This window comes from Pinus tabuliformis, chromosome X (genome assembly GCF_031772625.1).
Source record: "Pinus tabuliformis cultivar Carrire ecotype Pingquan chromosome X, CPIR1, whole genome shotgun sequence".
Lineage (NCBI taxonomy): Eukaryota > Viridiplantae > Streptophyta > Pinopsida > Pinales > Pinaceae > Pinus > Pinus tabuliformis.
This window is the reverse complement of record NC_142308.1, coordinates 271612054-271877117: the sequence shown is the minus strand read 5'-3', so window position 1 is coordinate 271877117 and position 265064 is coordinate 271612054. Positions and strand designations below refer to the sequence as shown.

General features: G+C 37.7%; 1 long non-coding RNA gene and 1 pseudogene across 1 annotated transcript; one reads left to right on the top strand and one right to left on the bottom strand.

Moving 5' to 3' along the window:
* Window positions 1-26373: 26373 nt before the first annotated feature.
* On the bottom strand, window positions 26374-144555 carry LOC149139432 (helicase-like transcription factor CHR28; annotated as a pseudogene).
* A 119563-nt stretch (window positions 144556-264118) lies between these two features.
* On the top strand, window positions 264119-264860 carry LOC149139431 (uncharacterized). The gene is made up of 2 exons (XR_016265295.1): window positions 264119-264235; window positions 264361-264860. It is a non-coding gene; the product is annotated as an uncharacterized LOC149139431 (long non-coding RNA).
* The last annotated feature ends 204 nt before the right edge of the window (window positions 264861-265064 follow it).

Genomic DNA, 265064 nt, shown 5'->3' with positions numbered 1-265064 from the left:
ACACTGTATTATGTTACCAATCATTAAAGTGTTGATTAATCTCTACAGGATATTATCACTCCAGTGCATGAGTTCATTGTGATTGTGTTTTAGCATTATGACAGTTATCTTGAGAAGTTTGATTTCAGATGATTATTGAATGTTACTGTTTATATCTTGAGATGCAATCGCATGTTTTATTTAGATCAATAACAGAAGCAGATTGAGCACGTTGTGTTTCTAGGGTTGTAATTGGTAGTATTGTTCTATAGTATGTGTACATCTTTTAAGACTGCAGGCTTGATGTTTTGATTGGAGTGGTTAGATAGAATCGCAGCTTGATGAACTTGGTTATTGCTTATTCAATTGTGGTTCCATTTAGTTGTTGTTCCATTTCTGAATTGCTGTTCCATTTAGTTGCTGTTCCATTTCTGAATTGCTGTTCCATTTCAATTGCTGGTCTATTTCAAGATTGCTGATTTGTTGTTTCATTTACTTGCCATTTCTTAAGGACAGACTCAGGCTGTAGTGAGTGTCAGCTTCTGCTATGTGGCTCCCAGACCTCTGATCTGCTCCCATCAGTTATGAAAGGGATAGGTTATTGCTACTAAACCTTGGTTGATGTGCTGTTCTATTTCATCGCTATTTCCTTTACTTGTCGTTTCATTTATATTCATCAAGGACGATCTCAGGCTGTAGTGAGCCCCAGCATCTGCTATCTAGCTCCTAGACCTCGGATTTGTTCTCATCAGTTATGAAAAGGATGGGTTATTGCTACTGAACCTTCGACTGATGCAATGCTTGGTGTGATTTAGCCTTTTGAAGTAGTTAAGTTGTAGACATGCAACCATTTACTTTCGTAGCCTTTAAGTAGCTGTACTACGAGCATTACTCTGACAAGTGCTAAGCCTCAGACTGAGACACTCTTTTGAAATAGCAAGACGTTCCCAATTGACATTCTAATGTGAGGTAACTAGAGGTGAAAGAGACCCTTTTTATAGCTCTACATGGATCTTCGTCTAGAATACCATCAAATTAGAATGAAGACTGAAGACATTTCGAAAACAACATTTAGAACTCATGAGGGTCATTATGAACTTTTTGTCATGCCTTTTGGCTTACCAATGCACCTTCTACATTTCAAGCTTTGATGAATTCCATTTTCAAACCCTTCCTTAGAAAGTTTGTGTTAGTATTTTTTGATGATATACTAATCTTCAACAAGTCTTGGAAGGATCATGTTGAACATGTTGACAGGGTTCTCAAACTATTGAAGGAGAAACAACTATATGCAAAAATCTCCAAATGTTTCTTTGGAGTAGAAGAGGTGGAATATCTGGGTCATATTGTATCTCATGAAGGTGTTAAGGTAGACCCTAGCGAAATTAAAGCCATTAAGGAATGGAAAATCCCCACATCCATAAAGCATCTACGAGATTTCTCAGGTTGACATGGTATTATCGCAAGTTTGTTAAGAATTATAGGAGAATAGAAGCACCTCTAACAACATTATTGAAGAAAGATGCATTTTCATGGACTCCAAAAGCAACGAAATCATTTGAACATCTTAAAGAGGCAATGTGCCAAGCACCGGTCTTAGCTACGCTAAACTTCACAAAAACCTTTATTGTGGAATGTGATGCTCAGGAAATGGAACTGGTGTTGTTTTAATGCAAGAAAAAGACCCATTTCTTTTGAAAGTCATCTAATCAAAGGAAAGTATTTACACAAAGCTATTTATGAGAAGGAAATGTTGGAAATACTACACGCACTTAAGAAATGGCGACCCTACCTAATGGGAAGACACTTCAAGGTAAAAACGGATCATGATAGTCTTAAATACTTTTTAGAACAATATTATCTTAAGAAGAGAAACAAAAATTGGTCACAAAGATGTTGGGTTATGACTTTGAAATCATCTACAAAAAAGGGAAGAAAAATGTTGCGGAAGATGCATTCTCAAGAAAGGATGAGGATGTGGAAGCATTTCTTTGTGCCATTTATATTATCCAACTGGATTGGATAAATGAAGCAAGGAATGAATGGAAGAATGACGAAGAAGTGTGGACACTCATTCAAAGTTACAACAAGATCCTAGTACATCTGATACATTTAGCTGGAAAAATGATTCATTATGGTATAAAGATCGCTTATACCTATGTAAGAATTCTCAAAAGGTTCAAGCAGTGGAAGATCACATCGAGCATCAAAAACAGTTTCTCCAAGTCTTAAAGGATAACCTCACTTTGGCATAGAATAGAATGAAACAATAGGGAATAGCTACGAAATTGATCAATTTTGGAGTATCTCATCAAGTGGAAGAACTTACCCACTAAAGATTCCACATGGGAGGGTGAGAATTTTATACAAAAGCATCCAGAACTACTCAAGTGTTGAGGACAACACTTTTTTGAAGGAGAGGGGCATGTTAGGTCCCTATAATACTAATGATTCCCCATTACTATTTTTATTGTAGCCCTTATTGTTATTATTATTGTTGTGCCCCTATTGTCCCCATATTGTTATTATTGTGCCCCATAGAAGCCCACTATTGTTGTTGTTGTGCCCTTATATTATTATCGTTATGTCGGATTTGATTATATTGTGACCCATTACACTCCTATATATAGAAAGGAGGTTTTGTCAATTGTATCATCCAATAATATTCATTTGTGTAATGTAAAGGAGGTTGCCTCCCCGAAGAGCCTGATTTTCAAGGCGTTGATCTATCTTTTCTTCTATTTTGTGAGTCGGTTGCATAACATTGGCAAAAACTCTATGAAACTTCCAGAAATGAAAGATAACAATGGAATAATGATACAAATGTAATTACTTAAAAAAGTAATTGACTGTATCCCTACTAGGCATGACAAACATTTCATCAAACATGTCACAAATATGCATTCTACAGGTTTAAACAACATATTTGAGCATAGGGGTCTCATACTTATCTGAGAATCACTAAGAAGCATTGATGCCTCATCACAATAACTACATTACCATCTATTAAGTCACATATTCATTGCAGAATAAGTGATTAACCAAAACATGATGAGAGCCATACATTATCACTTTCATAAAACTCATTCATAACTAGAAGATAACCAACAGAAATATCTAGGATATAACAAACATATAAACCACATATAAAAAAGTATATTTACCCATAAAATACCAAGGATAAAGAGAGATCTTATTGATGATTTCATAAGACGATGAGGTATGGGACTTCCACGAACCACCTGACCATAGATTAGGATGAAAAAAAATCTTTCTTTGAGTCAATCACTGTCATGCCATATTCCAAGCATGAATGTGGGATCTCATAAAAATAATAAATCAAAACCATCAAGGGCTTCCAAAGTCCAAACCACCTTAGTCCTCAACCAGTGATTCCACCTTGTTAACGGTGTTGGATCCGCCAACATGTCAAGGAGATCTCCCCGGTAAGAAGTCCCAATTAGGCCTCAGACTATTTGGTGTGGGAGTCCCAGCAGTGGGTCATATGGTAATGCCTGACCATGATTTCGCATAGAGGCAAGCAAGATAAATATGGTAGTAGCAAGGGTGTGACTGCTGCAGTGAGTCAAGGAAGGTGTATGAGAGGTTCTAACACCGGTGGCTTGAGATGAGAGCACCCCTTAGCAACCTGTAACAATCTTGGATCGGAAGGGAACACACAAGTGAAGATGCACCACAAGCTGGAAAGAAAGTCAGCTGACAATCCAAAGTGATGGTTAAACCAATCAACACATTTCAGAAAGATTCATACATGCTCATACATAACAGTCCATACATGCGTGCGTAAGAAATAAAATACATATGCCATTTAGAGTAAACAAGACAACTGGAATACAATACAACATATGCATGAAACTTGCTCACTCTTATTATATAAAGAAGTGTAAGTTCCAGCCATACAATACATCCATGTACACCCACTAGCCCCAACAATGGAATGTTACAGCCACATCTGCTTGCTCCTCCAAAGAGATGTGCTAGCTCCGTGCGAGAAGTGGAGAAGCCAAGGAGTGTTACAATACTGTCCAAGCTCTCTCCAAGATAGTCTTATCAGAAGCTTGGCTACCAAAAGCCCATACAATGAGTTATGAGGGATTGTTTATAGCAAATGGTGGGGTGACCTTTGACATTCCTCTTTGTGACAGTTTAAATACCCTCATGACTCTTCACCTACTCTATGACTGTTACAGCCGACTATTGACACTTGACTTACACTTGACATGACGTTACATTACAATGCACATGTACTCATGTGAAACAACATGGCTTGAGAAAGATACGCAAGACATCACCGGAATTAAGTCCATTGTGATTAGACCAACTCTTTGACATGCTTGTGATGGTGAAAGTGGTGAGCTGATGCCAAGCTTGGTCGTCCGTGATGGTGTGCATGCACCCGATGGTTACATCTTGCTGAAGCAAATTCTTGCCTCCGTTACAACCGATGCATTGGTTCGGATCCTTCATCTAACTCGTCTGCTAACATGAGCATGGTCTTCTTGGGTGTGGCTAAACCAGAAACACATTGATGCATAGTGTCTGGACTAATCTTCAAGTGTGTGCTGGTGATCATGCGCATCAACTTGCCTAAGTACATGTTTAGCTCCAGTTGGATTTGCTTCTTGACTTTGCCTTGGTGAGTGTTTTGAATGTGTTGGATCACATGTGTGTGCACAATGACATGCGTAATTCTCACCATGTCTACCTCGCGCCAACTGTTGGGATGGATCTTAAATTTTACAGGCGCATTTTCATCTGTGAGTGCATGTTGTACCCACTACTATTCCTGATCTTGCTTCAACCCATTCGTCTGTCTGTGCAGTTCATGTTCTTCCTTGAGTTTCTGCTTCAACACATGCAACTCCTTCTTTGTTCCATTCTCCATCTTTGTGTGATCTTCATGTCGCACTGCCACCTCATAGCCTGAGTCTTCAAAGTTGCTTTCATCATCAGTGGATCTACTTGAACTCACAATTTTGTTTTGCCTCTGTGTTGTCAATAACCTTCCTCTTTTATTCGTTGCATTCGGTATGCTGCCTTCAGCTGATGTTCACGATTCTTATCGCCGTGATGTTGTTGCTGTTATATCTTGATGTCCTTATCTATGAACAACTTGATGTCTTCGTGGGTAGGCAAGCTCATAGACACTTGATCGATTGCATCCCCAAATGTGCTCTGAATGGTGTCTTCATCTCTACTCTCCTGGAAACCATTGTAACTATGCTGCTAAGAGGCAAATGAACACCTGTGATACTTAGAGACATGGAAACACTCATGGCAAGAAATCTATTAGTCAAAAACCAAAATGAACTTGAGAACTGACTTGCAACATACCTGGGTGAATTATCATGAAGGTTACGTAATTTCGACGGGGAGGTTGGGAGACTGACTGCTAAGACTGTACAAGGAACAGTCTGGACCACTAAGAGGTTAACTGACTGCTGGAACTATGCAATGCATAGTCTAGCCTGACTACTGATTGCTGGAACTGTGCAATGCGCAATTTTAGGTGGCAATGACTACAGGCTCAGTGACTGCATTGTGTAATTTTCTAGGCCAGCAGTCATTGTCCCTCAGAATTGCGCAAAGCAGGCTTGGGGAACAGATGCTGGGAAGAAATGTGCATTTGATGAGTAGTTCATGGACTTATCATGGTGAGTACATTTTTAACTGTGACATGCAAGAAAACAAAAGAAACAAAGATAACTTGCATCACGAACGAGTGCTTGCAATGTAATATTCCTCCAATGCATGAGCGATGGGATCGTGCAGTTCTAGTGGAGGAAGTATGATCTATGCATGAGATTGATCTTCAATGCATACAGATGAGTGATGAGGATCCTTGGGTGATTGATCACTTTCCTGATTGGAAGTGAGAAAAAACCCAAGAGAGCAAGACCTGACATAGCCATCAGCTCGGGCTGAAGTTCCTTGACAGTCTTGTGTGTTTCAACTTCATCATCATTTAGATCATCATAAACTAGTGGCTTCAAAGATCAACTGTGATAGAGTCATGATCATGATCAAATATGCAAGTAAATGGATCACGACTGCCACGATTAGAAAAAGAAATGAATTCATCGACATCCTCATTATCTAATGAATCAAACAGAGGGGGTACATGAAAAGTAAAAAAACTCATCCTCTGTGTTTCCAAAAAAGATAGATGAAAGATCAAGTGAATTTTCAATGAATAACTTATCCTCTCAATTGTCGAATGATGGACCAACATCCAGTGAGTCCTGCCAATGATCAACAATGGGTGCATCCGTGGATGAAGACACATATGCACAATCATGAATGGCAGGTTCACCAAGGATGTTAGGAAAGAACGAAGGGGGCTCGAATGGAAGGGAGTCATCCTTCACCGAGTGTTGATGCTCAAGCTCCCACTCACACTCTTCGTGAATGACAACGCATGTTGGTTATGCAACACCAACTCCGCCAGTGGCTTGTTCCTGATTCACAACAAGTGAAGAGTTCAGAATGGATCAACACAAGACAGTATCATCTGGAGGAACACCCCAGTGAGAAGCCAGAGGTCATATAACATAATGCATATGAGAACTTGAAGGACTCACAACCAAATTTTTGCAAAAATTTAGTGAAGTAATGTTGGGAGGATATGAAATTTGACCAAGTGTATGAGCCTGATCCTCAACATCACTCGATAGTGGTGGACCTATTGAATGAGGGGAAGGCGGAAAATCAGTCGAGACAGTAACCGCATCCAAATGAGATTGCATAGCTCCCTCATTTAAGAATGTTGAGCGAGGCTTGATCTCAAGATTATTCTTGGGACGGACAGATTTCTTACGGAAATACTTGAACCGGTCCCAAAGATAGGAAAATTTCATCTGGCTCCTTGGATCTTAAAACTGTAAGTCGTAGAAGCACTTCCAAAAATCTAAACCAATTCATGCAGAGCCTTCCATTGCTATAAGAGTTTCCGATCAAGACGGTCTGGATCAAAGTGATATAAAGTGTCTTTAATGAGATCACAGAAGTGATCAAGTGAGTGCACACTGTCACCTAGTAGGCTAAGCAGCCATCGACATGGAGATTCGAAAAGTGTGTGTGCAAGCAGCAAGCTGGTATGTTCGTCAGAACACCCATCTTCCTCATGAAGCATGGAAAGAAAGGCATGTAAGTACTAAAGCCAAGCCACTTTTCCTTCACCATCATACGTGTAAGTGGACAAGAGATCGAAAAACTCCCCTATGATGGAGACATCTTCACAATTCAAGAAACTTCAGGCCCTCCTTCTAGTGCCAGAAATGTTGACAGTGCTAGACCCACCAACATGTTAAGGGGATCTCCTAGGTAAGAAGCCCCAATTAGACCTCAGACCATTTGGTGTGGAAGTCTCAGTAGTGGATCATATGGTAATGCCTTGACCATGATTTTGCACAGAGGAAAGCAATATAAATCTCTTAGTAGCAAGGGTGTGACCACTGCAGTGAGTCAAGGAAGGTGTATGAGAGGTTCTAACACCGGTGGGTTGAGATGAGTGCACCCCTTAACAACTTGTAACAGTACTCAGATGGGTAGGGAACACACGAGCGAAGATGCATCACAAGCTATAAAGAAAGTCAGATGGCAATCCAAAGTGATGGTTAAACCTGATCAACACATTTTAGAAAGATCCATACATGCTCATACATAACAATCCATATATGTGTGCGTAAGAAAGAAAATACATATACCATTTAGAGTAAAAAAGACAGCTGGAATACAATACAACATATGCATGAAACATGTTGGCTCTTATTATATAAAGAAGTGTAAGTTCCAATCATACAGTTCATTCATGTACACCCGCTAGCCCCAACAGTGGAACGTTATAGCCACATCCACCTACAACTCCAAAGAGATGTACTAGCTCCATGCAGTGGAGAAGCCAAGGTGCGTTACAACACTATCCAAGTTCTCTCCAAGATAGTCTTATCGAAAGCTTGGCTGACCAAAAGCCCATACAATGAGTTATGATGGATTATTTATATCAAATGGTGAGGTGACCCTTGACATTCCCCTTTGTGATAGTTTAACAACCCTCATGACTCTTCACCTACTCTATGACTGTTATAGCTGACTATGGACACTTGACTTACACTTGACATGACGTTACATTACAGTGCACATGTACTCATGTGAGACAACATAGCTTGAGCAAGCTATGCAAGACATCACTACACTCGATGTGATGAGACCAACTCTTTGACATGCTTATGATGGTGAAAGTGGTGAGCTGATGCCAATCTTGGTTGTTCGTGTGATGGTGTGCATGCACCCCATGGTGACATCTTGCTGAAGCGAACTCCTGCCTTCATTGCAATTGGTGCATTGGTTCCACTCCTTCATCAAAATCATCTGCTAACATGTGCATGGTCTTCTTGGGTGTGGCTAAATCGGCAACACATTGATGCATAGTATCTGGACTGATATTCAAGTGTGTGCTGGAGGTCATGCGCATCAACTTGCCGAAGTACATGTTCACCTCCAGTTGGACTTGCTTCTTATCTTCACCTTGGTGAGTGTGCTGAATGCATTGGATCGCATGTGTGCACACAATGACATGCATACTTCTCACCATGTCTGCCCCGTGCCAGCTATTGGGATGGATCTTTAACTTGTACGACCGCCGTTTCATTCGTGAGTTCATGTTGTGCCCACTGTTGTTCCTATTCCTGCTACAACTCATTCATCTGTCTGTGCGGCTTTTTCATGTTCTTCCTTGAGTTGCTACTTCAGCACATGAAACTCCTTCTTTGTTGCATTCTTTATCTTCGTGTGATCTTCATTTCGTGCCGTCACCTCATAGCCCGAGTCTCCAAAGTTTCTTTCATCTTTAGTGGATCTACTTGAGCTCGCAACTTTGTTCTGCCTCTATGTTGTCAACAACCTTCCTCTTTCATTCGTTGCATTCAGTACGCTGCCTTTAGCTATTGTTCATGATGTTGCTCGCTATGAAGATGCTTCTGTTATATCTTGATGTCCTTGTCTACGAACAACTTGACGTCTTCGTGGGTAGGCAAGCTCATAGACACTTGATTGACCACATCCCCAAATATGCTTTGAACGGTGTCTTTGTCTCTGCTCTCCTAGAAACCATTGTACCTATACTGCTAAGGGAGATGAACACCTGTGATACCTAGAGACATGGAAACACTCATGGCAAGAAATATGTTAGTCGAAAAGCAAAATGAACTTGAGAACTGACTTGCAATATACCTGGGTGAATGATCATGAAGGTTGTGCAATTTCGTCCGAGAGGTCGGGAGACTGACTGCCAAGACTGCGCAAGGAATAGTATGGGTTGCTGAGAGGCTAATTGAATAGTTGAACTATGTAATGCACAGTCTAGCCTGACTACTGACTGCTGGAACTGCGCAATGTGCAATTTTAGGTGGCAATGACTATAAGCTCAGTGACTGCGTTGCGCAATTTTTTGGGTCAGCAGTCACTGTCCCTTAGGATTATGCAAAGCAGGCCTGGGGAACAGTTGCTGGGAAGAAATGAGCATTTTTGGGAGGAAGGCAAAGCCTTCTCTCTCATGATTACGCAATGTTGTCCTAGTGAAGGCAGAGTACGGGCTGAGGTTGCCCATACTCACTGATGGGAAACTGAACACGAATGTGAGTGCAAACGCATGGTGATACTAAGTGTAAGCATAAGTCAACGATCATTCATGTAAACGGTTAATGATAGATTCAGAAAATGGAACAACATGCATGTGGGTGAGGCGGGTTGCCGAATCGACGACCATTCGTGAAAAATAGTTTCATGCATGCGACAACAGTGAGATAGCAATGAAAACTAAAATGGTGCTAGTACAAGCTAATATGTATAAAAACGACAACAAGCACTCACTGAAATCAAGAAGACAATGTTCATACAAAGCAAAACACAAAAAGTGCCAGAAATTCAACATAAGACATGGAAGGCGAGCTTACCCCAGGACAGCTGAGCTGAATGAGCGACAATGTTGAGAATAGAAACAAGAAATGATAAAAATAACATTCAGTATATTCCAATTTTAATTTGTCGTGGAATTAAAATTCGAATTTAGTCTCACCAACTGCTTGAAAAATAATTAATTAATTCATTATGGATTAAATAGTTGGAGAAATTCAAGTTAGAAGTCTTTCTGAAGTCATGCAACATTTATCCCTTAAATTAAGGATATTATCCCTTAATTAAGGAGATAAGGTTGAGTTTTATTTGAGTCGTAATTAGTTAGCTCAGTTTATTAAGTTAAGTCCAGTTAGATTAGTTCCAAACTGATTGAGGAACTAATTGTGAGTTCACTCAGTTAATGCATGCATGCATCCAACCAATGTACTCTAGATAACTAAAGATTCTCTCATCAGTAACTCATGCATGTCTATTCTAAGAAGGACCAAGTTCAGATTAAAGGCAAGGATAGTGTACTATCAGTTGCATGAGTTTTTCTATAAAGGAAACTCATCCATGCAGAAGGAGTAAGGTTCCTTGAGGATTGCACAGTTTTACAAGGTGTAAGATCAGTGTGAGTGATTAATGTTACACTTGGTAACAGGAGGATCACCCAGAGAAACTGCGCAAGAAAATAGGAGGCTTGGAGGGCCGAGGAGAAGGTTTGTGAGAAGCCTTGTTTTCCTGTGAGCATCCAGAAGGATTGTACTGAGAGCTGGCTAACTATGAGAGCTAAAGCTTTGTGTAATTCTAAGACATTTCCACCTTGTATGATAAAACAAATAGTGGGGTTTTTAGTTGAGGCTTTCCCCTAAGTATTCTTCTGTGTTTCATGTGCATTGATTCTTCTTCTAGTTATATGTGTTCCACTTGATCTTGCTCAAATATATTAAGCTTCCGCAAGTTCGATTGTAGAATTAGACTAAAGTATTTTGCTTTAGTTATATTGCATTATCAAGTTAATATACAGTCAGAATTTCTACATGGTATTAGATCTAGCTGATGTATAGAGAAATTTCTACAAACAACTCCTAAAAGTCATGTGGGATGGTAGAGTTGCAAGGTTGATGTGAGGAATGAGCTTTGCAATGTCTGGTTGATGAGTTTTGATAAAATCAAGGTTGTGATGCACATGCCACAAATCTAGGGAAAGTGACACTTGTTGGGAGGTTTCTGATGTGATCCTTGCATGTAACCTCCAACTGCCCAAAAATAGATCCTTGAAACAAGGGATGCCTTTGCATGCTACCTTGGGAGAAGCAATGAATCCATGCAAGTCTGTTTTTCTCGGTCCCGGAGGGAACATGTAAACTTAGCTGCACATGTGAGAGGCTGTTCGACTGCTAGGAGAGAATGCGCATTTATGGCTGGGGGTTGGGATGGCTGCCCAGAAGATTTGTGCAGTTTCTGGGTAGAGCAACTGACTACTACCTAGATTTGCGCAAATTATGGGCTGAGCAGCCTTGCTTGGGAAAATTGCACAATTTTCATAGTGAGTGTTGACTGGAAAAATTGCGCAATTTTGGAACCCAATAGGCTGCCAGTCAGGATTGCGCAATTTTTGGAGGGAAGGTTGGTTGCCCTCCAGAATTGCACAATTTCTTAGGGAAGCTTCTCAGCCTGCAATTGGACCAAGTCCAGGTGATTAGCCTGTGAGGGGAATGCATCGAGCTGTGATCGACAAGCTACTTTGTGCAATAAAAACTTTGAATCTTGTGAACTTGACGAAGCAAGACAAGTTGCTGTGAAAAGTTGGTAGGGAGGCTCTAAAATGAAGCTAAGGAAAAAATTTTGGAGAGTGGTTGTAGCTACTACAACACACGTCTAAGCCAAACATCACAAGATTGGTCTCTACCAAAGCTGTCCAGGCTCCACAGGGTTTGTTCTAACCAGGGTTTCCAATATTAGTAACTCAACCAACAATTGTTGTCGGGCTTCTAGAGTGTTAGTATAACCAGGGATTCTAGGACTAGTAACTCAACCAAAACATTCACTCAACGAGTGAATATAGAAGTATACATATCCTGCATTTGATCTGCCATCTCCCATGTAGCTTCATTGGGCCCAAAGTGCTTCCACTACACTTTAACCTACTTGATTCCTCGGTATCGGAGCATGAGCTTCTTTCTCGGCAAAATGCACTGTTGTTCTAGCTAGAATTCACCTTATGGCTCCACCTGCAATGTAGACCAATCAATCACATGATCAACATCTTTAACATATGTTTTAAGTAATGACACATGGAAAACATCATGGACTTTCACTATCGGAGGCAGTGCAAGTCAATAGGCTACTGGCCCAATCCTCTCAAGAATCCTAAAAGGTCCACAAAACCAAGGTGCCATGTTGGCACATCATCCAATCCTCAATGATCTCTTCTTCATTTTGATGCATAAGTACACCTTCTCCCTAACCTGAAACTCCTTAAACAACATGTTCCGATGTACATATATCTTCTTCCTATCCTATGCTACTTTCAAATTCTTCTTGATTACTTGCATTTCTTGTTTCATTTCTACCAACATGTCTGGTCCAATTAATACCCTCTTAACTAGATCACTCCAACTAATAGGACTGTGACAAATCCACCCATAAAGTACCTCAAATAAACTCATCCTCAAATACTCATGATACCCATTGCTATAAGCGAACTCAACCAGTGGAATATATTATTCCCACTTCCGATGCTTATGCATCACATGCACCCTCAACATGTCCTCTAATATCCTATTGACCCCCTTTGTCTGTCCATTTGTCTATGGATGATAAGTTGTGATGAAGGCCAACTTTGTACCGAAGCCTGCAAACAACTCCTTCCAAAATTTGGAAGTGAACATTGCATCCCTGTCTAATACAATATTTTGCGGAACACCATAAAATCTCACCACATATCTGATGAAGACTTATGACACATCATTCACTGAGTATGTAGACTTCACTGGAATGAAGTGCACTATCTTTTTCAACCTATCCATCACAACCACAATGGAATCATGCTGCCCAGATGTCCTAGGAAAACTTGTGATAAATTCCATGGAAATGACCTCCCATTTCCACTCCATAATTAGAATTGGTTGTAGTAGTCCACCTAGATGTTTACATTCTTCCTTCACCTGCTGAAAATCCAATCACATAGCTATGAAATCTGCCATGTCTCTCTTCAAATTTAGCCAATGGTAGAACTTCTTCACTGCTATCAATGTCTTTTGATAGCCTGGGTGACCTGATTATGGTTTCACATGAAACTCCCTCAAGATCACCTTCTTGAGTTCACTATTGTCTAACACATATATCATGTCTCTAAACTTGACCAATCCATTTTCCATGAGACAATAGTCCACATACTATGCACCTGCACTTGTATTTGTACATGTACTTGTGCCACATTTTATACCTGTATGACTACCTGTACATGTACCTCCTAGAATCTATGCCTAAGCTCCATATACCTAACATCCTGCTGACTTTCTTGCAAGATCCCATCCTATAGATCTGTCCCATAGGAGCTCATAGCTACTATATGATTTACCTGTATTTGTCTGCAAAGAGCATATGCAACCTTGCTCTCTTTAGCTTTAATATACTGATCTCAAAGTCGAACTCACTGATCATGGCTAACTATCTAGCTTGCCTGGCATTCAAATTCGGTTGGTCAAATAGATACCACAATCCATTGTGATCATGAATCAATTTAAATCGTCTACTAAGAAGATAGTGCCTCCACATTTTCAATGCATGAATTATCAGTTCCAACTCAAGATCATATCTTAGATTGTTCTGATCGTTCTCATTTAGTTTATGTGACTCATAACACACTACTTTTCCTTCCTGCATATGGACTCCACCAAGCCCTCTCTTGGAATCATTTGTACATACCGCAAAATATTTGTCTAGATCTACAATTTTTAGCACTGGATCATGTGTCAGTAGGTACATTAAGTGCTCAAAACTGGCTACACATTCCTCTGTCAATTCAAACCTCTTTCCTTTTCTTTGCAATGATGTGATAGGATAAGAAATCTGTGAGAATTTTCTAATGAAGCTCTTGTAATACCTTGCTATCCCCATGAAGGACCTTACCTCATCCACATTCTTATGAGCTACCCACTCCATGATAGCTATTACCTTTTGTGGGTCCACTACTATTTCTTCCTTGGAAACCACATGTCCCAAGTAATGCACCTCAGTCTGAAAGAAACTGCACTTGTTGAGCTTAGCATACAACTGATGCTCTCTTAACAACATCAATATTATTGCTAAGTGTTCGATGTGATCTTCTTCATTTTTAGAATATACCAGTATATCATCAATGAACAAAATAGCAAACTTGTCCAAATAAGGATGCAACACACTATTCCTCAAGAACATAAAAGTAGCTGGAGCATTAGTCAAACGAATGGACCTACAACAAACTCATAATGTCTATACCTAGTCTGGAAAGCTGTGTTGTGAATCTCATATTCTTCAATGTGTAACTGATGATATCTAAATCTAAGATCAATCTTCAAGAACATTTCTGCTCCCTTCAACTGATCGAACAAATCATCAATCCGTGATAGTGGATATATGTTATTGATGGTCACTTTGTTCAACTTCCTGTAATCAATGCACAACTAGAGAGTATCATCATTCTTCTTCACAAACAATACCGTGCACCCCATGGTGATATACTTGGGCTAATGTATCCCTTTTTAATCATTTCCTTCAATTGCAACTTTAGTTCTACCAACTCCGGTGTGCTCATCTTGTAACGTGCCTTAGATTTTGGTGTCACCCATGATACTAGCTCAATATAAAATTCTACTTTCCTGTGAGGTGGAAACTCTGCAATCTTTGCGGGAAATACATCCTAAAACTGTTATAGAATAGGGTACCTTCTCAAAACATCTATATCCTCCACTTCCTTAACCTTTTCACTAGAAATATGCACTGCAAATAACACACACCCTTTCCTGCAATTACGCTTGGCCTGCATAGCTATAACCATTCACTCTGATGTTGCTTTCTTCTTACCCTACAAGAATTTTTGTTCCCAATTATCATCCAGGCACTCAATAACCTTGTCATAACAATCCACCTTGGTCCTACGGATATATAACTAGTCCATACCCAAAAACATACTGTATAATCCAAACAGTAATACATTCAAATGTGTTGAGGTAGGCATAAAATTCAAATCAAATGTACAAGCTCTTACCCAATGATGAACTCACTTCTTTGTACCTCTAGCCCACTTCACTAACTAAGAGTCTACATGTACTTCTTTATTCAAACCACACTTATCCACCAGTTCAGAATTAACATAACTATAATTATATCCAGGGTCAATCAAAACAGAAACAACTTGATCACAAAGCTTAACATCCATCTCGATAATAGATGCCTGGTGATCTGCCTACCTGTTATCCAACACTGCATAGATATTAGGAATACTATGTCCAAAATTTCCCATTGTTTGTGCCTCCTAAGCACAGTAGATCTGCAGTCTACCACCTTGATGTTGTTGACAATATCTCCTATGATACTCTTCTCTACAAGTCCAACACGACATGGGCTCCCTATTTTCACTCTTATTCTGCTCCTCAGACCGAAGTCCATGTCCTATGCTAGATGTATTGAACTTCTTAGGTGGTGTGACATTCTATTTGTTACCTGTATCCAGAGGTTTAGATCACTTCTTGTCTTATTTTCCTTTATTTTTATCATTACCCTTCCAATCCTTCTTAGTCTCAGATCTGCGTTTCGATTTCTTATAACAATACTTTATCTTTTTTATGGATTCCTCCAATGATTTAGGCTCATTAAACTCAATCATGTCTTTGAATGTTGTTGACAACCCACTAATGAATCTCTAAGTCTTGGCATTCTCCTCCTTGAGGTAAGGCACATACCTCAGTGGCTCCAAGAATGTGCTAGTGTACTCCTCATCAGTCATGGATCCCATCTTCAACTCATAGAAATTTTTTAGGGAGGGTATCTCACTACAACAACAAAGGTCATTGGTGAGGGTCATGCCTGTAACAGACATTTAAGGTCCGTCACCAATGTCACATATGTTGACGGTCCTTAAAAAACATTGTTGTAAGTGCATATAGTGATGGTCCTTTAACATTTGTCACCAAAGACATTTTTAGTGACACTTTTGGTGAGGGTTGTTAAATGCCCATCACTAATTCTCTCTTTGGTGACACTTCTAGTGACAATCTTTTATTAACCCTCACCAATTCTCTTTTTGGTTACTTTTTGCGACGGTCAAAAAATGTTTGTCATCATTGATCATTCCAATGAGTTTTTTATGACGCAATGTGCATGCTACTATATTTTTTGTCAAAATATAATGATTTAATACCATGTTTGTGGAGTCTTTCTGATAATGTGTCCAAAGCCATAGTGGTTAGAGTCAGTCAATTTGTTAAGAAGTAATTAGTGTGTATCATTTCCCTCAAGTAATGAGAATATAATTTTCCTATGAGTCAACACATGATTCATCTCTATTAGGTTTATTATCTAACAAATTCCCTTTAGATAAAGTTCCACTAGTGTGTGTAGGAACTATATTATTTAATACATAATCAAGCTCTGTCAATTCTATTAATGAGAGAGACCTAACACTCCTCAACACTCTTGGCACATATTAACATGTTTTGGCCCACACTAACATTCCTTGGCACCTCACATGTCTTGGAACATCTTTGTACCTAGAAAATATTTCCATGACTAGGACACCCAAGAACATGTTGGCAAGCCCTAGCATAGCATAGCACTCTCCTAGCATGTGTTGGCATGCCCTGTAGTCCCTAGCATGCCCTGGAACACTTTGGCATGCATTAACATACATTAGAACTTGGAACACATTGGCACTTGGCATGTATTGGAACCTATTATTAGTGTGCCTAGCATGCCCCTTTTGAAAAAGATAAAGTCCTGACTTATTAACCCTCTTATGTGTTCATTTCCTTGCATTTTAGCTTGGTTCTTCCTTATGTTTCCTTAACACTCCTTAACACATATTGGCATACCCTGGCACCCTGCACATCCTATCATTCCTTATCATCTGTCATGTCTTGGCATGCCTTGGCACTATTTGGCACATGTTAACACACACTATAACTCCCTAGCACACTCCGGCACTTCTTGACATGCCCTAATATTCCCTAGCATGCATTACCAGTGCTTGGCATACGTTGTCACTCCCTCCTTGGCATTACAACTAGCACTCATTGACACTCCCTAACACACCCTCATATTCATTCAATTCCATACATTTTTCCCTAGTGCTCCCTTGTTCTCCCTAGTACTCCCTAACACTCCTCAGCATGCATTAGCACTCTCTGGAACACCTTAGCACTCTTAGACATGCCCTGTCACTTCATAACATGTGTGTCACTCCCTAACACACATTGGCACTTGGCACGTATTGGTTCTTGACAAGTCTTAGCATGTCTAGCATTCATTGAGATTCCTTGGTATGCTTTGGCATGGTTTAATATTAAAGTTATTTGAGATCAACTATTGGAAAGTAGATGAGAAGTAACATAGGAACATTTGGCACATAGAATTCACTAACACTTGGCACTTGGCACCTAGTGTTGGTGTGCCTAGCATGACCCTCTTGTATAAGGTAAATTGACGACTTATTAACCCTCTTATGTGTTCATTTCCTTGTAGTTTAACTTGTTTCTCCTTTTTGTTGCCTTGGAAATCCCTGACACATATTGTGACACCCTTGTACATATTAGCATGCCTTAGAACTTGGCATATCTTAGCATTTTTGACATTCTTTCGCATTATCTGGCACATTTTAGCATTCCCTAGCATGCCTTGGCACTCACACCCTCTCAACTAGCCTTATATTTTTCCATGAGTTGGGAACCCAATTAAGTCATTAACTACTGCAGTTCATGTGACATTGGCCTTCTTTGACAGCAATAAATTGACCAATTGCACCTAATACAAGTATAGTGTACCTTGTTAACCTAAGAACTGCTTATAACTCATCTTAGGCCACTCATATCCAAGTTGAACTTGTCCCACTTAAGAACTTACCAAGACAAGGATCAGAACCAGCCACGGCCATAAAACAACTAAGAAACATAGCTTACATAGACAATATTTCACATGTATGTCTAGTTCATATAAACAATAGAGCATTAACTAAGAGTTTGCAAGAACCACAAGATGTACAAGACACACATGATATAAGTCGGCACAAGCCGAGTGCCCAAAAACTTATACACAACAATGTACAATATGAAATTGTCTAAAATAGTTTAAAACATGAGAATTTGGCCAAAATGTGCCACATGTCATATAAAAATAATAGCTAAAGGAAAAATAGTGTTGTGCCTAGCACAAAGTCTCCCTTTGTCTAAAAATACTTTGTCGAGCCCCTTATCACAACCATAGGCTTACCTCTTGTAAATCCTATTATGAACTTCTCCTAACACACTTCGTCCTTGGCACACTTGAATTCACTAACACTCCCTCACACACACTCTTATTTGTTCATTTCCATGCATTTTGACCTAGTTCTCCCTTGTGATTCCTCAGCACTCCCTAACACTCCTCAACATGCATTGATATTGTCTGGCATGTCCTTGTCATGCCCTGACCCTCCCTAGCTATCATTCCCTCACAACTACCCTTACTTAATTTGCAACTTGGGAACCCAACCAAGTCCTCACTTGACTACAAGAGCTTGAACAAGTTACAATTACTACAACTAGACTATGTTGTTGAATTGTGTAGCTTGGGAGGTACTCCACAAGCCTAGTGAGATGGGTTTGTGTGAGTTTGGTCACAAAAGTATTTGTGGGAAAAGAACCCAAGAGAAGGGGTTTTGGACCCAAGATGGGGTTTAAAATCTAAAAGAAAAATAAAAAGGAAAATTAATATTTCCTAAGGTCTAAGTGGATAAAACTCGTAAGTTCTAGAGGGTTCCTAAGAGGCATATCTAGGAAAATCTATTTAAGTAGGCATTAGTATGAAGGAAAGAACATCAAGTGAGAAGGAACTCAATTGATCAAGAAGGCCAAGAGAGATGTAGTCCTAAAGTAGGCCGAGTTAGATGGTTGAGTACGGGTTGCTAAGGGGAGGCCATCATCATCCACCAAGAGCAACATCATCATGTGAGGGTTCATAAGAATATCACATACATTAATGGGTTCTATCTAAGAAGTAGGATGCCATATTGTTGGTTCTCTTATGGTAGATAGAGAATTTGGGCATGTGATTTCAGTGGTGTTTTTGTATGAAGGCTGCATCAAATTCTGAAATAGCAGAGACGGTTAAGACCCTATCTTGTGGTGGTTAGTGGGTTACAAGGTCTGTGATAAATACCAACACAAATGGAGGAGGGCCTACACTGGAATTTAGGGCCAAAAAAAGTAGCTGTAGGTGTAATATTGACCAAGGTAACCGTAGTTTGAGGGTCATAAAGATCTAAAGTTCAGGTCAAGATTCAGTAAAAGAAATTCCCAGAATCTATGGATCCATATGATCTAGGTCGAGTCTCTTATGGTGGAAAGAGTTGTTTTTATTATATGGGTGGATAAGATTTGTTATAAATAAATTAGAATATAATTATAATGTCCTAGTTAGGGCGGTTTTCTAGAATGTTAGTCCATAAGGTATGCCCTTAAGACTGTGACAAATCTGCATAGAAGAAGAGGGGTAATGACCCTTAGAGTGAGGATTATCTTTACAATATAGACCATAGATCTAGAAGATGGTTTGTAGAAGTATGTGTGTAGATAGAAGATCCAAAGGAGGGTGGAACCTGAGTAGAATTTTGAACAAAATAAATGTGCCATATGAGGAATGGATTGACATGAAGAGGAGATGATTTTGGTGGATTTTCCATAGAGTTTGGACAGAGATCTGAAGCAACCTATAAAAAATTAGTCAATGGACTATTACTAGATGATTTGTGACCCTAATTCAGTCATCTATAGATTTTTAGAAGGATGATAAGAGGAGTAGTTCAATTTTTTTCATATATTGGACAAAAAATAAATTTGTACACAAGAATAGTGATTTTGAGAGGACTCGAATCATAATTAGGTGGGCCCTAGATCGGTAAAAGAATTTAATGTGGTTGGGAAAATTGATGGAAATCCTAGTACAATTGGAGGGTTGTTAGGTGATTGTAAAACAAGAGCCCTAAGTCCTATACTTATGAAGGATTACCCTTACATTTTTTGGGTCTTGGGAACCCAACTAAGTCTTGCCTTGGCTACAACAACTTGACCAAGTTATGGTTACTACAACTATATTATGCCTTGTTCACCTAAGAATTGATTATAACTCATCTTAGGCTGCTCATGTCCAATTTCAACTTATCCCACTTAACAAGTTCCAAGTTACCATGTCAAGGCTCACGTCCAACTGTGGCAATAAAACAACTAAGAAACATAGTATACATCTTGACGTGTCATACCACTTGGCATGTCTAACAATCCCTTGGCACTATGTGGCATGTGTTAGCACCCCCTGCATTCCTTGGCATGCTTTGGCTCTCCCTCACACACCCTACCACTCCCTGACATACGTTGGAACTATAGCATGACTTTGCACTACCTAGCATATAACCTTGCCACTCCCTCCTTAGCACACATGAAACTCAATGACACTCCCTATCACACACTCTTATTTTTTCATTTTGAACTAGTTCTCCCTTTTGTTTCTATGTCACTCCCTAACACTCCATGACACGCATTGACACACCCTGGCACCTGACACATCTTGGCATGCCACCTTGTCACTCTAACATTCCTTGGAACTACCTAATATACCATGTCACTCCCTCCCTAGTACACCAAGAACTCATTAACACTCCTAATCACACACTTTTATTCATTCATGTCCATGCATTTGAAACTAGTGTTCTCTTGTGTTTCTCTAGCACTCCCTAACACCCCCTAACATGCATTGGCACACCCTGGCACTTGGCACATCTTGGCATGTTTCCCTAGCCTCTAGCATGTCTTAACACTACCTAGCATACCTTTCCACTCCCTCCATAGTACACCTGGAACTCACTTACACTTCTTTTCACAAACTCTTATTCATTCATTTCCATGCATTAATTTGACCTAGTGCTCCCTTATGTTTCCTTGGAACTCCTTAACACTTCCTATCACGTGTTGGCACACCCTGGCACCTGGCACATCCTGGTCGCATGACACCCTAACACTCTAGCATGACTTAGCTCTACCTAGCATACCATGTCACTACCTCCTTAGCGCACTTGAAACTTGCTGAAACTCCTTGCCACACACTCTTCTCCTTCATTTCCACGCATTTTGACCTAGTGCTCCCTTGTGTTTCCCGGACACTCCCTAACACTCCTTAGCATGCATTAGCACATATTGGTATGCTTCCCTAGCACTCTATCATGCCTTGGAAATGCTTAGCATACCTTGTCACTCCCTTCTTAATACACCTGGAACTCACTGATACTTCATTTCCATGCTTTTGAAACTAGTGCTCCCTTGTGTTTCCCTGACACTTGGCCCTCACACTCCCTAACACGTGTTCGCAGCATACCCTAGCACTTGGCACATCTTGGAATTCCTTGGCACAACTTGGCACTCCCTACCTATCATGCCCTCATATATAGCCTTACTCTTTTTGCGATTTGGAAACCCAACCAAGTCATTGGAAAAACAATTTTGTGTGCAACCCAAAGTCTCACTTTGTCTGAAACTACTTTTTTCTAGCCCCTTATTGTAACCATAGGCTTGCCTCCTACAAGTCCCATTATGACCTTCTCTTAACACACTTTATCCTTAAGACACCTAGAATTCGTTGACACTCCTTGGATCACACTCTTATTCGTTCATTTCCATGTATTTTGACCTAGTTCAACCTTTTGATGTTCTGGCACTCCCTAAGTCTCCTACACATGCATTGACATTGTCCGACATGTGTTAGCACACATTTTCATTCCTCGACACTCCTTAGCTATCATGCATCCATAACTACCCTTACTTTTTTTGGGACTTGGGAACCCAACCAAGTCTTGCCTCGACTACAACAACTTGACCAAGTTATGATTACTGCAGCTAGACTATGTCGTGTTCACCTAAGAATTGACTATAACTCATCTTAGGCTACTCATGTCCAATTTCATCTTATCCCACTTAACAAGTTACAAGTTACCAAGTCAAGACTCATGTCCAACCGCAACCATAAAACAACTAAGCAACATATTTTATATATTGACATGCCATTGATCCAAACCCTTCAAGCAGAGGTTTCTTATCACATGATCTACTATTATGGGATCAATAATACACATTATAAATAAGAGAGGAGAGATAAATTTAGTTTCTTGCAACAATAACCAAAGTTTCATTTGTCATTTGAAAAAAGAAGTTAGTACATAAGTGAGTCTAGGACAACCCCTTAAAAATAACCATAAGGCCTTCCTCTTTTGTAGCTCCTTGACGAGAACGGTCTAATTGAAAAACACATAGTTCCTTTAAATATTTGTAGGTTGAGGAAACCACTTCAAGCGATTCAACTTCAAGATAATCCAATATTTTCAATTTTTTACAATAATAAATCCATTATGCATACTCCTCATCTAAGAGTTGTGAAGAGAGGGAGAATACTTGATTAATGGAAACCTTGTAAATGAACAACCTTGCCTACTCTTACCACTAGTTGAAGAAGTATAGGTGCCCTGAATCAAAGATGATATCTTAACACAAGTTATCGACACTTTAACATAGTTACCATGGATCTCATGGACAAAAGTTGGAGAGACTCTTTGAATATTAGGAAACATTTTCTCATAATATACGTAATCTATAAGTGGTAGGGCTTCAATTTTTTCCATTTACTAGGAATTCTCACCCAAAAAGTCAACAATTGAAGAATCAATCCTACATAAATCACACCTACCTTCTCATTTTTAAGATCTTCGTGAGCTTTCACCTATGAACCTTAAATTTAGTGCCCTTTAGCACCTAGAATTGTTGAATAGAAGGCGTTATGGTAGGAGGTAAACTCCATCCCCCTTCACCTTTGTCAAGTCCTCTAGAGACACCTGCAATCTATGCCCGTCCTTTGACTCAACATGACTTTTTTTCCACTTCCTTTACAAACCCTCCCTTTAAGGGCATCATCATAGGAAGATCTTGTGGTTGAAATATTATGGCAAAAAATTGGGGCACATCATATCTTTACATGGTTTCAAGGGAAGGGTATTGGAAAACAAGCGTCTTATCCTCTATAGCCCTTAATACCTTCTCAACGCATAAGTGGAAAAACATAGTGATAACTAGACCCAAAGATAGATCTCAACATTCAAGGCCAAACTCAAATATAAATAATCACACCATCGATTAAGCCTTGGCATTTGGTTTTGGTAAAATCAAGGACCTCCTTTCAAGATTATGACCTTGATTTTAGCATTCTCAAAAGGAAGGTTTAAAACCCACATTATAAATGGGATATTTTCATCTTAGCATTCGCAACATTTGCCCAGGACAAATCTATCTAATGGAATAGTTTGAATATGTTAGGTCTTGGAATTCTAGAGTACCCAATCAATGCTTTTGAGAGGTAAACTCCCTATCTCCAACTAAAATTTAGTTCTATTGAAGAAGAAACTTGAAGAATTGATAATAGGAGACATTTTTCCTTTGTTTTGATTGATTTACAACAAACTTCAATGTCTCTCGTTTCTTATCTCCCTCTTCCATTCCCAAACGAAAAATCATTAATCTTATATCATAAAAACTCTATATAGATAATCATTGGAATCATTTTCATCAAATCATGGGGTACCTTTACACCTCAACCCATGCAAGTGGACCAAATTCCATGGTACAACCCATCACACTCTAATATGGTTCTAACTGTCTCCTCAAAACTAGGGCATAAGACACCTTACAATGCAAAACAGTGAAGCCATCTAAAACTTATGGGATTTTTGCCTTCATGGAACACATTCTAGCTAGTGCTCATCAAACATAATGCACTAACACAACTAACACACAACAAAAGTACAATATACTCATAAGATGTGGCCCAGAACCAAGGCGCTTAGACTACACATCCATAAAATGCACCTTCAACATTGGATGTCCAAAAATAGTAATATCCTAACCCAATATGGCCTATTTTTTAGATTTTTGTACTTCACTCCTTATCAAATTCTTACACCTCCTTAGCAATCCAAGAGAAAGCTACTCTAATGGTCACCTTCCAAGTTCCAACACCTTTTGCAACACGAAAAACTACCTATATATGTTGCAACAACCTTGTCAACTTCTTTAGTGTGTTGCACATATACTTCAAATTTCTTATTCACCTTGCAAAGTGGTAGTGCAAGGAGAGGGTATTAGCTTAAATCAAGGAATGTTCACTTAGTACCACTTCCAAGTTTCCTTCCCGCAACTTGTCAAATGTCTTAAGTTAGCTTCACAACTTCTCATGGTGCATAACTTGCTTGTCTACACCTCTAAGTGTGACCACAATCCCGCAACCCCTATAACTATTCCACTTATTCAACCCTTGTTAGAGAATTTTGGACGTGCAACCATGCCTCAAGTAGAACATAACACTAGCATCCCAAATGTGCGTGCTTGTTCCATCTTTTAATGCCTCACTGAAACCACATTATCACACTGCTTAAAATGAAATGTTTACATCTTAAGGAAAAACACCTACTTTTCTTATGACAACCTAAACTATGTGAGTGACTTTGAGAGTACTCCATTTTCTTAAGATAAAAATGTAGGGTCTTACAAACCCTTTCACACAACAATTTGAATATATTTAACTTGTTTTTAATTATTAAATCCTTACTATAGACTCTCTTTTGTTGGCACCCACCTAATAGGCAAGAACACTTAAATATTTTCAATACAACCAATGTGTTTCCTTCTAATAACATTCAAATTCCAAAAATACAATATGTCTATCTCCATAAACTTTAACAACAAAATAACATTCAAATTCCAAAAATATAATATATCTACCTCCATAAACTTTAACAACATAATTATTACATAAAAATGCTAATCCTAAAATTAGATTCCAAAAATATAATATATCTACCCCCATAAACTTTAACGACAAAATTATTACATAAAAATTGTAATCTTAAAATTAGATTAAAATTATGATGATAAATACACCAAATATACCATAAATTCTTTCAAACTCCACCAAAAACATGCATGAGGGCTCTAGTTTCTCAAATGAAACTAAAAACTTAGTATGAAACTAAAAATAAAATAATGTATTTAAGTGAATATTTATTATTATTCAGGTAGGAAAAATTTGGCATATTTTAAAAAATTAAGCACTAATTTTTCTTTACAAAACCCCTCCCAACCACATCCTTGTTTACATTCTAGAACGGGTAGTGTTTCACTTTTCATAGGTGGGAGTGAAAACGAGATTTTAGAGACTTGTGAATGGGGGTTTTAAAAGTAGAAAACCTAGTATTGAACCCCCATCTGATCTTCAGTCCATTGATGGTGACAAGGTATGTTTCATTTTTAACTTCACTGCATTTTCCCTCAATTTCAGTCTTCTAAACATAGACGAGTATGCATAGCTCGGGTCTCTAGTTCAATATCCATTGTTTTTTTGCATCACACTTGTATGTTTAGGATTTAATATCTTTGTTGCATTTTGTTACTGTTTGTAGGCATAGCATTGGAATTTGATGAGTTTGAGAGGCCACTTATCATAATAAAGGATTAAGAGAAGAAAACCCAAATGAAAGACTCAGATGCTCATAAGGCCAACATTGTGGTTGCTAGAGACATCACGAGAATCCTCTCCACCTTACTCGACTCCAAGGGAATAGGAAAGATGCTCCATAACCCGATAATGATGTCACCATTAGTAAGCTCTTGTTCCATTTAATTGTTATATATTTTTGGATCGGTGAAACACATTAAATTATGAAAATAAGTAGACTTTACTTCAAAAATGTATGATTTATAAGTAGAAATTACTTCAAAAAATTATGTAGATATTTTGCAAGGAGTGAAATAACCAAATATTCTATGATATTCTCACTCTTTCTCACACAGTACGAGACCTGCAAGGCACACAGAGTTCGTATAGAAAAAAGAAAAAAGAAAAAAGAGAAAATAAAAAATTAATTTTGATAGTTAAAGGCCATTGTAAGATATTGTTATAGTCCATGATGTTATTTCGAAGTACTTATGTGGGAAGTTGTCTAATGGACGAAGAATTTTTTTTATCATTACAACAAGTCTTGTGTTAAGCACCTTCGAGCAACCTTTGAGAGGAGAAATGCAATGGAAATTCACTTTCATGTATAACTTGTTCCCATGAAATCCCAAAACTATCTCAAAACTTGTAGCTTTGCTTATTTTTTTGTAACTCCTCAGTCACGTTTCCTTTCTTAAACTAAGACCAATTTTCTCAAACCATAAATAGATATATCAAATCCTCCTCTGTAAGGCATATTTGACGACCACCAACTCCATCCTCCCTAAATGCTAATGCGAGCATTTCTCGCTTCCATTACTTGAGTGCTAAAATACAATCTTCCACAGTATATTTAACTGTAAATCAGGAAACCATTACATGACACATTTGTACAATTCAATGCGATTTATCAATAGGTTGGGCCTTAGTTGTTGGATTCCACCAAAGATCAAGTAGGACAACATAAAATGCAGCAACCATGTTGAGACCAAGACTTGCAACTTTCAGGGACATTGTCATAACAATTACCTTAGGGAGTGTCTTGAAATCATTCACAACTTTATCCTGTGCTATTACAAACATAGTTCCATCCAAACTTCTATGTTGTATGCACAATTTTTTAATTGGAACCTCAAGAAAATATAGCATACTCGACAATAGGGAGAAAACTATGCTTTCTATGTTGTCTATATATCTATTGTTTTAGACTTGTATTTGCATGTTGATTACTATTACAACTATCAGGCATTCCAGCGTAATCTTCATTGATATTATTGACATAACTGTTGCTAGAGGCACTTGTACATAATTTCGGGAGGGCTTGGAGAGTTTCTATCGCAACTTTGATCTTTGAAGAATGAAAATTTGGATTTTCAAGTTTCAAATCCATTTCACTGACTCCTAAACTTACAGAGATCTCATCATTGACAGTATCATCAGAAGTCCAATGCTTTAAGGCAGTTAGAAAAAACATGAAATCTTTCTTCAGATGCCTTTTGTAGCCTTGAGTACGGAAAATGCTATTGTCTGACTGAGTAAGGTGATCTAATATGCACTGATTGCAAAATAGATGACCACAGATGGTGAAAATGGCTTCTTCAGGGGCATCATTATAGAGGCCACAAAGAGCCAATGAACCTTCCAAATGATTTATCAAATCAATTTGTTTTTCCCTGGGTAGCTTCCTTACTGCTTCTACAGAAGATCTCCAAGTAGAAATGGATAAGTAACTTTTAACAAGAAGAGGATGATCACATGCTTGACGAAGACGTAACAACATCAATAATATATTCACATAGTTATTTTTCATAGTTCCTGCAGCAACATAGACCTTGAATTGAGCTTGTGAATGAGCTTCAAGCAAGTGATAAAAGTCACGTTCTTCCGAAGAGAATTCAACCCTATGCAAGGTAATTGTTTTAGGAGGTAATGTAATAATAGGTGTCCCATCAATGGTAGTACCTTTTGTACACCGAAGCATTACTATTTTAAGGACAACATAGAGCTTCTGGTATCTTGAAATTGGATTTCTGGAAAACAGTAACATTATTTTGGAAGTGAAAGAATTATAAACAAAATATGGATCATATTTAAGAAACCTAAAGTAGGTGAAAATATCATCAATATAATTTTGGATTGGTGTCCCATAGAGACACTGCTTTCGTTTAGCTCGTAAACCCCAACCCCAACATGCTCTAGCAACTTGGATCCTATGATTCTTAATACTATGAGCTTCATATAGAACCACCCTAAACCAACCCACTCTTGCAAGAGGGTGAGGAATAGGTTCACTTGAGGAGTATTTTTCCCCCTTTCTACTCTTTGTCTTCTTAACAGTCTTTGACATCTTATTTTTCTTTTTAAGAATAAAAGAGTCAATTAGACCATAATCATCAAGATTTATTTCAACTTCTTCATAATTGTCTCCAAGATCCTATTTTGGAACCTCAATACTTACGATGGAATAAGTAGTCAAAACAATTTCATGCTTTGCCAGCTTATCAGGGTCCTTTGTCCTATTGCTTCCATGATAGACATGGAGAAACAAATTGGCTTTTGTGGTAACCTTGTCACAGATTTCCTGTGCCCATTGCTTAAGAACACTTGTTGGACACACAACCAAAGTACTGGTAGATGGTCGACCTTTCTTCATAGAAAATGTGTTTTCTTTCCACTTAATGTATTCCTCCAAAGCAATATCATTTGCACCATTATTTTATGTATTTCTTTGCAAACATGTTGATACTACATCATCTTCATCTAGATTTACAACAGATGTTTCAACCTTTACTTGATTTGAATCTTCCTGAAGAGATCTGTTAGGAGGCCTCTCCTTCAAAATTAAAGCAATCACTGAGATAGTCTTCCCAAGCCCCTGATCATCTGCAAGAATACCACCAGCACAGTGTATGTTGGTTGTCCCTTGTAGAACCATCCAAGCCAATGAAATCCTATGGTACTTTCGAAAAGGTACTAACAAAATACCATCGTGATGAGTAGCTTCTACTGATGCTAGATCTTGGTACTGCGATACTTATTTGAATGTCACTGCTTCATCATCGTTTGGCCAACATGGCACATGTGGACCAACTACATTTAAGTATCTTGCACAACCTATAATAGAATGCAAGTGCCTTCCTTTATTGTAGTAATCAGGGTTGTCTTTTGTATATAAATCACTATTCTAGTATGTAATATCATTCAGGTTAGATTTCTCAATCACTTCCTCATCAAGATTTATTGAACCAGATTTCTAGGTAAAATGAAAACTCCCACCTCTCCACTCCTTGATTTGTGGTTTCTGTTCAAATTGCACTGTTCCACTCCTCCTTGATTTTTGAATTGTGCTCAATACTCCCACACATCCACTCCTCCCTGGCTTTTGGATTCTATTCAAAACTTTGACCCATCCATTCCTCAATGACTTGTGGTTTCTGCTCAATGTAACCAGTGAAATATTCATATACCATCGACCCTTTTTCTTTTACCAACCAGTGAAATCTTCTTTTTTGGTCTCATACCAAGGAAAAAATTAGGATAAATATAAATAATTGAGCCAATTTTAGCTTCAACTGAACTAATGCTACCATCGACTTAGCATTAATTCTGAAACTTTTTATGTTAAGAAAGTGTTGAAAATAGCAACAAGAAATGCTAAATATAGAAGTGCTAAAAATAGAATTGCTATAAATAGCATTTCGAGATACATTCCAATTTTAGTTAGTCCCTGAACTAAAATTGAGAATTAAAATTCGAATTTGATCTTAGCAGTTATTTGAAAAATAATTAATTAATTCATATTGAGTTAATTAGTTGGAGAAAATCAAACATGAAGTCTATGTGAAGACATGCAATAGTTTTCCATATGATTGAGGAAGTTATCCCTTAATTAAAGTGATCAGGATGAGTTGTACTTTGAGTTGTAATTAGTTAGCTCAGTTAACTGAGTTAAGTCCAGTTAGATTAGTTCCAACAATTTGTGGAACTGATTGTGAGTTCAGTTAGTTAATGCATGCATGCATGTAACCATTGCACTTCAGATAACTAAATATTCTCTCATAAATAACTCATGCATGTCAGTTTAGACAGAGACCTAGTTGAGATCAGAAGATGGGACAGTGTACTATCAGTTGCAGGAATATTCCATTGAGGATATCTCTTGCATGCAGAAGGAATTCATTCCTTGGGGATTGCGCAGTTACTTCTGAGTTTTGTAAGTTATGTGAGAGGTGAATTCACACAGGTGGTAGTCGGAGGACCCAGGAGAAACCGCGCAAGGAAATAGGAGGCTTGGAGGACTGAAGGAGGGCATATGTTGTGTCTATTATGTCTATGAGCAGTATTGAGGGATTGTACTGAGAGATTGATAGCTTGTGAGTTAAAGCTTTGTGTAATCCAGAGATATTTCCACTTGTATGATAATACAGATAGCGAGGTTTTTAGCTGAGGCTTTCCCCAGAGTATTCTTCTATGTTCATGTGTGATTGATTTCTCATTCTCTGTTATATGTGTTCTATTTGATCTTGCTCAAAATCGATTAAGCTTCCGCAAGTTTGTTTGTAGAAGTGGATCAAGTATTTTGCTTTAGTATATTGCATTATCAGGTGATCTACAGTGGAAATTTCTACAGAAACCACTTTCCATAATATAGTATACTCCTTTGTAAAAATGTAAACACCTATGGCATGTATAAACACATGTTCAACATATGTGTCAACACTTTTGCATGGTCTAATATGTTATCGGTTAGATGTTAGCCTATCTTTTGTTCTACACATTGTTCTTTAAGCTTTCACCTCCTCAGATCTTTCCTTTGTTTCATTTAGTTTAGAGAAGGTGCACAGATATGGCACTGTTGTCCTTAGTGCGTGGGCTTTCTTGTCTCAACATCAAAGAACTTCAATGTTGATTTCATGGACTTTATTTATGCTAAGAAATCACACCAACATCCACAATCAAAGAGTTATTCTGGTCATGGCCATGGATTTCCTCAAGCCTTCCAAGGGTTTTCATGTAATGAACATGTTTCAGAGCATCACCTGTTCCAAAAACCAATTGGTAAGGAGGATTTAGAACTCTACTTGTCATATTATTTCATATTTTATTTCAAATTTAAAACCAAAAACATCATTTGTTTCCTTGTAAAACTGTAATTTGCTAGAGTTACAAAATTGTAATATTCTTTAACTATGTTCCTCCATAAAGGGAATCAATGGGATTACTTCTAGCTAGTTATTACAATGGGATTAATTCTAGGTAGTTATTACAATGGGATTACTTCTAGGTAGTTATTACAATGGGATTGCTTCTAAGTAGTTATTACATTTACCTGGCTAGTATTGGCTAAGTCATTAAAGTGAATGCACCTCTTATTACAAGCTTTCATTAGGTTGTGACAAGCAACATCTGCAAGCCTCTTCCTTAACATGCTAAGGAATATATCTATCTTCGGCACCTGTGGTGCATTACCTTGGGTATTTTGCTACACCTCATCCCTCAGTCTACATTTTGTGATTTTAAGTCCTAGTTACATGGAAAGCAAGGTTTACCATGAAAGGAAGAACATAAATAATGCTCATTATGGCACCTTGTGCCTCCACATATCACCTAATGCAACTAGATTCAGACCCAGAATGACTGAAATAGTGCATAGGATACACCTACTGAAATCTAAATTCTTTGCACAGAGAACACTCAAGGGTATTTATTCCCAAATATTTAATCAACAAGTTTCTCTAAAATAGTACCAATGTGTCTCATTTTAAGTCAAATTACTCAAAATTACGAGAGTTTATATGAACCAACCAACAACAACGTTTTTTTTTTAGGCGTTCACCTGTCAACAACACAAATGTGTATACATGTATGCTTATTCATTTATTTACAGTACAGCTATTACCTTGATCAGACAGTTAAACATCTGATGTGTCCTTTCCACTTATAAAGCTCCACATATATAGCTCAACATTGTATCAATAAAAGTTCTAATTCCAAATATTTGATGAAAAACAGAAAACTTTTCAATTTAGTAGTCTTTTGTTCTATAGATCCCTGAAATTGGTTTCTGGTGGGTTTGGAGCGCATTTATGTAAACCAGAAACCACCATAGAAATGTTTATAGGATGTTGTGTATCTTTTACATTAAAAAAATATATTTTAAAAATGTCCCAAAAATTTCCCACTAACCCTAACATATTGTTGACGGTGTTGGACCCTCCAACATTCAGGGGATCACCCCGGTATAAAGTCCCAACTAGACATCACACCGTTTGGTGTGGGAGTCCCATCCGGTATGACAACCCAACTGCCATTATCTTAATGATTTTCCTCAACTCTTACTTGTCATCATAGGAGAGTGGTCAACTTTGTCTTCGAGAAGTGAGGTTTGCATGCCTGGTGATTTCTAGTGTCACTTGTGTCAATGGTTCTTTCACTATAGACGAAGAGGGTGAGAGTGAGTCCCAAGTTGGTTGGGAGGAAGCCCCAAATCTGTTAGGAACACACAACACAATAGGACATGCACAGCTTCTGGAAGAATAGTCCACATGGATGCGGTAGTCACAACACACAAGGATAACATGTACAACACTCAGTGGATGAGTTCACATGAGTGCAATGGTTGTTATAGCAAGTTTTATGTGAAAGGTCTGTCTGATGTCTAGGGAGGTAGCCACCACGGGCAGGACAACGTTAACAACATATACAACACATTTTCATTAATAGATATGTATTACAACAAGTGAATGAGTTCAAGTGTTAAACACGGGTTAAAGAAACATGCATTACAAGTGTTCAAGATTAGTCTTACAACAGTTATAATACATGTGTGAAAACGTGCTGGCCTATTAGCAGGCTTTTGAATTAAGTGAAAGTTCCAAGACACATTGTTACACCATACATCACTAACCCCATGGGTGGGGCATTGGAGCCACTACTTACTCCTCAAAGAAAATATTATGGACTCTCAAGGCTATGTGGGAGGAGCTGAGGTGAAAAAAGTCCCTTGCATGTACAAATGAGGGGGTATTTATAGCCAAGGGTGAAACTGACCCTTGTGGTTGTTCAACTACCCTCATGACTGTTTGACTTCCATGACTTTTCGACTTTACATGACTCTTCATACAATAAGTGGGTCTCTTGGACTTCCACGTTACATTAAATTGATTGACAGTATGGCCCACAATAGATATGTGGACAACATGACTCAACATGACAGTGCTGGTACATTTGTGCTCCCACTGGTGTGCATGTTGAGCTGCAGTGTTGCTGGGTGATGGATGTCCTCATGGAGTGTCCCAGCTTCACCTGTCCATTGAATAGTGCACAAAGTCTTCAATGGTCATTGGTTCACTTGATGTTGCTTATACACATTGCTCCTTGCTTGTATGTTGGTAAGATCGACATGTTCATTAATTCGCGAAAGGTGCATGTTCGTCCATTCATTCGTCCATGAGTACGTCTTGCATGTTTGCTCTTCCGTCCGTCCGTGAACATATCTTTGCATGATCATCCGTTCATGAGCATATCTCTTTGCATGCATTGTCTGTTCGTCTGTTGGTGAACCTATCCTTCTGCATGTGCTCCCTTTGTTCATCCCATCCATCGTCGCGCCATGTTCATTTGTGTACCTGTACCTATAGTCACTCATGACAAGACGACATCAAATCCAAAAACCTCCTAGTCTACCATGATGCATGATCATTTCGGATGCAGGTGACCGGGAGAGGTAACAAGGTTGCGAGGCAGGATGGAGGCTTTGGGCACTGCTGATGAAAACTACACAAGAGTCACTAGGTGATGAAGATGGGAAATCCAGATCGACAGTGACTGTCCACGGGGTCTGGCTCAACTGGAGGAAAAAAACTATGCAATTTTTGGGAGGAACAGTGTGGGCTACAGGAAGGCTGGGCAGGAAAAATCTCCACAATTTCCAGAACAAGCGAGCAGTGGGAGCTTGGAAGCTAAAACTGCACAATTCCTGGAGGGAACTGGCAGTCAGTTGCTGGGTCACTGGTAGAAAAACTATGCAATTCCTAAGGGGAACTAGTAGTCAGCTACTGGAGCTTGGCAGAAAAAACTACGCAATTACTGGAGGGAATTGGCAGTCAACTGACAGGAGTTGCTGGTGGGAAAAACTGCGTTGATGCTGGGAGGCTGGCTTGCTGATCACCTCTGTGCATTTTCTGAGCTAAGTGGACTACTGGGTAGCAGAGGACTTGCTCATGAAAATTACGCAATTTTCTGGGTGAGTAGCTGATAGACTGTTGGGAGGTCTGGTTGGAAAAACTGCGCAATTTTCTAAGGGAGACAGGGATGGGCACTGGGTTTCTGTCAGGCCCGTCTACACAATTTTCTCAGTCAGCGGAGTGGGCAAGGTTTGTAGCCTCTGCGTAATTTTTGAGGGGACCCAGTCCCGCGATGGTTGTTGGGTCAAACTCTTTGGTTGACCAGCATGAAGGCTGATTGGTTTTCTTGCAGATAGTGCAACTTGGGATGGCTTGCTTAGTTCTTCTACGTTGTTCTAGGTGATAGTCAGTCGACTCGATGGTGTGGTGATGGTCCAACTATCAGATGGGAATCTGGTCGTTAGAACTTCAACAAAGTGACTAAGTGTGTGAACGAGCGAAAGATGCATATGTGATCTTGAAAACACACACTTACATGACTTGACGATGAGACGACTCAAGCCATCCAGACATACATGCTCAACATGACTGACCAATGATGTAAGCGACAAGTGAAACATTTGTGATTGATCATTAGTTGACCGTGATGATGCTTGCACGGTAGTGAATGTGACTCTGTGTGTGAGTGCGACAGATGTGTTCATTGCGAACACAACATGTACACATGAAGCAAAGACTTTGAGTATAACTAGAAATGGTCGCAAGCATGACTTTGACATCAACATGCAAAAACTTGGGTGAAATGATCAAGCAAGGTGGGGCAAAGGCTCACACGAGCTCACGGAGTGAAATAAAGTGTGTGCAGTCATCAAATGAAACTCTCAAGTGAGGCTCCGAAATTGGGTGCAGGCCAAAATTTTGGAGGGTGGTTGTAGCCGCTACAACACTTGGCAACGTAATGGTAGAACTCCAACTTCTTTGTTTTGCTTCATTGATAGGACATGGCCTTGGTCTATTGGGGAGTATTGAATCACTGTGTAGGTTACTTTGGCTTCCCCACTTATCCCATGCACATACATGGTTCACATTTTTCCAACTCAGTCAAACACAATCAAAAGTTTAGCTTGATCACACTGTTTCGAATTTGGGAAGGGTAGTTTAGCTCACGGTTGAAGATTTTCAAAGTATAAGTTTTCATCTCTAGTGTTGCTCCACTGCCAGCAGGCCTGGACGGTACCCCAATGGAGTCATGCAGGAACACATGCATTTCTTCACTGCCAACGAGCCTGGTCAGTTCCCCGGTGGAGTTTCATGCTTCACCTCTCTATGCAGGAAGCCTTTCTCTTCTTCAACCTTTGTATTTTTTCAAGAGGACTATGCATAGGAACTTATTTATTTTTGGGGCAGAAGAGGGATCCTGACTTATTGAGAGCAGAAGAGCTTGTTCCTTTAGATAAGCATGTAAGATCTCTAACATAGGTTTGCTCGTTTAGATGTTCCCCTTCTTCATTTCTACTAGTTGGATGAGCTTGAACACACTGAGTAGAAGGCTGAGTGTAGGCATGGGGCTTCCCAGTGTGGACACAAGTTCATGGTTGGACCAAAACTTCCCTTGCACACGGCTCATATTTTCCATCAAGACTTCATCAGCCGAAGGTTATAAACAAGAACAGAGAAGACGAGCACAAGACTGGCCAAGTGCTACAGTGTCACAAGTCTCTTCAAATCTCAACCACGTACTCTATTCAAAAGCTAGAACGTAGTAGTTGGCAACACTTATTTCTGGAAACAAAAATAGTAAAGTATTAATAAAACCAAAAAAACTGAAACAAAAATAGTAAGCAAAGAAAACAAAGTGAAAACAACAACAAGTGAATAAAGCAACCATGTCAGCAAGCAAACAAACATGCCAACCAGAAAGAAAAGACAAGCGAAAAAGAAAACACTACTCCTACTCGTACGTTAAATGGTTGGGGTTACATGAAATGAAATTTCCAGTGAAGCCACCGTAGGTGTACCTTACCTGTAGTCACAAAGATACGAGTGATTAAAATAGATAAAAAATAGTGTGCAACAGAAAATGAAAAAACTTGAAAAAATTGCACAAGAGAGAGAAGGTATCGCCTGTTGGTGGAAGAATGCGTCACAACCACCCAACATACTCACTTAGCTCTTTGGTGACTACCATTTTTCAACAAACCTCAGAGACCTGTTGTGAGTATGTGTTTTTCTGCACCAAATTTCTTAGCGAGTGCGAGGAAGGATTGAAGCTTGTTACCTGCAACACGACTCACCAATTAAGATTGTTCCAGCCATTCAATGATTGGATCATAAAATTCGTGATGGTTGTTTTGAAATATTTGTGATCTTTGAGAGGATGGATTCCTGATTCGAGAGAGGGGATCACTATAAGAATCTGATACGGATAGATAGATCTTGTCATTCTCATCATTCATGCCAAGACAATGAGGCCTGCCATAGCCATCAGCGTAGGCCGAGATGCCTCACTTGCTTGACAAAAATATAAGAATAAATATGTTACATAGTGAAAATCATAGTGTGCGAGGCAACTATCATTGGATGTAATGTTGGGAAAATGATCAATTGCCTGACAACCACCCAAGGTAGAAGAAAAATCAGACTAGTTGATCGATATGGCAGATTCCTAGTTTGACACGAACAAAGAAAATTTTTGAAAAATTGTGCGAACGTTTTGAATGAGGGAACCAAGTTTGCTATTTGCTAGACATGATAGAACACCCGCTTGAAAATGGTGAAAAACTACGCATGAATCATGGTAATCACATAAAAGTAGAAAGGATGCCAACATTGTGAATGTGTGAAACCAGTTCGGGTGTGGTGAAATGAGAGTAACTTTATTCACGTGTTAGGTTGTGCGCTCGTCATCACACGGGGAGATTGCTAGAGTGATGAGCAAGCAAATTTGATGTGTGAAATATGCAAAAAGACCAACGAGCTGATTACAAGAGAGAACATCCGATAAGTATGATTACAGTAAAGATTATCTTTGAGATGATCAACTTCGTTGTCCCATGATTGAATGAGGGACGGACACTCCCAACCCAAATTAGATGTAAGAGAGGTGCATGAAGATGGACATGCTATAATGGACTTGTGGATTCGATCATTAGCAAAAATCTGAAATTTTGAAATATCACACCCATAATAGTAAATATTCTTTACACGGGGATCCATGTCGAGTGAAACCATGCAGATATATGGATTGTGCATGAGAAACGAGATCTGATTTGGTTTGGTGGGCTTACCAGAGTCGCGAGGTCCTGACATAACCATCAACAAATATTGAAGTGCCTCGACTCCCTGACACGTCCCAGAACTTTCCAAAATTGAAAATTTTCATTTTGAGATGTGAACCAAATCATGCATGGCTTAAGGATGGTTGTTGTTACTGATTTCAAAACTTCTCTCAGGATGACAGCCATCTTTGTCACAGGCTTCATCAAAATTTTCAGCAAGCTGACTTGAAGAGTTGTCTTCATGTAACACACAAGATGATGATGAGTGGGAAGAGTCTTGTGTGTTGAGACTATTTTCATTGTGGGAAACCTCATTGCCTTGTGTCGATTGAGGAGATAACTCATGGGATGAAGAAGCAAGAGAACGTGGAATATCTCTGATGCATGTTGATGCACTGTGAATGATAGGACACATGGGAAAGTGAGGTGTAGAGGAAGCTTCGATATGGATGTCTACTTTGATTGGTGCGCATTCCAAATCTGAGTTAGAGTGTAGATGAGATGACAATAGATCATATGATGTGCTTGGGCGTTTATCACAACATACAGAAACGTGGGAGTGATGACAACCCAAGAATGGAGGTTGATCAAAAGAATTGGTTGTACATGATGTTTCACCAATATTCACAGACCGAGAATCGATCAAGAATGGAGGCTCAATGTTTAGAGAGGAATTGATTATGTCTTCACCATCTTGGTCCTTCATTTGTATGATGAGACTACCTTGCACATCACTCCAACTTGAACCAGAAACTCGAGAATCAAGAGAGTGCGCGCAGCTAGCTTATGAAGCAGATTTCTCAAGTGAGTCATGGTGCAAGGAGTCATGGCTTGTAGATGATGGAGGATGGTAGAGATGTAGATTAGACTCAAGACTTGGGTTATGAATGAAGATGTCCTCTTGCGGAATGGAGGGATGAGATTTTTTCCATATGCTTTCTAAACCATTATGGAATTTCCTCTATTGGGGCGGGAGATAGCTGAGAAGATGGGTTGGAAACATGCTGCACACATTTCTCAGATTTGCAACCACTGCGAAGGGGTACCCACTGTGCAAATTTCTTAGATTTGTGGTTTCCGCGAGGGGGTACCCACTATGCAAATTTCTTAGATTTGTGGTTTCCGTGAGGGGGCACCCTCTTTAAGACATGAGGTTTCTCGTGATTTGCAAGAGTCGAGGAAGAAGGAAAATTAGGAGGTTCACCTTTTTGGGAGACATGAACCAAGCGTTTCAACTCTTGGCTCATGAAGTCAAGGTCCACAAACCATTCAGGAATTCTATGACATAGGTGAAGGAAACAGGTAACAAAGTCCTCAACTGATTCACCAGGCTTCATTCTTAAGTGACAGATTCTTTCATAGACATCTTGGTGGTCACACTCATCGAAGGCTTGATGGAGCTCCTTGAGAAAAGTGAGAAGGGAATGGATGGGAGCAGGTGGTAGGGTATGAAACCACAGATTAACACGACCTTCAAGGGTGAGGAATAAGAGTACACAAACAAGCTCATCACTATCAATTTCATAAGATTCACAGAAATAAAGAAAATCATAAATGTGCTCAGTTACATATGTTCTGTCCTCACCGTCAAACTTTAACAAGGACAAGTGATCGAGAATCTCATCAAGGATTCATAATTGATTGAGGGAGAAATGAGTGAAACACTCCGGGAGCACGAATTGTGTATTATTCATTGGGTAAGAGATTCAACCCAGATGTACGGGCTCAGCTTGTCATCTGGCCCTCCTTCTAGTGCAAGAAATTTTGACGATGCTGGACTCGCCAACATTCAAGGGATCAACCCAGTATGATGTCATAACTAGACCTCACGCCATTTGGTGTGGGATTCCCATCTGGAATGATAGCCCGGTTGCCATTATCTTAAATATTTGCCTCAACTTTTGCTTTTCAGCATAGGAGAGTGGTCAGATTTGTCTTTGAGAAGTGAGGTTTGTGTGCCTGGTGATTACTAGTGTCACTTATGTCAATGATTCTTTCACTGTAGAAGGAGAGGGCGGGAGTGAGTCCCAATTTGGTTGGGAGGAAGGCCCAAATATGTTAGGAACACACAACATAACAGGACATGTACAACTTCTGGAAGAATAGTCCACACGGATGCGACAGTCACAACACACAAGGAAGGATAACACGTACAACACTCATCGGATGAGTCGCGTGAGTGCAACAATTTTTATAGCAAGTTTTATGTGAAAGGCATGTCTAATGTCTAGCAAGGTAGCCGCCACGGGAAGGACAATGTTAACATCATATACAACACATTTTCATTAATAGATATGTATTACAACAAGTGAATGAGTTCAAGTGTTAAACACAGGTTAAAGCAACATGCACTACAAGTGTTCAAGATTAGTCTTACAATGGTTTCAATAAATGCATGAAAATGTGTTGGCTTGTTAGCAGGATTCTGAATTAAGAGAAAGTTCCAAGACACATTGTTACACCATACATCACTAACCCCATGGGTGGGGCATTGGAGCCACTACTTACTCCTCAAAGAAAATATTATAGACTCTCAAGGCTATGTGGGAGGAGCTGAGGTGAAAAAAATCCCTTGCATGTACAAATTAGGGGGTATTTATAGCCAAGGTTGAAGTTGACCCTTGTGGTTGTTCAACTACCCTCATGACTATTTGAATTCCATGACTTTTCGACTTTACATGACTCTTCATACAATAAGTGGGTCTCTTGGACTTCCACGTTACATTACATTGACTGATAGTATGGCCCACATTAGGGATGTGGATGACATGAGTCATGACAATGCTGGTACATTCGTGTTGTTGTTGGTGTGCATATCGAGCTGCAATGTTGTTGGGTGACGGATGTCCTCATGGGGTGTCCCAGCTTCACCTCCGTATGGAAAAGTGTGTGGAGTCTTTGATGGTCATTGGTTCACTTGATGTTTCTTATACACATTTCTCCTTGCTTGTATGTTGGTAAGCTCGACAGGTTCATCCATTCGCGAAAGGTGCATGTTCATCTATCCATCCATCCTTAAGTACATCTTGCATGTTTTCTCATCCATTTGTTTGCAAACATATCTTTGCATGATGATATGTTCACGATCATATCTCTTTGCATGCATCGTCTATTCATCTATTAGTGAACTTGCCCTTTTGCATGTGCTCCTTTCATTCATCCCATCCATCATTGCACCTTGTTCATTTGTGTACATGTACCTGTAGTCACTCATGATGAAACGACATCAAATCCAAAAATGTCCTAGTCTACCATGATCCATGATCATTTCGGATGTAGGTGACCGGGAGAGGTAACAAGGTTGCAAGGCAGGATGGAGGCTCTGGGCACTGCTGATGAAAACTATGCAAGAGTCACTTGGTGATTAAGATGGGAAATCTGGATCGATAGTGACTGTCTGCGGGGTTTGTCTCAACTGGAGGATGAAACTGCGCATTTTTTGGGAGCAATAGTCTGGGCTTCATGAAGGATGGGCAGGCAAAATCTGCGCAATTTCTCGAATGAGTGGGCAGTGGGAGCTTGGAAACCAAAACTACGCACTTCCTGGAGGGAGCTGGCAGAAAAAAATATGTAATTCCTAGAGGGAACTGGGATTCATCTACTTGGTCATTGGCAGAAAAAACTGCACAATTCCCAAGGGGAACTAGCAACCAGTTGTTGGAGCTTGGTAGTAAAAACTGCACAATTTTTGGAGGGAACTGGTAGTCAGTTGCCAAGAGCTGTTGGAGGGAAAAACTACATTGATGCTGGGAGCCTGCTTGCTGATCACATCTCCGTAGTTTATGAGCTGAGCAGACTACTGGGCAGTAGAGGACTTGCTCATGAAAACTACGCAATTTTCTGGGTGAGCAGCCGATCGACTGTCGGGAGGTCTCCTTGGAAAAACTGCACAATTTTCTGAGGGATACAGGGACAGGCACTAGGCATATGTTTGACCTATTTGTGCAATTTTCTTATTCAGCGGATCAGGCAAAGTCTACAGCCTTTGTGCAATTTTTGAGAGGAGTCAGGCTTGGGGTGACTGCCGGGTCAAATTCTCCGGTTGACCAACATGAAGACTAATTGATTTGCTTGTGGACAATGAAACTTGAGATGGCTTGCGTGATGCTTTGTGCTATTCTAGGTGACAGTCGATCGAGTCGATGGCGGGGTGATGGTCCAGATGTCAGAGGGGAATCCAGTCGTTAGAACTTCAACAAAGTGACTAAGTGTGTGAACGAGCGAAAGATGCATACGTGATCTTGCAAACACACACTTACATGACTTGACGATGAGACGAATCAAACCATCCAGACACATATGCTCAACATGAATGACTGATGGTGTAAGTGACAAGTGCGACACTTGTGATTGATCGTTGGTCAACTGTGATGATGCTTGCGTGACAATGAATGTGACTCCATGTGGGAGTGAGACAAATGTTTTCATAGCGAATGCAACATGTACAAACAAAGCGAAGACTTTGAGTATAACCAGAACATGGTCGCAAGCATGACTTTGACATCAAAATGAAAAAACTTGCGTGAAATGATCAAGCAAGGTGGGTGCAAAGGCTCACATGATCTCATGGAGTGAACCCGAGTGTGTGCAATCATCAAGTGAAACTCTTAAGGGAGGCTCTAAAATTGGGTGTAGGCCAAAATTTTGGAGGGTGGTTGTAGCCTCTACAACACATATCAAAACAAAATCCTTGATGGTGAAAAAACTATCACAAAAGAGAGGATAGACTCATGCCCTTACAAAATAGAGAAGAAAACCAACCAAATAAAGAACTTTAATAGGGTTTATTGGGCAACGTTTCCACAACAGGAGGAAAAAAGTTACATTCCCACAATTAAGGATTTTGCTAATAATTATCTTCCTTTGTTCATATACCATCCAATAATGTGGGTGAGTGGGAAGCATATCATATCCCTTCTTCAGTAATATAGCGTAGTCTTAACATCGAGTCAGATAGCCTATACTGTTAGAAAATTATATATTACAGAGAAATGGAACAGATAAAATATTGCAGAAATATAAACACAGAAAACACATAAAACAAGAGAGACATAGATATACGTGGTTCACCCAGTTTGGGCTACATCCACAGAGAAATAGCCAATCCTTCCTTTTATATTATCTAGCAAAACTAAAGAGATACAACCTACAACAAATATGTTGTAATTCCCTCTTCACTCTCAATCTCCTCTCTCTTCCTCACTCAGAATATAGATCTACATAGATGCAATACAATTCCCTCATATATAGCGAGGGGTTGCCTTCTAGGGAAAAAAACCTAAATTAAACATAACTTCTACTGTTAGATCTCCGCCTAATGAACGACCCAGATTGACTACAAATTACAACATTTTACAAGGCAATTTTACATCTATTTTTAGCTTCGGAGGCACTGCCCCTGATCCCCCTGCCAGGAGAGGGCTCCCAAAGGTTGCAGCCTCTCCCCCCTGGACCCCCCTGCAGCGAATATTTTATGGGTGGTGTTGCCACCCCATTACGAACTGGGGTCCAATGCGGCGACACCTTTGAATACATAAGATAATCAAGCTCCACACCCAACATATACCATATTTTTAATGTGTTTACCATTACATGACATTAAGGACACCATCAAGTCCCTTATCATTAAAACATTGAAGATGCAAGACCTATGTAGCAGTTTAGACCTTTAAAAAAGGGCCAAAATCAATGCATTCACCCCCCTCAATGTAAATGCCCTAAGTTTCACCTGCCACTAGTTGCCACCAAAATCATTTATTTTGCTTCCAATGAAGATGCGGAACCTATGCAACAACTTAGAACTTAACAAAACAGTCAAAATAAGTAAGTTCAATACCTTTAGTGTCAATACCCTAAGTTTCACTTGCAACCAACTGCCAACAAGGTCACTGGTTTTGCATCCAAAAAACTGTGGTCCACACTGGGTAAGCCTTAAAAAATTTCACCTACCACCAACTGCCACCAAGGTTATTGGTTTTTCTTTCAAAATAGTGTGACCCAAACTAGACAAGCATAAAAAACAACATGGCAACGTGTAGACAATCAAAGCAACAAATCACACACAAGGCTACCTTTCTTCCAAGCTTTTTGGTAGGAGGCACCCTAGAAGGTTGCATGGAGGATGGTGGGGCTTCCCAAGCCCCAAAATCTATAAAATATACACTCAGGGAATCCATTAAAAAACTTTTGGAGAGAGAAACATTTTGTTACTTCGTTGCAGAAAGAACCTTTAACTACAAGGTTGTGCAAAAAAATTGCTAGGAGAACTTAAGTGATTGACCCTCTTTGACCCTTGCCAAAGGAAGGAATGTTGTTGGCCGAATGTTATAGAAGACCTATCTCTCTTTATCAATAGAATATCTACTTTCCTCCATGTGGTGCATTACCTTGCGTATTTGGTTATGCCTCATCCCTCATCCTACGCCCAGTGATGTTGGGATTATTGAATTTTCATTTATAGAAAATTCATTTACAGTTGAATATCCTCATGATGGTGGTTGAATCTCATTCAAATTGAGGATTGGTTGTAGAGAAATTTATTTAGAATCAACACTTCTATTATCTATTGCTGAGCCTAAGCATATTTTCATTTGAAAGTATTTTTGTATAAACTCTTCCTTGTGATGCCCCTGTTGCAGTTTAACTCGGACTTCAAAAATGAATTTCGAAAGTTCCTCAGACATAAAAAATGAATTTAGAAAGTTGAATGTCCAGCCAATTTATTCAAAATTAGTCATTAATTCAACATAGTCAAGACATGTTTGAAAATTAGGGAGAAACAAAGCCATGGAGATTGTTATTTTGAGCTGCTGATTTAAATTCTAGAAAATGAATGATTACTATTACAATTTTGATTTTAGTTTGTTTTTTTGAGTTGACAGTTTTTGGACATTTCTTTTTTTACCTTTAAAGGTACTTATCCTTCCTTGCAAAGAATTGTTTTCTGGATGAGATTATTTTCTTCCCAAGGATAAGTTATTATTTTCATGGTTTCCTATCTTCAAAAGGTGTCAAGATAAGAAGTTTTTCAAGATGGTTGACTATTGCTCTCTTTGAATTCCTGTTAGTGTATGTTGTAGTTGCATCAACAGGTCCTCTAACTATGATCCTTCTCTTTCTTTAGCGACACTAATTTTCTAGCTTAAAACTCATGAGTTGAATGGGTTCAAAGGTCTTTTAATTCCTTCAAGAAATCCATCACAGGATCCACGAATCTTCTTCAAGATGTGACTTAAAATTTGAACAATCAGTACAATTTTCTTAGACTTGTGAACTTCTTTTATTGCAATTTTTGACTCTTTGAAATATCTATGTACCTTCGACCTATGGTTTGTTGAGTATGCTTAGGATTAGAATTTACTACTCTTTCAGTTCTGAGTTCTCCTTCACATTGTGACTGTTGGTTTAGGGCTGCTTGTAATAATTCCCAAAATCATTCGCCTATTATGGCCATTTCTACAATGCTAAGAAGACTACTTGATGTGTGCTTAGAATTATTTCAATGTATTAGAACCTTGGTCCTGTTGTATGGTATTGTGGTCTTATTTCCTTGTTTATTTAGCTCTAGACCAAGCCCTTAAACAGTTATCAGATTCTCAGATTCTTTGTTTGATGGCTCCTGAGATTTATGTACTTCGAGCCTCTCAAAAACTCTTAAAGTTATGCATAATCCTTTGATCTCATGTATAGGACTTCTATCTCATGTTTCGGTGACTGTGTTCACTATAATTTGCACAAAAATGATTTAGAGTAGGTATTTTTCTAGCTCAGCTTCCTTGGAAACATCCTCTCATCCTTCAATGATATGGTAACCTTCAGGTGCCTTATGACTGACCTTAACTTTAATACCATGTTGAGAAATCAACGTATGTATATACTAGGGTTTTGATTCCTATCTTTTGATAATTACCTGTGATATGTGATGGTTTTGTCTACTTCTTTATTATGTTGTCGTTCATCAAGCAATTACCAAATCAGAAATACATGAAGATCACAAAAACAATAGACACAAGATGTAGGCACTCAGCCAAGGAGAAACCTCTCTCCTAAGGGAAAACCCAGTTAAACCTTTCTTCTCTAATATAATCAAGTAAAATTGATACAACCCAATACCTTTCGACCAAGAAAAATACCTACTCCAATCACCAAGTCAACCCTATTTCCAAATAGATAAAGTATGCCAAATTCAACAAGAGTCAACACCCTTCATATTTGCTCCAACTAGAATTTCGGCCTCCTACAACTCAAAATTTCAGACCTGTAGTCATTGCAGAAATTTCGGCCCCTACAACTTTCCTAGAATCCATAGAAAATTCACCTGTGTGAGAGAGAGATGCCCAAAACTTCGATTTTTGTTCTTCCTTTGATTTTTCCTTCTTTTCCTTCACTTCACACTTCTTTTTCTCATTACTTAACTGTGTATCAAACTTCCGGATGTATAGATGACAAATAGGTTGAATTATCCTTCTATTTATATTGCTTCCAGAGGGTCAAATTGCCCCAAACAAGGTAGACTTCATCAAGGTAGGGATGACCTGGAGAGGAGTTGAAATATGACTGTTTTGATTAAAAATTATTGGAGTCCTTGAGCTCTAAGGCATTTGTTTTGATAAGACGATGGTAAACACATTTCAAATAACAAAGTGATCAAATTTTATCAGATCCCTCACATTCTGGAAGATCCAGTGATGGATATTTTATGATAATGGATGGTGGTAAACATGTTTCATAAGGAAATATGCTTAGTGGATAATGGAGTGAATACTCAAAAAGTAAAAGTTCATATGTTGACACATGTATATGGAAAACTATTTTGGATTTTTTTGAGTGTTGAAACTACTTTATAATACCACTAGTTTTGTCTAAAAAGGGAAATGTCTAACTTGACCTTATCCACAATTATTTCCTACTAATAATTTCATTTATGTTTCATGTATTACTAGGTGTACTTTCCCATGAATGAATATTTCATTGTTTGATGTTGGTATGAACGACTATGTTATGTAAATTTTAAGTCATCAAAAAATTCTCCATCATTATCCTTCGAGGCAAAGGCCATTAAAAGAAGCTTGGTGAAGGGAAAGTTTTTTATATTGAATCCTTTCCAAACATGTAATTAATTAGAAAGTTAGACTAATTTTTTAGAGGGTTTTAATGAAAAAAATCTTAATCTAAGGTTCATTTGGTTTTAAAGAAAAAACTCTCAACCTTAGGTTCATTTTTAAAATTCTCACTCTCTTAGATAATGTTATTTTTCTTCATAGAGAAATTCTTGATACATGTGTTTTATTAGGATTATTGAAAAACATGAGGACTCTTATCCAATGAGCCATCTGGCTCAGCTTGGTGGTGTAGTTGCATTCCTTCCTAGTAAAATGGTCTTGTCCATAAGTCATAAGATTGCGTAGTTAGATACAAGGACTCTTATCCGATGAGCCATCTGGACTTTAGAGCTCTATGCTTGAGCTTATTGATATGTTACCAAGTTGAATGGAAACTCTTGGATGTTTAGCTGAAGTAGATTGATGTGTAATCAAGGTTCATGGTCATACTAATTGTCTGCTTCTAATTGTATGTGTCCTCCATTTCATCAAAGAGTATGTCCCATATCAGACTTATGGCTAGTGGCCTTCCTAACATACTATTATGGGAAAATCCCTTTAAGAAGAGTTTGGTTGATGGTGCTCATACATGTTTGTATATCTTTGGTTGTACGTTATATGATTTGGTTAGTGACCACGACACAAATTCTTGGTTGTTAGAGTTAGAATATTAGCTTACTAGATTCCCACAGCTCTGACTTATGTTTGAGATTCTAAACTCTTAGAAAAATGATGTCATATTGTATGGCACTTAGCTTATTGGATGATTTAAGTCATGGAGTGCATTTATATCTACCCACTCAGCTTGGTGGTATGGTAAAATGGTCTTGTCCATAAGTCATAAGATTGCATAGTTAGATATAAGGACTCTTATCCGATAGGCCACCTGGCCTTTAGAGCTCTATGCTTGAGCTTATTGATATGTTGCCAAGTTGAATTCCAACTCTTGGATGTTTAGCCAAAGCAGATTGATGTGTCATCAAGGTTCATGGTCATACTAATTGTATGCTTCTACTTGTATGTGTCGTCCATTTCATCAAAGATTATGTCCCATATTAGACTTGTGGCTAGTAAATGGCCTTACTAACATATTGTTCTAGGAAAATCCTGTTAAACAGAGTTTGGTTGATGGTGCTCATACATGTTTGTACATCTTTGGCTCTAGGTTAGATGCTTTGATTAGTGACCATGAGACAAATTTTTGGTTGTTAGAGTTAGAATCTTAGCTTACTATATTCCCACAACTCTAATGTTTGAGATTCTAAAATCTTAGCAAAATAATGTCATCTTGTATCACACTCAGCTTATTAGATGATTTAAGTCAGGGAGTGCATTTATATCTTAAAATTACCCACTCAGCTTGGTGGTGTAGTTTCATGTTGTCATAGTAAAATGGTCTTGTCCATAAGTCATAAGATTGCATAGTTAGATACAAGGAATCTTATCTGATGGGTCGTCTGGCCTTTAGAGCTCTATGCTTGAGCTTATAGATATGTTTCCAAGTTGAATGCAAACTCTTGGATGTTTAGCCGAGGTAGATTGAAGTGTCATCAAGGTTCATGGTCATACTAATTGTCTGCTTCTACTTGTATGTGCCCTCCATTTCATCAAAGGGTTTGTCCCATATCAGACTTGTGGCTAGTAAATGGCCTTACTAACATACTATTCTAGGAAAATCCTGTTAAGAGATTTTGGTTAATGGTGCTCGTACATGTTTGTACATCTTTGGCTCTACATTAGATGCTTTGATTAGTGACCACGAGACAAATTTTTGGTTGTTAGAGTTAGAATCTTAGTTTACTATATTCCAACAGCTCTGACTTATGTTTGAGATTCAGACCTCATAGAAAAATAATGTCATCTTGTATGACACTCAGCTTATTAGATGATTTAAGCCAAGGAGTGCATTTATATCTTAAAATTACCCACTCAGCTTGGTGGTATAGTTTCATGTTGTCCTAGTAAAATGGTCTTGTCCATAAGCCATAAGATTACATAGTTAGATACAAGGACTCTTATCCGATGGGTCATCTGGCCTTTAGAGCTCTATGCTTGAGCTTATTGATATGTTTCCAAGTTGAATGAAAACTCTTGGATGTTTAGCTGAAGAAAATTGATGTTTCATCAAGGTTCATGTTCATACTAATTGTTTTCTTCTACTTGTATGTGTCCTCCATTTCATCAAAGATTCATTTCATCAAAAAGTCTGTCCCATATCGGACTTGTGGCTATTAAATGGCCTTACTAACATATCGTTCTGGGAAAATCCTGAAACTATAAGAGAATGTAATCATGTTCTCTCTTCTTCTCCTCTTTCATTTTACCCAAGGTCCACATTGGATTTTCATGTTCAAGTGAGTCCTATGACCTTTCTCTTCCTCTGTTTTTCATGCGAAACTGTGGATGAGAATAGATCAAATTTTCTCTTGGAAGTCAGATAGGATTTCCTCATGTGACAAATTATGCATCTCAGAATCCTCCTGTCAACACTGGTTATTATATTTTGGTAGTTGAAACTTTATTGAATCATTCTATGCACACACAATATTTTCCTCTGGACTTGGAGACTGTTTTGATCTGTAGTGCTCCTCCTTTCTCTTGGTACGGATATTTCAGTTGTAAGTCACTCTAAGGAAGTGTATTGAGTTAGTTTTTGGCATTAACCTTGCCCTAATATATATCTGCTACATCAAGTTTAGAAATTTGAACTTATAGCATGGGCTATCTAGAATAATTGGCCCTTTGCTCAGTTTTGGTTGTGATCTCAGAAGTCCTGTATTCTTGCAAATGTTTCCTTAGATCAGTTTTTAGCTGGGTGCCCTCCTCCATGTTATTGCGAGTTACTTATGATTCACCTACTGGAATGTCTATTAAAGGCTACCTTTCATCTCCCTTGATGATATTTGGATCTTCTTTGAATGAGTTTGATCTTTGAGATCCTATGTCAGCAATTGTGTTTGAGCCTTTACGGGCACTGATGCTATGATCTAATGTTCCATGCTAGTAGAAATGCCTTTGTATAACCTTCTGAGTGTGATGGTCTCTTTTAACTCTTTGGATGGAGTTTTCTTGGAATTATTCCTGGGTCGTTGCTTCTTTAAAGGCTTGATCTTTGTGGGGATGAATTTGGCTCAAATTCCACCATTTTCATCTTTATTTGATCTCTCATGGAATTCGGACTTGGAGATTCTGTCTACATTATAGGAAGAACATCTCTTTAAAGCAAGTTCTCCTCCCTCAGCTTCTTTTTCAGTTTTAGTCTCAACAATTCTACCAATAAAATTCTCTTTAGCTTTGAGTAGAACTTGTGGAAAGTGTGGATCATCAAGCATACATTCTAGCTCATTTCCAACTGTAACCTCCTTGAAACCAACTGGCCTAGACAAAACTACACCAGATTGTTATCGAGATTCATCACAAGAAACTTGTGACTTGGAGTGAGAAACCATAAAAAAACTTTGATCTTTGATAACAATTGAGCCACGAGATATGAATTGTATCAGGATAGTGGAGGCTCTGTTTTTTGTAGGCATAAAATAGGTCTCTCCTTGAATAGATTGACATCTTAAAGTGTTTGCCTTGCTGTTGGATTTCATTTTGGAATCTAGAATCTCTCGAGAATTTCTTGAAGAAGATGGAGGGGATACCCCACCTCCACTCAACTCTGTGGGAATCTGTTCTTCATGTTGGTTCTCCTTGGATTGGGTCAAACTTGAGTTACATTATTCTTCTTCCTCTTCTTAAGTAGAGACCCCTTTGGTACACCTAAATCTTCTTTCTTTTGTCTGTGCTATCTCTTTTTTGGGTAAATGTGTCTTTGAGTTAGCGTGTTTTGTCCTTCATTAGTGTTAGAATTATCCATTTTATTAGTAGTTGGATTGACAACAAGTGGCATAAAAGATTATTCCTATCGAAACTACAACTTGGTAAGTGAAGCAAGGCAGATGAGAAGCTCATAATTAACGAAACACACAAATAAATTGAAATAGAAACCAGCCATTAAGAAAAAAAAATTGATACTTTAAATAGAGATCCTATCTTAAGGCATCCAATAAAGCTGATTTAAAGATACAAGTTGATTTTAATTTCCAATATATGTACAAGAAAAACTACTGGGAAATGTTTCTGGGAGAGGAAAGTTTGGAATATGGGTTAGAAATGCCTCAGAAATATTTTTTTGCCATTTCATGATTTTGGCAGGCATTTTCTACAAAATCAAAAATGTTTTTTTCATTAATGATGGATCCCATGATCAAACATTACTATAAATTTTAAAGTGGAGAAAAGGATGAAGAGAAACTCCCAAATCCTAAAATCGATGCCAAATGTTTTCCAGAAAAGATAGGGCTTATACATTGTAAATACACTGCAAACCCTCCATTTTTCTTCACTGATATCTTACAACAACCTTGTGCATTTTGTGAATAGACTTCATGTTTGCATGCTTTGGGAGATGATTTTGAGATGCAAGGTGAGACAAATACATAGTCGGAGTTGTTTTCTATGATTTTAGAGGGTTTCATGAATCTGGACCATTAGGCTTTTTTTTTCTTGAAATTTTCCTTCTTCATAAGGATAATGTCATCTACTTGTTTGAACACCTCCATGGAGGAGACTTCAAGACCTTTGCAAAACATATCGAGAGAGAAATAACCTCTTGGGAGGTATGTCTCAAAGTTGTGGAACTTATAAGGAGTAAGGTTTTGAGGGCATAGGTTGGTCTTTGTGGGAAGTTTTATCAGGGTTCCATGTTTATGTTTTACAAGATAGTACATGGATTGAGTGTTGTCAAAGAACCAGAAGGTGAAAGATGAATGTCAATTATAAAAAACCAACATCAGTTATGCATGGGCAGGGAAAGAGTAAAAGAAGAGTTGGAGCTCGATTCACCTCTTCATCAAACATCATAAAGTCAATGATTTCAGAGGGAGCCAAGTAAAAGAAAAAATGCCAGATGGTTGGAGGAAGTTGTCTTCACTATTTGTTGATACTTGAACAATTTTACCAGACTTGCAAGTACTAGGCGAGTCTTAAACTTCTTTTCAAGTTTGATGCGATAGCCAACCTAGAGATAAGAACCAAGTATAAAAAGCCATTGGTATCCTCTAAAAATCTGATTTCATGTGGAGGAGGCTCTTCATCAGAGCTATAGCTGTAAAATAATATAAACGATTTTACATCAATATTCGAAGCACTTTCAAGAATCTGATGAAGATCTGAAAGGATAATATGTTGGATAGTTGGTTTACATTTCTTTCTTAATTCATAGTGCAGTTCATGATCCATGGTGTTTGGACTCTACATATAAATTTTGGAACTTTGTACAATAATTATCTAAACCTTGAAGTAAATCTAAAATTCCACATTTGTCTATTTAATACTAATTATTTACATTATTGTTTATTTTTATGTTTATGAAGTGGATTTATCATGGAATGAATTATTTTACAATTTTTAAATTTGAGTATATTGTGATTATTTTTTCAATTTTTGAGTTTTATGTTGAATCTTTCATGAGTTATTCTGAAGTCTAAGTCACACTCTTTCTCCTTAGATTTTCCAAGTCAATCCTCAGTCCAAGCTATGTGTCAATAGGAGGGAGCAACAAATTGGATAGGCCAGATGCAGGTTTGCATTTAGCATCACTTTTAATGTGGTTCAATCACCTTACTAGCATGAGACGGTTTTATCTCCCAAATAGAAGAAAAATATTGATAAGGGCCTTTAAAGGATGTGGATGTGGATCCAGAGGGACCTAACTTCAGGATTGATTTCTCCAAAATAGATTCAGTTAAAGGTTCATCTACAACTAGAAAAGGGTCATGTTTAAGCTTGAGGCTACCTCAAGCTCAAACATAATGAAACAAAAATCACACATCCATGATGATTCCTAGCATGATGAGGCCCAACTTGAGTGAAGCTTACATTTTTTTTTACTAGGGTCATGATAGAGGGATTAAACAATCAATGCTACAAAGTTACAAACATCAAGGTACATAAAGGGTTTGGTTCTTTTGATTAAATGCTAGTTCCATACCATCATACATGACATAATCCAATGGAAATATGCAATCCTACCATTCATGAAATCCTAAAAGCTATTAAGTATGCTAAATTTTGAATGGTGTCTAATTTCTACTTTGTTCATAAGAAATATAATGAGGTTGGAACCACTATACAACATTGTTTCAATTTGATTGGGAAGTGGGTCAACCACATCCTCAGGGCTTAAAACAAATATTGGGATTTTTCTAGGGTTACCAGTAATAGCCTCTCTATTTCCCTCGATAATCCCTAGACCTGTTAACCCAAAAAATCCAAGGCACTAGTAATTTCTTCCTCAACAAGACTCATTGGTCCATTTAACTTGAGTTTTCCTAGACACAGATTTGGAGGTCTTCCAACATGAAAAATCCTAAAGAATATGTTGTCCTGAATCCTAGCCTGCACCATATCGTATAGTTAAAATCTAAATTTTTTGGCATCCTTCAACCTGGCACTAGTCCGAGACTCCAAAAACATACTAAGAGCATATTTGTGCTAAGAGAGTTCACCATGCATTTACAACCACATTTTGTCTTAAGGGTGAAAGTGGTTTCGTGTCTCATAACTTAGTTTGAAGGAAAAATGTCCATATCATACAACATAAGCAAGCTTGAAATGCTTGTTCTATAGCTAGAAATATTGTTATGACATTGTTCACACACCAACACTAAAAATGCAACGTATTGTGTGCACCCCTAGATATGTTGGAGATAGCAAGCTAAATGTTTAAATAAACACATGTATAAAACTTCTATATTAGCATAACAACCATCAATATTTTTCGTCTAGCAGTTTGGGTTGAATTCATAATAGTATGCTAAAAAGTGTCATTTCAATATCTGGAAATTAGGATATATAAATGTGAGATATATACTCTACAACTTTGAGTTATCTCCTTTTGAAATATAACCTTTTTTAGGCTACATGTTAATTGTTTGAACTTTGAAAAAATTCCTGAATGGATTTTAGTAAATAATCAACAATAGTGGTAAGTGAGTAGTACCATAAATTGTGTTATTTCAAATATTTGACTTCTAGATTTTCATAAATACAATGTCCTCAATAAATAGTAATTACTTATCTGTATAGACACTTATGTTTAGGAATATATTTTTGTTGGAGTGGTTCTTTATGTTTGACTGTAATCCTGATGTTGACAAACTTTAGCTCACTATCTTCATCAATTTCTCATAGAATATTAAAAAGGAAACGTTTTTCAAACTGTGGCTAAAAGTACGTTTCTCCTGATTTCATTTTTTATTTTTCATGACAAGATAATCATGTTTTAGGAATGACTTGTCCTCTAGTTTGTTTCAATTTGTGTATTATTTTTTTCCTCCCTTTTTTTACAAGGATGTAGATTTCATTTTCCTGTTGATGGTATAGACACTTATGTTTAGAATTATATTTCTGTTGGAACGGTTCTTTATGTTTGACTATAATATTGATGTTGAAAAGATTTAGTTGACTGTTTTCATCAATCGCTCATAGAATATGCAAAAGGAAACGATTGTCAAATTGTGGCTAAAATTACGTTTCTCCTTATTTCATTTTTTATTGTTCATGACAAGATAATCATGTTGCAGGAATGAGTTGTCCTACAATTTGTTTCAATTTGTGTATTATTTTTTTCCTCCCCTTTTTTTACAAGGATGTAGATTTCATTTTCCTATTGATGGTTTTTTCATGTATCTTATCTAGCCCCAAATACTAGTAATGGAGAGGATCTTGAGAAGTAGTCATGGACACAGACTCTATCAGAGGTTAATGTTACAATATCACTTCCACTTGGTACCAGAAAAAAGTTTCATTGTCTGTGATGTAAAGAAGAGTTTTCTAACAACAGGGATTAAAGGAAACCTCATGTCTTTGGTGTAAGTCATTTATTTGCGTTTCTTAGCTATAAGTCATTTGTTTGATTTTGAGCTTTATCCGATTAATTATTTCACTAATCCAATATTCATGGCTTGTATTTCTCACGAGTCACCGGATGTCAGTTACTTGACATGGTTGATATAAAATTCAATTCTAGGTCACTTGTGTTTGAAGTCAGAGATTACATTGATTAAAAGGATATTCATATTTTGATTGGTTTACTAGGAGATTGATTTAAAAAAGTTTTGTAAATCCTATGTGGATGTTATTTTTTAGGGTGAGATCTTTGCACCAGCAAGGTCATATGAGTCCATCTAGAACATAGATATACATCAAGAGCATCTTTGGCCTTTGTTGTGTATTTGTTATTCTTTATATCAATGATAGATGGTTATTGATTGATGTAAAACATATGATGGGAAGGTCCTGTCAATTCTCTTAACAAAAAAATCAAATGGAGTGGTGGAATTGTGTTGTAAAGGGTGAGTCAGAAATGAGTACTTGAAAGGTATAACCCGAGAATAGAAAGCTATATGATCTAGATCCAGAGACATGAAAAACTGTGGAACAAAATGATGGTATTGATAGGTCTTCCTTGCTGATCAACTCTAATTGTTAGACCACTGCCCAAATTTTAGCTATCTGCAATGACAATAGTGACTCTAGCTTTAGTTGTGACTTGTATGAATAGCAACTTTGGAAATTGTCTTGTTCTTTTCTTATGATTGATTCTGATTAACTCCAACTAGTTTGTTGTTAAACTAATTAAAGCTTTGATGGCAAACATATAGTTTTCAAAGCTCTTTTCTAAATTTATTTTTCTTGAGCAAATTTGTCTTTTTACTTTAGGTACCATATATTTCTACTGCATGACATATGTTATGATATATTTTCCTAGATAAACAAACAGAAGTGTTGTACAATGTACAATCTTTATTAAATCTGAAGAAACAGGATTTATAACTACAAAATTTATTAATTAAGAATATGTTGTTGACTTCTTAGCTAAGTTATGATTATATTTCAGTAGGGAATTTTGTGTACGCTGATTCTTTGTTCTCTCTTTGGTTTCTGTCAGGTAACAATGGTTAAGAAGGAATGTGTTCTTGAGCAAAATGCATACATCTTATTCTAGTATCAACAGGGATCTCCATGGTTTTTAGTCATGGCAACAAAAAAGAAAATGTCAGTGGGACTTCCAAAGTTCATGTTGGATGAATTTAATACCAGTGATGATTCTGATTCCTTGTCATGCAAATAATGTCACAAGTCAAATTCAAATAAATAGAAGCAACTAAAGAATGAAGGTGAAGTTATTGCTTTCTGTCCAAGTGAAGTCACTGGAACACCTTAGCAGGATAAGGTGTTTAAGTCTAGCAATATGCCCTCTCCTACAATAGATATGCAAAGTAATCCCATGTCTCCATGTTTCTCAACTGAAAAAAGTTGTGTTGTGAAATCAGTTTTCTCTTCAAGTTCACCAACAGTTGGAAAAAGTACTACAAAAAATTCTTTCATGAGTGATTTTTATTTGTGATTTAGTATCGACTCTTCTGCTTCATCAGAATTAAATCCATTTTTTACTGGAAGATAATTGAACACAATGTTTTTTTCCAATGTTTTGTTATCTTAAACCAAATTAATTATTGTCTTATTGTTTGGTGTCCAATGTCCATTGCTTAAAAGATATATTCTTACTGTGATAAGTTTCAAACTTTTTCATTGGTTGGTTGCTATCATGTTTTGAGTGCGGACTTGTGAAATTCTAAATCACATGTTTCCTTGGTCATTGTCTCTGGTTGACTTTTATTTATTTATTTGTCTTCTAGTGGTTCATGGTCCCCGGAGATCCATGTTACATTTGCACAAAAGTTTAGATATCATTCAAATATCTAAAATTTTTAATTTTTTATTTGAATTTTTACGTGATAAAGGAAAGACAAAGGTCCCAATTATAAAAAGTCACCCAGTAGCAACAACATTTAGATTTTTTTTCACTCAAATTGTAACATATTGCATCTATCTTCATCAATGCTCTTCTTCCATATGCTATTCATTTATGATGTTTCCTTTACAACATCTGATGCAATTGATAGTTATAGGTCATTTATAGGTTATAAATGTCTTCAAAGTTTCACTTCTAATTGAGTATTCAATTGAACATATTGAATTTTTTATATGTAACTATTTTTCCCTCTACTCACTTTTCACAACTTTCATAACCATTAGGTAGGGACCTACAACCTCAATGCTATTTTGCTTGTTTAGTAAAATATTTGCCAAGAATTTTCCAAGTTTTATAATTTATTGAATGTTGTAGAATTTACAATTTATAAAGTTCAAGGTCTAATTTTTAAAATTCTAATTCTTTAAAGGGTGCTAGCTCAATGGAAGAGAACTTTCTTTACAAGAAGGAGGCTGGTGGTTCGATTCCATCATGCCCTGATATTGATATGGAATGGTGACAAAGGCTCTTTTGATCATCACCAATGAGCTTACAGTGACATTTTTCGATCCTCAACACAATATGAAATGGTGACAGTCAATGAATGCCACCATATATACACATTAATAGTGACGTACATAAAAGGTCCATCACCATAAATCAATGTTGTTGATATGAAATGGTGACGGTCACTATCTTTCATTATAGTCATTATTTGTGACGAGCCTTGAATGTCACCAATGAGATTATCATGACATTTTTTGACCCTCACTAAAATATGAAATGGTGATGGTCAATGAACGTTGTCAAATATGTGCATCAATAGTGATGACCATGAAAGGTCCATCACAATAAATCGTTGTTGTTCATATGAAATGGTGATGGTCACTATCTGTAATTATAATGATTATTTGTGATAGACCTTAAATGTCACCAAAACACCTATACTTTTGGCGATGCCATCTTTGGTGATGTTCAACTTTTTGGTGACTGAGGCTAGAGTCTATCACCATTGCTCATAAGAAATGGTGATGGTCACTATCCATCAATATAAATCATTGGTGACGGACCTTGAACGTCACCACAACACTTATACTTCTAGCAATGCCGCCTTTGCTGACAATCATTTTTTGGTGACAGAGGATCTCTTGACCACCACCAATGAGCTTATGGTGACACTTTTATCCCCTCACGAATGTCCTTTTTTCTTGTAGTGTCTCATGTGCAAGAGCAACCAATTTAGTGTGCAACATGTATAAACATAATCATAACAACATATGGACATATATATATATATATATATATATATATATATATATATATATATATAACAACATATAGAAATCATTGTAACTATAGTCCAGTCATTAATGCATGACCATATCAACTATACAACATGACCTCATGTATTACAACAACAACCATTTCAAAGTACACTTGACAACATATACACATTAGCTTGCATAAGCAATGCATAACCAATAATAAACTCATGACAACACATTCCACGACAACACCATCAACCATCACATAGCAACATCACTACCTCCATAATCAACACCATGCATATGCAACAAGCACATAGACAACACGTATGAGTAACACATATTCAACTAACATGAATGCATGACCAACACACCACCCATCTAGTTCAAGGGGTGAACCATGCTCTGATACCACTTTGTAAAACCCTCCTCCCACATCTACCCAAGTAATCGACCAACCAGGGTAAACATGTGACGAAGAGTTACTATGATATGATTCAACTCCCCATATGTCATCTAATTAAGTGGAATCGACTGAACACAACAACACATACCTTCTAGACCTGCTGTAGAACCCCCAAGAGCCATCTGAACCTTCCATGTGACTAGCCCTAAGAAAAAATAATTCTTTACCGCATTAATCCCCTATTTTCTCCCATGACATGGGAATGAGTGTGATCGTGACCATCCAATAGCTCCCACAACATGGGCATGCCTGTGACTAGGGACTTTCCCAAGTAGTTATGTGCATGTGACTCCAAATTCTATGCTACCTTTTCAGGCCCAGGGTTCAGGTGACTACCTAGAACTCCATAACACTTCCAAAAATGAAAGATAACAACGAAATAATGATACAAATGTAATTAATTGAATAAGGACTTAACTTGACCCCTACTATCCATGACAAGAATTTCATCAAACATGTCACCAATATGCATTCTACAGGTTTAAACAATAGACTTGAGCATAGGGGTCTCATATTTATTTGAGAATCACTAAAAAGAATTGATGCCTCATCACAATAACTACATTACCATCTATAAAGTCACATATTCATTGTACATTAAGTGATTAACCAAAACATCATAAGAGCCATACATTTTCACTGTCATAAAATTCATTCATAACTAGCACATAATCAATAGATATATCAGGGATATAACAACCAGATAATCCACATGCGAATAAGTATATTTACCAAAAAAATACGAAGGAGAAAGAGAGCTCTTTTTGATGATTGCATAAGCCGAACAAGTATGGGACTTCCACTAACCACCTGACTGTAGACTAGGCTGAACCATTTTTTTTTGTCTAGTCACCCTATGCCATATTCTAAGCATGAATGTGGGATCGCATAAAACAAATTAATCAAAACCATCTAGGGCTTCCAGAGGCTAAACCACCTCAACCCTCAATCAATGATTCCACCTCACGGTCGGACATCACTAACCATCACCAAATTGGTCTCTACCCAAGCTGTCTAGGGCTCCATAATGTTTGTTCCAACTAGGGCTTCCAAGACTAGTAACTCAACTCACAGATGTTGTTGGGATTCCAAAGCGTTTTTCCAACTAGGGATTCCAGGACTAGTAACTTAACCCACCCAGTGCTTCCAAAGCATTTGTCCAACCAAGGCTTCCAGGACTAGTAACTCAACCCAAGCCGTGACAGGGCTTCTAGAGCATTTGTCCAACCAAGGCTTCCAAGAACTAATAACTCAACCCACAACCAAGGCACAAGAAAACCAACTAGAAAAGAAAAAGAAAAAAAACAAAAAAACAAACATAAAAAACCCACAACACCATGGCTATCTAGGAAATGGCAAGGCTAGGAAAATCCACTATCAATCAAGGTAATACTCCATGCCAATGACAAATCATAACCAAGAAATCACATGCATATGCCATGCATGCCAAAACTAGCGAGGAAAACATACTTGCAACTCGGTACCTACAAGCAAAACCCGTTGTAGCTGCTAATCCTGATGTCCTCTTGCACTTTCCTGCTCTTCCTTTGCTTTCTTGCTCCAAAACTCCAAGTTTGCCACACTCCTCCAAGACTGCTCCAACAAAACTCTACGTGTCCAAGAGTATGAGAGAAAGAGAATAGAGAGAGAGCTCCAACACTCAACTGACAAAAACTGTGAACTGATCCTCAGAAGCCTTTTTATTAACTAGGCCTCCATTTTCTTCATTTTCCATTATTTTCCTTCATTTTCCTCCTTACATGCAACTTGTGACCTTTCACCTCCCATTTCTCCTAATTTCCATTATTTTCGTAAATAAAATGCCAATAACTGCTTCATACCTTTCCAACATATTTCCATTGCCTTTTCCAATTTCCTTAGCCATTAATTAATCGCAAGTGATCCCCATCACTATGTTTTTGCCCAACATTCATCTTGGAATACGTGTCCCATGACCAAGGTCTTATTTTACCTTTATTACTTTTTTACATGGATTTTTGATGAGGGATGTTACACATTTGTTGTATTTTACATATTGTTGAGGCTCCCTTAAAGTTTGCATAATAATTTGCAGATGCCTTTTGTGCTCCTCCATATTCCTCGAATAAACAAGAATGTCATCTATAAAAATCAACACAAATTTGTCTAAGTATCGATGGAATACACTATTCATGAGACACATAAATGTTGTTGGCACGTTGGTTAGCCCAAAATGATAGAACTACAAATTCATAATGCCCATAGTGTGTTCTAAAAGATGTTTTGTATATATCTTCCTCCTTGATTTGTATATGATGATACCTAGAACGTAGATAATTTTTAGAGAATACTGTAGACCCCTTTACTTGATCAAACAAATCATCAATATGGGGTAAGGGGTACTTATTTTTAATTGTGAGCATGTTTAAGTGTCTATAGTGAACACATAATTGTAAAGTGTCATCCTTGTTTCTAACAAAGAGAACTGGATCTCCCCAAGGTGACACGCTTGGGTGTATATATTTCTTATCTAGCAACTCTTGTAACTTCATTTTGAGTTCAATCAATTCTAGGACAGTCATATGATATGGTGCTCTGGATATAGGAAAAAATGTTGGAATAAGTTTAATGTTAAATCTATATCCATTTTTGAAGGCAATCCAGGAATGTCCTCAAGAAAAACATCTACAAAGTCCTACACAATCGATAAGTTTTCTAGTGTGGATGTTTTTTCTTTGGAGTGTGAATATTCAACTTGCACCACATAAATTTGGCATCCTTTCGTTATACACTTTGCCAGTTATGAAGTTGTGATTGGTCTCAGTTTCAGGGGTCTCTTCAATCCTTATGTCTCTTTCTCCATTCCTTCTTCGTTTAAATAACTAATTGTCTTATCCTTGAAATTTATTAAAGACCAATGTTGTTCCAACAAGTCCATATCAATTAGTGTGTTATACGAGCCTAGGGGTAAAATATTCAAATTTTTTGCTATTGGTTGGCCTGCTAGCTCAAACGGGCAACTATCTACTTTAGCTACCACCCTTCTCTTAGCACCTATGGCCAACTGTACCAGCCATGGGATCTTAAATTTAACAATTTGTAAATGACATTTTTCTATTATCCTAGGACTTACATAACTTAGACTAGCCCCTCGATCAATTAAAATCGATACAGTCTGGTTAAAAATTTTACCTTCAAATTCCACCATGGTGGGTTGGTATTCTGCTTGGTGATCCTCTAATGCAACATTAATCCTAGGCAGACTCCTTGCCACCTCTCCCACTATTAATGCCTCTTGGATTTGTGCCACTAGCTCCACACCTTTTCGATAGGCACAAATTTTAACATAATGTGGCCCCCAAAATGCCAACACTGAAATGGGGGTCTAGTTGCTAGCTCTGATTCATGTTTGTTAGGTTGATTGGTAGATTTCAACTCATTCTAAACTTTTTAATTTTGTTGAATTATGCCAAAATTTCTACTAGGTTGATTTTTGTAAACACCTTTAAAGTTTGTGGTTTTTTCCCCTTTTCCATTCTGTGAGGATTTGTACTCTTTCCTTTTCGTCCATTTTTTTCCACTATCTCCCTTTGGCTTTATCTAATGGTAACATATTCAGGCCTTTTTGATGAACTCATCCATGGTTTTGGGGTTATCTAAGTGCAACTACTCCTTCATAAATATAAGTAAACTACTGATGAACCACTACACCTTTTCCTTTTCTTCATGTATGCAGGGAACATATCTTAGAAATTATGTAAATTTTGTGATAAAATCATCCATTGAAAGTTGGCCCAGCCACATATCATGAAATTCGTTTAATTTTTCATCATAAAATCATTCCATTAAATATTTGTCCTTAAAATGCTTCTAGAACTCCTCCCAAGTTATGTTCATCAATCTTTCACACTATCTGTATTTCCTCCCACCACAAGGTGGCCTTACCTTGCAGCTAATAGATTTCCAACTGAGCTTTTAGGTTATGGTCATATTCATAGATTTGAAAATGCTTATTCATATTGATGATCCAGGCTTCAACAACTTCCTCGTGTTCCCCATCAAATGTTGGAGGTTTAATTTTCTTAAACTCTCCTTTTAGTTCCATTTTTTATCTTTTAGACCCTCTATGCCCTAGTACCTAATCCGATTCCTCCTCATTATTCTCTTGGTCTCCCTTTGGTTCTAGGTTAATGTATTTTTATCTATGTGTTCCGACACGGTCTCCATGCTCTGGACTTGGAATATGGTGTTAATGATTTTTTTGATCTAATAGAATATTCATACTCATATCCTACTCTTGCATTAATATCACATTTTCTGCCCTCAATATTGCCATTTCATTCTTTAATTCATGTATTGTCTCAAGTAGGGCAGCATTAGAATTTTGAGACTCTTCTCCTAGTTGTACCAACATTTCAAGGTTAGCCTCTGTGTATGGTTTCCAACCTTCTTCCATTGTTGGTTGTATTGGCATAGGCCCTACTCTCCTCATATTGCCTCCTTCCTTTCACTCTGTTTCACACAAAAAATCATGTTATTTCCTTTATTTACCATATAGGCCACAATGTTGAAACATGGCTCTGATACCATTTGTAACATACCTGGCTGCATGGAGGTTAATAAGTTACATAGTAAATCACTGGCTACCTTGATTTAAATGGATCAAAATTATGTTAAAAACACATAATAAATTGAATAATTACTCAATAATATGTATAAGAATCAAAGTATATACATAAATATTTCCTTTGTTTCTATTGTTAGAGGTAATATACCTAACTATTTCTTATTAGCTTCGACTATACAATGCATAGGTGTTATTCACTCATTGACAAGAGATATTACACCGAATAGGGAACCTTAATCATTGATACATTTGTTATAAGTTATCCTTCGAACTTTCACGAAGGGTATCCTCCAATATCACACTTACCAACACTTCCATAACATTGATTAAGGTGCCAATCATCTATGACCCAAATGGTCTAGAGTTAAATGAAAAGTCACAATTGAAGGAGGTGGTTACAAGGTAACTGCCATCCCTCTCTGCCACCATGAAGCAATCATTTTAACCTCCTTCTCCGTTGCAGCTTGCTCTATAATGCCAAGGGTTTTGGTACAAAACCGCTCAGTTGTTCCTTTGTCTCGCTCGAGTAGGTACGAAGTTGAAGCACAATATGTTTGTTGTAGGGTGGACCTCCTGTAACATTTTTCTTTTGTATATGGTGTGATAATTTACCCTCTATGTTGTCTAGTTTTGATCCAGGGTGATTAATATGGTTTTCCCTGTACGACTTTGATTTTGGGTTGTTACTAGACCCCATCTTGATGGTTTTGTAGCTAACATTCCACATCATGGTATATTCTTTTGTTACCCTTCTTTTTGGTTTATCATTGTTTCCCAGTTGTGGCAAGGTATGAAAAATAGGGTCTGTTTTGTTTCCAGAACTTATGCAAGAAGATTCTTTCTAAATGGGGGTTCTATTTATTCCTTTACCATGTATTCCTAAGTTTTGTTTTCTCAAGTTTTTTTGTTTTTTTTTTTTTTTTGTTTTTGGAGTTCACCTCTCTAATATTGTCGTTATTCTTGACATAGGTAGTACTAGAGAGAATTGGCCCCTTCCCTACAGTTGAAGGATTCATCATTCACATTTCCAGGTTTCTCCTATAAATAACTTGGACCCCATTTTTTTGTATTCCCACATGCGACTAGATTCTCTTAGTTGTCAATATAAAAGGTTCATATTTTTACCAATGGACAATAGCATTCTCTTTTCTTTTGCATCTAATGTGAGTTAGGATTTTGTAGGTTATTACTAGGGTTGCAGCAGGGGTTATGTTAAATCTTGTCCAAAACAATTTGTATTTTTTGTACTATGGACGACAACGATGAAACAACCCCTCCCATTTGGACTAATAGTTATAATATAGACCATTTTGTATCACAGTAACTGAGTTACTTGTCTCTAGCCGATAACTGATATAAATTTTATTACAATTCTTTTAAATTCTAATTTATTAATGGCTCTATGGTTTAAGAACTTGTTATTTCCTGATAAAGTAATTGTATTGATAAATGTTAAATTTGTAGACAACTTTCTTAATTTTTTTTTTCAAGAATTTGATTATGGCTGTAATTTTTTGTATCAATATTTCTCTTTGTTGTTTCATGGTCTTGTTACTCCCATTCTACTGATGAATATAGTTTATATAATACATGTGTTCTATTGTTAACTTCCACAGTCGACAATGAAGCCATCCATGGGACTGATTTTTCGGTTGTCGTGCCCAGCTTGGCCTTCGAATCTAACTCACTTCTCCCGCAGGACCCAAACACAAAAATAAATACAACCCAGATTTGGCCCAATTGATTAAGTAGAGTCCCTTCCTCTTTTACATGATTTTCACAAGCAAATTCAGTCTTTTCAACTCTATCTACCCTAATAGGGAGGTTTAGCCAAGGAAGGGAACTAAACTCTTGGGTTGTTGACCTCAATCGACTCGAACTAAGATCTACATTACTTCCCCCTCACAGTTTCTCCTTTTGTTTCAAAACTACACATTCATACATAATCATGGATATACATTTCTCTTATTATTATTCAGAAAACAATTTATTCATTTATACGGTATTAATATCCAGTTCAAAAATTAATTCCTGTTTAAATTTCCACACAGTTCAGATAGATAAATTAGTAGAATACTTATTTGTTTTCTTTTACTGTATGTGTGAACAAAAAAAATGCTACCATGAAAACAATTCTCCTCCCATCCAATTGTTGAAAATAGCAAAAAGAAATGATAAAAATAGAAATGCTAAAAATAGAATTGCTATAAATAGCATTTTAGGATATATTCCAATTTCAATTTGTCCTTGAATTAAAATTCGAATTTAGTCTCACCAACGGTTTGAAAAATAATTAATTAATTCATCTTGAGTTAATTAGTTGGAGAAATTCAAACATGAAGTCTTTGTGAGGTCATGCAACAATTATCCCTTTGATTGAGGAAGTTATCCCTTAATTAAGGAGATAAGGATGATTTGTATTTGATTTGTAATTAGTTAGCTCAGTTAACTGAGTTAAATCTAGTTAGATTAGTTCCAAACAGTTTGTGGAACTAATTATGAGTTCAGTTAGTTAATGCATGCATGCATGCAACTAGTGTTCTCCAGATAACTGAATATTCTATCGTAAATAAGTCATGCATGTCAGTTTAGATAAAGACCCAGTTGAGATTAAAAATAGGGACAATGTACTATCAGTTGCTAGGATTTTCCTATAAGAAAATCTCTTGCATGCAGAAGGAATTCATTCCTTCAGGACTGCGCAATTTCTACACAGGTCAGAGCAATGTGTGAGGTGAGAATCACATAGGTTACAACTGGATCACCTAGGAGAAACATTGCAAGGAAATAGAAGGCTTGGAGGATAGAGGAGAAGGCATATGAGTTGTCTATTCTATCTATGAGCAACAGTGAGGAATTGTACAGAGAGCTAGATAGCTTGAGAGCTAAAGCTTTGTGTAATCCTGATATATTTCCACTTGTATGATAATACATATAGTGTGGTTTTTAGCTGAGGCTTTCCCTAGAGTATTCTTATGTGTTTCATGTGTGATTGAATCTTCTCTCTGTTATATGTGTTCTATTTGATCTTGCTCAAAATCGATTAAGCTTCCGCAAGTTTGATTGTAGAAGTATATTAAGTATTTTTCTTTAGTACATTGCATAATTAGTTTAATCTACAGTGAGAATTTCTACATGGTATCAAAGCAAAGGTGATCAAAGCAGAGAATAATATACAAAGAAGTTTGAAGTTCAAAGTTTGAAGTTCTTGATTGTAGGTACAAATTCGATTTCTTATCCATCTCAAAGTTCACCAATGGCATTCAATGGCTTGAGACTCGAGTATGCCCTAGATGGCAGCTCGAATTACATAGCTTGGAAGGATATGAAGGTGAGGCATTGACCTCTCAGTTCAAATTGGATTTTACCCTCATCACATGCATGGTTTCATCGATGATGGGTTGTTGTTGGTTTGTTGATAGTGGAGCCTCATTCCACATGACCGGTGATAAAAGTTTATTCAGTACCTTGGAGGAGAAAGATCTCAAGATACTCATAGAGATGGGTGACGATGAAAGGTTTAGTGTTTTAGGAGTAGGCACGGTTGCTTTTCAGAGGGAGCATGGACCTTTGATCACCTTGACAAATGTGAAGTATGTTCCTGGACTAAAAAAGAACTTGGTATCGATCGTGATGTTGGAGGACAAAGGCTACGATGTTGTCTTTAGTAAGGGAAAGGTTTTCCTTAGACACATCACCACGGGATAGATGAAGCAGATCGGTTCATGAGTCAAGAACCTGTATGCTCTTGAGGTTCAAGATGCATGCAACGCCTTGAGGAGCAAGGCAAATGTTAGAGACTTGGTGGTTGAGAGGGAGAGTAAATTACCTCTCAACATACAACCCTAGAAGAAGTCTCAGAAAATTATGGAGGAGCCATAAGTGGAGATGCTGAGAGGAGATCGAGTGGAGGCATCCACTCATGAAAAGACTTCCAGCAGGGGGGAATTTCAAGCCAAGTGGGCAAAGGCAGCACATGCAGCCTCTTTGATTAGACAATTTGAAGTGATAGTCCCAAGAAGGCTGAAATAAGGGCAGGATCCTTGAGGTACCCAGCCTCTTTGGTTAGACCTTGCTACGGGAGCCCCGATAAGGAGTAGCAGGACTGGTTGAGTGGGTAGAGATGGATGTGGATGGAGCGGAAGAGGGAGCTTCAGCATCAGAGGGTGTTTCTAGCCCAACAGGGAGGTCAGTTGGGAGATCAGTTACTTACTTCTCAGTAACTAAGTTACAATGCAGCAGTGGATAGCACGATGCAACATGATGAGAGGAGGTGCAGTGCAGATGCAGCGTTGGGAGAAAGGACCAACAACAGTATGGATACAGCGGGAGGAATCAGTGGGACTGATGTAGTCAGAGATCAAAGTGACAGAGGCTAGAGCAGTTAGATACTGAAGAGCGCAGAGAAGGATTGAAAACAGTGCGGAAAGGCTGAGTCAGCAAAAGCGTAGAGTTTTCAGTCGGCAGAGGCAATAGTAGTCAAAGACTTTGATGACAAAGGCATCATACTGATTCAGATTGGATATTTTTTTTGTTTCTGAAGTTGCTGGAGCAACAACACTTGAGAGAAGTGTTGCATGTAGAACATTCCAAAGGTTCAGGATCGGGATCAAGTTGAATTCCTTTCTTGTTGAGAGAGGGTGTTGAAAATAATAACAAGAAATGATAAAAATAGAAATGCTAAAAATAACATTGCTATAAATAGCATTTTAGGATATATTCCAATTTTAATTTGTCCTTGAATTAAAATTCGAATTTAGTATCCCAACTGTTTGAAAAATAATTAATTAATTCATCTTGAGTTAATTAGTTGGAGAAATTCAAACATGAAGTCTTTGTGAAGTCATGCAACAGTTATCCCTTTGATTGAGGAAGTTATCCATTAATTAAGGAGATAAGGATAAGTTGTATTTGAGTTGTAATTAGTTAGCTCAGTTAACTGAGTTAAGTCCAGTTAGATTAGTTCCAAACAATTTGTGGAAATAATTGTGAGTTGAGTTAGTTAATGCATGCATGCATGCAACTAGTGTTCTCCAGATAACTAAATATTCTCTCATAAATAAGTCATGCGTGTTAGTTCAGACAAAGACCTAGTTGAGATTAAAGGCAGGGACAATGTACTATCAGTTGCTAGGATTTTCCTATAATAAAATCTCTTGCATGTAGAAGGAATTCATTCCTTCAGGATTGCGCAGTTTCTACAGAGGTCAGAGCAGTGCATGAGGTGAGAATCACACAGGTTACAATTGGATCACCCAGGAGAAACATCGCAAGGAAATAGGAGGCTTGAAGGACAGAGGAGAAGGCATATGTGTTGTCTATTCTGTCTATGAGCAGCAGTGAGGGATTGTATTGAGAGCTAGATAGCTTGAGAGCTAAAGCGTTATGTAATCCTGAGATATTTCCACTTGTATGATAATACAGATCGCGTGGTTTTTTAGCTGAGGCTTTCCCCATAGTATTCTTTTGTGTTTCATTTGTGATTGAATCTTCTTCTCTATTATATGTGTTTTGTTTGATCTTGCTCAAAATCGATTAAGCTTGCGCAAGTTTGATTGTAGAAATAGATTAAGTATTTTGCTTTAGTACATTGCATAATCAGTTTAATCTACAATGAGAATTTCTACACCAATGAGATCAATCCACATCACTGCATCTCCCCCTAAGTTTGTTCCACACCCAGGATAGTTTATGAATAGTAACCAATCAGAAATGGTTCTTACCCTGTGACTATATGGTAATATTTCTTGAGTTACTAGGGGATATCTCACACACACACACACACACACACACATATAATTTAAATTAATATAGTATTAAAAACTAATATAAAAATTTACTATAATAACAATTTTTTCATGATCTTTTGCAAGATCAGAATTTTTAGCTATAACTGGATTAATTTTTTTTATATATAAAACTTTATTTTGGATTTAATTTTATACCTATCTAATTTTATTTTAAATTAAAAAGAATAAAACTAACGGCTTATAAAATAAAATTAAAGTAAAACATTTATAAAATATTGTGATTTTGAAATGAGTTATCTTTTTTGGGCAAGTGGTGTCGATAAGACATGGTATTGTAACAAAGCCTATTTACAGGTTAATAATATCCATTGTAAAATGGGGTGAATATCCATGGATAAGAATTAAGTATTAAGTTTTAATTTAAAAATGTTATAAAACTAAATTAAAATAATATATTTATAAAATATTTTGATTTTGAAATGTGTTATGGTTTTTGGGCTAGTATTGGAGCATGAATGATGAATAAGTACCATGCATTTGATTTCTTGAAAAATAAATTTATGTTTGCATATGAGAAGAATAACTACTATGCATTAGTTTTCTTATAAAGAAATATGTGTTTTCATGCATGAAAGTAAAGTTACTACATTAGATTTTTTGGGAAAAGAAATATGCACTTGCATGGACAGAAAGAACAACTTTGGTATTATATTTCTTGGGAAGGAAAAGTGCATTTTCATGCACAAAAACAATAGATACTATGTTAGTTTTTCTTGGAGAAGAAGACGTGTTATATCCATACAAAATATTAGTTATTGTGTTAGTGTTCTTGAATAGAACACATCTTTATATATGCATAAATAATCACTATTGCATTAATTTTCTTGAGAAAAATATGTGTTTGTGTACATAATAGCTATTGTGTTAACATCCTTTCAGATAAATAATATGTATATACATGCACAAAAGTAGAAATTGTTAGTCTCTTTTGAAAGAATATTATGTGTTCAGATGTATACAAAGTTAATAGCTATTAAATTACTTCTTTGGAAAAGTATATGTATTTGCATGCACACAGATTTATTGTCCTAAGTTTCATTATCTATATATATATATATATAGATGGGTAGTTGCAGTGGTTTATTCTTTTGTACAAGAAGGTGTCCTTATGCAAAGAATATAAGAGAAGTTGTGGTGTTTATGTAGGGTGTAACTACTTCCTAATTTTATCATGATACATGTGAAGGAGGGATAAATGAGCATGCCTTGGTAATATTATGTATTCTACATTATGCATGTGAGTTAGGGATGGCCCGACATATGTCATAATCATCCATGTGTAAAGACAATTAGACATGTTTTGATAGTTATGTGCTTTTAATTAATGCATATGTAGTGTTGTTAAAAGGGACAGTGTTGTGGACGTAATGGTTGAAGAACATCATAAAAATATGATGTTAATATACTGTAGAACAAATTAACTAGAGCGTGTATTTTATAATAACTTAGATTGTGTATAAGACAATGAGGAAAAATGTTAGTTCTAGTTGGAAAATAGAGGCCTAGCATTCAGAACAACCTTTATTTCCATAAATACATATCAATAAATATATTCCCAATGGTGAATGGAAGGTCCCAGCATCCAACCAAATTTGGCTTGTTCACGAGAATAATATTAGCAATGGTGTTTTGGATAGAAAATGAAAGCGATTAAAATGGAAACTCTTAGCAAGGTTGTACATGGCAACCATGAACATCAAAAATATCAATAAGGTTGTAAGCCAAAGTAAACTTTGAAATATTGGAGTTACAAACAAGAATCTAATTATAACTGCATCTACAACATTAAGCCAATGCCCTAATAAAAAATTAAATATAAACCTTGATTCCATCTCATAATATGAACACACGGGTCGAAACCATGAAAGAAGTTTCCAGAACAACTGTAATAATTGGAAGAACAATAATATATAGAATGTACATGGTAATGATCATTCTTAATGAGAAATATAATTAGGCCAATGGCCGAAGGCCGAAAGGCTATTCATAAATTGTCAATACTTAACAAAAATAATGCAGAGGAAAAATAACTCAACTGATATGCAGATTCGATGTACCCAGAAAAAAAATAACAATTCAATCGATAAAGATGATAATAACTTATCGAATCCTATGTTTTTTGTTGAGCAAAAAAATACGAGTCCTAAAATAAAAAGAACTATAGTGAATACCCAATAAGGGTTTTAGGTTGCATGCCAGTTTACTTTAAGAATTATAAAACCAGTAATAACCCAAGTTAGAGCCTGTTAAGGGGCACCAAGAAACCCGAAAACTTATGTCTAACATGAAAAGAAAAGTAATTAAAGAGGTTATGAAAGGAACTTGGTAAACCTAATTCCAATAACAATGTAAGATGTCAAAATCAAATATGAAAAACTATGGAGAAAAAAACCTGACAACCACTAGAAATTATCAGTCAGTAAAAGTGGAAATAAGCAAGAAGTATGAAACCTTAAGTAATTAAAGTCGAACTACAAAACCCCAAAAATTACCAATGTGATCTGTAGACTCATGCAACCATCATCCTACAATGATAAACCCAAAAATAAAATTAACACTGAAACAGATATCGAAGAAAAATGAAAAGGGTTAAAGTAACCTGTAAAAGTTGCTTGGAATCGGAAGTGTGTTTATACCTGAAAATCCTGACAAGAGGTTCAACTACAACCTGAATGAAGCTAAGTGTATTCTGAGACAGGTAAGGTAATGTTACTCTTGAGGCTTGGACATGAAGAAAAGGGTTTCTTTCCTTAACTGTCAGACCAGAATCTAGAAGCTACAACATGGCTAAACTTGAGAGTAATACCGGGTCCAAAACCTACAATTGAATTTAAACACAACACTTTAAACCCTAGTTCATTAAATTTGAGCTGCATAATATGACGTGAAAGGAAAATAACAGAGTAATACGTCTATTGGAGCATAGATTGGTTGAATGCCCAGAGGGGTAGATGGACGCAATGAATACAACAGGGGTGAGGGTGGTTACACCCCATAACCAACCCTAGATCATCTTGGTCATTGAATACAAATGCTAGTGATCAAGGGATGGATCTCTTGCAACATCACCTTGTGTCAGTTTAAGCTACATGACTACAGAACAATCCAGAATTGAAGCACATCTAAATTCAAAAGTTTGAGCGTAAAAAGAAGAAGTCTAAGCGTTATATATATCTATATATATTGGTGAAAGCATGAATATGGGTTACACTTTTGGGCCCACTGTGGTGATGAAATTTCAATTTTTTCCATTTTTATCCAATTGGAGCCCTCAAAATTCATATAATCACCATGAATTTTGATTCCAAGTAAAGTTATAAATTGTGGAGAATTATGTTGTTTCCATAATGATATTTTTGGAAAAAATATTTAGTCTTATAATATGTCAATTTTCCATTAAATGAAACGTTCTTCCTTGTAAATTTTTACACATATTAAAAAGTATGGGTGTGTTCACATAGCATAACTTAATCTAAAATGCATAAGGTTTATACTATGTGGATTCCCTATGTCAGTAAGGCCCTGGGCTCAAACACAATTGAATTAATTCTTTCTTCTATTTCCATCTTAATGTATCAGAGCTCACTGAGGGCCTGGGCTCACACACGACTGAAATAATAATTTATTCTATTTTATCAGACTTTGAATGATTGAGCGCATTGGATGATGGAATTCAAAGGTAAGAATTTAACTTTTTTAATGTTTTTGGCATCATATTTCATTCCAAAATTATTATTGTTATGACATGAATCACAGGCATTTTCAGAAAATGAGGTCTTGCTAGAGGAATTACTTTTGCACATCAATGACGACGAGGTGGGTGACGTGGAAGCTATGGGAAGTGGCGATTTGCATCCAAAAATACAAGTGTGAGATCTGAGGAGGAAGACTAAGCAGGGGACGAACCTTTCAATAAGGTGTCAACATGACTAGTAGGTAGAGTTGGAGTCAGACACGACTGGTAGCCACCTAGGTCGAACTAGGGATCAAATACAACTGGTAATTGTGCAGTGTAGGTACAACTAGGGACATGACACAATTGGGTACAGTTATGTGGCTTCCCAAACATAAATCCACCTCAATGTATCGGAGCAAGTTGTGAACTTAGAGACATATGGAAGGGAATGGTGGTGGGTGTCATAGGACTGAGCGACAACGGAAAATCCACATTCTTAAGGGCAGTGGTGGGTTTCCTAGGACTGATCGACAAAGGAAAATCCACATTCTTAAGGGTGTTAAACAGGGTTTGGGAACTGCCTATTGACTCCGTGTTTGTAGACTACAATAACATCATCCACCTTGACGTGTTGACCCTCTAAAGTCGAGTTGGGAAGCTCTTCCATACGTTGGCGCTCTTCCAATGTTAGTGTTCAAGTTTATACATACTTCAAATTCATTTTTCCGATGAGAAAGTAGAAAGGATTTTCTTTGTCTTTCTAACTGCGTTCTAGTTGTACCTGCTAACATAAATTTTGCTAAAACATTCATCGATAACTGTAAGGACTGATAACCATTTTAAGTAACCAATTTTTTTTTCTAGTTCATAAGTTTAAGGAATTCAATGAACAATAATCTTAAAAAAGAATGTCAATCAAATTGATCTTGAAATCTACACAAATTTCCACACAAATATCTATCAATCAAACTAACACTTGTAGCTACAGAAGTCATATTCATCTTCATGAATTGTGTGGGGATAATTTTGTTTATACAAAGGAAGCGTTGAAGATAACATAAGGTATGGGCCGGCTCTCCGCGGGGAGAAATTGTCAGATTAAAATGTGGTTGAGTATTTGGGCTTGGTGGATTTGGAAAAGTTGCCCCGAGGTGGGTAAGTATCTGGGCTTGGAGGACTTAGATTCGTTGTAAGCTTCTAGATCTGTCAGTGGTCTTTCTGTGGGGTAGGCCCAACCGGTGGCCTTGGCCAGGACTCTCGCCAACGAGCTTAAGGTCAGTCCTGATTTCTCTAAATGTAGTTATGCTTGTGGGAATCGAGACTAATTTGCGTCGTCGGAGAAGAATTTTGTCACTTTATTTTTTTTCTAAATTTGGTTGTGTAGGAATTGTTGCTGGACGAGCCGAGGACCACCCTAGATTGTTCCTCGATCCAATCTTGATGGAGCACATCGAGGAGTCGTTGGGGAAGCTGATGAGCGAGGGGATGATGATTGTCACAGTTCCCAAAATGATGATAATAACATCAATATTATATTATAACATCAAAATTTCTTTCATAATATCATATTTATAATAACATCCTAATGTAATAAGATGAAATTAATATCCCTAACATTAAAAAAAAAAAAATCAATTTTCAAACAACTCTACTACTCTATATTCTCACATATCTATCTTTTGCCTCAACATCAAAATCATGGAAAATTTTAGGGGCTAATGTTCGCCCATTGGGCTAAGTTTACATGATTTTTCCACAAAAAAGATTCGCCAATTTCCAATTTTTATAAAAGACAATTCACCCAAATTTTAAAATATAAAATTATTTTACTTTAAAAATTGCCAATGTTATATAGAGACTATATAAAAAATCATTATAAATTTGAATAATTTTACAAATATCTCAATAAACATTTTATAGTTTGCATATTAGGGATTAGTGAGATTCACCAATGTTTTTAGTCTTCAAGAAAAATTTCCATCCTTAAAATTTTCCTTGATCAAAATTCAATTTTTCATTAACCCCATTGTCTCAAATACCTCTCGATTCTTAACTATGTCATTTTTCCAACATTAATATATCACACACTTTGGAAAAAATATATAATTAAACTTATAATAATTTATAAATAATTAAATCGTGAATGGAATATAGCTTGCGTGGTTAGGAAAAATCCGTACGACTTTCGATTTTTGTTTTTATAAATTTTATATTCTGAAAAATTAAAGTTTATTTTGAATATTATATTGTTAAATATATATAATTTTTGAATTAAGAGCAATTATAATATATATCCTGGTTGTTTATTATTTGTGTTTTATGCAAAATGTTGATATTTTTAAATAATAATAATAATTTTAGTGATACGGAGGGTTTTTTTTCTAGATAAAGAAAAGGAGAATAAATTTGCTTAGGGTTTAGGGGAGGCATCCAATAATTAGGCAGAATATTTGGCATTATGATAAGGACTTGACTTGGCTCACATCTCAGGAATTTGTCACTTTCAGGTTTACGGTTACTCAATGATATTTATAAGCCAAGCAAGAAAATCTAAAGGCAACCTTGAGAAAAGCATGCCTCCAATGCTACATCGAATAAGAAAAGCTAAAGGGAACCCTGAGCAAAGCATGCCTCCTATGCTGCATTGAATAAAAATTCTCCTGGACAAATTTGAAAGGGTCAACCTTTATCATATTAAATGAGAATTAAACTTGAAGGCATACTTCTTAGCAAACCAAGGGGTGCAACTTGGACAAGTTTAGTTAATAATAGACAAAAGGGCCATCACCATTAAACCAATCCCATGATAAGAAACCACAAGAAATACAATTAGAAAACATCCACCATATGAAAACTTTAAGAGCGAAGGAAAGAGCATTTATCTAGAATTAATGGAATAATCATTGAGATGATGAATTCTATACCAAACACCCTCATGCAGTGGAGGAGAATGATAGACATTAGATATTATAACAATGATGGCTTGCAGAACTTTTTCGTCATGCGACCCTGGAAAATAGACAGGTGGAGGCAGACATCAACAAATCGTAAGGGATTTAAATGGAATGGGGTGAGAACTGAGCTAAAGGAATTTAATCGAAGCGTGCTTGCTCCTTGTAGATTTCAAATAGTTATGGAAATTTTTCTGGGTATGATGTCAGTGGATCTGCTCACTTGCCTCCAGCTCACAAAGGCCAAAAATAATAAAGGAGAAGTCAAAGACCCGATGCGAGTCAATGGATGTAATGGAAAGTATAAAGAGAGGAACAACAAGTTGAGGAATTTAAAACTAGGAAGATGTGGGAGTTCTCTTTGCAAAGCAAGAACAACTAGGAAAACATTGAAGGCTCAAGGGAGATAGATGGTACAAAAATTCAACAGGAAGGTGGAATGGAGTATGTAGTAAATATCTCAGTCTTCATATCAAGGATGATACTAGAGGAAACACATGCTCACAGTACTATAATCAACCAAAAATTGGACTTAAGGAAACATAGGTTGACAGGATCCAATTGGTAGTCGACATGTTAACATCACATGTGGAAAGAAAAATAGTGGAAGCCCTTGGATCAAGTATGGATGTCTAGACTAGTAAGGCAGAGGAGAATGTGCAGAATCATCATAACCTAGGAGCATAGAATGTGTTCCCCACATTGGGAGTACCAGTTCATAAGAGTCACCCCTGCTTCAACTAGTGAACGAAGAGAAGAAACCGAGGTCAACAGTGACAATGGGAATATGTAGTTTTTTCATTAATCCATTAGAAAAGTATGTGTTGCAAGTACGTTGAGATCTTAGATGTTTTTTGGAAATGGTATGAACATAATTTATATAGAACAAATGTATTAGGAATGAGTTTAAGATGTAATAGTTGCCATAATAATTTTTTGAAATCAGTGGACGAAGCATAGATAAAATATGTAACAAGTTCTAGCCCACACTTTAGAGTTTTACCTAATAACAAATGATACCTGTTCTTTAAATAATAATAATAATAATAATAATTTGAGTGATAATTTTAAATATTTATAGATATTAAACATACTTTAATATAGTTTTAAATTAATATAATATTAAAAACTAATATAAAAATTTAACATAATAAAAACTTCTTCATAATCTTTTGCAAGATCAAAATTTTTTTTCTACAACCAAATTAAGAGTTTATATATGTCAAACTGTATTCTAGATTTAAGTTTATACATATGGAATTTTATTTTAAATTAAAAAAAAAATGTAATTGCTCATAAAAATGCTATAAACAAAATTAAAATAAAATATTTTGATTTTGAAATGAGATATGGTTTATGAGCAAGCGGTGTTAATAAGTCATGGTACTAGCACATGGTATTGTAAGAAAACCTATTTACAAGTTAATAATATGAATTTTAAAATGATAGTAAATATCCATGATTAAGAATCTTGTTATATTGTAAGTATTAAATTTTAATTTAAAAAATGTTAAATTAAAACAAAATATTTTTATTTTGAAATGAGTTATGGTTTTTGGGCATGTAATATTAATAAGCCATAGTATTGGCTCATGGTATTGTAACAGAAATTAAATCATTATGACACTTTTATATTTTATATTTTTTAATATAATTTTTATATATGACAATTCAATTTAAAACCACATAAAAATAATCAACAACCAATTATAAAAAACGATTTAGATTTAAAAAAAATGGAAATTAATTGAAACTCATAGTTTTTTTTATCAAAATAAAATACTATCAAACAAAATACACTTTACAAAATTAGTACATCTTATTATTAAACAACTTAAATATTGTCCCTTTTTTGGATTATGTTTCCTTATATGCCAAAACATATACAATATTGCGATTTCTTAGAAAAGAAAAAAAAAAACAAAAACAAAAACAAAAAACAAAACAAAGAGGATCTTTTTTTAGGGTAAAATTATCTAAATCATGGTCAACAAAGTCTTGGATAGACGCTGATTGGGTGCATTGTTAAGGCTCTCCTATATGTTAAGTCATCGGTTCAATTGTCCGTCCTATTCAGGTGTTATTCTTGGATATGACCACGATGTAGCCTCACTATTGCAGAACTTACAAAAACAAATATCTAAATCATGTGCATTTTATTATTTATTGACAAATTTCTTATGCTTTTTCAAATATTTTTGATGGATGGAAGAGGAAAACACACTATTATGATAATTAAAAATTCACAAATAATTCATAATAACACACAATAAACCATACAATGATATATAACAGAAATGTGACTCTTTAAATCAAATTCTTGAATTGCTTGAGGATACGTGTTTAAATGGACCAAAAAGCAACCATGGAAAATCTTCTAGAAACATATTTAGAATGCTAATTATGATGATGCCAATTTTAGCTCATGCATGCATGACTAATTGTTCCTAGATTTAGACACTACTAGAAATTACTAGAAAATTGGAAGTACTTGAAACACTCTAGCACTCCCTCTTAATTACAAACACTGGGACTTGATGGTTGAAGTATTAGCTAGGTTAACAAAATTTGAGATCAATTTAAAAATTTGTTTTAATTATGTCTCTTGGTGGAGGTTTTTCTCACGTCTATGTTGTACAAACATTTACTTCGTTTGCTCCAAAATTTATAGTTTGTGTATTTTTTCTTCTTATTCAACTTCAACATCACTCTCGTTTTTTTCTTCAATATTTTCTTGTCTTATTTGTCTTCTTCATCTATTTCTTCTTGTGCACTTTCTAGTACCTCAACTACTATTGTTTGAACTTTTATGTCAACCTTGCAAGATCAAATATCACTTCTTCATTTTCTTTCATCTCCTCTTCTATTGTTGGAACTGATTCAAAAATTTTGATGGTTTCCTTTATATTTTATGATCATTCTTCTATTGTAGTCATGACAGTTGTTCCATACTCACTTCCATCTCTATCATACTTGGGCTTTGCAAGCCACTCTTTAAGAAATACTAATTCAACCTCATAATCAAATTCAATTTTCACTGCTAGATTTTCTCACTTCTTGTTGTTGTTGCAATGGTGGTTTCAATTTCATCTTTGACATGTGTATCTACATAATGGGATTCACGTTTTTCACTATTTTCATATTCTACATCTTGTACATAATCACATATTTGTTTTGCAATTATTTAAAAAAAATCTCCATATTGTTCATTATAAGTTCACTCTTCATGTCTTGTATTTCTTTTTCTACTTCAGAAATTGCTTCCAGAACTTCTCCAATTATTTCTATGATATCCAAATCTTCTAGTTCTTCTATTAAAACATTTGCTTCATCAAAAACTACATTGCTTCACGGCTCACGTTGGTGTTCATTAGTATTGTGCCCCCTTTCGATTTATGTCATTACCAAATATCTCAAGTTTCCTTTGACATAGTTAGCATTGCACTCTTGGAAAGAATGTTGTCATTCAAATCTTATTGAACAAAGATCAGTAATTGTTAGGTCCTTGCCCTTAAAACTTCTTCATAATCTTTTGCAAGATCATAATTTTTTATCTACAACCAACTTGAGAGTTTATGTATATCAAACTTTATTTTGGATTTAAGTTTATACATATCAAATTTTATTTTAAATTAAAAAAAATAAAATTAATTGCTCATAAAAATGTTATAAACAAAATTAAAATAATACATTTTGATTTTGAAATGAGTTATGGTTTTTGAGCAAGCGGTGTTAATAAGCCATGGTACTAGGAAATGGTATTGTAACAAAGCCTATTTACAAGTTAATAATACAAATTGTAAAATGATAGTAAATATCCATGATTAAGAATCTTGTTATATTGTAAGTATTAAATTTAAATTTTAAAAATGTTAAATTAAAACAAAATATTTTTATTTTGAAATGAGTTATGGTTTTTGGGCATGTGATATTGATAAGCCATAGTATTGGCTCATGGTATTGTAATAAAAACTAAATTATTATGACACTTCTAGCTTCTTCTTTTTTTAATATAATTTTTATATATGACAATTCAATTTAAAACCACATAAAAATAATCAACAACCAATTATAAAAAAATGATTTATATTTAAAAAAAATAGAAATTAATTGAAAGTCATAGTTTTTTTATCAAAATAAAATACTATCTAACCAAATACACTTTACAAAATTAATACATCTTATTATTAAACAACTTAAATATTGTCCCTCTTTTGGATTATGTTTCCTCATATGCCAAAACATATACTATATTGGGATTTCTCCAAAAAATAATAATAAAGGATTTTTTTTAGGGTAAAATTATCTAAATCATGGTCCACAGAGTCTTGGATAGACGGTGATTGGGTGGATTGTTAAAGATCTCATAAATGCTAAGTCATCAGTTCAATTCCCCACCCTATTTGGGTGTTTTTCTTGGATATGACCATGATGTAGCCTCACTATTACAGAACTTACAAAACAACATCTAAATCATGTCCATTTTATTATTTATTAACAAATTTCTTACACTTTTTAAAATATGTTTGAAGGACATAAGAGCAAAACACACTATTATAATAATTAAACATTCACAAATAATTCACAATAACACACAATAAACCATACAATGATATATAACAGAAATGTGACTCTTTAAATCAAATTCCTGAATTGCTTGAGGATACATGGTTAAATAGACCTAAAAGAAATCATGGAGAATCTTCTAGAAATATATTTAGAATGCTAATTATAACAATGCCAATTTTATCTCATGCATGCATGACTAATTTTTCCTAAATTTAGACACTACTAGAAATTACTAGAAAATTGGAAGTACTTAAAACACTCCAACACTCCCTTTTAATTACAAACACTAGGACCTGATGGTTGAAGTATCAGCTAGGTTAACAACATTTGAGATCAATTCAAAAAATTGTTTTAATTATGTCTCCTGGTGGAGGTTTTTCTCATGTATATGTTGTACAAACATTTACTTCTTTTTGCTCCAAAATTTATAGTTTGTGTATTTTTTCTTCTTATTCAACTTCATCTTCACTCTCGTGTTTTTCTTCAATATTTCGTTGTCTTATTTGTGTCCTCATCTAGTTCTTCTTGTGCACTTTCTAGTACATCAACTACTATTGATTGGACTTTTATGTCAATCTTGCAAGATCAAATATAACTTCTTCATTTTCTTTCATCTCCTCTTCTATTGTTGGAACTGATTCAAAAACTATGATGGTTTCCTTTATAGTTAATGATCATTCTTCTGTTGTAGTAATAACAATTTTTCCATAGTCACTTTCATCTCTATCATACTTGGGCTTTAAAAGCCACTCTTTAAGAAATACTAATTCAACCTCATAATCAAATTCAATTTTCACTGCTAGATTCTTCTCACTTGTTGTTGTTGCTGTTGTTGCAATGGTGGTTTCAATTTCATCTTTGACATGTGTATCTACATAATGGGATTCATGTTTTTCACTATTTTCATATTCTACATCTTGTACATAATCACATATTTGTTTTGCAATTATTTAAAAAAAATCTCCATATTGCACATTATAATTTCACTCTTCATGTCTTGTATTTCTTTTTCTACTTCAACAATCTCTTCCAGAACTTCTCCAATTACTTCTACGTTATCCAAATCTTCTAGTTCTTCTATTAAAAGAATTGCTTCATCAAAAACTACAATGCTTCATGGCTCACCTTGGTGCTTATTAGTATTGCTCCGCCTTTCGATTTATTTCATTACCAAATATCTCATGTTTCTTTGGACATAGTTACCATTGCAATCTTGGAAAGAATGTTTTCATTCAAATCTTATTGAACAAAGATTAGTAATTGTTGGGTGCCTGCCCTTAAAACCTTCTTCATAATATTTTGCAAGATCAATTTTTTTTATCTACAACCAAATTGAGAGTTTATATATATCAAACTTTATTTGGATTTAAGTATATACATATCGAATTTTATTTTAAATTAAAAAAACCTAATTGCTCATAAAAATGTTATAAACAAAATTAAAATAAAATATTTTGGTTTTGAAATGAGTTATGGTTTTTGGGCAAGTGGTGTTAATAAGCCATGGTACTAGCACATGGTATTATAACAAATCCTATTTACAAGTTAATAATACGAATTGTAAAATGACAGTAAATATCCATGATTAAGAATCTTGTTATATTGTAAGTATCACCTTTTAATTAAAAAAGTGTTAAATTAAAAAAAAATATTTTTATTTTGAAATGAGTTATGGTTTCTGGGCATGTGATATTGATAATTCATAATATTGTCTCATGGTATTGTAACAAAAACTAAATTATTATGACATTTTTATATTTTTTATTTTTTAATATAATTTTTATATATGACAATTCAATTTAAAAACCACATAAAAATAATCAACAACCAATTCTAAAAAAATGATTTACAATAAAAAAAATAGAAATTAATTGAAAGTCATAGCTTTTTTATGAAATAATACTATCTAACAAAATACACTTTACAAAATTAATACATCTTATTATTAAACAACCTAAATATTGTCCCTTTTTATGATTATGTTTCCTCATATGCCAAAACATATACTATATTTGGATTTATCCAAAAAATAATAATAAGGGATTTTTTTTAGGGTAAAATTATCTAAATCATGGTCTAGAGAGTCTTGGATAGACGGTGATTGGGTGCATTGTTAAGGCTCTCCTATATGTTAAGTCATCGGTTCAATTTACCACCCTATTCGGGTGTTATTCTTGGATATGACCATGATGTAGCCTCACTATTGTAGAACTTACAAAAAATATCTAAATCATGTGCATTTTATTATTTATTGACAAATTTCTTACGCTTTTTCAAATATGTTTTTATGGACGGAAGAAGAAAACACACCATTAGAATAATTAAACATTCACAAGTAATTCACAATAACACACAATAAACCATACAATGATATATAACAAAAATATGACTCTTTAAATCAAATTCTTGAATTGCTTAAGGATACATGTCTAAATAGACCAAAAAGAAATCATGGAGAATCTTCGAGAAATATATTTAGAATGCTAATTATAGCGATACCAATTTTAGCTCATGCATGCATGACTAATTTTTCCTAAATTTAGACACTACTAGAAATTACTAGAAAATTGGAAGTACTTAAAACACTCCAACACTCCCCCTTAATTACGAACACTAGGACTTGATGGTTGAAGTATCAGCTAGGTTAACAACATTTGAGATCAATTCAAAAATTTGTTTTAATTATGTCTCCTGGTGGAGGTTTTTCTCACGTCTATGTTGTACAAACTGGTGAGCACCAGTATTGCAGCAATAATGCTGCAACTCTTGGGCTGCCTTCCTTACTCTTATCAACCCGGTAGTTCGTAACAAACTTGGAAGCCACGGTGTTGTATGCACAAGTACTAGTTCTTACTGCAGGTTGTCACTTGGTCAGCTGGTGCAAGATCACTAGGATCTCAAGCCAACTTCTATGGATTCCAGAAGAAGCTCTATATGTGATGAAAGGAGAGAAAGAATACTGTACAGATACTACTCTAACTGCAAAAAGGAGAAAGACTGAAATGTAAAGCAACCGAGTAAATCCTACTTAACCAACTAATCCTACTTTTGCAGAAAGCACTATGAAAACCATAGAAAATTTTTGGGGCGAATGTTCGCTCTTTGGCGAAATTAAGGGGTTTTAAATTTTTAGTGGGCGAATATTTTGTATCATAGTACATTTTTACAAATCACCTCAAATAGTCCACCTTATTTTAAGGGAGAGGGTAAAAAAGGTAAATTTAGCCCTTGAAATTAGGAGTTACAACCTTCCATTCGCCCATTTTCAAGAATAGGTTTTATTTAAGTGAATCCTATGGGCCAAAGGCCCAAATACCATATTTATAAAAGAGGTATGGTAAATTAATAAAAATATAAATAAATGAGAGGTATGGTAAATAGATAAAAAAAAAATTATATTTACTCCATAAGTCACCTTATATACATGCAAAGGTGTAAACAAATAAAAATATAAGTAAAGTGGAGGTATGGTAAATAAAAAAAACGTCTTTTTATACTCACTCAAAAGGTATGGTAAATAAATAAAAATATAAATAAACTAGACGCATGGTAAATAAATAAAACCTCTTTTTATATTTAGTCCATAACCCTCATTCTATTTATGAAGCTCAAGAAATGCATTATATTTAGGTGAAACCTATGGGCAAAATACTATGGGACAATTACCATGGACTAGATTGTTATTAATACCATGCAAAAAAACATTATTAACCCTAATATTAGTATTAATAAAAATAAAAATGACACATGGTATTGACCCATGGTATTCACCAAAATGGCACATGGTATTGACCCATGGTATTCACCTGGAATGTAGCCTATTTAAATGGGGGAATTAAACCAGCATAGATCCATCTTTACTCTGGATATACTAACCCCCGAGAGGTATCAAATATTGTGATATGCAAACTAGCATAGAGTGAAAAAATATTTGATCCAATCAAGAGTAAAAATGGATGTTTTAATTTAATGTATGTTAAACATTTTAGCTTGGTTAAAATAAAAAATAAAATAAAAATCAACTATTAATTTTATTAATTTTTATAAATTACTAATAGTAATTTTTAAGCTCCAGGTTTATGATAACCCATGGTTGACCCATGGTAATACCATGGTATTCATGTGAGCATAAACTATTTAAAGGGGAAATTATATCATCTTAGATCCATCTTAATTCTGGGTCTACGAAGTGCGTAGAGGGATAAATAGATTTCATCCCCCTAAGAGTGGTAGATGTGGAGTTAAGATGGATATAGGTTGGTTTTTATGATAATGAAGATGTTGAATTGAGGCTTCTGTGATCCATAATATTTATAAGTAGAACTTCGGCGTAAATCACATAAAGAGAGACATTTGTCGACGCGTTTCGAACCAACCAGTGTGGCTCATCGTCAGGACAAGTTGAAGAAACAGATCCAGCTTTGCATGTTAAATAGTCTGAGCAGAGCCTCCAACGGCTATCTTCATTAACGGCTAATTTTGACTAAGGGACGGTAGTCAAAAAGGCAAAAAGATCATTTAATGGGAGTTAGTTATAGATAATATAAAAGAAATAATTCTAGAAGTTGACTACGTTAATAGTTTATTAAAAACCGTGACTTATATGGGAATTAGTTAATTTAAGGACCTGACATCTATATATATATATATATATATATATATATATATATAGGTATAATAACTATATATTCCTAGAAAGATCAACTTAAATAGATTAAAATATATATATAAAAATAAAAATAATACAAGTTAGGGAAAGGTATAATCTAAAAATTCAATAAAGAGGGAATTAAAGACTAATATATATAAAAATATATAAAGTAGGTTAGTTAGTTAAAATGAACTAATTTTATATGGTGATTACCTAATAAAAATATAAATTCAAAGGACATTAGTTATATAAAAGATAAATATATTTATGTACATAAGGTAACATTATGGTTATAGTAATTAAATATTAATACTCAGTTAAAAATAAAAAATAAAAAATAAAAAAATCAAATAAATAACTAAATAAATAAATAATAATAATAATAATAATAATAATAATAAATCAATAAATAAATAATAATAATAAAAATAATAATAATAGTTACGATTATATTCATTAATAACCAGCAGGAAGAACTAAAGGAAAGAACGCCTAACGACAAAGAAGGAGAAGGACCCGAGAAAGTCAAAAACAAGAAGGACACAACCCTAATGAAAGCAAACAAGACGACAAGGGGGGAGGGGGGAAAAAGGAGGAAGACTAGGATGAAAGGGCAAGGATCCAACATCTACTGATCTTCCAGCCGTCATCTCTATTGAGATTGTTTGGCCTTCTTTCAATCTCAATAGCTTCCCTGAATTTTCGATGATGGAACTGAGCAAATTTGGCGACAACCTTGGCCTCCTCAATACACACCTGATGCTTGGTCTTTTCCACATGATCCGCCAATGCTGAGGACTTGGATCTCCCATGTCTTAGGTCGGCAGCATGTTCGCTGATCCTCTGATGGATGGACCGCCCTGTTTCCCCAATATAGGGGGTCCCACAAGAACAAGGGATCAAGTAGACACCCTTCATGTCCTTAGGATTAATGGGATCTTTCACCAATCGAAGGGAACTGCGAATGGTGTTGAGGGGCCTAAAGGTTGAGGGAATCTCATACCTCTTAAGGATCCGAGCAATCTTGTCCGTGGTCCCCTGGACGTAGGGAAGATGGACACCTAGACGGCGCTCTTTAGGTTCTTTCTTAATTAATGCATTTTTAGAAGCTTTACGGAAAGCCTCTGACCTAGGCACCTACTATATCCATTTTCCACAAAGACATCAAGGAGATGGGATCTTTCCTTATCAAAGCTCTCACTATCAGAAATCCTAAGGGCACGAGTAGTGAGGGTGTTAAGAACACCCATCTTCTGAGCAGGGAAATGATGGGAATTGGCATGAAGATACTGCTCAATGTGTGTTTTATTTCGGAACACAGAGTGAGAGAGATAGCCATCCTTATTCTTGGATAAAAGAATGTCCAGGAAAGGGAGGAAACCGTTGACCTCTTTTTCCATGGTGAACTTGATGGCCGAGGACTGGCTATTGAGGTGATTAAAGAAGTGATCCAGCTCCTCTGGACCATGGGGCTAGATGACATTAGTGTCATCTACATACCTTTTCCAAAGCTTGGGAAGGAGACGAGATGATGCTAAAGCTTTGGCTTCGAAATCTTCCATAAAAAGATTCACAACAATAGGGGAAAGAGGGGAACCCATGGCAACACCACATGTCTGCTCATAGAACTCACCCTCGAAACAGAAGAAAGTGGAAGTGAGACAGATATCCACCAGATGCGCGGTATCGGGATCTGTTAGGTGAAAGATCACTTCCAAGGCCTCCTTTATAGGGATGCAAGTATAAAGGGAGACCACATCAAAGCTGAAGAGAATGTCCTCAGGGCTAAGCTTAATATCTTTAAGCTCCTTAATGTAGGAAGCAGAGTCTTTCATGAAGGACTCAGTGCGGCCAACCCGGGGCTTAAGTTTAAGGGCAAGGAACTTAGCCAGAAGATAAGTCGGACCACCAATGGTATTCACGATAGGCCTCAGAGGAGCCCCTTCCTTGTGAATCTTCGGTAACCCATAGATTCTAGGAGCAATGGGATTGCTCTCAATGAGCTTGTGGCACAGGGAACTCACCGAGTTATTCGATTTGATGGCGAGAGCCACAGTCCTAGAAATCTTCTTCAGAGGGTTCTTGGGCAGTTTTTTATAACTGCCACTATTGTGAAGATGATCTAACATCTTCCTGCGGTAATCATCCTTGTTAAGGATGACCGTGGCTCCTCCTTTGTCCGCTTTCAGAACTACAATATCTTTGTTCTGATTTAAGGATTTTAGGGCAGAGAACTCCTCATTGCTGAGGTTCTTCCGAGGGGGCTTAGCTTTTCTAAGGACGATAGCACAATCCTCTCTAATAGTGTCCTTGATCCTATCGGGAAGATCTCTAATCCCATATTCCACGTCGCAAATAATGTCATCCACCGGGATATTTCTAGGGGCAAGGGCAAAGTTTAGACCCTTGCTTAAAAGGCTAAACATAGCAGGGGAGAAAGAAAAGATAGAAAAGTTAATAACCTTATTATTCTTGGAAGGAGGGGGAATCATTTTGTTATGGTTAATGATAAGAACCTCCTTGCCATTATGGGGAAAAATATTATTATTAGTATCACACAAGTTGATATTATTATTGTTATTATTATGAGAATTATTATTATCTTTATTATAAGAATTATTGTTATCAATATCATTAATATTGTTATTAATATTATTATAATTATCATTATTATTCATGATACTATTATTATTATCATGGGTAATATTCGGTTTTATCATTATTATTCAACCGATTTAGGGAAGCTGCTGACCAAGGTGATCATTCGGTTTTTCCTCCGCGTGATCGGCATGGCTCAGTTGACCTGAGTAATGGAGCGGTGGAACGGAAGGACGAGAGTTCTCGCTCAGCATCTCAGGATCATTGTCTGCTTCTGGACAGAAAATGTGATGTCGCTGACAGGGAAGGAGGTTCGATCTCGGCTTCATATGAGCCTGATCTTTCTCGTTTCTCTGCGTGCCAACGACAGACAGTCAACCGTGGGTGTTCTGGCGTTAACAGCCTTAGACCTTTGGTTTTTAATAATGGCCTTTATAATAATAAGAGTGATAATATTATTAAACACCTCCACAGCCGGTCCGCAAGGTGCCAATTGAGCCAAAGAGAGAGTGTTAATATTATTATTAAGGATAATTTGCATAAGTTGAATAATATCATGTATAATAAGGATTATAATAACATCCGGTGTAGGGAAGCTGCTGACCAAGGTGATCATTCAGTTTTGTCTCCGCGTGATCTACATGGTTCGATGGACCTGAGTAATGGCGCAGTGGAACGGAGTGACGAGAGTTCTCGCTCACCATCCCAGGATCAGGGTCTGCTTCTGGACAGAAACTGTGATGTCGTTGATCGGGAAGGAGGCTCGATCTCGACTTCATATGAGACTGATCTTTCCTGTTTCTCTGCATGCCAGTGGCAGTTTTTCAATGGTGGGTGGTCTGACGTTAACAATCTTAGCCCCTCGGTTTTTAATAATGGCCGTGATATTAATAAGAGTAATGATATTATTAAACCCCTCCTCATCCAGTCCGCAAGCAGCCAATCGTGCCGAAGAGAGGGTGTTAATATTATTAATAAGGATAATTTGCATAAGTTGAATAATATTATGAATAATAAGGATTGTAATAATAGTTATAATATTATTAATAATTATTTATATAATTATAATATTACCCATGATAATAATAATAGTATCATGAATAATAATGATAATTATAATAATATTAATAACAATATTAATGATATTGATAACAATAATTCTTATAATAAAGATAATAATAATTCTCATAATAATAACAATAATAATATCAACTTGTGTGATACTAATAATAATATTTTTCCCCATAATGGCAAGGAAGTTCTTATCATTAACCATAACAATATGATTCCCCCTCCTTCCAAGAATAATAAGGTTATTAATCTTTCTAGCTTTTCTTTCTCCCCTGCTGTGTTTAGCCTTTTAAGCAAGGGTCTAAACTTTGCCCTTGCCCCTAGAAATATCCCAGTGGATGACATTATTTGCGACGTGGAATATGGGATTAGAGATCTTCCGGATAGGATCAAGGACACTATTACGCAGGATTGTGCTATCATCCTTAGAAAAGCGAAGCCCCATCGGAAGAACCTCAGTAATGAGGAGTTCTCTGCCCTAAAATCCTTAAATCAGAACAAAGATATTGTAGTTCTGAAAGCGAACAAAGGAGGAGCCACGGTCATCCTTAACAAGGATGATTACCGCAGGAAGATGTTAGATCATCTTCACAATAGTGGCAGTTATAAAAAACTTCCCAAGAACCCTCTGAAGAAGATTTCTAGGTCTGTGTTTCTCGCCATCAAATCGAATAACTCGGTGAGTTCCCTATGCCACAAGCTCATTGAGAGCAATCCCATTACTCCTAGAATCTATGGGTTACCAAAGATTCACAAGGAAGGGGCTCCTCTGAGGCCTATCGTCAATACCATTGGCGGTCTGATTTATCTTCTGGCTAAGTTCCTTGCCCTTAAACTTAAGCCCCTGGTTGGCCGCACTGAGTCCTTCGTGAAAGACTCTGCTTCCTACATTAAGGAGCTTAAAGATATTAAGCTTAGCCCTGAGGACATTCTCGTCAGCTTTGATGTGGTCTCCCTTTATACTTGCATCCCTATAAAGGAGGCCTTGTAAGTGATCTTTCGCCTAACAGATCCCGATACCGCGCATCTGGTGGAGATCTGTCTCACTTCCACTTTCTTCTATTTCGAGGGTGAGTTCTATGAGCAGACATGTGGTGTTGCCATGGGTTCCCCTCTTTCCCCTATTGTTGCGAATCTTTTTATGGAAGATTTCGAAGCCAAAGCTTTAGCGTCGTCTCGTCTCCTTCCCAAGCTTTGGAAAAGGTATGTAGATGACACTAATGTCATCTAGCCCCATGGTACAGAGGAGCTGGATCACTTCTTTAATCACCTCAATAGCCAGTCCTCGGCCATCAAGTTCACCATGGAAAAAGAGGTCAACGGTTGCCTCCCTTTCCTGGACATTCTTTTATCCAGGAATAAGGATGGCTATCTCTCTCACTCTATGTTCGAAAGAAAACACACACTGAGCAGTATCTTCATGCCGATTCCCATCATTTCCCTGCTCAGAAGATGGGTGTTCTTAACACCCTCGCTACTCGTGCCCTTAGGATTTCTGATAGTGAGAGCTTTGATAAGGAAAGATCCCATCTCCTTGATGTCTTTGTGCAAAATGGATATAGTAGGCGCCTAGGTCAGAAGGCTTTCCGTAAAGCCTCTAAAAATGCGTTAATTAATAAAGAGCCTAAAGAGCGCCGTCTAGGTGTCCATCTTCCCTACGTCCAGGGGGCCACGGACAAGATTGCTCGGATCCTTAAGAGGTATGAGATTCCCTCAACCTTTAGGCCCCTCAACATCATTCGCAATTCCCTTCAATCGGTGAAAGATCCCATTAACCCTAAGGACATGAAGGGTGTCTACTTGATCCCTTGTTCTTGTGGGACCCCCTATATTGGGGAAACAAGGCGGTCCATCCATCAGAGGATCAGCGAACATGCTGCTGACCTAAGACATGGGAGATCCAAGTCCTCAGCATTGGCGGAGCATGTGGAAAAGACCAAGCATCAGGTGTGTATTGAGGAGGCCAAGGTTGTCGCCAAAGTTGCTCAGTTCCATCATCGAAAATTCAGGGAAGCTATTGAGATTGAAAGAAGGCCAAACAATCTCAATAGAGATGACAGCTGGAAGATCAGTAGATGTTGGATCCCTGCCCTTTCATCCTAGTCTTCCTCCTTTTTCCCCCCTCCCCCCTTGTCGTCTTCTTTGCTTTCATTAGGGTTTTGTCCTTCTTGTTTTTGACTTTCTTGGGTCCTTCTCCTTCTTTGTCGTTAGGCGATCTTTCCTTTAGTTCTTCCTGTTGCTTATTAATGAATATAATTGTAACTATTATTATTATTATTATTATTTATTTATTTAGCTATTTATTTATTTATTTTTATTTTTTTAACTGAGTATTAATATTTAATTACTATAATTTTAATGTTACCTTATATACATAAATATATTTATCTTTTATATAACTAATGTCCTTTGAATTTATATTTTTATTAGTAATCATCATATAAAATTAGTTCATTTTAACTAACTAACCTACTTTATATATTTATATATATATTAGTCTTTAATTCCCTCTTTATTGAATTTTTAGATTATACCTTTCCCTAACTTGTATTATTTTTATATATATATATATATATATATATATATAATATATATATATATCTATTTAAGTTGATCTTTCTAGGAATATATAGTTATTATAACTACTATTTTCTTGAAATTACCTTACATTTTTTAGATTTATATATATATATATATATATATATATATAGATGTCAGGTCCTTAAATTAACTAATTCCCATATAAGTCATGGTTTTTAATAAACTATTAACGTAGTCAACTTCTAGAATTATTTCTTTTATATAATCAATAACTAACTCCCATTAAATGATCTTTTTGCCTTTTTGACTATCGTCCCTTAGTCAAAATTAGTCGTTAATGAAGATAGCCATTGGAGGCTCTGCTCAAACTATTTAACATGCAAATCTAGATCTGTTTCTTCAACTTGTCCTGATGATGAGCCACACTGGTTGGTTCGAAACGCATCGACAAATGTCTCTCTTTATGTGATTTACGTTGAAGTTCTACTTATAGATAATGAAGATATTAAATAGACTTTGGAAATTATATTGTAAAAACATCTTAAGGTGAATGGTTAAAGCATAGACATTGGACAAGTATATTTGTATACTTATGTTTTAAACTGAAACAAATCCAGGGCTAAAAGGAATGGATTGATTGCACTAGTCATCCTTCTATAACTTCCCAACATATGCTGGAGTAAACAAATTGTAATTTGGGTAATTTTTCTAATTGCAAATAGGAACATACTTGTGTATTGGCAGGGTAGTTATGAGGTCCCTAGAAGTGATGAATTTGAATTTTTCTTGGTTTTATATATAGTATTAGGTTTTTTCTCATGCTTTCTGTGAATGGCACGAGTGAATTTTATCCTACACCCACTAGGTTATCAATATGTAATTTCGGTAATTTTGATTTCAAAAGATATTTTAAAGAAATGAAATGATTTCATTTGTGTATTCAATAAACACAAGATTTTATAATTGAGTAAAATATTTGCCATGCCTAGTGAGAGATTCGCCAAAAAATTATATATACATATCATATTATTGATAAAATCACCTTCCATTTTTCCTATATACCATGGAGATTCCCCCATTTATTATACATTTAAATTTAGGGGGTATTCTTAAAATTTTCCCTGATGAAAACCATGAGAAGAATGCCATATATCTATTCAAAGAAGTAAACAACATCTAACTAAGCTATTTCTGGAAGTAAATGAGAACAAAACATCTTTTTGGATTTTTATGTATTTTTATGTGAATTTGACATGTGTGTGATTTATTGTTTGTGAATGTGGCAGCGAATAGGTGGTGTTGAAAGGCGGTTTTGGGGCTTGAGAGGATGTGGGATGGTGTGGTTGGGTCCTAGAAGGTCTCAAGTGGCCTTTTGGATGCTTTTCCCACACTCGGCCTTCAAAAGAAAGCCTACAAGAAAATCTACAAGAGGACACAGGAAATCTACAGGAGGAAAAACAACATTCTACAGGAGGCCTACAGGAGGAGACCGAGAGCAGTTTTGGCTATTTTGAGGGTGTGAGAGTGGGTGGAAAAGGTGGATGAAGGTTGGAATGAGGTTTTAGGGCATGTAGGGTCTACCAAGAATCATTAGGAGAGAGAAAGATGATTGGATTTGCTCAAGGAGAGAGGAAGGAATTCTATGGAAAATGCAGGAAACTAAGGCAAAATTGAGGGGAGACTTGGGCGACCTGTAGGGCATGGATCAGATGGAGGATGGGATGGCTGATAAGCTGATCTGCTGTTAGAAGATATCTACTGCATAGACAACTGACAGTCAACCAATGAGATGAAGCAAGCGATGAAATAAGTGCATCTAGAAAAACAAAGTTTTGCATCAAACTAATCTAAACTATGATCTATGAAAGGAAATGTTGATAACTTCTGCAAGAAATGAAAGCATGGAAGAAGACTATGGTAAATATAGAAGTGAGCATGATAGAGAAGTTCCTAAGCAAAGCAAACTATTAACCAACTAAAAAGTTGTAAACACTAGAAGTCCTATGAATGAGGAAAATCTGTGTTTTTGGGGCAGCAAGAGGGTCTTTGCCTCAGATCATGGTCCCAAAGGGAGGAAGAGAGGCCAAGGCACTATTGCTAGCCTTTTGAATCTTTTCTTTACCACTACTTAACTTGCTATAGAAAGCACAAATGGAAGCAAACTACTGAATCATAAAAAGCAACCTATTCTTAACCATGAAAGAAATACATCTAACATCAATCTAATCTACAACTAAAATAAAACATACAAATACAAGTAAAGAGGAGCTTGGATGCTTGGATTGGGCCCTAACCCAAGATATTCAGCCCTATGAGGTAACTCAATGCTAACTCAAAAAGGATTCCATCTTTATTTCCAAAATAATAACAAGATTACATGAACCTGTCAAAATAATAAGCTCGAAGTTGAGCAGAGTTTACATAAGAAAAAGTACAACAAAAATCCAACAAAAATTAGACCCTAGTGAGGCCCTAGGCCTCTCTACTTATACAAATGAAGCTACCAACAACTTCCTTAAAATTAGGGAGGCTTGGCTCCCAAAACTTGAGATAGTCATCAGTGATCCTCCACTTGCTCGGCTACCTGCTAATGCATGACTTGGCTGCTTGTACTCCGAGCTGAATGAAGGAGAATTCGAAGTGAGGAGTAATAAATGAGGGGGAATCCCTCATATAAGTCCTCTCCTTTGTCGACTTCGAGTTATTGCTACTATTTGTCCACTGGATCCTTGACTTTGACCACAAAATTCATCAATATTAGACCACATGGCATCATAACTAACTCAACTCACTCTATAAGCATAAATATAATTAGAAAATCACACAATAAGCTAGGAGAATGGTTGATTTGACTAAGTTAGGAGGTAAAATGAGCCCATATAATTACCCATTTATGAGGCTCATCATCACCCCCCTACTGAAAGTGTTGCTCATCCTCTAAGCAACTTATTCCATCTCCTCATCTTTTATGGCCCTGGTGGCTTTACTAGCATCCCATGCTTCTAATGTGGTCTCTTCTTCCTTGTCATAGAATCCTTCCTTCCTGTCTATTTCTTCCCACTGATCCTACTCTTCTGCTTCTCTTCTGCCTTCCACCATGCCTAGCAGCAATGGGGGACTCAATTTGAGGCCAATCCAATTGATCTTTAGCCTTTGCATGGAGCGCTTATACATTGGCACTCTCCTTAATGCCTCCCTCATCCTCATTGGGGAATGATATTCCCTGATCTGCAGACTGTGTGGTAATTCATTCCATCTCCTCATACATGCATGTACACAGTGATCCCTAAGTAACCTTTCCATATCCTCAAAATGTGCAATGGCTTGTGCTTGATCACTTATATATCTAGGGGAAATCTGAGGATTATGGGTAAACAGGTTATGTGTGTTGATGAGTGCCATCCGGTCTGATGGCTCAGCGCTGATCATTAATGGCTCATTCTGCTCCTTTATCATCAACCTTCTTATTTCTGCTGCCCTTAACTCTTCATGGTTCATCCATGAGGCCATGGCCATTAGTTGCAGGTCCCCTAGCCTGGAATTGGGGTCCCACACATTCATGTCTGTGAGGGCCATGTTATGCAGGTAGACTTCTGCCATCTTTGCCTTATCTTCTGATGTGCTTTGGTCACATAGGTCCATAAACTGCCTGTAATCTTGGAAAGGCATTGTTCCTCTTTGTGTCAAAGTCTTTATCTGAAATTGTGTTGGGTCCCTATAATACTAGTGATTACCCCATTAATATTGTAGTTGCATACCTTATTAATATTGTTGTGCCCCTATTATCCCCATATTGTTATTACTGTGCCCCATAGAATCCCTCTATTGTTATTTTTGTGGCTTTATATTATTATTGTTAGGTCAGCTGGGTTATATTGTGACTCCTTAGACTTCTATATATAGAAAGAAGGTTTTGTCATTTGAATCATCCAAGAATTGTTCATTTATGTAATGTAAAGGAGGTTGCCCCCTCGAAGAGGCTGAATTCTAAGGCGTTGATCTATCTTTTCTATCTTTTCTTGAGCTGGTTTCATAACATTTGGTATCAGAGCTTTGGATTCTAGGGTTTCGCTACTCCAAACAGGTCATCGTCGCATTTTCGCTATAAATTTTTTTCTGCGACGTTTCAGAAGCTAAAAAAAAAATCCATTTGAGAAGAAATCGCTCTGAATCTCGTGTCCAAATTTCAGAGCTGTTCGTGCTATATTTGCAGAGATATGATCTGAGGAAGTTGGTATTCTTGTAGACTCCTAAATTTCATTCCAAACAGGGGACCTGGGGAAAATTGTCATTACTTTCTCTCTGTGCATCTGATTGAAATTTCGTAAGAAGTTACAGAAAGAGGATGGACTATAGTTTCTTGTATATATTTTTCAGAGCCAAAGGTCGAAACAATGACTCGTGGCACGTCGTACAAGTTCGCTCTACTGAGCTAGTCTATAATCAAGTCACTGTGGGAGATTTTGCATAACTCTTCCTTGGAGAATCCAATTTTGATCAGATTGGTGGCATTGGAAAGAGGACATAGAGGGATACTGCAGGTCACAATTTTAGAACTGGATGATCTGAAAGTACATAGATACATCAGAGGCAATATCGAGCTCCTACAAACTGAAAAAAGGTGTGTAGATTATTTTAAATTTTTGCTTAAGATTGGTTTGAAAATTTATTTTGAAGGAATTCAAAGGGCATAGTAGAGAATTATTATCGGTAATGGATGCCCCGAGGAAAGAAAATGCAAACACCTAGTAAGCAACCTGAAAGCCCTAGCATGACTCATGAAGAAGAGGAAGAAATGCTACATGATATATCAAAATTACAAGAACAAGTGCAACAAATGTCACGCTCACAAAAGCTAACAGAAGCTAAGATAAATGGAGTGGAATCTAAGATAAAGGGCATGGAAGCTAAGATGGACGATTTGAAGGTAGATTTGAAGACAGATTTGAAGACGGACATGGCAGATTTGACACATTTTCTACAAGAAATACTTACTAATGGTGAAAAGGTTGTAAAGGAAACTCATGATGCGAACAAAAGAAATGTTAATCATGATTTCATAGACTCCAATGTGGGATCGAAAACCCACCATATTCCAAAAATCGATATGAGGAAGTTTGATGGCAAGGATCCTGCAACATGGATATTACAGATGGAGCAATTTTTCGATCTCAATAATGTGCAAAACACACAAAAGGTACGTATTGCAACTTTATATTTGGAACCAAATCAGTTTGTATGGTATCAATGGCTTTCCTCTCGTAAACAAATTATCACTTGGGCAATTTTTACGGAAGAATTGACAGCACATTATGAGGATACAAAAAGCAACACTTTTTTTAGCCAATTGATAAGTTTCAAACAAAAGGGTTCAATAATGGAGCACATTGAGGAGTTCCAAAAATTGAACATAAGGGTAAAAAATATTCCAGAGGAGCATAGGATTGATGTGTTTTAGGGTCTTTAAAGGATAATATCCAACATGATGTTCGCCTTTGGGAACCTGATTCATTAGAGAAGGCATTCAGGTTAGCAAGAAAAATAGAAAGCAAAATTATGGCAACCAGGAAGCATACCACTCACAACTATAAAGATGGAAGTGTTGTCACCCCTAGTCTTCCACAACCTATATGGTTGACACCACAACAATTGGAAGAAAAAGAGCAAAAGCGCTGTGTTACAGTTGTGATAGCAAATACACTAAAGGTCATAAGTGTGCTGAGAAGAAATTATTCTACATAGATTGCGAAGAGGAAGAAGAAAAGAAGCAAGAAAGGTCAAAAGAAGAGGATATACTCCAGGAACAAAGCCTAGATAAAGAAGAAATGAATCCGAACATATCTTGTAATACATTGGTTGGAATTACCACTCCTCAAACCATCAAGATAGAAGGACAAATCAAGAAGAAAAAGGTAATAGGGTTGATTGATTCAGGAAGTACCCACAATTTTATTGATTGTAAGGTAGCAAAAGAATTGAATTGCTTCTTATATCCAGCACCAGAGTATCAAGTGATGGTTGCAAATGGAGGAACAATCAATTACTCTGAAAAGTGTCATAATATCAAGCTATCAATGGGAGAATATGTATTGACTAGCCCAATGCTTTCCATTCCAATGGGAGGTGCTGATGTTGTACTAGGAGTCCAATGGCTACAATCCTTGGGTACAATAGCTTTTAATTTTCAAGAAATTTTCATGAAATTTTCTGTGGAAGGAAAGGAAGTTGAATTAAGGGGTATTGCAGGGAAACCAGGAAAGATAGTCAGCTCTAATGGTATGACAAAGATTCTAAGAAAGGAACAAAGGGGTGTAATTGCACAATTATGTTCGCTAGATGTTTCCACATTGGAATCATCTATTTCTCCAGATCTCAAAAAGTCTTGAACAATCATTCCAAGGTATTTGAGACTCCCAAAGGTCTCCCACCTATTCGTGATCATGATCATGCTATTCATCTGATTCCAGGAAGTGTTCCTCCAAACATCAGGCCGTACAGATATCCCTATGCCCAAAAGAGTGAAATTGAACGTATGGTTGCAGAAATGCTAGAGGCTGGTATAATTTAACCGAGTCAAAGTTCTTTCTCTGCTCCAGTAGTATTAGTGCACAAGAAGGATGGATCATGGTGCATGTGTCCAGATTATAGGGAGCTCAACAAGCTCACTATTAAAGATAAGTTTCCAATTCCTGTCATTGATGAATTACTGGATGAATTGCATGGATCAATTTACTTCACCAAGTTGGATCATCGTTCAGGATATCATCAAATCAAAATGAAGACTGAAGACATTCCAAAAACAACATTTAGAACTCATGAGGGTCATTATGAATTTTTGGTCATGCCTTTTGGCCTTACCAATACACCTTCAACATTTCAAGGTTTGATGAATTCCATCTTCAAACCATTCCTTAGAAAATTTGTGTTAGTATTTTTTGATGATATACTAATCTACAACAAGTCTTGGAAGGATCATGTTGAACATGTTGACAGGGTGCTACAACTATTTGAGGAGAAACAATTATATGCAAAAAGATCCAAATGTTTCTTTGGAGTACAAGAGGTGGAATATTTGGGTCATATTGTATCTCATGAAGGAGTTAAGGTAGACCCTAGCAAAATTAAAGCCATTAAGGAATGGAAAATCCCCACATCCATAAAGCATCTGTGAGGATTTCTCGGGTTGACAGGGTATTATTGCAAGTTTGTTAAGAATTATGAGAGAATAGCAGCACCTCTAACAACATTATTGAAGAAAGATGCATTTTCATGGACTCCAGAAGAAACAAAGGCCTTCGAACATCTTAAAGAGGCAATGTGCCAAGCACCGGTCTTAGCTGCACCAGACTTCACAAAAACCTTTATTGTGGAATGTGATGCTTCAGGAAATGGAATTGGTGCTGTTTTAATGCAAGATGAAAGACCCATTGCTTTTGAAAGTCATCCAATCAAGGGAAAGTTTTTACACAAAGCTATTTATGAGAAGGAAAAGTTGGCAATACTCCATGCACTTAAGAAATGGCGACCCTACCTAATGGGAAGACACTTCAAGGTAAAAACAGATCATGATAGCCTTAAATATTTTTTAGAACAAATATTATCCTCTAAAGAGCAACAAAAGTGGGTCACAAAGATGTTGGGTTATGACTTTGAAATCATCTACAAAAAGGGAAGCAAAATGTGGTGGTAGATGCACTCTCAAGAAAGGATGAGGACGTGGAAGCATTATTGTGCGCCATTTCTATTATCCAACCAGATTGGATAAACGAAGCAAGGGAGGAATGGAATAAGGACGAAGAAGTGTGGGCACTTATTTGAAAGTTACAACAAGATTCCACTACGTCTGATATATTTAGCTGGAAACATGATTCTTTATGGTACAAAGATCGCTTATACCTGTGTAAGAATTCCCAACTAAAACAAAGATTCTTATGGAATTGCACACTTCTCCCTTTGGAGGGCACTCGGGATTTTTAAAAACTTACCACAGGGTTAAGAAGGAATTTTTTTGGGATGGCCTTAAATCGGATATTCAAAAGATTGTGGCAGAATGTTTGGTTTGCCAACAAAATAAAGTTGAAACAATTAAGACCCCGGGTATATTACAACCTTTATCCATTCCAAGCCAACGTTGGGAGGAGGTTTCAATGGATTTTATCATAGGTTTACCCAAGTCTGAGGGAAAGAGTGTCATCATGGTGGTAGTTGACAGACTTACCAAGTATGCACACTTTTGTGCATTATCACATCCATTTAAAGCCAGTACAGTACCTATTGCATTTATGGAAACAATTCAAAAGCTACATGGAAACCCAAAGATTATTGTAAGTGAAAGAGATCCCATTTTCACTAGAAATTTTTGGACAGAATTATTTTCTTGTCTTGGTACTCAGTTAGCTCATAGCTCATCTTATCATCCTCAATCTGATGGGAAAACTGAGATAGTAAACAAATGTTTGGAAGGATATCTTCGTTGTTTTGTATTTGACAAATAGACACAATGGGTCAAATGGTTGCCTCTGGCTAAATGGTGGTATAAGACTTCCTTCCATACAGCAACAAAAATGACCCCATTTATGGCACTTTATGGATATCAGCCACCATCCATCACATCATACTTAAGAGAAAATTATAAGGTTCAAGTAGTGGAACATCACATCGAACATCAACAAAAAGTCCTCCAATTCTTAAAGGATAACCTCGTGTTGGCATGGAATAGAATGAAACAACAGGAAGATCAACATCGCAGTGAAAGAAGTTTTGATGTAGGTGATTGGGTATTCCTACGGCTACAACCATATAAGAAAATGTCCCTCAAGCAAGCTAAGAAGGATAATTTATCACCAAAGTATTATGGTCCGTACAAGGTGTTGCAAAAGATTGGTACTATGGCATACAAATTGGAGCTTCCTGCAGCTTCTCAATTGCACCCAGTTTTCCATGTTTCATGTTTAAAGAAGGTTATAGGCGACAAGCTTCTAGTTCAAACAATATTGCCAGAACTTGACGAGGAAGGAAAAATTATATTGGAACCGGAAGTAGTCACGGAAACAAGAACTCGACAGCTATGAAATCGATCAATTTCAGAGTATCTTATCAAGTGGAAGAACTTATCCGCTGAAGATTCCACATGGGAGGATGAAAATTTTATACAGAAGCATCCAGAACTACTCAAGCGTTGAGGACAACACTTTTTTGAAGGAGAGGGGCATGTTGGGTCCCTATAATACTAGTGATTACCCAATTAATATTGTAGTTGCATCCCTTATTAATATTGTTGTGCCCCTATTATCCCCATATTGTTATTACTGTGTCCCGTAGAATCCCTATATGGTTATTTTTGTGGCTTTATATTATTATTGTTAGGTCGGCTGGGTTATATTGTGACTCCTTAGACTCTTCTATATAGAAAGGAGGTTTTGTCATTTGAATCATCCAAGAATTGTTCATTTATGTAATGTAAAGGAGGTTGCCCCCTCGAAGGGGCTGAATTATAAGGCGTTGATCTATCTTATCTATCTTTTCTTGAGCTAGTTTCATAAGAAATTGCAACCATTGGTCCTTGAGATACAAACCATAGGATTTTGCTAGTGTCCTACATTTTAATGCCTCCATGGTCCAGCTGGCCATACATGCCAATTGGGTCTCTTTCTCTTGCAGATGTCTTCTTAGCAATTCATTTTCAGTTTCAAGGTGGCTTCTTGTGATTTCTTCTCTGTGTCTGATAGCACTTAAATCTCTACCCATTTCTCTGAGTTTGTTCTCCATATGGCCAATATCCGCAACCCCCTTGGATTTGGTTATTTGCATCCACCTATGGGTCCTTATTCTTTCTTTCTCTAATTCAAAGAATAGTGGAATTGCAAATTTTTGTGGAATTATTCTTCCCCCCTCAAGAAGATTGTAGTAGGAGCCAAGACTGGGCTGGGGATCAGGTTCTTGTAGCTCTATTTCTTCCTCCTTTCCCTGTGGTTGTCCTTCTACCCTTTTCTCAAGCTTTTGGGTCTCCTGTAGTTTTGACAGGGTCTCCTGTAGAACTGTCTATGCCTCCTATAGGACTATTTTTGGGTCCTGTAGTTCTACCTTTTCTTTCCATGTGGGAGATCTAGGAGTACCCCTTTCATATGTGATAGATGCCTTGGAAGGGGATTCTTTTCCTTGGGCAGAGGGTGAATCTTCAATAATAATTGGCACTTTTGAAGAAGGCTGGGGTTTCCCTATTTTGATTCTTGTGATCTTCCTAGCCTTGAAATACATTGACGTTTACCTCTTCCTCTTCTGTTTTGGTTTAATTGGTGTGTTGAGGGTAGTGAGAGTAGCTACTACCTCTCTTTCTAGAGTCTCATGGGACACTTCTGTCTTTTCTACCTCTTTTTCTATCTCTGTTTGCTTTGTTTCCTCCTGCTCTATTTCTTCAGCTTTCTCCTCCTCTATCTTGGTTTCTTCCTTCTTCCCTTCTTGTTCTTCTAACTCACCAATTGCTTCACCTTCTCCCCCTTGCTACTCTTCCTCCTCACTGCCAGTAGGACTGAGATCATAGGTCAGGGTCTTTATGTCATCTTCAACTGTCATGTTTCAGAAGATTTCCCACACTATAGGGAGTGTAAATGTATGGAGGGCTTCTTCCACTAAAATTTTGATTAACCCATGGTGAGCTAGCTACTCTAGATTTCCTACTTTTACTTTAGTACCAGAGTCAATGAGGGACTGCAGGAGGAAGTAGGGGATGCTGAGCTTCTGAGAGGCTAGAGTGTCCATGCCATACCTTAATTCATGAAGGATTCTAAAGTGGTAACCATAGAAAATGTTGTACCTCCCCTCACAGGAAATATACTTGATATTTTGGTAGCTAACATCATCCCAAGGATATGGTATGCTAGCCCTTCTTATGCCATTTTTATCTTCTATAAGGGTTTCATTGTTTTGGAAGAAGTTTTTCTTAGCAGCTTGGCCAATTGGTTTCTCATCCTTACTCCAAGGCAATCCAAGAGGAAGGGTAGTGACCCTACTGATAAATTCAGGGGTTATCTCCATGGAAAGGCCTCTAAAGGTGACAGTGGCATGTGTTCTGGTGTGAGGGACCAAAGAGTGGGCAAATTCTTGAGCAATTTCCTCATCAAACCCTCAGAATTTCTCAAAAAAGTTCATCCAATTTTCTCTTGTGAATATGTCCACTACTTGGGGATGTGCATGGAGCTTGGAGGAGTTGGTGGGCTCTTTCCTCATAAAACCTCCTGTCATTTTGTTTATGCTTCTTTGGGAAACCAAATGAGGAGAAGGAGACAACAATTTTTGAAGAAAAACAGAGAAATAGAGAGACTGTGTTTTTTTTAAGAAATAAGAAGAAATTCTTTTATGTATTTCCTCCAGCTAAAGGCTTTATTTTCTCCTCAAAATTTTAACCACTACTTGTATATTTTGATATTCAATGGGGGTATGCATAGAACCTACCTCCTCAGCCCGAGAATTGTGCTAAAACCCATGTTTTCTCCCTTCAAAACAACTCACTGGCCCTCCTGTAGAAGACTGTTGTCCCTCCTATAGAATTCCTGTAGAACCTATAAGTGCTCCAGTAGACAATGCTGAGAGCAGGAATATGGGAGAAATCAATGGAGAACGATGGTTACAAGGCTGTGGGGGCATGAGGAGATTGCAGGAGCAGATTTTTGAGGAGAGAATGAAGGAAAAGGTGGTGAGAGTGCTCGGGGAGGAGTACTTATTGCTTTTTATGGATATTTCTGGTGATGGAGGGTGAACTAGCCAAGTGTACGTTGGCCATATTCGGACCGTTGGTCCCCACCTACCTTGTCATCATGGCCCTTTCCTTGTAATCATCCCTCATGATTACATCAGAGTTCACACTTCCTCCACTACTTGTCTTTGACAACTTTCCTGAGTTGACTGTGCACACGTGTGAGTGACATCTTCGGATGAGTGGAGTCAACTAGCTGAAGGTGGCCAAGTTATATGGCCACCTTTTCCTCATTCAACCTCAACCATCTCGTTGTTGTTGCATGCCTTCTAATTACACAAATGCAAACAAAGGAGCGGGTTAGTTACTTACCTGAGATCCGAATGTATTTGTTGTGAAGGTTGTGGCTCTTTCTCTCTATTGCATGCCTTTATTTTTATTGCTTTTATGCATGCTATCTGCTTGCTAATGTGTGGTTGTGTTTTGTGTAGGTTCCTTGCTGGCTGGATCTAATCTTTAGGTGTCTTCTTCAACCTTCATATTTTCACCCTCTTGCTGCTGGTGCTGGATTTTAATGGGATCAGCTGCTACAGGAGCTCCTGTAGTTGCTTCTCCCTTTGAAACTTCAGCTTCTTTCTATGCTTGGAACTGTGAGGATGATGCCACAGATGTAGATAGAGATGGAGAGGTAATAGGTAGGCTTCAGGTGAGGTGGATGGTGTTGTTTCCTTTCTTTTTTTATTTTTTTTTCTTTTTCCTAAAAAACTGTTTTTTATGTGTTTTCCTTGGGCATGAAGGAGAATGATGCTTGGGATGTGATGCATGCTTGGAAATGATGGCAAGCAGGTTTGAAGACTACAAGAGGATTTATAGATATTTTTTGAAGCTCCCCTGTCCCTCAAATTGCCTTTTATATCCATTTCTGGCTCTCTATAATTCCTACAGGAGCCTCCTATAGAAAACACAGTTTTTGAAAAAGAAGCACAATGAGGTGAAAAGAATTCCAAGAATGATGGAAAAAGATGTGGGAAGGTAGGATAAGTGCTGCTATTGGTTTCAGGTCTCCCTTGTCACCTTCTACTGCTTCCTGTAGTCCTCCTGAAAACCTGCAATGCAACTGGAAATTCATTTTTATTTTTCTCTTTTTTGTTTTTTTTTTTTTAATTTTGAAAACAGCTAGGGTGCATCAGGGAGGTTTTCACCCTAATTGCCTTCCCTGGGCGCCTCCAAGGGAGGTTTTCACCCAGGGATCTTATTTTTCTCTTTTCTTTTTTGACATCACTGGGCTGCCTCAGAAGAGGTTTCAACCCAAAGATGGGACTCAAGCGCCTCATGGAGGTTTTCACTTGAGTCCTTATTTTTTATTTTCCTTTTTCTTCAGTGAGTGGATGAAGTGGAGGCCAAGACATGCTCCACCACCATCACTATCTTATTCAAATTTTCAATGAACTCTCACTTAGAGAGTGGTTTCTTGTGGACTTTCAACCGATGTCCATTGACGCGCATGGGAATGGCTTCATCATCAATGGTTCTGATCAGAATTGAACCATTGTCATTGCATTTCTCCACAATGTAGGGTCCCAGCCATCTTGTCCTTAGCTTGCCCTTGAAATCTTTGTATCTTGAATCATAGAGTAGTGCCCAATATCCCTCTTGGAATTGTTTCTCCTTGATGTTTTTGTCTTGCCATATCTTTCTCTGAAGCTGGACTACCTCTATATGGAGAAGGGCCTGCATTCTATGTTCATCCAATCCATTAATTTGAAGTAATCTTTCTTTCTGTGCATGGCTGAGGTCTAGGTCCAACTGAGCTACCATCTTTAGGGTATTGAATTCAAATTCTATTGACAACAAAGCCTTCTTCCCATAGAGTAGCTCATAGGGTGTGAACCCTGTAGTGGTCTTCCATGTTGTATTGTAGGCCCAAGTGGCCTCAACTAATCTATCTGCCCAGTCTTTTCTGCTGCTGCTCACTACCTTTGTCAATATCCCTTCCAATGCTCTGTTAGTGACCTCCACCTGCCCATTGGCTTGTGGATGGTAAGGGGTTGAAGTCATGTGCTTGATTCTATGATGTGTGAGTGGGTCTTCAATCGGATTGGAAGTAAACTGACTACCTTGATCTGTGACCAATTCTCTTGGATACCCAAACTTGTAGAATATGTTCTCTCTCAAAAATTCAGTTACTTTTTCCTCTGTCACTGTTTTGATTACTTTTGTCTCTGCCCACTTTGTTAGGTAATCGGTGCACACAATGATGTATTGCTTCTTCTTTGAAGGAGCGCTGATAGGACCCACAAAGTCCATGCCCCACTTCTCGAATGGCTCAAAGGTCACTTCAGGTTGCATGGGCATCTCATCCTTCGAAGTAGGTTTCCCCATCCTCTGGCACCAATCACACTGGCTGGTATATCTCCTCACATACTGATGAAGAGTGGGCTAGTAGTAGCCTGCTTGCAGTATCTTCAAGGTGGTTCTTTTTTCTGCAGAATGACCTCCACAAGGCCCATCATGACAGTTCATGAGGATTTCAAATACTTCCTCCTCCTTGACACATCTTCTCAAGATATAATCTGGGCCAAGCTTGAAGAGATTGCCCCCAATGCAGGTGAAAGGGGTGCTTTTCCTCACTATCTTTCTCTTCTCTTTTGAGGACAGATGTGGTGGAAACTGTGTTGAAACCAAGTAGTTTTCTATATCAGCAAACCATGGAGAGAGTACTGAGATAACAAATAGGTGTTCATCTAGCATTTGTTCATCCACCATTCCTTCTTCACCTACAGGCAAATTTACTCTAGACAAAAAGTCAGCAACAACATTTTCTTTACCAGGCTTATCAATAATGGTCAAATCAAACTGCTGCAGTAAAAGCAACCATCTAATAATGCGAGCATTCACATCCAATTTGTTCATTAAATATCTAATTGCAGCATGATCAGTGTGCACAAAAGTTTGATAGCCTGTGATATAATGTCTAAATTTGTTTAAAGAATGCACGACAGCTAGGAGTTCCTTCTCGGTCACCGTATAGTTTAACTCTGCCTTTGACAAGTTTTTGCTTATAAAGTATATGGCATAAGGTAAATTTTCATCAATTTGTCCCAAGGCTGCTCCTATTGCTTTGTTCAAGGCATCTGTGTGAATGTGGAAAGGTAGGGCCCAGTTTGGGCCTCTCAGAATTGGGGCAGTCATGAGCTTGCTCTTCAAGGTATCTAGGGCTTCTTGAAAGTTTTCCGAACATGTAAACTCGACATCTTTACCTAAAAGGCCAAACAAAGGAGAGGCCAGCTTGCTAAAATCTTTAATGAATCTCCAGTAATACCCTGTTAAGCCTAAGAAACTTCTGACATCTCTCACCTTTTGAGGAGGTGGGACCCTTTGGATGATGGCAGTTTTGTTGGGGTCCACCTACAGTACTTGATGAGATATTGCATGACCTAGCACGGTCCCTTCAGTCATCAAAAATTCACATTTTTCCGGACTGAGGGACAGGTTCATCTCAATACATTTGTCTAGAACTTTTCTTAGATTAGATAAGGCTTCCTGAAAGTCAGATCCATAAGGAGTAAAGTCATCCATGTATATCTCTACTGCATCATGAAATAATTCAAAAAATATACTCAGTACCGTTCTTTGGAAAGTGGCTGGAGCATTACACAAACCAAAAGGAAGGACCTGGTATGCAAAGGTACCACAAGGGCAAGTGAAAGTGGTCTTATCTTGGTCTTCCGGGCTGATCTGAATCTGATTGTACCTGCTAAACCCATAGAGGAAAGAGAAAAACTTTGTCCCTACCAGACTGTCTAACACTTGATCTATGAAAGGTAAAGGAAAATGTTCCTTTTTAGTGGCTTTGTTCAGTTCCTGATAGTCGACACAGATTCTCCACTTACCATTTTTCTTTGGCACTAGCACCAAAGGAGAGACCCATTCATTGTTAGAAATGGGATAGATGAACCCTGCATCAAGCAATTTCTATAGTTCTTCCTTAGCAATCTTTAAGTGTTGGATTCATCCTCCTTTGAGGCTGCCTAATTGGCTTGCAATCCTCCTTGATGTATATATGATGAGTACATACTGAAGGGTGCACTCCCTTCATCTCCTTATAGCTCCAGGTGAAGGCATCTAGGTGTTTTCTCAGCAAGCTACACAGTTCATTCTCCTGGGAAGTGGGTAGGGATGGATTGAATTTCAAGGTTCTTTTTGGACAGAACTCTATATTCTTAACAAGGAAAGAGGTGGAGTCGGCCACACAGAGATCAATTGAGGGGTTGTTTTGGGTTTCTCTTACTATGTCCTCTAATGGTGATACACTTGGAGTTAGATTCTGAATCAGATTTTCAATCATATCATCCTCATCTTGTTGTTTCCCCCCATGGTGATTCCTAATGCACAAAGCGATGCAGAATAGACTTCATCCTCATCTTCTCCTCCAACCAGAGAGGTAAATCATGTTTTAGCAAGGGTTGGGCAGGAGGATATAGGATTAACTGCTTGGACATATGCCCATTCTTTATGGTCATGTTCCCAGCTCGACAACTGATGTAGGCATTGGCGGTAGCCAACCAAGGTCTTCCCAAAATGAGAGGATACCCAGTGAGCTTTGCCTTTGGCTGGAGAACTAAGAAATTAGAAAGGTACTCCCAAGAATCAATGGAGACCATCACATCTTCCATAATCCCCTCAGGGGTCATGGTGGAGCAGTCTGCAAGCTGTAGCACGGTCGTGGTCTTCCTCAAGGAGCCCTGGAGGTTGAGTTTGAGCATTGTGTCCTTTGTCATCACATTAATGGCAGCTCCCAGATCAATCAAGGTGTGTGGGATCATGGTGCCATTGATGTGGACATCAACTACTAGGCTTCTAGGGTCTAGATATTTTGGACAGATTACCTACCCTAACATTAGGTCGGACAGTTGCCCTATGACATTGATGGTTGGGGCATCTCTCTTGTGCCTTCCTGGATGCCTAAAGCACTTCTCTTTGATCAACCTATTGTAGATAGGCACATATTTTATGGCTTGGAGAAGTGGTATCTTCACACATAAATGTTTCAATTCTCCCAAGAGTTCAGTTTCTTCTGGGGTAGGCTAGACTATTGTGGATAGTCTCTCAGGAAAGGATGGAATTGCTTTATGTTCACTTTCCTCTTTATCTTCCTCAGCCTCCCTGGGTGGAGGCTGGCTATCTGGGAGAACTTTCCCAGATCGCAAGTTAATTTCCTAAATCTCCACAGCATAATTCGGGCATCATGGTTTCCCACTATACACCTGTTGAGCCTGTCTGTTGTTCGGGTTCGGATTTGGATGGGCAGACACCTGGGGTTGCTTTGGTGGAGTAGGAGGTAACGGTTGTGGTTGGGAAGGTGGTGGAGGCAAAAGAGCGAGAGGAGAGTTTTATTGGGGCCACCACCCCTAATGAGATTCATTCCACTGAGGCTGTGGCAGAGCATAGGATTTAAATGAATGGGTGGCTAGTTGGGCATGATATAGAGATGTGAAGGACCACGGAGGAGGTGTGGACTAGGAAGGATGAGCAGGGGGGCCCTAAGAAGGTATAGAAGTGACTTGGTTAGGGTTGTAGTATGCCTGAGATGTCCCTTGCATCCCCTGCTGATATGGTCTAGGTCCATGCGGCCTCCTTTGGTTTATGTAATAGAGCTGTTCAGTGACTCCCTCAGCCCCTTGATATACAGCTTTAAGTTCAGGTAAGGAAGGACACTTGTCTGTAGAATGATTTTCTTCACAGATTGAACAAACTTCTATAGATTTCAATGGGCATTCATTCCTAGGATGCCTCCTAGTGCATCTAGGGAAAAAAATGGCCAAAGCCCTCTCTGCTTCCTCTTGTTTCCTTTTGATATGTAAAGTATCCATTTGCATGGCATGAGTCTGCAGCATCTCACTCTTGAAGTATTCCAGTATGTTTCCAATTTCTCCATTAATGGATGAGCTAGAAGAATAGGTATTGGCTATGGGTTGACTCCCCCTACCTTTCTTTCTAGCTGCTCTAGAATGGTTTCTAAAAACAGTCTTTATGTCCTCATAGGATAGTTGGTAGATGTCTCCTCGACTAGTAGATAGAGGGTGTCTAAAAGGTCTTCTTGAATTCCCCTAAGTAGGACCAGCTTCAGAGACTCAGGGTCAAGTGTACACCTGACCCTTTTGTAACTTAGTTGGAACCTCTCTTCATAGTCCTCCAGGGACTCATCACTTCCTATGGTCATTAGAAAGATTTCTTCTTTAGTATCTTTTGACCTACAATAGTCTCGATACTTGTTGTTAAAGGCTTGCTACATCTGAGCCCAAGTTGTGATGCTATTGCTAGGTAATCCCATGAACTAGCATAAGGCTGCATCCTTGAGAGTATAAGGGAATAGTTTCAACTTTTGCTCATCTTCCGATAGTCATAGGTTTGACAAATAACAACAAACTCAAACAAAAAGGTGTCAGGATCTTCTGTAGTCAAACCATGGAAATGAGGCAGGGCAAAAGGGCTTATATTCTTCATTTTGGTGTTCCCATTGGTCTCCCGAATGGGAAAGGTACCCTCTATTCTTTCTCCATTCCCCCTAGCATTTCTGTGTTCAGCCATTGGCTCCAAAGGAATGTTTTCTTCTTCTTCTTCCCCTATAGGTTCTTCAAATATGTATGGCTGTTCACCTAAGGGTTCTTCTTGATCGCAGCCACTGAAGAAGAGAGAAGGTTGGTTGTGTGAAGCAATGGCGATGTTGGGCAGAAATTTTCCTGAATTATCTCTATTCCTATGAGGCATGAAAGAAAATATTTTTTGGTTGGTTTTTGTTTCTTTTTTCCCACACTGATAGTACCTGCAAAACTGAAATTGATTGAACAAAACAAATTGCAACTAACTGAAATGAACTTGCTGAAATGAAATTTTCAGAATTGAAAAGGAAAGCAAGGAAATGCAGAACTGAAGAGAAAGAATGACTAGTCTACTCTTGCTGAAATGAAATTTGCAGAATTGAAAAGGAAAGCAAGGAAATGCAGAACTGAATGAAAAGAAAGGACTAGTCTACTTTTGCTGAAATAAACCATTAGCAGAATGTTGCAAGAAGAAAATAAAAGAAATCAGTAATCACAGAATACTCTGACGCTTCCCCACCAACGGTGACAAAAAGACGGTGAGCACCAGTATTGCAGCAATAATGCTGCAACTCCTGGGCTGCCTTCTTTACTCTTATCAACCTGGTAGTTCGTAACAAACTTGGAAGTGACGGTGCTGTATGCACAAGTACTAGTTCTTACTGAAGGTTGTCACTTTTTCAGCCGGCGCAAGATTAGTAGGAGCTCAAGCCAACTTCTATGGATTCAAGAAGAAGCTCTATATGTGATGAAAAGAGAGAAAGACTACTCTACAGATACTACTCTAACTGCAAAAAGGAGAAATACTGAAATGTAAAGCAAACCAAGTAAATCCTACTTTTGCAAAAAGCATTATGAAAACCATGAGAAGAATGCCATCTATCTATTCAAAGAAGTAAACAACATCTAACTAAGCTCTTTCTGGATGTAAATGAGAAAAAAACATCTTTTTGGATTTTTATGTATTTTTATGTGAATTTGACATGTATGTGATTTATTGTTTGTGAATGTGGCAGCGAATAGGTGGTGTTGAAATGCAGTTTTGGGGCTTGAAAGGATATAGGATGGTGTGGTTGGGTCCTAGGAGGTCTCAAGTGGCCTTCTGGAGAATTTTCTCACACTTGGCCTTCAAAAGAAAGCCTACAAGAAAATCTACAGGAGGACACAGGAAATCTACAGGAGGAAAAACAACATTCTATAGGAGCACACACTTCACTCACTTAGGGACAAGAACTTTCAATCTCCCTGGCCTGGAATGAGGCGAACCAAAGACCTTCTTCTTCTACAAGGGAAAGGGACAGGGTTTCACTTGTTTTAGTCATGCATGCCATTGACTCAAGGAACGAGATGAGATGAGCCACCTACTTTCCTTTTATTGTGACAAAGGCAGGCAAGATCCTTCTTCATCGATCCTTGCTCTCCTAACGTCAAGCAAGCCCCTACCGGTCCTTGCCCCAGGGACAAGGAAAGTCTACTTTGTTTTGGTTGTTTTGAGGGTGTGAGAGTGGGTGGAAAAGGTGGATGAAGGTTGGAATGAGGTTTTAGGGCACCTAGGGTCTACCAAGAATCATTAGGAGAGAGAAAGATGATTTATTTTCTCAAGGAGAGAGGAAGGAATTTAATGGAAGATGTAGGAAACTAAGGCAGAATTGAGGGGAGACTTGGCAACCTCTAGGGCATGGATCAGATGGAGGATGGGATGGCTGATAAGCTGATCTGTTTTTAGAAGATATCTGCTGCATAGACAACTGACAATCAACCAATGAGATGAAGCAAGCGATGAAATAAGTGCATCTAGAAAAACAGAGCTTTGCATCAAACTAATCTAAATCTATGAAAGAAAATTCTCATAACTGTTGCAAGAAAGAAAAGCATGGAAGAAGACTATGGTAAATATAGAAGTGAGCATGATGGAGAAATTCTAAAGCAAAGAAAACTAGACTATTAACCAACTAAAAAGTTGTAAACACTAGAAGTCCTATGAATGAGGAAAATCTGTGTTTTTGGGGTAGCAAGAGGGTATTTGCCTCAGATCATGGTCCTGAAGGGAGGAAGAGAGGCCAAAGCACTATTGATAGCCTTTTGAATCTTTTATTTACCACTACTTAACTTGTTATAGAAAGCACAAATGGAAGAAAACTACTGAATCATCAAAAGAAACCTATTCTTAACCATGAAAGAAATACATCTAACATCAATCTAATCTACAACTGAAATAAAACATACAAATACAAGTAAAGAAGAGCTTGGTTGCTTGGATTTGGCCCTAACCAAGGAGCTTCAGCCCTCTGAGATAACTCAGTGCTAACTCAAAAAGGATTCCATCTTTATTTCCAAAATAATAATAAGATTACATGAACCTGCCAAAATAATAAGCTCGAAGTTGAGCACAGTTTACATAAGCAAAAGTACAACAAAAATCCAACCCTAGTGAGGCCCTAGGCCTCTCTACTTATACAAATGAAGTTACCAACAACTTCCTTAAAATTAGGGAGACTTGGCTCCCAAAACTCGAGATAGTCATCAGTCATCCTCCACTTGCTCAACTACTTGCTAATGCATGACTTGGCTACTTGTACTCCGAGCTGAATGAAAGGGAATTCGAAGTGGGGAGTAATAAATGAGGGGGAAATCCCTTATATAAGTCTTTTGGTCAGATAAATCGATCCTGCGAACAAGACCGATCTCCCTAGTATCACAAGATAATCTAGCAACAAACAGACAAATAAATCTATCTTTATCTAGACATATGCAATTTGCAAATAAAGACTATAGAGGTGTTATGATCCTACCTTAGATACAATGCTTGTTCATTTTAGTCATCCCTCGATCGTCCAAAAGAGTTATTCTTTAAGGACCTGCAAACACAAACAAGCAAACATCAAATAGCACCTGCATAGCAAATATCATAAATCATGTCTATTATGGTGATCAAGGAATCCATAAAATAAACCATAAATGAACAGCTTATTGAGAAAAACAAACTTATTTGTATTAACTTTGAAGTAGAAGAACCTTACAACCTTTTCAGCCTTGATGTTGAACAAGCTCTTCCTGGGGTCTAAAACAGGAATTTCCTTTACTTTGACAAGCCTTGCACTCTTCCAAATGAGATCTTAGAGGTATGTAATCTCTCCTCATAAAAGCTCAACTAAGAAGACTAAGTTCCAGCAGCATTTCACCTCAAAAATATTCAACTTTCAACCTCTCAAGTAACCAGCCCAATGCTTCATTTTATAGTGCAGAGGAGGAGGTTACAAGTCCACCTATGAAGGGATAGAGTCCTCCTTCAAAAGGATAAACTCCTCACATCAAGGGGTTAGCTCCTTAAGGTATGGGATGCATGAACCTTAAGAGAGCGAACTTGCCACCTCAAGATTCCTTCCATAAGCTTATAAAAATGACTGAAAGTGAGCTTTTTTAGAATATACTTGCGCCTTTTAACTTTTACAGGGGTCCACACCCATAACATAGAGACAGAGCGGTCAGGTGTGCAGGAGACATGACCATTAGGTGCGGGACCGCAGGTAATGCAAAGAGAAAGTGTGGAACCAGAGTTTTAGAGACTTTTGAGGGCTTTCTCTTATTTTCAAGGCTTGATATGAGGAACTGAGGCTTAAGACTTGCAAAGGAGGAAAGTATGAGTGATAATGGACTCACACAGATTGCAGAATGCCAAGGTGACAATTTTTAGTGCAACAGATTGCCCCCTAAAGTGCGAAGTCTGTAATAGATGAAGATAGAGTTTGTCATCTATGAAGAGTGAAGTACTTTATCATTTCAAGGATCATCCTGTGGACACCCCAGTTGGAACCTGTAAAAACATTCAATGCAAAATATATATATGTAGACATATCATCGCTGAGGTAGGCATTCCCATACTCAGATCAAAACTGACTAGAAAACTAACTAAATTGTTCTGATATAGGAATGATTTTGTAATACATCAAGAGTATAGACATGTGTAGACACAGTATGGACACAACCATCTATTTAGGAATAGTCCACTATATAGTGAATAGCAAAATTCCTCACAGCCTGGATGGTAGAAACTAGATCCAGGGTCTTGATTTCCGCTTCTCAAACTAGTACGATTCTATCCATGTGAATGAATGTGTCGAAGTTGAACATGGTAGAAAACGCTTGATTACCAGTCAATGATGAGAATTGTTAAGAAGTGTGAGAGAAATCACTAGTAATGTCAATGGCTCTCAAAGTACCCAGTACAATCCATGAAATGTGATAAATGAGCTGAGGTCAAACATGTCATAGAATCATTCGATCGAAGGTCAATGATGCAACCTATCGTCGAAGGTGACAAAACTGCCATTAGGGCATGCAATTTTCAAGGTATTTATGATTTCTAGATCAACTTCCTAGATAATGAGCTGATGTCGATAGAAAGTGATTCGTCATAGGCAAGCCCACAACACGAAATCATAGATCAAGTTTTGAAGAAATATATTGGCAAGGACTGACTCAGGGATGGTAAAAAATGGATGACAGATATTTTACAAATGAATGGTTTATTTGAACTAACCTCTTGAACACATAACGACACTGCAGATGGTTTGGTGACAATTGACCCAAAGCTAATACCTAGAAACCGGCTGAAGACTTTCAATATGGTTTGATTAACTGTTAGGAAAAGGATTTCCCAACCCAGGTGAACAAACGTGTCATGTTGAGGAGTGGTTAACGGCTTTTTTAAAACACAAAGTGTAACAAACAGGTTCATTTTTCTCTCTTTTCTCCCACCATTTCTAGCAAGTTACCTCTTTATTTTTGACAAGCTTGAGGAGGATAACATTTGCTTGTTTATAAGCCCATCCTTTGGATGAGTCCAACTTAGTTTAAAATCCGAACCCTAAGAAGGAGTGGTTCGTTCCTATTTAAAATTGAACAGGTCCTTTATTGTTAAATTTTAACGAGTCCAGTATAGGAAAAACTCGATGGTTTTCAATTTTAGGGAGTCAGAAGAAAAACTTAAGAAAACTCCATGGGTGTCCTTTTTCGTAAATTTGTGTCCCTCAAGCCCGAAAAAGTATAAAATAATACTTGAGAGAACCGCTTGACCATTACGATCAAGGAGTACTTTTCATAATTAGTGACTCTGATCCGAAAAAGTAAAAAAGTGATCGAAGACATGTCATTTCACAACCAGTATCAAAATTGAAACGAAAAAAGTCCGGTGATCTTTTCATGTTTATACGGTCAGAAAAGAGCTGTAAGTGGACCGCCCTTTTAATTCCGTTTAACGAGTTAAAAGGGAAAAACTCAGCAATCTTTTCATATTTTACGAGTCAGAAAAGAGCTTAAAGAGGACTGTAATGTTTCGCTTTTTCATAAATTTTTGAAAGAGTCCAAAAAAAGTGATAAAAATATACTCTTTGTTGAAAAATAATTCATTTTCCTTAAAAAATCGAATATTCTGCACAAAAACTCAAAACATTACTCATACCTATTTAAGATAAATAAAAATGTATTTAAAAAGTTACCTTTTTAAAGTGAAAAATAAATAAACTAAAAATTCATTTATTCAAAAAATCTTATAAAAAGGGCTTTTCTAAGTTCATTTTTACCATTTGATCTTAGAGTGAAAAGTGAGAGATTTTGGGTAAAAAATTTCCTGTGAAGATTCTGGAAAATCCGTCCATTGGAATCGAAAACCATAAGCTCTAGGTAATCCACATCTTCTTTATCTTTCATTTCAACCATTTACATTTCATTTTTAGGCTTACATTTTTATTTTTGAAGGAGAATTTAGTTTAGAAAATTGCTCGCGGGGGTCCGTAGGTGCAACACGTGGTCCCTGCGAACCCCGACTTTTTTACACAAAGAAAAAAGTCGTGGGTACACACCTGTTGCTTATCACGTGTGTGGACCTACGCACTGTCTATAATTAGCGAGTGCGGGCCCCGCAAAATGGATTTGAAAAACCTAAATTTCTCCAATATCGGCCAAAATTTTTTGAACTAAATTGTTCTAATATGTATTTTTTGCATTATAGGACACTCAAAATGCTTATTTGGCGGGAACGCGAGCATGAGGATGTGGATTTTGCCGCAATAAATCATCCACCAACATTGAATGCATTGAGAGCATGCAGACTGTTTAAGTTCTGGGCCATACTAGGCATGAGGGCCCAAGTAGACTTCTTGCAATGGCTGGTAGACAGGTGGAACATACAGGACCAGTGTTTCATGATTGGTGTCCACCGGCTCAAAATCGAGCTAGAGGAAATATATTTTTTGACTAGTTTTCCCAAGAGAGGCGAATGATTATCTCTTTTTGGGACTAGGCCAGGTGGCTAGTCTGTCACTAGTCTCCAATTAGAGTTTTGCAATGATCAAACAAAGGACAAACGGATTGATATTAAAATGATCGACCGTCCTGAACTTAAGGTTATTGCATTCACTGTCACTAGGCTATGCGGGAGTGCAGCATTGCATGTGGCTACTGGATCCTAGATGCAGATGGTTGTAGACTGTTATCGAGGCACCATATTCAACTGGTGTGAGGTTGTGTTGGCGAATGTGAAAGGCCAACTTACCAGAGCAAAGAATGGACAACTGAAAAACTTTGGATACGGTTTTCTTGTTGTCAGCATTGCTCTAGAGAGGATAATTATGCTAGCCCCGTAGCATCTTCCTATTGATGTTGGTGTTCCTCGAGAGCCTAGGATAATGTGTTGAGTTGCCTTGATGGCCCGTCACCCTAAGGAGGGTTCAGAGGTTGTTCGATTTCCGCCTGAGTATTTTCATTGGTTGAACAACCAAGTTTTTGTGATTCAGGATTTTCCATATGCCGGGATGGATTATCGCGGTGACCCAGACATGATTCTTCCACCAGGAGAGCAGTGGGATGATTCAGGTAAAATCATTTTCAACACTTTCTAAATTTTTTTTGTTTCTTAAATCGTCCAAAACTGATAATCAAAAGTTTAAATGCAGATGTGGGTCCATGACGACCAGCCGCTTTCCAGCCTTTCGAGAGGAGACACCCAGCTGCAGCAACACCAGCCCCAGAGAACTAATCAGCAGAGAACCTAGCTGATTTGGAGCATCATCTAGAGCGCTTGATAGTAGACATTCTAGAGACTGGCATAGATGATATTCCACTTAGCTTACAGTGATATGTGATTGGGGTCCCAGGACCTTTTAGGAGGTTCCTTTGTAGGGTGGCCTGAGTAGTGGTTTCTTCTCGTGATCATCACCAGGGATAGGATGATCACTTTTGTAGACTCACACGACATTTTTGTCTTTTTGTATTATCATTTTTGCCTATCATAAGGTGTTTTTCAACCTATGATCGAAGATGATGTATATTTTGACACACTTCTTCTATGCCATGATATATCATTATTACCAGCTTATCTCATGTAACATGTTATGAATGTTTTTAAATTTACTGCTTTGATTATTGCAAATGTCTATTTATCATACGAGAAGCAACCACATCTGCTAATGTATTTAAATGTCTTGGAATATGCTGATACTCAATGTAATCAAATTCACATTCCAAGAGACAAACTCTCAAAAATAATCTTAATAACATTGGATTTCTAATGGCATAAACTCTATTAAGCTGTAATACAATGAGTTCATAATCTAACCTAACAATCAAACTCTGAATCCCAAATGAGATGGATTCAGATAATAACTCAATCACTGCACTATACTCTGCAATGTTATTCGTTCTTTGACCGAGGCTTACCCCATGCATAGATACTAACTCATCAAAGGGTGAATAGATAACCCAAGCTGCGAAAGAAATGTTCCGTGTATTACAACAAGCACCATCAGCAAAACCAATGTATGTTGGAAGGGACGTCGACATCTGCAATATCAAGAGTAAAATCAAGATAAACAGGAATAGTGATAAAAACACTCTCTAAACTAGGCACACTTTTCTAATCTAAAACACACCAACTATAAAGAAACTAATCTAACAAAAATATCCACACCTAAATTTAAGCATAATATCTCTTTAGGTAAAGCCCATTTCCGGGTTTACCCAAAGAGACATTGTCAAAATATACCAGTTCATAGGCCCCTTTTGCCAGCTTTCGCTTAACAATATAAGGACCATGCCACATAGGTACAAATTTTCCAGCCCCTAGCTTATCATTTGCATGATCATATAGTAAAACTAGGTCTCCTTCTAAAAAATTAACATTTCGGTCGTACTGAGCTTTTATCCACTTTGCATGAGTCTCGTTTGCTATTGCAGCAGTGCGTCGATTCTCATCTAGCTGAGCTAAGTACAAGAAACGTTTCTCCTCTTCAGAAGTGGTTGGGAGTAATTCTATGGCTAATTGCAATGACGGGATTCCGCATTCAATAGGTAACACTGCTTCCAAACCATAGACCAGTTGAAAAGGAGTGAAACCAATTGATGTTTTTACTAAGGTCCGATATGCCCAAAGCGCTGAAAATAACATGTTATGCCAATTTGATTTATGAATACCAATGATTCGTTGGATCATAGTAACTAAAACTTTATTGATAGCTTCAACCAGACCATTAGCCTATGGGTAATACGGAGTAGAACTATCGTGACGCAGGTCAAGTTGATCTGTTAGTTCAGTCATCATGATGTTTCGAAAATGACTTCCATGATCAGTTATAATAGCTTGAAGAACACCGAATCTAGCAATTATATGATTGAATATGAAAGTTGCAGCAGTCTTGCCGTCTGCCAAAAAAGTAGGCATCACCTCGGCCACTTAGTAAAATAATCTACCGCTAGGATAATATACACATGCCCCCCGACCGAGTGAGGATTACATGTAATAAAGTCAATACCCCACTTTGAAAAAGGACCGACAACAATTATAGGGTGGAGAGGAGTGGGTGGAGCACACATCTTACGATCAAAATTTTGACAATTGTGGCATTTCCGGACTGCATAGATATAATCTTTAAATAAGGATGGCCAGAAATAACCAGCCCGCAATATCTTTTGGGCTATGGCATACCCAGACATATGACTGCCACATGCTCCAGAGTGACAGTCATTCAGAGCCTTTTCAGCTTCTTCATGAGTTAGACGATGTCGGAAAACAGAATCCGCCCCACGACAATAGAGTGTATCACCAATAATATTGTATTGTTGGGATTGGAAATGTATTTTCTGACGCTGAGATCATGAGATTTCAAGCCGAAAAGATTGGGTTTGGAGATAAACAATAATATCTCCATACCAAGGATCAAGAGTACTGATAAGAAACAAGGATTCGTCTGGAATAGGCTCTTCCGCCACAGTTTCAGTATCAGTACGCGAGAAATCACACATCAGTTCAGCAAAAACCAAAGATTTCTTTGCCTTGGATTTTTCAAATTCCAAGTCAAATTCCTGCAGGATGACTATCCATCTAGAATACTTGCCCCCTAGCAATTGTTTGGTCAAGATATACATCATAGGGTTACAGTAAGAAATTACCGTGGTTTTGCGTAATAAGATGTAGTGACGAAATCTTTGGACAACTTGGACAGCTGCCAATGCCAATTTCTCCACATGCGAATATTTAAGCTTAGTCAGATGTAGAGTTTGACTAAGATAGTAAATCACATGTTCATTGTTGAATTCATCTTCCTGAACTAAAACCATCCCAATAGTGGAATGAGAAGCGGCGAGATATAAAAAGTAATCCTGGTTGTAATTGGGAGGATGCAGTAATGGCACATGGGTTAACGTGTGTTTAAGTGCATCAAAATATTTGTCAGCTATCTCATCCCAAAAGAATGGAGTATTCTGTTTCAACAACCTGGTAAAACCTTTTGTTATCTCGGCGTAGTTAGGAATGAAATGACATAAAAAATTTGCTTTCCCTTGCAAACTTTGGAGTTGGTGAAGCGTCGAAGGAGGAGGTAGATTAACGATAGCTTCAACCTTCAAGGGATCAACACGAATGCCAGCTTTTGAAATGACAAATCCCAGCAAACGACCCATTTCTACATAGAATACACATTTGTGTGGATTCAGCCTAATTCGATAATGCCTACATCTCATAAAGATAGTTCGTAAATGAGTGAGATGATTGGCCCTACGCAATTAATGGGCAGGTAAATCATCGAGATAAGGCTACACGATGTGCTTGATGTCATGAAATGCATAAGACATAGCCCTTTGAAAAGTTTCTCCAGCATTCTTCAATCCAAAAGGTAATTTGCAATAAGCAAATGTTCCCCATGGACAAATGAAAGTTGTTTTAGGTTGATCAATAGGGAGTATGTTGATTTTATTGTAACCAGAAAAACCATCCATAAAGGAGAACATTTCACTGCCGGCACAATCATCAATAATTTGATCGATATAGGGGGTTGGATAATTTTCTTTAGGACAATCTTGATTAATATCCCTATAATCGATACATATTCTTATCATTCCTTACTTTTTGTTAACAGGAACAATATTCGATACCCAATCAGTTAAAGGAATTGGATAAATGAAACCTGCACGAAGTAATTTCTCAACTTTAGCTTTGATAGCAGCGACTTTTCTTGGATGTATCTGACGCAAACGCTACCGGACATGTTTAGCATCTGGGTGAGTTTTAATTTCATGAACGACTATTGATGGATCAATTACTGGAATTTCCTCATATCACCAGGCAAACACGTCGCAGAATTCTTGAAATAGGGCTTTATAAGTTTGGATTTCATTGTCTGTACAAGAAGCACCTATATGAATGTTTTCAATAATTCTGGGCTTAATTGAAATGTCAATAGGAATCGTTCGAGAGATATTTCCCAAATTTAACTCAGAATCAGAATGTTGCAATGGATTCTATGGTTCTTTGACATAGTCAGTAGTAAAAATAGATGAAAAATAATTTTCAAAGTGATCAAGCTCAGGTAAAAACGAAGATCGATGATGAAGATCTTCCCATGGTAAATCATCAACAAACAAAAGTTCATGAATCTGCTCATCAGTATGAACAGGATCAGAAAATGTTGTTGAAGCTGAGGTTGATATCGAAAGTGATTCCCCATAGACCACATTCATTGGATCAGTTTTGGTTGAATAAGATTCAGAAAACGATTGTACAACCTAATATGCAATTTCAAAGGGACTCAAAGGCATCACGTCACCAAATGAATCCACCTCAGAATCGGAAGGTACGATCCAAGGATCATCAAAAGCAATAGTGTTCGATGAAATCATATGAATAGTTGCAATAGAAGGCGATACGTTAGGAGGAGGGAAGGAAAAAGTTCCTAGTAAACCAAAATCTTTAATCAAACCTACTCCAACATCCTTGTAAGGGATAGTTGTTTTACCGACGTGTTGAATACTATTCGTAGAGGCTGGGTCAGATGAGAAATAAGTCAGTTGGTCTATCGTAACAATATTTCCATTATGATGAAACTTGATAAGCCGAAAGACCGATGAAACAATAGCAGTCATAGCATAAGACCAACTGTGACCTAGGAGAAGGTTGTAATCTAGAGGGGCATCAACCACTTCCAGATCTAGATTTACGGTTTTGCCTTCAACCCCTATAGGTAAATCCTGCAAAATACCAAAAGGATGGAACCCTTGGCCATAAAAATCCTTTAGAATCGTCAGAGACTAATTGAGTGTGGGAGAACCAAGCAATCTCCAACAATGGATCAACATAACACACGTAGAAGCTCCTTCATCAATCACAATCAGAAAGTAAGGTCTGTTTTTGACTAACACTGGAATATGGAAAGCCATTTGATGAGGTAGGCAGGGTGTATTATTCTCTAAATCGAAGATTATTAGGTTCGAATCCTGAATGTTAATAGCTCTTATAGCAGACAATAGTAATTTACGCTGTGCTTGGCATGATTGCAGCACTTCCAAAGCCGACATTGCTGAAGGGGAAATAGCTAAGTCTTCAACAATGTTATAATTCTGAGCAGCTCTCTCATGTGGATTGAAAGCTGATTTCCGAAGTATACCTTTAGCAGGCGGTTTGATTACTAAGTCAGATTGGGTTTCTCGATCTGTAGTGGACCAGAAACAGGAGGATCTGTAGTTGATGTGTTTGAATTAGAAGATTCTGCTTCTTTACCACCAACAGGATTTTTACTACCATAATCTTGCAATCTCGTCGCAATCCTGACATGAGACATCTTCATAATGGGTTCTTCTGAGGCATTCGAGGAAGAACCAATCATCTTACTATCTTGATTAGGAAAGGGATCCTTCAAGACAGCAGGCGTTTGAGAACCTTTAACGATTTTCGAAACCTCTACTCGATGTGGGCAATCTTTGGTAAAATGATCCTCGTCACAAATGAAACAAGGATAGTGAGGTTTACGTTTTTCGTCAATAGATTCATTTTTATCTATTTTCTCTTTTGAGTTTTGTTTGTTTTTCTTCTTCCCTTTCTTTTTATTACCGGTTTTTGATTTGGCCGTAGATGATTCTACGACATGAATATCGGTAGGAATTTCAGCAGAAGAATCTCCTGTCGGGGAATCAGGTAAAGTTATAATAGAAGAAGATTTCTTTGAAGATTTATTCTTACTTTTAGTACTAACTGAAACAATCATACCTTCAGCGGCATGAGACCCTGAAGGATTTGCAGTTATTTGACCGTTTTTTGGAAGATCGGGGATTTTTTCATGTAAAGTACCTGACTGCGTATAGACGAGGTCAAGGTACTAAGCCTGAGCAATGACTTGCTCTTCAATAACAACTCCTGCCTTAGCTACATCTTCAATGATTTTAGGTAACAATGATTTAACGAACCATTCTGCTAAAATTTGATCCGGAATAAAAAAATTCACCAAACGCCTTCTCCGTCGACATTCATGAATATGATCAGAAATATATGTGGACATGGATTGTTTTAGTGAAGTTAACAGTTCTGTGCCATTGTCATATCTGACAGGCAACTGAAAATGAGTTAAGAAAGAAGTGGCTAACTGACTGAAATTATAAAAAGAGCCTCATGGTAACTCAATGTACCATTTGGCAGCAAGACCAATAAGAGTTCGTTGAAAAAGACGTAATCGAATTGAATCATCAATGATGGAATTAGATGTACACCAGAGGTGATAAGTCATAACATGATTTGACGGATCCTCTCCTGACTTACCCTCGAATTTCGGGATATCACTGGGCAACTTACTAGGCATTGGCAGCCAATACGGAAGATAGTAAATCGGATCGTTCATAAGGCACGACAAATCAGGTAAATCCAAAGTTGCAATAAATGGTAACTGATGGTTAGGGTTGTGAAAACCTTGGGTAACAAGACCAGCCCCAGGAGGAGGATATCCAGGATAACCTGGAATTGGATTTGCATTAGGACTGTTATAACCTCCTGGGAAACCAAGATTAACCGTACCAAACTACGGTTGTTGAGGCTACTGATAAGTATAGCTAGGATACGGTTGATACTGATAAATTGGATTTTGTACAGTAGGAATGAATTGATACTGTACCTAGTATAGCTGATAATTAAATTGCGATTGACTTGTGACAACCATACTTGACCCAGCTTGTCCTGCAGGCATCTAGATCGAAGTCTAAACTATAAGTCTTGACTGTGGTAAAGAGGCTTGAGGAGTTTGCACTGATTTAGGAATAGTAGAAACCGAAGCTACAGATACTCCAGAAATAGGTGTGGTAGGTTGAACAGAAGCTACAGTAGCTGCCGTAGTTTGAGGCGAAGTTCGAGGTGAACTAGGCCCAGGCTGCTGAACTGTACCAGATGCAGGGGTTTGAATATTAGGCTGGACAGGTTGCTGGGTTGGACCAGAAACCAAAGGTTGTCCAGGTTGACTTGATAACTGCACATTAGTTTGCATAGTCTGTTGAGTTTGAGATGGATCCCACACCATGTTTGTTCCGGGGTATGGACCCATAAAAGGTTGAGCATATGGAGGACCATAACCTGGTTGAATGTAGGGTGGATACTTAAGCGGTTCATTTCCAGCTCCTTGTAAAAATGATTGACCAGAAGGTGGTTGGAAACCTTGAGTTGGGTACTGACTTTGAGGTTGATAACCTTGAGGCACGTACTGAAACTGGGGTTGACCTTGAGGTATGTACTGAGTCTAGGGTTGACCTTGAGGTGTGTACTGTCTTGACGGTATGTACTATCCTTGAGGTTGCCCCCTAGGCGGTAATTGACTACCTTAAGGTTGCCCCCCAGGTGGTAACTGACTACCTTGAGGTTGCCCCCCAGGTGGTAACTGACTACCTTGAGGTTGCCCTCCAGGCGGTAACTGACTACCTTGGGGTTGCCCCCCAGGCGGTAACTGACTACCTTGGGGTTGAGGATTTGGAATACTACCAGACATCATAAGGATTTCTTCTACATTCAACACTCGAGTTCCATTATTACCAGTTGATAACTCATGTTCGATTGGTTGAGGAGATGCTCCTAAAAAAGTACCAGTGAGTGACTGGTACCCCGAAGGAATAGAAGGACCGCCATATAAAAATGTTTCCGGTGTTTGGGAAAACATAGATGACTGTCTTGACATATTCAATGGAGGATAATAACCTCTTGGTGTAGGATGAAAAGGAATTCGAGGTGGTGAAAAACTAAGACCTGGGTTTTCTAAAAAAATTGTCAATGATACGTACTAAGCGTCACTCCTAAAAGGGCTGTAGAATATTGATTCACACTCTCTAAGCTCTAAAGTTGGTTGATTTTAGGGAAGAATTACATCTTCGTCCGGACTAACAAGTTCTTCAATAGCAATGAGGCCAGAAGGAAGATTTTGGGTAATGATATTTCCTACCCTGGGTGAACCAGGACCACTAGAAGTTGGAGAAGCGAATCTTGAAGTTGGAGTAGCAGGTTCAGTTTCAGGCTCAGAAATTTCAGGTTCTTCAATTAATTCACTGGTAGGAGAAATACTACCAGTAAATTCGGAAAATGAAATTGGCTCTTGAATGTACTCTGTTGTTTGTATTTGATAAACAGGGTGAACAATTAAAGATGACTCTCCGGCTTCTGGTGATCCAACTCTACTTTCACTAGGTCATACAAGAGCTCATAGCCCCTCAAGTTGACTTGGTGTGTACTCAGGAAGTTTCCCCTGAAGTCTATGAGATTGTCTCGATAATTCAGCCACGATTAAATATTTAATTAATAACACGCAAACAAATAAAATTTCAATAAATCCACCTAAAGTCTCTAAAGAAACAAACAATATGAATCACATGCCTAAAAAATCTAAGAGTTCAAACCACACACAAACAGTAACTTCCCGTACTAAAACCACTAGTTGGTGATGAAATCCAACCCCGTAGAATTTTAATACAAAAAGGGCGGTTGGAACAGTTACGCTGACAACCTGCTTAATGAAACAGACTGGCACAAGTTTCTTCACAAAACCATATTGAGTGAAGAGAACCCCCCAGAGAGTCCAAGTGAGTCTAATCGACGTCTGTTCCAGGTATAGTGAGACCTGTCCTTCACCGTCACCTTAGGAAATAATCTTAAGTTTATGGACACTAAGGTTACCAACAGCAACAAATACAACTGGGGGAACAGTCTACGATCCGATCTACGCGCAAGGGCAGAGTAACAAAGCTCAATCCCCTTGAAGGCTCCTCGACATGATCAATCCGAGGTTTACCAACAAGTGACCCCAGGCTCCTCGACAATGGTTAATCCGAGGTTTATCATTTATAATACGCACAAATCTTCTATCTTTCCCAATGAAACAGACTTGATTGTCTCAAAGGTTCGGACATGATCTCATGATTGACTCCTTTAAGAGAAGCTTCCCAGAATGTATCAATTACAATTGGATTTATTTCCTACCACAAGATATAGCTACTTGTTTGTTTTAACTATCTTGGAGAGTTAATTACTCCCTACTCCAAGATACTAGCCTAAGCTATATTGGTGATAAGAGCCCTAGAAATAAAAAGATTACTAGATAAATTTTAATTAAGCGTTGCTTTTATGAGTTGTTCTTTAAGTCAATAGGTATGGAAATGAAACTTCGATGGTGTGAAGACTCGACTCCAAAAACACTAAAAAAATGCACCTAAAATGATGAGCAATTCATTTTTCTTTCAATGAAAATCTAGCTAAAAGAAAGAGTTTGAGAATGCAATTCTTTGAAAAAGAATTCTTTCTTTCAACATGTAAATGAAAAGAAAATATTTTTGTCTTTTTCAATAAGAACTCAAAACAAGACTACTAATTAATGCTCACAATAAATCCCTTTCACTTTTCAAAACTCGAAACTACAAAAAAAAAACAATTTTCTTCAAAAGAAATCTACAAGTTCTAAAAAACACTCAAAACTACAAAAACTAATCTTGAGATCTAAAAACTTTTAAAACCTAATTGAATAAAAGCTTCAAATCTTTTTGAGGACGTTTTACTTAGTTGTTCAGTAAACTAAGGATTCATTCGTTCAAAATAACAAATCAATCAAAAACATCCAAATATGTTTTCTTTTATAAAAATGAAATTCAAAACTTATAACAAAGCTTGTTCAAAGATTTGCAAGGGGAAAACTAAATCTATTTCTCACATAGGATATATTTCACAACCAAGCCAAACTCATCAAGAAGACAAAAAGACACCAAGGAAATCTAAGGTTTCTCAAGCTTCTGATCTTTGAGTCACTACATACACCAAGTGAAAACCACTCCAGGCATGCAAAACTTCTAGAAAATCATTTAAAACAAAAATACCATCGGAACTCACCCACAAGAGATTTTTGATAGCACAAAATGCAGATTTGGGTAGACACTAAAGACTTTAAATGAAACCTAAACTTAACTGGAAGAAAATATTTTAGACTTTTCAAAAAAATTTACAGGGTCCGCAGGCTTCCAGTAGAACCAGGTGCGGTACTGCTCTTTTTACTAAAGGAAAAGTGCGAAAATGCTTGCACTGTCTGTAAAGAGAAAGTGCGGTCCCTTGAAAACTTCGAAAAAAACAAAAAATAATCTAGATTCTAAAAACTACCCAAGCCAACATACATCAATAAGAAACCAGAAACGAAAACAAGTTTGTCAAGTCAAAGACAAAGGAAAACCGAAAACCAAATTCAGTTCCCAGTTGAGTCGCCAATTTGTTGGCCGGATAAATCGATCTTGTGAACAAGACCGATCTTCCTAGTATCACAAGATAATCTAGCAACAAATAGACAAATAAATCTATCTTTCTCTAGACATATGCAATATACAAATAAAGACTATAGAGGTGTTACGATTCTACCTTAGATCCAGCGCTTGTTCGTTGTAGTCATCCCTCGATTGTCCGAAAGAGTTATCCTTTAAAGACCTACAAACAAAAACAAGCAAACATCAAATAGCACCTGCATAGCAAATATCATAAATCATGTCTATTATGGTGATCAAGGAATCCATAAAATAAACCATAAATGAATAGCTTATTGAGAAAAACAAACTTATTTGTGTTAACTTTGAAGTAGAAGAACCTTACAACCTTTTTAGCCTTGATGTTGAACAAGCTCTTCCTGGGGTCCGAAACAGGAATTAGCTTTACTTTGACAAGCCTTGCACTCTTCCAAATTAGATCTTAGAGGTATGTAATCTCTCATCATAAAAGCTCAACTAAGAAGACTAAGTTCCAGCAGCATTTCACCTCAAAAATATTCAGCTTTCAACCTCTCAAGTAACCAGCCCAATGCTTCATCTTATAGTGCAGAGGAGGAGGTTATAGGTCCACCTATGAAGTGATAGAGTCCTCCTTCAAAGGGATAAGCTCCTCACGTCAAGGAGTTAGATCCTTAAGGTATGGGATGCATGAACCTTAAGAGAGCGAACTTGAAACCTCAAGATTCCTTCCAGAAGCTTCTAGAAATGACTGAAAGTGAGTTTTTTTAGAATATGCTCGTGCCTTTTAACTTTTACAGGGGTCCGCACCCATAACACAGAGACAGAGCGGTCAGGTGCACAGGAGACATGACCATTAGCTGCGGAACCGCAGGTAATGCAAAGAGAAAGTGCGGAACCAGAGTTTTAAAGACTTTTGAGGGCTTTCTCTTATTTTCAAGGCTTGATATGAGGAACTGAGGCTTAAGACTTGCAAAGGAGGAAAGTATGAGTGATAATGGACTCACACAGAGTGTAGAATGCCAAGGTGACAATTTTTAGTGCAACAAAGTGCTCTCCTTTGTCCACTTTGAGTTATTGCTGCTATTTGTCCACTGGATCATTGACTTTAACCACAAAATTCATCAATAATTTGCATTAAACACATATTAGACCACATGGCATCATAACAAACTCAACTCACTCTATAAGCATAAATATAATTAGAAAATCATACAATAAGCTAAGAGAATGGTTGATTTGACTAGGTTAGGAGGTAAAATGAGCCCATATAATTACCCATTTATGAGGCTCATCACAAACATTTACTTCTTTTTGCTCCAAAATGTATAGTTTTTGTATTTCTTCTTGTTATTCAACTTCAACTTCACTCTGGTTTTTTTCTTCAATGTTTTCTTGTCTTATTTTTCTTCTTCATCTAGTTATTCTTGTGCACTTTCTAGTACCTCAACTACTATTGATTGAACTATTATGTCAACCTTGCAAGATCAAATATTACTTCTTCATTTTCTTTCATCTCCTCTTCTATTGTTGGAACTGATTCAAAAACTGTGATGGTTTCCTTTATCTTTTATGATCATTCTTCTATTATAGTTATGACAGTTGTTCCATACTCACTTTCATCTCTATCATACTCGAGCTTTGCAAGCCATTCTTTAAGAAATACTTATTCAACCACATAATCAAATTCAATTTTCATTGCTAGATTCTTCTCCTTGTTGTTGTTGTTGCAATGGTGCTTTCAATTTCATCTTTGACGTGTGTATCTACATAATGGGATTCATGTTTTTCACTATTTTCATATTCTAAATCTTGTACATAACTACATATTTGTTTTGCAATTATTTAAAAAAAACTCATATTGTTCATTATAAGTTCACTCTTCATGTCTTGTATTTCTTTTTCTACTTCAATAATCTCTTCTAGAACTTTTCCAATTACTTCTACGATATCCAAATCTTCTAGCTATTCTATTAAAACAATTGCTTCATCAAAAAATACAATGCTTCATGGCTCACCTTGGTTGATTAGTATTGCTCCCCCTTTCGATTTATGTCATTACCAAATATCTCAAGTTTCTTTGGACATAGTTAGCATTGCAATCTTGGAAAGAATGTTGTCATTCAAATCTTATTGATCAAAGTTCAGTAATTATTGGGTCCCCACCCTTAAAAACTTCTTCATAATCTTTTCCAAGATCGGAAAATTTTATCTACAACCAAATTAAGAGTTTATATATATCAAACTTTATTTTGGATTTAAGTTTATACATATCGAATTTTATTTTAAATTAAAAAAACCTAATTGCTCGTAAAAATGTTATAAACAAAATTAAAATAAAATATTTTGATTTTGAAATGAGTTATGGTTTTTGAGCAAGCAGTGTTAATAAGTCATGGTACTAGCACATGGTATTGTAACAAAACCTATTTACAAGTTAGCAATATGAATTGTAAAATGGCAGTAAATATCTGTGATTAAGAATCTTGTTATATTGTAAGTATTACATTTTAATTTAAAAAATGTTAAATTAAAATATATATATATATATATATATATATATATATATATATATGAAATGAGATATGGTTTTTGGGCATGTGATATTGATAAGGCATAGTATTGGCTCATAGTATTTTAACAAAAACTAAATTATTATGACACTTTTAGATTTTTTATTTTTTAATATAATTTTTATATATGACAATTCAATTTAAAACAACATAAAAATAATCAACAACAAATTAAAAAAAAAAAAATTACATTTAAAAAAAAATAGAAATTAATTGAAAGTCATAGTTTTTTTATCAAAATAAACTACTATCTAACAAAATACACTTTACAAAATTAATAAATCATATTATTAAACAACTTAAATATTGTCCCTTTTTTGGATTATGTTTCCTCATATGCCAAAACATATACTATATTGGGATTTCTCAAAAAAAAGGGAATTTTTTTGAGGGTAAAATTATCTAAATCATGGTCCACAGAGTCTTGGATATACGGTGTTTGGGTGTATTATCAAGGCTCTCCTAGATGTTAAGTCATCAGTTCAATTCCCTACCCTTTTCGAGTGTTATTCTTGGATATGACCATGATGTAGCCTCACTATTGCAAAACAAAATATCTAAATCATGTGCATTTTATTATTTATTGACAAACTTCTTACGCCTTTTCAAATATTTTTTATGGACGGGAGAGGAAAACAAGCTATTACAATAATTAAACATTCACAAATAATTCACAGTAACACGCAATAAACCATACAATGATATATAACATAAATGTGGCTCTTTAAATCAAATTCTTGAATTGCTTGAGGACACATGTTTAAATAGACCAAAAAGCAATCATGGAGAATCTTCTAGAAAGATATTTAGAATGCTAAGTATAACGAATCCAATTTTAGCTCATGCATGCATGACTAATTGTTCCTAAATCTAGACACTACTAGAAATTACTAGAAAACTGGAAGTACTTAAAACACTCCAACACTCCCACTTAATTACGAACACTAGGACTTGATGGTTGAAGTATCAGCTAGGTTAACAAATTTTGAGATCAATTCAAAAATTTGTTTTAATTATGTCTTCTGGTGGAGGTTTTTCTCACGTCTATGTTGTATAAACATTTACTTCTTTTTGCTCCAAAATTTATAGGTTTTGTCTTTTTTATTCTTATTCAACTTCAACTTCACTCTGGTTTTTTTCTTCAATATTTTCTTTTCTTATTTGTCTTCTTCATCTAGTTCTTCTTGTGCACTTTCTAGTAACTCAACTACTATTGATTGAACTTTTATGTCAACCTTGCAAGATCAAATATAACTTCTTCATTTTCTTTCATCTCCTCTTTTATTGTTGGAACGGATTCAAAAATTGTGATGGTTTCCTTTATATTTTATGATCATTCTTCTACTGTAGTTATGACAGTTGTTCCATACTCACTTTCATCTCCATCATACTTGAGCTTTACAAGCGACTCTTTAAGAAATACTAATTCAACCACATAATCAAATTCAATTTTCACTGCTAGATTCTTCTCACTTGTTGTTGTTGTTTCTTGTTGTTGCAATGGTGGTTTCAATTTCATCTTTGACATGTGTATCTACATAATGGGATTCACGTTTTTCACTATTTTCAAATTCTACATCTTGTACATAATGACATATTTGTTCTGTAATTATTTTAAACAAAAATCTCCATATTGTTCATTATAAGTTCACTCTTCATGTCTTGTATTCTTTTTCTACTTCGACAATCTTTTCCGAAACTTCTCCAATTACTTCTACGATATCCAAATATTCTAGTTATTCTATTAAAACAATTGCTTCATCAAAAACTACAATGCTTCATGGCTCACCTTGGTCCTGATTAGTATTGCTCCCCCTTTCGATTTATGTCGTTACTAAATATCTCAAGTTTCTTTGGACATAGTTAGCATTGCAATCTTAGAAATAATGTTGTCATTCAAATCTTATTGAACAAAGATCAGTAATTTTTGGGTCCCTTTCCTTAAAAACTTCCTCATAATCTTTTGCAAGATCAGAAATTTTTATCTACAACCAAATTAATAGTTTATATATATCAAACTTTATTTTGGATTTAAGTTTATACACATCGAATTTTATTTTAAATTAAAAGAAACTAATTGCTTATAAAAATGCTATAAACAAAATTAAAATAAAGTATTTTGATTTTGAAATGAGTTATGGTTTTTGAGCAACCGGTGTTAATAAGCCATGGTACTAGCACATGGTATTGTAACAAAACCTATTTACAAGTTAATAATATGAATTGTAAAATGACAATAAATATCCATGATTAAGAATCTTTTTATATTGTAAGTATTAAATTTTAATTTAAAAAATGTTAAACTAAAACAAAATATTTTATTTTGAAATGAGTTATGGTTTTTGGGCATGTGATATTGATAAGCCATAGTATTGGCTCATGATATTGTAACAAAAACTAAATTATTATGACACTTTTAGATTTTTAATTTTTTAATATAATTTTTATATATGACAATGCAATTTAAAAACTCATAAAAATAATCAACAACCCATTATAAAAAAACGATTTACATTTAAAAAAATAGAAATTAATTGAAAGTCATAGTTTTTTTTATCAAAATAAAATACTATCTAACAAAATACACTTTACAAAATTAATAAATCTTATTATTAAACAACTTAAATGTTGTCCCTTTTTTGGATTATGTTTCCTCATATGCCAAAACATATACTATATTGGGATTTCTCCAAAAAAAATAACAAGGGATTTTTTTTAGGGTAAAATTATCTAAACCATAGTCCATAGAGTCTTGGATAGACAGTGATTGGGTGCATTGTTAAGGCTCTCCTAGATGTTAAGTCATTGGTTCAATTCCCCGCCCTATTCGGGTGTTATTCTTGGATATGACCATGATGTAGCCCCACTATTGCAGAACTTACAAAAGAAAATATCTAAATCATGTCCATTTTATTATTTATTGACAAACTTGTTACGCTTTTTCAAATATTTTTCATCGACGGAAGAGGAAAAAACACTATTACAATAATTAAACATTCACAAATCACAATAAAATACAATAAACCATACAATGATATATAACACAAATGTGACTCCTTAAATCAAATTCTTGATTTGCTTGAGGATACATGTTTAAATAGACCAAAAAGCAATCATGGCGAATCTTCTAGAAATATATTTAGAATGCTAATTATAATGATGCCAATTTTATCTCATGCATGCATGACTAATTGTTCCTAAATTTAGACACTACTAGAAATTACTAGAAAAATGGAAGTACTTAAAACACTCCAACACTCCCACATAATTACAAACACTAGGACTTGATGGTTGAAGTATCAGCTAGGTTAACAACATTTGAGATCAATTCAAAATTTTGTTTTAATTATGTCTACTGGTTGAGGTTTTTCTCACATCAATGTTGTACAAAAATTTACTTCTTTTTGCTCCATAGTTTGTGTATTTTTTCTTCTTATTCAACTTCATCTTCAGTGTGTTTTTTTCTTCAATGTTTTCTTGTCTTATTTGTCTTCTTCGTCTAGTTCTTCTTGTGCACTTTCTAGTACCTCAACTACTATTCTTCTTGTGCACTTTCTAGTACCTCAACTACTATTGATTGAACTTTTATGTCAACCTTGCAAGATCAAATATAACTTCTTCATTTTCTTTCATCTCCTCTTCTATTGTTGGAACTGATTCAAAAACTATGATGGTTGCCTTTATATTTTATGATCATTCTTCTATTGTAGTTATGACAGTTGTTCCATAGTCACTTTCATCTCTATCATACTTGGCCTTTGAAAGCCACTCTTTAAGAAATACTAATTCAACCTCATAATCAAATTCAATTTTCACTGCTAGATTCTTCTCACTTGTTGTTGTTGTTGCAGTGGTGGTTTCAATTTCATCTTTGACATGTGTATCTACATAACGGGTTTCACATTTTTTCACTATTTTCATATTCTACATCTTGTACATAATCACATATTTGTTTTGCAATTATTTAAAAAAAAAACAAACAAACAAACAAACAACTCTATATTGTTCATTATAAGTTCACTCTTCATGTCTTGTATTTCTTTTTCTACTTCGACAATCTCTTCCAAAACTTCTCCAATTACTTCTACGATGTCCAAATCTTCTAGTTCTTCTATTAAAACAATTGCTTCATCAAAAACTACAATGCTTCATGGCTCACCTTGGTTCTTATTAGTATTGCTCCCCCTTTCAATTTATGTTATTACCAAATATCTCAAGTTTCTTTGGACATAGTTAGCATTGCAATCTTGGAAATAATGCTATCATTCAAATCTTATTGAACAAAGATCAGTAATGGTTGGGTCCCTGCCCTTACTTCTTAGATTTTATATATATATATATATATATATATATAATTTCTTATTTTCTTTAAATCTCTTCCTTTAGAACCATCTATTGAGTGCTTTTTTACTCTTTAATTGGCTTGGCTTTACTCATTTAGTTTTACTACTTATATATGTGTGTGTGGTTTTTTCACTAATGGCTTTTATATTTTAAGATAAATTTTATATATAAGAGAAGTTCTTAAATTTATTTAACTTTTCAGAATAAATAAATAAATAAATTTAATTAAGTAATTAATTAATTCAATAATTAATTAATTAAATTAAATTAGATAATAAATTGATATATTTCTCAATCAATTTATTTATTTCTTTATATCCCTTATTTATTTCTTAAAAAAAAAAACTTATTTATTTTAAGACTTCGGTTAATTTTGTTCCATGGATTTAGTCTCATCTCCTATTATGAAACTTGTTTTTTTGGGATAATTTTTATTTTATTTTAACAGACATTGATTTACTTGCCTTGATTAGTCATTAATTTCTACTTCATTGATTCTTTGGACTCTTTATTATTAAATTTTGAGCAAGTGTTGTTTGACATATAATAGGTTGGTCCCTTTTTTTTCATTTCATTTACTTTTAATCTTTATATATTCTCTTTAAATACATTTTTAATTCTTTTTTGTTTTATGTTTATAATAATGTTTTTTATTAATAAATAAATTTCCCTTAGTTAAAATTAGTTGTTAGAAGTAATTACCTTTACATCGCCCTACTTGTTTAATGTGATGCCATGATATGATTCTCCATCTTTCCCTGACAATGAATCACACTCGATGGTTCGAAATGCCACACGTGATTCTCCATCTTGTCCTAACAATGAACCACATTGGATGGTTCGAAATGCCACACGTGATTCTCCATCTTGTCCTAACAATGAACCACATTGGATGGTTCGAAACACTTTTCTCTAATGTGATTATCACCAAAAAGTTTCTTAACGCACACTAGATATAATGTTGTTGCATCGTTATTCCTATTAGTTATAAATTGACCCCTTTGATATTGTCTTTATAGGCTACTTGACTTGAGGATTCTTCAAACCCATTTAAAACAATGTTCCGTTAAGTCATCTCTTTGTAATCCATGTTCTCATTTTGATGCCCAAAAAACATAATTTTTACACACGAAAATAAGAAATGGTGAAAAATAAAAATCATTAAAAACATCCATGTCATAATCCCTTTGCTTATGGAAAGTTGAAAACTATGTCAATTTGCTACTCCATACAAATACAACTTCTCTTTTTTTTAACATCTTTCCTTCTCCTTTTTATTTTTCTTTTATTAACTCTTTAATGTTCTCCCATTTCACATTCCCTTTTATTTTTATTTTTTTCACTTTTCATAAACCTATGTGACTTCTTTTTATTTTCCTTAATTTTCCTTTTTTAATCTTCACTACTTTTTTTCACTAATTTCTCTCATTTCACATTTCCAATTATTTTTATATTTTTCACCCATTTTCATAAACCTTGATGTGACCTCTTTTAACTTTTATTTTTTCTTCCGTTCATTTTTAATCTTCAATACCTTTTTTCACCGATTAAAATCAGCTTTCATGGAAAAAAAAGATATTGATTTCATATTTTTTTGCTCTTCTTCGTTTCATTTTTTAATCTTCAATACTTTTTTCACTAATTAAAATCAGCTTTCATGAAAAAAAATATTGATTTCTTTTTTTTTCTCTTTCACATTTATATTTTATACAACCCTTCAAACCTTTGCATTGGACGAAAAATGGGAGATGCAACTCATTAAAATTTTGGCAACACTTTTTGATACCCTCGAAAACGAAGTTTTCACCTTCCTGCAGATGCCCATGGCCGGTGATTTATAATGACCCTTCAAATACTATAACTTGCGAAAATGAGCTCAGGTATGACTGCTCCAATGAGGGCACATTTTTTTTTTGATAACGAGGTTTTACAAACCTTCAAACCACGTCACGTTCAGGGAAAAAATCCAAAGCATTCTATAATTATGATACCACTATGATGAACAGAGGAAAATACACGCCTGCAACCACGCTGCAACACACCAATAATTCACAATCGCACACAATAAACCAAGCGCCATAGCATATGATAGAGTTGCGGCTTTGTAACTAGAATTCTTGAATTGCTTGAAGATACATGTTTAAATAATCCAATAAACTCATGGATATTTTTGTAGAAACATCTTTATAGTAGTAATTATGGGCATGCTAATTTTATCTAACACATTCATGACTATTTTTTTCTTAAAATTTAGACTCTACTAGAAATTATTAAAAAAAATGGGGAGTAAGCAACACACTCCAACCATTCTATCTCAAGACATGGCGATACCTCAAAAACCACATTAAATAGTTTTTAGTCCATCAACAAATGAATCCTTATGAAATTGATTATAACTAAGTGCTAGATGGCCTCACAAGGAAAAGGTTTTTCTCCTTCCTAGATGGATTCAGTGGGTACAACCAAATCCAGATCTACCCGGAAGACCAGGATAAGAACACATTCACTTGCCCTTGGAGTAATTTTGCCTATATGGTCTTTCCTTTTGTCCTATCCAATTCTCCTACCACTTTCTAGAGAGAAGCGCTGAGTATTTTCGCCGAATTAGTCCATGATGCAGTGGAGATTTATATGGATGATTTTACACCTTATGGCTGTGATTTTCAACGAGCCCTGTCTAACCTAGGAAAAGTACTACACAAATTCATTGAAATGAACCTATCTCTTAGTCCCGAAAAATGTGAATTCTTGATGATTGCAGGGACTGTGCTAGGTCATTCAATATCTCATTAAGGACTGCAGGTGGACTCGAAAACGATAACTATCATCCAAAGGGTCCCACCTCCTCAAAAGCAAAGAGATGTCAAAAGCTTCCTAGGGTTAGCTAGATACTACCGAAGGTTCATAAAGGACTTCAGCAAGTTGGTCTCTCCTTTATTTGGTTTGTTGGCGAAACACTGATTTTATATCATCAAAAAATTGTCAAGAGGCCTTAGACATCCTAAAGGATAAGTTAACCACTGCACCGATTCTCTGAGGCCCAAATTGGGCCCTCCCCTTTCATATTCATGTTGATGCCACACACAAAGCTATAGGAGCAGCCCTAGGTTAGATAGATGAAAAACCACCTTATGCTCTCTATTTTATCAGCAAGAATTTATCAAAGATTGAACTAAATTATACAGTGATCGAAAAGGAACTCCTAGCTATTGTGCATTCATTGAACAAATTCAAGCATTATATTACAGGCTATCAAACATTTGTGCATATTGACCATGCTGCAATCAAATATTTAATGAACAAACCAGATGTGAATGCTCAAATTATAAGATGTTTACTTTTATTACAGAAGTTTGATCTAACCATTGTTGATAAGCATGGTAAGGAAAATGTTGTTGCAAAGTTTTTGTCTAGAGTAAATTTTCCTATAGGTGAAGAAGGAATGGTTGATGACCAGTTATCAGACGAGCACTTATTTTCTATTTCAGCTCTCTCTCCATGGTTTGCCGATATATCAAACTATTTGGTATCAGCACAGTTCCCACCAAGCTTGTCCTCCAAAGAAAAGAGAAAGATAGTCAGGAAAAGCGCCCCCTTCACTTGGATTGGGCGCAATCTCTTCAAACTTGGCCCAAATCAGATCTTGAGAAGGTGTGTCAGGGAGGAGGAAGTCTTTGACATCCTTCTAACCTGTCATGATGGGCTTTGTAGAAGTCACTTTGTAGCAAAGAGAACAAAATTCAAAGTGTCACAAGCAAGCTATTGTTGGCCCACTCTTCATCAAGATGTGAGAAAATATACTAGTTAGTGTGTTCGGTGCCAAAAGATGGAAAGGCCTACTCCAAGAGATGAAATGTCTTTGTAGCCTCAAGTGACTTTTGAGCCATTTGACAAGTGGGCATGGACTTCATTAGGCCTATTAACCCTTCTTCCAAGAAAAAACATTATATTATTGTGTGCACTGACTATTTGACTAAGTGGGCTGAAACCAAGGCAATTAAGGCAGCAAAAGAGGAGAAGGTGGCTGAGTTCCTAAGGGAGAATGTATTCTACAAATTTGGGTACCCTAGAGAGTTTTTCACAGACCAAGGCAGCCAGTTTACCTCGAATATGATTGAAGACTTGCTCAGCTAGCACAAGATCAAGCATAGAACCTCCACTCCCTATCATCCACAAGCTAATGGGTAATTGGCGGTGACCAACAGAGCGTTGGAGGGCATCTTGACCAAAGTAGTAAGCAACAGTGGGAAGGATTGGGCAGATAGACTAGTTCAGGCCACCTGGGCCTATAATACCACATGGAAGACCACCACTGGATTCACACCCTATGAGCTAGTATATGGGAAAAAGACCTTGTTGTCCATTGAATTTAAGTATAACACATTAAGGATGGCAGCCCAACTAGATCTGGATTTTAGCAGTGCACAGAAAGAGAGATTATTCAAGTTTAATGGTTTGGATGAATTCGGAATGCAGGCCCTCCTACATACAGAGGTAGTTCAACTTTAGAGGAAGATCTAGCATGATAAAAACATCAAGGAGAAGCAATTTCATGAAGGTGATTGGGTGTTACTATATGATTTGAGGTATAAATACTCAAGGTAAAGTTAAGGACAAGATGGCTAAGACCTTATGTTGTGAAAAGATGCCATGTTAATGGACATTGATTGAGTCCCATCATTGGTTTGAAAATCTCTTGAGGCAACTCAATGGTGTCAAAACAAAAAAAAAGAGAGAAAAAAGAGAATAAGAAATATCCCTGGGTGAAAACCTCACTTGAGGCACCCAGGGCAAACAACTAGGGTGAAAACCTCTCTGAGGCAACCTAGTTGTTTTTTTCAAAAAAACAACAACAACAACAACAACAAAAATTTAAATCAGGAAATTTCCATTTGTAGGTCAGCAAGAAGGGCAGTCAAGGAGCAAAGGAAGATCACCAAGAGACCCCTGTCACTCACATATTTATTTTTCCACTCATTACCATTCTTCCTCCACCATTTCTGTCAGTTTTTCCAGTCCATTGCTTTAATTTACAAAGGGACTATGTTTTCTATAGGATCCCTTGTATTCCTACAGGATCCCCTGAAAACCTACAAGATGATCCTGTAGGAATTACAGTGACCCAGAAATCCTAGAGGAAGTAGTCTGAAGGAAAATGAATGACTTGCTAGGCAAATAAAAATTCACCCTCTTCTTCATTCAATCACCATACCTTTTCCACCATCATCACCCCTACACTCACCATTTTAAAAAAATCAATTTCAAGAGTATTTTTTTCTAGTTTTCAAAAAAGGGAAACAGGGAAGAATAAAGAGCATCACCTGAATGTTCCTTGCTCTCCACACTCCCATTCTTTCTCTCCATCCATGTCACCATCTTCACAACCCCAACAAAAAGAATGATCAAGAGTTCTCAGGAAGAAGTAGCTACAGGACATCCTGTAGGAAATCTTGTAGCAACCTATCCCACATAATTCCAATCATACCAGCAACAAGCCTCCAGCATGATGATCCAGGGGCTCCAAAATAGCAACATCACCATCTTCAACCACAAGTACCTGCACAAACAAATAAGTCTTTAGCAAATAGTAAGAGGAGGAAGGAGAATAGCATGCAGCAAATAGACACAAAAACACCTCTAGTCTTCAACAACTACAACATAGCATTGGAACCACAGGTAACTATCCCAATCGCTCTCTCATATGCATCATGTAGTCAAAAAAATATAAGGGTTACGAGATAGTCGGTTTATAATTGAAAAGGTGGCCAGTTAACTTGGGCACCTTCATTCAGTCAACACATACACAACAGGGTGTCCTCTCACACGTGGTTGCAGTCAACTCAAAGACAAAGAATGAGTATGAAAAAAGCAGTTAAAACTACAGATGCATAAGGTGGGAGTTGATTACGAGGAGTGGGGAATGATGAGGTGGTAGTGGGGACCAATGGTCCAAAAATGGAAACGTACCTTTGCTGCCAGCACACCACCTCACCCCGAATCACCATAAGAGGAAATAAACATCATTCCCATGCATTCATGCATTTCACTTCCTCGAAAATCACTCTCTCAGGTCACTCTCATACTGAGGCAAACCACCGAAAGCAAAGCTCCATTGTTTTACTAAACAGGAATTCCTACAGGATTGCACAAGAATTCCTACAGGATCATGCACAAGAATTCCTACAAGATACACATAGATTGTCTATAGGATTGGCAAAGAAGAGTTCAGAAGGGATAACACAGGAGTTGGCCATTGCAAACAATCTAAAGAGGTAGGCTCTATAATTACATCCCTCTTTACAAGTAATTGAACTAGAAATCCTCTAAGTTTGAGTTAATTTAGCAACTGTGTAAGGGAATTACATACACAGTCATTTCTGTTTTAGTTCTGCATTTGAAAATTGTTTCAACCATCTCATCTCCTGAAACTTCACCAAAAAGATGACAGGAGGGTTTAATAGGAGGGAGCCCACCAACACTGTGAGAATCCAACAACATCCCCAAGTGCTTGAAATCTTCAGAAGACATAATTGGATGGGGTTTTTCAAAAAAATTAGAGGGTATGATGATGAGGTGGCTCAAGAATTTTCTTTCTCCCTCACTCCACTCACCAGAATCCATGACATTGTTGTAATAAGGGTCCTATTTATAGAACTCACCCCTAAGCTCATTAGCTAGCCAGGTTGCCAAAAGGAAATTCTTTTTAGAAGGTGAGGAACCCACTGAGGACAAAAATGGAGTAAGGAGGGAAAGTCTGCCATATCCATGGAATGAGGTAAGCTACCAACTGATCAAATACATTTCATGTGAGGGTAGGTATAGTGTGGTATATGGCTATCATTTTAGGATCCCTAAAGAATTGATATTTGGAGCATAAACACCCCCCAGCAAAGGCTCAGCATACCATACTTCCTGCTTCAATCACTAATAGACTCAAGCATCAAAGTGAAGGAGGGAACTTCCCAACAGTTAGCCCACCATGGGTTAATTATGATCCTTATAGAAGATGCCCTCTAGACCCTTAAAACTCCTATAACATGGTCAGTTTTTAGAGACATGCCAATAGAGGATGACATCAAAGCTCTCACATATGACGTTAGTCCTACTGTCAGTGAAGAGAAAGTAAAGATAGAAGAGAAAGATACAAAAGGAGATGAGGATGAGATGGATGAAGAAGGAGATTACACAGAAGAAAATGATGAAGATGAACAAGAAGAGGGAGAATAGAAGGAGAATGATGAAGAAACAAAGGAGGATGTTAAGGAGAAAACTGATAGAAGTGATGAAGATCTACAAGAAGAAGAGGACAGGAAGGACATAGAGGAAGAAGACAATGGGAAAGAGGGGATACAAAACAAGGAGGAGTCACCTAGGGTGTCTCCAGAAGCCACTGAGAGAGAGGCAACAACTACCCTCATTGCTCTTAGCACCCCTGTCAAGCAAAAATGAAAAAGATAGAGGAAGACCCCATTATATTTCACGACAAGAAAAAGCACAAGAATAAAACAGGGGAAACCCCAAGCAGCAACCAAAATTCCTATTGTGATTGGAGACTCCTATATGAAAAAGGATAAAATGCCATCCCCTAAGTCCCCTATCACCTATATGAGAAGGCCTACTACTAGATCAACTTCCTCCAAGGGAAAGGCAATCCTACAAGATACACAACAAAATCTACAGGAAACAAAAACAATCCTACAGGATACGCTGTTGAACCTACAGGAGGCACAGAAATTGGAAAGGAAGGTAGGGGAGCAGCAAGAAACTAAAGAAGAGGACCCAAACACAAAATAACCCATCCCCCAACCTAACCTAGACTCATATTACTGGTTTATTGAAAGAGGCAGGGTCATATCTCAAAAATTTTCCATCCCACTGTTTTTCGAGCTTGAGAAGGAAAGGGCGAGAACTCACCGATGGATGCAGATCGCCAAATCAAAGGGGGTGGAAGACATTGGGCACATGGAAGAGAAACTCAAGGAGATGAGCAGAGAGCTAAGTGGTTTGAGGGACAGAGAAGCCATAATGAGAAATCATTAGAGACAAAAAATGCATGGTTGAGGGGACAACTGCAAGAAAGAGAGAATCAATTGGCATGTATGGCCATTCTCTCTTTGTAAGCAATCCAGTGTAGGATGCCAGCTAAATACTATGCTCTATACCTCAAACAACAGTGGCTCCAATTTCAGATTAAGCCCCTAGCACAGAGAGGCACCACACCATTTTAGGACTACAGGAAGTTCATTGATCTTTGTGATCAAAGTACACTAGAAGAAAGGGACAAAATGGCTGAATTTTATTTGCACAACATGGCCCTAACAGACATGAATGTATGGGACCCTAATGCCAAGCTAGGAGATTTACAATTAATGGATTTGGCATCATTGATGAACCATGAGGAGTCAAGGGCTATAAAGATGAAAATGATATTGGCAGGAGAGAAAATTGAACCTCTTGTGATCAGAGCTGAACAATAAAATCCCATGGCCCTCATCAGTGCCCATAATTTGATTGCAAATAATCCTTAGCTGGCACCTAGATATCTTGCTGCCCAAGAGAAAGCAATTTCACATTTTGAGGAAATGTTTAGTTTGCTAGGAGATGATAACATACAAGCTTGCTTGAGGAGATGGAACACAATGCCATACAACTTAAAGATAAGAGAGTATCACTCTCCTCAAAGGTTGAGAGAGGCACTCAACATGACACCTATGTATAAGCAATCTATGCAAAGGTTGAAGGTCAATTGGATTGACCTAAAACTCAGTCCACCACTACTCTTAGGTATGCTAGAAGGGAGAAATGAAGAATAAGAAAAGAGGTAGTGGGCAGAGGTAGAAAAGAAAGCAGGCTTCAATGAACAAGAAGAGGAGACCACAACATAGGCATGGGATGTCAAAGAGGCCACTAGAGCCATGAAGGATATGGATATTGATTAAGTTGCTCAGAGGATGAGAAACACTTTCAGTAGGGGGGTGATGATGAGCCTCATCATTGGGTAATTATATGGGCCTTAATTCACCTCCTATCTTAGTCAAACCAACTTTTCTCATAAATTATTACATGTTTTTTATTATATTTTGTTTATGAGGTGAGTTAGAGTTGGATATTATGCTTTGTGGACTAATATGCATTAAACGTAGGATTAAAGGAGAAAATCAAGGAATTTTGGCAAAGACTAAGGTCAAAACTCAAATGGAACAAGGGAGAGGGATTGTAGGAGGTAAATCCTCCTCATTTACTACTCCTCCATTCGAATATTCCTCCATTCATCACATCAGCTCGGAGTGCAAACAACCAAATCATGAGAACTAGAAGGCAGCCGAGCAAGTGAGAGACAAAGCACTAGTTTATCTCGAGTTTGGGAGCCAAGCCTCCCTAATTTTAAAGAAGTCATTGGGGACTTAAGATGTATAAGTAGAGAGGCCTAGGACCTCAGTAGGATTTGGATTTCAATTGTAAAATGCTAAGCTATTTTCGAGCTGCAATACTTGTGAAAGTTCTATTGATGTAATTTGTTGCTTTGGTAATAAGAATGAGTTTTGTTTTGAGCCAGCACTGAGTTAACTCAAAGGGCTGAAGCTCTTGGGTTAGGGCCCAACCCTAATACACAAGGCTCCTCTTTATTGTACATGTATGTTTAGTGTAGTTTCATAGCTTCATTGTTAATTTTCTTTTTAGATGCATTTCCATTACAAGTAGTGTAGATTAGATTGGTTGTTTATTAGTTTGCTTCCATTTGTGCCTCACTTCAAGTAGCAGGTTAGCAAGGAGAAAAAGGATCACCACAAGGTTGTCGACAGGTGTCTCGGCCTCACTTCCTCCCTATGAGATCATGACTTGAGGAAGGGACCCTTAAGCAGCCCCAAAAACACAGATTTCTAGTTCTTTTATGAGCTTTGGAGTTTGTTGTATTTAATTTAGTATTTGTTTAGTTTTGCAAGGTAGATTTCCATTGTCATATTTTTCATCTCCATTTCTGCAATAGATCTCATTCATGCTTTCATTCCTTTCAACAGCTTTCTTCATGCATAGTATAGGCAGTTGATTCATTAATTCTGTTTTTCTAGTTTATGAAAACGTATCTTGTTGCATAGCTTTTTGGAATACACACATGCTTATGCAGAGCAAGTGATTCAGGAGGAGACTAAGAATTCATATCCAGTAGCCACCTCTCACTCCATCCACCTTAGCCATCCCTTGTTTTCACCATCACCGTCACTAGTTTTTCATCATTTTTCATAGAAATTCTTCCAAGTGCATTGAGCGAATCCAACCATTTGCTATCTTGGATATTGACTCCTGAGTGATCCTAGACATTCTCCCACTCCATTCCACCCATCACACACCTTTCCTAGGCCTCCCATCACCTCCAACGCCTCACATTTTGCTCTCGGTTGTATCCTGTAGTTTTCCTGTAATTCCTACTTGGTCATCCTGTAGGTTTCTAGTACATCCTGTAGGTTTTCCTGAAACGGTCTGTTGGAAAACCTCTAGAAAGTCACCAAAAGCCTCCCAGGGGTCCTCCACACCATCAAACCATCTCATAGCCCTTCCATCCATCCTCAAACATCCTTAATTCACCTGCCACATCCACAAAAGCAATTAGTTGCATACTTGATTTTGCTTAAAAAAACAAAAAAACAAAAACAGATTTGGTTCAACCTCTTTACTTGCACATTAGTGTTGTTTGATGCTTATTACTTCTACAACTTAGATAGTAGCATGTATTTCATGTTGATTTAGCATTTCTATCTAGCACAACTTCTTAAATGGTTAATTAGGAATGGTGTAATTTAGCATTACATGTCAACCTTCTCCATTATTGCAGTAGAGTAACTCTCTTCGAGTAGATTTACCTTTCTTCCATCAAAGAATCAAGCTTCTTCTGACTCCATAGAAGTTTGGCTTGGAACCTGTCGGCTTGATGGGACCTGACCCAAGTTCATAGTTATTTAGCCAAAAAAATCCCTGTACTACTAGCACTTTCGGCGACGGCCCGCAGAGCGTGGACTAAGGTCTCACCCGAAGCATTATGGGGGGAATGCTGGAACCAAGTTTCTGTACCTTTGATATGTCTGAGGGGTCGATTTAGTTCGACTGTGTATATCTTCGCGCAGGTCACTTCGCACACTTTCCTGACCTGTGAGGCCTTTGCGCCCTATTATACTCGACTTCGCGCAGCCCTAACCAGGGGCTGAGGAGCTTTTGCACTGCTAAAGCAACGATCTGCGCTATTTCCCCAAGTTGCACCACAGATCTTTCTTATATTCTTATAACAGTTAGTTATCTTCGCGTAAACAAATACTTTATGTTATATTCACTTATTCAGCACATTCATATAAGTTTGCACAACAAATAAACAGTAAACTTGCAATTCATACCCAATATACTTCAATGCATAAAACAGAAAAAGATACACAAAAATATTGTAAAACTTCTCTTTGTTAATGCTTCAATTGTTTATAGACTCAACCTACCATGCGCACTCAGCTGCAGGGGTCCACGCACTCAGTTGTGCACTACTAAGCCTCTGCAAACTCAGCTGCAGAGCCTTCTCCTACTCTACAACCCAAAGACTTGACTTTTCACTTAGACTCAATGCTTCATCATTAGATCTTCTATGGATGACTTATGTATATTTACACTTAGAGCCTCATTCTATTTATACAATCCCATGGTCCGTGAACCATGGGTAGAACTCTCAAGCTAACATTACATTACAAAAATAAGGGTGGACAACGCTATGACTTAATTACAACTTCATGCTCCATGCCCACAAATCGCGAAGTCTTTACATCAGACTTAGTCAAAACTTGGGCTTTAAGCCCCAAAACTTGCCATGGGGGGATCCCACGCCCAACAATCCCCCAACACAAACATCGTGACTCGCCCTCGAGCCACTATGTCGGTGCGGAGATCTTCGCGCAGAGACCTCCCAACTCTGCACAGACTATTGCAAGGTCGGCAACGCACTGAGCAGCTACTTGCTATATCTCCTGGACGTGTTGTTCAGAGACCACGGTATTTGAACTACTTACCTGTATCTGCTCTTGCATCCCCTGCATCTGCGCAAGCTTGCCTTCAATTTTTGTTGTGATTACGAAGGCCTCGTTGATCCAAGGCTGGACATGTGCCTTCAAAACCGCTTCTCTATATTGCACTGCATCTACCTGCTCCTTAAGCACTTTGGCTTGTTGCATTCGCGTGAGCCTCTGTGTGAGGGCCACCATCTGCACAATCCCTTTGACGTTGTTATACTATTGTTGTAACTCACGTGCCTCTATTTCTAAGCATTGTATGTTTGGGTCCTCCTGCAGAGTTGTGAGGACCTCGAACGATTCTTCCAACATTTTGTTGCAATCCTTCACTACACTGCTGATCTCCTCCATCCTCGATGTACTGGCGCTGGTGCACTGTTCCCTTACCCCTGGAGGAGTTGAAGGCTGTGCCTTCAACCACAGCTCTGCTATCTGAAGGTTCAACTCTAGCTGAACCTTAGCCATCTCTTCTCGCGCCTCACGCACTCCTGCTACTAACCTCTAGATGCAGGCCTCTACTGGTGCCTCTACTGAGATGGCCAACTCAAGGACTATCTGGCAGGCTTCCTCAACCATCTACACCATTTGTTGGTTTTGCACCACAACCTCGTCACGCTGTAGGATCAGTTGCTCCATGTTCATTCTTTTTTCACTCAACACCTGTAACACGCGGCCTTCCATAGCCCGCAGTTCTGCAATCACTCCGTCCTAGAGGACATAGAGCATCTCCCGAGGGAGCGCAACCATGTTGATCCCTACCCCTTTTAATGCACTAATCGTAGGCCTATCGGCCTCGTTTTCTGTAACTAGTTCCCCCTCTGGTAGCACTATTGTTTTGGTCATGCAGGCACGCAACATTTCCTTAGCCGCCATTGTTCCTACTGCGAGGCTAGTCGATAGAGTACTAGCCTGAGGAGTGTGCACCTACAACTCCTGAATCTGTGTCCGAAGGGCCCCCAACACAATTTGATTCTCATCCGCCAACTACTGGAGGGCCTTCATGGTGACCTTGCACACCGTCTCCCCTATATTGTGCAGATCTCCCTCAATGAGGGTGATCGGGTCAAAAGAAGTCTTAGACACTTTCGACTTCTTTTGCGGCCCAACCTGCTCTCTTAGGCACTAGTGCTTTAACTATGTTGTCACTGTTTGTAGGTCCGTGCAACCCTCCTCTATCTTTGTCTTGATTTCTTATTCCTGCTCAGGTGAAGGCAACTTCTGACCCTCGCGCTCCTTCTCTGCTGCATTTTGTGCTTCTGCTGCAGCCTTCGCAGTGTCCAGCGCCTCCTGCGCCTGTGCTGATGCTGCCTCTTTTTTTCTCTTCTCTGCCAACTGCACCATCCGCTGTTTTGTCTCCTACTTCTTCCACTGTGCAACATACTTTTCTGTTTCTGACGTGGAGAGCACTGGAGCACACCACTCTGGCAGCCACGCCTCAAGTACGCCGAAGATAACATCATCCATGGCCAGGTATGGGAGCTGATTCCACTTCTTTACGAGATCCTTGCACACCTGATGTAGACGTGGTGGAAGTCTACCTTGAACTCCGCGAAGCTTTGTAGGCTATTGTAGACAATGGGCGATAACTGCGGCTTGTGTTTAATCCCCATTCTGATGTTCATCTGCATGAAAACGCAGAATATCTTACTATCTCAGATCTGGTGCACGTCTTTAGTGGCCCACAGTGAAGCGTACTTTGTGTCCTCCGGGAGATCCCTCGCAATTGTGGGGAACTGGCTATCCTCAGGAAATTCCCTGGCCACCAGCACTATGGAAAATAGAAGCCATGCATAGTGGAAGGTTTTCCCTTGTTCCTGTGCCTCGTGGCAATTCTCTAGGAATTCCTTGCACAAGAATTTGGACCAATTAAACTGGACCCCCTCTGCACACTGCTTGGCAAGTACAACCACCAGCACAGGCACCTCATCCGCACGACACTTCCGCATGACCTTACCCGCCAATATCTGCGTCGCAACTCTAACTGCCTTGTTATTGATACTGGAAATTGAGTAGCCCCTCTTTTTCTTCTCCAGCTTATATTTCTTTTTCATAGCCTCCGCGATGGAAAAATCATAGATTTTACCCTCCGAAATGTCTGTTGGGTCTTCCCCTTTACAAGGGAGTCAGGTAATTCTATGGATTAGGTGGTCCATGATGGGGATGGGCTCCTCTAGCCATAAAACACCCATCATGCACCAAGCAAAGCAGCTGCCTAATGATGAAGATAGTCACTAGGGCGCGTTGGTAATGCGACACCCAGAGCAGGTTCAACAACCCTGCCTTTTCGACTCTGCGTAACCACTTGCGTGGCTCCAACTCTATGACTCCCACCACGGTTTTTTGCTTCAGCTTCATGAGCTACATGATTGCCAAGTGAGGGAATTTCTCATGCTCGATGAGTTCCCAATCTTCAAACTTCAAACTCGGCACCCATCCCAGGTGTGCTCCTTCAAAATTATATAGTCAAGTAGCAGTGGAGTCTGCAGAGAGCTCTTGCTCTCATCTAGGTCCTTGGGCACCTTTGCCTTCCCCTTCCATGGAGGAACATATGTGGGCAGCCTAGTTGGAGGGTCTGCACCCTTGATTTCTTCCTCCATGTCTTCATCCTCATCCTCTTCTATCAGGATGTCCTCAAGGTCTTCCTCCTCCTCATCGGTTTCCAAATTAACCACTTTCCCTTTTTCTTCCATGGTCAATTTAGTTCTTAGCGGGTTTTGAGGGGACATGTGCACTGGAATCATAGGTTGCTTATCCTTCTTGGACCTTAGCGTGCTCGGTGATTTAGGGATTTCTGCAACCATCGCAGCACTCTTAGGGGCATCCTCTACTATCATGGCCTGCACGGCCTCTTTAGTGGTCATTTCTTCGATTTCCCTGGCTTCTTCAGGAACTGCCATTTTTTTTGTCTAGAAATCTCTCAACGGCTCAACTGGGTGCTCAAACAATGCTCTCCGTAGGTTAAACAGGTCTCGGTTGAGAATACTCTGGGCCCACGACAACTCAATTCTCAAATGACCAAGTGTTGTTTATTAGGCAGCCCTTTGCAATTTATAGCGCCTTTTTTATTCAAAGTCGCCCGTTCCCCCAAAATATGGTCCATTAATGCTCCCTTGGTGGCAGAGTTTCCCAAATTGTGCCCATAAAGCTCACCTTAAATGCTTTCTGCCCGCTCCATTTGGTCTCAAGCCAAGCATCACATCGTGAATAGTGACTATAATGGTCACTTTCCAACCAACCCGCACGGCAGCACAACTACCCTTGCGTTGTCGTGGAATGTGTGACACTTCGCTCCTGCACGCAACCTTGACATCGCACAGGTCTCGGACAGAGTAGTTTATAGTCTCGCACCTCCTTTCAACTACCTGTAGTGCTAAGACTGTGCTCCCCATGGCTAGTCAGGTGGCTGGACCACCTGTATACGACTTCAACTGACCATGAATCACTTTTCCTAGAAAAACCCACCTTTTATCTTTTCTGTCTACGTCACGAACTTCACCATATACATTGCACCACCATCGGTGATCCCTTTAATAATATATGGCCCAATCCAAGGCATCAAGCTACTCAACTCTCTGCGGTAGTCCCCAAATTTTTCAACGTAATTGTGCGCATCCTGTTTTATTACCACAGTTTTCTTACCGAGAAAATGCTTCATTATTCCTTCCTCAAGCTTCTTGACTTCCGCTTCCATTAGAGCACTTTTCTCCCTTAAATTATCTCTTTCATTCATGAGTTCTTGGAGCCTAAGATTACCCTGTTGGATCTCTTCATCAGGTCCCAAGCGTTCTTCTTCGTTCAGTTGCGCCATCCCTTCTTCCAAGGCTCTGCGAACTGTCTTATCCACGGGCGCTGCTATGCGTGAACTAGGCATAATATACTCCATCGATATTACAACAGTTACTCCATAGGCCAGCCTAGAAGGCGTCTGTCCTGTTAGTTTCTTGCATGTTGTCCTATAAGCCCACAAAACTGCTGGTACGTGCAGGTCCCAATCACGTCGTTGTGCATTATATACCCTGTTCAATGCTTTGCACACTTCGTTAAGTGCTTCTGCATGGGTAACCTTCTGCACACTTTGTCTTTCCACACTCTATCATTCCAACTAGAGGGACTGTTCATGAAATTTCCCCCCAAACACATGCTTATTGACCATGTTCCCCAACACGAAGTCCATGTTCATCCGTGTAGGTTGTTTACCATATGCCTGTACCCACCTGGACAGCTGCGCACGCAGACCATCCCGTACATTGTATTTATCTGTTAGTCGCATCTTAGGCTTCCCAAAACGCATGTGCATCATTCTCCTGCATTCACGCTAGTCCTCAAAGATTCCTTGGTGCATACCCCACCACCTCATGGGCGTAGCGTGTAGTACCCACTTCAAAGCCTTGAAACGTTGCTTTTTCGGCACCTCCCTTTCAAATCTGTCCAAGAAAGCATCTACCTCACCTAATCCATCATAAGTAGGAAAATCTCTCACTTTTGTTGATACGTAGCATAACAATCTTGTCATATGTTACAGTTCAGCATGGTTACCTCGTGTAACTAATTCTGCCATCACTCTATTTCTTCATCCGAATTCGATGTATAGGAGCTTTCGCGCTCCCATGATATTCTTCCATCTGTAGTGGGATTTACCCAGTCTTGTTCTTGCGCAGTTATCTTGTAGATGCAGTCCAAATCATCATCGCTTTCATAGTCGCACACTGGCTCTATGTAGCGCAATCCTTCCGCAGGGTCCAAAGGTACGACTACGTGCAGAGAATTTTTCTCAAAAATCATCTTGTGCTTCTTCAAATTAATCACCATGTTTATGTCAGTGGCCCAATCGATTCCTAAGAGCACGGGGTAGGGATTGCTATCATCAACAATCTCTATCACTTCAAAGTTTGCTAGTGTGCTTGCCCCTCTAATATCCATGGTGATTACCTGCAATCTCCCCATAGGTGTTATCTTTCGCTGGTTCGCCATTCGCAGCTGGATAGGAGACCATTGCAGTGTAGGCCTTCCCATGCGCTCCCATGTCTGCTTCGGTAGAACGTTCACGTCTGATCCTAGGTCCAGAATTACTTTGTCCATCTCATATTCTCCAATCTGCACAGTCAACCTCATTTCTCTTCCCATCCTCGTCGCATGCTTTCCAATCTTCCGCACTATGCGCGACTCTCCTGGCGCGGTCCCAATGCATCTGTTAATGAATTCCTGCAATCCCTTTACAGCCTTACTGTCGCGCAGTAGCTTCATGCATGTTTCTAGGAACATCGTAAGCATAGATGGGTCCATTTTCGGCTCTGATCTATTTTTTCTTCCTGAAGTGGAGGCATCAATGAAGCTCTTCCTAGCTTCCATGAAGGTTTCCTTAGCGCACTCCAAATCAAAATCTACTTCTTTCGTCGCAGCCTTTCAAACCCAAGTACTATCTTCATGTTGTTTTCCTTTATCATCTCCCATCGTAATTCCACTTCGGAGCACAATGTTCACATTTGGATCTTCCTCGCGCGGCTCAGACCTCATCATCTGTAGGTTCTGAGTCGGGGGAGGTTGTAGCACTTCCTTGTCACGCAGCCTAGCTATCAACCTAGGACAATCCTCCATCTCGTGATCAAACAAGGTACAATACAAACATGGTGGATGTATTGGATTCATACAATCGCAGGCATAATGTTCTGGCCCTCCGCAATTGTAACATATCAGTTGTTTGTGACCTCTTCTAGGTCCTCCTCCACCTCGGCCTCGTCCGCGCCCCTGAAATCAGGTTCGCACCACTACTGTCTTCTGGTCAAGGGGCCACGTTTTGACCTAAACCCTATAGGTAGGAGTTCTATCCATCATCATCTCATAGATTCTACAAGTGCTCTCATCGTGTCCAACTGATCTACAAAAATTACAAAACAACTGTTGCGAATTTTGTGTGTACTTCTGTAACAAATGGCAATGGTCTGTAGCATGCTTTCCTCCTATTTGATCAATCATGCACCACAAAGTAGGCACCGCGCCAGGACCTGATTATGCCTTTGGTCTTAATGTCTCCTCCTCCAATGAGGTAATTCGCGAACACCAGGCAGTGGTCCTTGTCATGACCCTGGCCCTTACATTTAACGCACCATACCTCTTTGTGCACTTCTGGTCAGGGTGTCCTATCATGTTTCAGACTCTGCATCTCAAGGCATAATTTTTTCAACTGTGTGTGGATTTGCTGAACTCCCAGGTTAGGATCCTGTATCGGGGTCTCATGCAGCCTCATCGCAATCTCTAGGGCTTCTACCTAAGTTGTTAACCTTTTTTGGGACAACGCGTTCCTCAAATGTGGCGTTAGAGATGCTACAAACCATTCGTGGCATTGTCCATTCGTCAAAATCATATTAGCTTCATGAATTGTGCACTTTAGTCTTTGATCCAACTTCCAAGGAGTATCGCCTGGTAGCATTGTGATCTCTTTGAATCTAATGATCGACTACGCCTCTGACTTCGACCTATTAAATTCTCTGTTCAGTGCAATTTGGATATCTATGATGCCTGCATTCGAGTTGTCATTAGAATGCTTAATATACCAGGTCAGTGAGCGATCTTGCACAGTGCTGACCAGCGTCTCTTTCTTTATATTATCATCTGTCACTCCCTGTGCTTCCCATACGGCTCTTATCATGAACCAAAATATGTCTGAATCTTCATTTCCTACTCCCTTGAACACATGCAACTTTATCGCGCTTGCCATATTGACTCGCGGTGGTGGCATAGGTGGTACGAGTGAAGATGGAGGTGAAGCTGGTGAAGCTGGTGGTGGTGTGGTTTGGGGTGGCATGCATGGAATCCTCTGCCTTATCAAATTGATCACACTTTGTGGTGAGACCTTCGTGAGCTCTTCCTTGTCCCCTCATGGAGGTGAAATCAAAGGGCTATTCTCTGGTCCCTTACTTCCTTCGTTTATGTAGGCTTTTCCACTTCGCGGGGTTCTGAACATCGAGGTAATTGTATAACCCTCTTTTCACACAATAACATTTTAATCCAAGCATTTAGAGACTTTACGCACTTACCTCGCAGTCCTTTGAGAAAGAATCGCTCAGCTTCGCTATAGCTAACTGAAGTATCTACTGCGAACTTAGTAATGAATCCTCCTATAATCCGATTGAGCCAGTGATCAACAGTGTGCGTGATCTTATCCTCTGATGCTTCCAATTTGCACACCAACTCTAGGGTCCAGACAATAGGATTGTCAAGCTTCCACCTTCCTTGGCTATCTACTAGCTTCGCGATCCACTCGTACATCTCAGTAGGGAAATATGCGAAGGAAATTTCATGGATCTCTGTGTATAGGTAGCAGTCTAACCACTCTTCCTTTGAGAGTCGTGGATTCCTATTCTCCTGCGCCACGAAATTGTGAATCCTCCTGTCCAACCAACCTTCAATTTCCTTCTTAGTTGGATTCCAATGACACGACATCAGACATCTCTATGCAGATTTCGGTCCCAAAAACGGAACCATTTGTTGGCTTGATGGGACCTGACCCAGGTTTGGATTTATTTAGCTAAACAAATCCCTATACTACTGGCCCTTTTGGCAACAGCCCGCGGAGCGCAAACTTAGGACTCACCCAAAGTAGTATGGGGGGATGCTGGAACCAAGTTTATGCACCCTTGAGATGTCTGAGGGGTCGATTTAATCCAACTATGTATATCTTCGTGCAGGTCACTTCGCGCACTTTCCTGACCTACGAGGCCTTCGTGCCCTATTATACTCGACTTCACGCAGCCCTAACCAGGGGTTGAGGAGCTTTTGCGCTGCTAAAGCAGCGATCTGCGCTATTTCCCCAAGTTACACCGTGGATCTTACTTATCTTCTTATAACAGTTAGTTATCTTCATGTAAACAAATACTTTATATTATATTCACTTATTCAGCACATTCATATAAGTTCGCGCAAAAAATAAACAGTAAACTTGCAATTCATACCCAATATACTTCAATGCATAAAATAGGAAAAGATACACAGAAATATTGTAAAACTTCTCTTTATTAATGCTTCAATCGGTTACAGACTCAACCTGCCCTGCGCACTCAGCTGCAGGGGTCTGTGTACTCAGCTGCAGACTACTAGGCCTCTGTGCACTCAGCTGCAGAGCCTTCTCCTACTCTACGACCCAAAGACTCGATTTTTCACTTAGACTCAATGCTTCATCATTATATCTTCTATGGATGATTTATGTATATTTACACTTAGAGCCTCACTCTATTTATACAATCCCATGGTCCGCGGACCATGGGTAGAACTCTCGAGCCGACATTACATTACAAAAGTAAGGGCTGACAACCCTATGACTTAATTACAACTTCGCACTCCCGGCCCACAAATCACGGAGTCTTTACATCAGACTTAGTCAAAACTTGGGCTTTAAGCCCCAAAACTTGCCTTGGGGGGATCTCGCGCCTAACAGAACCCTAGTGATCTCTCACCAACTGAACAGTGACAACAGGCATAAACATCACTTTTACTTGTGCAAACAACACTGTCACCTCCAAGTTTATACAAACCCCAGGTTGATAAGTAAAGCTGATATCCCAGGAGTTGCAGCATCCTTGTTGCAATACTGGCGCTCATCACCCGGGAACAACAAATCCTACATTCCTGCAATCCCACATATCGGCCATATCGCATCCCACATTCCCGTGATATCGCAGTTCCACAGTCCCGCGATATCGCAATCCCGCATCCTACAGCTCCCGCAGTACTGCGATCCCACAGTCTCGCAATCCCAAAGTATTGCAGTATCACAATAAATCTTGCATATTGGCGATCGACGTGGCGGTGAGGTTCTAACTTTAAGAACCTTTTGATATCGTTGATTTGTGATAGAATGTTAAATCGTTGGGGAAAGGCCTAAATCATTTAACAAAGGAAATGCATGCAAAACCAATGTCGGGTGGGCCATTTTCTCTCTCCTCCAAGGGGCCATGTGGAACAATCCCATTGGCCCATATGTATGACATGGCAGCGGACATCATTAATGATGTGCCCGTATGGAAGTGACATGCCAGTACAGTGGACACGTGGCATTCAAATTTGATATTTTCAGGGGTCCTCTAGGGGCATTTTTGGGCGACATGTGTCAACACTCACAAGGTGACATGTGGCAGTGATGACGTCAACCCCCCCGCAGATCGGCAATCGGTGATCACAAACAACAAAGTTCATTCTTTCACTGAAGTTACTTCCTGGCCAATAATTACGATATGCGAGAAGTCCTCGGACGTGATATTTTATACACTAGAGTTATAGGGATGTCGGGTCCATCCCTTTCAAAAGTGTTATGCTCATTCAACACTCCATCCCGCAGATTGACAATCACAAGTGTCAAGGGGAAATGGCTAAAGGTAAAGTGCTACTAAGAGCTGAGATGCGGGATTCCAAGCAACAAAGGAAAAGGACCCCCAGGACAGGAGTGTGAAGGCCTTATCACCTAAGGGCTAAGCCCCTGGTCATAGCCCCCGGTCATATGATAAGAAAAGAAGAAAGGGGCTAAACCAAAGGGGGCTAAGGGGGATCATATCCCGTGGATTAGTAATATTTCAAAGGAAAAGCCCCGATTACAGTGAGGCCCCGATAGTACAATACAAGGCATTGAAGGCATATGGGTCGGCAGCTAAAGCAATTAACGAAGTATGGTGCGGAAGTAGATCAATATGGGGGGGGGGCTCAGGAAGACTTAATGGCATGGCATGGAGCCTCACTCCTCTACACAGCAAAGGACCACTGAGATAGGCACTTGGAGCAACCCACTCCCTATTCCACAGAACTAGTCATCCAAGAAGTAAAGGAAAAAATGACAGGAACCAGCTAAACAACAGATGGGTGCATGATGACAGGGAAGTGGCATGACCAGAGGCCATTCATAGGAACAACAAAAGGGACACTTCCTCCATTATCATCCAGTTTTCATTTTAATTCTGCAATTTCCATTTATTTCCAAGAAGGGATCGAATCCCAATTGTAATCGTTTTAGGAAACAATGCCTTACATGGGTCGACACAGGTATTCTAGCAGACAGCTGGAGCTCTGGCTCAGATATTTTGTAAACTGTAATTCCAACTCTGCCTCTTCTTATAAAAAGGGGAAGAAACACTTTAATGGGGTTTGGCTAGTTCCAAAATTTCTCACCCAAAGGGCCTGAGTTCTGAGAAGCCATTTTGGGTCAATTTTCTTTTCATGGGGGCTTCACTAATTTCGTGTTGAATGTATGAACTGGTTATTTGAACACTTTAAGATAACTGGTATTTCCCTGTTGATTCCAAGCATGATTAATGTGAAACATGTTCCTCTCAATAATCTCATTTCATTTTTGTTTCTCCTTCTTTGAAATAGTGTAATGAGATTATTAGTTTCTCCTTCACGGATTTACCCTGGCTACTAAATAAAGAATAGTGCCTTTGTGTATTACAGATTTACTTGTGTTTTGTCAATAGCCTACAGTATTTGTAGTATCTACATATTTACTTGTGTTATTAGACTAGCTTTTAGTACCTGTATGAGCACAACCTTCCTCACATTGTTTTGTGATATAGGTACCCATATTATAGGCATGAAATACCAATAAGTACTTCGTTGTTTCTATCACTCCACCTCCTCCCTCTTCCATATTTCTATTGGAAAATATTTGCTTAGGATTTTGTGTTGTTTACAACCCTATACATTGAATTCCATATTTCTGCTGGAAAATTGTTGCTTAGGATATTGATTGTTACAACCCTACGCATATATTTCCCTCCTTCCTTTCCTCCTCTCCACCATTTCTACAACTTTAGTTTTAATTTGTCTCATTGTTGTGGGTCGACCACCAAAATAAGAGACCATTTCTCTTTGAGATTGCCCCATATACCCCCAGCATTTAGATCCATGTATTGGCTTGAAACTACCTCAGTGAAGGCTTATTGAACCGAGCCCATCCTATTAACTTTTTACGTGACAATTGGAGTGTTGAACACCCCTGACAAATTATCTATTAAGCACTCCTCTCTTTAAGATCTCCTAGGCACCAGTATACAATCAACCTAGAGGTTGTCTCTAGGAGGATTTTTATCTCCCCTGCAGCACTTATGTTGCTGGTGCGATTTGAAGCGACAACATCTTTCTGGCACCGTTGTCGGGGAATTGATTAGAATAAATTTCACTGGGTACGAATTTTTTTTAAATTTCCTCTATTAGGTGAGAAAGGGAAGTGTGGGTTGAAGATCTCTCACCTTGGCGACTCCACTGTCAATCTTATGGTAAACATCCTAGCGACTCCACTGTCCATATCTCTATTTGATCATCATGGCTTTCAAGCATCCCCATACTCACTCAGATGCTATAGCAACCCAAAACTTTCCCTACTTTTGAAATTGAAATCACTCATATAGGGAGGTTTTCGAGATGGCCCTTCCTGCATTTATGGCCAACAAATTTGCCCCACTAGATTTCTCTTCTATTACTAGTTATCCCAATCATGTCCCTGCATTTCATGAATGGAATACCTATTTTCCTAGATTCGATGGAAGCACAGCTAGAAGGCCTGACCAACACCTCAAATAATTTCATAAATGCATGGAACAACAGGGCATTTTCCTTGACGATGTAAAAATAAAATATTTCATGAATTCTTTAGAGGAGGGTGCTAGACTCTGGTATAGAACAATATCTCGTGGCAGTATATCTTCCCTAAGAAGTTTCATATAGCATTCAATCACTATTGTAAAAATTTATATCCAGTGAATTCTCTATTTGAAGATTTATGCACGCATTTTAATGATGAAGACATTCTCTAGTTCAAAGACCCTGTTGAAGATGTTTGTGGAGCTCCACTCCAAGAAAACATCCTCTCGCAACAAGACGCATCACCCAATGAGAAAGAAAGAGAAGAAGGGAATGCCATCGAGTTGCCAACAAACCCTTAGGGGTCTGATTCGGCCGAATGTGATGCTTCCCCTTCCTATGATAAATACGAATTTGGTGAAGAGTCAAGTGATGTAGAGCCACCAAGCTCCCAGTCATTAGAAGCCACAAAAGAAGAGGAAGCCCACCAGGAAGTCACTAAAGAGGCTCCAATCCACGATGCACATCTTTCACCTAGATAACATGATCAAGAACCTCCTCCTATTTGTGATTATTATTATTCAAAGGAGGATGAGGTGTTCGTGGAGGTTCAGAAGGATCTTTTTACTTGCAAGTGGGGACAAATCTCCCAACAACAATTTTTCAAGAAGAGCCCAAAGATGAAAGACCACGCAGAGTCTACTACTACCGGCTATATAAATATTCCTCCCAAGAATTTTCAATAGATTCTCCAATATATGACTCTTACAGTTCAGATAACGAATAATCTGTTGCAAATTTCCAAGAGGGTTGACCCATTGAAGAATGGGTAGTAAAAGATCAGGAACAAGTTTTTCTTGAAAAGGCTAAAGTGGAGGAGCTAGATAGTGTTTGTGGCTGCTCTAGCCAAGAGGATATTGGTCAGCAGACTGCTCATGAAAAAGAGGCAGCTACAAACTTTCCCTGTCCATTCCATGACCCTGTGGCTGAGTACATGAGCCTATTCTTAAGCCAACAACAGAGGTTGTATCAACAACATGTATCATGTTCTTTATTTGAATACTTTTCATGGTGCATGCTTGTTTTAATTTTTATTTTTCAGCAGTGTGAAGGCATAAGGTCTAGTACTCAAATGCTGGCCTGGCTCCATTGGAGGGTTGAACTCACTTAGGTGAATTGAGCCCTGTGCATAAGTAGGAATGTATATAAATAAGCTCACTAGCTAAGCATTTACTTTCCAGTTGGTAGGATTTATTTTTCTGGATTGTAGATGGATGAGGAAATCCCCATGGAGATTTTTTGGTTCCAAAGTTCCATCATATTTCTGACTCCATGCCCAATCATGAAGGATAATGGTCTGAAGGTTCTGAGCACCTTGCCAGGAAGGCATTGTCCCTAGTTGGAGCCAATGTTGTCACTCACTGCTTCATAAGGTTATCAGTTGCCCAAAGTGCAAAAAAGTAGTAAAGTTTGAAGCCATTTCCCAAGCCACTGAATCTCTCAAGTTGAATTGGACCATCTCCACTACATAGTGCTCATGATAAGATTTCCAACGATATATAGAAGTCCAAAAATGGACTTCTAGATCAGAAGTTAGAGAAGTTTTAAGATGGAGGTCTTATTGCCTTGAAATGAAAGAGAGGAGCACATTGGAGGGCCCCAGGCACAACAAATCCTGTATTCACGCAATCCCTCATATCAGCCATGCCGCATCCCACATTCCCGCGATATCATAGTCCCACAGTCCCGCTATATCGCAATCCCACATCCGCAAGTCCCACAGTCCCGTGGTACCGCACTATCACTGTAAATCCCACATATCGGCGATCGGCGTGGCAGTGAGGTTCCAACTTTAAGAAACTTGTGATATCGCAAATTTTCGATACAATGTTAAATCATCAGGGAAGGCCTAAATTATTTAACAAAGGAAATGCATGCAAAACCAAGGCCAGGGAGGCCATTTTCTCTCTCCTCCAAGGGGCCAGGTGGTGCAATCCCATTGGCCCGTATGTATGACATGGCAGCTAACATCATCAATGACGTGGTAGTACGGCGGACACCTGGCATTCAAACTTAGTATTTTCAGGGGTCCTATATGGGCATTTTCAGGTGACACGTGTCACCACTCACAGGGTCACACGTGGCAGCGATGCAATCACCCCCCCACAAATCGGCAATCGGCGATCGCACACAAAAAAATTCATTATTCTGCCGAAGTTCCTTCCTGGCCTGCGATTGCAATATGCGGGAACTCCCCGGATGCGATATTTTATACACTTGAGTTATAGGGATGTAGGGTCCATCCCTTTCAAAAGCCTCACACTCATTCAACACTCTATCCCACAGAACGACGATGGAAAGTGTCAAGTGGAACAAGATAAAGGTAAAGTGCTATCAAGCACTGGGATGCGGTATTCCAAGTAACAAAGGAAAAGGGCCCCTAGGACGGGAGCCTGAAGGCCTTGGAGCCCAAGGGCTAAGCCCCTAGTCATAGCCCCCGGTCATTTGATAAGAAAAGTAGAAAGGGGCTAAACCAAAGGGGGCTGAGGGGGATCATAGCCTGTGGATTCGTAATATTTCAAAGGAAAAAACCCCGATTACAATGAGGCCTTGATAGTACAATATAGGGCATTAAAGGCATATGGGTCAGTAGCTGAAGCAGTGAATGAAGTTGTGCGGCATTAGATCAGTATGGGGGGGGGGGACTTAGGAAGACTTAATGGCTCAGCATGGAGCCTCACTCCTCTACACAGTAAAGGACCATCGAGACAGGAACTTGCAGCGACTCACTCCCTATTCCACAAAACTACTCGTCCACGTAGTAAAGGCATAAATGGCAGGAACTAGCTAAACAATAGAGGGGTACATCATGACAGGGAAGTGGCATGACTAGAGGCTATTCACAGGGACAATAGAAGGGACACTTCCTCCATCATCCTCCAGTTTTCTTTTTAATTCTGCAATTTCCATTTATTTCCAAGAAGGGATCAAATCCCAATTGTAATGGTTTTGGGCAACAATGCCTTACATGGGACAAGACAGTTAGTCTAACAGATAGATGGAGCTCTGGCTCAGATATTCTGTAAAATGTAATTCCAGCTCCCCCTCTTCTTATAAAAAGGGGGAAGCAACACTTTAATGGGTTTGGCTGGTTCCGAAATTTCTCACCCGTAGGGCCTGACTTCTAAGAAGCCATTTTGGTTCAATTTTTTTTTCATGTGGACTTCGCTAATGTCGTGCTGAATGTATGGAATGGTTATTTGGACACTTTAAGATAAATGGTATTTCCCTGTTGATTCCAAGCATGATTAATTAGCATCATGTTCCTCTCGGTAATCTCATTTCATTTGTGTTTTCCCTTCTCTGAAATAGTGTAATGAGATTGTTAGTTTCTCCTTGGTTCATGGATTTACATTGGCTGCTAAATAGAGAACAGTGCCGTGTGTATTACAGATTTACTTGTGTTGTTCAATAGCCTAAAATACCTGTAGTAACTACATATTTACTTGTGTTATTAGATTAGCCTGTAGTACCTATATGAGCACAACCTTCCTCACATTGTTTGGTGATAGAGGTACCCATGTTATAGGCATGAAATCTCAATAAGTACTCCACTATTTCAATCACTACACCTCCTCCCTCTTCAATATTTCTATTGGAAAATCTTTGATTTGGATTTTGTGTTGTTTACAGCCCTATACATCGAATTTCATATTTCTGCTGGAACATTGCTTCTTAGGATTCTATTTGTTACAACCCTATGCATCTCTTTCTCTCCTTCCTTTCCTCCTCTCCTCCATTTCTACAACTTCAGTTTTAAGCTGTCACATTGTTGTTTGTAGGCCACCTGAATAAGAGGCCATTTCTCTTTGAGATTTCCCCAATATATCCCCAACATTTGCATCCATGAATTGGCTTGAAACTACATTAGTGAAGGCTTATTGAACCAGGCCCATCATATTACCTTTTACGTGACAATTGGAGTGATGAAAACCCCTCACAGATTATCTCTTAAGCACTCCTCTCTTTAAGATGTCCTAGGCATTGTTCTACAATCAACCCAGAGGCTGTCTCTAGGAGGCTTTCTATCTCCCCTATAGCACTTTTGCTGCTAGTGCAATTTGAAGAAACAACAAGAGTAACAACACCAAAGGAGTAACAACACTAGAGGGTTATCTGCAAGAAAAATATTGATAGAGTAGTAACAAAATTTTATTATAGATATAATTCTTTCGGATTAATCCATATAAATTGATATCATTAGATTATTATTTTATACTATCGAAATTAAATAACTAGTTACCACATAACAACTAGTTTTTATCTAAATATTGAATAATTAAACAGATAATCCCTTACCTTTTTCCTAAATAATATTTTACCAATGGCTAGTTATCAACAGCTAACTCTGGGAAATGATGCATCCATGCTATTTATTCCTTCAGATAGATTGATTTCTCACCTTGTCCTGAGGATGAACCACATTAGTTGGTTTGAAACGTATTTAAGAAAATCCTAACGATGTGATTAATCTGAAAGAGTTATCAAAGAGATGTTTAATAAAGGAATCCCTTGAAGCTAGACAGTGATATAATCTAAGGCGTTTTCCATTCATGATCAAAGGAGTATGTGCCTCATGAATTGTTATAAGTATAATAGTCCCATTATCAAACACTTTGTCAACTTCATATGGTCCCATCCAACTGGAGCAAAGTTTTCCCTTAAAATCCTTGAACTGAGAATCATAGAGTAATGCCCAATCACCTCTTTGAAACACCTTTCTCTTAATGAATTTATCATGCCATGCAGTTTGCTGCTACTAGATAGCAACAATATTCTGGACAGCTACCAAACGGATATCATCCAACTCATTCAACTGCTCCAGTTGGTGTTTCTAGGCTTCTAAAAGATCTAAACCTACTTCAAGGGTTGTCCTGAGTGTCTTAGTTTCGAGTTCCACTGGAAACAAAGGGGATTTCCCATAAACAAGCTCATATAGTGAAAACCCTTTTGTGTTCTGCCATGTTGTTCTATATGCCCACAGTGCCTCAAGAAGTTTTTCAGCCCAATTCTGGTAATGGTTTACTACAGTATTGTAAGAATATTCTCTAATAACTTGTTTGTGCTTTCGATTTAACCATTCACTTGAGGGTGATATGGAGATGTTACCCTATGCTTTTTTCCATACTTTTTCATGAGTCCTACTATTAGATGTGATGTAAATTGTGCCCCTCCATTTGAAACTATCTCTCTAGGAGCTCCGCACCGTGCAAGAATTTCTTGAATAAAAAGTCTAAGACAACCTATTATGTTGCTTTCACAGTAGCCTTGGCCTCTACCCACTTTGTTACATAATCTGTGCAAATGAGAATATGAACTTTCTTCTGTGAAGGCAGATTAAATGGCCCAACGAAATCAATAACCCATTTTTCAAAGGGCTTAAGAGCTAGTTGGGGCTGTAATGATATTTCATCTGCCTCACCAGGTTGACCCATCCGCTAGCAACTATTACACCCTCTAACATATTTTATTGCATCACGAAAAAGAGAAGTCCAATAGTATCCAATTTGTAACACCTTATGACCTGTCTGTTTATCTGCAAAATACCACCCACATGGGTCATCATGAGCATCCTTTAGGACATCATAGATGTCATCTCCACTTATGCAGCGCTAGATTTGCTGATCAGATCCTGTGTAAAAGAGAGATCCCTCTATCCATGAATAACAATCACTATGATGGATAATCCTTCAATGTTCTCTGTAAGGAAAGTGTTCAGACACCTTTCATGTAGCAATATATTTAGCAATATCTACATACCACAGAGTGTGAGTAGAAATTGAAAAAATATGTTCATCTCGAAAACTATCCTCTACAGGTGTACCTTCATCACTAGTATCCATCCTAGACAGGAAATCTACGACTACGTTATCTTTCCCTGGTTTGTCTACAATGGTAATATCAAACTCTTGAATTAACAATAACCATCTTATAACATGACCAGGGGTTATTGGTTTGTTCATCAGATACTTGATAGTTGTATGATCAGTGTGGATGCAAGTAGGATACCCTATGATATAATGCTGAAATTTATTAATAGCATAAATGACAGCCAAGAACTCCTTTTCAGTTACCATATAGTTTAATTCAACAGGGGTCAAATTCTTGCTGACATAGTAAATTGCATACGGTTTCTTGTCCTCCTATTTCCCCAAAACCTCCCCTACTGTTGTTTGAGAAAAATTAGTAGAGATATGAAACAATATTTTCCAGTCAGGACCGCGTAATATCGGAGCCTTGTAAACTAGTTCTTTGAATTCTACAAAATTTGCTTCACATTCATCTATCCACACAAATTATGGATCCTTAGGTAGGAATTGAAAAAGTAGGAATGCTATTTTAGAAAAAAAATTCTATGAAATTACTATAATAGCCAACATAACCAATAAAGCTGCATACCTATTTCAGTGTCTTAGGCGTAGGAAATTTTAAGATTACCTCTACCTTCGCAGGATCAACCCGAATTCCTGCAGTTGAAAGCAAATGTCCTGGTACTATCCCTTCTTTCATCATCATATGACATTTGACTTAACTCAGAGAAACATGTGTTTGCTTGCATGTTTCAAGTAATTTCCCTAAGTTTTTCAAAGATTCTGTAAATAAATCCCCATATGGGGTAAAGTCATCCATGTAAATCTTAACACTATCATTAACTAGATCAGAGAAAATTCCTAATATTTCCCTTTGAAAGGTAGCAAGTGCGTTAAAAGGCCAAATGGAAGGACTCGGTAAGAAAGGGTTCCCCAAGGGAATGTGAAGGTAGTTTTGTCTTGATCCTCAGGAGTTATTTGTACCTAGTTGTATCTGCTAAATCCATCCAGAAAGGAGAAAAGCTCCTTCCTGGTTAGTGTATCAAGGACTCGGTCAATAAAGGGTAAGGGAAAATGGTATTTCTGAGTTGCTTTGTTTAATTCCCTGTAATCAATGCAGATCAAACACTTGCCATTCTTCGTAGGAACAATGACCAGTGGGGAAACCCATTGACTGTCCAATATTAGATAAATAAAATCCACATACCAATAGCTTATGCAATTCATCTTCGACAATATTTTTTAAGGTAGTATTCATTCTTCTTTGTGGCTGCCTAATATGTTGACATTCCTCTTTAATGTATATATGATAAGTACATAAATCAGGAGGGATGCCTTTCATATTGGTATACTCCCAACTGAAAGCTTCTTTATGCTCCCAAAGGACTTTCAACATCTGTTTGGATTGGGAGTATGAAAGGTCAGATTAATATTCAATGTTTTCCCTGGTTCAATTTCTACAAGGACACTATTACGAGGTACAATTTCAGGATTTTTTTTCTACTTCTATTTCTAGATCAATATCTTCCTAAATATTGTTACTCATGAAAATTTCTAACAGCTGATGGGTTTCGGGATTGCTTAGAAAGGTGCTAATGGCATCATCCTTCGTTTCATATTTAACAGAGATAGCCTCACTAATGGTAAGGATGGGTCTAAGTTCTTCATTCTTTGATTCAGGCTCTTTGGTAGGTAGATACTTTTTAATCAAGGAAAATCTAGGTTTATTTGATGAACTTGGTTCAACACAGGGGTAAAAGTTATGGTTCTTTGTAACTTCCCCATTGGATATTACCATTTTTCTAGACCAACACCCAATGTAAGCGTCTACAGTTATGAGCCAAGGTCTTTGTAAAACCAAAGGATGCCCACCAGCTGGGGATTGGATATATAATACCAAAAGGTGAATGGGGTGTTGCCATGAGTCTACAAAAATAGTGATATCTTCCAACTTCCCTACCGATCTAATAGTAGACCAATCTTGTAATTCTAGGATGGGAGCTGGTCTAAGGTTCTGTAGACCCAAGGTAATCATGGTTGAAGAGGTTATAACATTAATTTCTACCCCCAAATCTACCAGTACATTTGGGATATCCACCCCATTAATCTGTACTATCAGAATCGGTTTCCTAGGATCCCTGTATTTAACAGGTATAGATTTCCCCAACATTATATCTCATAATTTCCCCATGACATGAATAGAAAGTGGGTCCTTTGGTTTTCTGCCAGGTTTCTTAGAACAATATTCTTTAATTGTCTTAACATAAATTGGTACATCCTTCATAGCCTGAAGTAAAAAAAATTTAACAAATAAATTCTGCAACTCTCCCAAAAAGTCAAATTTAGGATGAGGACTTTATTTTCTCAAAGATAATCTTTTAGGATAGGGTGGGCAAGTTTGACATCCTCTACCAAAAATAGTTTATGAAAGGGGTTGTTGTTTTATAGGAATCTATGATGGCTCATCCCCTATCATTCTATGTACTGGTTTTGAGACTTCATCATCGATATGCTCAACAATTATAGGTGAAGTCTGAGTATTGACCACCCGACCAAATTGAATCTTTAATTCATTATATTCCATAGTGGCAATACTGTATGCAAGGAGGTTGAGTGCCTCAACTTGTTGAGCCCCTCTGTTATTTGGATTCGGATTGGGTTGGACACACAGTTGAGGATGAAGAGGAGGATTATTAGTGGGTGCATTAGCAGGTAGGTGTAGTTGCTGTTGTGGCATAGGTTGAGAGAATTTTCCCGAAGGAGGAGGAGGTGGTCCACACCAATTCTGGGACCATGAAGAATTTGGACCAGATTGAGGATACTAGGGTTTCCAAGGCATTGGATATTAGTAATACTGCGGCCAAGAAGGTGAGGCCCCCTGTTATTTGGATTCAGATAGGGTTAGACAGGAAGTTGAGGATGAAGAGGAGGATTACTAATGGGCACATTAGCAGGTGACTGTAGCTACTATTGTGGCATAGGTTGGGAGAATTGTCCTGAAGGAGGAGGAGGAGGTCCACGCCAATTCTGGGACCATGAAGAATTTGGACCAAATTGAGGATACGAGGGTTGCCAGGGCATTGGATATTTGTAAGATTGCGACCAAAAAGATGAAAAAGGTACAGATTGATGACCAAAATTCATATTATTAAAATACTTAGATAAGTCTTGAGGCATACCTTGATTCATGTTCGGTGGTCATGGTTGTCATGGTTTCCTTGATCCCATAAAATAAAGATGGTCGACCTCTTGATTCGTTCCCTAAAAGACTGCATTCAATCCAGGAAGAGACAGGAAAGTACTAATGTAATGAATCTATTCACATATAGCACAAGTCTCCATAGAATTTAATGGACATTCTTTCAACAGATGGTTCTTCTTGCATTGAGGGAAGAAAATAGACATGGACTTCTATGCTTCCATTTGTTTCTACTTTGCCTGCAAAACATCTAGTTGCGATGATAACGTGCCCATGATATCAGTTCTCAGGTTGTCCAACAGATTCCCAATTTCAGCCTTTTTAACTCAACCGCTAGATGTTTCGAGAGTTTGGATTCCCTACCTCTCTCTCGCAACCCCTCATGAACACTTGATGCATATTTCACAGATGGTATCAAATTCCTCCTTTGATATATCTCCTTTTTCTACTACGTTCAATAGTTCTAGAGAGTCCTCCCTCAGTGCTTTGAGAAAGATATTCTTATCCAAGTCACTGTGGCCTGATCTCTGCAAACTATATTGAAAACGTTCCACAAAATCTTCCATATTCTCATCCTCTTTCTGCATAATCTTAAAAATTCCTTCCTTTACATCCCGGGATTTACAGTAGTCCTGATATTTCTCGAGGAAAATTATCTTCATATCATCCCATGTAGCAATAGATTTTCCTCCTAAACCCATAAACCATATCAAAGTTGTTCCCTTCAAAGTAGTGGGGAATATCTTCAATTTTTGAGTATCATAAATGTAATCATACCCTTAATGAGTATTTCTCCTGTAATCTTAATGACTCTTAATAGTGATAGCTTTCACAACCTGCAACTCTAATTTATACAATTTGTCAATAATACAACTCCTAGAATTACGACATTTTCTGCCTTTAATTACATGGTGGTTTTTAGAACGAAAAAATGTTAAAAGATATAATTGTGTCAATAGAAAGATCGATTCACCATTGCAACGAGTATTCAAGGATAGTGTTGCCAACTTGATAATATTGTTCAGTGAATCACGGTCCTATTCATTCTCCCTTTAAGTCTGCAGAAATAACTAAATTAGCAAGATTCTTAGGTAATAATCCCCTACGACTATGATTCATTGACCAATAATCCATAAATACATGACGAGAGGTACACCTATGCATTTTAAGATATCAATTAACCACTATTGGCATGAAATGGATAAAAATAACAGGGTAAAAGAGTGAGTAAAAGTATGCAAATCTAGCCACCAATATCTCCCCCCAACTGGCCTTACTGCATGTCCTCATGCAGTTCATCACTTGCATAATTCTGGGTTAGAGCTACGATGATCAGCGTGAAGCCATGAAAGATTGTATTTTGCAAACATATATGTTCCTAGATGCTAATACCCATTTGTTTGGATGAATTATTTCCACCAATCCTCACCTACATCATAAGATGGAGTGTACTCATCGACTGATAGATAGATGATGGGAAATTTAAACCTAAAACCCATCCATTGGACCCCACGAAGTTGCATGCACACAATATACCGGGGTACCCTGTTTAGAGCCTGAGAAAAATTGGGGGCCCCAAAAGGCTCACGTATCCTGATAGTGGATGACGAAAGCATCTGTCATTTCTGGCAACTGTGCTGAGCCTCCTCTTGACAAGTGAACATCTATTTTTTACATATATCAACGCACCATTTTTGAGTTGCCAGCATCTGTTCTTTCTATCCCTTAATCCCAAAGAGGGTTTAGTGTCTATTATAAACATTCACAAACTAGAAATTCTATGTCCGAATGACAAGTCACGTATTTACTTGATTTTCTTCAAACATGTCAAAGGAATTTTTCCATTTAACCTGATTGACTACGTAGGAGGTAAAGGCTCTCAGTTTAATGTCTCCTACATATGGGACTAGGTTAAGTGATTAATCATTGCCCAAAAAGTAGTAATGCATGTACAACTCACACATCAAATGCTGATCCAAAATATTGTGGCATCTCACGATGCGAAGAAACTGCATTGAATCTTCCATCTCATGACTGAGCTCCTGGCGGACACTTTCTAAACAAAAGAATAGATATTGTTCATGGAGGAACAGGGAGTAGCTATGAGAAGGGGAGTGACAAGCCATTGCCTGTTATGCCAAAGTACACATCTCTTCCTTATTGGCCTTTAATAGCTTCACATGTTCTTCCAGTCCCTCAGTTTACTTCTTTTGTTTCGCATGCTTCTACTTTTCCTTCTCTATCTATTTTATGTAGCCGGAGACTGTTTTTGCATCTTGCTCGTGGGTTTCCTTATTCCTTCCTGGCGTGCTTCTAAAATAATAGTTCCTCATTGAAAGCGAATTGTTGTAGCTTGCCACTTCTGAATTTCTATAGATATGACAAACTCTCGCACCTTGATCATATCCAAAAACAATTTTTCTATGTAGCCACTTAAGTCATTGGCCTATCTTCAATGTGTGTTTCCACCGAAACAGTCTAAGGCCAGGACTTCACAACGTTTTTCTTGTGCTTTCTCACTCTTCTTTGTAAGTGCTGCATCCCTTTCCTCAATTTCATGATATTATTTTCAATTGCATATTCTCTCTGAATTGTGCCTGATATCTTTCTTAAGAGGGGATCTCCTTTTCACACATTGCTCGATAAAATATTGTTTCACAACAACTTCTTCCACAAGTCTCACAACTAGTCTAGGGCCTGGCAGGTTGACAAAATCATCAACAGGTTCTTGTTTTACTCCGATTTCTTCTGTTTCTTCCTTGACACGAGGAACAATTCCTCCATCTCCTTCTTCAGGTCTCAGTACCTCTACGTCTTCCCTCCATGACTCTGGATTCACTGTAGGGTCTTATGGGGTAGTCTCTTTGACACCTTCTTATAGTTTCTCTGTTGCTGGCCATCCTCTTCCATCTATATAGGAATGGTTTCTAACTCTTGCGGGTTAGTCTTATTGGCAACAACCTTGTCCATCTATTCAGGAATGGTTTCTAACCCTTGCGGGTTATTCTGATCGGCAACATCCTCTTCCATCTACTCAGGAATGGTTTCTGTGGAAGTAGTATTGGCCATAGCTTCTTCATTTTTTCCTTCGGTCAGCACTAATTCTTGTGTGGCGATGCCTACCTCCAACCCATCAATCTGCTCAATTCTTTCACCAATAAACACTATTTTTTGAATAACAGTGTCAATAATGGTGCCCTTAACTTTCCCAACAAATTTTAGGATCGGGGGAGAAGCTTCTTGTTTGTTCACGTGTCTAGAGAAATGGGTTTTCCTTTCCCCTTTTGGTACAAGAAAAGGAGACCGAGTAATAATTTCATCAATTTTCGCTTTCTCAATGCTTAATGATGCAGACCCTTCTTCCTCTTCTTCTATGTTTACTAGCTATTCTATGCTCACTTTTTCTCTTCCTGCATGTGCTTCTTCCAAGTTGTCCTTCTGCCCAACAACCGACACTGTCTCTTGTGGAGTGGTGTTGACTTTGGTCCATGTTTCCTCCAAAGGTTTCAAATTCATTTGAACAAGTGGTGCTGGTTCTTATGTGACAGCACCACCTACATTTTCAACCACAAGTTCTTCAACTGTTTGAACAGGTGGTACTGGTTATTATGTGTCAGCACCACATATACTTCCAACCAGAAGTTCTTCAATTGCTTCGACATGTGATGATGGTTCTTGTGTGTCAGCAACACCTGTAATTGCATCCAAGGGTGGTGATTCTCCTCTTAAATTAGTAGTCGACGTTGGTTCTTGTGGAGCAGTGTCGACTACAATTTATTCTATCTCCATTGCATCTATCTCTATTGAGCCAACAGGAAATGTTGGAACAACATCATCTGTGGCCTCTTCTTCTTCTTCTACTAAGTCTTCTTCCTCCTCCCTTTCAGGAAGCATACCCGCAATTTCTTCCTCCGCGAGCTTAGTGAACTGTGGCCAAGCCACAAAGGTTCGAGACAAAGCATGCACCACCAATAATCTAACCAACCCATGATTTGTGAGAACTGCTAATGGTTGTCTAGACCGGTAGGCAGATTGTGCCATTAAGTGGAGGTTGCTCCATAGGAAATATGGCATCTCTAAAGCATGAACCTATGCATGTTGAAACTGAAGGCATGCAAGGTGTTTCAAATGATACTTAAACAATGTAGAGAAACGACCTTTGCAAGTAACATCCCTAATGTCAGTCTTCATGTAGTTTTAGTGATCATATGTACTCTTTCATGTGGTCGATAGGGTCTTAAGTCAAATTGTTATATTTTCAAATAAAATTTGACATGTCTTTTTATTGTCAAATGAGTTTTGAGTCATTTTCTAGGTGTCATTAGTAATCCATCCATTTTCAAGGTCATAAAATTTCATCATGGTCATGTCATTATTCCTAGTGATAGGTCATCAAATGAGAGTCTTGGTCATCATTTTGGTCATTAAATCATAAACATGCATACTTGAAGGGTTCAAAATTCCAAATCATGGTTTAAGATATGCATTTGGTGTCATCATTAGCTCATGTCATCAAAATTTACATTGGGAGTCATGTCATCACCATAGTGACCATCATGGGAGTTAGTAATTAGGGAAAATTTTGTCAAAAAGGTATCAAAGGAACATTTACCCCACATGGAGATCTAACCTTTCCAAATAAAGCAATAAAGCTGCAAAACAACCACCTCATCAAGTCATTTCTCAAAAGTACATATGATGTCACACCACCACCATTAGACAAGTTTGTTTCATCGTGCTTTGATCAAAGTCATAGTTTTCCACCAGCTCACGCAGGTCAATATGTCTTGGGAAGCATTTTTGGATGCAGATGCTCTCTTGCCTGTCTCTCACCAGTCTAGAAGCATCAACACTCCTACATCATCTAGGCCACAAAGATCTGAGCCATCTAGCATACCATTAGTGACCAAAAGAGAGCCTAGGGAAGAGGTTTCACACACATACAAAAAGGGTAAGAGGTTTGTTTTTGCCCCTGAGATAGAAAAAGAAATACCTACTCCTAAACCTATGACTAGGGATCAAGCTAGAAGACTGCCTAAGGAAGTCATTTTTGAATAATTTTAGGTTGGATCCATGGCATAATCACCTAGAGATGGAGGTGATTCACCCTTGCAGCATCATGAAGGAATACCTCCTAAGGTAGAGATGGTTTATCATGGAGACAAGTTAGCAAAATACATCATCAAAGAGAACTGAGCACAAATCAAGTTACTACAAGATTACCTCTCTAAGGAAAAAAAATATTTCACCTTGCAGAGGAATATAGCTAGGCCTTATTACACAAGAAATATGATTTGCAAGATTAGGGTTAAGAACATGAAGAAAAAGCTCAAGAAAACCCTAACCAAGCTCAAGAAGAGGGACAATCTAGATTTATTGGCTGATGCATCCTTAGTTTTCTGAGCCATGATAGAAAATGGAAAAGGAGAGAAATCTTGGCAAAATTCTGAATTTTTTTGAGTTTTTTGTAATTCAGGCAAAACTAGTGCACAGAAACGCGGCGTGAGCACGCTGCGCTTTTTTCCATAGGCTCCAAATGAAGAATGGTAAGCATGTGTAGGTGTCTTTTTGATCAGTAAATTTCATAAATCCACTTTGGGTCTCTTGTCAACTCATGAAATTGCAAAAAAAAGTCAAAACCCATCAATTTTTCACACTTCTGCCATTGTTTTGGGTCACACATTACCTTTCTAGTTTAGTTGTGGTAGAATGAGTTTTAAGGTACCTTGAGATGATTTTTTGATGATTTTAAGCTTAAGAGGTATGGTATAAATCCTAAGCTACATGTACCAGCCTTCAACTAAGGTTAGTGATCCACCAAAGTCATCAAAACACCTTCCCAAAGTTCGTTGCGCTTCTGTTGTGAGCACGTTGCGCTTCTGCAATTTTTCGCTGTGTCTTTAGTCACCCACTTGAAACTTGGATTTTGAACATACGGGAAACTATTTTTTAAAACTAGAGGAGGTTTTTGTTAAAAAAATACCTAAAAACAAAAATGTCTCTTTGTTTTTTAATATATTTTATGGGTTGGGATATATTAAATCATCTTAGAGGCCTATTTTTTCAGAAAATAAAACATTGTTTTTCCTGTTTTAGCCATGATTTTGTGGAACAGATTCCGAGCCAATGAAAATTAATTTCCAAAAATAGAGAGATTTTTTTTCTCAAAAACAACCTTATATACAAAAACCTCTTCCAGTTTTGTAACAAGTGTTATGGTTAAAAAGATATTAGTTCATATTTGACCCCTATTTTTCACTACGCTTTTGGGACAGTTTGACTTCAAGGCAATTTTCAAGGGGTTTGGAGCTGTGTTTTCCAATGCTTGATGATTCTATTGTGTATTATAAATCATAAGATTTTCAACCATACATTTTGCAGTAGATAAACTATCGAGGAAGGCCTTCTAACTGCCACGTTTCTGATAATTTCCTGTGTTTTTGTGAAATTCATTGTTTTATTGCTCGTGATGGTCAAAGGTCAAATGTTTCATCTGATGTAATTGAGTTTGTTAGAGGTTAAAAAGTAAAATAATATTGTAATTATGGCTTTTAGAAACAAACCCTTTCAGTTAGTGTAAATGGGAAAGTGGTTTTTAACTTCCCTATGTTTTTGGCAATGGTTAGAGAGAATCCTGTAATCAGTGCCTAGGAGGTATGTTTCGACCCCTGAGAGGGGGAATGTTGTTTCTCATCTATATGTAGGCTGATCAAAGTCAAAAGAAGGGTTGGATTCTTGAAGCTCATCTCTTGGACTAGTGTACTAGACATTTTTGCAGAAATATATGCAATTGCAACTATTTTCATGGGATTCTTGTGATGTGGTTTGTGGCGCTATGTTTCTTCAGTTTTCTTTATGCATTTGATGATTATTTATTTCTAGCATCCATCTATATTCTTCTGGTGATTATATCTTAAGTTTTAAAGAAGATTTCATGATCAATATGCTCTATTTTGTTTGAGGTTTTCACATAAGTGTTTCTTCTTCTAAGAAAATGAATTCATACTTATATGTTCATTTTGCTTCTTCTTTTCCCCTCACCATACTACAATGACAAATTTATTTTGTGCCACTGGTTGTATCCACCTTGGCCCATCTTATTTCTACAACTGATCATTTGGGATACTTGACCTAGTTCTCATACTTAGTGCTTCTGTCCAACAAACCCTAAATCAAACCCTTTTGTGCTAAATACCTAACCTAAAATCCACATATTCTCCAGTCACTTCCATTGGCTTCGAGCTTGATATATAGAGAGCCCTCTCTAATTTGGCAGGGCTAGCTACCAAGACCAAAGTTGTTCTGAGGTTACCTCCTTGGCTTCCTTTCTCAGCCTTGGGACAATTAGGAGTGCTAACATTTATGGCATTGTTGCCGAGGAGCGAACAGTTTTATATTCCCAAGGAAAGCTCATCAAAGTTTAGATCTTATTTTCTGATGGTGGACAACGGTCAGACACATATGAAGGTTGAACCATTCACTTGGTGACTCCAATAAAATTTCAACCTGATTTGAAGACTCCACTGGCAGTTGGATCCAGGAATCAAGATGAGTTCTATATCTATAAGGCATGCTCCTTTAAAATGAGATCACATTCCAGGATTTCCAAATCACATGCCTTGTGTACATTGGCAGACTTATCTGCCAAAGTTCAAAGACAAGAAAGGAGATGATGTTGCTCTTCACTTGGTTAAATTTCACATGCATGTGCATAAGCTAAAGGTTCAATTTCATGAAGATTGTCTCATGAAGATGTTCATGGTTACTCTGGAAGGAAAAGAGAGATATTGGTATGAAGGACTACCATTTTCATGTCTATGTTCCCTGAAATATTTTCACGTAGCATTTTTTAACAAATACAGAGAATCTCATACTTCTTTGTGTTTGGTTGAGAATTGTTGTCAACATTTTGAGGATTTCATTCAAAATCTGGAAAATTCTTATGGTGATGAAGAATTCATGGATGAAGAGATCCTTGAAGCCTTGTATGAGAACCCTTTTCATCACTAAGAGGAAAATTTGTTTTCTATCTTGGATGAAAATGAAACTAAGTTAGACTTTAATGATGACATTTATGATTTAGCTTCTAAATTTGATGATAATTTGCAACAGCCTTGGCCGTCTTTTCATGATTAAGGATATGAGAACTTTTTCAAACAATAAAGGGAAATAGACAATCCATTGGTTTATTCATCTTTTGGGTAAATGATTGAGGAAAAGAAGATTACAAATTCTTTTGAAAATTCTTAGTTTCAGCAGCATGAGAACACAGCCCAAGATGATGGGATTAAAACAGTATATGACATAGAATTGCATATTGTTGTGCCAGTTGTGGAAGAGTGCATTGAAGGTAATCTTTTCCAAATATTTGATGAATCTGTTGCTCTAGAAACTCTTAATTCAGATTCACATGAAGGATTACTCATGAATCCATTCCTTCATGGAGATATGCATGTAGTTTCAGATTTTGAGGATGCTATGCTTCAAATTGACCATCATAAGTTGTAGGAAAGTAGTGAAAAAGAAGAGGTTGTTTTAGAGTCTCTTGCCAATGGAAATCTTCCTCCAGATTTAGAAAACGAAGAGTCTATTGAAGAAGAGGAGTTTGTCTTGGATCCCGTGCATGTGGACACTTATGTTGTTGAGAAGGTGGTTGCCTTAAATGCAGATTTTCAAGAACACACTTCTCTTTTTCCTGATGCAAGTGAAAAACTTGATGAAAATATTGTCTTCTTTCATTTAGACAAATATTTTTCATTGGAAAATGAACGGAGTGCTTGCATTTCTGCTGGATTTCAAGACAGGGTAACGTTTCAGACTATTGAGGATCCTTTTACTGATTTGTTGCAGCCATATGGGAAGATGACTTTTCTTGTATTTATGGATCATGAGCACATGTTTAGTGGACAATTTGAGTTGCCTACCTTTTGTTTTTTCTGCTTTCTTAAGGAAAGTGTGAGCAATATTCTAGTAGGTAACCATTTGTTGGATTGATTATACTAGAGGGATCATTTCACATGATTGTATATATATTTTCAGTAGGTGGGCAGTTATCATCAGGATTTGAAGCCCGAGGTGAAGCCCCTAAGATATTGATGGTCTGCTTCCATATATAATTCAAGTAAATTTTTCAATCAAGTCAAGTTTGTTTCAATTTTTCTTAAGTTTAGTTAGTCAATTATTTGAGATTCAAGTGTTTTATTTTGACTCCATCACCCAATGGATGAGACTACCTGGTCTATGGTGTTCTAGACACCTCCTAAAGGAGTTGCCATCCCCAGTTGGAGCCAATGTTAGTGTTCATGTAGTTTCAGTGATCATATGTACTCTTTCATGTGGTTGATAGGGTCTTAGGTCAAATTTTTATATTTTCAAATAAAATTTGACATGTCTTTTTCTTGTCGAATGAGTTTTGAGTCATTTTCTAGGTGTCATTACTACTCCCTCCATTTTCAAGGTCATAAAATGTCATCATGGTCATGTTATCATTCCTTGTGATGGGTCATCAAATGATTGTCTTGATCATCATTTTGCTCATTAAATCATAAACATGGATACTTGGAGGGTTCAAAATTCCAAATCATGGTTTAAGATATGCATTTGGTGTCATAATTAGCTCATGTCATCACCATAGTCACCATCATGGGAGTTACTAATTAGGGAAAAGTTTGTCAAAAAGGTATCAAAGGCATATTTACCCCACATGGAGATGTAACCTTTCCAAATAAAGCAATAAAGTTGCAGTACAACCACCTCATCAAGTCATTTCTCAAAAGTACATATGATGTCACACCACCACCATCAGGAAAGCTTGTTTCATCATGCTTTGATCAAAGTCATAATTCTCCACCATCTCACATAGGTCAATATGTCTTGGGAAGAATTTTTGGAGGCAACTTCTCTCTTTCTTGTCTCTCACTAGTCCAAAAGTATCAACACTCCTACATCATCTGGGCCACAAAGACCTGAGCCATCTAGCATACCATCAATGACCAAAATACAACCTAGGGTAGAGGTTTCACAAACATACAAAAAGGGTAAGAGGTTGGTTTTTGCCCCTGAGATAGAAAAATACATGCCTACTCCTAAACCTATGACTAGGGCTCAAGCTAAAAGACTTCTTAAGGAAGTTATTGTTGAAGAAGTTCAGGTTGAAGCCATGGAGTAATCACCTAGAGATGGAGGTGATTCACCCCTGCAACATCATGAAGGAATACCTCCTAAGGTAGAGATGGTTGATCATGGAGACAAGTCAGCAGCAGACATCATCAAAGAGCAATGAGAACAAATCAAGGAACTACAATATGACCTCTCTAAGGCAAACAAAGATTTCACCTTGTAGAGGAATATAGCTAGGCATTATTACACAAGAAATATGATTTGCAAGATTAGGGTTAAGAACATGAAGAAAAATGTGGAACATGAACATGAAGAAGATGAAAAAACTGGATTTATTGGCTGATGCATCCATAGTTTTATGAGCCATGAAATAAAAATGGAAAAGGAGAGAAATTTTTTCAAAATTCTGAAAAGTTTTGAGTTTTTTGTAATTCAGGCAAAACTAGTACACAGAAACACAGCGTGAGCACACTGTGTTTTTTCCCATAGGTTCCAAATGAAGAATGGTAAGCATGTGCAGGTGGATTTTGATTAGTACACTTCAAAAATACACTTTGGGTCTCTTTTCAGCTCATGAAATTGCAGAATAATGTAAAAAACCATCAATTTTTCACACTTCTGCCACTGTTTTGGGTCACACACTGTGTTTATGGAGTAGTTGTGGTAGAATTATTTTTGAGTGTTAGGATATTCCGACACATAGGAAATAGTTAAGTACAACTTGGTCTAGTATAGAGTTAGGTATAGAGTTAGGTAAAGTGTGTTTCTTTACTATGTACATTTTGTAACTTACAATCCGACGGTCACGATATGTAGTGATCCAACGGTTCATTCTCTCCTCGTATTACCGACACTTGATCTGTGGCTTAACACCCGATTGGTCCATGATCTCTATTTAAATAGCATGGAGGGTCATTTGTAGCGAAATCCATCTATGAGAGAAGCATATGTAAATTTTCATTCTTTTATTAATAAATTGCCTGAAGTGGCCGCGTTGGCTCAAGCCATGGACTGTTTCCCTCTTTGAGGGTTTTAACCACGTCAAAATACTGGTGTATTGATCTGTGACCTGTTTGTGAGCGGTGTCCTTTGGTGTTCTGTCTGAGGAACTTACCCTGTAAATCCCTGCATGGTATCAGAGCTATTTGAGGGCCGCGTCCGTTGGTGATCCAAATCTGAAGCCGGTAGAACTGCATCCGACTGCCATTTCCTAGATCTACTGTTTCTGACTGCTTTTGGGCCGAGAGTACTGCTCTGTTGTGTTGGGAGCATCTGTTCCAGTGAGGAACCCCTTTCGTTTCACGTGAAAAGGTTTCCGGTAGCCCTAGCTGTGTCATTTTTAAGATCTGGAGGTATACAGTGTTTATTTGCAGTTTACAGTTATTTTCTCTCTGTTTATTTCGGTTTCGGTTTATTTAGCTTTTTTTATTACCGGATCTATACCTTTTATTTCTACGTATGCTCTTTTCTCTGCAACTCTGTGCAATCTGGGCAAATCAGAAACAGAAAGGAAGGATTTTTCTCATGTGTATGCTCTTTTCCGCTACGCCTTAGCGTGATCTCGGAAAATCAGAAACATTGAGGAAAATATTTAGTTTCTAGCTAAAGCTAACTTCGAGCCACAAGGTTCATTTTTTTTTGTATGTCCGTGTTGGGTTTTGTGTTTTTTGTTTTGTAGGGAAAAAGATCTTTCTCAAAGCAAGCACGCAACCCAAAGCATCAACCCCCTCTCTCTCTCTCTCTCTCTCTCTCTCTCTCTCAAACTTTTTGTATAACTCACTTGGTGCAAAGCTAATTTATGAGAGTAGAGGTCTTGGGTTCAAGTCTCCATTTTTTGGGGGTGGATTTTTTCATTTCCGCACATTCCCGCACTTCGTCGGCGACTTCGTCAATTGTTTTTCAAAAAGCCATAACGTCTTCATCCGGAAGCCATTTTCAGAACCGTTTTTTTTTAAACGGCCTAATTTTTCAAGATATTTCCATTGGTACACTTAGTTTTAGCATCTACAGCTTCAGTTTCTGTTAAAAATGGAAATTCCATGCCAAGTCATTCTTGATAGCACTAACTACTTCTAATGGTGGTCCTACATTGTGGATTTACTTAGAAGTAAAGGTCTTTACAGAATAGCCACAGGCCAAGAGACCAAACCGAAAGATGAAGATAAGGCAGCTAAATGGGAAAATAGGCAAGACCAAGCACGTGGGTTGATAGGGATGTCTATTTCTCCAGATCTTAGATTCCATATTGCAGAACTTGATACTCCTGATGAAGCACTGCAACAAATTACTAAAGTCTTTGGAATTAAAAATGAACTTAAAGCCCATCAACTTGAAAATGAATTGCTTACATTGGACCCCAATAATTTTTCTTGCATTGAAGATTTTTTGTCCAAGTTCAAGACCCTTAGACTTCTCTTGGAAGGTGTTAAGGTTAAGAAAGAAGATAGTAGCCTTATCTACTCCATTCTTACTAAGTTGGGACCAGCCTATTCTGTGTTTGTTTCCACCTTCCATTCTACAAGAGAAGCCTTCATTTCTCAAGGACAAACCTACAAGTCCCCTTCCTTTAATTCCTTTTGTGATTCTTTAATAAGAGAACAAGAAAAACTCTTACACCTTGGTCTTCTTCATCTTGGAAACTCTTCTAAGAAAGCGTTAGCCGCCCAGCAGCAACCAAATCCAAAGAATCCTAAGAAGTTGTATCCTAAAAAGAATGGTCCTAAACCAAACAAGGGTCCTAAGCAATTTCAGCCTCAAAATGATCATTTCAACAAAATGATAAGACAAATAAAAACAAAGGGAAGAAGACTGATAGACATTGCAACTTTTGTAATCGAGATGGCCACTTAGAATCCAAATGCTTTAAGAAGATGGAAGCCTTGGAAGCAGCAATGAAGAAGCATAACATCCATTTGGAGCAATCTTCAACTTCAAATTCATCTTCAGGAATGGCACTTTCTGCATGTGGTTGTCAAGCATCTCGGTCTGGCTATGCACTAAATGTATCTTCTTCTTCTCATTCTCATGAGTGGCTCATTGATTCTGGAGCTTCTTATCACATGGTCAAAAACAAAGCCATGTTTTCTTCTTTAAATGATTGTAACACCAAAAATATATATGTTGGTGATGATAGATCTCTTAGTGTTGTAGGGACTGGAACTGTTCATCTAGACAATGGTCAGTTTAATGATGTATTATGTGTTCCAACCTTATCCTGCAACCTTCTATCTGTATATCAGATAACCCATTCAGGTGAAGGTAAAATCGTTGAATTTTCACCTCACGATGTTGTAATTAAGGACCTAAGAGATCCTAGACAAATTTTAGCTACTGGCATTGCTGATGATTCTACAAGGTTGTATAATTTTCACAACTTTGGGTCATCAAATCTTCCCTCAGTATTTGTTGCTCATAATGATGAAGTGAGCAAACTTTGGCATGAGCGATTTGGTCACTTAAACTATCACTCTCTTCAGAATCTATGTAAAGAAAATATGGTGACAGGTCTTCCAATGGTATCTTGCAGAGATGGTGTTTGTTTCGGATGTGTACTCGGAAAACATCATCGGGACAGTTTTGAAAAACGTGCCTCTTGGCATGCCTCAGCCCCTTTACAGCTCGTGCATAGTGATTTATGTGGTCCACTTCCAGTTGCTTCATTCTCTGGCTACAAGTATTTCTTAACTTTCATTGATGATTTCTCCAGACGCACTTGGGTATACTTCTTAAAACTCAAGAGTGAAGTATTTAACATGTTCTTGGCCTTTAAGGCCTTTGTTGAAAAACAATCTGGACATCAAATTCTTAAGCTAAGATCTGATAATGGCGGAGAATATGTTAAAAACACATTCATCAACTTTTGCACTGAGAATGGAATTCAAATGCAACATACTGTTCCATATACTCCACAACAAAATGGTGTAGCTGAAAGGAAGAATCACACCTTAAAGGAAATGGCTAATTGTATGCTTCAATCTAAAGGACTTAGTCTTAATTATTGGGCAGAAGCAATTAACTGTGAAAATTACATAATAAATCGCACTCCTACTAAGGTTTTAAAGAATATCACTCCAAAGGAAGCATGGAGCTCAAACAAACCAGATGTAAGTCACTTTCATGTTTTTGGAAGTGAAGCATGGGCCCATATTCCAGATGCGAAACATAAAGCTTTAGAACCAAAGAGTGAAAAATGTATTTTTGTTGGATATTCTGAAGATGTCAAAGGATATAGACTTATTCCACTTAAGTCCAAAAATGTTATCATTAGAAGAGATGTAAAGTTTGATGAAAATATATCGGCCTGCGAGCCTAGTTCGGCGGATGTGCCACCTCTCCCTATCTCTTCTACTTTTGAAAATATTTCTTCTTCAGATGATGAAAGCAAGGATGAAAATCCTCCCCCACCTTCTCAGGATCCTCCTTCAGCTCCTCAGCTTCCAAAATGGGTCCGTGCTACTCAGGATGCAGCAGGTGATCTTGCCAGTGATCCTACAGATCAGCGACGTACACGTTCTCAGTTCGAGAGAGCCTCTTCTTTACTGGCTCAAGCTTCAGTGAATTATGATCCTGACACCTTTGCAGAAGCTTCAGGCCATCCAGATTGGGAAGCAGCTATGAATGAAGAATATCATTCATTATTGGCAAATGATACATGGGATCTTGTTCCTCTACCAAAGGGACGAAAACTTGTTAGATGCAAATGGGTTTACAGAACCAAGTATGGACCAGATGGGAAAGTTGATAAACATAAATCTCGTCTTGTTGCTAAGGGTTTTTCATAAGTTGAAGGCATTGACTATACTGAAACCTTCTCCCCTGTTGCCAAAATGAACTCTATCCACCTTGTTATTTCCCTTGCTGCCTCTTTCAAATGGGAAGTCCATCAGATGGATGTTAAATCCACCTTCTTGCATGGGGACTTGCATGAAGAAATCTATATGGAACAACCTATTGGCTTTATACAAACAGACTCCAGCCTTGTATGTCGGCTTAAGAAATCCCTTTATGGTCTCAAGCAAGCTCCTCGAGCTTGGTATGCCAAAATGGATAACTTTCTTTCAGAATCTGGCTTCTCTAGGTGTCATTCTGACAATACTGTCTACACCAAGAAAGTGGGCAAGTCTCTTATCATTCTTGTTCTTTATGTTGATGATCTTATCCTGACTGGTAGTGATCCAAACCTTATAAACCATGTGAAGTCTAGCCTTAAAAGAAAGTTTGAAATGACAGACTTAGGACACTTACATTATTTTCTCGGTCTTCAAGTCTTGCAATCCAAGGAAGGTATTTCCCTTTCTCAGTCCAAGTATGCCTGTGATATTCTACGCCACTTTCACATGGAAGACTATAAGCCAGCCCCTTCTCCCTTTCAGTTTGGAGTCAAACTTTCAGTCACTTGTACTTCTCTTGAAGTTGATTCTACCTTATACCGTCAACTTGTAGGAAAACTTTTGTATCTAACCCATACTCGTCCTAACCTTTCCTTTGCTGTTGGCCTTGTTGCTCGGTTTATGCAAAACCCACGTGAAAGTCATTGGAAAGCAGCTAAAAGAATACTTCGTTATGTTCGAGGTACAGTTCAGTTTGGGATTCATTACAGTGCCAAAGCATCTCCTCTATTGGTTGGTTTCACTAATTCCGATTGGGCTAGTGACCCTGATGATCGAAAGTCTACTGCAGGTTATGTGTTCACTCTTGGTTCAGGACCCATTACATGGGCTTGCAAGAAACAAGGTGCCATTTCTCTTTCTTCAGCAGAAGCAAAATATCGTGGTGCCATAGAAGCTAGTAAGGAAGCCTTGTGGCTTCGTCAGATCCTGTCAGAGTTTGGCTTTCAGCAGCAGCATCCGACTACACTTTGGTGTGATAATTAAAGTTCCATTCAGCTATGCAAAGATCCAGTCCAACATCAGCGCAACAAACACATTGAACTGCACATAGACTTCATCAGAAAGCTCATTCACGACCATGTTCTTGAAGTGCAATATTGTTCAACAGATGATCAAGTTGCAGACATCTTTACAAAGGCTCTCACAGAGGCGAAGTTCACTAAACTTTGATTTATGGTTGGAGTTCAGGAAGTTGTCACTAAGGGGGGATAGGCTCTAGTGCCTCCTTCCTTCTCCTATTGTGTCATATTTGTAAATCCTTCAATCCTATCCCAAGTTGTTCTTAAGGGGGGATGTTAGGATATTCCGACACATAGGAAATAGTTAAGTACAACTTGGTCTAGTATAGAGTTAGGTAAAGTGTGTTTCTTTACTATGTACATTTTGTAACTTACAATCCGACGGTCATGATATGTAGTGATCTGACGGTTCATTCTCTCCTCGGTATTACCGACACTTGATCCGTGGCTTAACACCCAATTGGTCCATGATCTCTATTTAAAGAGCATGGAGGGTCATTTGTAGCGAAATCCGTCTATGAGAGAAGCATATGTAAATTTTCATTCTTTTATTAATAAATTGCCTGAAGTGGCCACATTGGCTCAGGCCGTGGACTGTTTCCCTCTTTGAGGGTTTTAACCACGTCAAAATACTGGTGTATTGATCTGTGATATGTTTGTGAGCGGTGTCCTTTGGTGTTCTATCTGAGGAACTTACCCTGTAAATCCCTGCATTGAGGTTCCTTAGAGATGAGTTTTTAATGATTTGAAGCTTCATAGGTATGGTAGACATCCTAATATACCTGTAAAAACCTTCAACTAAGCTCAGAGATCCACCAAAGTCATCAAAACACCTTCCCAAAGTTCGTTGCGCTTCTGCAATTTTTTGCTGCATTTTTAGTGACCAACTTCAAACTGGATTTGAACAAATGGGAAATTATTTTTGAAAATTGGAGGATTTTTTAGTTTAAAACATACTTAGAAACAAAAACCTCTCTCAGGTTTTGAATATAATTTATGGTTTTGGATATATTCAATCATCGTAGAGGCCTATGTTTTAAGAAAATAAAACACTCTTTTTTTCCTATTTTAGTCATGATTTTGTGGCACAGAATCTGAGAAAAGTAAAATTAATTTCCAAAAAATGAGAGAGTTTTTTCTTAAAAAAAAACTTATCTATAATAAAATTCTTCTAGTTTTGTAATAGGTGTTATGGTTAAAAATATATTAGTTGATCTTTGACCACTATTGTTCGTTGTGCTTTTGGGATAGTTTGACTTCAAGGCAATTTTCAAGGGGTTTGGAGCAATGTTTTCTAGTGTTTGATGATTCTATTGTAGACATCATAATATTTCCAACCATACCTTTTTCAGCAGCTAACTCATCTAGGAATGCCTCCAAATCACTCTCCAAACTTCTGCTGCGCTTCTGATAATTTCCTGTGTTTTTGTGAAATTCATTGTTTTATTGTTGGTGATATTCTAAGGTTAAACTTGAGGGATGTAAATGGTTAAAACATGGATTCATATGATGTAATTGAGTGTGTTATGGGTTAAAAAGTAAAATAATCTTGTAATTATGGCTTTGAGAAACAAACTCTTTCGGTTAGTGTAAATGGGGAAGTGGTTTCTAACTTCCCTAGGTTTTTGGTAATGGTTAGAGAGAATCATGTAATCAGTTCCTAGGAGGTAGGATTCAACCCCTGAGAGGGGGAACGTTGTTTCACATCTATATGTAGGCTTATCAAAGTCAAAAGAAGGGTTGGATTCTTGAAGCTCATCTCTTGGACTAGTGTACTAGACATTTTTGCATAAATATATGCAGTGGCATCTATTTTCATGGATTCTTGTGATGTGGTTCGTGGCACTGTGTTTCTTCACATTTCTTTATGCATTTGATGATTAAGTATTTCTATCATCCATCTATATTCTTTTGGTGATTGTCTCTTAAGTTTTAAAGAAAATTTCATGATCAATATGCTTTTTTTTGTTTGAGGCTTTCACATAAGTGTTTCTTCTTCTAAGAAAATGAATTCATACTTATATGCTCATTTTTCTGCTTCTTTTCCCCTCACCATACTACAATGACAAATTTACTTTGTGCCACTCGTTGTATCTACCTCACCCCATCTTATGTCTGCAACTGATCATTTGGGATACTTGACCTAGTCCTCAGACCTAGTGCTTCTGTCCAACAAACCATAAATCAAACCCTTCTATGCTAAATACCTAGCCTAAAATCCATATATTCTCTAGACACTTCCATTGGCTGAGAGCTTGATATAGAGAGAGCCCTCTCTGATTTGGCAAGGCTAGCTACCAAGTCCAAGGTTGGCCTGATATTACCTCCTTGGCTTCCTTTCTTAGCCTTGGACACTAAGGAGTGCTAACACCTCATAAAAAAATATTCCACCGCACCCCATGGATATGGCAGATTTTTATGATCATACCCTCTACCTTTTTGGACCATTGTCTCCCCAGCCTGTAAAAACAATTTTGGAAACTTCCGCAGAGGACACTTCCGAGAGAACCATTTCTAACCTCCTCACTGTAATCCACTGGCAATCGAAATAGCTTCCTCCGTACCAGAAATATCAAGCCCACGAAATCTAGAATGATTTCCTTCTAGGTTTAATGAAAATTCAAATGTGATGGCTTCATCAAATCCTTGTAGCCTCTCAAAATATACATGCCACCCTACATCCAAGAAGACTTGCCAAACATCTGCATTGTGTCGAACCTACTCTGTGCTCTCTAGTTCATGTCTCACAACCTGGCCACCCATTCTACAATGGCTTTGTAACAACACTTTGGAGTAACAACAGACCGTCAAGAAGGAGTGCCGGCAAGTAGATTTGCAATGAAAGCTATGATAGTGACGGGGTGCAATGAGAGTGAAAACTGGGAGGATAATGGTGAAATATGGAAAAATCATGGAGGATAATGGTAATAATGGTAATTACTTCACAACATTGAAAATGACTATTCAGCAGTACAACATTACTAACCTCAAGTCTCGATGCATATGGGTATCATGCGAAGTATGGTGGAAAATCATTGAGTGAATATGCTTAGCACAAGGTTTAATAATAATAATATTAATAAGTCATTATTAGAGCACCTTTTTAATTTATTATAGTACCTCCCCCCAACTAAGGGATGACCATCCGCAGTCATATCAAGTCATGTCACATGAATTATTAATCAAATCCACAAAGTTGATCGGTGACGTACTTGGTGACTTACCTTGATGGAGTAACAACAGCATAGGAGTAACAACATCAAAGGGAGTAACAACACCCAAGGAGTAACAACGTTAGGGGAGTAACAACATCCAAGGAGTAACAACACCACTCGAACACTTAGTCGAAATCGTGACGGAGTAACAACACCAAAGGAGTAATAGCACTGGAATACTTAGATGACATCACGACGGAGTAACAACAACAAAGGATTAACAACACTAGAATACCTAGATGAAATAACCATGATCAAAGTAACAACATTGGAGGAGTGACAACATTTGTGAAATATTTAGACAAAATTTCCATTATCAGAGTAACAGCACCGGAGGAGTAACAACACCAATGAGGTACCTACAATATATATATATATATATATATATATATATATATATATATATATATATATATATATATATATATATATATATATATATATTTATTCTTAAATCAGTGGTGCAGAGGAGGAATTCCCTACACTAATAACTTAAAAACTGGAGTTATCAGAGAGATATTTAATAAAGGAGTCTCTTGAAGCTGGAAGGTGATATAATATGAGGTGATGTCCATTCATGATCAAAGGAGTATGTGCCTCATCAATTTTTATAAGTCTAACAGTCCCATTATCAAACATCGTGTCAACTTCATATGGTCCCATCCACCTGGAGCATAGTTTTCCCTTAAAATCCTTGAACCGAAAATCATAGAGTAATGCCCAATCTCCTCTTTGAAACACCTTTTTCTTAATGAATTTATCATGCAATTTAGTTCGCTTCTACTAGATTGCAACAGTATTCTAGACAACTACCAAACAGATTTCATCCAACTCATTCAACTATTTCAGTCGATGTTTCTGGGCTTCTGAAATATCTAAACCTAATTCAAGGGTTGTCCTAAGTGTCTTAATTTCGAATTCAACTGGAAACAAATGGGATTTCCCATGGATAAGCTCATATGGTGAAAACCCTATTGTGTTTCGCCATGTTGTTCTATACACCCACAATGCCTTAGGAAAATTTTCAGCCCAATTCTGGTGATGGTTCGCTATAGTCTTTGTAAGAATATTCTCTAGCACCTTGTTTGTGCTTTCAACTTAACCATTCGCCTAAGGGTGACATGGATATGTTACCCTATGCTTGAATCCATACTTTTTCATGAGTCCTACAATTAGATGTGATGTAAACTGTGCCCCTCCATCTGAAACTATCTCTCTAGGAGCTTCGTACCATGCAAGAATTTATTCAAATAAAAAGTCTAAGACAACTTGTTTTGTTGCTTTCACAACAGCCTTGGCCTCTACCCACTTTGTTACGTAATCCATGCAAACCAGAATGTGAACTTTCTACTGTGAAGGTGGATTAAATGGCCCAACGAAATCGATAGCCCATTTTTCAAAGGGCTCAAGAGCTAGTTAGATTTGTAACAACATTTCATCTATGCCACCAGGCTGACCCATCCGCTGGAAACTATCACACCCTCTAACATATTTCCTTGCATCATGAAAAATAGAAGGTCAATACTATCCCATTTGTAACTCCTTATGACCTATCTGCTTATCTGCAAAATGTCCCCCACAGGGGCCATCATGAGCAGCTTTCAGGACATCATAGATGTCATCTCCACTTATGCAGTGTTAGATTTGTTGATCAGATCTTGTGTAAAAGAGATATCCCTCTATCCATTAATAACGAGCACTATGATGGATAATCATTCATTGTTCTCTATAAGGAAAGTGTTGAGGCACCTTTCCTATAGCAAGATAGTTAAAAATATCTGCATACCACAGAGCGTGAGTAGAAATTGCAAAAAGATGTTCATTTGGAAAACTATCCTCTACAGGTGTACCTTCATAACTAGTATCCATCCTAGACAGGAAATCTACGACTACGTTATCTTTTCCTGGTTTTTCTACCATGGTAATATCAAACTCTTGAATTGATAGTTACCATCTTGTAACGTGACCAGAGGTTATTGGTTTTTTCATCAGATACCTCATAGTTGTATGATCAGTGTGCACGAAAGTAGGATACCCTGTGACATAATGTCGAAATTTATTAATACCATAAATGACAGGCAAGAACTCCTTTTTAGTTACCGTATAGTTTAATTAATTAGGGGTCAAATTCTTGCTTACATAGTAAATTGCATACGGTTTATTTTCCCTTTATTTCCCCAAAACCACCCCTACTACTGTTTGATAAGCATCGGTAGAGATATGAAACAGGAGTTTCCAATCAAGATCACGTAACGTCGGAGGCTTGCAGACTATTTCTTTGATTTCTACAAAATTCGCTTCACATTCATCTATCCACACAAATTCTACATCCTTAGGTAGGAATTGAAAAAGTGGGAATGCTATTTTAGAAAAAAAATCTATGAAACACCTTATTGACGGTGTTGGACCCACCAACATTCAAGGAATCACCCTGGTATGAAGTCCCAACTAGACCTCACACCATTTGGTGTGGGAGTCCCATCCGGTATGATGGCCCAGTTGCCATTATCTTAAGGATTTGCCTCAACTCTTGCTTGTCAGCACAGGAGAGTGGTCTGCTTTGTCTTCAAGAAGTGAGGTTTGTGTGCCTGGTGAGTGTAAGTGTCACTTGTGTCAATGATTCTTTCACTGTTGAGGGAGAGGGTGAGAGTGAATCCCAAGTCGATTGGGAGTAGTCCCAACGCTGCTAGGAACACACACACAACAGGACATGCACAGCTTCCTACGGAGTAGTCCACACTGATGTGGAAGTCACAACACACAAGGGAAGATAACATGTATCACACTCAATGGATTATTCCACACAAGTGCAACAGTTTTTACAAGAAGTTTTATGTGAAAGGTCTGTTTGATGTCCAGGAGAGTAGTCGACACGGGCGAGACAACGTTAACAGCATATAAAACACATTTTCATTAATAGATTATGCACTACAATAAGTGAAATAGTTCAAATGTAGAACACAGGTTAAAGAAACATGCATCACAAGTGTTAAAGATTAGTCTTACAACAGTTACAATACATGTGTGAAAACATGCTGGTCTGTTAGCAGGCTTCTGAATTAAGCGAAAGTTGCAAGACACATCATTACACCATACATCACTAACCCGTGTGAGGGGTGTTTGAGCCACTACTTACTCCTCAAAGAAAAGATTACAAAATCTCTTGGCTATGTGGGAGGAGATGAGGTGAAAATTCCTTTGCATGTACAAATGAGGGGGTATTTATAGCCAAGGGTGAAACTAACCCTTGTGATTGTTCGACTACCCACATGATTGTTTGAATTCCATGACTTTTTGACTTTACGTGACTCTTTGTACAACAAGTGAGTCTTTTGGACTTCCACGTTACATTACATTGATAGACAATATGGCCCACAATAGATATGTGGATGACATGACTCGACATGAAAATGTTGGTGCATTCATGTTTTTGTTGGTGTGTATGTCGAGCTACAGTGTCACTGGGTGATGGATGTCCTCATGGTATGTTATAGCTTCACCTTTGCATGGAAAAGTGTGCAGAGTCTTTGATGGTCGTTGGTTTGCTTGATGTTGCTTTTGCATGTTCCTCCTTACTTGTATGTTGGAAAGCTTGACAGGTTCGTCTGTTCGCCAAAGGTGCATGTTCGTTTGTTCATCCATCCATGAGCATATCTTGCATGTTTTCTCATCCATCCATCCGCGAACACATCTTGGCATGATCATCTATTCCCAAGCACATCTCTTTACATGCATCGTTTGTTCATCTGTTGGTGAACCTATCCTTTTGCATGTGCTCCCCTTCATTCATCTCATTCGTCGTCGCACCATGTTTGTTTGCGTACCTGTTCCTGCAGTCACTCATGACGAGATGACATCAAATCCAAAAAACCTCCTAGTCTACCATGATACATGACCATTTTGGATGTAGGTGACCGAGAGAGGCAATAAGCTTGCGAGGCAAGATGGAGGCTCCGAGAACTACTGATGAAAACTACGCAAGAGTCACTGGGTGATGGAGATGGGAAATCCGGATCGACAGTGACTGTCCACAAGATCTCGCTCAACTGGAGGAAAAAATTGTGCAATTTTTTAGCGGAACAGTCTGGGCTGCAGGGAATCTAGGCAGGCAAAATCTGCGTAGTTTCCAGAATGGTTGGGCAACAAGGCTTGACAGCAAAACAACGCAATTGTTTTAAGGAACAGGTCGAGCTGCAGGGAGGCTTGGCAGATAGAAATTGCACAATTTTCTGGAGGAACTAGCCGAAAGCTTGGCAGCCAAAACTACGCAATTCTTGGAGGGAACTGGTAGCTGGCTACTGGGTCACTCGCAGCAGAAACTGCGCAATTCCTGAGAGGAATTGGCAGTCCGCTGTCAGGAGCTTGGGAACAGAAATTACGCAATTCCTGGAGGGAACTCGCAGTCTACTACTGGGAGCTGCTAGTGAGAGAAATTTCATTGCTGGGAGGCTGACCTGCTGATCATCTCTGCGTATTTTCTAAGCTAAGTGGACTGCTCGGCAGCAAAGGGCCTGCTCATGAAAACTGCACAATTTTTTGGATGAGCAGCCGTTCAACAGCTGGGAGGGCTGGCTGGAAAAATTGTGTAATTTCCTGAGAGAGACAAGGACAGGAACTAGGTGTCTGTATAGCCTGTCTATGTAATTTTATTAGTTAGTAGAACAGGCAATGCTTGTAGCCTCTGCACAATTTTTCAGGGGAGTTAGTGCCATGGTGGCTGCCGGGTCAAACTCTCTGGTTGACCAACATGGAGACTGACTGATTTTCTTGTGGGAAGCGCAGCTTGAAATGAATTTCTTGGTGCTTCTGCGCTATTCTGGGTGACATTCAATCGATTCGATGGCAGCGTGATGGTCCAGGTGTCAAAGGGGAGTCCGGTCGTCAGAACTTCAACAAAATGACTAAGTGTGTGAACGAGTGAAAGGTGAATATGTGATCTTGAAAACACACACTTGCAATACTCAACAACGAGACGACTCAAACAATCTAAACACACATGTACAACATGACTGATTGACTGTGTAAGCGAAAAGCATGACACTTGTGATTGATCGTTGGTTGACCATGACAACGCTCGCGTGACAGTGAATGTGACTTTGTTTGTGAGTGCAACAGATGTTTTCATAGAGAATAGAACAAGTACACACGAAGCGAAGACTTTGAGCATAACTAGAACATGGTCGCAAGAATGACTTTGACATCAATGGAATACTTGGTGAAATGAACAAGCAAGGCGAATGCGAAGACTGACACGAGCTCATGGAGTGAACCCGAGTGTGTGCAGCCATCAAGTGAAACTCTCAAGGGAGGCTCCAAAATTAGGTGCAGGCCAAAATTTTGGAGGGTGGTTGTAGCTGCTACAACACGCCTATAATAGCCAGCATAACCAATAAACATGTGTACCTGTGTTGGTGTCTTAGGTGTAGGAAATTTTAAGATTACCTCTACCTTTAGAGGATCAACCCGAATTATTGCAGCTAAAAGCAAGTGTCCCGATACTATCCCTTCTTTCATCATCATATGAAATTTGACTATCCTCAGAGAAACATGTGTTTTCTTTCATCTTTCAAGTACTTTCTCTAAGTTTTTCAAAGATTTTGTAAAGGAATCCCCATATGGGGTAAAGTCTTAGATGTAAATCTCAACACTATCATTAACTAGATCAAAGAAAATTCCTAATATTGCCCTTCTAAAGGTATCAGGTGCATTACAGAGGCTAAATGGAAGGACTCGGTAGGCAAAGGTTCCCCTAGGGCATGTGAAGGTAGTTTTGTCTTGATCCTTAGGATCTATTTGTATCTAGTTGTATCCGCTAAATCCATCCAGAAAGGAGAAAAACTCCTTACCGGCTAATGTATCAAGGACTTGGTCAATAAAGGGTAAGGGAAAGTGGTCTTTTTGAGTTGCTTTATTTAGTTCCCTATAATTAATGCAGATCTGCCACTTGCCATTCTTCTTAGGAACAATGACCATTGAGGAAACCTATTGACTGCCCGATATCAGATAAATCAAACCCATATCCAATAGCTTCTGTAATTCGTCTTTGACAATGTTTTTTAAGGCAAGATTCATTCTTCTTTGTGGCTGCCTAATAGCTTGACATTCCTCTTTAATGTATATATGATTAGTACATAAATCAACAAGGATACCTTTCATATCGTTATAATCCCAAGCAAAAGCTTCTTTATGCTCCTGAACGACTTTCAACAACTGTTCAGATTGGGAGTGTGAAGGGTCGGGATTAACATTCAATTTTTTCCCTGGTTCAATTTATATAGGGACACTATTACGAGGTACAATCTTAGGAATGTTTTCTACTTCTATTTTTGAATCAATATCTTCTTGAACATTGCAACTCATGACAGTTTCTAATAGTTGACGGGTTGAATTAGAAACAGAGTCAGGATTATTGAGAAAGGTGCTAATGGCATCGTCCCTCCATTTCATCTTTAAAACATCAAACCTCGTTGATGGTAAGGATGGGTCTAATTTCATCATTCTCATATTCGAGCTCTTTATTAGGTAGATACTTTTGAATCAAGGTAAATCCAGGTTTATTTGATGAACTTGTTTCTACATGGGGTAAAGGATAAGGTTATTTGTAACTTCCCCATTGGATACTACCATGTTTCCAGACCGACACCCAATGTAAGCATCTACAGTTGCGAGCCAAGGTCTTCCTAAACTCAAATGATTCCCATCGGCTGGCGATTAGGTATGTAAAACCAAAAGGTCAACAAAGTATTACCATGAGTCTACCGAAATAGTGATATCTTCCAGCTTCCCTGTCAATCTAATCGTAGATCGATCTGCCAATTCTAAAACAGTGGGAGTTGGTTTAAGGTTTTGTAGACCCAAGGTAATCATGGTTGCAGAGGTTCTAACATTAATTGTTGCCCCAAAATATACCAATACATTTGGGATATCCACCCCATTGATATGTACTTTCAGAATTGGGTTCCCAAGATCCCCATATTTAATAGGTATAGATTTCCCTAGCATTATATATGATAAGTTACCCATGACATGAATAATAAGCGGATCCTTTAGTTTTTTGTCAGCTTTCTTAGACCAATATTCTTTAACTGTATTAGCATAAATCAGTACGTCCTTCATAGCCTCAAGTAACGAAATTTTAACAAATAAGTTATGCAACTCTCCCAAAAAGTCAAATTTAGGATGATGACTTTGTTTGCTCAAAGATAATCTTTTAGGATAGGGTGGACCATTCTGACATCCTCTAGCAACAATAGTTTATGAAGGGGTTTTTTGTTTTATAGGAAACTTTGTTGGCTCATCCCCTATCGTTCTTTGTTTTGGTTATGAGACTTCACCATTGGTATGCTCAACAATTATAGGTGAAGTTTGACTATTGACCACCCAACCATATCAAAGATTTAATTCATTACATTCCATAGTGGCAATACTATATGCAAGGAGGTTGAGTGTCTCAACTTGTTGAGCCCCTCTGTTATTTGGATTCGGATTGGGTTGGACATGCAGTTGAGGATGAAGAGGAGGATTACTAGTGGGTGCATTAGCAAGTAGTTGTAGTTGTTGTTGTGGCATAGGTTGGGAGAATTGTCTCGAAGGAGGAGGAGGAGGTCCACACCAATTTTGGGACCATGAAAAATTTGGACTAGATTGAGGATACCAGGGTTTCCAGGGCATTGGATATTAGTAAGACTACGGCCAAGAAGGTGAAAAAGGTACAAACTACTGACCAAAATTAATATTATTAAAATACAAAGACGTGTCTTGATGCATACCTTGATTCATGTTCAGCGGCCATGGTTGTCATGGTTTCCTTGATCCCATAAAATAAAGTTGTTTTGCTTCTTCATTCGTTCCTTGAACGACTGCCTTCAATCCAGGAAGAGATCAACAAGTACCAGCGGAATGACTATGTTCACATATCGCACTAGTCTCCATAGAATTTAATGGACATTCTTTCAATGATCGCTTCTTCCTGCATTGAGGGAAAAAAATAGACATGTCCTTCTCTGCTTCCATCTGATTTTGCTTCGCATGCAACATGTCTAGCTACGATGATAATGTGCTCAAGATATTGGTTCTCAGGTTGTCCAACAAATTCCCAATTTCAACCTTTGTAACTCCACCACTGTATGTTTTGAGAGTTTGGATTCCCTACCTCTATCTTGCAACCCCTTGTGAACACTTGATGCATAATTCACAGATGATATCCAATTCCTCCTTTGATAGATCTCCTTTTCCTACTACATTCAATAGTTCCAAAGGTTCCTCCCTCAGTGCTTTGAGAAAGATAACCTTCAAGATATTCTTATCCGAGTCACTGTGGCCTAATATCTGCAAACTTGTTGAAGCCCCGAAAATCGGGTCGACAACAAGGGGGATACCCGCCCGGTCCGGACCTTGGTTGGCAGCTCCTTATCCGTTTGGTATAGCGGGTCCGACTGGGGATAATGGGACCAGTTTCCAAATCTATGTGTGTGTGTGTAGAATTTGATGTTGCTGATCTAACAGTTCCTATCTAAGATATTCTAATTCTAACTTTAATCTAATTCTATGCTATTGTGATCTAATAAACAACACATCTAAGTCTATACTAACCCGGAATATAATTTTTCTATTATGCGATCTAAAGATATTTCAAATAACAACTGGTAATAAAGATCATTCAGTGATTATAAGAAAGGAAATCAATAGAGATGAACCACTTCGCATAAAACGTTATACGAAACAGTTGTGAAAAACATATCGCATAATGAGTTGTTCATACATTAAGCATAAATAAATAGCTATCACTGTACAAAAGTGCCAAATCATAACTCAGGCATTCATGCAATAATACATAAACAACTAAAAACTGTATATCACTTTAACATATAAGCAGAAATGGTCAAGAGATAAAAGTACCATTTATGACTAGTCCTACTCATAAGCTTCAAGCAATAATGATTTATCTCTCCTTGCTCTAACATCCACTAAGAGTACAGAAGTGCAACATCAGTAGCAGATATCAAATGAAAACATCAACAAATCTTGATCCATTCATTCACCAAAACCTCCTCTGAGGGTGCAAAAGTGCATGTTCTGAGGACAAGTTTTTGATGAATTTCTAGACCCTTCTCTAAATGCATGAGAAGGGTTTAAATACTTCTAACTAAATAACTTAATTACACAGATTCAGGATACGGTTTAAATGACCGCCCTTTTTCTAAGCAAAACTATTTCTAAAAATTAAATCTAATATCTAACTATTTCTACATTTTCTCCTTAATTTTGCAAGCATTCAGTATTTGCCTGGGTAGAGTCGGCTGAATGTCTTCCGCTTTTGGTTGAGCTAAGAAAACATAAATGGTAAGAGCTGGCACCATCTTTTCAGCAAAATCGATGATATACTCAAGAGTCATACTCTGACTATGTGGAATTACTGTGTATGCCCAGTAATAATTCAAGTTCAACTTGGTTAACCCTTGAATTGCTTCTGCCTTTTTCTTTAGCTTTCTATTTCCAGTTTGTTCTTTACCATTGCTTTCTTGCATTTTTCGGGCTTTACAAATGACTGAGCAGTTAGAGGCTTTGCCTTTTGAGCAATTTTCTCAGCGATGCGCGATTAGCGCTAGGCGCTAATCGCGCATCGGAAACTGCCTCTGTTCTTTGATTCGGGCTTCTCTGATGCGTTTTTCGCCTCTTTTTATTCACCGGGTATAAAGCTTCAAAATTTGCAAAAATAATGCTTTCGTGAGCTCTTGACCTTGAGTCATTAAACTGCATTTTGATATCAGCATCATTCAATACTCATTTAACCATGGATGTAAATGAAAGATCTGTAATGGATGGCTCAGCAGCGTTCTGTGAATCTGCAGCTCTGTTGCATGTGGGTGTCTTTTCTCTGTCTTTGAACATTGGAGTTTTACCCTTTTTCCTCATAGCTTCCTGCACATTGCTTCGTGTATCTTTTGTTTTTTCGTTCATGCAATTCACACATGAGGAGACAGTAATGATAATAAAAATCGACAGGAAAGCTTTAAATGCTACGGATATGCAAAAACACGCCACCTGATGTGAACTGACTCTTCAAAAAGCACAAAACCATCTTTCATTAACAACTGTCGTATAATTCATTAATTATCATTAAAGCGCGTATCCAGTTCTTGGTTTATGGAAAACTTTTTCTTGAATATTGAGCCAGGAAAATTTGCGATGGAATGTTTCTGCGATCTGTATCGCAGTATCAAATTTCGCTGTTATCGCATTACCGCAATTTCATCGTGTTGTGCTATCGCGAGGTTTCTTTATTGCGCTATCGCAAGATCACGGATCGCAGTATCGCAATATCGCAGGTCGCAGTATTGTTATAATCGTTATGTGTCTTTCCTGCAATTTTGCGATATGCGATATGCAATATCGCATATCGGCGATTTTTTAAGGTCTTCCAATGTGAGCGTTTATTAATGTATGCGATGCGATGGAGTTCGCGTCGCAATTTTGCAGTTTATCAATTTTTCTCATAAGGAAATGTCCTCTCATTCTTTGCGCGATGCGATGTTTCTTAAGGAGTAAAATACATAAGCCTTAATTGGTTTTTTTTTTTGAATTTTTTACTAAGGGTCCCCACTTACCTAGTGTTATTGCTAATACTAAATAAGGAGGGGAGTTGTTGGTGGCCACAACAATTGGCAATTCACTTGGAAGAACCAGTTATCTCTGTTTTTCTATTGAATTTCTAAACTTCCAAAATAGAAATTTTTTCAGAAAATTAAACTTTATTATAGAAAGATAAAGTACATTATGCTCTAACCTGTCAATGATATTTTGGTTCAACCATTTTCCGCTTTGATTATTTGCTGCCTCAGGCTAGTCCTTGTATTTACATTAGCCATTGCTTGGTCTTGTAAAGATAAAACAAAGTCTCCTCTGTAAACCAGTTTTAAATATGCTCATTTATCGTAGGTAGAGCCTCTGCTGCCAGCAAGAATTTATAGCCTCGACAGGGTTACCTGTTACCCAGCAATGATCCTGTATCCGACTGAAGGCAGCCTACAACTTTCAAAGGAAAATCCATATCCACACTTATTGCTTTGATTTTCTTTTTTATTCTTAAAGAACAGTGTCTTGGTTTGGTATCCAAGTTATGACATAGTCATTCACTTGATTTATAACTTTGTTGAACAAATTGGCTCATGATGAGACCCCTTGTCTTTTGATTGCAACAATCTTGAGTCATTGCCCTATTGTGGTGTACAGTATTGGCAAAGTCAGCAAGTTATAATATCTGTGATAATTATAAGCTGGATCATGATGAGACCTCTTATTCTTCAAGATAAAGTGTATCCTTGGGTTGTTCCTCTGAAAGTTGTGATTTCCTTAGCAGGGAGGAAGTCATTGTTTCCTTAAGATAGCTTTGGACGACAATAATAGAGTTTTTGGAAACAACTGTTCTACAGAGAATCTTTATTTTGTTATTGATACCTTTCATTGTACTAAGATAAAACAATTTCTTCACTAAAGGTTGTTTTCATCAAACTTTTTGAAGTTGAAACTAGTATCATATCTGAGCTAGAGTCTTTAACTGTATCTATCAATAATAAAGATCAGTTTTCCAAAAGATTTGCTATTTATACAAGCGAAAAGTTCAAAATCTGAAAGAGAATTGGTGTCTTTTTCATAAATGCCTAATGTAAACACTCACAACTGGTTTTATTATGAAAAAGAAAAACAACTACTCTACAAAAAATAGAAGAATAATCTTTTATGGAAAATATTTCTTGAGAATTTGTCCATTAACAGGCAAAGGATCCCTCTTACCTGCTAAATCCTGTAACACAAACGTTGATGGACCTATGACTTCTACAATTTTAAAAGGACCAACCCACATTCTTTGAAATTTTGTATGTTTGCCCTTTTCTTCATGAGCCTTGTCCCACTTTAAAACTAAATCTCCCATCTGAAAATCTTTTCTGGTCATTATGTTTGAATCAAAAGAGGATTTTACTAGTGCTTGATGATGAGCATGCGTTTTCCTAGCCTGTTCTCGTTGTTCTTCTAATTTAATTATTTCCATTTGTCTCAGCTGTAAGGAGGAAGTGGGTACTTCATCAATGTATTGAACTAAAGACAAAGAGGGAATTGCTAAGTGAGTCGGAAGAACCACTTCTTTCCCATAAACTAAATTAAAGGGAGAAGTGTCGATAGAAGCTTTTTGCGTTATTCGGTCTGCCCATAAAGCATATATCAAAGCCTTGTGCCAATTCTTATGATTTTGGTCAACTGTTCTTTTAATAATCCTGATTAGGTTTTTATTTGTGGACTCAGCTAACCCATTGCCTTACGGGTAATAATTGGCTGAATATTTAAGTTTGAATCCTCTTTTAAGTGCGAATTCAGTCAATGCATTTCCAGAAAAGTATGATGCATTATCAAACATTAAAGCAAATGGCAATCCAAACCTGGTGATTATAAATTGATCTATGAATTCAATGATATTTTCAGAATTAGCCGTCTTGAGCAGAACTACTTCTACCCACTTAGAAAAATAATCTGTTGCTGTGAGGATGTATCTATGCTGCTTAGAAGAGTAAGGAACGATCTCACCTATTATGTCCAATACCCACTGACTGAAAGGTTGCTCGATGTTTACCGGCTATAGTGGCAAGGATGGCTTCTTTTGTCTTCCAGCGGTAGTTTGGAAGATTTGACATCTCCTCACGTAACTGTGCGAGTCTTTAAATAACGTGGGCCAGTAATATCCTGTGCGTAAGATTTTATGTGCAGTAGCATCTCCAGCATAGTGTCCACCTGCCGACCCATCGTGGAGTTCCTGCAAAACTTTTTTAGCTTCAGCTTTCTCAAGACACCTAAGAAGAACATAATCATAATTTTTTCTAAAAAGAATATCATTTATGAGCTGATATTGTTTGGCTTTCAACCTAAGAGCTCTTTTCTTAGTATGATCGAGGTGTGAAGGAGCACACCCGTTCTTAATATAATAAATCATATCACCGTATAATGACTCTGTATCATTTAGGCTTACCTCGCACATTTGTACCTCTTCAAATGGAATTTCATAAATTTGCGATGCTCCAGCCAGCGTTTTGCAGAAGCCTTGACCTCTTACAATTTTTGCTGGTTTAATTTCAATGTCATATTCCTGTAAGGCAGTAACCCAATTGGCCCTTTTCTCACCCACATCCTTCTGTACTAGAAGATTCCTTACCGCTGGAAACAGTACTATAATCTTAGTATGGGTTTTAAGTAAGAAAGGTCTGAAGTATTTGACTGCTTTGAAAACGACATAAGCCTGTTTCTCCATGTCTGAATAATTTAATTCAGCACCCTGTAAATTTGAACTGAAAAACGCAATTGGAGCTTCCGCTTTTTCTTGATTTTCTTGAGTTAGTATCGCAGCATATGACTTATCTGAGGCAAATGTGTATAAAATAAAAGGCTCTGAAAAATTCGGAGTTGCTAAATATGGAGCATTAATAATAGCTTGTTTGATCAGGTTGAATGCTTCATGTTCATCTTGGCCCCATTTAAAATTTGAATTCTTTTTAATCATGGTTTGCAAAGGAGACACGATTCGTGAAAAATCTGGAACGAATCTCTTTACAAAGTTGATCTGACCAAGGAAAGATTGCATGACTTTTTTGTTGTGAGGTAGGGATATTTCAGAAATTTCTTTGATTCTGTCGGGATCAATGTGAATACCAGATTTTGACACTATGAATCCTAGAAGTTTCCCTTCACTTAGTGCGAAAAAAGATTTCTTTGGGTTAAGTGAAATTCCATACCTTAAACACCGTTGAAAGATTTATTTCAAGTCTTTGAGATGGTCGCTTCGCTTCTTTGAATACACTGTTATATCATCCAAATAAATTACTATAGATTTATTGACTAAACCTTTGAATGCGATGTCCATGGCTCTCTGAAATGTGGCACCAGCATTAATCAAACCAAATGGAATTTTTCGATATGCGTATGTGCCCCATTTAGTTCTGAATGTGGTTTTAAATTGATCATAAGGATGTACCAACACTTGATTGTATCCTGAAAATCCATCCAAGAAAGACATTAATTCTGATCCCGCCACTGCCTGCAGTATCTGTTCCATACGTGGTAAAGGAAAATTATCTTTTTGACAGGCCTTGTTAAGGTTTCGAAAGTCAATGGAGATCCTAATATCTCTGTTTTTCTTTCTAACAGGTACCATATTGGAGACCCATTTGGAATGTCTGATGGGAAAGATTATTCTGGCTTTCAATAACTTATTGAGCTCAGTTTTTATCTGATTTTCTAAATTTGGGTGGATCTTTCTCAGCTTTTGTTAGACAGGTTTTTCATTATCGATCATGGGAATAATATGTTGGATGATGGAAGTGTCGTATGTTTTCAGCTCATCATAATTCCAGGCAAAAACATTTTTATATTGTCTCAAAAGACGAATATACGCTAGTTTTTCTTCAGGGGTTAGGCCAAGGCCTAGATTAATGTTTTGTGGTTTAGCATCGGTTCCTAGGTTTACTAATTCGTAGTTCAAGGTTGAACTTTGGAGTTTTGAATTGGTAGACCTCTTAAACCGATCTTTCAAATCGTACAAGTCTTCTAACTTGACCACCGACTTAGGTATAGCATTGTTAGTGCTATCTTGTTGCAATTGTCGATCACGCTGGTCTTTGTCAATTATTTGATTAGAGTAGGATCCTTCAGATGTGAGGAAATTTACAATATCGGGATCGTCATTGAATACTCTCCAATTTGTGATGTTATCAAGAATGGATGGTCTAAAGATTAATTCTATTGAGAATCTATCTGGACTAAAATCTTCGGAAGGAATAAGCTTAGAAGCTACGTTAGCCAAAAGGTCTGCACTTGCGTTTTGGAGTCTGGGGATTGAAGAAATATTAAACACTATGAAATGCTCAGTCAGATCTTGAACGAAGGATTGATAATGTTTTAAATGACCTGATAAGCAATGTATTGTGTTATGTACCTGTTTAACCACAATCTCAAAGTCTCTGAAAACTTGAAGATGCTTGACGTCTAACCCGATTGCTTTGTACAAGCCTTGGACCAAAGCCCCATATTCTGCTTTATTGTTGGTGCAATCAAATTCGAGTTTGCATGTAAGCATGATTTTATCTCCTTCTGGACTAATCAAAATGCATCCTGCTCCTGCTCCTTCGTTAGATCTAGAACCATCAAAAAATAATTTCCAAAACAAAGATTTATTTACAGGTTTATCTAAAAAATTGATACATTTCGAACTATCAGTTCGAGAAAAATTTTCGACTTGGGACAAAACAGAGTGTTCTAAATAGGGTGACGCATGAGCATTGAAATTGCCGAGGAAAGAATCTACCGAGTAATTGCCAATAATGCTGTTGTTATACGCTACTGGTTCATTCTCCCCCTCTAGCTCCGTTACTATGTACTTCTGGTGTAGCTCTCGTTCAACTTTTATTTGATTCGGTTTACCGTTGTAGGGCAACCACATGTGCGACCAGTCAGTTGCGAAGTATCCATGAAGTTTTTCTAACCAATCCCTGCTAATAATTAAGCCATAGAATTCTGGAATATCAGCAACTAGAATGTCAATAACTTGGCATACATTTGGGTTGGATGACAACCTTATTGTTACTTGATTTAGTTCGCCGATCACTTCGACTTGTGATCGATCTAGCTGAACTATGTGCATAGTGGATTTCTGTGGTTGAACGTTTAACTTGGCACATATGGATTTGGGTAAAATATTCGATGAAGCACCAGAATCTACCAAACAAGTGTGCACATTTTTATTGAAGATTTCATAAGTAAGGAGAAACGAGGGAGTGTGAGATCTTGATCTTCCTCCAATTAGAGCGATGTCATTTGGATCAATCTTATTGATCGCGTTAGTTGGAGGTCTTCCCATGTTATGGGAAGCTTGAGAAAGTACAACAGCAGGCAAAGGTGCAACTGGAATAGCATGTAATTCTTTCATCATTATCTTTTGTTGATGCTTCAACTTGCTCAGTTCGTAAAGGGTGATGTTGGCCCTAGTCTTCTTCATGTCTTCTATAATATTGTACTCCATTTTATCCGACACGATCAATGTTTTAGATGGAGTTGTTTCGTCTGTTTGGACTGGGCTGGTTTGAGTCGCTTTAGATGTCGTTTTCTTTGTTGCGACTTTATCCTTTATTGCAGAGCTTGCGCTCTTCGGCTTAGGGATAGTTTGGGGAGGATCAAGCTAATTTTTGCTTCGTGTGCTAACTAGGAATACTTCTTGATCTTCTTCTTGTGGGAGGATGAAATCCCACATTCCTTGTAATTCCACAACTTCTTCGTCATCAGTCTGCCCTTCAGTGGCAATTTCCTCTTCCTCTTCCTCGGCTTCAACATTTGAAATGGCATTGGGTGGCTTTCAATCCGTTGAAGGACCTCTTTTAAAAGCTCTAGAGGGCTTTTTTGAAGAAGTTTCTGCTACTTGCTTTTTTATTTCGACCATTTCATTGGACATGGTCTTTAGAACATTCTGCAATCCTTCCAAATTGAATGGATCTTTTGCTTGTTTCTTCTTGGAGTCTTCCGTGAAGGTGACTTTTTTGGATTTACGTTCCTCTATCACGGATTTCTTTTCTAAAGCTATTATTCTTTTCTCTACTGCTATTGCTTCTTTCATGTTATCAGCTAAGGTTGTTTTATTGGCCCTATCCACGAAGATTTCTATGTTCGATGGTAGAGCGGTAATATACCATTTACATCGTACTTCTTCGCTGGGCTGGGAAGCAGTAGGAATTTTGTTGAATATTTTATTAAAACGTAAATTAAAATCCTTGATAGGCTCTCTAGTTTCATCTCTAAGGTTGGATAAGTCATTGATTAACGTTGCCGTAGATCTTTCATCACCAAACTTGGTCAGGAATTGCTCCTGGAAGATGTCCCAACTTGTGATGGATCCGGAGGGTAATGAAAAATACCATGACCCGACTGTTCCTTGTAGAGTATAAGGAAAAAGCCGAACAACAGCATCTTCATTAGTAACCCCATTGAGATTAATGGAAAGCATGAAGTTGTTTATGTGCTCTTCTGCTAGCATCCCTGCCTTGGGATTAAATTTAGGCAACCATTTCTTAGGATGGGCCAGTATTTGACTCAAGGGTATAGGAATTAAGACTGCCCTAGGGTTATTCCATGGAGACTGGGCCATTGTTGAACTGCTAACAGAGGAAAGTGCAGAAGATGATCCCTGTGGCTGGGAGGATGAGGATACTACGATTGTAGATGATTGAGGAAGAGTTGTGGGGGTTCCAGTGGACGGATGGATGATGATCTGGAGTGGTGGAGTGGATGGTTGACTTCGCGGTGAAGAAGTTGAGATGGACGATGTTAACGAAAGAGTCTCGCTGTCAGACTCTTTAGGTGATTTCCTCGCTCTTTTCCTAGTGGGAAGAGGTAATTCAGTTGGCTGAACGCCAAACTTTTCACTCTTTAGCCTGGTCAGGGGATGAGCAGGGTTATACTGCGAAGTCATGCTGCCTTGAGATTTATCAGACCTTTGAGGAGAAATGGAAAATCGCTGAAGTTTGTGACTTAGAGATTCGACTTCAAGAAGTTAAACGGTAGATTGTTCTAAAATGTCAGGGTGCGTACCAGTGGTTGATACTCGAGCGACTTCTAACTCTGGATTTAAGTGTAATGGAGAAGTCGGGGGAGATGGTGAGGGCGATTTACTCTCAGAATGGTATTCAGATTTGGATTTACTTGCCATTCATAGTTTGGGCCCTCCTTCTAGTGCCAAATATGTTGAAGCCCCGAAAATCGAGTTGACAAGAAGGGGGATACCCGCCCAGTCCGGACCTTGGTTGGCAGCTCCTTATCCGTTTGGTATAGCGGGTCCGACTGGGGATAATGGGACCAGTTTCCCAATCTATGTGTGTGTGTGTGTAGAATTTGATGTTGTTGATCTAATAGTTCCTATCTAAGATATTCTAATTCTAACTTTAATCTAATTCTATGCTATTGTGATCTAGTAAACAACACATCTAAGTCTATACTAACCCGGGATGTAATTTTTCTACTATGCGATCTAAAGAGATTTCAAATAAAAACTGGTAATAAAGATCATTCAATGATTATAAGCAAGGAAATCAATAGAGATGAACCACTTCGTATAAAAAGTTATACGAAACAGTTGTGAAAAACATATCGCATAATGAGCTGTTCATACATTAAGCATAAATAAATAGCTATCACTGTACAAAAGTGCCAAATGATAACTCAAGAATTCATGCAATAATACATAAACAACTAAAAACTGTATATCACTTTAACATATAAGCAGAAATGGTCAAGAGATAAAAGTACCATTTATGACTAGTCCTACTCATAAGCTTCAAGCAATAATGATTTATCTCTCCTTGCTCTAACATCCACTAAGAGTACAGAAGTGCAACATCAGTAGCAGATATCAAATGCAAACATCAACAAATCTTGATCCATTCATTCACCAAAACCTCCTCTGAGGGTGCAAAAGTGCATGTTCTGAGGACAAGTTTTTGATAAATTTCTGGACCCTTCTCTAAATGCATGAGAAGGGTTTAAATACTTCTAACTAAATAACTTAATTACACAGATTCAGGATACGGTTTAAATGACCGCCCTTTTTCTAAGAAAAACTATTTCTAAAAATTAAATCTAATATCTAACTATTTCTGCATTTGCTCCTTAATGTTGCAAGCATTCAGTATTTGCCTGGGTAGAGTCAGCTGATTGTCTTCTGCTTTTGGTTGAGCTAAGAAAACAGAAATGGTAAGAGCCGGCACTATCTTTTCAGCAAAATCGATGATATACTCGAGAGTCATACTCTGACTATGTGGAATTACTGCGTATTCCTAGTAATAATTCAAGTTCAACTTGGTTAACCCTTGAATTGCTTCTCCCTTTTTCTTTAGCTTTCTGTTTCTAGTTTGTTCTTTACCATTGCTTTCTTGCATTTTTTTGGCTTTACAAATGACTGAGCAGTTAGAGGCTTTGCTTTTTGAGCAATTTTCTCAACGATGTGCGATTAGCGCTAGGCGCTAATCGTGCATCGGAAACCACCTCTGTTCTTTGATCCAGGATTCTCTGATGCATTTTTCTCCTATTTTTATTCACCGGGTATAAAGCTTCAAAATTTTCAAAAATAATGCTTTCGTGAGCTCTTGACCTTGAGTCATTAAACTGCCTGTTGATATCAGCATCGTTCAATACTCATTTAACCATGGATGTAAATGAAAGATCTGTAATGGATGGCTCAGCAGCGTTCTGTGAATCTGCGGCTCTGTTGCATGCGGGCATCTTTTCTCTATCTTTGAACATTGGAGTTTTACTCTTTTTCCTCATAGCTTCCTGCACATTGCTTCGTGTATCTTTTGTTTTTTCGTTCCTGCAATTCACACATGAGGAGAGAGTAATGATAATAAAAATCGACAGGAAAGATTTAAATGCTACGGATATGCAAAAACGCGCCACCTGATGTGAACTGACTCTTCGAAAAACACAAAACCATATTTCATTAACAACTGTCGTATAATTCATTAATTATCATTAAAACGCGTATCCAGCTCTTGGTTTATGGAAAACTTTTTCTTGAATATTGAGCCAGGAAAATTTGCGATGGAATGTTTCTGTGATCTGTATCGCATTATCGCAATTTCATCGTGTTTTGCTATCGCGAGGTTGCTTTATCGCGCTATCACAAAATCGCGGATCACAGTATCGCAATATCGCGGGTCGCAGTATTGTTATAATCGTTATGTGTCTTTCCTGCAATTTTGCGATATGCGATATGCGATATTGCATATCGGCGATTTTTTAAGGTTTTCCAATGTGAGCATTTATTAATGCATGCAATGCGATGGAGTTCGCGTCGCAATTTCGCAGTTTATCATTTTTACTCATAAGGAAATGTCCTCTCATTCTTTGCGCGATGCGATGTTTCTTAAGGAGTAAAATACATAAGCCTTAATTGGTTTTTTTTTTTATTTTTTACTAAGGGTCCCCACTTACCTAGTGTTATTGCTAATACTAAATAAGGAGGGGGGTTGTTGGTGGCCACAACAAAACTATATTGAAAACGTTCCACAAAATCTTCCATATTCTCATCCTCTTTCTACATAATCTTAAAAATTTCTTCCCTTACATCCCAGGATTTGTGGTAGTCCTGATATTGCTCGAGGAAAATTATCTTCATATCATCCCATGTAGCAATAGATGTTCCTCCTAAACACATAAACCATCTCAAAGTCGTGCCCTTCAAAGTAGCGGGGGATATCTTCAATTTATGAGCATCAGAAATGTAATCATACCTGGACAAACAACGTCGAATTCAAAAAGGAATGTGTCCAAATCCTCAAAATTAAGACCATGGAAATTAGATAGTGTTGTCAAAGTTATAGGCTTCATAGGTGCATCACCTTTGATATCTCCAATTGGAAATTCAATTGAAGAAGTTGCAAGAGCCATGAATATCTGCCAATACTCACTTGTAATTTCAATATGTTCTGGCTCTAGCTGTTCTATAACGAGTGATAAAAATTATTTAACGACACTCCCTTGATCAAATGGTGCCAAGAATTCCCTCAAATATTCTTCCTCTGAACTTGCAATATGGAGTTCCTCAAATCCTCTACTTGCTACTTCTTCTTCCATGAATTTCACTTCTACTATTGGAGGAGGTTCTGGTTGTGAGACTGATTCTCCTCCAGATCTCGTATGAGACCTTAGCCTAGTAGCAGCTCATGATGATACTCTAGATTCAACCCTTGAGATGATCTCTTGGATGTAAGTGTTTCTGCCTAAATCAACCCCTTTTCCTTTCGGAGTCTCCTTCTGCCCCTTTTATTGGCGTCCTTGTTCATACAATTGGGAAATAAAATGGAAACAATCAAAAAAATTAAAATCTCAAGACCTGGAACAGGATAAGAACTTTCCTCCCCAGGATGAGAGAGTGACCCCTAAAGAAAACAAAAGAAAGAAAATAAGCAAATCATAGAAATCAAGCTCAGGACCTGAAATAGGGCGAAAAATAAAACTTCCCTTCCCAGGATGAGAGAGAAATACTTATGAAAGAAGAACAAAGCAATCTAAAGCTCCAGACCTGGAGCAAGGTGATAAAAACTTCCTTTCCCGGGACGAGAGAATAATCCTACAAAAAAACAGATAAATAAAGAAACAAAACAACTAAATGATCTAATACTCAGGACCTAGATCAAGGTGTAAGCTTCCTTCCCTAGTACGAGAGATCAGTCCTATGGTCAATATTGGTCGTACTTTTGTGCCTTTGATAGCCTCCCCCGCAATGATGCCAAAATGTTGGTGTCCAAGTATGAGTGATGCAATTCACCCAATCCACATTTTATTGTCAACCCGAGGTTCTACCAGTTGTTTCAAGGCTATTGTGCATTATATGTGTAGGCCATAGTTTCCCTACCCAACATTGAACATTAACATTAAATTCATCAATGTGTAATAGAAAGAAATATTGTAACAACAAGTAATAGTTGTAACAACAATAAGAGTAACAACAATAATGACTCACAACAACACACTGATAAACATTCACAACAATAATAAACTCATAGAAATAAACCTAACACACATCTAATCCAGCAGCACCTAGTCAGGAGAGTGGGCCCAACTCCTTGATCAGGGTTGTGGCGAGATCAACGAATCACGATATGTTCAAAAGATCAAATTTTCATTAATTAAAAGATATATTACAAGTGTTTTGTTACAGACTCAAATATTATTTCTCCTGTAACCTTAACGACTCTTAACAGGGATAGCTTTCACAGCCCACAACTCTACTTTATACAATTTATCAATAAAACAACTCCTAGAATTATGACACTACTACCTTGAATTACATGGTGGTTTTCAGAATGAAACATAATGTTAAAAGATAACAATGTCTCAATCGAAATATTGATTCACCATTATAGCCATTATTCAAGGATAATGCTCCCATATTTGATATCATCGTTCAGTTAATCACGGTCCTGGTCATTCTCCCTTTAAATCTACAAAAATAACTAAATTAGCAAGCTGCTTAGGTAATATTCCCCTACGGCTATGCTTCATTGACCAATAATCCATAAAGACATGATGAGAGGTATACCTGTGCATTTTAAGATATCGATTAACCACTATTGGTGTGAAATGGATAAAAAGAACAGGGTAAAAGAGTGAGTAAAAGTATGCAAATCTAGCCACCACCATCTCCCCCCAACTGGCCTTACTGCATGTCCTCATGCAATTCGCCGCTTATGCAAGTCTGGGTTATAGTTGCGATGATCAGCGTGAAGCTGTGCAAGATTGTATTTTGCAGACATCTTTGTTCACGAAGGCTTATACCCATATGTCTAGATGACTTCTTTCCACCAACCCTCACCTACCTCGTAAGCTTGAGTTTACTGATTGGCTAGCAGCCAGATGATGGGAAATCAAAACCTCAAACCCATCCTTCGGACCCCACAAAGCTGCATGCACTTAATATATGGGCTACCCCGTTTAAAGCCCGAGAAAAAATTTGGGGCCCCAAAAGGGTCACATATCCTCACACCTAATGACAAAAGCATCCACCGTTTATGGAAGTTGTCTGGGACTCCTCCTGACAAGTGAAGATCTGTTTTGTGCATATATTAACGCACCATTACTGAGTTTCTAGCATCTGTTCTTTCCATCCCTCAATCCCCAAGAGGGTTTCGTGTCTATTATCAACATTCATAGATTGAAAATTCTCCATCTGAATGATAAGTGACCTATTTACCTGATTTTCTTCAAACGTGTCAAAGGTCTTTTTCCTTTTAACCTGATTGAGTATGTAGGAGGTAAAGGCTCTTAGTTGAATGTCTCCTACATATGGGACTGGGTTTTGTGATTGATCATTACCCAGAAAGTAGTCATGCATGTACAACTCACACATCAAATGTTGATCCAAAATATTGTGGCATCTCATGATGTGCAGAAAATGCATTGAATCTTCCATCTCATGATTGAGCTCCTGGCAGACACTTTCTAAACAAAAGAATAGATATTGTTCTTGGAGGAACATGGCATAGCTATGAGCAGGGGGGAGGCAAGCCATTTCCTGCTATGCCAAGGTAAACATCTCTTCCTTATCATCCTTTAATAGCTTCACTTGTTCTTCCAGTCCCTCAATTCACTTCTGTTGTTTCTCCTACTTCCACTTTTCCTTCTCTATCTATTCTATGTAGCCAGAGACTTCTTTTGCAGCTTGCTCGTGAGTTCACCTTATTTCTTCCTGGTGTGCTTCTAAAATAATGGTCCCTCATTAAAAGTGAGCTGTTGTAACTTGCCACTTCTTGATTTCTGAAGACATGACAAACTTCTGCGCCTCGATCATATGAAAAAATAACTCTGTCTGTGTAGCCGCTTAAGTCGTTGGCCTATCTTTGGTCTATGTTGCCACTGAAACAATTTCAGGCCGGGACTTCGCAGTGTTTTTCTTGTGATTTCTCACTCTTCTTCGTAAGCGCCGCATCTGTTTCCTCAATTTCATGATTTCTATTTTCAATTGCATATTCTCTCTTAATTGTGCCTGGTAGCTTTCCTTAAGAGGGGGTCTCCTTTTCGCACATTGCTCGATAAACTCTTATTTCAAAAAAACTTCTTCCACAGGTCTCACAGCTGGTCCAGGGCCTGGCAGGTTGACAAAATCATCAACTGGTTCTTGTTTTACTCTGATTTCTTTTGTTTGTTCCTTGACTCGAGGAAAAATCCTGCCATCTCCTTCTTTAGGTCTCAGGACCTCTACGTCTTCCCTATGAGACTTTGGATTCACTACAAGGTCTTGTGGGGTAGTGTCTTTGACACCTTCTTGTAGTTGCTTCATTGCCCAACCATCCTCTTCCATCTGTGTTAAGTACCAAGGTTTACACAGTGATCCAATGGGATTGAAATCTAATTTGAAGAAAATAAACCCCTTGATATCAATTAAATTTCATTAACAATTGATAGCTAAACTTTGGTTTTAATAATATGATTTTGAAGACTTAACAACCAGATGAAATCATTCACCATACTACATTCCAATATTTATTTTTCCATGATGTAATATTGAATTAACAATCATAAATTAACCACACTAGAAATTATTGAATTTCTTATATATATGCATCCTGACTGCAACAATATTATCACTCTCACACAATTTTTTCCAGACTAATGAAAGAGTAGCAAATGGTTACTTGGAATATGCATCAATTCAAAGAGTAAGTACATTTCCTATATATTAATTTTCAATAGTCCACCAAAACAAAAATAATATCATATTTTGAGAAAATATAGTACATCAAGATACCTTTTTTCCTTAAATGAATAAAGAGAGGATTCATAACGGAAAGAATTAGCCTTATCCTCCTCTTACACATATACTTCCATTCCTTCTTTGTTCTCCACATACTTACTAATTTATAAAAAACATTCTAAATCTAAAAAAGGATCAAGATCCATAATCAATGGATAAAATCCATTATTTTAGTACTTAATTTGGAAAAATCAAAACTACCACTACTTTTTATTTTTTCTAGCCTAACCCATAATATTTGATGATAATGTTTCTATATTTCAACTAATTATTACAAAATTAAAATCATTTCATGAGGAATCCAGCTTCATAAAAAAATTTTAATAATATCTAATAAAGTTTATAAAATTTTGTCAATGTTCTTGCATCAACATTGAGTTTATTATAAGAAATGGGCATCTAGATGGATAAATTCACTTCATCTCCATACTTGTTCGCTCTAGTCAATTGTTTCCTTTTGGAACAAGATTTAATATATTGTATTGAGTCGACATGTTCGTTGGGTAAGTTTCTTTTCTAGTCCTAGCTTTTATTTCCTTTCCATTTTCCATCTCTACCTACATAGTCTTCTCCCCAACCTAACCATCATACCCTCTCCTCATTCCTCTCCCTCTTGAACCTCTATAGATTTTTCCTCTTGTTTCTTCTTGACTAGATTTCTCTCTCTCTCTCTCTCTCTCTCTCTCTCTCTCTCTCTCTCTCTCTCTCTCTCTCTGTTCTGCTTTCTTGACCTTCATCCTCTACTACTGGCTCTAACTCCTTGCCTCTTCATCATTCATTCTCACAGTAAATCCTTTTCTTTCTCTTGGTCACTTAGGAACTTTCCTTGTTCCCTACTCGATCGAATCCCTATGGTTCAATTCTCCCATTTTCATTCACTTAATCTTGTTTCCCACTTTCTCTAATTTTCTATCTTGATCCTTAGCTTTCTTTTTGCTGAAGCAAGAGTAGGACCTTCTATTTCATTAAAAATTTACAAACTTTACATCAATCCACATTGAAATGTGTCTCAAGGGAGAGACCCACCGAACAAACCGAGATTGGGCCCAAGGCAAAAGCCTTTGCCCCAAAAAACTAGCCTTTCAACAGATAAAAGCTAAATAAGAAGAAGCCCAATGCGGAACCAAAGCAGTGGACAAAACAGATGTTTAGAACAAAGGGCCCCACCAACCCTCGGAAAAGTGGAGTGAACCGTGCCCATAAGAAACCCACCCACCTTACCAACCCCCATAAATAAAGGGTAAACGCGCTTCCCGCCAACCAACCAACCTGTGTCATTAATCTTCACCGTTGATCCATCGGACCCTATCCAATGGCAGAGGACAACATCGTGATGAAAAGAAGCACGACACATAACCAACACGACCACCAACCTGCTCGATCCATCCCAGCCGTCGATCCGCTTCATTTGATCTGATGGCCAAGGATCATATCGCACCCACCAAAATCGCCGAACATTAGTGTGCGATGAGGGTGGTATTCAAACCGGCCCCACCGCCACGTGTAACCCTCTGAATGGAATCGCTACCAAAACGAAAATATCGTTTTCTACCTGCGAGGCTTGCGATCACCAGAAAACCACTCCCAAGCAAATATGTTGATTCCGGACGGAAAACTCTAGGTAATGTAGCTGCCAAGAGTGCCTGTCGAAGCGCCATTTCTTCCCAAACTGTGGAAAGAGGAAACACCTACCAAAAAGCCATTCGGAGAGGAATCTGAGCCAGCCGACAGGCAACCACTTGATTTGGTCGAATCAATTTGATTCCGGGACCATGGCTCGGCTTCAAAACACCAACCTCTCATCTTCTCCCTGTTCATGCCAAATCACTTTTAACCTGCTCTGAGGTAGCTCATGCCATTTTGACACTACCCTGTTCTCTGTACTGATCACACCTTGATTGGTCAGCACATCTGCCAATTTGTTTGCCGACATTCGAACATGCTTAAAGCTAACTATATGAAGGCTTTGTAGGTGTTGTTGAATCCATTGAAAGCCCTGGATCAGCCTCCAATTCTTTGAGACCTTTTATGGTCCTGTTCCCCAGCTGATTTTCTTGACCAATTTGATGATAAGCTCAGAGTCAGCTTCCACTATCACGTTTTGTCAGTTTTCCTGATCTAGGAAATCTAAACATTGCTCCATCGCCATCAATTCTACCATGTTATTAGTGGCCTTTCCCAAATGATAGTGGAAGATGAAAAGGACACTTCCATTCTCATCTCTTAACACACCTCCATAACCAACGGTGCCCGGTTTGCCTTTTGAAGCCCCATCAATGTTGAATTTCAGAAAACCCTTAGGAGGAGGATGCCATAAATCTTTCTTAGACTTCAGGGAGATAACATTTCTATCCAGACCCTGAGGAGTAAGACCTTGCAAGCCCAGCTCACAGAGAATTCTCAGATCAGTAGCAGAGGGAGGGTTCTTAGGGAGATTTCGCACTATGGTACCGACCGTTTCCTTGAGCTATTTTAAGATCAGCTCAAAAATGCATTGGGAAGTCCTCTTTTCATCTTTGAAGATTTTGTTATTCCTTTCTTTCCAGACATTCCAAATAATGAAGCTTGGAAAGATGGTCCATGCTGTGGCAAGAACTTCGTTATCTGAAAAATTTCTTCTCCAGTTGATTAGGGTGTTGCAGATGTTCCTTTTGTCCCTATCTGTTTGATGGAAAATGGAGGCAAAAGAATCCCACAGACTGGAGGAGAAAATGAAATTGTTGAGAAGGTGCTCCATAGTTTCCTCTTGAGCTTCACAGAGCTGACATCTGGAGGGCCCCAGAATGCCCCTCTTCCTAATATTATCCCAGGTCAGAATTTTCCTATGCTGGACCAGCCACATGAATAGTTTAATTTTCATCCAGCCTTGATGTCTCCATAGGTTTAGCCAAATCTTATCCAGAGTTTGAGAGTTAAGGTCAAGGAGAATGAGTTTTGCTTCCTTGAGATTAAAAGCACCCTCATTGTTGTTGCCCCATCTTAGCTGATCATGGCCCTCTGATTTCATAATCTTCCTCTGATCCAACATATCTTTTAGAGTTTCTGCTTTAGCCTTCAGGGGGTTTTTATCCCTAAAATCAAAGTTCCTCCAGGTTCTCCATTTTCCATTACTAATGGTTTGATCCCAAAAGTCTTTTACTTTACAAAATCCTTTGCTATCTGTTTCTTCCTTGAGATCCCTTAAGTCTTCTTTTAATACAATAGGTTTTTGTTTCCATCTATCTTCACAGAAAAGGCCAAGGTTCCTGTCTCTGATTTCCCAGAAGCCGTTTCCTTGGACTAAGCCCCGGTTATCCCAGGCCTTATTCCAAATGTGCGAACCCTTTCTGTGTTCTAACATTCTTATTAGATCATTTTTTTGTCAAATGCTAGCATATTTTTCTTTCCAAATTGCTACCCACTAAGCTTCTGTCTCTTTAACCCATCGCCACCAATTTTTAGCTCCTAAAACCTTGCTTAGAATCTCAAGATCATCCAAACCCAGCCCACCGAAGTTCTTAGGTTTGCAGATTTTTTCCCATGCTACCAAGGCCCATTTCTTACGATCATCCCCCTTGCCCCAAAGGAAGTCTCTTTGAATGGTTCTGAGTTGATGTAGGACACCTTGTGGTGCTGGGAGAGCAAATAGCATAAAGACTAGGATTGATTGTAGGACAGCCTTGGTTAGCACTAACCTACTAGCCAAATTTAGAGATCTAATAGTCCATTTCCTGATTTTATCTTGCAATTTGTTAATCACTGGCTCCCAGATGCTCTTGTGTAATGGTTTGGCTGTAAGAGGAACTCCCAAATATTTTGAGGGGAGGAGCTCCCTTTGAAAGCCCAAAATTCTGGATATATTTCTCTGAATAGCAATGTGAGTATTAAAGAAAAAAATCTTAGATTTTGAGAGATTTACTTCCATACCTGAAGCCATGGCAAAGTCTCTCAGGATTTTCTTATAGGCTAGAGCTTCTTTGCCTATGGGGATACCCTGCAGCATGGTATCATCAACAAATTGTTGATGTGTTAAGGCCCGACCATCATCAGAAAGTTGGACACCTTTGACTTTACCAACTACTTTAGCATGCCTGATCACTCAACCCAGCCCTTCCATCATGAGTATAAAGAGAAAGGGAGATAGTGGATCTCCCTGCCTTAGGCGTCTTGAAGGAGTAAAAGTCTCCGTGGGAGAGCCATTAACAAGGATTGAAAAACTGGGAGAAGTAACTAGAGCCATAACCCATCTGACCCAGTTATGAACAAACCCAAAAGCAGTGAGAACTTTTCTGATATATGTCCAATTCAGCTTATCATAAGCTTTGGCTATGTCTAGTTGCATGATCATTCCAACTTTCTTATTGATTGTCAATGAGTGTACCACCTCATGACCTTGAATGATGTTGTCAAAGATTTGTCTACCTTCCACATAGCTAGATTGTTCAACCGACACCAGTGTAGGAAGAAGAGGTTTGAGTCTATTGGCCACCACTTTGGAAATAATCTTGTAGACAAAATTTCATAAGGCAATGGGTCTAAACCTATCAAGAGTTTGAGCCAAATCCTGTTTAGGGATCAGGGAGATAAAGGTGGTATTAAGAGCCTTCAAAATGGTTTTATCCCTTTTGGAGTCTTCCACTACATTTAGAATGTCCTATTTTACTATATTCCAGCAAGCTTTAAAGAAGTCTACATTGAATCCATCCGAACCTGGTGCCTTACCATTTTGCATTTCTTTTAGGACCTCACTAACCTCCTCTTCTGACACTGGTCTATTGAGGTTGAAATTGTCCTCTCTGGAAACCAGCTTAGGTATATGTCTAGAAATAACCCTGATGGATTGTTCTCTATCTGAACAGGTTTCCTGTGCAATACCATGAAAGTGTTGAACCAGCACTGCTTCGATTTATTCATGAGAGCTGAGCAGGTTACCTCCCTCGTCCTTGATTGAAGAAATCCTGTTGTGAGCTCTGTTCACCATAGTGGATCTGTGGAAAAATCTAGTGTTACGTTCTCCTTCTTTTATCCATTGCACTCTGGATTTTTGCCTCCAAAAAATCTCCTCTTGTTTACATAATTTCTCCCAATCTTGATGATATTTAGCTGCCTGATCATTTTTCTCTTTATCAAAACCCTCCATAATAAGGGTTTGGTTGAGTTCCTGCATTTTTCCTTCAACCGTTTTTTTTTGCTTCAAAAATATTGCCATATTCCTTCTTATTCCACTCCTTGAGCTGGAGTTTGATATGTTTGAGTCTTTTTTGAAGAAGGAACATTCTTGTGCCCTGAATTTCCAAATCTTCTGCCCACCAGATGGCTATGTTATTGTTGAAATCTGGGTGGGAGAGCCAAATGTTTTCAAATCTAAAAGGTCTATTCCTAGGTTTGCCAATGCCCTGAATATCCAGTTGCACTGGCCAGTGATCCGAGCCTCCAAAGGGAAGAACGCTTGCAACTATGTCCTTGTCCTTGATCATAAGATCTTCTAAAATTATGAATCTATCTAATTTGGAGGCCACCTGAGACTCTCCTCCTCTTTTATTGTTCCAAGTAAAAGTACCATTATTCATAACAATATCCACGAGCTTCATATTGTCTATGAAGGTTTGAAAAGCACAAGAATCTTTGTTTAGAATTCTGGTTCCTCCTTTTTTCTCAGACAGCGATTTGATCATGTTGAAATCACCCCCTAAGATCCAAGGGATTTTTGCATGTCGTTCCCTAAGCCTCTGCAGGGAATCTAGAAGCTTGAGTTTACCATCCATTCTTTTGGGACCATATACATTCGTGACTAGTTAAATTTCCTTATCTCCCACTGGTTGAATGACCACTGAAAGATAATCTCTAGATGCTTCAGCATCTATAATGTCAATTTTTTGGGGGTTCCAAAGCGTGAGAATTCCTCCTACTGTATTCTCTGCTTTGACTTCCAGAAACTCAAATCTATTGAGCCATTTACTGTGAATCTCTTTTATTTTTTGAATGGAACATTTAGTTTCCTGAATGAAGATCACATCCGGGGCTGCTTGTTTCATTCTATTACTTAGTAATCTTTGTTTTCTTTTACTACCTAGACCTCTTATATTCCAAGAAGTGAACTTCATTATTAAAGATTTGTAAAGGAGTAACTGGATAGGTCTTTCATCTTACCTGAGTCTATCATTAGCTTTCCACATTCCATCAACAGTTCATTCTGCTTTTTCCGGCCCCTTTTCTTTCCTGGGATTCTGGTTGCTAATCCTGGTGTGGTTTTCATAGCTTTCACTCCTTTGTTACCCTGTCTTTCATTTTTCCTTTACTTTTATAACCCTCTGTTCTAAGTTTTCCAGATGAACAACTGTTGAACTCTGTGGAACTCCTCTGGAGGTAATGAATCCACTCCCTCACTGGTTCCTTATTTCAAGAATCCTTCTAGATCTAGATTCTCTTTCTCAAGAATTTCCTGTAGTTCGTGATCCTCCATTTCCATATCACTCTGGGTCATTTCCTGGTCCATTTCCAGTTCTGTGTCACTCGTCATGTCTTCCTTCTGTTTATTTTTGTTTTGTGTATGCTCAACATTTTCTTCGTTCTCTTCCTCCACTATACTGCCTCCTTTGACCTGATCTTCTTTCATTATCACTTCTTCCTCTTCTAGGGCTTGAAACCTATTTTGACTGGCTTGTTGCTTATCTGTATGAGGTAGCTTCAGTCCCCTTTTGCTCCCTTTTCCTTTCTGGACCACCTTATGAAAGCTTTCAGTGTCTTTCATGGTGTTTTTTCTACTCTTGTTTTCTGTTTTACTAAGAGGGCAATCTCTGAATAGGTGCCCATGCTCATGGCATTTGCGACATCTAAAAGGGATGTGTTCATAATCCACTCTTTGCACCCATTCTTCATCAAACACTTCCAGTATTACCTCATCCGGCAGAGCTCCAGAAAGATCCATCTCCACACATATCCTTGCAAAGGATGTGTATTTTCCTTTTCTGGTGGCCTCAGAGGCTTTCACAAAACGCCCTAGCTTATTTCCTATAGCCGATAAGGATTCCAGTTGCCAATAATCCAAAGGTAGAGAGTAGAGTCTTACCCAAACTGGAACCGAGGTAAAAGTTCCACGTTCTGGGACAAAATTCATCACCCATGGTCACATATACAGGCCTGCAACTGCGTAAAATTAGGGCCCTCCTTCAAACACTCTGTCCTTATCTTAAATATTTGCAAAGACTACAGTAAAGAATCCTTTTTACCCCAGATGAAGTTCTATGCTTCCTTTTGGTTTCCAGTGGTATTTAATCCATGTTTGTAAAGCTTTCTTAGTGGGCCATAAGCCCATGAATTTACAAATGATTGCATACGTTTACATGTGGTCCCTATGCGCATGCAGAGCAGGATCATTCAACACCACTTTCGGCATGATTGCGATTTTTGGCTTGCATGGTCCCTTTTGTGTTTTGCCTTTTGTTTCCTATTCCTTGTCCACTTCATCGTTGTCTTTAGTGTTGTTGCTCTCCCTGGTTTTAGAACCATCTTGCTCCTTTTCCTTGTTTCTTTGCCTTACATCATCAGAAGGACCTCTATCATCTTCTACTGGTTTTTTACCTCTGTCGGCTACTGCCTGATTATAGGAGGGAGTGGAGCTCCCTCCTTTGCGACCCTCCATGGAGAACCAGCTCTGTAAGTCTGTAACCCTAGCCCACAAATCGTCGCTCCCTCCTTTTTCCTGGATAATCGTCAAGTATGAATAAAAAATCCTCTTGATCCTTAGCTTTCATTTCTTGCCTTAACCCCTTCATCTTGCACTTCATTCAATTCTTAGGTTAGCAGATGCAATGCCAAGGCAATCTGCCCAAAGCCGATGCAGTGCTACCTATTATAGGGACCAAGGTGGCACAAGAACCCAATAGAGGGTGGAATCCTCCACAATGCTCTTCCTCTTGCATACTCCCCAATCCATTTCAAATGAAATTGTTGAGATCAAACATGAAATTATAGGTGAATATGGCTTCTTGATTGATAACAAGGAGGTGAATAAAATCATTGATTGGGTTTTTTATTTTGGCCACACTCATGGTCAGTTTACTCAGCCTATGTACATGATGGATATCTACCGTCTCTTAAATATGCTATTGGGGAGAGTTTAGTTGGATCGTAATGAAGCCAAGTATGAGATCTTCCTTATTCTTGATTGACTTATCTCTCTATATGTGGTTGGGATAGGCGTCTACAATGCTTTGAATTTCATTTGTGGCTCCCTATAGATTGATGCTACTCCTCTGGAAGCAACAAAGAACCAACTACAATAGCATAATAATATTCCCTCAAGAATAGATGATGGTTTATGTTTACTTTCCTTTTTGATTATTTTACTTGTTTCTCTTCAAGTTTTCAGTTTATAGTTGCAATAATAGGATGTATGCCTTAAGAAATAATTGATGTAATTTTGATCTATGTTAAATTCTGGCACTGAGAAAACTCTACTTTTGACCTTGGTCTAGTTTCCCTAGTGGCGGATTAGGGAAAACATCAACATGTTTTTTGTACAAATTGAAGAAACGAAGAAAAAAAAAGACAAGACTTTTTCCTACCCAAAAGAAAGAATGTTTCTTATAGAAATAAATTATTCTAATGATATTATTTAAATAAAGTTAGGTTTAATGATGAAAAGGATATGGTTTATTTGTTGTGGATTTGGTTTAAAAAGTCTTCTTTTTTTACATATATATGATATATCATTAAATGGATGATATTCGCACAAAAATTACCAATTTCAATAGTAAATTACATGTTTTTTATTAAATATTCACCTATATTTTATATGTATTATTTTCCAAAGCATAACAATCACCTATAATACTATAAATAGGCATAATATTTGAATCCTTAAAAAATATCTTAATTTCTTTTCATTTGAAAATTTAATGATTTATTTTTCTTTCAAGAAAAATGTTTCATAATCAATATATTAAATTTGATAAATAATGGTTATAAAAAATAAGTTTATCTGCCGGTTAACTTACTCTTTCGATATATTGTTATATAAATAGAACTGACATCAAACATGATTGATCATTGTGAATTAGGGATCAAACACATCTAATAGTCATACACTAGAACTAGGAATTAAATACAATTAACATAAAACTATATGAATTTCCAAACATAAATCCATACTACATATTTATTATTCTACTACAAGGTATAAAAACGTCATTATTTATGGCTAGTGTAGTATAATATGGTAGCCCATTTTGGTTGGACAAGTTGTAGTGATGTGAAGTGACAATTCACTAATAGCTCTTGGATTAGAATAAAGTGGTTTATTATTAAAAGTTAAGTATAAAGGAGTTTGATGTTTAAATTAGTTTAATATTTTTTATTAGAATAAAGTTTTTATTATCTAAAGTTAAATATAAGTATGATATGTAGGGTTGTTTTTTAGTATTTTTTATTATTTCTAATTAATAACAATATTTATTGTAACTAGGATAAAAATAATATTATTATTATGCAAAAAAAATGTTTATATTTATAGTGATTTTTTAACTTACTTTTTTAAAGTATATTTCTATATTTTTACATCTAACATAAGATACTAACTCAGATTTTTAAATGGCACCTATTTCCATAGTTAAGCATGATTTGTGATATACTTGAGGCACACATTTAAGATATAGTTTTTGGTGATTACAAAGATACATAGAACAAATCCTATATTATATGGCAACTAACATATTATAGTAATTTTAGGTGTTATAATGACACTAACTTCCATGAGGAAGCATGTTTTATGATATGTTTGAAATACAAATCCAAGTTATAGTTTTGGTGACCATATAAACACAGAGAAATGATCATTTTTTACAATTATTTGAAAAGATAGAAATAATAAAATAAAATACAACCTAAATATAAATTAATTAAAAAGAAAAAAAGAAAAATATTTTTTATTAAAAATTATATTACTGTTAATATAAACACTAAAAATAATAAAATATTTTTATAAAAAATATTGTTATTACAATAATACAATAATATTATAAGGATATAGTATTCTATTTAAATAAAAAAGAAAAATGACGAAACAATACCTATTAATAAGTTATTCTAAATTTAATTCTTAATCTACATAATTTTCAATTTAAGTATATAATTATCAATTTAAATATTAAAATTAAATTAGTTAGAAGACCAAAAAAAAAGATATATATTCAAATAAAAAAAATGACAAATAAATACCCATTAATAAGTTATTATAAATTTGTTTTTTAATCTATATAATTTTCAATTTAAATATTAAAAATAAATTAGTTAAAAGACAAAAAAATAAAATAAAGTATATATTTTTTCATTAAAATATTATGTTGCTATTAATATCACTACTAAATGTGCATTGTGAATAATTTCATATATATATTACACTATGATTTATATAATTTAAATTACATTTTATTGATTTTAATAATTAATATATTAAAATAATAATTATAACCTAAAGATTAATTATAACACAATAACTATATCTATTTTTATTAATTAATCTATTAACTTTCGAGTACAAATCTTTTTTATAATAAATATTATTTGTAAACTAGAGATAAAAATCCATCTAAAAACATATACAGTCTTGTTGCAATCTCTCTCTCTATATATATATTGTTTAAATTGTGATATATATATATATATATATATATATATATATCACAATTTAAACAAAAAAATGTATTATGAATATGGTACACTATAGATGTTACACTATAGTAATTATAGTACATATATCATGTCATTATAGTAGATATTGATTTAATAAGGGTTGTACATATTGTACACATGTCATTTTTACATATTTTTCCCAAATTTATATTTTTGAAATTATTTTTTTGTGATCATTCAAAAATAAAGCTTATAAAAATGGTCTATTCAATAATTTAGACCAATCCGAAAATAGAAAATTTGGCATCCTTGCAATCTAATTCCGTATATATATATAAAACAATGTAAACAAAAAAAATGTATTATAAATTTTATTAATTAATATTTTGACTTTAGACTAGAAATCCTTTTTATAATAAATATTGTTTGTAAAATATAAATAAAAACCCATCTAAAAACATATAAATAAAAGAGGTCTCACAATCTAAATTTTTTATATAATATACATAACAATTTTTAAAAAAAAATTATTTATGTAACATTAATGAGGCCACACTCCGCTTTAATACTCCACAATTGTAATATAAAAAATATTAAATAAAAAAGTAAGTACAGAAATGAAAATATTTTTTAAGGAATAGATGGTACACTATAATAATTATAGTATATATGTCATATTATTATATTACATATTGATATAATAAGGGTTGTAAAGATTGTACACATGTTATTTTTACATATTTTTTCTCAAATTTATATTTAAAAAAAAAAATTTGCTTCCATTCAAAATTAAAACCCATAAAAATAGTCTATTCCATAATTTAGACCAATTAAAAAATAGAAATTTTGAATTTAAAAATTATAAAAATAAATTTAATATAACAATTTTTTTTAGAAACTTCATAAAATTTTGAATTTATTTATAAAACAAAAAGTTAATACATTTTTAATAAAGTATAATATTTAAATTACTCTTGAAAAAATTTGGAGATATTAAAAAATGATTGAACTATGGTAGATGTTAGTTTTTATTCACTGTGTATGGAAGGCTTTTGTCCTCTCATTTAAGATTCCAATCCTACGTAGGAATCTATGATTTAACCGTAATTAATTAAGAATGTGCAAACAAAAATTGAACTCCATATAAAATATATAAAAATTAAACACGGCATAAAATAGGAAAGTACTATTTTAAATGTATTGTGTGGTTTAAACATGGAATAAGTCATATTCATAATAAGGGGCTTATTATCATCAAAAGTTAGAAGAGGGTGGAATACGATCTTTAAATTAGTCTGGAGTGGGACAGCCAAATAATGGCCATTGTTTTTTAGATTTAATGTTTTGATTCGTTAAGACCTGGGTCTTCTTATCAGGGATTAGGCACAATGTTATTTGAATCAAAGTAAATATTAATTAAAATTCATATGAAATAAAAATATATTAATTTAAAATAAAATAATAAAAGTAGATACAATAAAAGTTAAATGTTAAATTTTATGGATTTAATATTAAATTATTTGTTTAAGAAGTTGTTTATTTAAGTGGTTCAATGTAATAACGGTATAGTTTAAAGAAATAACAATTATTTATATTTAAAAATTAAACTTTTATACCACCCTACAAATAAAATAATTTTCATAATATTAATAAAATAAATTATTTTTTATAAGATAGTGACCTAAATTATTTTGAGTAACCATTTAAACTTATATTTTAAATTAAATAAATTGAAAATTTAATATATATATATATATATAGTAATTTAATGTTTTTTTAAGTTAAATTAAATCTAAAATTAACACTTTTCCATTCTCATCAACTTTACATTATGTAAATGAAACCAACATACTCACAGATGCATGAAGTGAGCCTTTTCTAGTGATTTAACATATCCACATCACAATACAATTGTGGATTACGATGGCAATAATGTGACAACAATGTATAATGATGGCAATAGGGTGACAACATTTTATAACATTGGCATTGTAGGAAGGAGATTAACCAAAATACATCATTTGGTATAAGACTTGGGTTACAAATTCAAAACTAGAAATAATAGTAACTTGGAAGTAATACCAATTAGAGGAGAATAAGATTTTGTTTTCCATTTGATGAGCACCAATATTGCAACAAGAATGTTGCAACTCTTGGGGCTACCAACTTTACTTTATGAACCCGAGGTTTGTACAAACTTGGAGGTGACAATGTTGTATACACGAACAGATGCAATGGGTCCACTCTTTGTCAATGTTGAGCTAGCGATAGGCCACTATGGTTTCTCAAACCAACCTTCTATTGATTCAGAAAAACTTTAATTACCAATGAAGAAAGGGAAATTTTACCCTAATTGTAAGAATGGAATTACTGTCTACTGCAGTAATGAAAGACTGAAATAAATGCTTTAAACATACCACTCATCTAACTATTTGTTAAGAGATCTTTCTTCAAAAGAATCCTGAGCTAACATGTGTGTAATCCTAACTATCATAGGCATGCAATCTGAAATAACCAAACATTTCACTGGTGTGCATATGAATGAACACAATAACTCTTTTTTCCTTTTTATCCTTTTTTTGTGAAAATGTGAATGCTAAATCTTCTTGGTGGTGTGGCCGGTGAGTTAGAGGTGGTTGTGAAAGGCAAGATGGCTTGGAAGGCAAGTGGGGGTCTTCCCTTATCTCCCTGTATGCTTTTTCCACAAATCCGCCTCAAAAAAAGCTATTGCAGGTCGTCCTACAGGATGTCCTAATGCTTCCTACAAGATATCCTAATGCTCCTACAGGATCCCCTATATTCCTACAGGATCCGGCTAAGAGAAATATGAGTGATTTGGAAGGTGGTATAGGGCTTAGGGAAGGTGAATGATGGAAGAAACAAGGCAATGGAGTGGATAGAACTTCCTCAAAACCCAAACCAAGGTTTGTAAGATGGTTGGATTTTCTCAACAAACCTGGAAAGTTGTTCTTATGTAATGATGAATTGGTTGATGGACTTAGTGGCGTTTGGTGATCATGGATGGATGAGGTTAGGTTGGGGCTGCTCACATGAGATCTTCCTGCACTATTGAAAACTCCTGCAATACATACATCACTGGCATTTACTCATGGATCAAGTTAAAAAAAGAAGATTTCTAATCAACAGAAGAAACATAATTCCATTATTTAGTTGCCTAGTTCATGCATGGGAATACTCGCAGAATATTGTGAAACACCATGAGATCTAAAACAAAGCTAGAGATATTAGAAATAACAACTAAAACCTATTCTTGAAAACTGAAAATATGTTGGAATAAGTAGCACAAAATGCCAAATTCCATAAGAAATCAAAATTCTGTCTTTTTGGGGTTGGATAGGAGTTTTTCCTCAAACCATGGTCCCCGAAGGGAGGAGTGAGGCCAAATCTACCTGCTATAAGCCTTTCTGGTATTCCTTTATCTCTCTAAAGCTATTGCTAAAGCTATGCACAAATGGAAGAAAACTAATCAACTTCACCACTACTTGCAATGAAACAATGCTAAAATCAATTCAACAATTAATCTATGAAATAACCTAAGCATACAAGTACAAGAAGAGAAGCATTTTCTGCTAGGGTTGGGACCTAACCCAAGAGCTTCAGCCCTTTGATTCAACTCAGTGCTGGATCAAGGAAATGCTCATTCTCATTATCATATAAAAAATTACATAAGAGTGTTTTGCCACAATCCTTTAACTCAAAAATTCTTAGTGCTCTTCCATAAAAAATCTGAATCCTAATGAGGCTCTAGGCCTCCTTATTTATACAAATGAAATCTACAACATCTTCCTTAAATCTAGGGAGGCTTGGCTCCCAAACTCAAGATGAATTGGTTCTTAACTATGTTAGGCCCCTATACTACTAGTGTAACCCCTTATTGTTATTAGTACAACCCACTTATTATATTGATGTACCCATGTAGTGCCCATATTGTTACTATTGTGCCCCATAGAAGCCCACTATTGTTATTATTGTGCCCTTACATTATTATTGTTATGTTGGCTCTAATTATGTTATGACCCCTTAGACTACTATATATAGAAAGGAGGTCTTTTCATTTGTATCATCCAAGAATTGCTCATTTATGTAATGTAAAGGAGGTTGCCCCCTCGAAGAGGCTGAATTCTAAGGCGTGGATCTCTCTTTTCTATCTTTTTGTGAGTTGGTTTCATAACATTTGGTATCAGAGCTTTGGATTCTAGGGTTTCGCTGCTCCAAACAAGTCATCATGGAATTTTCACTATAATTTTTTTTCTGCGATGATTCAGAAGCTAAAAACAAAACCATTTGAGACAAGATCCTGCTGAATCTCGGGTCCGAATTTCAGAGCTTTTTGCGCTATATTTGTGGAGATATGCTTTGAGGAAGTTGGTCTTTTGCAGACTCCTGAATTACATTCCAAATAGGGGACCTAGGGAAAATCGTCATAACTTTCTCTCTGAGCATCGGATTGAAATTTCGTAAGAAGGTACAGAAAGAGGACGGACTGTAGTTTCTTGTAGATATTTTTCAGAGCCAAAGGTCGAAACAGTGAAACGTGGCACTTCATACAAGTTCGCTCTTCTAGAAAGGTCTATAATCAAGTCATCTTGGGAGATTGTGCATAACTCTTTCTTGAAGAATCCAATTTGGATCAGACTAGTGGCATTGGGAAGAGGACACAGAGGGATACTACAGGTCGCAATTTTAGAACTTAAAGATCTGAAATTACAGAGTTACAGTCGTTTCAAGATCGAGCTCCTAAAATCAAGAAAAAGCAAGATGAGGAAGTTTGATGGCAAAGATCTGGTAAATTGGATACTTCAGATGGAACAATATTTTGATCTACATGGTGTACCACTGTTACAAAAGGTATGTATTGCATCTTCATATTTAGAACCGGATCAATTTTTATGGTATGAAGGGCTTTGTTCTCGTAAACAACTTGTTACGTGGTCAATTTTCACGGAGGAAATGATAGCACATTATGAGGATACAAAGAGCAACACCTTCTTTAGAGCAACACCACAACAATTGGAAAGAGTAAAAGGGCTTTGTGACATAGTGGAAAGCAAAATTATGGAAACCAGGAAGCATACCCCTCACAAATATAAAGATTGAAGTGTTGTTTCTCCTAGCCTTCCACAACCTACAAGGGTTACAGCACAACAATTGGAAGAAAAAATAGAAAAAGGGCTTTGTTACAATTGTGATAGAAAATGCACTAAAGGTCATAAGTGTGCTGAGAAGAAATTATTTTACATAGAATATGAAGAGGAGGAAGAAAAGGATCAAGAAACATCAAATAAGAAGATATACGCCATGACCCCACCCCAGAGAAAGAAGAAATGAATCAGACCATATCTTGTAAAGCATTGGAAAGAATTACCACTCTTCAAACTCTCAAGATAGAAGGACATATCAAGAAGAAAAAGGTGCAAGAAGTCAAAGATCAAATCGAGAAAGAAGAAATGAATCCAACCATATCTTGTAATTCATTGGTCGAAATTACCACTCCTCAAACTATCAAGATAGAAGGACATATCAAGAAGAAAAATGTTCAAGAAGTGAAAGATCACATCGAGCATCAAGAAATGAATCCGACCATATCTTGTAAAGGGTTGGAAGAAATTACCACTCCTCAAACTCTAGATATAGAAGGACATATCAAGAAGAGAAGGTTCAAGCAGTGAAATATCACATCGAGCATCAACAACAAGTTCTCCAAATTTTAAAGAATAACGCCACTTCGGTGCAAAATCAAACGGAACAACAGGTAGATCAACATCATAGTGAAAAATGTTTTGATGTAGGTGATCGGGTATTTTTACTACTACATCTCAAGCAAGCTATTTATGAGAAGGAAATGTTGGCAATACTACATGCACTTAAAAAATGGCGACCTTACCGAATGGGAAGACTCTTCAAGGATGAAGATGTGGAAGCATTGTTTTGTGCTATTTCTATTATCCAACCAGATTGGATAAATGAAGCAAGGGATGAATGGAAGAAGGACGAAGAAGTATGGCCACTTATTCAAATGTTGCAAAATATCCCAATTCAAACAATATTGCCATAAATTGAAGAGGAAGGAAAAATCATATTGGAACCTGGAGCAGTCACAAAAACAAGAACCCGACAACTACGAAATCAATCAATTTCAGAGTATCTCATCAAGTGGAAGAACTTACCTGCTAAAGATTCCACATGGGAGGACAAGAATTTTATACAGAAGAATCAAGAACTACTCAAGCGTTGAGGACAATGCTTTCTAAAGGAGAGGGGCATGTTAGGCCCCTATACTACTAGTGTAACCCCTTATTGTTATTAGTACAACCCACTTATTATATTGATGTACCCATGTAGTGCCCATATTGTTACTATTGTGCCCCATAGAAGCCCACTATAGTTATTATTGTGCCTTTACATTATTATTGTTATGTCGGATCTGATTATGTTATGACCCCTTAGACTCCTATATATAGAAAGGAGGTCTTTTCATTTGTATCATCCAAGAATTTCTCATTTATGTAATGTAAAGGAGGTTGCACCCTTGAAGAGGCTAAATTCTAAGGTGTGTATCTCTCTTTTCTATATTTTTATGAGCTGGTTTCATAACAAACTGTCACTGGCTCGGCTACCCATGATCTCCATGACTCGGTTGCTTGCAACTCCAAGCTAGTGTAATTTTATTGAGGAATATTTGAATGAGTGAGGATTTAATGAGGAGGATCTATCTCCTATAATCTCTCCTCCTTGTTTCATTCGATTTCCTGCCCTTAATTAGCCAAAATTGCATGATTTTCTCCCAAAAACTTGCAATCAATTCACATTAGACCACAAGACATAACATCTTACTTTTACTGAGCTCATTAAGCAAAACATAGTTAAAACATGTAAGGAATTATGAGAAGAGTTTATTTTAGTAAGCTTGGAGGTGTATTAAGGTCCATATAGTTACCCAATGATGAGGCTCATCATCACCCCCTACTGAAAGTATTGCTCATCCTCTGAGAAACTTAATCTATATCCATGTCCTTCATTGCTCTGGTGGCCTCCCTGGCATCCCATTCTTCTACTGCAGTTTCTTCCTCCTGTGAATAAAATCTTGCCTTCATCTTTATCTCTTCCCACTACTTTCTTTCTTCTTCTTCTCTCCTCCCTTCTAACATTCCTAAAATCAGTGGTGCACTTAGTCTCAAGTCAATCCAATTAACTTTGAATCTTTGTAGAGCCTTCTTATACATGGGTGTTCTATTTAGTGCCTCTCTCATTCTCTGAGGATAATGGTATTCTCTAATTTTTAGGCCGTGAGGCAAGGTGTTCCACCTTCTTTGGAAAGCTTGCATGCTTTCATCTCCTAGAAATATGAACATGTCTTCAAATTGTGTGACTACTTGTTCTTGTGCAGCAAGGTACCTAGGTACAAGCTTAGGATCATTTTCAATGAGGTTGTGGGTGTTGATGATAGCCATTAGATTAGATTGTTCAGCCTTGATCATGAGGGGTTTTGTCTCTTCTCTTGTCATTACCTTTTTCATCTTTGTAGCTCTTGCCTCCTCATGATTCATCCATGATGCTAAGGCCATCAATTGCAAGTCTCCTAGTTTTGAATTTGGGTCCCACACATTCAAATCTGTCAAGGCCAAGTTGTGTAGGTAAAACTCAGACATTTTTTTCTCTATCTTCCAAGGTTATTTGATCATAGAGATCAATGAATTGTCTATAGTCCTGGAAGGGCATAGTGCCTCTCTATGCTAAAGTCTTGATTTGGAATTGTAGCCATTGTTCCTTGAGATACAAGGCATAAGACTTTGCTAGCATCCTGCACTAGATTGCCTCCAAGGATAAACTGGCCATAGTTTCCAATTGGCTTTCCCTTTCTTGTAGTTGTCCTCTTAGCCATGCATTCTCTGCTTCTAACTAAGATTTCATCATTGCCTCTCTGTCCCTTATGCTTCTCAGCTCTCTGCCCATCTCTTTCAACTTTTCCTCCATGTGGCCTACATCCTCCACTCCTTTTGACTTGGCAATTTTCATCCAGTTGTGAGTCCCTGCCCTCTCTCTTCCAAGCTCAAAGAATAAGGGAATGTCAATCTTTTTGTGGGATTACACTACCTCCTTCAATGAATATGTAGTAGGAGCTGAGGTTGGGCCGTGGACTAGGTTCCCTCAGTTGTTGGTCTTCTTCCTTTGGTACTTGTGGAGTGATACCTTCTTGGCCCCTTTTCTATACATCCTGTAGGTTTGACAGGGTTTCTTGTAGGATGGCCTCTGCTTCTTGTAGGTCTGCTTGTGTCTCCTATAGGAGACCTTTTCCTTTGATGAGGTTAACCTTGTGACAAGCCTCCTAATATAAGTGATGTGAGATTTGGGAGAGGCATGTCCTGATGATCCTTCTGCTTGATTTTTCTCTAAAGGAGCTGCCTTTTATTGCTACTTTGGTGAGTCTTCAACGTCAATAGGAGTTTTGGTGGGGTTTGAGGTCTTCCCTACCTAATCCTTGTTCTGAAGTACAGTGGGGTTGGTCTTTGCCTCTTCCCTTTTGACTTGATAGGTGTACTTAGGGCAGTAAGAGAAGTTGTTGCCTCTTTCTCAGTGGGTTCTGGAGATACCCTTGGTGATTCTTCCCCTTCTCTGCCTTGAACAATAGACCTCTGTTCTTCCTTCTGTTCTGTTTCCTATTTTCCACCCTCCTTCTCATCCTTGTCTTTCTCTTTCTCTTCTTCCTTTAGTTTTTCACTCTTCCGCTATTGTTTCTTCTTCTATCTCTTCTTCATTTTTCTCCTCCTTTTCTTCCTCTTTTTCCTCCTCTGTTTCCTCTTCATTTTCTCCTTCTGTCTCCTCATCCCTCTAACTAGTAGTGGGGATTTTGTCATATTCAAGAGCTTGAATTGCACCCTTTGCTTGCATGTCTCTAAAATTTGTAATAGGGAGTCTTAGGTTTTGTAGAGCATATTCTAGGATAAGTTTGATCAACCCATGATGGGCTAGTTGTTGATGTTTTCCCTCTTGCACTTTGATGCTCATATCTATCACTGATTGAAGAAGAAAGTAGGGTATACTTAATCTGCTTTGAGGAGGTGTGTTTGCTCCAAATATTAGTTCTTGGAGGAGTCTAAAGTGGTATCCATACACTATATTATATCTCCCTTCACCTGATATGTATTTAATGTGGTGGTAAATAACTTCATTCCAAGGGTATGGAATGCTTCCTATTCTAACCCCATTTTTGTCTTCCATTGGCTCCTCCCCTTCCAAAAACAATTTCTTCTTTGCAAGGGTGTCGTTAACCTTGTTTTCTTTTCTCCAAGGTGACCCTAAAGGGAGTGTAGTGATTCTGCTTATAACTTCAAGGGTGATTTCTACCGATAGGCCTTTCACCACAGCAGTGGCATGGGTCCTGTTGAGGGTTATGAGTGAGAGAGAAAAGTCTCTCACCACCTCATCATCGTATATTCTCTTCCTCTCAAAGAACCCCATCCATTGGTGCCTTGTGAAAAATTATACTACATGAGGATGTTGGTGGGTCCTTACTGTGTTTGTGGGTTCTCTCTTGTTAAAACCTCCTGTCATTTGTCCCTGGTAATTGTGGAGGCTTGGATGAATATAAATCAAGAATTCTAGTGGGTGAGAGAGGATGGAGTGTTAACTCTGCAATAATTCTCCTAGACTGCAATTTACTTAATCAAATGATGATTTTTCTTCTTTTTAATAGGAAAACATGGAAGGTATAGCTTCTACCTTTCTTGTTCCATTTTTTTGAGGAAAACCTTTGGTTTCTCCTCCCTTTAGTGCCCACTGATAATCCTATAGATTGACTTCTTTGTATCCTGTAGGTTCATGTAGGTCTCCCGCGCTTCGAAATGTTAACTGTCTCCTGTAGGTGTTGCTTCAAGTAGGCCAAGAGCAACCTCTTTTTGATGAATTCTCGAGATTTATAATGCTCTCTTCGCATGGGAATTAGTGTTTTATTTCCTTATATGGATGATCACGTGGGACGGTGTGCTGGATATCTAATTACAAGCACCTCCTTTTGGACTGTTGGTCCCACTATCAGTCCATCATTCCACCTTACCTCGTAATCATATCCCACTTCGTTCCTCCATAACTTAACCATTTTTTTCCTTATCTCCTTTTTCTTCTGATTTGAACGCTGCCACGTGTGGAGTAGTCTAACTGTTTTCTTCTCACCGACTGGCTGAAGGTCACCAAGTTAACTGGCCACCTTTGCTTATAAAACCAACTCTTACAGAATTCTACAGTTTTGATCATATCATACTAACGAGAGAGCATGAGTAAGATGACATACCTATGGGCAAGATGCTTTGATGATGATGCATGCTGGAGAATGATTTCCTTTGCTATGTATGTGTTTCATATCCTTCTTTGTATTGGCCTCTTTTGATGTTGGTTTCTTTTGATGTGCAGGTGTTGGAGAGTGATGTGGTTATCTTTTTGTTACTTCTAAGCTCTGGAGAAGATTACTCAACCTTGGAATCTTTGTGCTGAAGATGGATACAACCCTGAGAAGTTTCCTTTGTGGGATAGGCTGCTATAGGATTTCCTACAGGAAACCTACGGAATGTCCTGTAGCTGCCTCTCCCCTAAACTTTCATACTTTTTCACTTCTGGAGCATGAGGATGGTTGACATGAGTCAAGAAGGGTTCTAGTGAATGGTAGGTGAGAGATATAGCCTTCAGTTATTGTCCCTCTGTCCTTTGTTCTCACCTTCTCGTATTTGTTTTTTTTTTTTTATTGTATATATATATATATATATATATATATATATATATATATATATATATATATATATTGACTTATTGGATGGATGCAGGGGTAACATGGTGTTGAAAGGCATGGTGATGATGAGGTGGAGTGAATGTTTTATTTTTTAGACACAGGCTTGTCATCCCCTTTGCTCTAGGATCACTTTTCTTGGGATTTCAAAGCCACTGTAATTCCTACAGGAAACTCCTGTAGGTTTTCAGGGAATCCTATAGAAAACACAGAGCCTGTGTAAACTGAGTTGGAGGAGTTCATAAATGGAGGGATGGATGAAATAATGAAGAATATGATATCGATGGATTAAAATATGGATTTTGTAGGTCCTTCTGTTCCTCTCAAGTTATGTTGTTCCTCCTCTTGCTGACATGTAAACAAAATTTCCAAAAAAAAAAATCTCTGTTTTTTTTTTTGAAAACAACTAGTCTCCCTCCAAGGAGGTTTTCATCCTAGTTGCCTGCCCTGGGTGCCTCAAAAGAGGTTTTCACCCAGAGATATTTTTATTTTTTCTTTTTTCAACACCATTGGGCTGCCCCAAGAGGTTTTCAACCCAACAGTGGGACTTAGGTGCCTCATGGAGGTTTTCACGTGAGTCTCTTTATTTTTTCTTCTTTTTTTGTTTTTTTATTTTTTTCTCTTTTTTTTTCTAGGGACTTGATGGGGTGGAAGCTAAGACTTGGTCCATCACCATCACTTTCTTGCTGATGCCATTGATGAATTATTGCTTTGACAAGGGCTTCTTGTAGACCTTCAATCTTTACCCGTTTACAAGTAAAGGGATAGCCTTTGCATCAATGGTTATTATATGTATTGAACCATTATCATGACATTTTTCTATGACATAAGGCCCTAACCATCTAGTTCTTAACTTGCCTTTAAAATCCTTATATCTGGAATCATACAAAAAATCCCAATCACCTTCATGAAATTTTTTGTCCTTTATGTTCTTGTCATGCCAAATCTTCCTTTGAACTTGAATCACCTCTGTGTGCAGGAGAGTTACATCCTAAATTCATCTAACCCATTCAGCTGGAGCAATATTTCTTTTTGTGCCTTGGTGAGATCTAGATATAGTTGTGCTACCATTCTCAAGGTGTTGTATTCAAATTCAATGGACAGTAGGGCCTTCTTTCCATAGACCAGCTCATAAGGAGTGAATCCAGTGGTGGTCTTCCAGGTGGTATTGTAGGCCCAAGTGGCCTCAACTAATCTATCTGACCAAATCCTTTATGTTGTTGCTAATCACTTTGGTCATAATGCCTTCCAGCGCTCTGTTGGTTACATCCACTTTCCCATTAGCTTGTGGGTAGTAAGGAGTGGATGTTCTATGCTTGATCTTGTGTTGGCTTAACAAATTTTCAATCATGTGAGATGTAAATTGACTACCTTGATTAGTGACTAATTCTCTAGGGTACCCAAACTTATAAAATACATTTTCCTTTAAGAATTTAGCCACTTTCTCTTATGTTGTTGCTTTGATGGCCTTGGCTTCAACCCACTTGTTTAAATAGTCAGTACACACAATATTGTACTTCTTTTGCCTAGATGGAGGGTCAATGGGTCCAATGAAATCCATGCCCCACTTGTCAAATGGCTCGAAAGTCACTTGAGGTTGCAGAGGCATTTCATCCCTTGGGGTACGTTTCCCCATCCTTTGGCATTGATCACACTAACTGGTATGCCTCCTCACATCTTGGTGAAGTGTGCGCCAGTAATAACCAGCTTGTAGCACCTTGAATTGTTCTTTTGGCTACAAAGTGGCCTCAACAAGGCCCATCATGATAGGTCAGAAGGATGTCAAAGACTTCCTCCTCTCTAACACATCTTCTCAGAATTTGATCCAGGCCCAGTTTGAATGGCCTAGAACAGTCCCCGTAGTAATCAAGAACTCACATTTTTCGAGACTAAGGGACAAGTTCATTTCAATGCATTTGTTCATCACCTTACCCAAGTTGGAGAGAGCATCCTGGAAATCACACCCATAGGGTGTAAAATCATCCATATAAATTTCCACTGCATCATGGACTAGCTTGGCAAAGATACTCAAGACTTCCCTCTAGAAAGTGGCAGGGGCATTGAATAGGCCAAAAGGAAGGACCCTATAAGTGAAAGTACCCCAAGGGCAGGTGAAGGTGGTTTTATCCTAGTCCTCTAGGCTAATATGGATTTAATTGTATCCTCTAAACCAATCTAAGAAAGAGAATAACTTTTTCCTTGCCATGCCATCTAACACTTGGTTAATAAAAGGTAGAGGGAAATGGTCCTTTTTTGTTGCTTTGTTTAACTCTTTGTAATAAAAAAAAATCCTCCAATTCCCATTTTTCTTTGGAACCAACACCAAAGAAGAAACCCACTCACTGCCTGAGATAGGGTAAATGAATCCTGCATCCAACAGCTTTTGCAGTTCTTCTTTTACTATATCCTTGAGAGCTGGATTCATTCTCGTTTGGGGTTGTCAGGCTGGTTTGCAACCTTTTTTGATATAAATGTGGTGAGTACACACCGAGGGGTGAAATCCCTTCATTTCTTTGTAACTCCAAGAAAAGGCATCCAAATGTTCCCTTAGCATGTTGCACACCTCTTTTTCTTGGTGTACAGAAAGATAGGGGTTGATTTTCAAAGTTCTTTCAGGGCCAAATTATATTGTCTTGAAACATGTATGGTTTGAATCAACTAAGAATAGATCAATCTGATGGTTTCTCTTGGTTTCCTTTACTACTTCCTCTAAGGAAAAGGTGTTGGGAGTTGGATTTTTGAGTATGTGTTTAATCAAATCATCTTCATCTAACTGTCCTCCTCCCATGGCAGCTTCTAGGGTATAGAGTTAGGCTGAGTAAACTTCATCTTCTTCCTCCTCTTCTAGCCATAAAGGTAAACCATATTATAAAGATGGCTGAGTAGGAGAGTACAAGACCAACTGCTTGGACAGATGCCCATTTTTGATAGTCATGTTTCCAGCCTTGCAGCTAATGTTGGCATCGATAGTGCCTAACCAAGGTCTCCCAAGTATGAGAGGATAACCATTAAGCTTGGCCTTAGGCTAGAGAACTAGGAAGTCTGCAGGGTACTCCCAGGAGTCGATGGAGACCATCACATCCTCAACAATCCCCTTGTGGGCCGTTGTGGAATGGTCTGCAAGCTGCAAGACTATTGTGGTCTTTCTTAATGAACCCTAGAGATTTAGCTTGAGAATGGTGTCCTTATTCATTACATTAATGGAAACCCCAAGATAAATCAAGGTGTGTGGTACAATGGTGTCATTGATGTGCACATCTACTACAGGGCTTTTAGGGTCTAAATACTTTGGGAAAATTATCTACCTCAGTATTAAGTCAGACAGTTGTCCAATGATATTAATGGTAGGGGTGTCTCTTTTTCGCCTCACTAGATGTTTGAAACACTTCTCTTTAATCAGTTTGTTGTAAATAGGTACATCCTTAATGGCTTAGAGGAGTGGAATTTTGACACATAGATTTTTCAATTCACTCAGAAGTTCATTCTCTTCTGGGGTAAATTGGACTAGATGAGTTAATATTTTGGGAAAGGATGGTGGATTCACTCTAGGCATACTTTCCTCTCTTTCCTCATCACTCTCCCTAGGTGGATATGGAGGTTGATTTTCCGGGAGTACTCTCCCAGACCTTAGGTTGATTTCATGAATTTCCACAACATAAGCAGGGTAGGATGTCTCTCCATTGTATACTTGTTGTGCATGTCTGTTGTTCAGGTTCGGATTTGGATGGGCATGCATATGAGGTTTTTTACGTGGAGCAGGGTGTAAAAGTTGTGGTTGAGTGGGAGGTGAAGGCAATAAAGCTGGAGCATTGTTGTATGGGGGCATCCACCCCTGGGGTGGTGCATTCGACTAAGGTTGTGGAGGAGTATATGGCTGAAATGGTTGGTTGGTCGACTGGGAATGGTACTGAGGTGCAAAAGACCAAGGAGAAGGTGTAGACCAGTAGGGATGAGTAGGGCCCCCCCAAGAGTGAATGGATGTGTTTTGGTTAGGGTTGTAATATGCATAGGGTGGCCCTTGCATGCCCTAATGGTATGGTCGAGGTCCATGAGGCCTCCTTTAATTTATGTAGCAGAGTTGTTCAGTCACCCCTTTAGTTCCCTCATACACAAATTTTAGTCCAGGTAGAGAAGGGCACTTCTCTGTGTAGTGGTTTTCTTCACAGACTGAGTAGATTTCTATAAGGTTTAATGGATATTCATTCCTAGGTTGCCTCCTTGTGCATCTAGGGTAGAAAATGGCTAATGCTCTCTCTACTTCCTCCTTCTTTCTCTTGATGTGTAGAGTGTCCATTTGTAGGGCAAGGGTTTGCAGTATTTCACTCTTCAAATCTTCTAGCATATTTCCAATTTCACCTTTTATGGATGTGTTGGAAGAGGATGGGCTAGGCATTGTTTGACTACCCCTACCCTTATTCCAAGCTTCCTTAGAATGGTTTGTAAAGATACTATTGATATCTTCATAGGGTAGCTGATAGATGTGCCCTCCTGCTAGTAGGTTTAGGGTATCCAGAAGATCTTCCCTAACCCCCTTGAGTAGGGCTAGCTTTAGTGACTCAGGATCAAGTGTGCACCTAGCCCTTTTGTAGCTAAGCTGGAATCTTTCCTCATAATCTTCTAAGGACCCATCATTCCCTAAGGTCATTCTAAAAATTTCCTCTTTAGTGTCTTTGGATCTATAGTAGTCTCAATACTTGTTGTTTAAGGCTTGTTGCATCTTAGCCCAAGTTGTGATGCTATCCCTAGGCAAACCCATGAGCCAACACATAGTTGCAACCTTGAGAGTGGATGGGAATAATTTCAACTTCTGATCATCAATGGTGTAATCATAAGTTATGCATATGACAACGAACTCAAACAAGAAAGTATCTGGATCTTCTGAGGTCGGGCCATGGAAGTGAGGAAGAGAAGAGGGGCTTATGTTTTTCATCTTGGCATCCCCATTGGTTTCTCTGATGGGAAAAGAACCTTCAATTCTTTCTCTATATCCTATGTCATTTCTATTGTAATCCATTAGGTTAGTTGGAATGGGTTCTCATTCTTCTTCTCCCCCTGTAGGCTCTTCAAAAATCTATGGTTTCTTGCCTAAGTGGTTTTCCAATTCACAGCCACCGAAGAAGAGGGAAGGTTGGATGTTTGAAGTGGTGGGGGTATTTGGTAGAAACTTCCCTAAGTTATCCCTGTTCCTACGAGGCATAAAATAAGTTCTTTTGTTTTTTTTTTGTTTTTCAATCTCTGAGACTAATTGAAGAATTGAAATAACAATTTGAATGGAAACTAAGTACTGAATGAAATATCACTTGCAGAATGGAAAAGAAAGCAAAACAACTTACAATTACTTTTGTAGAAATGAAGCTAATAGGAAGATGAAAGAGATAAGAAATGGAAGAAAGAAGGATAAAATCACATCTTACTCAAACACCTCCCTGACAATGGTGCCAAAAAGTGATGAGCACCAGTATTGCAGCAAGAATGTTGCTACTCCTGGGGCTACCAACTTTACTTTATCAACCTGAGGTTCATACAAACTTGGAGGTGATAGTGATGTATACACAAGCAGATGCAATGGATCCACTCTTTGTCACTGCTGAGCTGGTGATAGACCACTATGGTTTCTCAAACTAGCCTTCTATTGATTCAGAAGAAGTTTTATTACCAATGAAGAAAGGGGAATTTTACCATAATTGGAAGAATTGAAATATTGTCTACTGCAGTAATGAAAGACTGAAATAAATGCTTTAAACACACCACTCATCTAAATATTTTTTAAGAGATATTACTTCAGAAGAATTCCAAGCTAACATGTGTGTAATCCTAACTATCCTAGGAATGAAATAACCAAACATTTTACTGATGTGCATATGAATGAACACAATAACCCTTTTTCCTTTTTTTCCTTTTTTCATGAAAATGTGAATGCTAAATATTCTTGGTGATGTGGCAGGTGGGTTAGAGGTGGTTGTGAAAGGTCATATGGCTTGGGAGGCAAGTGGGGGTCTTCTCCTATCTTCCTGTATTCTTTTTCCACAAATCGGCCTCAAAACAGGCCACTACAAGTCGTCCTACAGGATGTCCTAATGCTTCCTATAGGATGTCCTAATGCTCCTACAGGATCCGTCCGAGAGAAATAGGAGTGATTTGGAAGGTGGTATAGGGCTTAGGGAAGGTGAATGATGGAAGAAACAAGGCAAGGGAGTGGCTAGGACTTCCTCAGAACCCAAACCAAGGTTTGTAAGATGGTTGGATTTGCTCAACAAACCTGGAAAGTTGTTCTTATGGAATGATGAATTTGTTGATGGAATTCGTGGCATTTGGTGATCATGGATGGATGAGGTTAGGCTAGGGATGCTGACATGAGATCTTCTTGCACTATTGAAAGATCCTGCAATACATAAATCATTGGTATTTACCCATGGATCATGTCAAACAAAGAAGATTTCTAATTAACAGAAGAAACAAAATTCCATTATTTAGTTGCTTAGTTCGTGCATGGGAATACTTGCAAAATATTGTGACACACCATGAGATCTAATACAAAGCTGGAGATATTATAAATAATAACTGAAACCTATTCTTGAAAACTGAAAAGATGCTCGCCTAAGTAGCACAAAACCCTAAATTCGATAAGAAATCAGAATTTTGTCTTTTTGGGGCTGGATAGGAGTTTTTCATCAAACCATGTTCCCTGAAGGGAGGAGTGAGGCCAAATCCACCTGATATCGGCCTTTTTGGTATTCTTTATCTCTTTAAAGCTATGCACAAATGGAATTAAACTAATCAACTTCACCACTACTTGCAATGAAACAATGCTAAAATCAATTCAATAATTAATCTATGAAATAACCTAACCATACAAGTACAAGAAGAGGAGCCTTTCCAGGGTTGGGCCCTAACCCAAAATCTTCAGCCCTCTAAGTCAACTCAGTGCTGGATCAAGGAAATACTCATTCTCATTATCATATAAAAAATCACATAATTTGCCACAATCCTTTAACTTGAAAATGCTTAGTGCTCTTCCATAAAAAATTTGAATCCTAATGAGGCTCTAGGCCTCCTTATTTATAAAATTGAAGTCTCCAACAACTTCCTTAAATATAGGGAGGCTTGGCTCCCAAACTCAAGATGAACTGGTTCTTAACTGTCACTGGCTCGGCTACCCATGATCTCCATGACTCGGCTGCTTGCAACTCCGAGCTAGTGTGATTTGATTGAGGAATATTCGAATGAGTGAGGATTTAATGAGGAGGATCTATCTCCTATAATATCTCCTCCTTGTCTCATTCGAGTTCCTTCCCTTAATTAGCCAAAATTTCCATGATTTGCTCCCAAAAACCTGCAATCAATGCACATTATAACACAAGACATAACATCTTACTTTTACTCATCTCATTAAGAAAAATATAAGTAAAACATGTAAGGAATTATGAGAAGAGTTTATTTTAGTAATCTTGGAGGTGTATTAAGGTCCATATAGTTACCCAATGATGAGGCTCATCACCATTAATTGAGAAAATGGTACTTGATTTCAATGTGTTTGGATTAGTAATGGAATTTTGATTCTAAGAGAGTTTGATATAACTTTGATTGTCACAATATATCATAGTAGGCTCCAACACCTTGAATGTCAGCTCTGCAACAAACGTGTTAAGGTAGATGTCTTAACAACTAGCAGTGTTGGCTTCCATGTACTCTATTATACTTTGTTTGAGTTGAACTAATTCTACTAAAGCCTTCCCCCTGTTGAACTAGGATATCACTCCTAAAACCTAACTAAAACAACATTGAAGTATTCTTCCTGCCACTTGCATCTCTTGGAAAGTCAGAATGAACAAATCCATGTAAAATCAACTTAGCATATTCCATATATCTTGAACAAAAATATACCATGCCCTTTAGTTATGGCAGCACATGTTTTGCAGCAATCTAGTGAATTCATTATTCTCCTCAACTCAACCATGAACTGGATCAAGATGTTCATTGCAAAATTTATATTAGGTCCAACTCTAATGTTAGCTAGGTACATGTAAGATCCAATTAAATTTCTATGCAAGGAAAGATTACCAAATCTGAATTCACCATGCAACTTCAAATTTGAATCATAGGAGTGGTCATGGGTTTACAATCCATCACGTGAAACCTCTTTAGGATATCAACTATGTAGCTTTCCAAAGGAAAACTTCACCTACACCTTGCCATACCTCTAGACCCAAGAGATAATGTAGGAGTTCAATTTCCATCATGTCAAACTCTCATGCTAGTGTAGACTTGCACCTTGCAATGAACTTCTATGAACTCCTTGTAAGGATTCGATCATCCTCATGTAGGACCAGAACAAGTAGATTGGATCTCTCAAATAAGTAATCAAAACTAGGATGTGTAGTAGTTTTGGAAAATCCCAAAGCTAACCAGAACTCATAAATCCTAGAGAAATAAGCCATGGGTTCCTGCTTCATCCCATAAAGGGCCTTCTTCAATATGTATACATGGGTGTCCTTCCTATAAGCTTCAAGTTCTCTTGGTTGATAAGTGTAAACTTTTTCCTGTATTAGGAAACTAAGGAAGGTTTTCGTAACATAATATGATTTGACTGTCATCCAAAAAATAAATTTTCATATGAAAAGCTCTTGATCGAAGTCTAATTGGAAACTGGAGCATAGATCTCCTCATAGTCAACTTCCTCTTTTTGGGACAATCATATTGCTACGAACCAAGCCTTATACTTATTGATGCTACTATCTGTCGCATGCTTCACCTTGTATAGCCACCTAGAATCCACCATTTTTTTCTTGGTATTGATACTATCTCCCATATTGTATACATCATTCTTCATGTTGGATTTTCACTCCACCATGGCATCCTGCCACACCTTCTTTATTGTTGTGTCCTCATGACTAGAAATTTTTATATCATTCATGGAAGACATCAATGCAACATAACTAGGGATCCTTTTTGGAGGATGGCTTACCTAAATGGAAGTAGATGAAGCACCATCCTTATTTGTTTCATCTTGTAGTGTTTGTGTAATCCACCTGGGATTCTTGGCTATATGGGAAGGCAAAACAATATCTATTCCTATGTTGGAACCTATCTGAATTGCACCTAGTCTCCTTGAAACACATGGATCAACACAATGGATAGGAAGTGTTGTCTTCTCCTTAATTAATATAGGGTGCTCTTAGAACTTGGAATTCCATATATCTTTATCTAGCTTCACATCTTAGCTTACTACTATATTCCTTTGAGAAGTAACATAAATCTTGTAAGCTTTAGAGGACTCATTGTAGCTAACTAAAATACCCTCCAAGTTATAGGGTTCAAGCTTCATCCTCTACTCCTATGGTACATGAATATAAAGTAGACTCTCAAACACATTGAAATGAAAAACATATGGTTTCTCCCTTTTGAAGGCTTCCTTGGGAGTTTTTTCCATCGATACCTTATATGGACATCAATTTAGTATGTAGATTGCAATATAGAAAACTTCTGCCAAAACAAACATGCGAAAATCTAAGTCATTAACCATATATTTAATATTCTCTACAATAGACTTGTTATTAAGCTCTACAACACCATTCTTTTACAAATTTTACAGTATTTTCATCCCTCTCTTGATCCATGCCTTTTAGAAAAAATGAATCAAAGCCATTAGAGGTATACATGCCTCCATAATGAAATCCTAGTACCTTGATTATCCTAGATGATTGGCTCTCAACAAGAACTATGAACTCTTGGAACTTGCTGAAGGCCCCATCTTTAGTATTCCTAAAATATATTTAAGTTTTCTTGGAAAAATCATCAATGAAAGTAACATAATAAATATCACATGTCTGTAAATTTGATGCCATGGATCACAAACATCTGAATGGAATAAATCAAGAATCCCTCTAGATCTATACTTTATGTTTCGGAAAGAAACCTTAACATGCTTATCGACTGCACATTCCTTGCACACCTCTCTCTCCTAGACCTTGAAGTAAAGGAATCCATCCACCATTTTCCTCAAAATAAGTAGGGATCCATAGTCTAAGAGACTAGATCTTTTGTGCTAGAGCTCACATAGATTGTCACTACTGGTCAACAACTCTTTGCGCTTCATTGGATTTTTTAGCACTTTGTAAATGCCACCCTCCTTGACTCTTTTTGCCAACACTTGGTTAGAATCAAGGTTCAAATGTTTGATGATTAATTTTTAGTGGCTAAAACCAGAATATTACCTCTCTACAAAGTTGATGACATGGATCATAGATTATTGAATGAACTATATCAATAATCCCTTGAAATATATGCTTGCTTCTTGGGAAGGAAACCTTCGCATGCTTGTTGAGTTCACATCCCTTACATGCCTCTCTATCTCCTTGACCTTGAAGTCATGGAATCCAACTGTTGGGTTGTGTTATATTCTTTCCGCGACTAGCCTACATAGTTGACCAGGGGGGTTGGGGGGGGGAGGGGAAGGGAGTCCCCTTCGTTGCACCAATTGCACAGCGAGGAGGTCACAGGGGGGTTGAGGGGGCGGGTAGCCCACCTCTACGAGGTCGGAGGCAGCACCCCATGGAAATTTGTTTTTGGACCCTATATTAGGTTGGGCGGACCTACCTATGGTTTTGTGCATGGTTTTTGCACATGGTTTTGGACGCGATGATTTTTGGTCCATGGTATTGGATTCTTCGGCATGTATAAATATGTATTGTAACATTGAAAGGAACATAATGAAAAATCAAGATGATAGTCCCGGTTTTGGGATCTAGGGTAAAATCTCTGTGTATATGTGTTTTATGTGTTATGCTCTCGCATTGTTTATTTTCTGTGTTTTAGAATTTGTATGCAAGTAATTTCTGTATGGGGTTAAAACCTACATTTGGTATCAAAGTTGTTTTGGTTTCAAGGGGATGCCTTTGTTGCTGAGGGTTTTCACTCGAGCCTGTGGTAGACCCTGTTCAGTGGGAGATTTGCGGGATCAATTTTGGTGGTGAAACAAGATGGTGAGTAGTGGAAAGATAAAGATCGAGAAATTTAATGGTTAGAGTTTTGAGTTATGGAAACTCAAAATGGATGATTTTTTGGTGGATAAAGATCAATGGATCGTGATAGATCTTGGTATTAAACCAACGAGAGTGTCTGATGAAGAATGGAAGAAGTTGGATCAGAAGGCAAAGAGCACAATACGATTGTGTGTCTCAGATTCAGTATTGTTGAATGTATTAAGGGAAGCTACAATGAAGGCTTTGTGGCACAAGTTAGGGACATTGTACCAATCTAAGTCTCTAGTGAATAAACTGTTCCTACGGAAAAAGTTGTATAACTTGAGGATGAAAGATGGAGACTCAATGACAGAGCATCTGAATGGATTTAATACTGTGGTAAGTCAGTTATTGTCTGTTGATATTAAAATTTCATATGAAGATAAGTGCTTTAGTTTGTTGTGTTCTCTACCAGATTCGTGGGATAGTTTGGTTATTGCAATAGGTAGCAATGCAGCTGCCTTGCAGTTTGATGAAATAGACTCATCCTTGTTAACAGAGGAGATGAGACAAAAAAATCTGGAGAGCCAAAATGGTGATGCCTTGTTTGTACGAGGACAGTCCCAAAACAGAAACAAAAATAAGTCATCAAGTGGGAGATCTAAATCTCCAGGAAAACCTGTAAAGGTGGTGTGCTAGAAATGTGGAAAGGAAGGGCACTACAAAAGGGTGATCTAGGTGGATATTGGTGGCCGCCTGCCAAGTCCACTTGGACCCCCACCATTGTTTGTTTCAGCTTTTCAGTTTCTTTAATTGTAGCACAGTTTACTATTTTTAGCAGTGTTTCGAGTCTTGAACTTCTAGAGCCATATTGAGGCCCTAAACGACTTCTTTTGGGAAAACCGAGATCAACATGGGTCCATGGACCGATGTTGATCTTCCCAAAGTTGTAGTTATCGGATAGATATTTCTAACAAGATACTGTGTGCATCAAACGGAGATCATATGCCAAAGTTACGACCCCGTGAAGTTGATGTACCAATTTACCCAAACGGGGCCCACAGTTTGGCGTTTCATCTTCTAGGGTTAGGTTTTTGGATGTTTATGGTTTTCCATTGTTTCTCAACAATAAATATGCCTTCAAGCCTCATTGTAACACAGTTCAGAGGCATGTAGCTGCCACATCTCTTCTCAGATATAAGCTACCATCGCCCTAGCTGGTTTATTTCCATTGTTATTTGTAAGCATATTTCAGTATTTTACATTAATGAAATGAAGTATTATTTCTGTTGCATCTCTGTGTTTATGGTTATCTCTGTAATTTGTTGCATTCTTGTTTAAATCTGGATCAATGGTATCAGAGAGGTTTGCTTTTTCTCTGTTTTTCTTTGCATGTCCCCAACTAGGTCGGGATATAAGGAGTTAGGGCTTGAACTAGTCGAACCTTTGCAAGACCAACCTCGCAAATCCTGACGGCCTCCCATGGTGGATGAAAAGAAAGATGAGGGGGTAGGAGATCCTATCAAAATCTTGCTCGAAGAAGCCCTCAAGCGACAAAGGAACGTGATGACAGACAGCTTTACCCAGATCCTTTAGCGGCTACCTAGGGCGACACATCGACTTCCAACAACTACTTTGGAAATGCCACACTGTTTAAGGTACAAGTTAATTTTGAAATCCCCATATTCAAGGGTCAGATAGACGTAGATGTCGTCGATAAATGGTTAAATCTGCTAGAGGGTTATTTTTCTGTTCATGAATTTTCCAGTCAGGAAAAGATTATTTTCTCTCTTCTCAAAGCAACCCCCCACATCAAGGACAGGTGGGAAGCCTACTATGAGCAGAAGGATGAAAGTACAGGCTCATTATTTTCAGTTGCGCCCACTTGGTATTCGTTCCAGGATTCCATCAAGGAGTAGTACTACCCTGTCAGAAGCTATGAGGATCAATACACAAAGTGAACCACGCTATGGCAGGGAAGGGACCAAGACGTGCTGAAGTTTACCAATATTTTCCATACCCTTTGCACAAAGTTGGGTATCAAGGATTCAGAGCAGCATTTGGTACTCAAATACCACGGCTATTATGAAACCAACTCACAAAAAGATATAAAAGATAGATGAACGCCTCAGAAATAAGCCTCTTAAAGGGGGCAACCTCCTTTACATTACACAAATGAACAATTCTTCAATGATACAAATGACAAGACCTCCTTTCTATATATAGGAGTCTAAGGGGTCATAATATAATAAGAGCTGACATAACAATAATAATGTAAGGGCACAATAATAACAATAGTGGGCTTCTATGGGGCACAATAGTAACAATATGGGGACTACATGGGTACAACAATATATTAAGGGGGTTGTACAAATAACAATAAGGGGTTACACTAGTAGTATAGGGGCCTAACATGCCCCTCTCCTTCAAAAAGTGTTGTCCTCAATGCTTGAGTATTTCTTGATGCTTCTGTATAAAATTCTTGTCCTCCCATGTGGAATCTTCAGCGGGTAAGTTCTTCCACTTGATGAGATACTCTGAAATTGATCGATTTCGTAGCTATTGGGTTCTTGTTTCTGTGACTGCTCCAAGTTCCAATATGATTTTTCCTTCCTCTTCAATTTCTCGCGATATTTTTTGAATTGGGATCTTCTGCAACTTTTGAATGAGTGGCCACACTTCTTCGTCCTTCTTCCATTCATCCCTTGCTTCGTTTATCCAATCTAGTTGGATAATAGAAATAGCACAAAACAATGCTTCCACATCCTCATCCTTTCTTGAGAGTGCATCTGCAACAAAATTTTTCTTCCCTTTTCTATAGATGATGTCAAAGTCATAATCCAACATATTTGTGACCCATTTTTTCTATTCTTCTAAAGATAATATTTGTTCTAAAAAGTATTTAAGACTATCATGATCCATTTTTACCTTGAAGTGGCTTCCCATTAGGTAAGGTCGCCATTTCTTAAGTGCATGTAGTATTTACAACATTTCCTTCTCATAAATAGCTTGCTTGAGATGTAGCCACAAAAATACCCAATCACCTACATCAAAACATTTTTCACTGCGATGTTGATCTACCTATTGTTTCATTCGATTCTACACCAAAGTGGCGTTATCCTTTAAAAGTTGGAGAACTTGTTGTTGATGTTCGATGTAATCTTTCACTGCTTGAACCTTTTTCTTCTTGATATGTCCTTCTATCTTTAGAGTTTGAGGAGTGGTAATTTCTTCCAATGCTTTACAAGATATGGTCGGATTCATTTCTTGATGCTCGATGTGATCTTTCACTTCTTGAAAATTTTTCTTCTGGATATGTCCTTCTATCTTGATAGTTTGAGGAGTGGTAATTCTGGTCAATGCATTACAAGATATGGTTGGTTTCATTTCTTCTTTCTGGATGTGAAATTTCACTTCTTGAACCTTTTTCTTCGTGATATGTCCTTCTATCTTGAGAGTTTGAGGAGTGGTAATTATTGCCAATGCTTTACAAGATATGGTCAGATTCATTTCTTCTTTCTCTGGGGTTGGTTCCTAGTGTATATCCTCTTCTTTTGATGTTTCTTCATCCTTTTCGTCATTAGGAGGTCTTTCTTGTAGCATCTTTGTCCCACCTTCCATGTCTTTCTTCAAATCTTCCATGCCTTTATTCCAGTATGCTTTCATACCATCGATATCAGCTTTCATGGAATAGATAAAACTATTTATCTTTTGCTTCTCTAGAATATCATTCACCCTTATATTAAATTTTTGAAAGTCCTCAATGTGCTCTGCCATTGAACCCTTTTATCTGACATTTATCGATTGGCTAAAGAAGGTGTTTCTCTTTGTATCCTCATAATGTGCTACCATTTCCTCCATGAAAATTGACCATGTAACAAGTGGTTTACACGAACAAAGCCCTTTATACCATAAAATTTGATCCGGTTCTAAATATGAAGATGCAATACATACCTTTTGTAACAGCAGTACACCATGTAGATCAAAATATTTCTCCATCTGTAGTATCCAATTTACCGGATCCTTGCCATCAAACTTCCTCATCTCGCTTTTTATTGATTTTAGGAGCTCGATCTTGAAACGACTGTAACTCTGTACTTTTAGATCTTTAAGTTTTGAAATCACGACCTACAGTAGCCCTCTGTGTCCTCTTTCCAATGCCACCACTCTGATCAAAACTGGATTCTCCAAGAAAGAGTTATGCACAATCTTCCAAGATGACCTGATTATATACCTTTTTAGAAGAGTGAACTTGTATGAACTTCCATGTGTCATGGTTTTGTTGGAAATAACACTGAGAGGGGGGGTGAATCAGTATTATCTAGCAATTTAATAAATCTTCCTTATTTGATCTTTGAATTATTTTAGCATGTCAGTACCATAAAATAATGAGCATGAAAAACAGATAGTCACACCAAAGAACACAAGATGTAAGGTGGAAACCCAATGTGGGTGAAAACCACCTGCTGCAATATGTCTCTATCTTCTTTCAATTTAGAAACTTCTTTTACAATGATTTTGTACTGGTGCAGTCCTTTACCAGTACGCAGGCTGCAACCTGCAGAGAGCTACAACTCTCTCTCTCTCTCGTTTTCCAGTCTACTCCTGGAAGGGAGCTACAACCCCCTACTTCTTTTCATAAAGCATCAGATAATCAACAAGTACATAACAGATATAGATCACTACAGATATCAGATCAGCAACAACAGAACTAACCCAGAACACCTTATCAATAGAGAAATTCAATCAACAGAACATCTTAAAACAGAGACGCAGTTTTTCTTTCTGTGGCTTGCGACCAGACGCCGTTAACCTTCTGCTACTCTGCGTCCACACGCAGATATCCTTCTACTCCGCTGCGTGCCCACGCACTGTTCCTTTGACTGCTCTGGGTTCTGTTGCTTCAGGGACGCACCCAAAGATACTATCGCGCCGCGTCTTTCGCTACAGAGACGCACCTGAAAACACTATCGCGCTGCGTCTTTATGCTTCAGAGACGCACCTGAACCTTGATCGCCCTGCGTCCCCACGCAGGTATCTCTCTACTGTGCTACGTCTCGGCGCACTTGCCCTTTACAGTACCTGCGTCCCGGCGCACTTTCCCTTCATTGAACCTGCGACCCTTTAGATATAAATGATATGAAGGCTTCAGAACAAACCTAAACAGTCAGATCTACAGATCTGATCATGCGCCATAGAGATCACAGTCCATTAGAAGATTCGCCCTCTTAGATCTGGACTAGATCTCACCAAATAAGATATTCAACCCAAGACAATTGCTCAATCCAAATGAACTCCTTTGCTTTATATAGGCAAGCTCCTCCCCAAAACATGGAACAATACCACGAGCCGACACCATAGAAACACAAAACCGTCGGCTAGATACCACACAAGAAACCCCCACATGCTTTTTCTCTGTCTTGAAATGTGTGCACTGGGTGGACGCACCTCCTGAACGGCTGGCCAGCGTCTCTGGACGCGGACCCTGCATGGTGTACCTGTGGGTACGCACCTCCTGAACTGGTTTCCTGTGTCCTTCTTAATTTTCAACAAACTAAGAGCCTTGCCACTGGAGTTGCCATCAAGTACAACATCTGTAACATACAGTCATACCAGAAAACATAATGCCAACAATCTCCCCCTTTGGACTTGATGGCAACCTTACAAACTTCAGCTTCATTCTCCCCCTTTGACATCAAGGGCAAAGGGTATGCTCCCCCTAAGCTCATGCTCCTCCAGATCTGCAACAAATAACCAGAGATCCACCATGAAAGAGATAGAGACATATTGCAGCTATTTCCAAGATCTCCTTCTCCATAATGCCAACAATGCATTATGTGCTCCCCCTGAGCCTTGTACCACCAATAAGAAGATGTTCAACAATAAGATGATGCATCAACAACCCCCAGCTTTTGCCTGAGGTATTCAAATGTGTCCCTGGGCAATGGTTTGGTGAGAATATCAGCAACTTGTTCCTTGGAAGGAACATACTCCAACTTGACTTTCTGTTCAAGCACTTGTTCCCGGAGAAAATGGTACTTGATTGGTATGTGCTTGGTTTTTGAATGCATAACAGGGTTCTTTGAGATGTTGATTGCACTTGTATTATCACATAAGATGGGGATTGGTGGTGTACAAGTGATTTTAAAATCCTGCAAAGTCTGCATCATCCAAAGAAGTTGGGTGCAACAAGATGCAGCAGCAACATATTCCGCTTCAGCTGTAGACAAGGCGATCGAACTCTGTTTCTTGCTGAACCAAGATACCAGTCTGGAACCCATAAAGAACGCACCACCACTTGTGCTTTTCCTGTCATCCACGCTTCCGGCCCAATCTGCATCTGTATAAGCATGAAGAGTAAGATCTGTATCTCTAGGATACCATAAGCCATAATTTTGAGTCCCTTGAAGATATTTGAAGATTCTCTTTACTGCGTGAAGATGAGTCTCCTTCGGATTTGCCTGAAATCTTCCAGCTATTCCAACTGCATGCATGATGTCCGGTCGGGTACCTGTTAAATATAGTAAACTTCCAATCATAGATCTGTAGGTTGGTTGATGTACTGCTGCAGATTCATCATTTGCACTGAGACTACATCCTGTGACCATGGGTGTATATACTGGTTTTGCATCTTCCATGCCATATTTCTTCAAAATCTGTTTGAGATACTTGGTTTGAGATAAAAAGATTCCTCCTTCCTTTTGTTGGATTTGCAAACCAAGGAAATATGTCAGTTCTCCTAGCAAGGACATTTCAAATTCTTTCTGCATGACCGAGGCAAAACTTTGACTCATAGCTTCTTCATTGCTGCCAAAAATAATGTCATCTACATACACAACAAGTATTAGCAATTTGTCATTTTCAACTTTTATATACAGATTTCTATCTGCTGAACCTTTTGAAAAACCTTGTTGATGAAGATATTTGTCCAACCGGTAGTACCAAGCCCTTGGAGCTTGTTTGAGACCATAGAGAGCCTTTTTCAATCAGCAGACAAGATTTGGATCATTTCCAAGAATGAACCCATCTGGCTGTTCAACGTACACTTCTTCTTCCAAGTCTCCATTCAGAAAGGCTGATTTCATGTCCATTTGAAATACTTTGAAGTTTTGAAAACTTGAGAGAGCAAGGAACATTCGGATGGCCTCAAGTCTTGCAACAGGAGCAAAAGTTTCTTCAAAGTCTATTCCTTCTTGCTGCGCATACCCTTTACAAACAAGTCTGGCTTTGTTTCTAATTACTTCTCCATTTTCATTCAATTTATTTTTGAAGACCCATTTTGTTCCGATAACATTCTTATCCTTTGGTCTAGGAACCAGCTCCCAAGTGTTGTTCTTTTCGATTTGATCAAGTTCTTCATCCATCGCTTTTACCCAACATTCATATTTGCATGCTTCTTTCACATTTTGTGGTTCAGTAGAGGATAGTAATGCCAAATAGCTTGAGGCTTCTGCAACTGTTCTTCTTGTTTGTACACCTGCTTCTTTCTGCCCCATAATCTGAGATTCTGGATGATTCTTCTGAACATATCTGGATGGAGTTTTCTCTTCTATTCTTGTCTGCTCCTCTGGTTCTTCTTGAGGTTCTTCTTGAGGTTCTTCTTCTTCATCATTCTGTCTTTGAGGATAGCCTTCATCTTCTTCGATATCTTCCCGATGTACTTGCCTAGGAATGTATCCCTTCTCATCAACCACCACATCAATGCTGTCAACAATTCTGCCAACTCTTTTATTGTAGCACTTGTATGCTTTGCTATGTGGAGAGTAACCAAGAAGAATGCCTTCATCTGCTCTAGGTTCAAGTTTGCCAAGCTGCTCATCAGTCTTCTTGATATAGCATTTGCTCCCAAAGATTTTGAAGTGCTTTACCGAAGGAATTTTACCGCTCCAGAGCTCATGAGGAGTTTGAGTGCTGTTCACCCGGACATTTGTCTTGTTGAGAATAATCACCGCAGCATGTGCAGCTTCACCCCAGAAAGTTGCGGGAGTTCCTGATTCATCAAGCATAGCACGAGCCATTTGTTGGATTGTTCTGTTCATTCTTTCAACAACTCCATTTTGCTGAGGAGTTCTAGCTGTAGAAAATTCTCTCCTTATGCCATGTTCATCACAGAAATCGAAAAATTCATTTGAAGTAAATTCCCCACCTCTGTCGGATCTGAGGCACTTAATTTTGTGACCTGATTCATTTTCAACCAAGGCTTTGAAGGATTTGAATTTTTCGAAAGCTTCATCTTTGTGCTTCATAAGTCCTAACCAGACAAACCTGGAGAAATCGTCAATAAATAATATCAAGTATTCCTCTCCTCTAGGTGTTCTTTTCCTGAATGGACCACATGTATCTGTATGTACTAGCTCAAGAGGCATGCTAGCTGATCCTTCCTTCTCTGGAAAGTTAGTCCTGGTTTGTTTTCCAAACTGACATGATCTGCATATGGTGTTGTCAGGAATTTTGATATCTGGAAGATCGCGAACTGCCTGATATTTGCATGCTTTCCTTATTTGTGAGAAGCTTAGATGTCCCAACCTTCGATGCCATAACCAGTGTTCTTCATCCTTGCTCAGATAGCATTGTTGTTGTCCTTCTTCAAATATGTATAGATTATTTGGAGTTCTTTTGCCTTTGAGTACTGTTTTACCTGTATCAAGATCACGAACAAGACATCCATTCGATCTGAAAATAACCTCGGTTCTTTGATCACACATCTGGCTGACACTTAGAAGATTATGCTTCAATCCATCAACATACAAAACATTTCTAGCCTTGACCTTTTCTTTTAAAGGAGCAATCCCTTTTCCTTTTATAGTTGCAGGAGTATCATTTCCAAAAGAGACTTTCTTTCCTTTTTCTAGATCAGAATAAGATTCAAGTTTTTCTTTATCACCTGTCATATGCTTCGAACATCCACTGTCAATGTACCATAGATTTTCCTGTCCCTCTGCATAAAATGCTATTCCACATCTTTCTGTTTGAGGTTCCTTTATTCTCCATGTTTTGGTGCTTGAGGCTTGCTCCTTTTTCTGCTGAAACCTGCTCCTGCATTCAGATTCTTCATGACCAAAGTTATTGCAAATAGAACATTCGACTTCATTTTCAAGACCGAAAAGTTGTTATAGGTCCTTTTTGTCATCCCTGTCATACTTCTTTGTTTTTGAGCTTCCCTAGTCATGATTGTTTTATATGCAACACATTGAGCTGCTTTGTGACCAAAATTATGGCAAGAAAAGCATTGTCCATTGAAGAAGCTTCTGCGGTTATTGAATCTACCTGCCAACTGATTGTAATTTCTATTTTCATCTATTCTTGAACCAAACTGAGAAGATTTTACCTGTGGCTGGTTGTAGCTTTTGTTCACCCTTAAGATGGATTGCCCCTGATAGTTTCTGTTTGTATTTTGTCCCTGCTTTACCTGATTATCTTCATTGTTCTTCTGCTCATTTCTTCTTGCCGCATCAAGATAACTTTTTGAGGTGGATGCTTGAGAGGTTTCTCCATTGTAACCCAAACCTGTCTTGTTTAGAGGAGACCGCTGCACATTGATAATCTCATCCAAAGTTTCAGATCCTTTGACAAACTTAAGATTAATAGCTTTTGTTTTCTCAATTTCTTTTCTGAGACCAACAATTTCACCTTCTAGTTTTTCAAGATGTTTTTCTTTTTCATCAATTTGAAATTGTAGAGTATCAATGATCACATTCTTTTCTTCTATACATCTCTTGAGTCTAGTAATTTCATCATAGAGGTTATTCACATCTACAGCATCCTCATAATCATCATCTTCAAATGCCATTAACAACTTATATTTATTACCTTGTTCATCTTCATCATTGTTTGATAAACCATCACTATCTTCATGGGTGTAGTAGCTTTTCTTATTTGCACTTTGTTTCTTGTTCCATCTAGCAGGTTCCTTTCCTTTATCCTTATAAGGACATTTTGCAGCATAATGACCTACTCTTCCACAAGCAAAGCATTTGAAAGGTAGCTTACCTCTGAACCTTCCAGAACCCCTTTGAAGATTTCTGACAAAGTTTGATTCTTCTTCCTCTTCTTCTGGAACATGGCTTGCTTCATAGTAATCTTCTTTGCCTGACGCCTTAAAAGCAGCTTCCCTTTTGTCTGATGGACCTCCCTTTCTCATTTCATAAGCAGTTAGAATTCCATGTAGCTGAGACATAGTGAGAACACGGAGATTTTCCTTTTCTTCTATTGCAGATACTTTAGATTCAAACTTGGGGGATAATGATCTTAGAATCTTTTGAACTACTATAGCCTCTTTTATTTCTTCACCCAAATTTTTCATACAATTAACAATCTCATCTACCCGAAGAAAATAATTAGCAACACTTTCATCATTATACATCTTGAGAGTCTCATATTGAATCCTGAGAGTTTGAAGTTTAGCTTGTTTTACCTGTTCATCTCCTTCATAGATTGTGACCATTTTGTCCCATATCTCTTTTGTTGATTTGAAGTGCATTACCTTCATGAATTCTGTTTGGGATATACTTCCTAATAGAGTACTGACTGCTTTTGCATTTGTTTCATACTTCTTTTTCTCAGCTGGATCTGTAGGAGTAGCTGAAGGAAAAGCATAGCCTGTTTCTACAATGTCCCAAACTTCTGTACCAAGAGATTGAAGATATGCAGTAACTCTTACCTTCCAATAATTGAAGTTTGTCCCATCAAAAATCGGTGGCCTGATTGATGCTTCTCTCTCGTAGTTGCTCATGATGAACGATCTACCTTCAAGCGATCAAGCTTCTCTGAAGGACCTGGCTCTGATACCAATTGTTGGAAATAATACTGAGAGGGGGGGTGAATCAGTATTATCTAGCAATTTAATAAATCTTCCTTATTTGATCTTTGAATTATTTTAGCATGTCAGTACCATAAAATAATGAGCATGAAAAACAGATAGTCACACCAAAGAACACAAGATGTAAGGTGGAAACCCAATGTGGGTGAAAACCACCTGCTGCAATATGTCTCTATCTTCTTTCAATTTAGAAACTTCTTTTACAATGATTTTGTACTGGTGTAGTCCTTTACCAGTACGCAGGCTGCAACCTGCAGAGAGCTACAACTCTCTCTCTCTCTCGTTTTCCAGTCTACTCCTGGAAGGGAGCTACAACCCCCTACTTCTTTTCATAAAGCATCAGATAATCAACAAGTACATAACAGATATAGATCACTACAGATATCAGATCAGCAACAACAGAACTAACCCAGAACACCTTATCAATAGAGAAATTCAATCAACAGAACATCTTAAAACAGAGACGCAGTTTTTCTTTCTGTGGCCTGCGACCAGACGCCGTTAACCTTCTGCTACTCTGCGTCCACACGCAGATATCCTTCTGCTCCGCTGCGTGCCCACGCACTGTTCCTTTGACTGCTCTGCGTTCTGTTGCTTCAGGGACGCACCCAAAGATACTATCGCGCCGCGTCTTTCACTACAGAGATGCACCTGAAAACACTATCGCGCCGCGTCTTTATGCTTCAGAGATGCACCTGAACCTTGATCGCCCTGCATCCCCACGCAGGTATCTCTCTACTGTGCTGTGTCTCGGCGCACTTGCCCTTTACAGTACCTGCGTCCCGGCGCACTTTCCCTTCACTGAACCTGCGACCCTTTAGATATAAATGATATGAAGGCTTCAGAACAAACCTAAACAGTCAGATCTACAGATCTGATCATGTGCCATAGAGATCACAGTCCATTAGAAGATTCGCCCTCTTAGATCTGGACTAGATCTCACCAAATAAGATATTCAACCCAAGACAATTGCTCAATCCAAATGAACTCCTTTGCTTTATATAGGCAAGCTCCTCCCCAAAACATGGAACAATACCACGAGCCGACACCATAGAAACACAAAACCGTCGGCTAGATACCACACAAGAAACCCCCACATGCTTTTTCTCTGTCTTGAAATGTGTGCATTGGGTGGACGCACCTCCTGAACGGCTGGCCAGCATCTCTGGACGCGGACCTTGCATGGTGTACCTGCGGGTACGCACCTCCTGAACTGGTTTCCTGCGTCCTTCTTAATTTTCAACAAACTGAGAGCCTTGCCACTGGAGTTGCCATCAAGTACAACATCTGTAACATACAGTCATACCAGAAAACATAATGCCAACAGGTTTTGACCTTTGGATCTGAAACATATACACAAGAAACTACAGTCTATCCCCTTTCTGTAACTTCTTACAAAATTTCAATCTAATGCTCAGAGAGACAGCTATGATGATTTTCCCAAGGTGACCTATTTGGAATGTAATTTTGGGTTTGCAAAAACCCTAACTTCCTCAGACTATATCTCCAAAACTATAGTGAGACATGATCTGAAATTCAAAGCCGAGATTCAAACCGATTGCTTCTCAAATGGGTTTTTGGTTTAGCTTTTAAAACTTCATAGAGAAACAGTTATAGCGAAAATCCCACGATGACCTATTTTAGTTGAAATTTTGGATCTTGCACAAACCCTAATTTCGGCAGATCATATCTCCGAAAATATAGCAATACAAGCTCTTAAATTTGGATCCGAGGTTCAGCGCGAGTTCCTCTCAAATGGGTTTTGTTTTGCACTTCTAAAACGTCTCAGAAAACAAGTTATAGCGAAAATGCCATGATGACCTATTTGGAGCAGCGAAACCCTGGAATCCAAAGCTCTTGATACCAAATGTTATGAAACCAGCTCACAAAAAAGATAGAAAAGATAGATGAATACCTTAGAAATAAGCCTCTTCGAGGAGGCAACCGCCTTTACATTACACAAATGAACAATTCTTCGTTGATACAAATGACAAGACCTCCTTTCTACATATATGAGTCTAAGGGGTCATAATATAATCAGAGTCGACATAACAATAATAATGTAAGGGCACATAATAACAATAATGGGCTTCTATGGGGCACAATAGTAACAATATGGGGACTACATGGGTACAAAAATATAATAAGGGGGTTGTACTAATAACAATAAGGGGTTACACTAGTAGTATAGGGGCCTAACAGTGACTGTTTGCAGAAGTACATCCAGGAGGAAATAGAATTCCTGAACATCCCCTCGCCCGGCACGGCATACCGATATGCTGTCAAGGTCGAGCAAAAGATTAAACAGAAGAAGCGAGACTTTGGATCTATGAATTCGAGGCAAGGGAAAGGTACCCCCAAACCGCAGAACAAAGGACTAAGCCAAGGCGGGGCAGCCCAAGACAACCCGCAAAAGCTGCAAGCAAAGAATGGCACCGTGAAGCCAAAAAAGGACACAGGAAAGTAGTGTGAGTTCCATAAGAGCTGTACTCACAACACAAGTGAGTGTCGAGCCAAGCTATCACTGGTGGCCGAGCTAAAGGTTTCAGTATTAGATGCATGTTCCGACTCTGAGTCAGAACCCGACAAGGGGAATGACAAGGGGAAGCAGATTATTGATGCGGAGCCCAACACCACCGTTTCCACCACGAAAATCCAAAAGGAGGAACTCAAAGATCTAGAGGAGGAGGAGCATCTCTTCCACTCCCATATGTGGGTAAAGGGCTCCCTGCTACAGTTCATTGTCGATAGCGGGAGGCAAAAGAACCTCATTTCGGCAGAGGTCGTGAAGCGACTAGGCTTACCAACCATAGCACATCCACAACCATACACCATCAGGTGGCTTCACCAAGGACGGGATCTTCGCATGAGCCAGCAGTGTCGCCTTCCATACAACATCAAGCCCTTCATGGATGAGGTATTGTGTGACATTGCTCCCCTTGAAGTTTGTGATGTATTATTGGGACAACCATACTTGTGGAAGTAACATGTTGTGTATGAATCAAGGCCTCGTAATGTTATTGTTACTTTGGGAAATAAGTTGTACAGGATACCGAAGGTAGCACCGCCTACCGCCATCTCTTTAATTATTGCAAAACAATGCAGTAAGCTCATTTCCAAAACCGGGAATTTTTTTTTCCTAATGATACGCCCTCAAGGAAAGAAGAAGACGGTGTCCATGACCTCCAGACAAGGCCTCTCCGCACAACAACTACAAATGGACAAGGTCGTGGAGGAGTACGAGCACATCTTCACCTCCTCTGCAAGGGTTCCTCTACATTGTTGGGTCAAGCACTCCATTGATCTGACCCTAGGTGCTTCGCTGCCCAATGGACTAATCTATTGGCAATCTGTTCTGGAGAATGATGAAATCAAGAGGTAGATTCAGGAGTTGCTGCAAAAAGGTCACATCCGTCCAAGTTCATCGCCTTGTGGGAGCCCGATTGTGTTGGTACAGAAGGAGGATGGGACTTGGAGACTCTGTAATGACTATCAAGTGCTAAACAAGATCACTGTCTATAATAGGTACCCGATCCCACGGATTGATGACCTCTTGGACCGACTAAAGTGGGCAAAATATTTTAGCAAGATTGATTTGAAGTTAGGATATCACTAGGTACCAATCGAACCCTCTGATGTGTGGAAGACTGCCTTCAAAGCCAAGAAGGGCCTTTTCGAATGGTTGGTTATGCCTTTCGGATTGACGAATGCTCCTGCAACCTTCATGAGGCTAATGGATGACATCTTGCGACCATTCACCAACTCATTTGTAGTGGTATACTTGGATAACATCCTGATCCTCAGCCAGAGTTGGGAAGAGCACCTCCACCACATCCAACAGGTTCTCCAAACACTGCGGCAACACAAGTTATGTGCCAATTTGAAGAAATGCACTTTTGGCATGAACCAGGTTCAGTATTTGGGAGACATTATTGATGAACATGAGGTGCAGGTGGATCCAGCCAAGAGCCGAGTCATTCGAGATTGGCCATCTCCAACCACTTTGACAGAGCTCCGCAGCTTTCTAGGTCTTGACAACTTCTACCACAAGTTCGTGTTGGGATTTTCTCATATCACTTGGCCCTTGAGTCATGTCACCAAGGGAGGAGTGAAAGAAAAATTCTTTTGGTTTGAGTCTCAATAGAAGGCATTCACAGAGTTGAAAGATCGCCTCTGCATGACACCAGTGCTCGCAGTACCATACTTGCAACAACCATTTGAGGTCGAGACAGATGCCTCTGACAATGCTATTGGGGCAGTCCTTACTCAACACGGGCATCCAGTGGCATATCATAGTGAGACACTTTTAGACACAGTCCAGAAGTATCCCACTTATGAAAAGAGATGTATTCCATTGTGCAGGCCTGCTGACAATGGAAGCATTACATTTTGGGGAAGGAAATGATCATCCACACAGACCACCGACCCCTACACATACAAACCCAAGGGAAGTTGCAAAATGATCGCCATCAGAAGTGGTCCACATACCTGCAACATTTCCATTTGAATATCAAGTATAAGAAGGGTAGCACCAAAAATGTTGCAGATTGCCTGAGTCGACCACTAATCATGGCGTTAACCACTGTGCTCAATTCTTGTGGGCATGAGACTTCTGATTGGCCACTTCTCTACAAAGGCGACCTAGAATTCGGCCACACATACCAGACACTCTTGGAGGGTCAGCATGTTCCAAATTTTCACCTCCAAGATGCCCTGTTATGCCACCTGGGTCACCTTTGTGTTCCTTCAAGTGAGCGTGCTAAGGTGATTTGGGAAGCACACTACAGTCGGGTTGCTGGACATTTCGGGGTCGAGAAAATGGTGGCAGTACTGCAGAAGTACTTCTATTGGCCGAATCTTCGACAGGATGTCAGGAAGTACATCAGATCATGCACTGCCTGCATCATTGCCAAACTGACCATCAAGAAGCAAGGCCTCTATACCCCGCTGCCTACCCCTAGTCAACCTTGGGAATCCATCTCCATGGATTACATTTCAGGCCTTCCTTCCACTAAGCATGGAAATGACTGTGTTTTTGTGGTCGTCGACAGGTTCTCGAAGATGTCCATTATGGCTGCCTGCAAGAAGAATATCATAGCAGAAGCCACTGCTAAACTCTTCTTTGAATGAGTGTGGGTACACTTTGGGATCCAAACAGTCTATCATCTTAGATCGAGACAACAGGTTCCTCAGTACATTTTGGTCCAGTCTCTGGTCAATGCTTGACACCAAACTCACTAAGTCCTCAAACTGATGGCCAGACAGAGGTTGTCAACAGGATGATTGTACACATTCTGCGCATGTACAACTCAAACCATCCATGCACATGGGACGAGAGCCTCCCCTATGTTTAGCACAACTACAATCGGGCTCTCCACAGCTCGACTGGCCACAACCCTTTTCAGGTGGGCATCGGATTCGAGCCACTATGTCCCATTGATGTGGCCATGCCATTTGCAGCTACTCACGCAGATTCGGCTCATGTCCAGTCCGAAACAGATAAGGCAAACAGCTTCATTGAGCACATCCAACATATTCGCCAGCAAGTCCATGACATTATGGACAAATCAAATGCCAAGTACAAGCAACGACATGATCAACATCAGGTGCCACACAAGTTTTAGGTGGGCGACAAAGTTTGGTTGCATTTGCAAAAGGAACGCCTTACCGGAGCCTACTGAAACTCAGACCACTCCGATATGGTCTTTATACCATTACCAAGGTTGTGGGAGACAATGCATTTGATCTCAGCATTCCCCCATTCCTTGGCCTGTACCTAATGTTCAATGTGGACCGCCTTCGACGATACTTTCCACCATTACTAGACACATCCGACATTGCAGAACAGCTCACACCCAAAAAGTTAAATCCAAATTGCATCGAATAAGCTGTAACTGATCGGATCATGGACACACAGATCAAGCACACTCACCAGCAAAATATCCACCTGTATCGAGTTGTCAAAGCAGGCCAACTCCTTCACCAGGGTAAGTGACTCACCAGGGACCAAGTTCAGTAGAAGTTTCCTCATCTCATGGAGGAACTCAACGTAATGGGGACCATTGCTTCCTAAGGGGGGAGGAATGACCCAGGTGGATATTGGTGGCCACCTGCCAAGTCCACTTGGACCCCCACCATTTTTTGTTTCAGCTTTTCAGTTTCCTTAATTGTAGCACAGTTTACTATTTTTAGTAGTTTTTCAGGTCCTGAACTTTCGAAGTCGTTTTGAGGCCCTAAACAACATTTTTTGGGAAAACATGGAGCAACATGGGGCCATGGACTGATGTTTCTCTTCCCAAAGTTGTAGTTCTCAAATAGATCTTTCTAACGAGATATTGTGCACGTCAAACAGAGATCATATGCCAAAGTTACGACCCCGAGAAGTTGATGTACCAATTTACCCAAACGGGGCCCACAGTTTGGCGTTTCATCTTCTAGCGTTAGGTTTTTGGATGTTTAGGGTTTTCCATTGTTTCTCAACAATAAATAGAACTTCGAGCCTCATTGTAACACAGTTCAGAGGCATGCAGCCGCCACATCTCTTCTCAGAGATAAGCTACCATCGCCCTAGCTGGTTTATTTCCATTATTGTTTGTAAGCATATTTCAATATTTTACATTAATGAAATGAAGTATTATTTCCACTACATCTTTATGTTTATGGTTATCCCTGTAATTTGTTGCGTTTCTGTTTAAATCCAGATCAAAGGGACTATAAATCTAAAGCTCCTGATAATGGAAAGGGATCTGATTCAACTATTGTCTGCACTCAAAGCTTGTGATGTGTCATGTCAAGTCAGCATTCGTCCACAGTCACTTGTCGAGTCAGATAATCTTCTAAGAGTTTATTCTCAATGGTAGTCTTACAATCAGTGTTCCCCATCCTTGTCACCTACTCAAGGATGATCTATTTCTATTGTTGTTGTTCCATCTATTTACATGTGTCTTTTAAACTTTTTTACTAATTATTGCTTTGATATATTGAAAAACTATTAAAGACTATATTGAACCAATTTTATTAGTTCTCAAATTTTGAAAATTTATTGGGCTAACATTGAACCGATGTTCAAGGTTTCTGAAATTTTGAAATGTTATTGAACTAATGTTAAGCAGTTCTAAAATTTTGAATATATATATATATAGTCGTGTTGTCAATTGAACTTTTGATCTGACAATTATTTTGAAATGTTATTGAACTGATGTTTAGAATTCTGAAATTTTGAAAAAAATATTGTTTTTTTTTTGCAGTGTTGTCAATTTCGCTTTGGATTTGAAATTTTTTTATTTTGATTCCACCTATAGAGAGAGTATTTTATTGTTTTTATTCTCAAATTGATATTATGCTTCTCCTTTTGGATTTTTGAAAAATTTATTGTGAGTGTGAATCTATTTCTTTGTTTGTGTTAACAAAGTGGTGAGATTGAAAGTGAATGAGTTAATATAAATCCAAGTTCTTCATCAAAAACAACTACTTAAATTGAAGTCTTGGATTATTTTGGCATAGTAGAATGTTTTTTTCAGGAACAACTACTTAAATTAAAGTCTTGGATTATTTTGTCATAGTAGAATGTTTAATTTTTTTTTCATAGTACAGTATTAATTATGTCTATACAAAATTCCATTGAATTTTTCTATTTGAATTTTATATTATTTGTAATTTTCTTTACATTTTTTATTTCAAGTAGTATATGTCATTTTTCAAATAAATATTTTAGATATTGATGTATTTTTTGTGAATACCATTGTTTAAAAGAAAAGTTTAAAACATTGTTGTAGCAAGTATGTGGTTCTATAGACAATTTTACTTTAGTTTCAATTTTATTTTGTTCGTTTAAATTAAATTTATCTTATAAATTCATAGTAACAATCATAAATAAATGATTACAGTTTCTAATTATATATGAATGAGATAACATAAATCTAAGTTATTCATTAGCAATAGCTTCTTAAATTGACCTCTTAGATTATTTTGTCAAAATACAATCTTTATTTTGTTTGTACAATGTTTATTTTATTGATACAAAGTTTCATGAAATTTATTTATTTGAAGTTTATTGAATTGTAATTTACTTTACATTTTTTTTATTTCAAGTAGTAGGTGTTATTTTTGAAATAACCATTTTAAATATTGATGTAATTTGTGTGAATATCATTGTTAAAAGAAAAAATTAAAATATTGATCAGTAAGCATATGGTTTTATAGAAAATTTTAGTTTAGTTTCAACTTATTATTATTTGTTTTTCCCTTGAAATTCAAGTAACCTTAGAAGTTCATAGTAATAATAATAAATAATTAGAGTTTCTAAACATATGTGGATAGGTTAAAACTAATTATATCCACACAAATTTTATTTGGATTTTATTTTATTTATAACATTATTTAGATTTTTTTATTTCGAATAATACATGTTTTTGAAATAAACATCTTAGATATTCATATAATTTCTATGAATATCACTTTTAAAAAAGAAATTTAAAACATAGAAAATCTTAGTTTAGTTTGGACCTAATTTTGCTTTTTTCTTGAAATTCATTAACCTTAGAAATCCATAGTTTTAATATGTAATAACGGTTTCTAAATATATGTGGATGATATTTTTTAATGAGTAGCATCTTTTTAAATTGAACTCTTTGATTATTTTGTCATATACAAAATTTCATTAAACTCTTTTATTTGATTTCTAATTTTTTTTTAGATTTTTTTTAAAGTAATATATGTCATTTTTTAAATAGATGGTTTACATATTTATGTAATTTTTGTGAATATCATTGTTAAAAGAGGAATTAAACCATTGATATAGTAACTATGTGGTTCTATGGAAAAATTTACTTTATTTTCACATTAGGTTTTTTTATTCTTAAAATTCAATTAGCCTTGGAAATTCGTAGTAATAATAATAAATAATTACCATTTCTAAAAATGTGTAGATGACACAAAACTAATAATATGCACACAAATAAATTATGATTAAAAATGACACTTTATTCTCTGAATACAAACAAAGCTTTTGTTAAAAATATGGCTTTAATTTCTTTTTGCTCTATAGATTTTTAGAATCTCACATGCAAATTTCAATAAATTTGTAAAAAAAAAAAAAAAAAAAAAAATTCATTTGTTTCATGTGTAAAAAAAAAAGGCATTGACATACCATCAAGTAGCTTTTGTTTCATTTGTCTCAGCAAAACTGCAATACTATATATATATTATATAATATAATTTCAAAACAAAATTAATATTTTATTGAAATGATATCTTCAAACATTGGGAAATAATAATATATTTTTTCCAAATTAAACCAAAATTAAAATAAATATAAAAAAGTTATAAAATTACATACTTTTATCATTAAAATTATTTTATGATTTTACCCCATAATTTTTATTGGTAAATTTTTATATGATTTCACTGCTTATATTTGTGATCTCGTTTTTGTTTCGACAGTTTATGAATGAAATTTTCAAGGAAATTATGAATTTTTATGATATTATTTCCCGTGATAATTTGATATGCATTTCCTATTCGTGAAATTAAAATTTATAAAAGTAATTTAAATTAATAAAATTATGAAATATGAGTTTTGAAATATTGTTGATCCAATTTTACAATGAAAGAGGATTGATTTTATCTGATTTCACTTTATCAGTAAGCTGTAGTTTTTTTCCAAATAAAAAACTCTGGTTTTTATTAATAAAAATATAGAAACCAGTTTATAAATATTGTTGGTCCAATTTTACAATGAAAGAGGATTGATTTTATCCGAGAGGATTGATTTTATCTGATTTCACTTGATTAGTAAGCTGTAGTTTTCTTCCAGATGAAAAAAAACTCTGGTTTTTATTAATGAAAATGTAGAAACCAGTTTATATATTGTATTTAAGGTTGTTTTACAATATATTTTATAATAAAATGTAAATTTTGCCTAAATAAAAATAGAAAATTTGACCTATTTTGGTTTAATTTAATAGAAATTTTTGGAAATTTAAATTACAACTATCAAACTTGAATTCTTTTATTGTTTTTTGAATAGTAATCCATCTCCACTCTCAACATGGGCTCCTAAAGTTGCTAATTTTTTCATGTGAAAAGAGTAAAAATGGGCTCCACCATCGACGAGGAGATGGCGATATTATTTTACTACAGATATGACTAGTCCACGACTGGGGAAAAGCTGTGCGGCTTCCCGAACATAAATTCCTACCATACATGTTTTACACCCCGCTCCAAAATCAGTTTACACAGGCGGAAAATGAGTCTTTCTTCTATTTTATATGTAAACTCTACATTCATGGGCTGAAATAGTGTAACATTCATTGATTTATATATCTATCTGTGGGTTGAAATAGTGTAACATTCATTGATTTATATATCTATCTGTGGGAAGAATTAATGTAAACTCTATATCTGTGGGTTAAAAGAACTGTTATAACAATGTGATAGAATTAATGTGAACTCTACTCAATGGTAAGGAATTGCTATAACAATGTGATAGTTACAGAGTTTAAGTTTCTGTGATTTATAATAATATCATGATTAATTCAAAAATAATCCTATTATGTGTTTCCAATTAATCAGTGTTTCATTTTTAAGATGGACAGATTATTTTAATTGCTTAAAAAATGGTTATATAATATATTTAAACAATTCATATTATAATTATAATTTAAGTAACAAAATATATAAATGGATTTATTGACACTCTGAAAATCTAAATAAGCATTTGACTTATTAAAAATAAGAGAAATAATAACTTTAGGTATTAAATAAGCTAATATCTATCTATGTATATATATAGAGAAATAATAACCTTAGGTATTAAATAAATCTATATATATATGTGAACCACACTAGTTGGTTCCAAAAGCTTGTGCAAAATTCTCTTGACGTGACTTTTTTTGAATTAATTTCTTATAATATGATAGTCATTAATCATAATCTATATGTTGAAAAAATTGTTATAATTATGTGATAGTAGATAAATTTAGATAATTTTTTATTAAAATCAAATAATTTAGTTTTAAAAAATTACTATGATAAAATAAAATATTAAATTTAATGTATTAAAACTTCATTAATAACATAATTAAAATAAAAACTTATTTTTCATATAAAATACAAAAATTTAAAATTTAAATTGCAATTTGTAATTAAAATATCAAATTATGTAAATTGATTTTGTTTAATTATTTTAATTTTTAACATTTTCACTACATAGATTTCAGTATTTAATTTTATTTATTTATTTAATTCAAATTTTATTATTATTATATTAATATCAAGTTTGTATTGTATTAATGATGATGATGATGATTAACATCCACTAAGACCAATGTGGTCTATCCAACCTCAAGAAAAAAAACTATAATTGGCATTGCGATAAAAACTTGAAAACAAGTTTCAACAATATTTTTTAATAATACTTTTAATAAAAACTCATTGATTTACTTTTCTATAATATTAATTTGAATAATTTTTATGGTAATTCTAAATCAATTTTTTGATAAATTTCCGTCCAGGAATCAACTGAGAAGGGGTAACGACCTTTGAGGTCTTATCTGCAAGGCCTAGAAAATGGATTTTGGAGTTATCGACAATATAATTTCATTATTTCAGAAAACTATGGATCCTTGACTTGGCAGATAACGATTTTCACACCAAGTAATGAATTCAGAGAAATGATGAGTTTGAGGAAAAATGAATTGAAATAACATGAACTCCCAAGAGTTGAATGCATCATTGGCATTTTCAAAATCTAATGTCTCCATCAGAATTTTTTATTTATTTATTTTATTTCACTTCTTACCGTGTCAAAGGGGTCGCTGTAATTTACCCTGCAAGACTACAGTACCACCCAGAATTTACTATTTCTACGCTATGAGGGTGACAATTAATGGCGCATATGATTTTCTGGGGAGTGATTTTGATTTATGAATTTACATAGTTTGTCTTTACATTGTGGTTTTGGGTATGAGGCCACTTCCACCACGTGGCGAGCCTTACCGGATAAGGGTGAATTAATTGTTGTCTCTGCACTGTCATGTGTATGGCCTGGTGGACCGTCCGGTCTCACCAGCTCGGCTCGGGATCCTCAACCAGATCAACGGTGACGCATACTCCAATGCAATCCAACGGTGGAGCCTTCGCCAGGGTTCTCTCAACTCCAAGTGTGGGGAGATTGACCTCATTTGTTTGCAATCCTTTCGCGGAAGTCGCTCTGGTGCGGTCATTACTTCCGCAACGCTGTTTCGGTGGTTGGAAACCCTATTTAGGCCCGACTTCATGGTCTGGCAATGGGCCAAAGACGTTTACAGGTAAAAGCTTTAATTTCCTTATTAGCTGATTCGCTGCTCTTATTTCCTTATTCGTTGCAACTGTAATCGTTTCAAACCCTATCAGGTACACTAATCAGTTTTCCTGTAATTGCAATGCTACGCAGAACATTGGAACTCGGAGCTGGCTCGACCTGCTCGGTAGGGCGACGCTTCTATAGTGAAGGAGCTTTCAATCTCGGGTAAGTACTTGTCCCGATTGGAGGGGAAGCTTTAAGCATGGTTATGGCTCTCGACATCTATGGAATGCCTGATTCTTAGCCGGAATTCTCAGTTTAAAAGAGGGTCAGAGCTTTTTAATGGGTTTTCTCCCAAATGTAACTATATTTTATAAGCATGAGGTGATTATCACTTCAGATATCACCCAGAGTTTATTTTTCTTGAGACTATGTAGTTCCTGTTATTTTCTTTTGTGACGACGAGGGTTTTAGGATTGTACAGGATAATTCATGATGCTATATGATGTGGCTACTATGGCTAGCAGTCGAGAGCATTATTTGTTTGAGTTGCTTCTGATTCCTTGCTAAATATGTATACCCAGTTTTGGGTTCCTGTCTTTGGTTTGACTGTAGATTCTAATGTGATGTATATTCTATTTCTCGCTTACTCATGTATGTGCCGTATGTTATATCGTTTTTTTTTCAAATTTACAGAAGTGGTTTGTATTAAATAGAGTTAAAATACTTCAGTTGGATATGTGGTTCTCGGCCCACCTGATCTCGTGTAATGAGTGCAACTTGTTCTCCAGTTACATAGTATTGACGTTATTCCTTGTATGTTCTTTCCATTTCGATGCCGGGTCTGCTACCTC